A 288,358-nucleotide genomic window follows, 5' to 3' on the forward strand; every position below is an offset into this window, starting at 1 on the left:
ATACTCGAGTATAAGCCGCCCCGAGTATAAGCCGACCCCCTAATTTTGCCACAAAAAACTGGGAAAACTTATTGACTCGAGTATAAGCCTAGGGTGGAAATGCAGCATTTACCGGTGAATTTCAAAAATAAAAATAGATCATTATTTCCAAAAAGAAGGAAACACACAAGCGCTAATATCAAACCCCAAGGTCCCTAGCAGCTGGAGTCAGGGCAGGTAAGTGCCAATCCTGCTATAGAAATATGCACAATGAAAGTTACAACTGAACCGCGCATAAAGGGACCAAAACCACATAAAAAATGAACAAAGCAAATAAGCAAACACTAGTACAGCCACTAAAACTAATATCCAGAGGGCTACTAGGGGCTGGACAGAACCACCCAAGGTGCGGATAGGGCCGCAAAAATGGAACCAGGACAGCTGTGCAGGAATGACTAAATACCTACACTGATAGTACAGTCGGCCCCTTACCAGATATAAAGTATAGGATGGTAAATGTAAAAATATCAGATCATTATTTCCCCATAGCTGTGCCATATAGTGCTCTGCACCGTTCATTATTTCCCCATAGCTCTGCCATGTAGTGCTCTGCACCGTTCATTATTTCCCCATAGCTCTGCCATATAGTGCTCTGCACCGTTCATTATTTCCCCATAGCTCTGCCATATAGTGCTCTGCACCGTTCATTATTTCCCCATATCTGTGCCATATAGTGCTCTGCACCGTTCATATTGCCCCATATCTGTGCCATATAGTGCTCTGCACCGTTCATATTGCCCCATATCTGTGCCCCATATATGCTCTGCACCGTTCATATTGCCCCATATCTGTGCCATATAGCGCTCTGCACCATTCATATTGCCCCATATCTGTGCCACATAGCGCTCTGCAACGTTCATATTGCCCCATATAGTGCCCTGCACCGTTCATAGTGCCCCGAATCTGTGCCATATAGCGCTCTGCACCGTTCATATTGCCCTATAGCAGTGAAGCACTAGAGGGATGTCCGTGTTGCAAAAAGCTACAAGAGCGGGATGAAAGGACTGTATTAAAGTCAACCAGTACTATACAATAGTATCTTATAAAGATACTTTTTGCAACACGGACATCCCTCTAGTGCTTCACTGCTACGATAGCGTCTAATGACAGCCCTGATGTCTCGCACCATCATATCTATTTAGTTTCTTGTTAGGTCTTGCAAATCTGTCGTTTTGTCAACTATTATGGCAACAAAGTACGAATTTCGAATATATAGGGACTGTTATATTTGTAAATATTTCTGTAATATATTATGTGTTCATGTTTTGTGATACCTTGTACTTTTATGTTTTTGTAAGGTTTGAGAAAGACCCTGTGGGTCGAAACGTTACCTTGAAACACTGCGGTGATTCCTTTACTCATGTGGTTTTTAGTAATGTAACTAATGTATAGTATTGTAAGCAACTGATGCTGCTGTGGAAATACTGTAAAGGTAATGCCTATTGTGAATAACATGCACATGCACAATAAAAAGCGTGTTTTACTGTGTGACAGCAGCCAAACCCAATATAAAAAAAAATAAAAACACACCGACCAGAAGAATAAAGTCGCCTAATCATTTATGATGATGATGTTCGTCCTTCGTTTTCGAAGATGACCATGACTTCAGGGTTAGAAGAGAATTAATAGTTATGGGTCCGGAGGTGGCTGATGAGTCCAATCCGGGCCCTGAAGGTTCGCCCACATACTTGACATACGAAAGCAGATGTGGTCAGTACACCAGATTCTACTTGTGCATTGCGTACAGCACGCTTTCTTTTTGCGTCACAGATTTTCCTATCTTCAGCTGCACGTGCTCCTGAGGTGATCCTGCCCCGCCAACCTGGACGATCCAGGGCAAGCTCTTCCCATTCATTGGTGTTGACTTCCAGGTTTTTGAGAGACACCTTAAGGCAGTCTTTATAGCGCTTCTTCTGCCCCCCAACTGCTCGCTTTCCTTGGCACAGTTCTCCGTACAGCAGTTGTTTCGGTAGTCGGCTGTCCGGCATTCGGACCACGTGTCCAGCCCACCTGGCTTGGACTTTCAGCAGGAGAGTGTAAATGTTGCAGAGCCCAGTTTGTTCCAGAATTGCTGTGTCCGGGACATTGTCTTGCCACCTGATGTGGAGGAGTCTGCGGAGGCAACTCATGTGGAAATGATTAAGCTGTTTAGCATGCCGGCTGTACACTGTCCAGGTCTCGGTAGCATAGAGAAGTGTGGTGAGTACCACCGCGCAGTAGACCTTCAGCTTGGTGGTAAGGCTGAGTCCCCTTCGTTCCCAGACGTTCTTACGCAGTCTCCCGAAGGCGGCACTGGCTTTGGCGATTCTGTTGTTAACCTCAGCGTCTATGGTTACTTCACGGGAAAGTGTACTGCCTAAATAGGTGAAGTTATTGACTGCTTTGAGGTTTTGCTCCTTCACCGTGATACGTGGCTCCTTGTACAGTTTTCCTGGAGCCGGTTGATACATAACTTCGGTTTTTCTAATGTTGATCTCGAGACCAAAACTGTCGCAGGCTTGCGAAAAACAGTCCATTTCATGCTGCATCTGCTGTTCCGTGCTAGCGTTAAGTGCACAGTCATCAGCAAATAGTAATTCACGGATAACAGTCTCATGCACTTTCGTAACCGCCTTCAGGCGTTTTGGGTTGAATAGCTTGCCATTGGGCAGCACGGTGGCGCAGTGGTTAGCACAGCAGCCTTGCAGCGCTGGGGTCCTGGGTTCTAATCCCACTCAGGACAACATCTGCAAAGAGTTTGTATGTTCTCTCCGTGTTTGCGTGGGTTTCCTCCGGGCACTCCGGTTTCCTCCCACATTCCAAAGACATACTGATAGGGAATCTAGATTGTGAGCCCCATCTGGGACAGTGATGATAATGTGTGCAAAATGTAAAGCGCTGCGGAATATGTTAGCGCTATATAAAAATAAAGATTATTATTATTATCAGTCCTGTACCTAACCTGGATTCCATCTTCACAGTTGTTAAAGGCATCACTTAACATTGCAGAGAACAACATACTGAACAGGGTTGGAGCCAGCACACAGCCTTGTTTTACGCCATTTGTTACTGGCAAAGCCTCAGATACATCTCCATCGTTCAGAACCTTCACCATCATGCCATCATGGAACTGCCGGATGACTGAGATGAACTTGCTCGGGCAGCCAAATTTTGCCATGATCTTCCACAGGCTGTCTCCACTGACTGTGTCAAAAGCCTTGGTCAAATCAACAAAAGTTACATAAAGGTCACGGTGTTGCTCCTGGCACTTTTCCTGAAGTTGACGTGCTGAAAAGACCATATCTACTGTTCCATGTTTAGCACGGAAACCACACTGGCTTTCGGGTAATAGTCCTTGCTCAAGGTGATGTAGAAGGCGGTTGAGCAAGACACGAGCCAATATCTTGCCTGCAGTGGACAGAAGAGAGATGCCTCGATGGTTGTCACAAGATTGGCGATTACCTTTCCTCTTGTATATGTGGATTATGCTGGCATCTTTCATCTGTTGTGGAACCTGTTCCTTTGTCCACATATATTGGAATAGTTTGGTCACCGTTTGCATCAGAACAGGGCCGCCAGATTTATATACCTCAGCAGGTATAGCATCATTTCCGGGTGCTTTTCCACAAGAAAGTTGTTTTACTGCTTTCCTGACTTCATCTCCACTTGGAAGAACATCAAGCTCCTTGTTGATTTCTACCTGGGGCAGGCGAGCAATAGCCTCATCTGTTATGAAGGCAATCCAGTAACACAGTGTGCCAGTAATCAGAGCACATACAGTGATCTGACAATAACCCCAAAACAATAGAACGAGCTCTGAGACGTGGAATCTCTGTAGACCGCAATACCTGAACCTATCCTAAGCACAACTAAAGGTAGCTGTGGATTGCACCTGACACTACCTATGCAACTCGGCACAGCCTGAGGAACTGACTAGCCTGAAGATAGAAAAACAAGCCTGACTTGCCTCAGAGAAATACCCCAAAGGAAAAGGCAGCCCCCCACATATAATGACTGTTAGCAAGATGAAAAGACAAACGTAGGGATGAAATAGATTCAGCAAAGTGAGGCCCGATATTCTAGATAGAGCGAGGATAGCAAAGAGAACTTTGCAGTCTACAAAAAACCCTAAAGCAAAAAACCACGCAAAGGGGGCAAAAAGACCCACCGTGCCGAACTAACGGCACGGCGGTACACCCTTTGCGTCTCAGAGCTTCCAGCAAAACGAATAGACAAGTTGGACAGAAAAAGTAGCAACAAAAGCAAAGAAGCACTTATCTAAGCAGAGCAGCAGGCCACAGGAAAGATCCAGAAGCTCAGATCCAACACTGGAACATTGACAAGGAGCAAGGAAGACAGAATCAGGCGGAGTTAAATAACAAAGCAGCCAACGAGCTCACCAGAACACCTGAGGGAGGAAGCTCAGAAGCTGCAGTACCACTTGTGACCACAGGAGTGAATTCAGCCACAGAATTCACAACACTCATCATTGATATTGGCAGGGCGATTAAGAATATTATTAAAGTGCTCAGCCCACCGTTCCAGAATTTGTTTCCTTTCTGTCAGCAGCTTAGTTCCATCTGCGTTAAGCAGAGATGAAGAGCTTGATGACTGGGGTCCATATACAGCTTTGAGCGCATCGTAGAAGCGTTTCTGGTCATGGGTATCTGCATAGCCCTGAATTTCGTCGGCCTTCTTGCTAAACCAGATATCCTGCATCTCGCGTAGCTTGATTTGTACCTTTCTTTTTATGTTGGTAAAGGCACCTTTCTTAGCTAACGATGTGGGGTCATTTTGGTACACCTTATACCGCTGATGTTTCTCTTCTAGGAGTGTCTTTATTTCCTCGTCGTTTTCATCGAACCAGTCTTGATTATTTCTGGTTGCTGATCCAAGATGCTCCAGAGCAGTATTATAAACAGCATCTCTCAGAATTGTCCACTGTTCCTCAATGCCAATCTCCTCTGCCTGTAGTATATTTAACAGTTTGCCATCAAGGTCATTGGCAAATTCCCTTGCAATTCTTTTATTTTGCAGCTTATAGATATTCAGCCTCTTTGTCGTTTTCTGCCCTTGGGGTCTCCTCGCAGGCAGGATGCGGAGCCTGCACTTAGATACAATGAGGCGATGGTCAGTCCAGCAGTCTGCACCACACAAGGCCTTCGTCACTCTAAAGTCCATCTCATCCCTTTTCCTGGCAATGATGTAATCAATGAGATGCCAATGCCTCGAGCGTGGGTGCATCCATGATGTCTTCTTGCGGGTGGGTAAGCGGAATAAAGTGTTGGTGATGACAAGGTCATGTGTGGCACACATCTTCAGGAGCATCAGGCCATTACTGTTACACTTGCCAGTGCCGTGTCTCCCAATGACCCCTTCCCAGTTTTGATAGTCTGTTCCCACTCTGGCATTAAAGTCTCCAAGTATAATGAGCTTGTCTGCCTGTGGGATTGCTGAAATAAGTGTGTCAAGTTCATCATAGAACTTATCTTTAATGTCATCCGGATTAGTCATCGTGGGAGCATAGGCACTGATCAGAGTCGCGCGTTTCTTGTTTGTAAGTGGGAGCTGAAATGTCATCAGACGGTCGTTGATGCCCTCAGGAAGCCAGGTAAGTTTACGAGCAAGATGAGTTTTGATAGCAAATCCCACGCCTGCTTCTCGTTTTTCAGTGCTGCCTCGACCACTCCAGAAGAATGTATATCCACCATTATGCTCTGTCAATTGACCCTTGTCTGCCAGGCGTGTTTCGCTGAGAGCTGCTATATCAACCTTGTAACGAGCTAGCTCCCAAGCAACCAATGCCGTTCTTCTCTCTGGTCTGTCTGCCTTGGTATTATCCAGCAGAGTTCTCACATTCCATGTGCCAAGGTTAAGTACCATCATTTTCTTTTTCTTTATTGTGTGTCGACCGCTGTATGGGAAACCCGCCAGCTGCGGTAGGCTGGCCAGGTGAAATGAAGCAGACTATGTTTGAGGCACCTTTTCTAGCCCCTTCCTCGATTGAGGTGAGCAGAGTGATCCTGAACAGGACTGCTCAGACACCCAGGAGGCTGCCGAACTCCACTGCTGCTTCGGTCCAGTAGAGAGCGACCATATGGCCTGGGCCGCCTGTGTGCAGGTTCGTGACTACAGCTTCCAGTGACTCCACACCTGCTGCTTTGCCACTCTCCCATCGCCACAGGACTTTTTGATACGCAGTGGTTGAAGTCATGACTTGTGCTTGACTTGGATTAAAGTGAGGAGGAGTTGCGCAGTAGTCAACCTCACTCTCTCGCCCGTACCTATCGAGCCCCAGTGGCAAGAGCTAAGCGAGACAACTGGAGATAGGTCAGGGTGCAGTGGATGGCCAGCAGTGTCCTACATGTGCCTAGCTGCACCCTCACAGCACTCCACAACACTGTGCTGGAAATCGCTTGTCTGTCCGTTGAACCTTGGTTTCTTCCGCACAGTCCGCCATATCCAGTCTTCACATGCAAGGGTAGGCAAACCCTTGAAAATCACTGTAGGTCTCAAAGAACCCAACAGCTACACTCACCTGGTTTGGCCCGCCTGCCGAGGCGGTGTTCCGGGGTGTACCCGCTGCCGCATGCTAGCAGCTACTTGGAGGTACAGGTGAGAGTTGAGCATCAGATGAGGACCAAAGATGGAAGAGCTGTCCAAAGAGGACACGGCAAGCACTCCACCAGAGGTGCTACCTCTATCTAGATACCCCATATACCCCTAATAATAATAATCATTTATACCGCATGAGGAATGGTGTAAAAAATAAATAAAACCAATTCTTCACATGCTGTTGATTTTTTCATTCTGCCTCCCAAAGGCTCGGCGCACATTTATTCTGCGCTCTACGCTGAGCACTTACATCGGGGTTTTCATGTTAATCTTTGAAATACGTGATTTAAACGGAACCTCTGGTGGAACATTCCCTATAATGAGGCAGATGGAGGCACTGTGGACGCCATGGGATCTGTGATCCGGCGGTGTCCGTCTTTTTAGGATTACACAAAAGTGCTGTAAGCCACAGTTTTGTGCTCCTCTGAACAGAAGGATACCGTTGAACAGAGGACAGATGGAGTCCAGAGTAACTCTACTGCCTCATTATAGTAAATGGATCCATCGGGGGTTTCATCTGTCACGTCACTTGGAGATTTAGATGGAAACCCCAATGTAAGCGCTCAGCTTAGAGCGTCAGAGAAATGTGATCGTAAATGTTATGTAAAATGTTACCAATAAGAGCTTCAACTCAATCCACAAAAAAGCAAGTCTCCACTCAGGCCCATCATATTCTTGCGAAAATTATAGGGGGCTTCCACGTTACTCATAGCACAAAGGCTCTGAGAAAGCTAAATGGCGCCTCACCCCCCAAAACAAATTCAGCAAATTCTCTGCTCCCAAATCCACATGCCCACCTTCCTTTTTAGCCCCAGTGTGCCTAAGCCACATTTAGCGCCCAGTGATGAGAGCCTCCTAACTTATGGGTGCATGTCTCTAGAAATATGAGCATAATGTACTGGTCACTACAACGGCAGTTTGCAATTTTTCACTCCGCAACACCCACTGCTGTTTGTTTTTGGAAAACACCCATGGAGTCAAAATCGTCACTACATCGGTAGATAAATTCCCAAATCGCTTTAATTTCCAAAATGGGGTCACTTGAGGGGAGATTCTGCTTTTCTATCACTTAGGGGCTCTTTATATGGAATCCGCAATCTATTCTAGGAAAATCTGTGCTCCAGGAGGCAAATAGTGTGCCGTCCCTCCTGAGTCCCTCCGTATGGCTAAGCAGTACTGTACAGCCACATATGGGATATTGCCACGTTCAGTAGAAATTATGGGACAAACTTTGGTGCCATTTTTACCCATTTCCCAGTATGAAAATGTAAAACTTGGGGCTAATGCCGGCAGGGCAGAGGGGTACTCAGTACCGGGTCTGGTCTTAAAGGGGATGTCACGGTGGCTGCGACCCGGTCCATGGCCCTGGGCGTCCAATTAAAGGGATTTGTAATGTCTATTGTTCGTGACGCCACCTGTGGTATTTGGTTAGTAGGGACCAACGCTGCTTAAAGGGGTCATCTGGGGTGATGTTGTTGCAGCAAGATGGTAACGCTTCCCACAAGTGAAGCGGGGTCCCCAGGGCTTTCCAAATGTACGACAAGATGGTGTAAGCAGACGAATAAGTGGAGGACACAGAGTTTGCAGTCTTTTACCTGGTTTACTGATGGTATTAGTCCTCAGTCTAGGGTACCAGGTGTAGGGTAGCTGTAGTCCGGCCGACTTGGAGGCAGTAGGAGATCCCTCTCCCAGGTGAGGTTCGTAAGCCTTTCCTACTTGCGCCAGATGGTAAGGTCCCTGCGGCTTAAAGCTAGCTGACAGGGTCCCCTCTCTCCTGTCCTAAGACAGATGTCTGTACGATAGGCAGTTTGAGCCTGTTTATAGGATCTCTTAGATGACCCGGGCTCCTAGGGTTACTGCTTCACCTCAGACTTGTTACAGGCAATTGACATATAGTCCTATGCCCTCTGGTTCTGTCATGCGTCCTGGAGAAAAACACGACATTGGGCTCCCGGTACCCGGCTTTAGCGCTCTGGCTCTGAGGGTGTCCTTCTGCTGTTCCCCTCCTGAGCCCTTTTCTCCACTGTGCTTCTTCCCTCTCAGCTCCTTCACAATTCAACTCTCCTTCTGATTCTCACTCTTTCCAGGGGTAGCAGCTCGCTCGTGGCTGCTCGGCCCCTACGTCTGCTCCAGATGTCCTTGCCTCCAAGAGTGACATCACCCTCCCCGAATGGAAGGCAACATCACTGCAGCAACCGGTTACATGGAGTGCTGCACTAACACACAATCTTGGTGGTAAAAATGTAAATTATTTCATCTTCACTGCCCAATGGTATAAATGTCTGTGACACACCTGTGGTGTCAACATAATCACTGATGAATTCATTGAGAGGTTTAGTTTGTAAAATAGGGTCACTTATGGGGGTGTAGGTTCTGCTGTGTTGGCACCTCAGGCCTCTGCCAATGTAACATGGCACCCTCAAACAAGTGGAGCAAAATCTGCACTATAATATGGCGTTTCCTCCCTTCTGAGCTTTACACTGTGCCTCAAAAGTAGTTTTCGACGACATATGGGGTATCGGTAAACTCAGGAGAAGTTGCACAACAAATTTTGGGGTCCATTTTTTCCTGTTACCTTTGTGAAAATGCAAAATTTGGAGCTAAAAAGGATATATCTGGGAAAAATGTGATTTTTTTTTTAATCTTCCCAGCTCTACGTTATAAACTTCTGTGAAGCACCTGTGGGTGCAAGGTGCTCAATACACATCTATATAGGTTCCCTAAGGGGGTCTAGTTTCCAAAATGGTGTCACTTGTTGGGGGTTTCCACTATTTAGGCACATCAGGGGCTCTCTAAATGTGACATGGCATCTGCTAAAGACTAAAGATTCCAGCAAAGTCAAATGGCGCTCCTTCCGTTCCAAGCCCTGCCGTGCACTTAAGCAGTAGATTTCCCCCACATATGGGGTATTGGCATGCTCAGGAGAAATTGCACAACAAATTGTATGGTTCATTTTCTCCTTTTACTGTTGTGAAAGTAAAAAAAAAAATAGGTATAAAGGAACATTTTTGTGAAAGAAAAGTAAATGTTTATTTTTTTCCTTACACATTCCAAAAATTCGTGTGAAGCACCTGAAGGGTTACTAAACTTCTTGCATGTGGTTTTGAGCACTTTGAGAGCTGCAGTTTTTTATAATGGTGTCATTTTTGGGTATTTTCTGTCATATATACCCATCAAAGTCACTTCAAATGTGAGGTGGTCCCTAAAAAAAATGGTTTTGAGTGTGGGCTAACATCATTTTGAATTATTGTGCAGGCTTCCCCATAATGCACTGTAGCTATGACATCTAGCAGATTATTATACCTTGTACAGTAGTGGTCAATACCTGAGCCATTACAGACCAGCAGTTACCAGTGGATTACAGGCTATACGGCAGAGACATTTTACATCTTCAGAGTCACTGGGTAAATCTCTCTCTTCTGTAGAGTGTAAGCTCTATGGTCAGAGACGTCCTCTCTCTCTTTCTCCTATAGAATGCAAGCTATTATGGTCTGGTCAGTGTAGTTCTTACTCTCTTTCGCTCACCTATAGAGTGTAACCACTGATGTTCAGCGGGGCCTTCTTTCTCTTTCTCCTATAATGTCTAAAGTGCTTATGGTTAGTTGCATTTGTCTCTCTCACTCCTATAGAGTGTAAGCTCTTATAGTCAGCACAGTTCTCTCTCTCCCTTTCACCTGTAGAATAAAAGCTCCTATGGTCAACATGGTCTTCTCTTTCCCTCTTCTGTAGAGTGTAATCTCTTATGATCAGCATGGTCCTCTCTCTCCCTCTTTTGTAGAGTGTAAGCTCTTATGTTAAGCAGGGTCCTCTATTTCTCTTGTAAAGTGTAAGCTCTTATGTTCAGAAGGGTTCTCAGATAATATGTAATATATTACATTATTGTCACGACTCTGTTGTCGGGTGTCCCGGGACCAGGGGCTCCTTCCCTGTCCCTAATGCTAGGGGCGACCTAGCTCACCCTGTTTACTTCTGATGGTAAATACACTGGGTCCACGTACCTTGCATTAGCTCCTGAATCCACCCTCAATCTGTACCCTTCCTCCACCCGGGGAAGAGAGGAGTAGTAGATTACCATAATACACCAACCAGACTAACAAGGTAATACAAACAGGGATAACAAAAAATACCAATCATACAAATATACTCACACAAACAAAAGAGAAATGCACCGGGGAGTAGAGGATGGGGTTAATCCAAAATAGGAGAAGGGGAAGTATCACACACCCAAAACCTTGCAATAGATCATGTGACAGGGGTCAGCAATGCACTCATTTGGCCGGAAGCGGTAGTTAAATGCTGCTGTCAGCGTTAGACAGCGGCATTTAACTAGTTAATAGCAGCGGGTGACCCGCGATATGTCCCGGCTTTGACGCAGGCTCACCGCCGGAGCCCGCATCAAAGCAGGGGATCTGACCTCAGACGTACTATCCTGTTCGAGGTCAAAAAAGGATTAAAGACTGTTTCCCTTAACATGAGCACCCAGGGCCATGGACCGGGTCACCGCCGCTGTGACACATCCCTTTAAATACCGGACCTGGCATTAACATTATTAGTTGTTTATTATTTTTGTTTTTGTGTTTTATATATAGCATGATGGCATAATGAAACAACAAAGATAATAATTTTAAGGGTTAGAAATTCTGGTGCAAAAATTCGGTGAAGTTGGCAAATTCGAATTTCAAATGATCTGCTCATCTCTAGTGATAGCTATTGTAAAGAACCACCACAGCTCAAATTCTATATTTATATGTGACAGGGCAAGATTAGGAAGTAGCAAACTGGTCAATTGCCAGGTCTCCATTTCTTAGGCCCCTCCTTCCCTAACCCTCCCCTCCACACATGTCTTCTCTTCTCTTCTTCTTCTCTTGGTCTTCCACTCCCCCTTCCCCCGCTAGTAGCAATCAGAATTACCCATTCCTTGCCTTTGACCTCATTTGTAGCTTTTCTGCCACCCACCTGCAGGGTATGTACAATTAACCCTTTAACAACAGGCTTCACACAAGCTGGTCACCACAGATAACATCATTAGATGACATGACAGATGCCACCATCCTCCTTGTATGTCTGCAACTCCATATTCCTCTTTGTGACCTCCTTTGGAAATGTCTGTAGCAGTGAGAAACAACAAGGTAATATGCAAGCCATACGCTTGGAGTTTTTATTTACTCTATATTCTGGATTTTTCAGAATGATTTCATACATTCCCTTTCTGCAGAGCATAATGTGTTATAATCTGCTTTTATTATTTGATTCAGAAATATAATATGACATGGGAAGTCCAACAATTTATAGCAACTCTGTTCCCAGTATGTAATAAAACTTCCAGCAATGTAATTTCCTTAATTACTGCATGAATAATGATATGGATCGCTGAGGACGAACATGGAAAATCAATTAGCTTACCTTAGCAATCGGCATGTTTACCTGATAACACGTTTAACCACATTCCTGGAGGAAAATGCCCAAACTTTTACTAAACTGTTGGTACATGCCGAATATTGATCTGTTCAAATCACATTTTTCCATTTCCATCACAGCTCCAATAGTTTTAAGAGGAGCAAACAATCTTGTTACACTAATCTTTGCATCCAAAATACTAAAACTCTGTTGGAAACAAGAACTACCTTCATCGTTCCTAAATCCCTCAAGATCTCTTAGATTCTTTTAGAAAATGGATCATAGTTGTTAGAGCTCCATTATAAATGCTTGCCAATGACCAATAAAACATCTCACAAAAAAACCTAATAGATTTATAAAACATATTCCAGGACAGCACATACAATATGGATATTTTATAGAGTGTAAGCCAGCAACCTTCACAAAAAGGACCTATAGCTTGTCCATCTATTAAAAGAGTATATTTAAAGTAAACTTGTCACTAAATTCATGTTGCTCAAACCATGGACAGCATGTATCAAAGCCTGGCTATGCAATTGCAGCCAGGTATATTTCATGCATGAAAGGCACGTTGTTTCAGAGAAAACAGTTTAAAGAACCGCCATAGGACTACAGAGAGAGACATGACTGGTCTGATGTGACCTCCATTCTAACCGCCTTGCTCCAGTTGATTAACAGGTCTCTACCTATATACACACACATGGGATAGAACTGTCAACCAACTGGATTAACAACTGGCTCAGTTATAGGAAACAAAGAGTGGTTATTAATGGAACACACTTGGATTGGATCACAGTTATCAGTGGGATTCCCCAGGGGTCAGAATTGGGCCCTCATCTTCTTTATATTTAATAATGACCTTGTAGGGGCATACAAACTAGAAATCCAATATTTGCAGATGATAATAAACTATGCAGGGTAATCAACACAAAGGAGGATAATTTAATATTACAGAACAATTTATGGAAGCTGGAGGCTTGGGCTGAGAAATGGCAATTGATATTTCATGTAGCTAAATTAAATGTTATGCACTTGGACAGAGGAAATAAAATGTATACCGTAATTATGTATTACATTGTGAGACACTGGGTAAAACGGTTACTGAAAAGACTTGAGTGTGTAAGGAAGTGGACAAGAGAGAAGAATACAGTTGAAGTTGATGCCTAGCTAAGTAGTTGCAAACGAACACTGCTTCTACTGGTCAAAAGCAAAAGTGAAAGTAAAGAAAGAATTATAGAAGTAGGAACCTATTAGTGGGAACCTAATTTTCCAGAGGAGGAGATTAAAGACGACACCATGTCAGTTGACACCTGTGTCGCAGTTACTAATTATTAAAGGCCTGGCCAGACCGAGAAGAGTCAGTTGGCGCCAGAATCTGTACCAGGTCAGGTCGTGTGGCTGTTAAGTGGGTTTACAGCGACCATCACTACAGAAGTGTCCGAGAGCAGTGAGATGCTGGAAAAGTCTTGAGTTTTGAGGAAGATCTGTGACCAGCACCAGTAGAAGTCTGTGACCAGTTCCAGTAGAAGTTCGTAAGCAGCACCAGTAGAAATCTGTAAGCAGTGCCAGTAGAAGATCCGCAAGCAGCGCCAGTAGAAGATCGTGACCAGATCCGAACCAGGCTCGGGAGATGACCTGGCTGTAGCAGAGGACCATTCCTGTGAGCCGTTACTTCCAGTGTAGATGTACGGTACAGAGTGTGGGCTAGGGTTGTGCTTCAGAGAATGGAGACTGCCAGTATGACAAGCACACTGTATACCAAGTGATTTGCATATCTAGGATTTGAAGCCTAGTTGTAAATACCGGTGACCCCCACTAGGGCCATTGTAATGATCAGAAATGTTTATAGAGAGGCTACGATGGAGACCGACCTAGTACTGAGAGTGATGCCCATTAAGTTGAGACATAAAGGCTTTAAAGAGTCATTTAACTGCTAGATAACAAGAACAGTGCATGTATTAGCATGTTGCATAGATACCGGTATTATATTTAGTCGTATTGCTGTGTCATAATATACTGTATTAACCATGTTTCTGTTACCGGCAATATAGTGACGTGTGTACGTGTGTGTGTGTATATATATATATATATATATATATATATATACATATATATATATATATATATATTTCAAAAAACCTGATCTGCACATCCAAACATAGACACAGTGTAAACAGGTGCTGAACCCAGAGTCGCCAACTCGTATATAGCCACATTTGAGTCCAAGGAGAGGTTTCACATGTACCCATTCAGATGGAGACGTTTATTCTCAGAGAGGTAGGTTTAGAGTAGGACCTCGTATAAGAGAGATGCCGTAACGTGGCTACGAGGTACACATAAAATTGGCCATTTTTATGCGCTAAAAGCTCTCATTTTTCATATTTCTAGTGCAGTAATGCAGTTTAAAAAAATTTCGTGTTTTCAAGTTTACATGTTTTGGCGCTGGAGTGTGCTGCCCTATTTGTTTGATTATATACGAGTTGGCGACTCTGGGTTCAGCACCTGTTCACACTGTGTCTATGTTTGGATGTGCAGATCAGGTTTTTTGAAATGTATTCTCTAGCCTTCTGATCGTGCACTCCCTGCCTCCTAGCTTCAGGTGTTTTAATTATAGTAGGTCCAATACCCCTCCACAGTGAGAGAGAATTTGAGTCCAAGGAGAGGTTTCACATGTACCCATTCAGATGGAGACGTTTATTCTCAGAGAGGTAGGTTTAGAGTAGGACCTCGTATAAGAGAGATGCTGTAACGTGGCTACGAGGTACACATAAAATTGGCCATTTTTATGCGCTAAAAGCTCTCATTTTTCATATTTCTAGTGCAGTAATGCAGTTTAAAAAAATTTCGTGTTTTCAAGTTTACATGTTTTGGCGCTGCAGTGTGCTGCCCTATTTGTTTGATTATATACGAGTTGGCGACTCTGGGTTCAGCACCTGTTCACACTGTGTCTATGTTTGGATGTGCAGATCAGGTTTTTTGAAATGTATTCTCTAGCCTTCTGATCGTGCACTCCCTGCCTCCTAGCTTCAGGTGTTTTAATTATAGTAGGTCCAATACCCCTCCACAGTGAGAGAGAATTTGAGTCCAAGGAGAGGTTTCACATGTACCCATTCAGATGGAGACGTTTATTCTCAGAGAGGTAGGTTTAGAGTAGGACCTCGTATAAGAGAGATGCCGTAACGTGGCTACGAGGTACACATAAAATTGGCCATTTTTATGCGCTAAAAGCTCTCATTTTTCATATTTCTAGTGCAGTAATGCAGTTTAAAAAAATTTCGTGTTTTCAAGTTTACATGTTTTGGCGCTGCAGTGTGCTGCCCTATTTGTTTGATTATATACGAGTTGGCGACTCTGGGTTCAGCACCTGTTCACACTGTGTCTATGTTTGGATGTGCAGATCAGGTTTTTTGAAATGTATTCTCTAGCCTTCTGATCGTGCACTCCCTGCCTCCTAGCTTCAGGTGTTTTAATTATAGTAGGTCCAATACCCCTCCAGAGTGAGAGAGAATTTGAGTCCAAGGAGAGGTTTCACATGTACCCATTCAGATGGAGACGTTTATTCTCAGAGAGGTAGGTTTAGAGTAGGACCTCGTATAAGAGAGATGCCGTAACGTGGCTACGAGGTACACATAAAATTGGCCATTTTTATGCGCTAAAAGCTCTCATTTTTCATATTTCTAGTGCAGTAATGCAGTTTAAAAAAATTTCGTGTTTTCAAGTTTACATGTTTTGGCGCTGCAGTGTGCTGCCCTATTTGTTTGATTATATACGAGTTGGCGACTCTGGGTTCAGCACCTGTTCACACTGTGTCTATGTTTGGATGTGCAGATCAGGTTTTTTGAAATGTATTCTCTAGCCTTCTGATCGTGCACTCCCTGCCTCCTAGCTTCAGGTGTTTTAATTATAGTAGGTCCAATACCCCTCCACAGTGAGAGAGAATTTGAGTCCAAGGAGAGGTTTCACATGTACCCATTCAGATGGAGACGTTTATTCTCAGAGAGGTAGGTTTAGAGTAGGACCTCGTATAAGAGAGATGCCGTAACGTGGCTACGAGGTACACATAAAATTGGCCATTTTTATGCGCTAAAAGCTCTCATTTTTCATATTTCTAGTGCAGTAATGCAGTTTAAAAAAATTTCGTGTTTTCAAGTTTACATGTTTTGGCGCTGCAGTGTGCTGCCCTATTTGTTTGATTATATACGAGTTGGCGACTCTGGGTTCAGCACCTGTTCACACTGTGTCTATGTTTGGATGTGCAGATCAGGTTTTTTGGAATGTATTCTCTAGCCTTCTGATCGTGCACTCCCTGCCTCCTAGCTTCAGGTGTTTTAATTATAGTAGGTCCAATACCCCTCCACAGTGAGAGAGAATTTGAGTCCAAGGAGAGGTTTCACATGTACCCATTCAGATGGAGACGTTTATTCTCAGAGAGGTAGGTTTAGAGTAGGACCTCGTATAAGAGAGATGCCGTAACGTGGCTACGAGGTACACATAAAATTGGCCATTTTTATGCGCTAAAAGCTCTCATTTTTCATATTTCTAGTGCAGTAATGCAGTTTAAAAAAATTTCGTGTTTTCAAGTTTACATGTTTTGGCGCTGCAGTGTGCTGCCCTATTTGTTTGATTATATACGAGTTGGCGACTCTGGGTTCAGCACCTGTTCACACTGTGTCTATGTTTGGATGTGCAGATCAGGTTTTTTGAAATGTATTCTCTAGCCTTCTGATCGTGCACTCCCTGCCTCCTAGCTTCAGGTGTTTTAATTATAGTAGGTCCAATACCCCTCCACAGTGAGAGAGAATTTGAGTCCAAGGAGAGGTTTCACATGTACCCATTCAGATGGAGACGTTTATTCTCAGAGAGGTAGGTTTAGAGTAGGACCTCGTATAAGAGAGATGCCGTAACGTGGCTACGAGGTACACATAAAATTGGCCATTTTTATGCGCTAAAAGCTCTCATTTTTCATATTTCTAGTGCAGTAATGCAGTTTAAAAAAATTTCGTGTTTTCAAGTTTACATGTTTTGGCGCTGCAGTGTGCTGCCCTATTTGTTTGATTATATACGAGTTAGCGACTCTGGGTTCAGCACCTGTTCACACTGTGTCTATGTTTGGATGTGCAGATCAGGTTTTTTGGAATGTATTCTCTAGCCTTCTGATCGTGCACTCCCTGCCTCCTAGCTTCAGGTGTTTTAATTATAGTAGGTCCAATACCCCTCCACAGTGAGAGAGAATTTGAGTCCAAGGAGAGGTTTCACATGTACCCATTCAGATGGAGACGTTTATTGTCAGAGAGGTAGGTTTAGAGTAGGACCTCGTATAAGAGAGATGCCGTAACGTGGCTACGAGGTACACATAAAATTGGCCATTTTTATGCGCTAAAAGCTCTCATTTTTCATATTTCTAGTGCAGTAATGCAGTTTAAAAAAATTTCGTGTTTTCAAGTTTACATGTTTTGGCGCTGCAGTGTGCTGCCCTATTTGTTTGATTATATACGAGTTGGCGACTCTGGGTTCAGCACCTGTTCACACTGTGTCTATGTTTGGATGTGCAGATCAGGTTTTTTGAAATGTATTCTCTAGCCTTCTGATCGTGCACTCCCTGCCTCCTAGCTTCAGGTGTTTTAATTATAGTAGGTCCAATACCCCCTCCACAGTGAGAGAGAATTTGAGTCCAAGGAGAGGTTTCACATGTACCCATTCAGATGGAGACGTTTATTCTCAGAGAGGTAGGTTTAGAGTAGGACCTCGTATAAGAGAGATGCCGTAACGTGGCTACGAGGTACACATAAAATTGGCCATTTTTATGCGCTAAAAGCTCTCATTTTTCATATTTCTAGTGCAGTAATGCAGTTTAAAAAAATTTCGTGTTTTCAAGTTTACATGTTTTGGCGCTGCAGTGTGCTGCCCTATTTGTTTGATTATATATATATATATATATATATATATATATATATATGTGACGCCCAGGAGACCGGGATACCCAGCACCGGACCAATGGAGTCTGTCTCTTGAGGGGGATGTCACGGGTGGCTTGACCCGGTGCTGTGGCCTCAGGCAATGCACAGTGTAAGGGGTATCATGAGGGGACAGGCACTTACTTGATCAGCAGCAGGTTCTCCCAGCGGTGATGATCTCGATCCTGGATAGATGGCTATTGTCCAAATGAAAGACTGAGGCACTGAAACGTTTAACCAGTTTACTTTAACATAAAAGGATTTACAACCAGTCCTGTCACCGGAGTCTGTATGGGAACTCTGAGTTACTTTGACCCTGCCGGGGTCTTCGCCTCTTATTGTGCGCAATTTCTGTGTGGCCCTGCTGCTGTATGTGAACTGGCTGCCGGCCCAATCTGTCCCCTCCGGGTCCTGGTTCGACGGGCAACCCGAGTCCTTTTATCGGTTTACCCCCTCTGGGAGTACCGCTGAACTCTGTGTCTGTTGCTGCGTCCGGCCCTAGTGAAGCTGATATCACCTCACGTTTTTCCGGTTGCTGTATTATATATAATGAATACAGCCACGGATCCGGTATCCGTCTTTGCGCCTGTTCTGGGTAGTGATTAATGCTACCCGGTTCTCACAATGTCCTTTTTCTCTATCCCTCTTCTCCTCAGGCCGGTGATTTAGGCCTGGTAACAGTCACAGGGCTGTTAGAGATTCAACTGTATGACCTCTCACTATCAGCTCCTTGGCCCAACTGCCATTTCTTCTCTCAGACCAGAATGGATCAAGGGGAGTCTCTGGAGCTCCCCCTTCTGGCCGGAGGTGGTAGTGCAGTCTTGCTATTTTAGTATTTGTACTTACTGTCAGTAACTATTTTTGTGGCAAATACCCCTAGGGGTGCCACATATATATACACACACACACACACACACACACAGTACAGACCAAAAGTTTTATAAAAAGACTCCTGTCCACAGAATCCTCAATTAATCAGTCAGACTCCATAGTCTATTTTAAGGGTAGGTTAATTTTAACATTCAGAGATAGAATATCAAAAATAAAATCCAGAAAATCACATTGTATAAAATTATTTGTATTTTGCAGTGAGAAATAAGTATTTGATCCCCTACCAACCATTAAAAGTTCTGTCTCCTACAGACCAGTTAGATGCTCCTAATCAACTTGTTACCTGCATTAAAGACAGCTGTCTTACATAGTCACCTTTATAAAAGACTTCTGTCCACAGACTCAATTGATCAGTCAGACTCTAAACTCTACAACATGGGCAAGGCCAAAGAGCTTTATAAGGATGTCAGGGACAATATCATAGACCTGCACAAAGCTGGAATGGGCTACAAAACCATAAGTAAGATGCTGGGTGAGAAGGAAACAACTGTTGGTGCAACAGTAAGAAAATGGAAGAAATACAAAATGACTGGCAATTGACATTGATCTGGGGCACCATGCAAAATCTCACCTCGTGGGGTATCCTTGCTCATGAGGAAGGTGAGAGATCAGCCTACAACTACACGGGGGAACTTATTAATGTTCTCAAGGCAGCTGGAACCACAGTCACCAAGAAAACCATTGGTAACACATTACACCATAAAGATTTTAAATCCTGCAGTGCCTGCATGGTCCCCCTGTTCAAGAAGGCACATGTGCAGGCCCGTCTGAAGTTTGCCAGTGAACATCTGGATGATTCTCTGAGTGATTGGGAGAAGATACTGTGGTCAGAGGAGACAAAAATTGATCTCTTTGGCATTAACAATTCGCCATGTTTGGAGGAAGAGAAATGCTGCCTATGACCCAAAGAACACCGCCCCCACTGTCAAGCATGGAGGTGGAAACATTATGTTTTGGGGATGTTTCTCTGCTAAGGGAACAGGACTACTTCACCACATCAGTGGGAGAATCGATGGAGTCATGTACAGTAAAATCCTGAGTGACTACCTCCTTCCCTCCTCCAGGACATTAAAAAGGAGTCATGGCTGGGTCATCCAGCAAGACAATGACCCAAAACATACAGCCAAGGCAACAAAGGAGTGACTCAAAAAGGAGCACATTAACCCCTTTCTGACCTCGGATGGGATATTACGTCCGAGGTCAGATCCCCTGCTCACCGCCGGAGCCCACATCAAAGTCGGGACATGTCAGCTGTTTTGAACAGCTGACATGTGCCCGCAATAGCGGCAGTGAGAATCGCAATTCACCCGCCGCTATTAGCTAGTTAAATGCCGCTGTCAAACGCTGACAGCGGCATTTAACTACCGCTTCCGGCCATCGGGCCGGAAAGGAGCGCATCGCTGACACCCGTCACATGATCGGGGGTCAGTGATGCCTCGGAAAAGCAACCAAAGGTCTCCTTGGGACCTCTATGGTTGTTGATGCCCGATTGCTATGAGCGCCACCCTGTGGTTGGCGCTCATAGAAATGCAGGAATTCAGCTACATAGGAGCGATCTGAGCTTCGCTCCTATGTAGCTGAGCCGATCGAATTGTGCCAGCTTCTAGCCTCCCATGGAGGCTATTGAAGCATGGCAAAAGTAATAAAAAGTTTTAAAAAATATGAAAAAAAAGAAAAAAAATATAAAAGTTTAAATCACCCCCTTTTGCCCCATTCAAATTAAAACATTAAAAATAAAATCAAATATACACATATTTGGTATCACCACATTTAGAATCGCCCGATCTATAAAAAAAAGGATCTATAAAAAAAAGGATTAACCTGATCGCTAAACGTTGTAGCGAGAAAAAAAAATTTGAAACACCAGAATTACTTTTTTTAGGTCGCTGCAACATTGCATTAAAATGCAATAACGGGTGAGCAAAAGAACGTATCTGCACCAAAATGGTATCATTAAAAATGTCAGCTCGGTGCGCAAAAAATAAGCCCTCAAACGACCCAAGATCACGAAAAATGGAGATGCTACGGGTATCGGAAAATGGCACAATTTTTTTTTCTTAGCAAAGTTTGGAATTTTTTTTTCACCAAGACCTAGTTTGGTGTCTATAAACACGTAATGACCTGGAGAATCATAATCGCAGGTCAGTTTTAGCATTTAGTGTAGCAAAGAAGCCAAACAAAAAATAAGTGTGGGATTGCACTTTTTTGCAATTTCACCGCACTTGGAATTTTGTTCCCGTTTTCTAGTACCTGACATGCTAAAACCAGTGATGTTGTTCAAAAGTACAGCTCGTCCCACAAAAAATAAGCCCTCACATGGCCATATTAATGGAAAAATAAAAAAAGTTATGGCTCTGGGATGGAGGGGAGCGAAAAACGAAAACGAAAAAATGAAAATACCCTGGGTTATGAAGGGGCTAAGGTCATGGAGTGCTCTAGACAGTCTCCAGACCTAAGTCACATTGAAAACTTATGGAGGGAGATGAAGCTCTAAGTTGCCAAGCGACAGCCTCAAAATCTTAGTGATTTAGAGATGATCTGCAAAGAGGAGTGGACAAAAATTCCTCCTGACATGTGCGCAAACCTCATCATCAACTACAAAAAAACATCTGACTGCTGTGCTTGCCAACAATGGTTTTGCCACCAAGTATTAAATCTTAATAAATAAAATGTTTGTTCTAATTGGAATAAGTAATGACCTAATTGGGCAATATTGCAGCATTCAAATGCACATATAAACTGAGAAAAAAGAAAAAAATGGTTACCGGGAAATAGCAAGTGGTCGTATGTTGGTCCGGATTCCCCCACTTTTTGTCCGGTAATGGAGAAAAACTTGTGCTTTCTTAAGGTAGGTATGTGAGGAGAGGGAGTAAAAAAGCCTGTCCCGGCCGGTGACAGACCCCGCTACCTCACACACGTGATTACCTGGTCTTCAGCGCTACACGGCGCCTCCACACGCTGATAGCCGGCGAGGTGCAGGAAGTTTGCAAGACCTTGCGTGACGTCACATCCATGTGATAATTCACGTGGACGGCTACGGAATACACACTGTGCCAAAAAGATACTTGTCCTGTCCAACGCATTTCGGAGTCTGCGGACTCCTTCTTCAGGGATGGATCAGTGCGTATCATTAGTCCTATATATATTGCATTGCGGGTGGGAGTATTGAATTTAATTGGTTGAAGACCATAAGTGCAACTGCTGTAGATTGGTTATACAAAAAGTGAAAGCACTACGTTCTAAGTATTGAAAGCAAAGAGTTCTATCTCGCTGTTGAGTCCATTTGGAATTAATGTGTTTAATTCAAAAATCCACTTACTTTCCTCCCGTGACATCTGGTGGATGAAATTGCCTCGCCGCCAGTTCTTCTTCACAATTTTAATTCCAGTGACTGTGATGTCTTTTGTAGAGCCCCCGTGATATTCTTCAAAATGTTTTGATAGCGGATGTCCTGCAAATTTATTATTAATATTGCGCAGATGTTCCGCTATACGTATATTCATGGGACGGATGGTACGCCCTATATACAATTTTTCACACGGGCATTTGATGCCATAGATAACTCCTCTGGTGGAGCAAGTTATAAAATCCTTAATGTCTACCACATTATCTTTATAGGTAATGCTCAGTTGTTTTTCAATGTTCAATTTTCTGCATGGAAGACACTTTTTACAAGGGAAAAAGCCGGACAAGGTCTGTAAAGTGGACGATGGTTTAGGAAATATCGGTTTACGAACAGGCGGAGCTAATATATTACCCAAATTACTAGCCCTCCTGTAAATAAATCTTGGGCGTTCAGTTAGTTTGTTACCGATTACTCTATCCTCCTTTAATAAATTCCAGTGTTTGCTGACAATTTTTCTTAAAAGGTCCTCTGTTTAGAGCCCATAGAAACTGCTCTAAAACAGAGGACTATAAAAAGGAGACCAATACTCTGATTGATAGGTTTTGTCAGAAAGGATATGACAAGGAAATTTTAATACGGGTCAAGGAACAAGTAGGAAAAAAGCCAAGACAAAAATTACTTGAACAAAAAGAGAACAAAAATAAGATCATAGGAAATGAGGTGATACCAATAATAACGGCATATACCGTAATTCCAACAGCCACCTTTTAAGAAAAATTGTCAGCAAACACTGGAATTTATTAAAGGAGGATAGAGTAATCGGTAACAAACTAACTGAACGCCCAAGATTTATTTACAGGAGGGCTAGTAATTTGGGTAATATATTAGCTCCGCCTGTTCGTAAACCGATATTTCCTAAACCATCGTCCACTTTACAGACCTTGTCCGGCTTTTTCCCTTGTAAAAAGTGTCTTCCATGCAGAAAATTGAACATTGAAAAACAACTGAGCATTACCTATAAAGATAATGTGGTAGACATTAAGGATTTTATAACTTGCTCCACCAGAGGAGTTATCTATGGCATCAAATGCCCGTGTGAAAAATTGTATATAGGGCGTACCATCCGTCCCATGAATATACGTATAGCGGAACATCTGCGCAATATTAATAATAAATTTGCAGGACATCCGCTATCAAAACATTTTGAAGAATATCACGGGGGCTCTACATAAGACATCACAGTCACTGGAATTAAAATTGTGAAGAAGAACTGGCGGCGAGGCAATTTCATCCACCAGATGTCACGGGAGGAAAGTAAGTGGATTTTTGAATTAAACACATTAATTCCAAATGGACTCAACAGCGAGATAGAACTCTTTGCTTTCAATACTTAGAACGTAGTGCTTTCACTTTTTGTATAACCAATCTACAGCAGTTGCACTTATGGTCTTCAACCAATTAAATTCAATACTCCCACCCGCAATGCAATATATATATAGGACTAATGATACGCACTGATCCATCCCTGAAGAAGGAGTCCGCAGACTCCGAAACGCGTTGGACAGGACAAGTACCTTTTTGGCACAGTGTGTATTCCGTAGCCGTCCACGTGAATTATCACGTGGATGTGACGTCACAAGAGGTCTTGCAAACTTCCTGCACCTCGCCGGCTATCAGCGTGTGGAGGCGCCATGTAGCGCTGAAGACCAGGTAATCACGTGTGTGAGGTAGCGGGGTCTGTCACCGGCCGGGACAGGCTTTTTTACTCCCTCTCCTCACATACCTACCTTAACCCCTTTACCCCCAAGGGTGGTTTGCACGTCAATGACCAGGCCAATTTTTACAATTCTGACCACTGTCCCTTTATGAGGTTATAACTCCGAAACGCTTCAACGGATCCTGGTGATTCTGACATTGTTTTCTCGTGACATATTGTACTTCATGATAGTGGTAAAATTTCTTTGATAGTACCTGCGTTTATTTGTGAAAAAAACGGAAATTTGGCGAAAATTTTGAAAATTTCGCAATTTTCAAACTTTGAATTTTTATGCAATTAAATCACAGAGATATGTCACACAAAATACTTAATAAGTAACATTTCCCATATGTCTCCTTTACATCAGCATAATTTTGGAACCAATTTTTTTTTTGTTAGGGAGTTATAAGGGTTAAAAGTTGACCAGCAATTTCTCATTTTTACAACACCATTTTTTTTTAGGGACCACGTCTCATTTGAAGTCATTTTGAGGGGTCTATATGATAGAAAATGCCCAAGTGTGACACCATTCTAAAAACTGCACCCCTCAAGGTGCTCAAAACCACATTCAAGAAGTTTATTAACCCTTCAGGTGTTTAATAGGAATTTTTGGAATGTTTAAATAAAAATGAACATTTAACTTTTTTACACAAAAAATTTACTTCAGCTCCAATTTGTTTTATTTTACCAAGGGTAACAGGAGAAATTGGACCCAGAAAGTTGTTGTCCAATTTGTCCTGAGTACGCTGATACCCCATATGTGGCAGTAAACCACTGTTTGGGCGCATGGGAGAGCTCGGAAGGGAAGGAGCGCTATTTGACTTTTCAATGCAAAATTGACAGGAATTGAGATGGGACGCCATGTTGCGTTTGGAGAGCTACTGATGTGCCTAAACATTGAAACCCCCCACAAGTGACACCATTTTGGAAAGTAGACCCCCTAAGGAACTTATCTGGATGTGTGGTGAGCACTTTGACCCACCAAGTGCTTCACAGAAGTTTATAATGCAGAACCGTAAAAATAAAAAATCATATTTTTTCACAAAAATTATATTTTTGCCCCCAATTTTTTATTTTTCCAAGGGTAAGAGAAGAAATTGGACCTCAAAAGTTGTTGTCCAATTTGTCCTGAGTACGCTGATACCCCACATGTGGCAGTAAACCACTGTTTGGGCGCATGGGAGAGCTCGGAAGGGAAGGAGCGCAGTTTGACTTTTCAATGCAAAATTGACAGAAATTGAGATGGGACGCCATGTTGCGTTTGGAGAGCCACTGATGTGCCTAAACATTGAAACCCCCCACAAGTGACACCATTTTGGAAAGTAGACCCCCTAAGGAACTTATCTAGAGGTGTGGTGAGCACTTTGACCCACCAAGTGCTTCACAGAAGTTTATAATGCAGAACCGTAACAATAAAAAATCATATTTTTTCACAAAAATTATATTTTTGCCCCCAATTTTTTATTTTTCCAAGGGTAAGAGAAGAAATTGGACCTCAAAAGTTGTTGTACAATTTGTCCTGAGTACGCTGATACCCCATATGTGGCAGTAAACCACTGTTTGGGCGCATGGGAGAGCTCGGAAGGGAAGGAGCGCAGTTTGACTTTTCAATGCAAAATTGACAGGAATTGAGATGGGACGCCATGTTGCGTTTGGAGAGCCACTGATGTGCCTAAACATTGAAACCCCCCACAAGTGACACCATTTTGGAAAGTAGACCCCCTAAGGAACTTATCTGGATGTGTGGTGAGCACTTTGACCCACCAAGGGCTTCACAGAAGTTTATAATGCAGAGCCATAAAAATAAAACAAAATTTTTATTCCACAAAAATTATATTTTAGCCCCCAGTTTTGTATTTTTCCAAGGTTAGCAGGAGAAATTGGACCCTAAATGTTGTTGTCCAATTTGTCCTGAGTACGCTGATACCCGATATGTGGGGGGGAACCACCGTTTGGGCGCATGGGAGGGCTCGGAAGGGAAGGAGCATCATTTGGAATGCAGACTTAGATGGATTGGTCTGCAGGCGTCACATTGCGTTTGCAGAGCCCCTAATGTACCTAAACAGTAGAAACCCCCCACAAGTGACCCCATATTGGAAACTAGACCCCTCAATGAACTTATCTAGATGTGTTGTGAGAACTTTGAACCCCCAAGTGTTTCACTACAGTTTATAACGCAGAGCCGTGAAAATAAAAAATCTTCTTGTTTTCCCACAAAAATTATTTTTTAGCCCCCAGTTTTGTATTTTCCCAAGGGTAACAGGAGAAATTGGTCCACAAAAGTTGTTGTCCAATTTGTCCTGAGTACGCTGATACCCCATATGTTGGGGTAAACTCCTGTTTGGGCACACAGGAGAGCTCGGAAGGGAAGGAGCACTGTTTTACTTTTTCAACGCAGAATTGGCTGGAATTGAGATCGGACGCCATGTCGTGTTTGGAGAGCCCCTGATGTGCCGAAACAGTGGAAACCCCCCAATTATAACTGAAACCCTAATCTAAACACACCCCTAACCCTAATTCCAACGGTAACCCTAACCACACCTCTAACCCTGACACACCCCTAACCCTAATCCCAACCCTATTCCCAACTGTAAATGTAATCTAAACCCTAACCCTAACTTTAGCCCCAACCCTAACTGTAGCCCCAACCCTAACCCTAGCCCTAACCCTAGCCCTAACCCTAACCCTAACCCTAGCCCTAGCCCTAACCCTAGCCCTAACCCTAACCCTAACCCTAGCCCTAGCCCTAACCCTAGCCCTAACCCTAGCCCTAACCCTAGCCCTAGCCCTAACCCTAACCCTAGCCCTAATGGGAAAATGGAAATAAATACTTTTTTTTTATTATTTTTCCCTAACTAAGGGGGTGATGAAGGGGGGTTTGATTTACTTTTATAGCGAGTTTTTTAGCGGATTTTTATGATTGGCAGCCGTCACACACTGAAAGACCCTTTTTATTGCAAAAAATATTTTTTGCAATACCACATTTTGAGAGCTATAATTTTTCCATATTTTGGTCCACAGAGTCATGTGAGGTCTTGTTTTTTGCGGGACGAGTTGACGTTTTTATTGAAAACATTTTTGGGCACGTGACATTTTTTGATCGCTTTTTATTCCGATTTTTGTGAGGAAGAATGACCAAAAGCCAGCTATTCATGAATTTCTATTGGGGGAGGCGTTTATACCGTTCCGCGTTTGGTAAAATTGATAAATCAGTTTTATTCTTCGGGTCAGTGCGATTACAGCGATACCTCATTTATATCATTTTTTTATGGTTTGGCGCTTTTATACGATAAAAACTATTTTACAGAAAAAATAATTATTTTTGCATCGCTTTATTCTCAGGACTATAACTTTTTTATTTTTTTGCTGATGATGCTGTATGGCGGCTCTTTTTTTGCGGGACAATATGACGCTTTCAGCGGTACCATGGGTATTTATATCTGTCTTTTTGATCGCGTGTTATTCCACTTTTTGTTCGGCGGTATGATAATAAAGCGTTGTTTTTTGCCTCGTTTTTTTTTTTTTTTTTCTTACGGTGTTTACTGAAGGGGTTAACTAGTGGGACAGTTTTATAGGTCGGGTCGTTACGGACGCGGCAATACTAAATATGTGTACTTTTATTGTTTTTTTTTATTATTTAGATGAAGAAATGTATTTATGGGAATAATATTTTTTTTTTTTTTCATTATTTTGGAATATTTTTTTTTATTTTTTTTACACATTTGGAAAATTTTTTTTTTACTTTTTTACTTTGTCCCAGGGGGGGACATCACAGATCAGTGATCTGACAGTTTGCACAGCACTCTGTCAGATCACTGCTCTGACATGCAGCGCTGCAGGCTTCACAGTGCCTGCTCTGAGCAGGCTCTGTGAAGCCACCTCCCTCCCTGCAGGACCCGGATCCGCGGCCATCTTGGATCCGGGGCTGGAGGGAGCAGGGAGGGAGGTGAGACCCTCGCAGCAACGCGATCACATCGCGTTGCTCCGGGGGTCTCAGGGAAGCCCGCAGGGAGCCCCCTCCCTGCGCGGTGCTTCCCTGCACCGCCGGCACATCGCGATCATCTTTGATCGCGGTGTGCCAGGGGTTAATGTGCCGGGGGCGGTCCGTGACCGCTCCTGGCACATAGTGCCGGATGTCAGCTGCGATAAGCAGCTGACACCCGGCCGCGATCGGCCGCGCTCCCCCCGTGAGCGCGGCCGATCGGCTATGACGTACTATCCCGTCCAGGGTCAGATAAGCCCAGGGCACCTCGACGGGATAGTACGTCTAAGGTCACAGAGGGGTTAAGAAAGCACAAGTTTTTCTCCATTACCGGACAAAAAGTGGGGGAATCCGGACCAACATACGACCACTTGCTATTTCCCGGTAACCATTTTTTTCTTTTTTCTCAGTTTATATGTGCATTTGAATGCTGCAATATTGCCCAATTAGGTCATTACTTATTCCAATTAGAACAAACATTTTATTTATTAAGTTCTTTCACGTTTAGGCTTGCGCATTATGGTATCTCCAGCGCGGATATAGATATATGTATAAGATTTATTTGTGTTTTTTTTGCAAAATTGGACATTTTAGGTAGTGGTGTCCATATATTCGCAGCAGGAGTACCATTATCATTTATACACATTATATGCAGCGCCCCTAGCCGCTTTTGCATAAGTATTAAATCTTGTTTGCCAGAGGAATCAAATACTTATTTCTCACTAAAACATGCAAATACATTTATAACATTTATACAATGTGATTTTCTGGATTTTCTTTTTGGTATTCTGTCTCTCAATGTTAAAATTATCCTTCCCTTAAAATTATAGACTGTTCATGTCTTTGTCAGTGGGCAAACTTACAAAATCAGCAAGGGATCAAATACTTCTCTCCCCCACTGTATATATATACATATATAATATACAGACACACACACAAGTAATCACCATATTGCCGGTATAGTGTGTATATATATATATATATATATATATATATATATATATATATATATATACACACAGTAAATAGATTTTCCTTTCTGTGTCAAATAAATTGTGTCGTTAAGAACTATTGTCTCCTCATTGTCTGCGCTGTTGCATCCAAACCACTTGCCTACAGTTGGACGTCAAATTCCACTTTATTGTTCAGTGTCAAGCAGCTGCTTGACAAGGCAAGTGAAATAATGGGATGCATTACAAAAGGCATGATAAGATAAGATGATAAGAACATCATTTTGCCTCTATGCCAGTCACTAGCGCGTCCGCCCTTAAAATGCTTTGTACAATTTTGGTCTCCAGTATATAAGAAGCATACAGCTGAACTAGAGCAAGTGCAGAGGAGAGCCATCAAGGAAATTAACACCTTTCCAACATCGGGCATAATAGTACTAATTAGGACTCCCTCCCTTTGATGTGGGCTTCGGCGGTGAGCCCACATCTTTCCCGGTACATGTCAGCTCTTTTTGAAGAGCGGACATGTGCCCGGAAAAGCTGCGGGTGGAATCGCCGCTAAATGCCACTGTTAAATGCTGAGTGGGAAGAGTCGGGCAAAGCGCCAGAATTGGCGCATCTAATAGATGTGAATTTTCTGGGCAGTTGTGGGCTGCTATTTTTAGGCTAGGGGGTCAATATCCATCCATGGCCCTTTACCAGCCTGAGAATACCAGCCCCCAGCTGTCTGCTTTAGCAAGGCTAGTTGTCAAAAATGGCGGGAACCCCACGTTTTTTTTAAAATTATTTATTTAAAGAATTAAAAAAAAAAAAAAAACAGCGTGGGGACCCTTCTATTCTTGATAACCAGCCTTGCTGAGGGTTGCAGCCCCCGCTGTGAGTTTTGCCTGGCTGGTCATAGAAAATGCAGGAAAACCCGCGTCATTTTTTTTTTCCATTTTTTTATTTATAGCGCAGGTGGCGTTTGATGAATATCCCCATCAGCCGCTCCTGCTGTCACTGTTATTAGCAGCAGCAGGGGTAGACTGATGGGAGTAATGGTCCCATCAGCCGTCGCCTGCCGTCTCTTTTATCACTTAAATGTAACTCATGATTCTCCCCTGCTCGCACCGATCGCCGGCAGAGCAGGGAAGAATGATGAGAGCCATGTTCAGCACCCGGTGACAGGGAACAGCGCTTACTATAACGCTTCATCCCTAGCACTGATACATGTCACACAGATGACATCCATGTGTGTCATGCGTATGCATGTGTGCGGGACATTTTGTGGCAGGGGCTGACATTAAAAAACAGACATGTCAGCGTGTTTTGCCCATGGACACACGGCCCGTGGAAACACAATGAGGTGTACACAGACCCATTCACTTGAATAGGCAAATAGCGCTCCATCTCTCCGTATTGCTAAGCAGTGCTGTACAGCCACATATGGGGTATTGCCACGTTCATTAGAAATTGTGGGACAAATTTTGGTGCCATTTTTACCCACTTTTTGTGTGAAAATGTAAAATCTTTGGCTAAAACAACATTTTGGTGGTAAAAATGTAATTATTTTGTCTTTACTTCCCAATGGTATAAAATTTTGTGACACACCCATGGCATCAATATGAACACTACACCCCTAGATGAATTCATTGAGAGGTGTAGCTTGTAAAATTGGTTCACTTATGGGGGGGTTCTCCTACCTAATGGGCTCTCCCAGTGGGTTGTGGCACCTGTAAACCATAAAAGTAAAATATGGTGCTCCTTGCCTTCTGAGCTTTGCACTGTGCCTTAAAAAAATTTCCCGATTACATGTAGGGTATTGGTAAACTCAGGAAAAAAAATGGATCTCAGTTTGTTGTAAAAAAAAAAATGTTCTATTAGCCCTTAGAAAAATTAAAAACTTGGGGCTAAAACATTTTAGTGGCATAAATGTAATTTTATTCTTTCTTCACCTCTCAGTGATATAAAATTCTGTGAAGTGCATGTGGTGTTAATATGATCATTGCACCCCTAGATGAATTCATTGGGGAGTGTAGTTTGTAAAATGGGGTCACGTATAGGGGGTTTCTGTTGTTCTGGCACCTCAGTGGCTCTGCCAATGTGACATGGCATCCTCAAACCATTCCAGCAAAAGCTGAACTCCAATATGGCGCCTCTTCCCTTCTGAGCTTTGCACTGTGCCTCAAAACTAGTATTCCCCCACATATGGGGTATCGGTGTACTCAAGATAAATTGTACAACAACTTTTGGGGTCCAATTTATCCTGCTATCCTTGGGAAAAGATCATTTTGTGGAAAAAATATGATTTTTTTTTTCAGCTCTACGTTGTAATCTTTTGTGAAGCATGTGGGGGTTCAAAGTGTTCACCACACATGTAGATAAGTTCTTTGGGGGGGGGGGTCTAGTTTCTAAAATGGTGTCACTTGTGGGGGGTTTCCACTGTTTAGGCACATCAGGGGCTCTCCAAACGCGACATGGCATCCGATCTCAATTCCAGCCAATTTTGCGTTGATAAAGTAAAATTGTGCTCCTTCCCTTCTGAGCTCTGCCATGTGCCCAAAACAGTGGTTTACCCCCACATATGGGGTATCAGCGTACTCAGGACAAATTGCACAACAACTTTAGATGTCCTTTTTCTCCTGTTACCCTTGGGAAAATAAAAAATTGGGGGACGAAAAGATTATTTTTGTGAAAAAAAATATGATTTTTTTATTTTCACAGCTCTACGTTATAAACTTCTGTGAAGCAATTGGGGGTTCAACATGCTCACCATATATCTAGATAAGTTCCTTTGGGTCTAGTTTCCAAAATGGTGTCACTTGTGGGGGTTTCCACTGTTTAGGCACATCAGGGGCTCTCCGATCTCGTTTCCAGTCAATTTTTCATTGAAAAGTCAAATGGCGCTCCTTCCCTTCCGAGCTCTGCCATGTGCGCAAACAGTAGTTTACCTGCACATATGAGGTATTAGTGCACTCAGGACAAATTGCGCAACAACTTTCGGAGTCCCATTTCTCCTGTTACATTTGGTAAAATAAAAAAAAAATTGGATCTGAAGTATTTTTTTTGTGAAAAAAAGTTGAATGTTCATTTTTTTTTTTTTAAAAATATTTAGAATTAAAAGTCCTCAGTGGTTGATACCTTTTAATGGCAAACTGAAAAGATGGTAACAAATTGCAAGCATTCGAGACTACACAGGTCTCTTCATCAGGCAAAGGCAAAGGTATCAACCACTGAGGACTCTCAATTCTAAATATTTTTCTATCTACTGGCTAACACGGTACCAAGATATATATCTTTCCTGTATCATTTTTTTTTTTTAATTCCAGAAATTTCTGTGAAGAACCTGAAAGGTTAATAAACATCTTGAATGTGGTTTTGAGCACCTTGAGGGGTGCAGTTTTTAGAATGGTGTCACTTTTAGGTATTTTCTGTCACATAGACCCCTCAAAGTGACTTCAAATGTGTGGTGGTCCCTAAAAAAATGGTTTTGTAAATTTTGTTGTAAAAATGAGAAATCGCTGGTCAACTTTTAACCATCATAACTTCCTAACAAAAAAAAAATTGTTTCCAAAATTGTGTAAAGTATACATGTGGGAAATGTTATTTATTAACTATTTTGTGTGTCATATTTCTCTGTTTTGAGGGCATAAAAATTCAAAGTCTGAAAATCGCAAAATATTCCAAATTTTTGCACATTTCCATTTTTTACACAAATAAACACAAGTTTTATCGAAGAAATTTTACCACTAGCGTGAAGTACAATATGTCATGAAAAAAAACAGTCTCAGAATCGCCATGATCCGTTGAAGCGTTACAGATTTAGTACCTCATAAAGGAAAAGTGGTCAGAATTGTAAAAATTGGCCCGGTCATTAATGTGCAAACCACCTCGGGGGTTAAGGGGTTAAATTGACAAAGTGTTCCTCAGGCATAAGTTTCTAGCCCTTATTTTTCAAAGACTACTTCTTATAGTGCTTCCTCATCCATGCAAATTTGACTAGGATGTCCAGAAAATGCCTGGAAAAAAGGCTGACCCTTTAGATGAACTGTGAGATTTTCTTGGAACCACACCATGACTGAATACTCGACATCCCTGCAGTACTCGTCTCTCTGTAGTGCTGCTGGACACAATGTTCTTTTGAGGTCTGTATTAGTTAGGGGTCTTTCCTGGGGTCTGTATTTATATAGAGTGTCTGGTCTATGGTCCAAAAGCCCAATTCTCTGGATCTCGTAGCCACAATTGAGTTAAACAAAGATTCACACTTGGTATCTAGCTAAAGTCTAAGACCCTTTTATAAGATTATTTTAGCTTATTTCCGCATTATTGCACCCGACAAAGCTTAATTTTCAATGATCAAAAGTATTTTTAAGTCTGTATTTTATACTAAATTTCTTAGGATTTTCTAGGGTTATTTAAGTCTATCACTTCTAAGATGCAAATAATTTTTAGTTAAAACTAGATAAAATCCATTTATTAATGAATTAAAGTTATATTTCCTTTTTTGTTCTATTTCACTGAGGCGTTTGATGTTTTATTTTTTTAACCAACATTAAGTTGGGAATCTACAGAAGAGGTGGACAAAGTTTTGTCCCTCCATTGACTAACAAGATGAAACTAAACACAATTTAGAGGGACACAATATAGATGGAAGGAATTTTTCTATGTTGTGAAATCCAATAACAAAAAGTGTCCCCAGCCGATAAGTGAATGATTCAGCCACCTCTTCTTTCTGTGTGTTTAAATGGTAGGCAGACTGTTACCAAAGTCTTGATGCATAAGCAATGGGCCTGCCCCAGAACTCAGGTACATACAAAAGGGGATGCCCCTATCCAAGGTCTGAGTCAGACCAGCTGCTATATATGCAGAAACCAAGGCTCAGTATTTAGAAGTGGTGCTGTCTACAGTATACATCCAGAACTTGTGCTGATCAGACCAGCGATGCCTTCCAGAAGCTTGCTGCTTTTACTGGTCATTTTCATGGCCCAACACCAGGACATGGGAGTCTCAAGTCCAATACATGGCACCCACTCTAGAAAGTGTCATTGGAACGAATTCAAGAATCTGACACAAGAGCTCTACCACCAGGCACTGAAGATTTATACCACCACGGTGAGAAACTCCGCTCTATGCTGAAATAATAATATACATTTTTATTAATAATAGTAATCTTTATTTATATAGCACCGACATATTTCAAAATGTTTTACAATTCACAAAGGGTACATGCAATGATGAACGTAGAATGATTAAAGCTGTGCAGTTTCCGTGTCTACTTCATTACTGTTTTTTTTTAATGATTTTCACCAACATTTTATATTGCATATGTTTATTAAATATTATTTTAGATTGTTAGCTTTTATTATTAATTAATTAATAATAATAATGATAATAATAATCACCATAATGTTATCTTGCATGTTTATTAAATATTTTATATTGTTCGCATTTATTATTATTAATAATAATACTTTTCACCATAATATTATCTTGCATATATTTATTAAATATTATATTAGATTATTAGCATATAATGCAGTAATTAGTAGTAGTGGTTGTAGTACTCTTTAAAAGAGATATACAATATTTTTTCTTTTTTTCTTCTCTTTTCTTGCCTTTTTACTTGTGTTATGGATGGATTTTATTCAAGTCATCATAAAATATATTTCAAATTTAGTGTTTAATGTGAATTTGTTCAGTTAACGGCATACACATTACAATTTGTATGAATGAATAATGAAATGAATACCTTGATAACACATTGCAATATGCCATATACCCTGACAACATCCTAATTGATCCCTGAGATTAATATACACAAAGTGGGACATTTTACATTTATCTCAGAACTGTGAAAATTGTAACAAGATATTAAACATTCCTAGCTCGGTATCCCATTAAAGTCATCTATTCACAAGTCAATTTCTGGGATATTGTTTATATTACATTTAGAATGTAGAAAACAAATATTTTTTATTTTACCCGTGTCTTGTCTCTTTTAGAATTCTACAGATGATAATATAATTCGAGATTCAATTCCCAGAATTCAGTGTCATCATGACTGCGTACCTGAGCATCTTATATTAAATCCAGGGGTAAGTCTAGAAGAATGACCTTACTTTTCTGGGTGTCCCTTTGAATGTGCTCCTCAGTCACAGCTCTTCTTCAGGATGGAATTATTAATAATAAGATTGCAGACTCTGCATACCCAGAAATCCTGTGACATCATTTGTGACGTGTTAGTTTAAGGGGAGTGCTCATCACAGATTATATCATTGTTTTCTGGCTAGAATTTCCCACAGGTAACACAACCAGGTCCAGGAAACACAAGACTTGTAGTTAAATCATCCAGTAGCAATTAGCCCCGGGTGATAGTAAGGTGCGAATCACTTTCTGCCGGTGCCAAATATCTCAGAAACATTCCTATCATAGATAAACCAGGAACTAGGAACCTGGCATCCAACACAAACATTCCACGAAAGTCACCTGCCAGAGATACAGGGCAAATGTAAACCGGGAAGAGCCATGGAATATCCACTAGTTTATCTCATGATCACTGTGTGAACTCCGGGACCTTCCTCCTCCTCCATTTCAGAGACGTTACACATTCATTCTCTAGGTCAGATTTCCCCAAGTTCGGTCCTCAAGAGCCACGGGTCATGTTTTCAGGATTTCCTTAGAAATGCCCAGGTGAGAACTCCATAATCTAGATAGGCAACAATTCCATCACCTAAGGAAATCCTGAAAACACGACCTGTTGGTGGCTCTTGAGGATTGGAGTTGGGGAACACTGCTCTAGGTATATAAATTTGGAGACAATTTAGAGAAAATTTTCAGGATCTGAGAATTTGAGGACAACTTAGAGAAAATAAAGAATGTAATGAAGATTTGTGTGTCCAAAATAAAACTGGCTATAAATTCTCCTAACAATCATGACAAATTTCCAAAATGACAATTACTAATCTGCCTAAAAATATCAAACTACTTTATTTAGTAACTTTTAGTGGTGAAGCAAGATGTATAACTATGTAGTACAGCTGAATTTGTCACTAAATTGTTCCTTACGGGTTCCTCACTGGGTCAAAATAATGACTACGTTTTCCTGAAGTTTAATGGAGAACTACAGGAAACACACTTGTTAAAGGGAACATGTCATGTAAAAGAACTCTACTAACCTGCAGATATGGGGTTAATCTGACACTGTAGGGAAGAAATTAAGTTTATTCCCCCCTCAGCATTTGGCTTCCAGTCATGGAGGCGGGGCCGGCATGATTTCAGTCACCACTCAGTATATAGCTGAGCTGTAACCGCTCCCCCAGGACAGACTGACAGCCGGCCTTAATGATGATCCTGCTGTCAGTCACTGTCTGTGCGGTTTTGATTAGGATGGAGAAACTGAGGTAAATCGTAAAAAGATCAATGGATAGATAATTTGAATTAATGACATTAGCTTGTTATGACAGCAAAATTATGCAAACTAGTTAATTATTTATTTAATTTCTGTATCTAATTGTCTGTCGTTTTTTTCCACACAGAAGTGTCTGAAGCGGATCTTCCAAATATTATCGTATTATAAAAGTGTTCTACAACCTTTAACCAATGATGAAGAGTTTCGAAAGGTGGTAAACACTATATCGGATATTCTGAGCCAACTACAGGTAAACAGAAATATTACATTATTGGAAGATAATTGCATTACAATAATGCACCACATTTGTGTTCAGAGCCCTGGGTGCAATTTCTTGTGTTCTGTTCCCACAAATGATTTGTCGTAATTTTAAAGATAAACAAAATAAGTAGCAATCCTGCCGGGGGCGATGTGTGCCGTGGGGGTAGGGCCAGAACAAATTCTCCTAATATCAGGCTTCCCCTATTTATTTCCTAAGTAAAACGTGACCTCTAGTGGTCACACTCAGTCTTACAAGAAAACTGGAAAAAGTTCCTCTTAAAGAGAACACGACATCACGATTAACCCTAGAATCACCATTTACACCTATAATTAAGAGCGCTCTATCAGCCTTCTAATACCATCTTTACTAATCCTCGTTTTATGCCTAAGTACTACATGTACGTGTTTAAAAATGATGTTTAAACATCCCTGTTCTCCCTATGTGTCATCAGCGGACTTGTCTAGGACGCTGTTAATCATTGTGCACTGGTAGGAAGCCCACTGCACTGTGTCTGACAGTCCAGCAGGTGCAAGAAGAGAAGGGAGGAGACAAAGTCTAGTGTGCAGTAGCATTGACAGCATAGCCCGCTGACCACACCCAGGGGCGTTTAAATATGCTACAACTATAGATACTAGGTGAGCAGTGATGATCACATTTACACCCTTTCAGTGGGGAAGAAATCAGGCCTACAGAGTCGTTCAGCTACTGAGTCATGTAGCCACCATCATGGCTGGTGACCCAGTAATTCCACAACTATCACCTAGGAGACTTTGCATTTATTTACCTATTAAAGTGTTTGTGCTGCATATCTAGGTAATTAGGATGGATGTTGGGATTATCCGATTATCATTGTTGCATTGCACCATATACCCTCTAGTGGTCTGCAAGGCAGATAAAGAAAAGTAGCGATGAATATCTAGTCAGAGATCAAGTCCTGATCATGTTCATATCACATTCGACCCCCACGTCCAAGACTCTGTCAGAGGTTTCCACCTAAAGCCTCGAAAACCAGGATCTGGACACAATCCTTGAATGAGTCATTCACTATAATGAAGCAGATGGAGTCACATAGTTCTGGTGGCGTCCGTCTACGACACTTGAAAAAGACAGACAGAATGATGGTAAGATGGAATTCAAAGTCTCTCCTTCTGCCTCATAGTGAATGACTCCGTTTAGGGTTCTGTCTAAACCCATTTTTCGGGGCTCCAGACGGAAAGACGGAGTCTTGAACATGGAGTCACACATGATGTGAACATTTTAATTTTAGAAGAAATGTCATGGTGTAGATAGGTAAGAAATTGCCCCGTTGGGAAATACCCTTTAAATTCATGATAAAGATTTGTAATCCCTATAATGATCACTGTTGTACTTACATAATCATAAAAGACATTTTCATAGAGGATGGACTGGTCTTTATCTTGCTATTTTTCTGACCGTCTTTGTTCAGTACTGAACTGACAAGTTTTCTTTATTCCTAATAGGCCTGTGACTACACAGCCCACAATCTGATCCAACCCACAAATTCGCCGGAATTCTTTGTGAAAGGGAAAATTGGCTCTCCACTTCTATCTGCCAGCATATACGTAGCCCGAATCTTTTCACCTGGAAACCCAGCAAATCACATTATACATCCAGGACATTAATGCTATTTTCAATGACAGTAAATATTATATATTTATTGATTTATGCCTCCAATGCAGGCGGATAAGTATCTATATATTATAATTATTTTAAGAAGTTTAATTTATATTGATAAAAATCACAATAATGAAGACTGAGGCGAGGAATGCCACTGTTTTTTTGCCAACCTTCCTCCCTTCTTGGAAACCAGCATGGTCAGTTTCTTTTAAGGCTGACTGGTCGCTAGAAACACCCTGCCTAACAAGTATAGTCTTTTACATTATTTTTTCAGTTACCATTTTCCTAGCAATCAGTATCAGATTAATTAGGTCAAAATCTTAGGTCTAAAGTGGCCCCAAACTGAGGGGAAAGAAGTGGCAAAGAGGTTTGTCAGTGGCCGAACCAAAGAGTTCTCACACTGCTTTGTTAATCTGATTTTTGCAGAAGTATAAAACATTTTGAGTTGTCCTAAAATATCTGTAGAATTTATAAAAATTGTAACAGGCACCTAAATTATATATTTATTTATATTTATTTTTTAAAGACACTATATCATTTAATATAAGACTATTTATTTATTTTGTACTGAAAATGTATTTATTGTAAGCTCTTAAATATTGTATTTTTGTCTTTATATTATTAAACGAAAAAAAAGCATATCCTTGTGTGAAATGGATGATGACTTTTGTATTGTTCAAAATTAATAAACGATCATTGGTGCCAACATAACTGAGGACTTGTGTGCATGGACTCTGTGCGCCACTCGTATCTTTGGTAGACTTGCAAAGATGCATCTTTTTTAAATATAATTCTTTATTTAACCCCTTCACCCCCGAGCCTGTTTTCACCTTCATAACCAGGCCAAATTTTACAATTTTAACCACTTTATGAGGTTATAACTCTGGAACGCTTCAACGGATTCCACTGACTCTGAGATTGGTTTTTCATGACATATTGCACTTCATGATAGTGGCCAAATGTGTTCGATATGACTTCTGTTTATTTGTGTCAAAATTCAGAAATTTGGCAAAAATTTAGAAAATTTAGCAATTTTCAAACTTAATTTTTGCGCCCATAAACCAGAGTTATATCACAAAAAAATAGTTAATAAATAATATTTACCACATGTCTACTTTACATCAGCACAATTTCTGAAACCTAACTTTTTTGTTACGAAGTTAGAAGGGTTAAATGTTGACCAGCGATTTCTCATTTTTCCAATAAAATTTACAAAACCACCTTTTAAACGACCACATCACATTTGAAGTAACTTTGAGGGGTCTATATGACAGAAAATATCCCAAAGTGACACCATTCTAAAAACTGCACCCCTCAAGGTGTTCAAAACTAGAGATGAACAAATTTGATCCGGGCAGGGCTTTTTCGGCAAGCTATAGCGCATACCGAATAAGCTGCAAAGGGAACCCGGCTTCCTGGATCACTCCGGCTGATCAACAGTTCTGCTCCGCAGCTGCATGTGTTGCAGCTGTGTGACAGTCACAACCCATGCACGGAGAGCCCAACAGCTCAACTGTCACATAGCCGCGACACATGCAGCTGCGGAGCCAAACAGCTGATAAGGCGGCACGATCCAGGAAACCGAGTTCCCTCTGCAGCTTATTTAGTAAGCGTTATAGCTTGCCGAATAAGTCATCACCTTATCAAATTCACTCATCTCTATTCAAAACCACACTTAAGAAGTTTATTAACCCTTCAGGTAATTCATGAACTAAAGCAGTGTGGAAGAAAAAAATTAGCATATAGCTTTTTCACCAAAATTTTACTTTAGACCCAAATATTATTTATTTCACAAGAGTATCAGGAGAAAATGGACCCAAAAATTTGTTGAGCAATTTCTTCTGAGCACGTCGATATCCCATATAGGGGGGTAGTTTATTGTTTGGGCTCAGAAAGGAATTAGAACTTTTTTGACTTTTTGAACAAAAAATTGGCTGAAATCCATAGCGGATGCCATGTCGCGTTTGGAGACAGTGGAAACGCCCCACAAGTGATCCTATTTTGGAAAGTAGAGCTCCTCAAGGAATTTATCAATATGTGTGATGAGCAACTTGAAGAGCCCCAGGTGCTTCACAGAAATTTATAATGTTGAGCTGTGAAAAAAAAAATCACATTTTTCCCCACAAAAATGTTCTTATAGGCCCCATTTTTTTTTATTTTCACAAGGGTAACATGAGAAAATCGGCCCATACTTCCTATTTGTGGGAGAAAACTACTGTTTGGGCGCACGGCAGCACTCAGAAGAGAAGGAGTGACATTTTGGAATGCAAACTTTGATGGAATGGTCTGCTGGTGCCGTGTTGCATTTGGAGAGCATCTGATGTGCCAAAACAATGGAAACCCTCCACAAGCAACCCCATATTGGAATTGATCTAGTGTTTCCTAGTATGTGCACACTGTAATAGCACGTAAGAGTTGTACATTGCCATCTGTACAATGTGCATGACCAGCTTCCACCAAATCCCACACAATTTTCCCACTCATTCCAAGGACAGGGGGACATTCAGGGGGTTCGATCCAGATGTCCTTCCCTTCATAAACTCTAAATCTGTGGGTGTACCTAGAGATACTCTCACACATTTTGCACAGCTTAATTACGTACTTGTCCTTCTTACTGGGCAGGTATTGCCGGAATTTGATTATCCACACAGATGTCCCTTTGGTGAACGTACACCTCAGCAAACTTGTTGCTGAAGTGATAATAATAATAATAATCTTTATTTATATAGCGCCAACATATTCCGCAGCGCTTAATAGTTTCAAACACAACGGTCATAAGTAACAACGTTAACAATACAATAATTAAAGCGAAATAAGACGACCCTGCTCGTGAGCGCTTACAATCTACAATGAGGTGGTGGAGATACAAAGCACAGGTGTGTATTTACAATGATGTAATTACAATGATGGTCCAGCCATCTTCAGGGGGTGGGGGATAGATGGAGATCAATGATCAGTGATCAATGTGATCAAAATGATCAATGACCTGTCGAACTTTGAAAAATCTGTCAAAGTTAGGGTCATATTGGGGAGGACATTGTGCATCATCACTGTAATGCAAAAATTTGTGGATTGCCTCAAATTGTTTACGGGTCATAGCCATGCAGAACAGTGGAGTATTATATAAAACGTCAACACTCCAATATTGATAAAGTTCTGGCTTCTTCACTAAACCCATGTGTAGGACAATTTCTCAAAACATGATTTCTTCTGCATCTACAGGGGTCCAGTTTGAAAATGAAGCAGGGCGGTTTTGTGACTATAATTGCTGGGTGTACAAATTTGTCTGGGCCACCATGAAGTTAACAAAATCCTCAAGAGAAAAACAGTTTGAAAAAGTCTATTTCTGTGAGACCAGTGATGTAAAATTTGATTCCTGATCGCGCCACAAAATCAGGATTCAGTGGCTCCTAATCTTCAAGTGGTGAGATCCTTATGGGGTCAGTAACAGTGGGCGCCGGTTCATTTTCTGTACAGGGGCATCTACGTGGTGGTTCAGTATCACTTGAGGATGAAAAATAAAAGAAGGTGGCATTCTCTCTCAATATCAGTGTCAGTGGCAAGGAAAGCGTATGTCTTCTCTGCTGAATACTGTGATTGGGACGAGCAGGACATTTTTTCACGTATGCAGTGTTTATGAGTGTGTACTAAATTTTATTCAAGTGTGTGTGAATGATTGGTGTAAACTTTTTTTATTTAGAAGAGAAAAAAAGAAAATAATCTAGAAAGAAAAAAGTAAAATAAAACGAATATAAAAATTTGATATAATAAAAAACGAAGTTATTAAATGGATGTCAGTAAATAAATAAATAAATAGAGCCTGCAACTCTCTGTGGGGCTCCAGGGGGGAGAGCAGCAGCCCCATTGATTTACATGCAAGCTACAGGGTTGTGCCTGGTTGTGTTATCCTCTCATCATTGGTGGTCTTGGTTGATATGCACATGGTGCGCTTTCTCTTTTATATGACGACGCCCAGGGGCTGCCATATTGGCTGTGTGTAAGTATTGTGCCTTAATGGATTGCACACCAGCAAATAAATATAGAAACCCCCAGCAGCAAAGTAAAAAAATAGTTAAATATATAAAAACATTTTCTATTTTAGTGTAAAACAAAATCACATAGTCAAGAATCATTATATATATATATATATATATATATATATACATACATACACACACACATACATCTTTTTAAAGTGCTTTGCCATTGTTGACAATCCACACTTTTTAGAACAGTCCACTAACAATCTTATTACCAAGGTTTAGGGATCTCCTAACAGGGCCAGCTCCAGGTTTTCGTGGTCCCTGGCGGAGAGACTCTCAGTGGGCCCCTTTAACATATTCCACAATTAATGACGCACAGTTACGGCAGAGAAATATAGGTATAGTACAATGCCAAAAAATTCACTTACTTCATACATTACATGAGTGGTATCTATTGTACATTCTGCAATAGCTCAGAAACCGGACAGTATAGTCCTCCATACAGTATTATGGGCATCACATAGTGCTCCATACATAATAATGAGTTCCATATATTGCTCCATACAGTATTGTGAGCACCACAGTGCCCCATACAGAATAATGAGCCCCATATATTGCTCCATATATAATGGGCCCCAAATAATGTTCCATACAGTATATGATGCTCAATACAGAAGGGGCCCCATATGTTGCTCCATTTATAATGGGCCCATATAATGCTCCATGCAGTATATGATACGCCCCATATATTGCTCCATACAGAATGGGCCCCATATAGTGCTCCATACAGAATAGGCCCCATATAATGGTCCATATATAATGGGCCCTATAAGATTCTCCATATTTAATGTTCCCCATATGATGCTCCAATATATGATGGGCCCCACATCTCATGCTCCAGTGAAACGTGACAGTCAGAAGACGTGGAAGATGCCGCAGAGGGGGAACATGTAGAGGTAAGTACTGCAAGTATCGGGGGCCTAAGCAAGCAGGGAGACCCCCCGCCTGCTCAGCACCCCGGCACTTGCCCTTGTGCATCGGGTGCTGACGCCAGCCCTGCCTCCTAAGTATAAAGTATTTTCAGTGGGTAAACTGGACAGTAATTGTTCATTTACAGTAATTGGAATGGCACCATTTAGTAAACCATGCATTACACAAAGGAATGGATTGTCTGTGTCTATGTTTGCTGGTTTGTTTTTTGTAACTTCTCCCCAACTATTCCAGAACATGTAGATCTTGATCAGGGAATCCCCTTCGATTAACTCAAGAGTTTAATCATGAAATGTACTGACAGGGGTTGTCCCATCTGAACCTTGTGTCATTAATGATGTTGCATTGCAATTCTCAAAATCCGACCACAGCCTCAGCCCGCAATACCACTAATTACATGGCAGTTTAGCAGCTGGATGTGTGGGATTTATCTGATCAGTTCTGCAGTTTCATTTTGTAAGAACTGGGTAACCCCTTTGTGGGGTTGTGGAGAACCCCTCATATACAGGCAAATTGTGTAAGGATCAGACACAGCAATAAAACAACTGACAGGTAAAGAAAATAAAATTCATTATTATTTTACAATAACGCACATCTAAAGGATGGCATGTATTAGGCGGCTTGTGTACATTCAGCTCTTGAAGACTGTGTGTTGGAAGGAGGAATAATGGTCAAACAAGGACTAAATAATTGGATATGAGCAAAAATATCAAGACTTATGCTGCTTTTACACTTGCCGTGTTGTTCCTGGATGTTTTTGCACCCCTATAGATTTCTATGGGGCCGCAAAATCGGCCAGAAAAAATTCCACAGTGCGCTGTGTGCCAAATGGCCGTAAGGGCCGTATTTGTGGCCGTGAAAAAGGATCGAGCCTGCTCGATCTTTTTCACGTCGTACGGACACAAACCCCATTGAAAAATCAATGGGTGCCGCAAAAACAACGGAAGTTGTTTTTGCGGTGCACCATCACTTCGGGTTTTGCAGAACGCAGTTTTTTTTCGCAATACTTCTTGCATAGTATTGGAAAACTGAAAAACGGTGATACGCAAGATTTTTGCAGTCTGTTATTGCGGCAGACCGCCTTTTTTTGCAGCGATACGGCCTGCAAAAAAGGCCTGCAAAAAAAACGGCAAGTGTATAAGTAGCCTTATGTGATTTTTCCAGTTTCTAGTACGGAGAACCTACCAAAAGTGGTTCAAGGAGGGACAGCCAGTGAGCTGATTATCGTGTATAATGTGTATCACAAGCCGTATGGTAGTGACAAACAGAGGAGCTGCTATAGCACAAATAGATAGCTAAAAGAGTATTCTCAAGTTTGGAAGTTATCCCCTATTCATTCTCAATCCCTGAGACCCTATAATTCCATGAACTGGGGCTCTTCAATGCAGAAGTGGTTGACCATGCACACTACCTCTCCTATCACGCTTAGGCCACGTTCATATGTTCAGTATTTGGTCAGTATTTTACCTCAGTATATGTAAGTCAAAATCAGGAGTGGAACAATCAGAGGAAAAGTATTAGGCTATGTGCACACGTTGCGGATTTTGATTTGGATCCGCAGTGTTTTTGGACGGGCGGAATTGCATCAAATCCGCAGTGTAGTGCACAAGCAATGTTAGTCAATGGGGAATTGAGAATTGTGCACATGCTGCGGAAAAAGAACGCGCAGATTTGCAGCATTTTATTTTCCGGAGCATGTCAATTCTTTTTGCGGATCTGCAGCGTTTCTGCACCCATTGACTTCCATTGTGCAGGCCAATCTGCAGCAAAACCACAGGTTTAAAAAAAGATCTGAGGATTTGCAGCAGATGTGCCTGCGAGAAGCGCTGCAGATTGTGAGGGAGAAAAGTGTGGGCGGAGACTGTGTGTGTGCGGACAAGATGTGCGTGTCTGTGTGCGGGTGTTTATGCGTATCTGTGTGTGCGGGGCTGTGTGTGTCTGTGTGTAGGCAGGCATCGTCCGATGGGACTACTAGTTCCTTCCGGCTATGCCTGCCACAGTGACAGCTAGCCGGATGATGGGACAGTAGTAGTCCCATCATCCGGCTACTGTGTTCAAGTGTAAAGAAAACACACACATATAGACATACAGTACATACAACATACAGTACATACACACAAATTACCTAGTCCCCGAAGCCCTCGATCACCTGTAAAAAAATAAAATAATAAAAACAACAGTATACTCCCTGATCAGATGTAATCCATTTAATAATGAGCATCCCACGACGATCTCCTGTGGAGAGCTGTCACATTGGCTGATGCAGTGATACAGTGACAGGAGGGAATCTTAAGCACTGTATCCCTCCGCCGCTGTGAGTGCAGAGTTCATACTGTCACTTGCGGCACCGCTGCGTGGGAAAATTCTTACGCAGCAGTGTCGTAAAGTGAGACGCCATTGAACCCTCAGTGATATCACTGCAGCAGCCATTGTCTGTCAGTGTGTCACTGGAGGCCTACAGAGCAGTCACATCTCCTGATGTGACAGATCTATAGAGGAGATCATCGTGGGACACTCGTTATTAAATGGACTGCATTGGACCAGGGAGCATGTGTGCTGGTGAATTATTTTTTCTTTTTTTGCAAGAGATCGAGGGCGTCATATGGATTGGCAGAACAATAAAGATGTAAAACTGTGTTGTGTTTTATTTCATTAAAATACTTTATTCTGGCTGTATGTTTATTTAACCCTTTCACAACTATAGAAAAATCGATGAATCCAGCAGGAATGTAGTAAAATCACAAAATTTATTTCTTCATTTTTTTTTTTAAAAAAAGGGAAGGGTTGAATGATTAAGACGTTAGTCGAAACGCGTCGGAAGAACGCTGCCATGTGTGCATAATGCTGTAAGAAATTATAACTTATTTACAAGTGGTGTACCATAGGATACAACCCTTTCCTTTTTTTAAAAAAAAATGAAGAAATAAATTTTGTGATTTTACTACAGTCATGGCCAAAAGTTTTGAGAATGACACCAAAATTATATTTTCACATGATCTGCTGGCCTCTGGTTTTTATTAGTGTTTGTCTGATGTTTATATCACATACAGAAATATAATTGCAATAATATTATCAGTACCAATAGGTTATATTGACAGTTAGAATGAGTTAATGCAGCAAGTCAATATTTGCAGTGTTGACCCTTCTACTTCAAGACCTCTGCAATTCTCCCTGGCATGCTCTCAATCAACTTCTGGACCAAATCCTGACTGATAGCAGTCCATTCTTGCATAATCAATGCTTGCATTTTGCCAGAATTTGTTGGTTTTTGTTTGTCCACCCATCTCTTGATGATTGACCACAAGTTCTCAATGGGATTAAGATCTGGGGAGTTTCCAGGCCATGGACCCAAAATCTCTATGTTTTGTTCCATGAGCCATTTAGTTATCACCTTTGCTTTATGGCAAGGTGCTCCATCATGCTGGAAAAGGCATTGTTGGGCACCAAACTGCTCTTGGACGGTTGGGAGAAGTTGCTCTTGGAGGACATTCTGGTACCATTTTTTATTCATGGCTGTGTTTTTAGGCAATACTGTGAGTGAGCCGATTCCCTTGGCTGAGAAGCAACCCCACACATGAATGGTTTCAGGATGCTTTACAGTTGGCATGAGACAAGACTGGTGGTATCGCTCACCTCTTCTCCGAATAAGCTGTTTTCCAGATGTCCCAAACAATCGAAAAGGGGATTCGTCAGAGAAAATGACTTTGCCTCAGTCCTCATCAGTCCACTCCCTGTACCTTTTGCAGAATATCAGTCAGTCACTGATGTTTTTTCTGGAGAGAAGTGGCTTCTTTGCTGCCCTCCTTGAAACCAGGCCTTGCTCAAAGAGTCTCTGCCTCACAGTGCGTGCAGAAGCACTCACACCAGCCTGCTGCCATTCCTGAGCAAGCTCGGCACTGCTGGTAGTCCGATCCCGCAGCTGAAACAGTTTTAAGATACGGTCCTGGCGCTTGCTGGTCTTTCTTAGGCACCCTGGAGCCTTTTTGACAACAATGGAAGCTCTCTCCTTGAAGTTCTTGATCATGCGATAGATTGTTGACTGAGGTGCAATCTTTGTAGCTGCGATACTCTTCCGTGTTAGGCCATTTTTGTGCAGTGCAATGATGGCTGCACGTGTTTCTTTAGAGATAACCATGGTTAACTGGAGAAAAAATGATACGAAGCACCAGCCTCCTTTTAAAGTGTCCAGTGATGTCATTCTTACTTAATCATGACTGATTGATCGCCAGCCCTGTCCTCATCAACACCCACACCTGTGTTAATGGATCAATCACTAAAACGATGTTAGCTGCTCCTTTTAAGGCAGGACTGCAATGATGTTGAAATGTGTTTTGGGGGTTAAAGTTCATTTTCTGGGCAAATATTGACTTTGCAAGTACAGTAATTGCTGTTAGGCTGATCACTCTGACATTCAGGAGTATATGCAAATTGCCATTAGAAAAAATGAAGCAGTAGACTTTGGAAAAATTAATATTTGTCTCATTCTCAAAACTTTTGGCCATGACTGTACATTCCTGCTGGATTCATCGATTTTTCTGTGGACTGAGTGCTCAACTTTTCCGTGCAGGAACTGGTGTGGAATAGCCGATATTCAGGTGAGCTGACTATCTTTTGGCTTTCACAACTATAGGATTAAATGGATAGGTGTCTTATTGATGCCTCTCCATTACTAAGCCGGCTTGATGTCACCTTACAATTCAAAGGTGGCATCAACCCCCAACTATTACCCCATATGCCACCGCTACAGATCTAATCATCAGGAACCCAATTCCTGATCGCCCCTAGCTATGGGCCCAGGATAGGGAGTGTACGAGGTGTGGACTAGTCAGCCCCCACTACAACTAAAGGCAAAGCAGGAAGACAAATGAGGGAATACACTTAGCTTGAGAACACCAGAGAGCTCAAAAAAGCAATTCTCCAAGAGGCTCCAAGAAGAAACTAGTCAACTGCTAGCACTTTCAACAGACAGAAATAGAGCTATCACCGGCGCCTTGCTGAAGAGACTAAAGATATTTAAACATCCAGCAAGGGTGTGTTAATCAGCAGCAGACCGTGGAGATCACCGCTAGTTCCTAGAGGGAGAAGGATATCACTCCACAGCAGAGATGCAAGGTCCAGAATGTGCCCGCAGAGCCAAGTGCAATGACCTTCTACAGCTGGATCCAGAATGACTGTCACACATGACACACCCATGACATTTTATTCTGAAATTTCAAACAGCTGCAGGGCTATAGCCCCTTTCTTCTCCCTTCCCATCCTACATAGGATTTACCTCTGTCTGGCTCATACAAAGACAGCAAGGGCAGCTTCCAACCTTTTCTCACAACCAATGCAGAATCCTATGGGGTGTGAAACCTTCAGCTATTCTTTTACATATTCAACAGACCAACCACGAAACCAAAATATGCTAGTGCAATAAAAAACTACACAGACTCCTGAGAGAACAACGTCCTTTGCTCACACATCAAATCTCTTTTTATACAGGATAACTGACCGGATTTCGTATACAACTCACCCAGTCATAGAAAGCATCACTAGGAAGGAACAGATTAATTATTAGAAAAAGTTTCTCACCTTGTTGTTTGTAAGTGGCCGCATTATCTGTCCATTCCGAGACATCAATTAAAGTAGTCCGGATGGGAGTAGTTGTTGTCCAGTCCCTTTCGGGTGCAACAGGCCCACCAAAGTTGATGTGCAAGGCTAGATTAGAGCTGTTGTGATGTAGAATCAGTACACAGCACACACGTAGCGTCCAGAAAGAGATTCCACTTTAATGAACTACGGGCAGGGATTATATACACCCCTGACAGAAAGGGCTTAATGTCGAAAAGCAAGCAACGGTTTTATGGGATTTAGAGATAATGTGTCTAGGATTCTGGTTTGATTCAGTTTCTCAGGCACTTGGAATGTGTAGGGAAGATTTCTGTGTGTTTTGATTTAGAGAATTAAAATGGGGACCGAAGACAAAATGGATCCTGATTTCCCACAGATATAATGTGTACGTAGGCCATCATACTGTGTTTGGAGGGTTTAAGGGGTACTACTGTCACATATCTTTTCAGTATGAGCTGTCACATGTGTGTACATGAGGAATGACACTATATTTGGCTACTATATGACTTATATTCTGCATTTTTACCAGTTTTCCTCTCTGCAGTACTTATATCTTAAGTTGCATTTGACTCCGAGCTGTTGAGAGAAGACTAGCTGCTATAATGTCTCTCATACACAGTGATACTTTCACACAGAGAATCAGCATCAACATGGTTGACACTGCTGTATACAAATGCACTGATTAGTTTAGATGTGAACCAAGCTCTGGGGTGAGGTAAAATACGTGATAGAAAGCTCAGCCCCTTCTTTCCGTGTCTCCATATGCGTGTTTTCTCACTCTGCTCCTTATTTTTACTCCCCACTTCCACCTATAGAGAATATCATAGGAGATGTAACCCGACTCCTCACTGTGCTCACTCATCCTGACAAGGTATAGTTGAGCTGTTTTTTTTACCCCAGAGTGAATGATAAGTCATTGGGAAAGTGAACAAATGGATCATATGTAGAAAAACAAGGAACATTCTCTGATAAAATACACTGCTCAAAAAAATAAAAGGAACACTAAAATACCACATCCTAGATATCACTGAATGAAGTTGCAAATCTTTATTCATTACATAGTTGAATGTGTTGCGAACAATAAAACATAAAAATGATCAATGTAAATCAAAATATCCCATAGAGGTCTGGATTTGGAATGATACTCAAAATCAAAGTGGAAAAATCAAATTACAGGCTGGTCCAACTTCAGTGGAAATGCCTCAAGACAAGGAAATGATGCTCAGTAGTGTGTGTGACCTCCACATGCCTGTATGACCTTCCTACAACACCTGGGCATGCTCCTGATGAAGCGGTGGATGGTCTCCTGAGGGATCTGCTCCCAGACCTGGACTAAAGCATCCACCAACTCCTGGACAGTCTGTGGTGCAACGTGACGTTGGTGGATGGTGCAAGACATGATGTCCCAGATGTGTTCAATCAGATTCAAGTCTGGGGAATGGGCGGGCCAGTCCATAGCCTTCATCGTGCAGGAACTGATTACACACTCCAGCCACATGAGGTCTGGCACTGTCCTGCATTAGGAGGAACCTATGGCCAACCGCACCAGCATATGGTCTCACAAGGGGTCTGAGGATCTTATCTCGGTACCTTATGGAAGTCAGGCTACTTCTGGCGAGCACATAGAGGGCTTTGCAGCCCTCCAAAGTAATGCCACCCCACACCATTACTGACCTACTGCCAAACCGGTCATGTTGAAGGATGTGGCAGGCAGATCGTTCTCCACGACGTCTCCAGACTCTGTCACGTCTGTCACATGTGCTCAGTGTGAACCTGCTTTCATCTGTGTAGAGCACAGGGCACCTGTGGTGAATTTGCCAATCCTTGTGTTCTGTGGCAAATGCCAAGCGTCCTGCATCGTGTTGGGCTGTGAGCACAACCCCGATTTGTGGACATCAGGCACTCAGACCATCCTCATGGAGTCGGTTTCTAGGCTAAGGAAGCGGTCCTGCTGCTGGGTTGTTGCCCTCCAACGGCCCCCTCCACATCTCCTGGTCTGCTGACTTGTCTCCTGGTAGTGCCTCCAACCTCTGGACACTACGCTGACAGACACAGCAAACCTTCTTGCCACAGCTCGCATTGATGTGCCATCCTGGATGAGCTGCACTACCTGAGAAACTTGTGTGGGTTGTAGAGTCCGTCTTACGCTACCACGAGTGTGAAAGCACAACCAACATTCAAAAGTGACCAAAACATCAGCCAGAAAGCATTGGTACTGAGATGTGGTCTGCGGTCCCCACCTGCAGAACCACTCCTTTATTGAGTGTGTCTTGATAATTGCCAATAATTTCCATCTGTTGTCTATTCCATTTGCACAACAGCATGTGAAATTGATTGTCAAACAGTGTTGCTTCCTAAGTGGACAGTTTGATTTTGCAGAAGTTTGATTTACTTGGAGTTATATTTGTTGTTTAAGTGTTCCCTTTATTTTTTTGAGCAGTGTATAATACAGCTTTTTTATATTTGCCTGCACAATGTATGCAAAGTACAGTTCCCAATTAAAGCAACATTATTTGGGATTTGTAAACCCATTGTATAGGGAGAAAATTCTCTGCATACAACCTGGGGATGTTGTACATTATACTTTGTGGTTGACCATCTTTGTAGAATCTTAATCATTCTTATTCCCCGTGTTATCATATAAATCAGTAACCTTTTTGGTATTTTCCCTGTACATCATTACCATTTCATTATATTGAGGAAATGAATATAGGAGAGAAAAATTGTGGTAAACTCCCTTTTTCTTGAGTACCTACAGTATCTCAGGAATGGTGAAGCATTGGACAGAAAGGAAGTCCTCCCTGTATAATATACAGGTGTAAGTACTGTTTACATTCTCTGATAAAATACACTGCTCAATCATGGCTGAGGGTGGCTGATGAAATTCAATCCAACGGTTAACTTGTTGATTTAGTAACTAAGCCTAGATTCACACATCCATGTTTTCTAATCTGAGTATAAGCTTCAATGCTAGGACCTGCCATAAATCTTCTCATCGAGTATAATCTGAAAGCAGCATGATGTAGAGACAAGAGACCCCGATTCCAATGATGTATGACTTACTGGGCTGTTTGCTGTAGTTGTAATAAAATAACTGTTTAATCAGCAAGAGATTATCATTAGAGGAGTAGTAAACCTGTTCTCAAGTAGTCCTCCTTAATCACATGCTGGCTCTCTGACTTTGATGCAGACTCAGTTCCTGAGCCTGCATCCTTTCCTGTAGAATATGGCTGTAATTATTCAGCCATCATTTGCTGTTAACCTATTAATTGGTGCTGTCAATATGTTACAACAGTATTTGCAGCATGTGTCCCAGGGGTGTGCTGTTCTTGCCACCCATCGCGGGGTACTAATGTATTATCAAGACAGCTCGGGGCCTGAAGACCCCCTTTGCCTGTCATCGCCAGCCTGTGGCTAGTGTTAATAGGAGACTGATTTTTCCTATATACGGCAATACTGCAGTATTTCTGTATATAGTACAAGCGATCAGATGATCACAAATTCCAGATCATAAAAAGACTAACAAAACAAAAAAAAGTCTGAAAAAAATAATGATATGACATTTTTTTTTTTTAAATAAATCCACTTCTTCCCCATTAAAAAAAAATAAAATTTTGAACATTCACATATTTGGTATCGCTACTTTCATTAAAGTCTAATCTATAAAAAAAAAAAATGAATTAACCTAATTGGTAAATGGCATAAGAAAAAAAAATCAAAACTCCAGAACTGCATTTTTTCAACCACTGCAAGGGTCTCTGCATATGTTGCCATTTGACACCTTTTTTCTGCTCAGATTTGTCACAAAACCTGAAGGGTCTCCTAGACCCAGCAATGTGAATAAGGTGCACAAGTTGCATAGCAATTCTTTCTGCATTTTTGCTGCAGAGTTCACTCATAACCATATTCATGGGAATACCCCTTTGATAATGCATGGAAAAACCACGTAAAAAATGCATGTATTTTATGCTACTAACATTTTCCTACTAACACATCATCAGTATTTGCAGCAGATTTGCAGCAAATTTTCTGCTAGAAATACTGTGTACATACCACAACGGCGCAAAATGATGCAATAAGGAGCAATTATAACATAACAAGCCACATATATACCATATTCTCAAACTAAAAATTTGCCGCCACTTCTAAAGCAGGACTTTCTAACATACCTCTTCTATAATCTCAATACATCCCCTAATACCCTTTTATCCTACCTTCCCTTTTTACCCCCTATTAAATTTTGAGATTAATATTTTCATAATTAGCATTACCTTATTGTCTTTTATAAGTCAATGGTAACATGTATATATAACATTTTTCACACTGCAGTTGACTTCAGTTATTATATATTCCAGTTACAATGATTTTTGTTCCCCCGTGAGATCTGATATCTCATCTAGCATGAGGGTTTTCTTTGTAGTTTCTCCTGGATCCTCACACACTAAGGCTGGAGTCACACTAGCGAGTTTTACGGACGTATGAGTGCAGAAAATACGTCCGTAAAACTCGCCTAACAAACGTCCCAATCATTCTCTATGCCCCTGCTCCTATCTGCCGTATTTTACTGATCAGTATTATACGGCTTTCTACGGCCATAGAAAATCGCAGCATGCTGCGTTTGTCACCGTATTGCGCAAAAAAAAAAACGCCAATGAAAGTCTATGGAAGCCAGAAAAATACGGATCACACACGGACCAGCAGTGTTACTTGCGAGAAATATGCAGCGCTGTTAAGAGAGAAAAGCCGGTAATTCAGTGCGGTGTACAGTAAAATCACACTGACAGCTTACAGTAGAATAGGTAGAATAAATGTGTACACATAGAATAGGTATATATATATATATATATATATATGTCAGTGAGACACATATATGTATATATATTATTACTTCATACAGCGCTAGATAGCTTTAAAGCCGGTAATTCAATTACCGGCTTTTGCTATCTCCTTCCTAAACCCGACATGATATGAGACATGGGTTACATACATTAAACCATCTCATATCACCTTTTTTTTTGCATATTCCACACTACTAATGTTAGTAGTGTGTATGTGCAAAATTTGGCCGTTCTAGCTATTAAAGGGTAGTAAAGCCAGTGACTTTTTTTTTGTTACAGATCGAGGGTCTTCAGTGAGTGGATTGAGCGTAGAATAAAATATTACAACAACCTTTGTGATTTTTTCATTAAAATACTTTTTAAAAATGTGTTTGTGTATTTTTTAACCCTTTAGTACTATTGGATTAATAATGGATAGGTGTCATAATTGACGCCTCTCCATTATTAATTTGGCTTAATGTCACCTTACAATAGCAAGGTGGCATTAACCCTTCATTACCCCATATCCCACCGCTACATGGGAATGGGAAGAGAGTGGCCAAGTACCAGAATAGGCGCATCTTCCAGATGTGCCTTTTCTGGGGTGGCTGGGGGCAGATGTTTTTAGCCGGGGGGGGCAATAACCATGGACCCTCTCCAGGCTATTAATATCTGCCCTCAGTCACTGGCTTTACTACTCTGGCGGAGAAAATTGCGCGGGAGCCCACGCCAATTATTTCCGCCATTTAACCCTTTAATTTAATAGCTAGAACGGCCAAATTTTGCATTTACACACTACTAACATTAGTAGTGTGGAATATGCAAAAAAAAGGTGATATGAGATGGTTTACTGTATGTAAACCAGGTCTCATATCATGTCGGGTTTTAGGAAGGAGATAGCAAAAGCCGGCAATTGAATTACCGGCTTTAAAGCTATCTAGCGCTGTATGAAGTAATATATATATTATTATATATATATATATATATATATATATATATATATATATATATATATATATATATATATATATATATATATATATATATATATATATATATATATATAATATTATATATATATATATTTATTATATATATATATATATATATATATTATATATACACATATATATATACACACACATATATATATATATATATATATACACACACATATACATACGTATATATGTATATATATATATATATATATATATATATATATATATATATATATATATATATATATACACACACACACACAGTACATATGTTTTTTTTTTTTTTTTTTACACATGGATCCCTTGTATAGCCGTATGTTGGTTTTGCAAGCCTGCGAGAAAAACACGCAGTACGGATGCCATACAGATTACATACGGAGGATGCCATGCGCAAAAAACGCTGACACACCCTGCCTACGGAGGAGCTACGGACCACTATTTTGGGGACTTTTCAGCTTATTACGGCCGTAATATACGGACCGTATTGTCTTACGCTGAGTGTGACTCCAGCCTAAGGCTATGTGCACACGTAGATGAGATGTCTGCGGATTTTTCCGCACCTGTTTTGAGAAATCCGCAAGTAAAATGCACTGCGTTTTACCTGCGGATTTTATGCGGTTTTTGTGCGGATTCCTATTATGGAGCAGGTGTAAACCGCTGCAGAATCCGCACAAGGAATGAACATGCTGCGGAATAAACAATGCAGCATTTCCGCACGTTTTTTCCGCAGCATGCGCACTGCTGATTTTGTTTTCCATAGGTTTACATGGTACTGAAAAATCATGGAAAACAGCTGTGAATCCGCAGCAAAATCCGCAACGTGTGCACATAGCCTTACTCTTGGTCAGTAGATCAGCAGTTGTTAAATGTGATCCCGCTTCACAGCGTCCCATGCAAATCAGGAAAGTTGGGCAAAATTGGAGAAAACATGGCAGCTGAACACCATTATTTTTATTAGTCACACAACTATTGACGGGGTATTCCTTTTTTTATTTTTTTATGCTCCTGCAATCAGAATAAACTCCATAATAACGTTATTTATGCAGCACTACAGCACAACACATGCTGCAAAAACATCCAAAACTAGTGACGAATGTGCAGTTGTTCCCTCCAAATAATAAAAACGGGGAACATTCTGCGGTAGCATACTGTAACACAGAGTAAAGTGCATCACTGTGGATAAGAAAGCAATAGCTACATTGGGTAAGAATGCAAAAAAAGTGCAATGTGATTTTATGATCATTACAGACTAAGTAGCAATGCTTTATTAATGTCAGAGGTTTTTCAGTAGCAGGACTGAGCAGTCAGTGATGAGACCCGACTGTGGTTTCTTGGAATGTCCCAAAAAAACAAAAAGCACTTCTTCCACATTTCTGTACATTCTAAAAACTAGCAAATAGTTCTGTTGTGTTCTTGTAGTCAATAAAAGTTTAAAGAATCCAGGGACAGCTCATTAGAAATTGTAGGCAGATCTTGGAGCATTGGATCTCTGTCCGGATTTATGAAGAAATTATCCATTCTCATCTCTGAAAAATAAAAGTAACATTCCATGTTCAGCATCTTACCAAGCGCAATGTCACTATATAAGATTTTCATAGGTAATAAAACACAACAATGACAATCTACAGGTTTATGGAAAAGTCACAAAATGTTAACAAAAATGTTTGAAAATATCAAATTAAAAAAACATGAATTTCAAGCATTTTCTTTTTTTAAACAAGCCAAAATCCCCCAACCCCCCAAAAAAAATATGTGTCAGGAAAACCTCAAGCAAAACAGTTCTTGAAAATAACACTTACGATTCATGTCATCGGTCAGAACTGCTACGTTTTGGGGATATTCAGTTTGGTTAAGCAGAAACATATCGTGGTCACTCTGAGAAGTGTCTGAAAAATATTGGGGTGTTCCAGAAGCAATGCTGCTTAGCGAGTCCTCCACATTCCTAGAATAAAAAATGTACATAAAGTAACTGAGCAGCTCAAAGCAAAAAGCACAATACACAACTGTTTAACCAATTACAAAGTCACAAGGCGCAGCTAGCTAAGAGGCTGCTACAGAGGAAATAATGGACACAAGGTTTTTTCCCAAACTAGTATTAAGGAACAAAGCAATTACCGTATATACTCGAGTATAAGCCGAGATTTTCAGCCCAAATTTTTGAGTCAAGGTGGGTGGCAGGGTCGGCGGGTGAGGGGGTGAGGGCGCTGAGGTATACTTACCTAGTCCCAGCGATCCTCGCGCTGTCCCTGCCGTCCCACGGGCTTCTGTGCTGCAGTGTCTTCCCCTCTTCAGCAGTCACGTGGGACCGCTCATTAAAAAAATGAATAGGCGGCTCCACCTCCCATAGGGGCGGAGCCGCTTATTCATTCCTCTAATCAGCGGTGCCGGTGACCGCTGATAGAGAAAGAAGCTGCGGCACCGAAGACCAGGCAGAGGGACAGCGCGAGGATCGCCAGGACTAGGTAAGTATAGCATATTCACCTGTCCGCGTTCCAGCCGCCGGGCGTCGCTCCATCTTCCCGGCGTCTGCGCTCTGACTGTTCAGGTCAGAGGGCGCGATGACGCATATAGTGTGCGCGGCGCCCTCTGCCTGATCAGTCAGAGCAGAGACGCCGGGAAGATGGACGCGCCGGAACGAGACGCTGGGAGCTGCAATCAAGGGAGGTGAGTATGTGTTTTTTTTTTTATTGCAGCAGCAGCAGCGGCGGCAGAGATTTATGTGGAGCATCTATGGGGCACAATGAACGGTGCAGAGCAGAGCACAGTATATGGGCACAGCTCTGGGGCACAATGAACGGTGCAGAGCACTGTATATGGGGCACATCTATGGGGCACAATGAACGGTGCAGAGCACCGTATATGGGCACAGCTCTGGGGCACAATGAACGGTGCAGAGCACTGTATATGGGGCACAATGAACGGTGCAGAGCACTATATGGCACAGCTATGGGACAAAATGAACGGTGCAGAGCACAGTATGGGGCACAGATATGGGGAAAAATGAACGGTGCAGAGCACTATATGGCACAGCTATGGGGAAATAATGATCTATTTTTATTTTTGAAATTCACCGGTAAATGCTGCATTTCCACCCTAGGCTTATACTCGAGTCAATAAGTTTTCCCAGTTTTTTGTGGCAAAATTAGGGGGGTCGGCTTATACTCGAGTATATACGGTAAGTAACTAATCAATACATTTAAAACATAAATGTTTTACCACGTTGCGATTTTTACCGCGGAACCGCAGCGATTTTGATGCTGCGGGTCCGCAGCAGTTTCCATTGCGTTTACAGTTAACATGTAAACCAATGGGAAACCGCAAACCGCTCTACACATGCTGCGGGAAAACCGCGCAGAAACGCAGCGGTTTACAACCCGCAGCATGTCACTTCTTTGTGCAGAATCGCAGCGATTCTGCACACATAGAAATGCATTGATCCGCTTACTTCCCGCATGGGGCTGTGCCCACCATGCGGGAAGTAAGCGGATAATGTGCGGGTGGTACCCGGGGTGGAGGAGAGGAGACTCTCCTCCAGGCCCCGGGAACCATATTTGTGGTAAAAAAAAAAAAGAATTAAAATAAAAAATAATGATATACTCACCTCTCAGCGCTGCACGCGGCCGTCCGGTCTCAGGTTTGCTATGCGACCAGGACCTGCGGTGACGTCGCGGTCACATGACCGTGACGTCACAAAGGTCCTTCTCGCACAGCATCTTTGGAACCGGACCGCCGCCTGCAGCACCGAGGAGATCGGGACGTCAGAGGGTGAGTATAACCTTTTTTTTTTTATTTTTAACATTAATATTGATGCTGCATATGCAGCATCAATAGTAAAACCCGCAGCGGAAACCGCAAGACAAAACGTGATAAATCTGCAGGGATAACCGCAGCGGTTTTGCCCTGCAGATTTATCAAATACGCTGCGGGAGAACCCGCAGGGACCCGACGCTACGTGTGCACATAGCCTTAATGTCTGTATTGTATTGTGTCTGTATTGTGGCATCCTCACGGTTAGGGGATCTTTGTCCATGTCACAAGTGTTTTCATTCATTTGTTGGATTAGCTGCAGTGATCTCTGGTGTTTTATGCACAAGCACTTTAGAATCATGATCTGGTAGTGTCATCTAGTGACCAGCTAACATACCAGCATGCCTTTATTTTTGGATTATTAAATCAAATTACTTCTAATTATTTGTGAATTTCTAAATTAATTTATTTAAAATAATGTATTCATAATATTATTGATTGGCATCTGCACTTTAAGTATAGATTTATATGCATTAGCACCTTCAGGGGTTATGTGCCTTAAATTAATTTAAAGATATAGGGAAGGCTATATTGCACACCTTGCTGCTATATATTTATATTTTGGACTTTAACTATGCCTATGTATTCCAGTATCCATTCCTGAAATTGTTAAATGTAACTATTTATAAGCTAATAAACGCTAGGTTTTAAATTTATTGATTAGTTACTTCAATTGTTTTGTTCCTTAACCCGCGAGGGTGGTTTGCATGTTAATGACAGGGCCAATTTTTACAATTCTGACCACTAGGGTTGAGCGAAACGGGTCGAAAATATTCAAAAGTCGCCGACTTTTGGCAAGGTCGGGTTTCATGAAACCCGACCCGACCCCAGTGTGGCCATGAAGTCGGCGATCTTTTGAATCTAGAATTGGAATTCCGATACCGATTCCCGATATGTTTAAGATATCGGGAATTGGTATCGGAATTCAGATTTAAGTGTAAAATAAAGAATTAAAATAAAAAATATCGCAATACTTACCCTCTGACGCGCCCTGGTACTAACCGGGAACCTTCCTTCCTTAGAATCAGCCTTCCAGGACCTTGCGGTGACGTAGCGGCTTGTGATTGGCCGCGCGGCCGCCCATGTGACCGCTCGCGCGACCAATCACAAGCCGCGACGTCACCGAAGGTCCTGGAAGGGCTGATTCTTAGGAAGGAAGGCTGCCGGAAAGAAGCAGGGCGCGTCCGAGGGTGAGTATATACCGAATAGGAATATACTCACCCTCGGACGCGCCCTGCTTCTTTCCGGCAGCCTTCCTTCCTAAGAATCAGCCCTTCCAGGACCTTCGGTGACGTCGCGGTGACGTCGCGGCTTGTGATTGGTCGCGCGAGCGGTCACAAGCCGCGACGTCACCGCAAGGTCCTGGAAGGCCGATTCTAAGGAAGGAAGGTTCCCGGTTAGTACCAGGGCGCGTCAGAGGGTAAGTATTGCAATATTTTTTATTTTAATTCTTTATTTTACACTAAAATATGGATCGCAGGGCCTGAAGGAGAGTTTCCGCTCCTTCAGACCCTGGGAACCATGGAAACCCAATGCACTGCATTGGGTTTCGAGTTTCGGCCGACCCCGACTTTTTTATAGGATCGGCCGATTTCACTCGACCCGACTTTTGAAAAAGTCGGGTTTCGTGAAACCCGACCCGATCCTATAAAAGTAAAGGTCGCTCAACCCTACTGACCACTGTCCCTTTATGAGGTAATAACTCTGGAACGCTTCAATGGATCCCGGTGATTCTGACAATATTTTCTTGTGACATATTGTACTTCATGATAGTGGTAAAAATGTATTTGATATGACTTGCGTTTATTTGTGAAAAAAAGGGAAATTTGGCAAAAAATTAGCAATTTTCCTAAAATTTGAATTTTCATGCCCTTAAATCACAGAGATATGTCACACAAAATACTTAATAAGTAACATTTCCCACATGTGTACTTTACATCAGCACAATTTTGGAAAGTTTTTTTTGTTAGGAAGTTATACGGGTTAAAAGTTAAACAGCGATTTCTCATTTTCACAACACCATTATTTTTTTTTAGGGACCACATCACATTTGAAGTCACTTTGAAGGGTCTATATGATGGAAAATACCCAAAAGTGACACCATTCTAAAAACTGCACCCTTAAGGTGCTCAAAACCACACTTAAAACGTATATAAAACCCTTCAGGTGCTTCACAGGAATTTTTGGAATGTTTATAAAAAAAAATGAACATTTAACTTTTTTTCACAAAAATTTTTTTACTCCAGATGTAATTTTTTTTTATTTTACCAAGGGTAACAGGACAAATTGGACACCAAAACTTATTGTGCAATTTGTCCTGAGCACGCCGATACCCCATATGTGGGGGTAAACCACTGATTGGGCGCATGGCAGAGCTTGGAAGGGAAGGAGCGTCGTTTGACTTTTAAATGCAGAATTGGCTGGAATTGAGATCGGATGCCATGTCGCGTTGGGAGAGCCCCTGATGAGCCTAAACAGTGGAAACCCCCCACAAGTGACATGGTTTTGGAAACTAGACCCCCAAGGAACTTATCTAGCTGTGTGGTGAGCACTTTGAATCCTCAAGTGCTTCACAAAAGTTTATAACGTAAAGCCGTAAAAATAAAAAAATCATTTTTTCCCACAAAAATGATCTTTATGCCCCATTTTTTTTATTTGATCAAGGGTAACAGGAGAAATTGGACCCCAAAAGTTGTTGTGCTATTTTTCTTGAGTACGCCGATACCCCATATGTAGGGGAATACTAGTTTTGAGGCACAGTGCAAAGCTCAGAAACTCCCTAGATGTGAACTCATTTTACAAACTACACTCCCCAGTGAATTCATCTAGGGGTGCAGTGATCATATTAACACCACATGTGCCTCACAGAATTTTATACCACTGAGCGGTGAAGAAAGAATAAATTACATTTATACCACTAAAATAGGGATTTTTGTGTACTCACCGTAAAATCCTTTTCTCCGAGCCTTTCATTGGGGGACACAGACTGTGAGACTAGCTGCTTTCACACCTCTCGGATGCGGCAGAGTTCTACTCCTGGGATGTGTAGTGCCGAGATCACCTGAATGATAGATCTCGGCCCATCAGAGAATGTGAGGTACCTTGACCATGACGCCTGACCGTGGGTACGTGCTAGATGATTGACGTATGGCACAGCAGTGGCATTATCCAATTGAATTCGGATGGGGTGACCCGACAGAAGGCAGTGCTGTAGAATTAGCCATACCGTTCGGATCCCCAGAACAATGATCAGGAGAAGAGGATTGGCATCAGTAGTCACTAATAACCGTTGAACCGGGAGACAGGATCTCCCTACAATGAGGAAGGAGCTCAGAGACTACCCTCTGAAAGCCTGTTGGACCGTCCTGGTCAACTCATCCACTGCTGGTTGGGTCTATAGGAAACATGCAATTCTTTGTTCCTGCGTGGGGAACGCTCCCGACTTCTCACTGAATAACCGATCACCCTGGTAAGGGAGTGAGGTCAAAGGCTTTTTGAACGCAGAGTACGCTTCCATTCTCTGAGCTATAAAGTCCTTCTGAGTGTAATGGTATTTGCTGCTGACAGCGCTGCCCATGTAGCCACATTCGAGAGGCGTGAAAGCATCTAGTCTCAGGGTCTGTGTCCCCCAATGAGGCAAAGGAGAAATATTGTTTTAGCCCCAATTTTTTAATTTTTCTAAGGGCTAATAGGAATTTTTTTTTTACAACAAACTGAGGTCCAATTTTTCCTGAGTGTTCCAATACCCTACATGTAATTGGGAAATATTTTTTAGGCACAGTGCAAAGCTCAGAAGGCAAGGAGCGCCAGATTTTACTGTTATGGTTTGCAGGTGACATAATCAACTGGGAGAGCCCATGAGGTGCCAGAACAGCTAAACACCCCATAAATGACCCCATTTTACAAACTACTCCTCTCAATGAATTCATCTAGCGGTGCAGTGATCATATTGACATCATGGGTGTGTCACAGAATTTTATACCATTGGGCAGTGAAGACAAAGTAACTACATTTTTACCACCAAAATTTTGTTTTTACCCAAAGATTTTACATTTTCACACAAAAGGTGGGTAAAAATGGCACAAGAATTTGTCCCACACACGTGCATACGCATAACACACATGGATGTCATCTGTGTGACATGCATCGACGCTGGGGAAGAAGTGTTACAGTAAGCGCTGTTCCCCTTCGCAGGGTGCTGAACATGGCTTTCATCATTCTCACCTGCTCTGCCGGCGATCGTTGCGAGCAGCGGAGACTGATGAGTTACATTTAAGTGATAAAAGAGACAGCAGGCCTACACTATAAATAAATGAAACAAAAAACATGTGGGTTCCCCTGTATTTTTTATAACCAGCCAGGCAAAACTCACAGCTGGGGGCTGCAACCCTCAGTTGTCAGCTTCAGCAAGGCTTGTTATCAATAGAGGGGTCCCACAGTGTTTTTTTTTTTTTTTTAAATTATTTAAATAAATAATCTGCTGGGGGAATGCAGCATCAGTGACCGGGAATGACGTCAGAGTTTACCTCCGGTCACTAAGCTCCGTTCCCAGTCAGCTGAGCTTCCTCACTCTAGTGACCCGGACTACACTGGGTCACCATGGCAAAAATCGGGACCCCGCGTCACACCGTGGGGTCTCGATCCAAAGGCAGAGGGGCTGTCGGCACTGTGCCGGCTTCCGGAATGCTGCAGTGCTTGATCGCAGCATTTCGGGGGTTAAAGTGGTGAAAGCAGTCTGTGACCGCACCTGGCACCTAGTGCTGGGTGTCAGCTGTCAGAATCAGATGACACCCGGTGGCGATCGCCTGCACACCCCCCGTGTGCGTGGCCGATCACTCAGATGTAATATTCCGTACATATGTATATATATATGGACAATTTGTAATATAAATAAGACTATGGATATATGCCCTGCCTCTAGGAAGCTAACACTTGATGGGAACAATTGTTGTCTCTTCCTGGGCTATGCAGTGTCCTTGACTGATGTCCAAAAGCAACATAAAATGACAGGGTTGGATCATAGTCCTCTAAAAAGGTTATTCTCACAATAAATTTTAAAAATTGAACAGTGCTTGTAAAAAAAATGGCAAGCACAGATAGAGACCGCGCGTAAGGGATAGAGTTAAAATTGACTAAATAACAGCTATGAAGGCATATGGTGGAAAAACATAAACCCTCGGAAGCCGTGGATACCTAAAATCAATGAATACCCATGACAATGAAATCGCGACACAAAATCAAAATGGAACAGGACAGCTGGTATATGCTGATATAGGAGCAGTGCTATTAAAATGGTCCCATCAGGATGGGTAATAGACGTACCTGTGGTCCGTGTTTGTGTGTATGGGAGGCTGCGGGTATACCACGTGGATATGAAGGTATGCAGCCGGGGTCCGGACACTGCGGTGCCAGATGCGAAGTTGAATGTAGAGCTGTCAGATGGAGTGTCCAGCGTCGGGTGAGTAGAAGAAGCGGTGGGTCAGCAAGCGTGGAGGCACACCGCGCAGGGTGCAGCAGAAGGCTACGCAGAGCCAGGGAAAGCCCCGGCCGGTGGCGTCCCTGGATACGAGCGCAAAGAAAGATGGCCGACAGAGAACTGAGTGTGTGACGTCACAGCTGGGAAACTACGGAGCGGCACTGGGACAAGGTTGTACCAACGCGTTTCGAAGGAGCAGCGTCCTTCTTCGTCAGGGTTACCCGCCCCATTAACTCCGAAGATTATAAACTAGTCCTCTGTCAATCACCACAAGGGGACCCCGCCCATCTACTCAGTAAAATGGGAAAACTAATACACCCTCACAATGGTAACCCTTAGTATGACTGGAAAGTGAGGCAGTGGTTGCTGGAAGTGTACTACGTGTAACAGAGCAGAAATTAACAGCAAATATCCTAAAAAAAAGGGGGGTAATTGCCAAATAACAAATGGCAGATGTGGAGAATAATGGAACTATATCTAGAAAGTACATATAAGAGGAGTATGCAAATATAAGGGAAAAATATATGTACATGTAGAGAAAAGACACCGACTGTGTCGAAATTACAACACATGTCTGGTAAATAGGTGCAAATACTAATGTAACTATATAAATACTAAAAACAATATTTAATGATTAAATGGTTAAAAACAATTTAGTTTTTTGGACAAGTAAAAATGGTAAAATAGTAAAAAATGACACTAATAAAGGAGCATAAAAATGAATAAAAGGTACCCATATGTGTCCGTGTGCCTAATTAAAGGCATATAGTTCTAACCCATTATTGAGGCCCTTTGGTGCAAGGGAGTCCAAGGTGAAAATCCATTTGGATTCAATCCTGGACATGACCTGTATTAGATTGCCCCCTCTCACGTTTTGTTGAATTTTTTGAATACCTTTGATTCAGGTCTGACGTCCACCTGTCTTTGATTCCAGCAGCTAAGGGTATTGTTCTTGTGATTTAGCGCTGGTGTGTTTATTATACAGCTTGTAAAAAAAAGCAACATTGCAATTTACTTGTTATAAAAAAAATTATCTACATTATCAAGTATGGAGAAATTTATAATTATATAGCTTACTGCTCATTGGCTAGATTACAGGCCACTACTGCAGTCTATCAGAGGTGGCCTAGGCAAATAACGCAGTGCTTACAAATTCTTTTCTAGGTAGGACTGAGGATGTTTCTAACTGAAACGCATAAGCACTATGGCTTTTTTCATATGTACACATTCAAATTTTTTATCCTATATAATTAAAGGCTAAATTTTAACTACCTACTTTAGTGCTGGAGAACATCGCCCTTTGCACCATTTAATTACGCTTTTGTTATTATCCCGCCTTAGGGTACAAGTCTGCAGTCACTCTATGCACACACACACAGTTTGTCTGAAGGCGGAGACAGTGACGCCAGCGCTGATTGGGCGCCGGACATCGTGTCATTCCACCCGGGACCGTGAGCGCTGACTCACTGGAACAGAACCGGTTTGGGAGGGGAGTATAAAACTTTATTATTTTTCCAGGGCCGAACATTTAGTTTAAGAAGGGGTTGTCCTAGTAGTGGACATCTCCTTTAGAGTACATATCGGTTAACAGGTTTTCTGGTTTACATTCTGCTTTGAAAATGTCATAATCCTAAAATAAAAATTGAATTTTAAAAACCCCAAAAATAATGGCTATGACAAGCGGGCAAGTCTTTCGCGATAATCTGTATAGCAGTCATCAGACCAAAAGGGAGAGTCACAAATTGATAGCAGTTGGGCATGACAACAAGCGAAAAGTAAAAAGCATGAGAGTCTGATATATTCCCATTTGGAGATATTCAACCTTATGGTTATGAATGACAAACTACCCCTGTTCTGGAGATGCAATGACTGTCCTGAGGGGCTTCATCCAAATATGCTGAAACTTCACATAGTGATTGAGCTTTTTGGGTCCCGGACAAGATGCATCGAGCCATTCTTTTGGGGGCAACAAAAAGATTTTTAGCAGAAACCAATCTGACAGATTACGCAAAAATAGGCATCTGCTTGTAATGGAATGTACGGAGGGGAAGTGCAGAAAAAACAGTTTAGGGGCATATAAGTGAATTCTACAGCTAATTGTTACAGCTATGTTACAGCTACAAAGAATCAGGGCACAAGGTGTACTTGAACCAGGGCCGGCTCCAGGTTTTCGTGGGCCCTGGGCGAAAGAATCCTGGTGGGCCCCTTTAACACATACCACAATTCATAATGTACGGATACGGCAGAGAAATATAGGTATAGTACAGTGCCAAAGATTTCACTTACTTCTTACATTACATGAGTGATATCTATTGTGCATTCTACATTAGCTCAGAAACTGGACAGTATAGTCCTCTATACAGAATAATGAGCCCCATATATTGCTCCAAACAGAATAATGAGCCCCATATATTGCCCCATACAGTATAATGGCACCATATAGTGCTCCATACAGTATAATTGGCACCACATAGTCCTCTATACAGAATGAGCCCCATATATTGCTCCAAACAGAATAATGAGCCCAATATTATGCTCCATACAGAATAATGAGCCTCATATAATGCTCTATACAGTATAATGGGCACCACAGAGTACTCCATACAGAATGAGCTGCATATATTGCTCCATACGGAATTGACCCCATATAATGCTCCATACAGTATAGTGAGCCACATATAATTCTCCATACAGTATATGATGGACCCCATCTATTGCTCCATATATAATCGGCCTCATATAATGCTCCATACAGTATATGATTGGCCCCATACAGTATACTGAGTCCCATATATTGCTCCATACAGAATGGGCCCCATATAATGCTCCAAAAATAATTGGCCCCAGAAGATGCTCCATGTATAATGGGCCCCATATAATGCTCCATATGTAATTGGCCATATACAGTTATATGAAAAAGTTTGGGCACCCCTATTAATCTTAAGCTTAATGTTTTATAAAAATTGTTTTTCTTGCAACAGCTATTTCAGTTTCATATATCTAATAACTGTTGGACACAGTAATGTTTCTGCCTTGAAATGAGGTTTATTGTACTGACAGAAAATGTGCAATCTGCATTCAAACAAAATTTGACAGGTGCATAAGTATGGGCACCCCACCAGAAAAGTGACATTAATATTTAGTAGATCCTCCTTTTGCAAAAATGACAGCCTCTAGTCGCTTCCTGTAGCTTTTAATGAGTTCCTGGATCCTGGATGAAGGTATTTTTGACCATTCCTCTTTACAAAACAATTCCAGTTCAGTTAAGTTTGATGGTCGTCGGGCATGGACAGCCCTCTTCAAATGATCCCACAGATGTTCAATGATATTCAGGTCTGGGGACTGGGATGGCCATTCCAGAACAGTATAATTGTTCCTCTGCATGAATGCCTGAGTAGATTTGGAGCGGTGTTTTGGATCATTGTCTTGCTGAAAGATCCATCCCCTGTGTAACTTCAACTTTGTCACTGATTCATGAACATTATTGTCAAGAATCAGCTGATAATGAGAGGAATACATGCGTCCCTCAACTTTAACAAGATTCCCGATGCCGGCATTGGCCACACAGCCCCAAAGCATGATAGAACTTCCACCAAATTTTACTGTGGGTAGCAAGTGTTTTTCTTGGAATGCTGTGTTTTTTGGCCACCATGTATAACGCCTTTTTGTATGACCAAACAACTCAATCTTGATTTCATCAGTCCACAGGACCTTCTTCCAAAAAGAAATTGGCTTCTCCAAATGTGCTTTTGCATACCTCAGCCGACTGTTTGTGGCGTGCTTGCAGAAATGGCTTCTTTCCCATCATTCTCCCATACAGCTTCTCCTTGTGCAAAGTGCGTTGTATAGTTGACTGATGCACAGTGACACCATCTGCAGCAAGTTGATGCTGCAGCTCTCTGGAGGTGGTCTGAGGATTGTCCTTGACTGATCTCACCATTCTTCTTCTCTGCCTTTCTGATGTTTTTCTTGGCCTGCCACTTTCTGGCCTTAACAAGAACTGTACCTGTGTTCTTCCATTTCCTTACTATGTTCCTCACAGTGGAAATTGACAGGTTAAATCTCTGAGACAGCTTTTTGTATCCTTCCCCTAAACAACTATGTTGAATAATCTTTGTTTTCAGATCATTAGACAGTTGTTTTGAGGAGCCCATGATGCCACTCTTCAGAGGAGATTCAAACAGGAGAACAACTTGCAAGTGGCCACTTTAAGTAGCTTTTCTCATGATTGCATACACCTGGCTATGAAGTTCAAAGCTCAATGAGGTTAGAAAACAAAAAAAAGTGCTTTAGTAAGTCAGTAAAAAGTAGGTAGGAGTATTTAAAACAAGAAAATGATAAGGATGCCCATACTTATGCACCTGTCAAATTTTGTTTGAATGCAGATTGCACATTTTCTGTTAGTACAATAAACCTCATTTCAAGGCAGAAACATTACTGTGTCCAACAGTTATTATATATTTGAAACTGAAATAGCTGATGCAAAAAAAACAATTTTTATAAAACATTAAACTTAAGATTAATAGGGGTGCCCAAACTTTTTCATATAACTGTAAAATGCTCCATATATAATTAGTCCCATAAGATGCTTCATATATTATTGGCCCCATATACTGCTCCATATTGAATTGGCCCCATATAATGCTCCCTATAGAATTGGCTTCATAAGATGCTCCTTATATTATTGGCTCCATAAGATACTCCATATAGAATTAGCCCCATATAATGCTCCATATATGGGCCCCTTCTGATGGTCTCCATATATTGCTCCGAATATTTAAAAAAAAAAAAAAAAAATGAAATACTCACCTCTCGTTGCTTGACGCTGCTCTGCTCTGGACTCCTCACCGTCAGCGTCTTCCTGCTCTCTGTGCTACGACTGCTCAGACAGAGGGCGCGCACTGGTGAAGTCATCGCGCCCTCAGACCTGAACGTCACAGTCAGAGGATGGAAGACGCTGCAGCACTGGAACCGAGTGCCAGGGCCCAGAGCAGGCAGGGGGTCCACTCGCGGGGGCCGGCACTATAGCTCGTCAATGTCCCCGACGGCGAATGGGCCCCCTGCCTGCTCAGGGCCCCGGCACTTGCCCGGGTGCTGACGCCGGCCCTGACTTGAACAATATTAGAAATGTATATAATTTCTTATTTAATAGTCATATGTTATTTTTGACTGGATTACCCCTTTAAAGTAAAAAAAATGGTCTATTTATACGAATATCCAAACAGAATGCAAATAGAGTACTTTATCTATCAATGAGAAATGAAAGATTTACTGGTAATTATTCTCATTTCTCACCTTTCTGAAACCACAATCAATTTGCGCTTCAAGTACTTTTGGTATTCCATGTTTACTGTAAAAAAAAAAAAAAAAAAATACACAAATACAAGTAAAGATTATTAAAGATAATTGTCAAACCATACATAACGAAGATCTAGTTACTCCGGTGTCCATTTCATGGACATGTGTCTACTCTCCAACAACACAACAACAGATGAGTAATGGCTCCAAGTTTTTTTGAATTTGCAAAAATGGGTTGGGAAAATTAATTTGCCAATTTTCAAACTCATCGTCTGTGGATATTAGCGAACAACAACTGGATAAATTGACTCTCCATTGTATGGACGAGTGAAACTGCCAATCAACCTATATAAAAATTAGACTAAAGTTGTACAAACCCGCCGAAATATCATCAGGATTGGCCGTCAGTCTAATGTTTATGAGAGCTTAGCGACTTTCTGCAAGCACATGATGTCGAAGGAGAAAAAGGATCCCATCTGCTGGATTTCAGCGTCTGATACCGTGGTATACCCTGGAAATAAACCCTTACCAAAGGAGTCTGACAGCGGCTCTCAAACACAGGAGCCCACAGCCACTTGTTAGTGTATAGGTGACTCAAGAGAGATCGTATTCAGCCGAACAATCATTTGGCGGTCAGCTATCGAATGTGTATGGGGGCTTAAGATGGTCGAGCAGTAGATCTTAGCTATTATATAAGTTTTCATACAGTTCTAGTTAATCCTGTAACAGCCTAGCTTCACTACTATCATAGCTATAAAATGGTGCAATCATTATCTCAGCATTAGATTTTCAGTCACACTTCCTCTTCCTGTTAAAAAAAAGAAACAGTTTAATACAGATGACTGCCCACGTTCCGAGCACTCCATTCACCTTCACTGTTCTGCTCGTAATACTTTCCAAAAGCCTCATCCTTAGGGATAGCGGGATACAGGTATTTCAGTGGGTTCTCTGGGATGTTTTCCTCTGCTAAAAGTTGGTAGTTCCGGATGATCTCTGTAAGGGGGATGTGATTTAATTCTTTTTTTCTGTAAGGCTCCACTGATCGGATAGTGTAGGTTCCTGTGAGAAGACATTTTATTCATTTTTTGGCCCAATTTTTCTTCATATTCGATTGCAACATTTTTTTCCCCTAGACATTAAATATAAATGTATGTCTAACAATGTTCACAAACCCTTGCTTACACTAGGATTTCTGTATATTAGTACAGCATACCATCAGGCTGATGATCCACCCAGGAACATGTAATTCCTCCATCGCGTTCACTTTCGCTAAAGCGGAGAAGAAAAGTACCCTGCTGCATGGTCCTCAGAAGAGCATCCTCTGTGCTCCGACTCACAAATCCCATCACATAGCTGTCGCAACGAGAGAAAAGCAAAACTGAGCAAAGAACCATGGTGTCATCTGAGGTCACCAAGTGGGTAAGATGCACCAATCAGCCATAAGATTAAAAACGGCTGCCATGCCATGTGGGTACAGACACCTCCTATAACAACCAGCTTGAACTTCACGCCAGTGGTTTATGCCTTTTGCCAGTATGAGATCCAGGGTCAACAATGCCAACAATGTAACCGAGAATCTACTTATGATGAACAAGTATATTGTCTATATTAAATATCCTATTAAATAGGCAATGCAATATATATAAAAAAAACATACCAAAGAAGAAAACTCTGCTAAAGGCCAAATAAATACCAATAGCTTTATTAAATAATCAATTAAAAACCATAATGTAAATACACATTTCAGATAGAACAAAACCACAGATGACGCAATTGGTGAGTATACGTGGACATAGAAGTATATTACCAGTAAATACAAAAACACCATGTACATGATATCAGCAGTAATTTCCTATAAAATTAGGAGGAAAAGGAGCAAAACATAGTCAAATACAATATATATCACTTGTGTCTATTGCAAATGTGTACCCACATAGGGAAAAAACAGTCTATAAACAATATAAAAAAAAGGATATATACATATCTCAGACTGTGTCGTATGTATCATCATCATGCATAAATAAATCACATGGGTTGGCGAGGCAAGAAAAAATAAAAATATATTTTGAGGGAAAATAATGAAATCTCTTGAATTAAAGTAAGTGAGCTGTCAGGCACAAGTAAAGGTACCTTCACACTAAACGACGCTGCAGCGATCCAGACAACGATCAGGATCGCTGCAGCGTCGCTGTTTGGTCGCTGGAGAGCTGTCACACAGACAGCTCTCCAGCGACCAACGATGCCGGTAACCAGGGTAAACATCGGGTTACTAAGCGCAGGGCCGCGCTTAGTAACCCGATGTTTACCCTGGTTACCATCCTGAAAGTAAAAAAAACAAACGCTTCATACTTACCTTCCGCTGTCTGTCCTCGGCGCTCTGCTTCTCTGTACTGGCTGTGAGCACAGCGGCCGGAAAGCAGAGCGGTGACGTCACTGCTCTGCTTTCCGGCCGCTGTGCTCACAGTGAGTGCAGGAAAGCACAGCGCCGGGGACAGACAGCGGAAGGTAAGTATGAAGCGTTTGTTTTTTTTTACTTTTAGGATGGCAACCAGGGTAAACATCGGGTTACTAAGCGTGGCCCTGCGCTTAGTAACCCGATGTTTACCCTGGTTACCAGCGAAGACATCGCTGAATCGGTGTCACACACGCCGATTCAGCGATGTCAGCGGGAGAGCCAGCGACCAAATAAAGTTCTGGCCTTCTAGCCCCGACCAACGACATCACAGCAGGATTCTGATCGCTGCTGCGTGTCAAACTGAACGATATCGCTAGCGAGGACGCTGCAACGTCACGGATCGCTAGCGATATCGTTTAGTGTGAAGGTACCTTAAGCCACTCGTATAGATGTCTAAGGTAGGCTATTCGTGGGGAGCGAAAGTACTCGGGTAACATGTTATCCGGGGATGCTCGGGTGTTATCCGTGCATCTTGGACGTGCTCGATTAATATGTTCGATTCCCTGCAGCTGCATGATTCGAGGCTGTTAGATAGCCACAACACATGTGGGGAACCAAGATACTTGGATACCACATTATCCAAGCCATGTTCACTCATCACTATAGGCTAAACGTTAAGAGAAAACATTGCTGCTTCACCATACCATAGCCACATATATATCCAATACAACAAGTAAAGCCGATGTACATGAGATAATTACCTCATAGAGTATCATGTCCAGGGACCCACCACATCCGACGCGCGTTTCGCATTCAAATGCTTCATCCAGGACATATATATGTCTAGGATATATGTGGATATGGTATGGTGAAATAACAATGTTTTCGCTTAATGTATAGCCTACCTAAGTCATCTATGCAAGTGGCTTACTTGTGCCAGACAGCTCACTTACTTTAATTCAAGATAATTTTTTTTCCTCAATATATATATTCTTTATTTTATTTTTTCTTGCCTTATCAACCCATGTGATTTATTTATACATGATGATACTGTATGACACAGTCTGTAAATATTATATACATATCTCAGACTGTTTTATCCCATTGTGGGTACACATTTGCATAACAGACACAACAATTTTGCTCTTTTTCCCCATGATTTTATTGGAAATTACTGTTGATATCATGTGCATGGTGTTTTTGTATTGTATATTTACATTATGGTTTTAGTTGATTAATTAAGATTTTGGCATTTATTTGATCTTTTCAGTAGAATTCTCTTTCACATTTATATAATATTGTTTTAAAGGGGCTCACCAGGAATGTGATAAAAATGACAGGTGTACATATTTCAAGCTGCAACTTGTTCTAGTCATGTGTCAGGATGAGATGCCAATTGAAGAAGCACTGCTCAAGAAGTGTGACCACTGTCCAAGGAGCAGCATCGTGATCTACTCACTCGGCTAAGAACAACTCCTGATCCACAGCTTAGGCAGCAGTGTAGATGGGTGAAGTCTGTTCCTGTTCGGGTTCAGCACCTCGAACACCGCTGCCCTGCGAGATTTTGAACAAAAAGGAAAAAGGCCGATGCATATAATTTGTGCACAGTTGAGATGCAAAATACAAAAAGTCTACTTTTTATTGTCAAAGCACAACTATGCATAAAAACATTTAGGCTAAGTGCACACGTTGCAGAATTGCCGCGGAAATTTCTGCGCCTCCTGCCGTGGGTATATCTCATGCGGAAATGGCATGCATATTCCCGCAGAAAACTAGCGTTTTGCAAGCATAATTAGCTTGCAGAATGCTAGCGTTTTCCAAGCGATCTGTAGCATCGCTTGGAAAACTGATTGACAGGTTGGTCACACTTGTCAAATAGTGTTTGACAGGTGTGACCAACTTTTTACTATTGATGCTGCCTATGCCGCATCAATAGTAAAAGATAGAATGTTAAAAATAATAAAAAAAATAAAAAATGGTTATACTCACCTACCGCAAACAGCCGATCTCCTCAGCGGCTTCCGTTCCTATAGATGGTGTGTGTGCAGGACCTTCGATGACGTCGCGGTCACGTGACGTCATCGCGGTCATGTGACCACGACGTCACCACGACGTCATCGCGGTCATGTGACCGCGACGTCATCGCGGTCATGTGACCGCGACGTCATCGCAGGTCCTTCACACACCATCTACAGGAACGGAAGCGGCCGCGTGCAGCGCTGAGGGGCAGGAAGACTCCGGGGGCCATCAGAAGGTGAGTATATCACGATTTTTTATTTTAATTCTTTTTTTTTAACAATTATATGGTGCCCAGTCCGTCGAGGAGAGTCTCCTCTCCACCACTCGGGGTACCAACCGCACATGATCTTCTTACTTCCCGCATGGTGGGCATAGCCCCATGCGGGAAGTAAGCAGATCAATGCATTTCTAGGTGTGCGGAATCCCCGCGATTCCGCAAATTTAATGAACATGCTGCGTTTTTTTCTGGAATGCGAATCCGCTCAGGAAAAAAATGCAGCATGTGCACAAAAAATGCGGATTGCATTCTATTAAATAGGATGCTTAATGTGAGCGGTTTTTTTTCACGGTTTTATAGCGTTTTTATAACGAAAAACCGCGAAAAAAAACACGAAAAATCTGCTATGTGTGCACACAGCCTTAAAATACAACAACACCCCCATCTCTGAACGAGCTGATATCTGTGTAAACATACAAGATGCTACAGTATAAAGTACCCAACGTGTAGAGTGTAATATATAAGTATACAAAACAGCCAGCAGGAAAAGACAAACAACAATACAGAAAAATAAGGATACGGAAATAAATACACATAACCGATATTATCTTACTGGTCAGTATAAAGGCAAACTATACGAGGTGTATAGGACTAGCCAGGCAAAGAAATATTAGACCGTAAATGGGCGTCCCCACAAATGAATGACCACCTGGCAAACATCCTATAAGATAGCCAAGGGCTACAAAAGCAAGGCCACCCATATCGTTATTTTTCTGTATTGTTATTTGTCTTTTCCTGCTGGCTGTTTTGTATGCATATATGGCAGTCTACACGTTGGGTACTTTATACTGTAGCATCTTGTTGTATTGTTACACAGATATCAGCTCGTTCAGAGATGGGGCAGTTGTTGTTATATTTTAAATGTTTTTAACAATGTTTGTGCTTTGGTGACAACAGTCTTTTGTATTTTGCATCACAGGTGTGCACAAATTATATGCATCGGCCTATTTCCTTTTTGTTCATAGCCTCCTTTTTCCATGCGTCCTGCAGCACCCTGACATTTATGGTGTCCAATATTCAATGATATTTTGTGGTGCACCCTGTTCCTTATTGTTTCTTGCACCGTGAGATTTTCTTACTGCGCTAGCGGTGATCTCACGGTGGTCACCACAGTTCAGGGACCCAGCTGGGAACACAGCCTCAGTGACCCACGGTAACCTTGATGTGACCACCGGCAGCAGCTCATTCCTCAGTGGTTCTCAGCCTGGATGGTCGCATCTTGGCACTGTAGAGGTTGAAAGCCATTTTATCTGGATTAAGGTGTTGGATATAACGTCGAACAGCTGAGGGATTTGGTTGTTTTTTATTTTACAGGAGACGATGGCTTCAATGGAATGGGGGTTACGTGAGTATAACTTTTTTTTTTTTTTAAAGTAAAAGTGTGTTTTTTAAAAATTTAAAATAAAAGACTTTTTTCTGGCTGTGTGTTTATTTACAATACAACTATATGATTAGTAATGGAGAAGAGTGGGAAGAGCCGGACAAAGCACCAGAATTGGTGCATCTAATAGATGTGCCTTTTCTGAATGGCTGCGGGCTGCTATTTTTAGGCTGAGGAGGGCCAATATCCAAGGCCCCTTACCAACCTGAGAATACAAGCCCCCAGCAGCTGCTTGCTTTACCTTGACTGGTTGTAAAACAGCGTGGGGTCCCCTTCCTATTTTTGACAATTAATTTAAATATTTAAAAACAAAAACAGCGTGGGGAGCCTTCTATTCTTGATAACCAATCCTTGCTCAAGTTCACAGTGGATGGTTGTAACTCACAGCTGTCAGTTTTGCCTGGCTGGTTATCAAAAATACAGGGGAACCGATGAAATTTACTTTATTTTTTAATTATTGTATACTTCCATCAGCCGCATCTGCTCTCGCTGTTATTAGCGGCAGCAGGCTTAGGCTGATGGGAGTAATCATCCCATCAGCAGTCGCCAGTGGAAATCTCGGCTCTCTGACCAGCGGTAATGATTTTACAGCCGATCAGAGGCAGTGTTTGCCACGTGGCAAACACTGGATGTTCGCCCCCCCTGTACCCTCCACCCCCCCCCCCCCCCATTCAAGTGAATGGGGTCTGAGTTCAGGTACTGTTCTTGTACCCAAACCAAACTTTTTTTTTTTTTTTTTTTAACTGTTCGGCTGAACCCACTGGACCCGCCCATCTCTAGTGAGCAGATCAGATGACAATGCTGCTCCTCTGACAGTCAAAACACACGTCTCTAGCTGTGGCTCTTCAGGTGGCAACACATCCTGACACGTGAAGAGAGCGGGATGCAGCTTGAAAAATGTGCAGTGGCCATTTATATCACATTATCAGAGAACCCCTTTAAATAACCGGTTACTCTAATCATTCTAATAGGTCTGTACTAAATTATGTGATCTCGGAACCCTGTTATAAACATAGTTTAGAATGCCTCAAAATAACCTTTACAGTTAAAAAAATATTCCTGTTGCATGGTTCCACCACCAGAAGGAGTATCTGAACTAACTGTATGCTACCAACAATTTCTCGATCATTGCATTTCCCCCATGTAACATAATAACAGCCTATATGCACCGCTAGTGTGGATAATGTTCTAGCGATATCGGCGCCTGGTCACCGGGACTCGCATGACATTATTATGTTGCGCGAATCCTACAGCCGCTGCACTATCACTTCCTATAAATAAAACTGACATCCGGAGGAAGTCAGAGAAGCAACTCTCACTTCTTCCAGATTACAGTTTTGTCCAAGGAAGTGAGAGTGAAGCAGCTGCTGACTGGCTGCAGGGCTCATGTGACATCATAACGTCAAGCAAACCCTGGCATGGAATGGCACTGGAGGAGATTATAGGCTGTTATTATTTTACATGGAGGAAATCGTGATTGAGAAGGGGTTGTCAGGGTAGTTAACAACCCCTTTAAGTTTAATGTAAAATCTGTATGCGGTAAGCTCTCTCTAGTGGTGACAGCAGGTAATCAGAATGGCATTTTCATCTACTTAGCGTGGTAAGAACCATGACAGTCCTAAAACCTCGATTTTCCCAATACAGTAAGACTATGTTCACACATGGTGTTTTTATAGCGCTTTTCTTCTGCAGCAAAAACCTTCCGTCATCAACAGTAAAAACGCTGTGTATAAAAAGCAGCTAATGGTGCATCATATTCCTCATCAACCATTACACCGATGCCTCTACCTTGTGCCAGTCATTGCACTGGTTACCCATCCACTCGAGAATTCAATATCAATATATCACTCTCACCCATAAAGTGCTCCAAGGTTCAGCACCACCATACAACTCCTCCCTGGTCTCAGTCTACCACCCTCCCCGTGCCCTCCGTTCTGCTAATGACATGAGTTTAACATCCTCACTAATCAGAACCTCCCACTCCTATCTTCAAGAATTCTCACATGCTGCGCCTATTCTTTGGAATGCACTACCCAGGATAATTCGATTAATCCCCAATACTCACAGTTTAAGCGTGCCCTAAAAAAGCATTTCTTCAGACTGACCTATCTCCTCAACACATTTAACTATCCCGCTGTTGCCCATTCAAAATTTTCACCATAACCAGCATCCTTGTATCATGTTCTCACACGCTTTATGTATTTAATAGCCTTCTGTGTCTGTACTGTTACATACAAAGGCTGATAACCGGTTCAAGCAGCATTAGGCTTCTTTCACACTTCCGTCGTTACGGGTCGGTCGGCGCGACCTACCGAAAAAGGCAGTGGATGCAGTTTTTCAACGCATCTGCTGCCCATTGTAAAGTCCTGGGGAGGAGGGGGCAGCGTTCCGGCCGTGCATGAACAGTAGGAAATGGTGGACCCGACGTACGAAAAAACGTTCCCTTGAACGTTTTTTCGTGATGACGGGCCGCTAAAACACGACACATCCAGTGCCCGACGGACGCGACGTATGGCCATACGTCGCACTCCGTCGGCAATGCAAGTCTATGGGAAAAAAACTCGTCCTGTGGGCACATTTGCAGGATGCGGTTTTTCCCAAAATGACGCATTGTGACGGACGCCACACGTCGCAAGTGTGAAAGTAGCCTTACATGAACACCCGATAACATTACATTATGGCTGGTCCGAACAAGGAAAGTAATTGTTACCATCCACCTTTTATGTCTCCCCTATTTCCTTATAGACTAAGTTTGCGCCCTCACTCCTCTTGGTATCTGTTGTTTATGTGATTATTGCTATTCTGTAATGTCTTTTATTGTCTTTTCAAGTCTCCTCTAAAATGTAAAGTGCTGCAGAATATGTTGGCTCTATAGAAATAAAAATTATTATTATTAAATTATTATTTTTATTGGGGGGTGGGGTGGATTACATGTGTCATTTGTCCACACCAAATGTTTTATAAAGTTAAGTTTTATTCACCAAAATGCAGCAGAGAAATGGGCAAAAAAGCAGCAAAACCTGGTTGTTGCATTTTTGTTGGAAGTGTTTTTGTACTTTCTCATTGCTTTCTAGGGTTGAAAAATGCTGTACAGTTTCTAAAAAAAAACTGACAAGCTGTAGATTTAAAAAACGCTGCAGTGCTCAAATTCAGTCTGGAGAATATAAAAACAGTGTGCGCATGAGATTTCGGAAATCCCAAAGCTTTTGATGGTACTGTAAAATGCAACTTCTTTTCTTCCAAAAAAAATGCAGTAATAAAAAAAACCAAAACAACAAAAATAAAAAAAAACATGCCACATGCGAACAAACCAGGACTTAGGCCAGACGATAGAAGAAAACAATGGTTCACATCTCTGTATATGCCAATCATTACCTGATTTTGGGCGAAGAAGACAAATAATTGAAACTTGAACAATTATTTTACAATTACTACTGATTGTCAGCAACGAAAAGAAGGATTAGATCTTCTCACAATACTTACCCATCATTCCAGATGTTTTCCAGGTGTAATTTCACAAGAGCCAAAATTGCATCAAACCATTCCCAAAATGTGAAGGAAACTTTGGGCATAGGATCCTGCAAAGTGAGAAGTAAATCGAGAAGATTTGTAAACTCCTATGGACCCACTACACGTTGTGTATGGCAGGGGCGCCCATACTGACATGCGACAGCTCTTTCAGGACGGCAGCATGTCTATTTCTCATGTGGAAATGCTAGTATCCGCAACAGAAATGTCAGCAGTACAATGTATGGAATGCGGCAAATCCACATGATTCAGGGAACACATGCAGATTTACCCGTGTTCAACAGAATATAGCGAAAATACGCTGCATCCAAAACGCTGCTAGTTCTGGATCGTGGACATATAGCCTAAGCATATTTTAGCAAAAACATTAAGTTTTTAATTATGAAGGGTTCACAAGACTAAACTATTCCCAGAACTCTCCTCCTAATACACTTGTCATGTGCCATCCCGCTGCATCCCATGCACACAGCAGCCATCATTTACTACCCTTCACAGACTCCTTTCCTGGCACTGATGCAGCATCAGCCATTCTTGTAGCCATCTGTAATGCCAACATGGGGCATCAATGCCAGATGACTACCATCCAGTTGCAGCTAATAATAATAATCTTTATTTTTATATAGCGCTAACATATTCCGCAGCGCTTTACAGTTTTGCACACATTATCATCACTGTCCCCAATGGGGCTCACAATCTAGATTCCCTATCAGTATGTCTTTGGAATGTGGGAGGAAACCGGAGTACCCGGAGGAAACCCACGCAAACACGGAGAGAACATAAAAACTCCTTGCAGATGTTGTCCAAGGTGGGATTAGAACCCAGGACCCCATCGCTGCAAGGCTGCAGTACTAACCACTGAGCCACCGTGCTGCCCTATACTTTCCGAGATAAATGCATTTTTAAACTACATGTACCATCATTTACCAAGAGTACAAGAAAGTGTCACCATAATATTTGTAGATTGTGAGCCCTCGCGGGCAGAGTCCTCTCTCCTCCTGTACCAGTTATGACTTGCATTGTTTAAGATTATTGTACTTGTTTTATTATGTACACCCCTCCTTACATGTAAAGCGCCATGGAATAAATGGCGCTATAATAATAAATAATAATAAATACATGCAGTAATTCAGACATTATTGGTGATCACATGCTAGTCTTAACCCCCTAACAACCACCATATAATACTTTTACATCACCCGTTGAGGGAATCACTTTGCTTTTATGGGAGGCGGGCACTTTTAGGCTGTGGGTACTTCCAGAGCCATCATAGCCATGCCAAGTGTTGGCATGGCTGTGGTTGACATGGCTCGTAGGGTGGGTTAAGCCCCCGTCACACAAAGCGAGATCGCTAGCGAGATCGCTGCTGAGTCACAAGTTTTGTGACGCAACAGCGACCTCAGTAGCGATCTCGCTATGTGTGACACGTAGCAGCGACCAGGCCCCTGCTGTGAGATCCCTGGTCGTGTCGGAATGGGCTGGACCTTTTTTTGGTCGTTGAGGTCCCGCTGGGTAGCACACATCGCTGTGTTTGACACCTTACCAACGACCTCATGACAGGATGTCCCTCATTGAGGTCTGTTAATCGTCATGAAATAGCTGCCATGTGATATCGTTGTACAGGTCGCTACAGGTCGCCGCATCGCTGCTGCGTCGTTGGGGAGATCTCACAGTTTGACATCTCACCAGCGACCACATAGCGACGCAGCAACGATCCCTGACAGGTCGTATCGTTGTCGGGATCACTGTAGCGTCGCTATGTGTGACGGGGCCTTTACTGTATGAGCAGCAGCTAGGCACACATCTGTCTAGCCAGGGTATAGTTTTGAAGGAGGAAGATGAGAAGGAAGAACAACAGTGTTCACAGCAGGGTAGCACTCAAAGCAGCTCATGGGAAATCACTGGAGCGTGTATGGGGGGCTTACAGAGGACCCAGAACAATTAGACCTCTCACCGAGAACAGCTTGTCATGTCAACGGGAGGGGGGTGTGATCACAGACAGGAGCATTCGCCAGTCCACAACCAATGTGGGGAAGCTAACATTCATTAAAATGACCCAAACATGGATCTCACAGGACTTGTCAGTTCCTTTGGCTCTCAACTATACCAGCCGCACCCAGCCAGTATTCAATTCTATTTGCCATTTGTTTAATTTGAGTGCCTCCTCAAAAAAACCTCCCCTTCAACCTCCTCCTCCACTTGTACCAAGATTATTATTTGTTATTCTATGATATTTTATGTCATTTCCTTATCCATGTTTGTTTGCAGGGAAATTGTCCTGCTCTTACCCCATTTACGGTAGCTTCCTTTTGCAACAATTAGCCATTAGTATGACCATTTTAAAGCACCGAAGTTCAGGTCCCCATTCTATTGGGTTCAGGGTCAAGATCAGGGTTAAAGATGGGACATCGAACCAAACTTTGAACCAGAGGTCGGCCGAACCAGAACATCCTTGAGTTCAATCATACCAATCTGTGGTGGCCAGACTTCTAGGTGAGGAGCTCAGCTTTTACAAGCTATTTGCTATACAGCTTTTAAGCGCTGCTCTGAGGTAGGACAACCGCTGGATGTAGCCAGATACAGTGTTCCTGCACTCCTCCAATACTGGCACTGCAGATGGAAATCTGCTATTGCTTGCAGAATGGCAAAGTGTACAGTTTAGACAATGCTGCTGGTCCAAATTGTCAGAAGTTCACCACCCCAAGGAAGGCAGGGGAGCGGTTTACTGCTGAAGACAACATGAGAACACATATAAGTAGAACTCCTGCACACTAAAGTTGCTTAAATAATGGATATTGTTTTATTTCAGGAAAAATACGATGGTGGGATTCCACTCAAAAGGATTCTGCAAATTTTATGATAGACATTGTAATATTTCCCCAACGTTTCAACGTATTTAGCCATTTTCAAGGGACATCTGTCTTTTTGTAAATACGATGAGCAGAAGGTGGGGGTCCCACTTTAGTACGAGTCACAGGTGTATACCGCACATGTGTCCGGTGGAAAGCTCCGAGTGAGGACGCGTGACCACTGAAAGAAGAGCTCAGCCTGCGTCTCAGGGTCCGTTACTCAATGACGGCACATGGCTAGCGTGATATGTCCGACATTGCTTTCAATGGCGGCGTTAACGGACTACGTTACACCACGTTATGCTGCGTAGTCCGTTTAAGGGAGGCGCAGAACGCAATATGAACCCAGCCTTAGACCCTCATGCAGAATCGGATTGTATGGTAGACTGGCCGGGGAAGGACCCTCACCTCTTGTGAGAGGGTCAGGACCTTGTCCCGGGGTAGGATTGTCAGCCCTTGTGATGTGTTGAAGATCATCCCTAGAAAAGAGATTTTTCAAGATGGTACAAGGGACGATTTCTTTAGATTCACCAGCCACCCTAAGCGAGAAAGAGTACCCAGAGTAATGCTGACATTTTCCTCGCAGGCTCGAAAAGACGGCCCCTTGATAAGGAAGTCGTCTAGATATGGCAAGATGGGTATGCCCCGGGAATGCAGGATGGGCACCACTGCTGCCATGACCTTTGTAAATACCCTGGGTGCGGTGGCCAGCCCGAAAGGTAAGGCTGTGAACTGAAAATGTAGGCTGCCTACGGCAAAACGTAGAAATTTTTGATGCGAAGGGAATATGAAGATAAGCATCTTGAATATCTATTGAAGCTAAGAATTCTCCCTTTTCTATTGCCGCAATGACCGACCGGAGAGATTCCATTCGAAAGTGACGAATGTTGAAAAACCGGTTTAAACTTTTCAGGTCCAGAATGGGCCTTATAGATCCGTCTTTTTTGGGAACTGTAAACAGGTTGGAATAAAACCCCTGAAATCTCTCTTCCCTAGGGACTGGCGTGATGACCCTGTGGAGCTGAAGGGATTCTATAGTTCAGAACAGGACTTGTACCTGGGATTCGGAACTGGGAAGACGGGAGGGAAAGAACCGGAATGGGGGTAAACTGAGAAACTCTATTTTCTACCCTGAGGACACTAGTTGTCTTACCCACCTGTCGTGAACCACCGTGAGCCAGGACTGATGAAACAAGAGTAGACGGCCACCCACTCTGTCGGTGACGATCGCAGACCGCCTCCAGTCATTTGGCCGAAAACCTATGGTATCTTGGTCCCCTTGACCTTGGAAGCTGGAACCGCATTCTTCCCAACGGTCTGGCTCTGTCGGAGATCTGATGATCTCTGTCCTGATTAGATCGACCTGGGCCAGCGGGGTTTGACGCTGGGGTCCACCTGGGTTACGAAAGGATTTGAAACGAGCCTGAAACAGGCGACGAAAGGGTTGTTTAATCTTTTGCTGTGGGAGAAAATTGCTTTTTCCCCCCTGTGGTATCAGAAATGAGCTGATCCAGTTTTTCCCCAAATAATCGACCACCTTGATATGGGAGAGTTGTAAGGGATTTTTTCAAGGTAGAATCCGCCCGCCATGTTCTCATCCAAAGAGCCCGTCTAATGGCAATTGCATTCGCGGCAGCTAATGCCGCACCATTCGCTGCATCCAAAGATGCATTGATCAGGTAGCTCCCAGCTAGAGCTATCTGATTTGACATCTCCGTCAATTCCGTTTGGAAGGTCCCTCTCCTGTAGAGCCTTAGTTAAAGATTCTGACCAAGATATCATGGCCTTGGCTACCCAAGTCGCCGCAAAAGAGGGCAGAACCTGATGCCTCGAAGACTGAACGGGCCAAACTTTCTATGAGCCGATCAGTTAGATCCCTAATAGAGGAACCGTTGGGAAGGGATAATAGCGTGTTAGAAGCCAACCGAGAAACCAGTGGATCTACTGACGGGGATTCTGCCCACTTCTTATGCAGCTCAGGGGCGAAAGGGTATCTTGTATTTAGAGCCTTTTGTCCCGAGAAACGCCTGTTCGGACGCTCTCTGTGACATTGGACTAAGTCCTTAAACTCAGGGTGAGTGGAAAACACCCTATGAGGCAACTTCATCTTTTTGAACGATACCTTATGACCCGAAGCCAAGGTAGATTCGTCCTCTATACCCAGGGTTTGGTTGACGGCCTCAATGAGCCGAAAAGTTGCCACGCCACAGGGCATTAATAAAGTCCTCTTTTTCACATCTTTTTGTGCGGTTTCCCTTTTTGTTTACCGTCTGAAAGGCCATTGGAATGCTGGTCATGGAAGCTTGCACGCTTTAAGGTATTTTTTCTGGTGCTATCCCTCTTTTTCTACATACACACACATATATATATATATATATATATATATATATATATATATATATATATATATACACACACACACACTACTTTTTTTTTTAGTTCAGCCCATTTGTTTTTTTCTTTACCTTTGAGAAGTTACTCCACGGCACTGTACTGTCCTTATTTGGTACTGACCCTTGCAAAAATAAAATACAATATCTGTTAAAGATCTGTTTAACTGACCTGTGAGAGAAGTAACTTAAACAAGACCAAAAAAGTAGAACAATCTTGTCACCTCAAATATTTCATATAAATACAGTAGTATAATTAAATATGCAAAATAAAACCACAATCCATCATACAAAATTTGATCTTTTATCATGTACCCTTTGTTAGAAGACAACAGATGTGGTACCTGGTAGTTTGGGTGTCTAGCCTGCATAATTAACCCCTTCACGCCACAACCCTTTTTTGTGCTTCCGTTTTTCGCTCCCCTTGTTCCCAGAGCCGCAACTTCTTCATTTTTCAGTCAATATGAGGGCTTGTTTTTTGCGGGAAAAGCTGTGCTTTTGAACGACACCATTGGTTTTACCATATCTTGTACTCGAAAACAGGAGAAAAAAATTCCAAGAGCGGCGAAATTGAAAAAAAAAAAAAGTGCAATTCCACAACTGTTTTGATTTTTTTTTACCATGTTCACCAAATGCTAAAACTGACCTGCCACTATGATTCTCCAGGTGCTTACGAGTTTGTAGATTCAAAACATATATAGATTGGATTTTTTTTCACCATTGAAATGAAAAAAACAAAACAAAAACAAAGTTTAACCCCTTCATGACCCAGCCTATTTTGACCTTAACCCCTTCATGACCGGGGGATTTTTCGTTTTTCAGTGTTCGCTTTTCGCTCCCCTCCTTCCCAGAGCCATAACTTTTTTATTTTTCCGTCAATTTGGCCATGTGAGGGCTTATTTTTTGCGGGACGAGATGTACTTTTGAACGACATCATTGGTTTTAGCATGTCGTGTACTAAAAAACGGGAAAAAAATTCCAAGTGCGGTGAAATTGCAAAAAAAGTGCAATCCCACACTGGTTTTTTGTTTGGCTTTTTTGCTAGGTTCACTAAATACTAAAAATGACCTGCCATTATGATTCTCCAGGTCAGTACGAGTTCATAGACACCTAACATGACTAGGTTATTTTTTATCTAAGTGGTGAAAAAAAATTCCAAACTTTGCTAAAAAAAGAAAAAAAAAAAAAAAGGTGCGCCATTTTCCAATACCCGTAGCGTCTCCATTTTTCATGATCTGGGGTCGGTTGAGGGCTTATTTTTAGCGTGCCGAGATGACGTTTTTAATGATAGCATTTCGGTGCAGATACGTTCTTTTGATCGCCCGTTATTGCATTTTAATGCAATGTCGCGGCGACCAAAAAAAACGTAATTCTGGCGTTTCGAATTTTTTTCCCGCTACGCTGTTTAGCGATCAGGTTAATACTTTTTTTTAATTGATAGATCGGGCGATTCGGAGCGCGGCGATACCAAATATGCGTAGATTTGATATTTTTTTTATTGATTTATTTTGGATTGGGGCGAAAAGGGGGGTGATTTAAACTTATGTTTTTTTTATTTTTTTCACATTTTTTTAAACTTTTTTTTTTTACTTTTGCCATGCTTCAATAGCCTCCATGGGAGGCTAGAAGCAGGCACAACACGATCGGCTCTGCTACATAGCAGCGATCTGCTGATCGCTGCTATGTAGCAGAAATGGAGGTGTGCTGTGAGCGCCGTCCACAGGGTGGCGCTCACAGCCACCGGCGAGCAGTAACCATAGAGGTCTCTAGGACCTCTATGGTTACAATATACAAGCATCGCCGACCCCCGATCATGTGACGGGGGTCGGCGATGACGTCATTTCCGGCCGCCCGGCCGGAAGCGGTAGTTAAATGCCGCTGTCTGCGATTGACAGCGGCATTTAACTAGTTAATAGGTGCGGGCAGATCGCGATTCTGCCCGCGCCTATTACGGGCACATGTCAGCTGTTCAAAACAGCTGACATGTCCCGGCTTTGGTGCGGGCTCACCGCGGAGCCCTGCATCAAAGCAGGGGAGCCGGCATCGGACGGTATAGTACGTCCGATGCCGGTAAAGGGTTAAAGACCTTGCCGTTTTTTGCAATTCTGACCAGTGTCCCTTTATGAGGTAATAACTCAGGAACGCTTCAACGGATCCTAGCGGTTCTGAGATTATTTTTTCATGACATATTGGGCTTCATGTTAGTGGTAAATTTAGGTCAATAAATTCTGTGTTTATTTGTGATAAAAACGGAAATTTGGCGAAAATTTTGAAAATTTCGCAATTTTCACATTTTGAATTTTTATTCTGTTAAACCTGAGAGTTATGTGACACAAAATAGTTAATAAATAACATTTCCCACACGTCTACTTTACATCAGCACAATTTTGGAAACAAAATTTTTTTTTGCTAGGAAGTTATAAGGGTTAAAATTTGACCAGCGATTTCTCATTTTTACAACGAAATTTACAAAACCATTTTTTTTAGGGACCACCTCACATTTGAAGTCAGTTTGAGGGGTCTATATGGCTGAAAATACCCAAAAGTGACACCATTCTAAAAACTGCACCCCTCAAGGTACTCAAAACCACATTCAAGAAGTTTATTAACCCTTCAGGTGCTTCACAGCAGCAGAAGCAACATGGAAGGAAAAAATGAACATTTAACTTTTTAGTCACAAAAATGATCTTTTAGCAACAATTTTTTTATTTTCCCAATGGTAAAAGGAGAAACTGAACCACGAAAGTTGTTGTCCAATTTGTCCTGAGTACGCTGATACCTCATATGTGGGGGTAAACCACTGTTTGGGCGCACGGCAGGGCTTGGAAGGGAAGGAGCGCCATTTGACTTTTTGAATGAAAAATTGGCTGCACTCTTTAGCGGACACCATGTCACATTTGGAGAGCCCCCGTGTGCCTAAAAATTGGAGCTCCCCCACAAGTGACCCCATTTTGGAAACTAGACGCCCCAAGGAACTTATCTAGATGCATAGTGAGCCCTTTAAACCCCCAGGTGCTTCACAAATTGATCCGTAAAAATGAAAAAGTACTTTTTTTTTCACAAAAAAATTCTTTTAGCCTCAATTTTTTCATTTTCACATGGGCAACAGGATAAAATGGATCCTAAAATTTGTTGGGCAATTTCTCCTGAGTACATCGATACCACACATGTGGGGGTAAACCACTGTTTGGGCACATGGTAAGGCTCGGAAGGGAAGGAGCGCCATTTGACTTTTAGAATGAAAAATTATCTCCATCGTTAGCGGACACCATGTCCCGTTTGGAGAGACCCTGTGTGCCTATACATTGGAGCTCCCCCACAAATGACCCCATTTTGGAAACTGGACCCCCCAAGGAACTTATCTAGATGCCTAGTGAGCACTTTAAACCCTCAGGTGCTTCACAAATTGATCCGTAAAAATGAAAAAGTACCTTTTTTCACAAAAAATTTCTTTTCGCCTCATGGGCAATAGGATAAAATGGATCCTAAAATTTGTTGGGCAATTTCTCCCGAGTACGCCGATACCTCATATGTGGGGGTAAACCATTGTTTGGGCACACGGCAGGGCTCGGAAGGGAAGGCGCGCCTTTTGACTTTTTGAATGGAAAATTAGCTCCAATTGTTAGCGGACACCATGTCGCGTTTGGAGAGCCCCTGTGTGCCTATACATTGGAGCTCCCCCACAAGTGACCCCATTTTGGAAACTAGACCCCCCAAGGAACTTATCTAGATGCATACTGAGCACTTTAAACCCCCAGGTGCTTCACAGAAGTTTATAACGCAGAGCCATGAAAATAAAAAATAATTTTTCTTTCCTCAAAAATGATTTTTCAGCCTGGAATTTCCTATTTTGCCAATGGTAATAGGAGAAATTGGACCACAAATGTTGTTGTCCAGTTTGTCCTGAGTACGCAGATACCCCATATGTGGGGGTAAACCACTGTGCGCACGGCAGGGCTCAGAAGGGAAGGCACGCCATCCCCCACAAATGACCCCATTTTGGAAACTAGACCCCCAAAGGAACTAATCTAGATGTGTGGTGAGCACTTTGAACCCCCAAGTGCTTCACAGAAGTTTATAACGCAGAGCCATGAAAATAAAAAAAAAAAATTTCTTTTCTCAAAAATGATTTTTTAGCCCGCAATTTTTTATTTTCCCAAGGGTAACAGGAGAAATTTGACCCCAAAAGTTGTTGTCCAGTTTCTCCTGAGTACGCTGATACCCCATATGTGGGGGTAAACCACTGTTTGGGCACATGCTGGGGCTCGGAAGTGAAGTAGTGACGTTTTGAAATTCAGACTTTGATGGAATGCTCTGCGGGCGTCACGTTGCGTTTGCAGAGCCCCTGATGTGGCTAAACAGTAGAAACCCCCCCACAAGTGACCCCATTTTGGAAACTAGACCCCGAAAGGAACTTATCTAGATGTGAGGTGAGCACTTTGAACCCCCAAGTGCTTCACAGAAGTTTATAACACAGAGCAGTGAAAATAATAAATACGTTTTCTTTCCTCAAAAATAATTATTTAGCCCAGAATTTTTTATTTTCCCAAGGGTTACCGGAGAAATTTGACCCCAATATTTGTTGTCCAGTTTCTCCTGAGTACGGTGATACCCCATATGTGGGGGTAAACTACTGTTTGGGCACACGTCGGGGCTCAGAAGGGAAGTAGTGACTTTTGAAATGCAGACTTTGATGGAATGGTCTGCGTGTGTCACGTTGCGTTTGCAGAGCCCCTGGTGTGCCTAAACAGTAGAAACCCCCCACAAGTGACCCCATTTTGTAAACTAGACCCCCCAAGGAACTTATCTAGATATGTGGTGAGCACTTTGAACCCCCAAGTGCTTCACAGACGTTTACAATGCAGAGCCGTGAAAATAAAAAATCATTTTTCTTTCCTCAAAAATGATGTTTTAGCAAGCAATTTTTTATTTTCTCAAGGGTAACAGGAGAAATTGGACCCCAGTAATTGTTGCACAGTTTGTCCTGAGTATGCTGGTACCCCATATGTGGGGGTAAACCACTGTTTGGGCACACATCGGGGCTCGGAAGTGAGGGAGCACCATTTGACTTTTTGAATACAAGATTGGCTGGAATAAATGGTGGCGCCATGTTGCGTTTGGAGACCCCCTGATGTGCCTAAACAGTGGAAACCCCTCAATTCTACCTCCAACACTAACCCCCCCACACCCCTAACCCTAATCCCAACTGTAGCCATAACCCTAATCACAACCCTAACCGCAACACACCCCTAACCACAACCCTAACCCCAACACACCCCTAAACACACCCCTAACCCTAACCACAACCCTAATTCCAACCCAACCCTAACCCTAAGGCTATGTGCCAACGTTGCGGATTCGTATGAGATTTTTCAGCACCATTTTTGAAAAATCCGCGGGTAAAAGGCACTGCGTTTTACCTGCGGATTTACCACGGATTGCCAGTGTTTTTTGTGCGGATTTCACCTGTGGATTCCTATTGAGGAACAGGTGTAAAACGCTGCGGAATCCGCACAAAGAATTGACATGCTGCGGAAAATACAACGCAGCGTTTCCGCGTGTTTTTTTCCGCACCATGGGCACAGCGGATTTGGTTTTCCATATGTTTACATGGTACTGTAAACCTGATGGAACACTGCTGCGGATCCGCAGCCAAATCCGCACCGTGTGCACATAGCCTAATTCTAAAGGTATGTGCACACGCTGCGGAAAACGCTGCGGATCCGCAGCAGTTTCCCATGAGTTTACAGTTCAATGTAAACCTATGGGAAACAAAAATCGCTGTACACATGCTGCGGAAAAACTGCACGGAAACGCAGCGGTTTACATTCCGCAGCATGTCACTTCTTTCTGCGGATTCCGCAGCGGTTTTACAACTGCTCCAATAGAAAATCGCAGTTGTAAAACCGCAGTGAAATGCGCAGAAAAACCGCGGTAAATCCACGATAAATCCACAGCGGTTTAGCACTGCGGATTTATCAAATCCGCTGCGGAAAAATCCGCAGAGGACCAGAATACGTGTGAACATACCCTAACCCTAGTTCTTACCCCAACCTTAGTGGAAAAAAAAAAAAAAATATTTATTTTATTATTGTCCCTACCTATGGGGGTGACAAAGGGGGGGGGGGTCATTTACTGTTTTTTTTTTATTTTGATCACTGTGAGGTTTTATCACAGTGATCAAAATTCACTTTGGAACGAATCTGCCTGCCGGCAGATTCGGCGGGCGCATTGCGCCCGCCATTTTGGAAGATGGCGGCGCCCAGGGAAGAAGACGGACGGACCCCGGGAGGCTAGGTAAGTATAAGGGGGGGGAGATCAGGGCACGGGGGGGGGGGCGTCGGAGCACGGGGGGTGGATCGGAGCATGGGGGGGTGGATCGGAACACGGGGGGGTGGATTGGAGCACGGGGTGGAGGATCGCTGTGCGGGGGGTGGATCGGAGCACGGGGGGGGGGGGGAAAATCGCTGTGCGGGGGGGGGGATCGGAGTGCGGGGGGGTTGGATTGGAGCACGGGGGGAGCGGACAGGAGGACGGGGGAACGGAGCACAGGACGGAGGGGAGCGGACCACAGATCGGAGGGCTGGGGGGGCGATCGGTGGGGTGGGGGCACATAAGTGTTTCCAGCCATGGCCGATGATATTGCAGCATCGGCCATGGCTGGATTGTAATATTTCACCAGTTTTTTAGGTGAAATATTACAAATCGCTCTGATTGGCTGTTGAAAGTGAAACTGCCAATCAGAGCGATCGTAGCCACGGGGGGGGGTGAAGCCACCCCCCCTGGGCTAAACTACCACTCCCCTTGTCCCTGCAGATCGGGTGACATAGGAGTTAACCCTTTCACCCGATCTGCAGGGACGCGATCTTTCTGTGACACAGCATATGCGTCACAGGTCGGATTGGCACCGACTTTCATGACGCATACGCTGTGTCACAGGTCGGGAAGGGGTTAAAAAAAAAAAAGCAGCGTAATTTTCCGAGACCTGTAGCGTCTCCATTTTTCATGATCTGGGGCTGGGTGAGGTCCTATTTTTTTTTGTGTGCCGAGCTGACGTTTTTAATTATACCATTTTGGTGTGGATACAATCTTTTTCTCGACCGTTATTGCATTTTAACGCAATGTTGCGGTGACAAAAAACGTAATTCTATATTGACTTTTTTCGCTACGCCATTTACCGATCGGATGAATTCTTTTTATAACTTGATAGATCGGGTGTTTCTGAACTCGGCAATACCAAATATGTGTATTATTATTAATGTTTTTTTAAATTGTTTTATTTTGAATGGGGCGAATGGGAGGTTATTTGAACTTTTTTATTTTTATTTAGATCTTTAAAAACATTTTTTTTTTACTTTTGCATCCTTCAATAGTCTCCATGGGAGGCTAGAAGCTGCAGTTGTCTGATCGCCTCTGCTGCACAGGTGATTATCAGATCGCCTGTGTGTAACAGAAATGCTCACTTGCTGTGAGTGAAGACCAATGGGCGGCACTCATAGCTATCTGGTAATGATAACCACAGGGGTCTCCTGCAGAACCTGGGTTGTCATGCCAACCCATTGGCGACCCAAGTCATGTGACACGGTCGTCGATAAGCGGGCTTAGGGACGCACTTCTGGCGTGATCACATTAAATGCCACTTTCAGAGATTGACAGCGGCATTTAATCGGTTAACAGCCACGGGTGGATCGCACTTCTTTGATTATGGGAAAACCAAAAGGTTCTTTTTCCTTCATTCTGTTGGTTTCTGTAGTTCTCAAATGCTTCTGACAAGATGGCTCACCTGGTGTGATGCACAGTGTAGACAGAGACGATCAGATAACGCTTACGATGTCATTTCAGTGAAAATCTTAGTGGAAATCTGCAGCCGCACCCCCCACCTCCCTAGCTTCACTGTATTCTAGACGGATCACTTGGTGACTGAAATGGACAAGACAAAAGTTTCTTCTACACAACCTAATTTGCACAAAGCTTTCGATGCGTATTTCACATTTAAACCCCAATAACACCCCCATTTCATTGTGAGCGCCCCGCAAAGCACCTCACGTGGTCGGAATGGTCTCTGAGGTTTATATGGAGCAGATTTTCACTGCGGAGTTGAAAAAAAAAGTGTCTGTAATGACAGATTATTAGGGCATATGGATGTCGGAAAGAGTCTTCCTAGTCTACAAAACTGTGACTTTCACTCTGAAGGTCCTGACATGGCTATGTGTTATAGGCCGCCATTAGACAATCTGCATTACTCCTCTACTGCAATTATTGTAAGTAAATGAACGTGAGCGTACGTGTACTAAAAACATCATGTTCATTTCTTGAAAGTTTTGATTAGCAGCAATAGATCATTGTAATGAAATGGATGTACCAACAAGGTCTTAAAGCACCACTTCCTAATTTATTTTACTACTGGAGTGAAGCAACTAAACTAAGTTCCCTGCCCCTAGTATTGTACTTACCAGCCACCAACTTCATCTGTTATCCGCGCCGTTCCAGTTAGCCTCATGCAGACTGTGACCTGTCCATCCAGATTGCTGGACGATTTTGAAGTCGCAACTCAATGTAAGTCTATGAGAGCCAGAATGAGACCAGAACAGGGCTCTAATAGATTTATACTGAGAGTCAGTCAGAAGTTGTGTATAAATATGAAGAAGTCTCGCACTCAACTTAAGCATCAATTTGTAGATTTATTAGTAGCACTAGAAACGTTTCAGTCCGTAAGGACTTTCATCAGTCACTGTAAAGGAAAAGTCTCAGATATTGGGATCAACTTGGCCGATCTGCCTGCTGCTAATGGACGCATCAGTGCGGCGGCGGGCTGCCGGTGTCTCTGTACTAGCGTAGCGTGTCAGTCAGGAGTTGTGGTCACATGATGGAAGATCGAAAGTGGAGCCGCGCCAGGAAAAGCAGAAGATGGCGGCTTGTAAGTATAGTACTAGAATCAAAGAACGTACATTAGTGGCATCACTCCAGCGCTGAAATAAAAATAAATGCTGAAGTGGTGCTTTAATTTCTATGATTAGAAGTTCTACAAAAATGATGCGCCTACATTTTCCAACAGTTGGAACATGGAAAACAGCTGTCACAGGAGTTGCCACAAACAAGAAGGCTCTGTAAGGGGTTGTAAAGTCCATCATCTCTCGCTAACCCCTTAAGGTATGTCCCGGATGTATTTATTGCTGCTGTATGTATATACATTGTATATTCATGTAATATATATGTGTAATGTCATTAGGGTGAGTAGTACCCAAAGTTAGCCACAAGATGGGGTACATTATAGGTGTAGTTGTAGTGTTGTAAATATTTAAAACAGGAGGTGCGCAGTGGATAAGGCAGGAATTTATAGAACGTATAGAACCAGTTGGGGCCAGGGCGCCCGTGCAGCTCACTTGGGCTAACTAGCCCCGGGCGACACCTTGTCACGCAAAGTTGAAGTATAAGGCCCATCCATATAGTATCCCCGGCCAGGACCTCATCAGTAGGAGTAACAGCAACAGTGCTAGCAGTGCAGTAGTACTAGTGGGACTGCAGTTGCTAGAAAAGGCTAAGCAGTACGGGCAGGTTGCTCATCATGTGACAGCTCATTGCGTGGGTAGATGCCCTCAGAACCGGTGCGAAACGGCTGAGGGAGGGAGTCTCCAAATGGACTAGGGCTGAACAGAGAAGACGCTGAGGGATTGAAAGGTACGGTCCCCATCCCGGAAGTGAGCTTAGTAACAGAGAGAAGGACAGGGACAGAAGAGGAGTTGCACGTTGTGAAACCTGATGTTGATGCTGGAAAGAATGTGGATATGATATGTACAGAACCAGGTAAAGCTGTTGTTGTTAAAGTTGAGCTGGACTGTGTCTCACTTTGTGCGGTACCGTCTACAAAGAGCCTCCGGTAGCCCGGGGTGGACCCTGACAGCACGGTGACCCAGAACACCGGTATACAGAATGGTAGACATTATTGTATTGTGAGGGGAGGCCAGGATGTGATACAGGGTTTGCTCTCAGCTATGACTACCGCCTTGGCCCACCCTTGCAGCTCTAATAGTCGGATATCCCCCTTTAATTATACTGACTTGTCTCCACTCCAAAGAAAAGAGGGAGCAACTCTAATAGTCGCATATGTATGAAAATAGACGGCACACTGTATTCCCAAATGGTCTGGACAGGTCTGAAAATTAGGGCTGTGGAGTCGGAGTTCATTTTGGTGGAGTAGGTGTCATGAAAATTGAAGACTCGGAGGTTTGGCTTACCGACTCCATAGTCCTGCTGATAAACCCAAGAAGAAATACTTCATAGGTGAAGTAACCAACAACAATAATAAAGAGTAAGCCAGCATGAGTAAAATAAAAGCCATACCACAGAGCTTCTTCCCCAGCATTTGCAGCTGGTCGGTGTTCAGACCACGATTTGTACAGCAGGAGAACTGCCAACTTAGAGCATCTGCTATCAGAAACCAAGGAGCGTCAGGAGGATTGAAGAAAAAACTCACATCCTAAAAAAACAAAACAAACAAAAAACCCCCCACACAAAATCAATAGAGCCCATTATTTCGCATTGTGATTTAAAAGTGGCTAATACAGTAGAACTAAAGGGGTAATCTCAAGTTTATCCTTCTTCTTTGCAATATGAGATGGACCCCCAACAATCCTGAAGTTGACTACTGAAATCTCCACCAAACCACAGAACAGGGGCTCTGTTAAAGGGAATCTGTCATCTACTTTTTCGTATATAACCTGCGGCCACCGCCTTTAGAGGCTTACAGTATTTACAGCATTCTGTAATGCTGTAGATAAGCCCCCGATGTAACCTGAAAGATAAGAAAAACAAATTAAATGATACTCATCTGGGGGAAGTCCGGTACAGTCCGATGGCCATCGGGGTCCGGCGCCTCCCATCTTCATGCAATGACATCCTCTTCCTTGCTTCCGGTCGCGGCTCCTGCGCAGCCGTACTTTATCTGACCTGTTGAGGGCAGTGCAAAGTACTGCAGTGCGCAGGCGCTGGGCTTCTCGGACCCTTTCTGGCGCCAGCGCACTGCAGTACTTTACACTGCCATCAACAGGGCAGATAAAGTACACCTGTGCAGTTGCCGCGACAGGAAGAAAGGAATAGGACGTCATTGCATGAAGATGGGAGGTGCCGGACCCAGACCGCAACGCCCATCGGACAGGACAGCACCGGACCGCCCCCCCCCCCAGGTGAGTATAATATAACTTGTTTTTCTTATCTTTCAGGTTACATCGGGGGCTTATCTACAGCATTACAGAATGCTCTAGATAAGCCCCTAATGGCGATGGACGAAGCTTATATACAAAAAAGTAGGTGACAGATTCCCTCTAATTAAAAATTATGGGAGTGCCAAACACCAGCCCAAAGCAGCATTCGGATATCACCAGGGGCCTCATTAAGAATTTAGAAAGCGACAATTTGCATGATCGACCAACACACCATTCAGACAAACTTTTTCAGAGCCCCTATTGTCTGGATCTGTGGGGTCCCAGAGGTTGTAACATCAGAAATTAGGAAAGTATCCTCTATTTAGTGGATGACTTGCAAACTTGAGAATACCCCTTTAATATATGTGCAACTACAGGGTTAAAATAACAAGGTAATCAAACCGTTCAATTGTATTTTTTTGTTTTTTTTAAAGCATAAAACACATTTCCCTAGTTTTAGGGGTTGCCCATTTTGAATAATCATGTTAGTGTGTCCCACCTAAAGGAGATGATAATGTGCATTGCTGTTTGTAGGGGGATCAGGCATCAATGTTTCTGTATCACCCACAAAGGGGAAGGCGAATAAGGACACATACTCATTTGCGAGAAAAACGGACGAATGCAATCCGAGAAAAAAAAAAAAAAAATGGGATTGCACTCTGACCAATGTTATTCAATGCGATACATCTCATCTGCGATTTTTTTCTCAGCTGAAATCGAACTGACAAAAAAAAAATAAAAAATTGCAGCATGCAAGCCCACGTAGTATATTGCACAGCCCACGTAGTATATTGCACAGCCCACGTAGTATATAGCAATGTGGGCATCATATCCCTGTTAAAAAAAGAATTAAAAAAAAAAAAAAAGTTATATACTCACCTTCCGTTGGCCCCCGCTTCGCACCGATGCTCCTCGTGCGCTTCGGTCTCAAGAGTGCATTGCGGTCTCGCGAGACCGATACGTCATCATCTCGCGAGATCGCAATACATGGAACGGTTACCGTCCCAGGGTTGGTATGAGCGCAGGACCTATGATGACGTCGCGGTCACATGACCGTGACGTCATGGCAGGTCCTTCTCGCATAGCATCCTTGGCACCGGAACCTGCCGCTTGCACTGCCGAGGAGAGCGGGCGACGTCGGAAGGTGAGAATAACTTTTTTATTTTATTTTTTTTATTATTATTTGTAACATTAAATCTTTTTACTATTGATGCTGCATACGCAGCAGTAAAAAGTTGGTCACACAGGGTTAATAGCTGCGTTACCGGAGTGCGTTACCCCGCGCTCCGGTAACGCTGGCATTAACCCTGTGTGAGGGCTGACTGGAGGGGAGTAAGGAGCGGGCACTGACTGCGTGGCAATGGTCGTGGGCGTTTTGCCACGACCAATCAGCGACTTGGATTTCCATGACAGACAGAGGCTGCGACCAATGAATATCCGTGACAGAAAGACAGACAGAAATACAGACAGAAAGACGGAAGTGACCCCTAGACAATTATATAGTAGATTATATATATATATATATATATATATATACACATACATAATATATATATATATATATATATATATATATATATATATATATATATATACATACATAATATATATATATATATATATATATATATATATATATATATATATATACACACACACACACACACACATTTCAAAAACCTGACCTGCACATCCCAACATAGACTAAGTGTGAACAGGTGCTGAACCCAGAGTCGCCAACCCGTATATAGTTAAGTAAATAGGGCAGCACACTGCAGCGCCAAAACATGCAAACTTGAAAACACGAAATTTGAACTGCATTACTGCACTAGAAATATGAAAAATGAGAGCTTTTAGCGCATAAAAATGGCCAATTTTATGTGTACCTCGTAGCCACATTACGGCATCTGTGTGTGTGTGTGTGTGTACGTATACATATATATGTATATATATGTATATGTGTGCATATATATATATACAGTGGGGCAAAAAAGTATTTAGTCAGTCAGCAATAGTGCAAGTTCCACCACTTAAAAAGATGAGAGGCGTCTGTAATTTACATCATAGGTAGACCTCAACTATGGGAGACAAACTGAGAAAAAAAAATCCAGAAAATCACATTGTCTGTTTTTTTAACATTTTATTTGCATATTATGGTGGAAAATAAGTATTTGGTCAGAAACAAACAATCAAGATTTCTGGCTCTCACAGACCTGTAACTTCTTCTTTAAGCGTCTCCTCTTTCCTCCACTCATTACCTGTAGTAATGGCACCTGTTTAAACTTGTTATCAGTATAAAAAGACACCTGTGCACACCCTCAAACAGTCTGACTCCAAACTCCACTATGGTGAAGACCAAAGAGCTGTCAAAGGACACCAGAAACAAAATTGTAGCCCTGCACCAGGCTGGGAAGACTGAATCTGCAATAGCCAACCAGCTTGGAGTGAAGAAATCAACAGTGGGAGCAATAATTAGAAAATGGAAGACATACAAGACCACTGATAATCTCCCTCGATCTGGGGCTCCACGCAAAATCCCACCCCGTGGGGTCAGAATGATCACAAGAACGGTGAGCAAAAATCCCAGAACCATGCGGGGGGACCTAGTGAATGAACTGCAGAGAGCTGGGACCAATGTAACAAGGCCTACCATAAGTAACACACTACGCCACCATGGACTCAGATCCTGCAGTGCCAGACGTGTCCCACTGCTTAAGCCAGTACATGTCCGGGCCCGTCTGAAGTTTGCTAGAGAGCATTTGGATGATCCAGAGGAGTTTTGGGAGAATGTCCTATGGTCTGATGAAACCAAACTGGAACTGTTTGGTAGAAACACAACTTGTCGTGTTTGGAGGAAAAAGAATACTGAGTTGCATCCATCAAACACCATACCTACTGTAAAGCATGGTGGTGGAAACATCATGCTTTGGGGCTATTTCTCTGCAAAGGGGCCAGGACGACTGATCCGGGTACATGAAAGAATGAATGGGGCCATGTATCGTGAGATTTTGAGTGCAAACCTCCTTCCATCAGCAAGGGCATTGAAGATGAAACGTGGCTGGGTCTTTCAACATGACAATGATCCAAAGCACACCGCCAGGGCAACGAAGGAGTGGCTTTGTAAGAAGCATTTCAAGGTCCTGGAGTGGCCTAGCCAGTCTCCAGATCTCAACCCTATAGAAAACCTTTGGAGGGAGTTGAAAGTCCGTGTTGCCAAGCGAAAAGCCAAAAACATCACTGCTCTAGAGGAGATCTGCATGGAGGAATGGGCCAACATAACAACAACAGTGTGTGGCAACCTTGTGAAGACTTACAGAAAACGTTTGACCTCTGTCATTGCCAACAAAGGATATATTACAAAGTATTGAGATGAAATTTTGTTTCTGACCAAATACTTATTTTCCACCATAATATGCAAATAAAATGTTAAAAAAACAGACAATGTGATTTTCTGGATTTTTTTTTCTCAGTTTGTCTCCCATAGTTGAGGTCTACCTATGATGTAAATTACAGACGCCTCTCATCTTTTTAAGTGGTGGAACTTGCACTATTGCTGACTGACTAAATACTTTTTTGCCCCACTGTATATATGTGTGTGTATATATATGTATATGTGTGCCTATATATATATATATATATGTGTGTGTATATATATATATATATATATATATATATATATATATATATATATATATATATATATATATATATATATATATATATATATATATATATATATATATATACACACACACATATACATATACACACACACGTGTGTGTTTGTGTGTGTGTATATACAGTACATATACATATACATACATACATGCATACATATACATACATACACACTGTATATATATTTATGTTGCACACAAAAATAGAGGAAAAGCCGATAATTCATCTGCCGGCTTCTGTAAAATCGCTGCAGGAGCCAACAGGATAGAAGAGATGGATTACATACATTAAATACATGTAGAATAGGTAGATATATAGATGTCAGTGACAAATACAATTAGTACAGTGTGTGTGCAAGTTACTGGACATGTATTTAATAAAAGATTATTTTACGCAAAAAAAGGGCGTGGGCTGCCGCACAATTTTCGCAACCAGCAGAGGGACAGCCAAAGTCTGGTTCTGAAAATTGTGCTGGCGCCCACACCATTTTTCCCCATAAAAAAACCCTTTCATTAAATTAAATACATGTACTATAATTGTATTTGTCACAGACATCTATATATCTACCTATTCTATATGTATATACTGTATGTAATCCATCTCTTCTATCCTGTCCATCCTGCACCCCCATGCTGTCATGTACTGCTCCCATCCTGCGCCCCCATCCGGTCGTGCTGCTCCCATCCTGCGCCCCGATCCTGTTATGTACTGCTCCCATCCTGCGCCCCCATTTTGTCATGTGCTGCTCCCATGCTGTGCGCCCATCCTTCCATGTGCTGCTCCCATCCTGCGCCCCATCTGGTCGTGCTGCTCCCATCCTGCGTCCCCATCATGTTATGTGCTGCTCCCCCATTTTGTCATGTGGTGCTCCCATCCTGCGCCCCATCTTGTAATGTGCTAACCCATCCTGCGCCCCCATCCTGTCTTGTGGTGCTCCCATCCTGTGCCCCTATTCTGTAGTGTGCTGCACCCATCCTGCGCCCCCATTCTGTAATGTGCTGCTCCCATCTTGCGCCCCCATTCTTTAATTTGCTGCTCCCTCATCCTGTCATCTGCTGCTCCCTCATCCTGTCATGTGCTGCTTCCCCCATCCGGTCATGTGCTGCTCCCATCCATATGCCCCGTACGCTGCTCCATAAAGGCTGATGGCCCCCATAAGATGCTCCATAGTATAGTAATATGCCCTGTATGCTGCTGCGATAAAAAAAAAAAAAAAGACATACTCACCTATCATCGCTGGGCACCGAGTGCCGGGGGTCTGAGCAGGCAGGGACACCGGAGCACTATGGGGGTCAGGTGCCGGAGTCGCCGCTGGGTCAGGCCACCGGCACTTGCTACATTCACCTGTCCCCGTTCCACCGCTGTGCACCACTCCGTCTTCCGGGTCCTCTGGCTGTAACTGTTCAGTCAGAGGGCGCGCACTAACACGTCATCACGCCCTCTGACCTGAACGTCACAGGCAGAGGACGCGGAAGACAGAGCGGCACGCAGTGGTGGAACGTGGACAGGTGAATATAGCATACTCACCCTCCTGGTACGTCCCTGCTTCTCGGTCGGAGATCGGGGTATGCATTCACTGCTTACGCATACTGCGATCTCCTGGGCTGCGTCACTCTTTGGGGTCCAGACTGCGCAGGCGTTTGCGCGTGCGCAGTCTATAAAGGGAATGGACATAGTGACGCTCCCAGCGCTATATTATAGATGTGTTTTTACAAATATTTCCTTTGAAAACAATGTGTAAATGACAGAGAATTGCTCTATGCAAAAGCTCATGTTAAAATCGAATTATAATCGGATAGCAATCGCAATGCACTTGGATGTAAATCGGATGCTAGGTGTGAAAATCGTACTCGCATGTCACTCGTCTGTTTTTTCGGTCCAGATTACGGACCGTTTTTTTTTTTTTAAATATGAGTATGAGCCCTAATGCTTAGTGTTCACCCAAATCAAAGGGAAATGCACATACAATGCAGGAGCTCCCCACTGTGATTGGCAGATGAGGGGAAAATATTCCTTTCTTAGGTTAAGTTCACACTAGACATTTTTGCAACTTCTCTTAATTTGTTTTTTTTTTATGCAAAAATTGCATTTTACAGTACCAGCAAAGTCAATGAGATTTCAGAAATCTCATGCGCACCCTGTTTTTTTCCCTCATCAGTATTTTGTACTTTGCATGTTTTTTTGCACAATGGACCATGTCACTTCTTTCAGTGTTTTTTAGCCATTGAAATGATTGGGTGGTGAAAAAAATGCACCAAAAATGCAGGTATCAGGTTTTGCTGCATTTTTATGTGCAAAAACCTAATTCTATAGAATAGGACTTTTTTTTTTTTTTTTTAAACCACTCAGCTTTATCAGCATGCACAAGAGACAAATCTAGCATGCCAAAACCACAGCAAAAAATGCACAAAAACCAAAGGAAAACATTTTTTGCATACATGCAATCACATGCCCACTGGACGTATGCAACTTGGAAACATCTAGGTGAAATGTGGAAGAAGTATACAAATCGCATACTAATGATCACATGACCACCTGCTCCCGGCACCGGAGAATCCTGAGATCCAAGCCTGGTCAACCCCTTCAATGAAGAGAGGAGGATCTATACGTCATCCATACACACCATTATAATGCATAAAGATAGGGCTGCGATGGGTCAGATAACCCCTGTAAGTTAATGTCCTCCTAATAAAAAGTCCACATGTACTTTGCATGCTGCAGGAATTCTCCATTATGGAACACAATGTTTAAGTGCTGGAGAACAATTTAGTTGGTGGTGTACAAACACTTACCTCAGGGTTAGGGCTGAGTAAGTTGAACCACAACACCGATGCCCATGCTCGCACAAACTGAGTGAGGTTGGAGATCACAACAAAGGGCAAAGTGGTCACCTATGAGAGACATGCCAGAGACATGAATATTGAAATTTGTGTGAAAAAGGGGAGAAACATCCTGAAGTAAGACTTCTAAGTATGGCATGAATAAGACGACTGAAGATCACTGTGTTCTGATGATTACTCTACAGATCTGCTGCACAGCGCAACCTCACCGCTACATAAACTGCTAAGGACCAAATTGCAATAAAACAAGGCTACATTCACATTTAACAAACTAATCAGAACACATTTCGATACTGGTAGAGATGGACATTGTGTCATTTTCTCGCTCACCTTTTCCTCAAATTGATTTAGTTAATTCTTAATTGAGTTAGCAGATTGGCCCATAACTTACCTCAATAGTCAAACTCTCTCCATCGTGGTTGAATTGAGTCTTTAAGGTAATGACATGAAGCTCCTCAATAACACTCAGCAAGCCCTAAAGGAAACAAAAAAAAAAGAAGGAAAAGGGCTCATGAAAACATCCGCTTTTTTGTGGTCATCAAAAATAGAACCTATACCTATATAGTCTATTGGGCTGTTCACATTTCCGCATAGTTTTGCTGACCGAGTGTTTTGCTCCAAAACAGAGAGACATATCCAATTTCGCATCAAATTTGCCAATGCAAGCATGAGTTTGTAAAAAAAAAAAAAAATAAATCAAAACAATGATGCCAACCATGTGCTGTATGTTTTACATTGATCGGAGAAGCTTGAGAAATCTGCATCAGTTTTGCAGTTTCTTTGCATACAAGGAAAACTGATGAAATTCTAATGATAAAGACTGACAACAAATAAACCCTGATGGATTCAGACAGTGATTTTTCTTGTACGTGAAAAAAGTTGACATCTAAATGAGTCCTAACTAGAAATGGGCGGAAAACTGGATGTCCAGGTCTGGCCAAAGAGTTACAAAAAGTTTGGATTCGGGTACCTGGACCCCATTCTTTTGAATGGGGGGTCCGAACATCTAGTGTTTGCCACACTGTGATGTGCATTACAGCTTGGCAAACACCGCTTCTGATCGGCGGTAAAATCATCACCGCCAGTCAGACAGCCGCGCTGTGATCGGAGATATAAAAAGTTTACCTCCGGTCACTGGCGTCAGCTGAGGAGACCACTGCTCCCATCAGTCAACGCCTGTAACAGCGAGAGCAGGAGCAGCTAATGGGAGTATTAAATCAGCCGGCATCTGCACTGTAAATAAATAAGTTTAAAAAAAACAAGCATGGGTTCACCTGTATTTTTGATAACCAGCCAGACAAAACTGACAGCTGGGGCTGCAACCTTCCGCTGTCAGCAAGGTTGGTTATCTAGAGTGGTCCCCACACCATATTTTTTAATCATTTAAATAATTTTAAAAAACAATGTGGGGTCCACCCATTTTTGACAACCAGCCTTGCTAAAGCAGACAGCTGGTGGCTAGTATGCTCAGGCTAGTAAGGGTCCATGGATATTGCCCCCACCCCGACCTTAAAAATAGCAGCACGCAGCTTCCCAGAAAAAGGCGCATCTGTTAGCTGCGCCAATCCTGGCACTTTGCCAGGCTCTTCCCACTTGGCCTGTAGTGTTGGCAAGTGGGGTTGATATTGTCAGGTGACATCAAGCCCATGGATTAGTAATGGAGAGGCTTCTATTACACAACTATCCATTACTTATCCAATAGTTATATGGTAAAAGAAGACACAGACAACATAAAGTCTTTTATTTGAAATAAAACAAAAGACAGTTTTACTTTTTTATTTAAGAACAACAAAACAGAGTTATCCTCACCTAATGCCCATTCCACAGAAGCCCTCAACTTCTGTAATACAGAAAAAATAGAACAACAATATCCCTCACCTGCCCGTCGTTCTGTCCCACACCGTAATCCATGTCTGGGGGATAAACAGTTTTCAACCTGGACGGTGCCAAGATGCGATCGTCTAGGCTGAGAATCACTGGTGACTGAACTTATGCGAGTGCAGCATCATTGACTAGCAGTGACGTCATCGAGGTTACTGCCGGTCACTGAGGCTGCGTTACCAGCCGGGCTGAACTGTGGTGACCTTGGTGATATCCCCGCTAGCACCATGAGAAAGTCTCATGGTGCAGAGGAGAGTTCACCGCAGTTCAAATTCACCGTAATGAAATTTTCCCGGTGAACTCTCCTCTGCACTGTGACACTCACGAGGATCTCACGAGGTCACTGCAGTTCAGTCCGGCTGGGAACGCAGCTTCAGTGACTGGCAGTAACCTCGATGATGTCATCGCTAGTCACTGATGCTGCGCTCGCAGAAGTTCAGTCACCATGGTTCTAAGCCAGATAGGTGAGGGATATTGTTGTTTTTTATTTTATTAAAAGAGACGAGGGATTCAGTGAAACAGGCATTAGATGAGTATAACTGTGTTTGTTATTTTTATATAAAAAGTAAAAAAGTGTTTTATTTTATTTCAAAGAAAAGACTTTATTCTGGCTGTCTTTATTTACCATATAATTATAGGATTACTAATGGATAGGTGTCACCTGACATCAACCTCACAAATATGAACCCCACTTGCCACCACTACCGGGCAAGTGGGAAGAGCCAGGTAAAGCATCAGAACTGGCGCATCTAATAGAGGAGTGTCACGGCCACTCCTTCTGCAGCCGTGCCTGCTGCCGGGACCACCGCCGCTCCCCCAGCTCATGCTTACCCGCTGCGGTGTGCTCCTCCTGCAGGCGCATGTCCTCTCCTTCATTCTTCTCCGCTCCCTGGTGCTTGTCGGGTGTGCGAGCGCACCGCCCACTCCAGCACTTCCTCTTTCTGATTTACAGGTGCTCTGTATCTCCTCTCTGTGATCATGGAGGACCGTGACCCGGAAGTCCTTCAGCACTCCATATATTTAAGGCGATTCCTTCCTCTGTTCCTTGCCTGTCTGTCATTTGTGCTTCTGTGACGCAGGTCCACCTATGTCTTTGCACTGCCTGTTCTGAGTCTCCGCTCTGTCCGGCCAGTTCAGCTTCTCAGCCTTTCCCAGGCTTCCTTGTCTCCTCGTCCAGTCCAGCTTTCCCAGTGTCTGCTCTGTACTCTGTTATTCTGGTGTCTCTCTCCTGTCCTGCTTCCTTTGTATTACCCTTCCCAGTGCTCCTTTGGTCTCTCCTGTACTCAGCTCTTAACAAACTGTACTTCATCATACCCCGCTCTGTCCGTCCTATGCCCAGCTTCTCTATTTTGTACCTCCTACTACCTCTCTCTGGGTTCCAGCTTCTGCAGCAATAGTCTCCCTTGGGTCTGCCCCTAACGCTCCTTGTATAGGGGGTGGTCTACCTGGTCAGTTCACCCTCGGGAGGTTTGTTGTCGTGGATCTGTGGGTCCACGCCAGGTGTTCCAAAAGATCTCTCAATGAGCCTTTTCTGTGCGGCTGTGGGCTGCTTTTTTTTAAGCTGGCGGGGGTATATATCCATGGCTCCTTAGCAGCCTGAGAATACCAGTCCCCAGCTGTCTGCTTTAGCTTGGCTGGTTGTCAAAAATGGGGGGACCCCACAATATTATTTTAAATTATTTATTTAAAAAAATAAAAAATATGGCGAAGGGACCTCTCTATTCTTGATAACCAGCCTTCCTGAAGCTTACAGCTGAGTGATGCAACCCCCAACTGTGAGTTTTGCCTGGCTGGTAATCAAAAATACAGGCGAACCCACATTTTTTTTATAATTATTTATTTACAGCGCAGGTGCCGGCTGATGAATACTCCCATCAGCCGCTCCTGCTCTCACTGTTATTAGTGGCAGCAGGCGTCGGATGATGGGAGCAGTAGTCCCATCAGCCAACACCAGTGACCGGAGGTAAACTTTATACCTCCGATCACAGCTGCACGCTCAGGCTATCACTTGACACTGTCTGACCAGCGATAATGATTTTTCCGCCGATCAGAAATGATGTTTGCTGCGCTGTCATGCACATGACAGAGTAACAAACACCCAGTGTTCGGGAGGTCAAACCCGAACAGTAAGGCCAGGATCACACATGCGAGAAATACGGCCGAGTCTCGCATGTTAATACTCGGTATTGCCGCTGTCACTCAGGAGTGGAGCGTGCGGCTGCATGTATTACTATGCGGCCGCACGCTCCGCTCCTGAGTGACGGTGGCATTGCCGGGTATTAACATTCGAGACCGAATTTCTCGCATGTGTGATCCCGGCCTAACATGGACTTCCTGGTGAAGTCTGTGTTCCATGTCCTTGCCCGAGCAGTAGGTGTTCAGTATCGATGCCGAACTTTACTGTTTGGGTTCACCAATTTCTAGTCCTAACAAAGAAAAAGTCAGTAAGGCTACTTTTACACTTACCGGGTTTTTTGCGGCCCCTTATTGTGAGCCTTTTTTGCGGACCGTATTGCTGCAATTTTCATGGTCTGCTGCAATAACGGACAGCAAAAAAACTTGCAGATCGCGGTTTTTCGGGTTCCCAGTACTATAGCAAAAGTATTGGGAAAAAAGAAACCGGTGGTTCGCAAAACCGAAAGTCACTGTTGTTTTTGTGGCACCATTGATTTTCATGGCCGTAAATACGGCCCTGAAGGCCATACGGCGCACCGTGGAATTATTGAGGCCTGTTTTTACGGCCCCATAGAAATCTATTGGGGCCGCAAAATCACGGCAAGTGTAAAATAAGCCTAAAAGGCAGAAATATTTGTAGCCAATACCATAGTAAAGATTTAATACTCACATCATTATGTACACCTTTACTTCCTTTTCCTCCTCCTGCTCGTTGTTCTTTCAGTGTCTAAAGAAAAAATCTGTTAAACTGCTGCCTATTTACTGTTCTCATGTATCTGTAGGGCCCTTATACACTGCACAGGCCAAAAAAAGTTACTTATTGACCATTTATTAGGCCTGTGTGTGCTATGCTTTTTTTTTTTTTTTTTTTTACTGTATAGCAAAGTGTAGTTTGACTCTGTATAGGAATCATAGTAAACAGTAAAAAAGAATTTATGTTTAAAACGGCATTATACGGGCGATGTATAACACCATATGCCTAAACAATGAAATTCATTGTATGTACACACACGTGTATATGTTTATGTATATCTGTTTATATATGTGTCTGTGTGTGTATGTACTCATTTATACATACACGCAAACATTTAATATATATTTTTTATCATAATAAAAAAAACATTGCGTACACCAACAAAATCTGTTGCAGCCTTGTAATTTAGCAATACTACATATAATCAAAATAATAAAGAAGGCAGTGTTTTCAAATATTTTATATTAGTGTACATAAGCAAAATTAAAAAGAATAAAAAAAATGTAAAATGAAAACAAAAAACTTTTGCAAATCAATTCCAAAAATTCTGGTTGTCAAGGGGTTAAAATAAACGTTACATAGCCAAATTTTGTATAAACGTATTATCCCATTATCAGGACAGGTAGTATAGTACAATTAGGGCTTATTCACACATCAGTATTTGGTCAGTACTTGAATGCCAAAACCAGGAGTTTACCTTATAGAGAAAAACTGTAATTGAAAGATTGACACTCGCTCTGTGTTTTGAAGACACTTCTGCTTTGGGCATAGAAATACTGATCAAAAATACTGGAGTGTGAATAAAGCCTTAGAAAGCGCCATGTAGGGACGGATCCGAGTCAAGATGCAGGTAAAGGATGAATGCCAGCATAATAGACAGAACGTACCAAATGCTTATACTCTACTGCCAGCCCGTCTCCCTGCGTATATTCCAAGGTTTTGTCTTGTGAACCGAGCAGATTAAACCTGCGATATCTATAGAAATTAAAAAGCAGAATAGAACTGGTCACTGATGTCGGACTATAGAGCTCAGCTTATTAATGAGAAAGTGTATTGATATCCTTCGGTGTTACAACACTGACGGTATGGGTGGTCTTACCCTGTCATGGCTGGCGGATTCCTGTTAAAATAATAAAAAAAAAAAAAAAAGATAAAAAACCCAGGAAACAAATACGCAGATAAGTGATAGGCACAGTGACAAGCTACTGAACATTAATTTTAACCCTGCTGTTCTGTTCGGTCTGGGGAGACCTATTTTGAACTTTGGTATTTTTTGGGGTGTTCAAGATGCGGTTCTGAAACTTGTGGTTGATTGACTTAAATGAGGATGGGTCGGTCGGCCACGGGTTTCAGAGCCGCATCTTGAATATTTTAAAGAATATTGAAGTTCAAAGTCGGTCATTTTTGACCAACAGAACAGCAGGGTTAAAGGGAACCTGTTAGCCCATTGTTACCTATGGCCGTAGTGGCTGTACAGTCACATATCTCCAATGATAATGATACACTTTTTTGTAGAGATCCGATGTGTCAAGCGAGAAATTTAGCACAGAATTCATATGTCAATCAGGCTGTAAGAGCATTAGGGGTGTGTCAGTGCACCTAGAAGAAGCAGTCCAAGTGAACTAACCCGCCCCTAGTGCACTTCCATCCTGATTTGCATATAATTCTCATATTAGATTTCTAAAGACTGGCTCAGTGAGCAACTACAAAAAAAGGTAGCATTTTTACTGGGAAACAAACACCTCTACAGCTCTGCCACAGCCCCCTCAAGTAAAACCCTGACAGGTTTCCTTTAACTTTTATAAGATGATGGGGAAGATACATTTTTGCTGTGTTACATTTTACAATAGTTGAGCAAAATTATTCACAGTGGCTCATACTACAGGATAAATTGGCGCATCTTTATCCATCTCTGCCTGACTTTATACAAACTACATGTAATTTTTATTGACATTTTTCAAATTTTACAGGAAGAGAATAATTAGGCATTTTAGACTTTTCACTGCTTTCAAACAAGCTACACTTGACTTGAAATCAGCCCTCACCTCTGCTAAACAGACCTATTTCACCAACCTTGTATCTTCACTATCCTACAACCCAAAACAACTGTTCAGCACATTCAACTCTCTCCTCCGCCCACCACTGCCACCTCCAACTCCCTTCATCTCTTCTGAGGACTTTGCCACCTACTTCAAAAACAAGATCGACCAAACAAGGCAAACCTTTACTTGTCCACCACCTCTACCACTCCATATACCAGACCTCTGCCCTTCCCTAATAACCTCCCTCTCCAACATCACTGAAGGAGAGCTTACTCGCCTCTTTTCAAATCACACCTCACCACCTGTGCACTTGACCCCATCCCTTCCCACCTGCTCCCCAGCCTCACTAACACGCTCATTCCCGTTCTAACCCATCTCTTCAATCTATCGCTCTCTTCCGGTACCTTCCCCTCTGCTTTCAAACATGCCACCATCACACCCATCCTCAAAAAAACTAACCTTGACCCAACTGCTATGCCCAGCTATCGCCCCGTATCATTGCTTCAAAACTCCTTGAGCAGCATGTCCATGCTCAACTTTCCTCCCACTTCTCATCTAACTCTCTTCTTGGCAACCTCCAATCTGGCTTCCGCCCCCAACACTCCACCGAAACTGCCCTGACAAAAATTACTAATGACTTAGTCACAGCCAAAGCTAACAGACAGTTCTCCATCCTCCTCCTTCTTGACCTGTCCACTGCTTTCGACAAAGTCGATAACTGCCTACTGCTACAGATTCTCTCTTCCCTTGGCATCAAAGACCTTGCCCTATCCTAGATTGCCTCATACTTATCCAACCGCACATTTAGCGTTTCCCACTCCAACACTACCTCCTCATCCCGCCCTCTCTCTGTTGGAGTCCCTCAAGGCTCTGTCCTAGGGCCCCTACTTTTTTCCATCTATACCCTTGGCCTAGGACAACTCAAGTCCCATGGATTCCAGTACCACCTGTATGCAGACGACACTCAGATCTACCTCTCTGGCCCAGATGTCACTTCCCTGCTGTCCAGAATCCCGAAGTGTCTGTCAGCCATATCCTCCTTCTTCACCTCTTGCTTCCTTAAACTCAATGTAGACAAAACCGAATTCACCATCTTTCCCCCACCTCACGTATACCCCCTACCTGATCTATCTATTATGGTAAATGGCATCACGCTCTCTCCTGCACCTGAAATCCGCTGCCTCGGGGTAACTCTCGACTCTTCCCTGTCCTTCAAACCTCACGTCCAAGCTCTTGCCACCTCCTGTCGCCTCCAACTCAAAAATATTGCCAGAATCCGTCCCTTCCTCAGCCCGCAATCTACTAAAACTCTTGTGCATGCCCTAATCATCTCCCGCCTCGACTACTGCAACACCCTCCTCTGTGGCCTCCCAGCTAACTCTCTTGCACCACTCCAGTCTGTCCTCAACTCTGCTGCCCGGCTAATCCACCTCTCTCCTCGCTACTCCCCTGCTTCTCCCCTCTGCAAATCCCTCCACTGCCTCCCAATTCCCCAACGAATCCAGTTCAAACTACTAACACGGATCTACAAAGCCATTCACAACCTGTCCCCTCCCTATATCTCTCAACTAATCTCCCAATATCTTCCCTCACGTAATCTTCGATCGTCCCAAGACCTCCTACTCTCCTCCACACTTATTCGTTCCTCACACAACCACCTCCAAGATTTCTCCCGAATATCCCCCATCCTCTGGAATGCCATGCCTCAACATATCCACCACCCTCGGATCCTTCAGACGGAACCTGAAAACCCATCTCTTCAGGAAAGCCTACAATAACCAAGCCACCGCTGCCAGAGCCGCCGCCAAAGTCGCCGCCTCAGCCTCACCGCCGCCTCACCCCTACCTTCTGGCTCTTCCCCACTATCCCATAGAATGTAAGTCCGCAAGGACAGGGTCATCTCCCCTCTGTACCAGTCTGTCACTGTAAACCTGTTTACTGTAAACGATATCTATAACCCTGTATGTAACCCCTTTCTCATGTACAGCACCATGGAATTAATGGTGCTATATAAATAAATAATAATAATTTAAAGGTTAACAACCAATCTTATACTATAGTAATAGTTAAACATTTTAAGTAGATAAAGAGTAAAATTTTACAAACACACACACAGACTCCGACAAAAGGAAAGGGGGGGGGGGGGGGGGGGGAAATGATGTGGTCTGATATGACCTAGTTATATCCATCCCATAGAGGAATCCCAAGGAGACCAAACAAGGTTAAATCTCTCTACAGTACTGTCATGAACGGCTGCCCGGTACTCAAAGTTCCCTGATGTGAGAATATAGATCTAGATGGGAAGGTGGAGAGGTTTTCTTCCAGTGGTAGGCAATCAGACAGCGTGCTGCTGTAAACATATATAAAAGCAATTTAATGGATCTCTTGGAAATGGATTCAGGGAAAATATTTAATAGAAAGAGCTGAGGACTTAATGGGAGATCCACTCCAAAAACTTGCTTAATGAGGGGTTGAATATCACCCAGAAGGGTTTAATCAGTGGACAGTCCCAAAAAATGTGAAATATAGAACCTCCAGACAGGACGCAACGCCAGCAAAGGAAGGAATAGATTGATACCATACGCCTGAATTTTTACATAAAATGGACCCAAGATGAAGGATTTTGTACTGATTTTCTTTGTATAAAATACAAGATGCAGTCTTTGGAGCTCTAGGCCAAATATTTCTCCATTCTACCATAGTCCGTGTTTTACCCAGATATTCCTCCCATTTGAGCATATAAGAGTGACTAGTTAGGGAATCTGTGTCTGGAGCCTGTAGAATATTGTAAATACGAGATATTAAACCTCTTGTTGTTGAACTATCCTTGCACAGTCTCTCGAAGGAGGTAGGAATCGAGGTCTGTAGACAGTGGAATAATGATGAGGCAAAGTTTGGCACATCTTAAAGGAGCTTTCCATACTTTGTCTTAAAAAGTGACTGCTGTCAAGATTCTCCGGTGCTGGGAGCGGATGTTTGTTCTACTGTAAGTATGCGATTTGCATCTTCTGACCACATTCCGACTAGATGTGTCCAGTCTTACTCAATACACTTGATTTGCTTCCAGCACCGGCGAATCCTAACAGTGCGCATCATGCGTGCTGTGAGGATTCACAAGCCTGCAATCACATAGCGTGGACAACCCCTTTAAGCCACGACCCTTTTCCATTAACTTACTATCCACTGCGAATCACCATATAAAACTCTAAAGCAATTAATTTGGCTCACAGTGGCGTAGCATGGAGGTGCCACATGGGTGCCAAAGTCTAGGGATCGTGAAAAAGTGTCCTTCACTGAATCCACCGTCAACTCAAATGTTTAGTGTGTGCAAGTGTGGTTTCATTGTGGCTTAATGCCCGGCCTGGTGCCTCCTATGTCAATCAGAGAAGGCCAGATGAACTTGCCATCGGCTGCTGTTCTCTACATAGGCAGCGATGGAAATTACAGAAGTTCAGCACAATAAATTGAACTTTGTTGTATTGAGATGGCTTCATTCAATTACATTGCAATGAAAACCATTGGTGGACGCGCTGAATCTGCTTGTTGGGTTAACCTTAGCCGAGAGCTTGTGACTATTACCTATGACTTCTCATCACTCAGAAGTTGTGGTCATAAGATGGCGGACTGGAACCAGAGAGGCACTAGGAAGAGCAGAAGAGGGCAGCTGGTATATATAATATTAGGGTTATGGAAAGCCTTTATCGTGCCTTCTCTGAATTATGCGGGTTATTGCTTCTGCCCCTGCCTTAGGCATCCCGGACTATACTCGACCATTCCATTTGTATGTGTCTGAGACTGAAGGACACACAGCAGGGGTACTCACACAGTCGCATAGCAATAGACAACGACCAGTGGGCTATTATTCGGCCCGCCTCGACCCCGTGGCCCGAGTGTCACCAAGCTGCATGAGGGCAGTTCATGCCACTCACTCGTTGCTTGACAAGACTGCAGACATAATTCTTGGACATGGGACGCACATTTTTCCCCTGCATGATATTGCGGCAATACTGACACTCCAACAGCCAAGACATTTGACTGTGCAGTGTTCACTCCTTTTGCCTGACAACGTCAAGTTGCATTGCTGTACTACAATCAACCCCGCTACTTTGCTGCCAGTCCCCAAGAAGGATGGCAGTGATGAGGATTACCTCCAACATGACTGTTCCCAACCCCTGACTGTTTCCAACTCAAATGTCAGCGAAAATCCACTTCCAAATCCTGATCTGGTGTTATACACGGATGGTTCAAGATATGCTGATGAGTTTGGCAGATTCCACACCGGATACGCTGTTACTACAGAAGACACTGTAGTGCACGCAGCTGCGCTCCCACCCTCACAGTCAGCACAAGAAGCAGAACTTCAGGCTCGGTCTACTGCATGTGTTCTGGCCAAAGACAGGCGGGCTCAAATATGTACACGGACTCACAGTATGCATTTGGTATTGCTCATGATTTCGGAGCCCTATGGGCCAATCGAGGGTTTATTACTACCGCCGGGACTCCAGTAAAGAATGCTGAAGCTGTTAAAACCGTCATGGACTCAATCAAATTACCTACCCAGGAGGCCATTATAAAGGTTAAGGCGCACGGTCCTAGGAACAGTCCACAGACTGTTGGTAACGCCTTTGCGGATATGCAAGCAAAAGCTGCTGCTTTCCTTCCCGTTGAATCGACCATACCAGCTATTGTGACCACACGCTCTCAGCATAAACAGTTACAAGAAACACTGACTCTACAGGAACCTGATGATCTACAGACTGAGGTAATCTGTCGGACTCCGCAAAACCGCTTAATGACGATGCAGAGAATGTCCCCAAAGGAAGAAGTGAAGCAGTGGAAGGCTGATTGAGCACGTATGGACAATGGTCTCTGGAAAAAGGACCAACTTGTGTGTCTCCCTAAGCGGATGTACCCTGCTATTGCCATGTGGGCACATGGGCCCACACATCGAGGAAAAAATCAGGCCCTTGCCCTGGTACCAAAAGTCTACTGGGCTCCATGTATTTCTACAGTCCTGACAGCACTCAACCGTGCATGTAATATCTGTCAGACCTGCAATCCCGGTCAACTTCAACGTGTACCCCCGAAGCACCTTGCTAAGCCTGACTAACCTTTCCAAAGGCTCCAGGTGCACCACATCAAGTTGCCTAAGTCTGGAAGGTATGACTATTGTCTGGTGGTTGTCGACATGTTCTCCAGTTGGCCGGAAGCATTCCCCGTTACCAACATGACTTCAAAAACTACAGCAAAGAAACTGGTGATGGAAGTCATATGCAGATATGGCGTTCCAGAAGTTGATGAAAGTGACCAAGGCCCAGCCTTTTCTTCTCATGTGTATCAGGAGGTTCTGACAATGCTTGGATCCACTGTAGCCCTCCATACTCCGTACCATCCACAATCCAGTGGGAAAGTTGAGAGGCTGAACGGCACACTGAGGGGACAATTGACCAAAATGATGCAGGAGACTACGGCTCCATGGCCAGAGCTCCTACCCATTGTACTCTACCACATTCGTACTAGCCCTATTGCAAAACATGGCCTGTCCCCATACGAGATATTGTTTGGTACCAGGCCCCCAGTTGCAAATTTCCAGCCTCAGCAGTTATCAGAAGAGACTGACCGTGCTGTTCAATATGTTATTCAGCTTAGTAAAAATCTTGCTAACAGCCATGCTCTAGTTTCTTCTTCCCTTCCAGATTCAGCAGAAACCGACACTTGTCACAACTTGAAGTCTGGTGATTTTGTGATCGTGAAAAGGCATGTCAGAAAACACAGACTAGAACCCTTGTATGACGGTCCCTATCAAGTCCTCCTTGTCACTCCTACGTCAGTAAAGCTGGAAGGAAGACCGACGTGGATCCACAGACCGCACTGTAAGCTGGTTAAACAGACTGGTGGCAGATAAAGGGGCATAATGTTTAATACTACTGTTGCTGTCCAAAACCAACTCATCATAGTCACTATTCAACATACTGTAGTACTGCATGACTTAACAGGAGCACAGGGTGGTATGTGTCAGGTTATTGGACTCGCTTGCTGTGATTATATAGATTCCAATAGCTCTATGAAGTTAAAGTTAGAAGACATTCAAAGACTTGGAGATCAATATGATAAAGACAATGATCGTAATAAGGATAGTTGGTGGGCAGACACCTTCTCCTTTCTCAATAAAGACAATTGGTTTAAGGGACTTGGAGGCTGGATAGCTGGAATTTTGCAAAGTTTGTTACACATCGCTGCCTTTATCCTTGTCATGTATGTAATACTAAAACTTGTTCTTTGGTGTATTTCTGTATGTATTAGGAAATTCTGCACTAGGACAACTAATGATGATACCAAAAGCGTTGCCCCCCCTGCTCTTCTCTACACTGATTTCACAAAGTTACCTGATGGAGATGTTGAAGCCAAGCGCATGGCTACCTTCAAAAGACCTCCTCCACTGTCATCAAAAATTGTTATCCGTAAATTGTAGCATACAGGGGGGACGGGTGCGCAGTAACAGCCATGGCTGGCTGACGTACAGGCTGTTCCTGCATTCTTATAGGTTAAGAACTGTGAGCGTGTTCTTATGTTGATTGGTTGAAGTGTAACTTGCTAAGATTATGAAAAGTGCGACACAATAAATGGGGCTTAGAGATCTGCTTGATCCCCCCTAACAGAGACACACGTATCCGTCTGGTCATTTTCAGTTGCCGGCAACGCTCTGTGGATCAATTCGAAAATCACTGAGTTAACCATGAAGGGTCACTCCAGATCCTCCCTCAACAATGACACATACTGACCCATCAGTCCACCCTTCCTGAGCTGTTTTTTCAGAGCGAACGACATGTATAAAAGGAGGGGGAGAAGTGTCTGATAAGTGGAAAAAAGACGATTTCTCTAGTAAGACATATTACAAGATTCTTAAACTCACCTGAACTATTGATTTACTCAAAGTTTGTTATATATATATATATATATATATATATATATATATATATATATATATATATATATATATATATATATATATATATATATATATATATATATATATACACACATACATATATATATATATATATATACACATATATATATATATATATATATACACACACACATACATACATACATATATATATGTGTATATGTATGTGTGTGTGTGTGTATATATATATATACATACATACATACATACATACATACACACACGCATACATACAGGGCATTTTACAAACTTTGAGGCTATGTGCACATGTTGCAGATTATTTGCGGTTTAAAATCGCAAATAATCTGCATACATTAAACATCATATCATTTTTAATGAAATCCGCAATTTCTGTGCACATGATGTGCGTTTTTCCGCATGAAAAACGCATTGCGGAAAAATAATGAACCTGCTCATTATTTTTGCGTTTTTTTCGCGGTTTTCCCACTGTCTAATGCATTGGGAAGTGTCTGGGAAAAACCGCGCAAAAACCGCGTTAAAACCGCGCAAAAAACCGCATGCGGATTTCATGCGGAAATCTGGCAGAAATGTCCGGATTTCCACAGGAATTTTCTGCATGAATTCCTGAACGTGTGCACATAGCCTTAATGAAATCTGCAATTTCTGTGCACATGATATGCGTTTTTCCGTATGAAAAACGCATTGCGGAAAAATAATGAACCTGCTCATTAATTTTGCGTTTTTTTCGCGGTTTTCCCACTGTCTAATGCATTGGGAAATGTCCGGAAAAAACTGCGCAAAAACCGCGTCAAAACCACGCAAAAAACGCATGCGGATTTCATGCGGAAATCTCCCAGAAATGTCCGGATTTTCACAGGAATTTTCTGCATGAATTCCTGAACGTGTGCACATAGCCTTAAGCTCTAACCACTTTTGTAACTTACTTTATTTGAAAATTCCTTAGCATTCTCCCTCTACAGCTAATCCCTATATTTGCTTTTTGTCACTTAGTTTTGTGATTCTTTCAGGGATTTCTCAAAATTGGTGTCATCAGGATGGCCCTGCTGTCACTTTCCAGCAGCATCTACCACATCTATCACTGCAGCCCTCTGCTGATGTCCAGAATCAATATGAAGTGATAGAAGCAGAGAAGTGACCAAAGCATTGAACCCCAGCTTCATTTCTAAAACGGGACGTCTTCAGGGGCTGGTGATAGAAGCAGGGTGAGTTTCATGGTGGTGATTCTGGATATCAGCAGAGGGCGGCAGTGACAGAAGATGTAACCGCAGTGCCACCGCTGATGACGTCCAGTTCCATGGGGGGTTATAAAAGCTGCAGAGATGGGACTGTAGGGTCGTCCTTCTGTGATGCCCGTTTGAGGGTCTATTCAACAAATCATCATAGAAAGTAAAAAACAAACAAAAAAAACCCTCACACATAGGGATTATCTGTATATTAAGAACAGTAAGGGACATTCATAAAAAGCAAATTCTAAAAGTGGTTAGGGCTTAAAAACAGATATTTATGAGGGCATTTTTTTGTATCAGACAACCACTTAACTGATCACAGAGTCCTGTAATCAAATGAGACCTGAAACGTATTCTAATCTCGAAGTTTCCTAAAACCAACAAAAGGTAATAGACGTAATGTCCCTATTAGGGATGGCTCCTGTGTTTTCCAAACTTCTAGATAGAAGTATCTACATGGTATGCAGCAGTACTTCGCTTGCCCCTTTACCACTGTATCTGTCATTCAGGAGGCAATTTCCTGTTGGCAACTTTGATAAACACAAAGGGCTCGACTCATCAATACCAGCATTGTTCTCGGCGTGCTAGAGTCAGACGCTCCAGATTCATCAAGTGTTTAACTCTTCTTTATGTATCTGGACATCTGACGAGTGGCGTGCGCCTCCGTGTGCAATGCCATAAATCTTACTCCAGTTCCTGACTGGAGTAAGATTACTGGCACAGAAAACCACAGCTTGCCATGAATTAGACGCATGGTGGAGTTCAGCCTCATCGCCCATCTTGTTAAAGCTGTGAAAAACTGTTGAAAGTTACATAAATCAATTGCAAAACAGAGTTGCGCTTAAATATTGCAACTTTTCTGGAGTGAAAGCTTTGATGATTCGCGCCCATATTAAAAAAAGTAATAATTATAAAGTTTGTAAATGGGTGGTTATTTGTACCAGTAATTTATCATTCTACATAAAAATGCATTTTAATGGGGAAGTATAATACAAATTAGAGTAAGCCTTTTATTAATACATGTAGGGGAACAAATAGCAGTAAAATAAAGAGGTCTGTGGTTTTGAAAGTTACATACTCATCTATTTTATACAAGACCTTCATGTTGTTTCTGAGTTCTGGTAAATTCACAAGGAACCTAACAACAAAAGCAAGGAAAAATTCATATGTAACTGAGCAGAAAAAACATTACTTTTTCTTATAGCGTGCACAGTTCCAGCTGCAGGCTTCCAGCACACATTCTACTTGCCATCCCTGCGCGCCCTCGCTGCATCTCGTTCCGGTGCCTGCAGCTCTTCCGGCCCCCGCTCATTAAGGTAATGAATATTCACCTCTCTCCACTCTCATAGGCGTGGAGTGAATATTCATTACCTTAATGAGCGGTGACATGTGATCACTCGGCCGGAAGAGCTGCTGATACGGAACGAGGTGCAGAGAGGGTGCACAGGGAAGGTAAGTAGGATGTGTTTTCTTTTGTTTTTTTTTTAATAGGAATCATGCATACAAGGACAGGGATGGGGAGCCATGCATACAAGGATATGGGGATAAGGAGCCATGCATACAGGGACGGGGAGCCGTGCATACAAGGACAGGGATGGGGAGTCATGCATACCAGGAAAGGGATGAGGTTACAATGTATGCCCGGGTTATAATCAACCACAAAGAACAAAAAGACAGTGCCACAATGGATGGTGAAAAAATAAGAGCTTACATTTATTCTGCCTCCTGTAGCGACGTTTCGGTCAACAGACCTTTATCAAGCGTGCTTGAAACGTCGCTACAGGAGGCAGAATAAATGTAAGCTCTTATTTTTTCACCATCCATTGTGGCGTTGTCTTCTTGTTCTTTGTGGTCCTAATACTGTCCAGGATGGGCTCCCTGGTTTTGGACGTGCGCCCTTGTGTCCACTGAGACCGTCAATCTATAAAGAAAAGGGTGCAGGTTTTGACTTTCTTTTGTTTTGACTCTGATGGCTTATACTCGAGTCAATAAGTTTTCTCAGTTTTTCGTGGCAAAATTAGATGCCTTGGCTTATACTCAGGTCAGCTTATACATGAGTATATATGGTAATCTAGTAGTGATACCTTTTAAAAGGTATCATAACTACAAGATTATCTTGTTTTTCACACAGAGTTATTATAAATGATGTGATGCTCGACAAGTTGGACCCTCGTGGCTCCAGCACCTGTTCTCAGAGTAGTTAGTCTTTACTCACCTGGCCCCCACACAGAATTGTGTGCTGGTTTTTATTACCAAGGGTCTTCTGCACGGACACGTCATGATTGGTTGCTTACATACAACGAATGATCTGATTTATATATATATATAAAAAAAAAAAAAAAAGTAAATAGTTTAAATAAAGTTACCCACAAGTCTACTGCTATAATCAAAGAGAAAGCGCAAAAGGGAAAATTGTGCAAAAGGAACATTTTCAGTTCAGAATTACTCCATCCAGTGAGGAAAAGATTTGCTGTAAATCAACAAAAAAATTGATTAATAAATGTGCTTTTTATTAGCCAAGAACCTCCTAATAGGTTTTGAAAAATACTTCTCTAAAGTTACATTGACAGCGCACGATTATCGAGAATGAGAATCCCCAGAAAGCAAAACAAGGCTGCCGATCACCAGACCAACAAGCAAAATGCTCGCTCGTTGGGTGAAATGATGCTGTTGACATGTTTGTTCTTTACTTTTATGTATATCGAGCAGCAGCTTCCAAATGAAGCCGCCCTAAGAATGAACGTGTAACCACTTTTAACCGTTTCAAGGATTTTGAAATGGTAAAAAGAAGTCACATAAGACTGAACAAGGGGCAGCATTTTTGTGCAGATATCATGTGCACATATCCGGAAACCTGAATTCCCACAATGAGTACTTGGCGAGTTTTTGATGATGCGGATATACAGTTACAGCAAAGTGAGTGTGATTTATAGAAATCTCTGGCCCACTTTTTTATTCCCCTATTCAGCATAAAATGACTTGCGATGCGTTTCTGAAATCCGCAATACATCAAATTCTCTTGCTGATGTTGTTTTATTTTCAGATTTTCCCAATAGGCTTGATTGTTTGAATAAGATTAAGAAAATCCACAAGTAAAAACAGCATATGCGTTTTCCTTTGAAAAAACAAAACAAGTAATTGGTGCAGAAAATCTGCAACATCAAAAAGTGCACCAAATATTCATTGTGTGAACTTAGCCTAACCCTCGTCTATTAAAATTTCTTTTAAGTCGATCTCTGATAACTTTATAGGACATGGTGTATTTCACAATACACGGCAATAATAAAATTAAAAATATAGACCTGATCATCTAGCAGTGTTCACATGATGCATTGGCCAGCTCTGGGTTGACTGAGGCTCCGCACAGAAGGCTCGAACTAGAGACATCATGGAACTTGCTGTGCAGGGTCTTAAGACGCCCAGGCTGAATGGTGGAGAAGGAAACCAACAGTTTCTTCCTCCATCATTGTATTGACAGGTATCTGCATCCCGAGGATGAAGCCAGACGCAGGGCTGCACTTTGGTGTTCTCATCTTCTAAGGAAGACCTAAGCAATCTACTAGAGAGTCAGGCAATAGAAAACAGCAAATGGGTTTAAACTTGCATAAAACAAGATGAAAAATAGTTTTCCAGGAATGGCAGCTAAGATTTACCTCTTTAGAAGACACAGCAACATTTCACGCAGTCTTTCCTCTAGTCTTGGAGGGTCAATTTTCAGGGGGTCTCCTTGATAAGATACTTGAGCTGAAAGCTCCTTTAGAGTACGCAGAATACGCTTCAAGTGGAAAAACACCGTCACTGTCCTTGTCACCCTGAATTATGAAAGTGTGAAGAGTGGTTAAGTTATTAAAACGGAATTCACAAAACGATTAAATAGACCTGATGAGGCTGGAGTAGTTACATTGAAGAAGAAAAACCACGTCAGAATGGCTGTATAATCCTGCTCTTAAGAAGAGCTTTTGAAGTATCGAGTTCTAACCTTAAAGGGCATCTATCGTTGGGATGAAACCCCCTTAAGCCATCTATATGGGCATACAGGTCATAGAGCGTTGAATTTAATAATATCGGGATATCTGTGATGCGATATATTAAGCTGTTAAGATGTATGGGGCGGACACTGATCTGCATCAGAGTCTGCCTCCAGAGATTAGTTTTACTAAAAGTGGGCGTTACTAGGGAGACATGTCGTGACTGACACTTCGCTGTCCTAATCACACACAGCTCTGCAGGGAGATTGGAGCCAACACAGTCCAGCAAAAGTGAGTTTTCTATAATTACAAACACATTTGCATCCACGGGTTAATAGATTTAGGAAGGTGCACGGTTGCTGTACTGAAAGTGGGGTACCTGAAAAAAAAAAAATTTACTTTATTATTCCTGGTAGCCGCTGGCTTTCAGTCACACAAGCGTATTGGAGCGGCAGCTTTAAAGGGCCACTGTCACCCACTCCAGCCGTTATAAACTAAAAGAGCCACCTTGTGCTGCAGTAATGCTGCATTCTAACAAGGTGGCTCTTTTAGTTTTTGGTGCATTTATTCCCAAAATAAAGCGTTTTAAAACTTCTCCAAAATACCTGTCTTTATCCATGGAGGCAGGTCCTCACCCCCTGCTTGAAACGCCACACTGCCGTCACGCAAATCTTCAGGGGCCTGCGCTGTGTTGTACTGTCTGGCGGCCACCAACCTTGGGAATCCCAGCCCCGCAGTGTGTTATGCATTATGCACAGTGCGGGGCTGGGATTCATAGGCAGGGCGGCCGCACAGAACTGGTTGGAATTGAGATCAGACGCCATGTCGCGTTTGGAGAGCCCCTGATGTGCCTAAACAGTGGAAACCCCCAATTCTAACTGAAACCCTAACGCTAGCCCCAACCCTAACCCTAGCCCCAACCCTAGCCCTAATCCTAACCCTAACGGGAAAATGGAAATAAATACATTTTTTTTTATTTTATTTTTTTTCCCTAACTAAGGGGTTGATGAATGGGGTTTTATTTACTTTTATAGCATTTATTTAGCAGATTTTTATGATTGGCAGCCTTCACAGACTAAAAGACGCTTTTTATTGCAAAAAATAGATTTGCTTCTCCACATTTTGAGAGCTATAATTTTTCCACAGTTTGGTCCACAGAGTCATGTGAGGTCTTGTTTTTGGCGAGACGAGTTGACGTTTTTATTGGAACTATTTTCGGGCACGTGACATTTTTTGATCGCTTTTTATTCCAATTTTTGTGAGGCAGAATGACCAAAAACCAGCTATGAACCATGAATTTCTTTTTGGGGGGGCGTTTATACCATTCCACGTTTGGTAAAATTGATAAAGCAGTTTTATTCTTCGGGTCAGTACGATTACAGCGTTACATCAGTTATATCATTTTTTTATGTTTTGGCGCTTTTATACGATAAAAACTACTTTATAGAAAAAATAATTATTATTTTTGCCCGCACGTCAATAGTTAAAAACAGCCGCCAGCCAATTGGAGGCTGGCAGCTGAAGTCGGCCGCAGCGCACACGTCGCCGGCATCTGACGTCATTGTCAGTCGCCAGCGAGTGTGCGGTGCTGGAGGGAGCTTGCCGCTGGAGCGTCGGTCAGGTGAGGAGACTGTTTTTTTTTTTATTTTGTTTTGTTTTTTGATCGGTTAACGGTGGGCACGGTGGGGGGGGATTTGCAATGCTGGAGGACACACTGGGGCAATGCTGGAGACACTGGGGCAGATTGCTGGAGACACTGGGGCAGATTGCTGGAGGACACACTGGGGCAATGCTGGAGGACACACTGGGGCAGATTGCTGGAGACACTGGGGCAATGCTGGAGGACACACTGGGGCAGATTGCTGGAGACATTGGGGCAATGCTGGACACTGTGGGCAATGCTGGAGGACACACTGGGGCAATGCTGGAGGACACACTGGGGCAATGCTGGAGGACACACTGGGGCAATGCTGGAGGACACACTGGGGCAATGCTGGAGGACACACTGGGGCAATGCTGGACACTCTGTGGGCAATGCTGGACAATTGGACATACTGGGGCAGATTGCTGGACACACTGGTGGTAATATGCTGGACACACTGCAGCAGATTGCTGGACACACTGTCTGGGGGCAATGCTGGACACACTGGGGCAATATGCTGGACACACTGGGGCAGATTGCTGGACACTGGGGGTACTATGCTGGACACACTGGGGCAGATTGCTGGACACACTGGGGCAGATTGCTGGACACACTGGGGCAGATTGCTGGACACACTGGGGCAGATTGCTGGACACACTGGGGCAGATTGCTGGACACACTGGGGCAGATTGCTGGACACACTGGGGCAGATTGCTGGACACACTGGGGCAGATTGCTGGACACACTGGGGCAGATTGCTGGACACACTGTCTGGGGGCAATGCTGGACACACTGGGGGCAATATGCTGGAGTCAGACACTGGGGCAGATTGCTGGACACACTGGGGGTAATATGCTGGACACACTGGGGGTAATATGCTGGACACACTGGGGCAGATTGCTGGACACACTGGGGGTAATATGCTGGACACACTGGGGGTAATATGCTGGACACACTGGGGCAGATTGCTGGACACACTGGGGAAGATTGCTGGACACACTGGGGCAGATTGCTGGACACACTGGGGCAGATTGCTGGACACACTGGGGCAGATTGCTGGACACACTGGGGGCAGGACGGGAGGCATGGGCAGAATGTAGACAGGGGGCAGGATTGGATCATGGGGCAGGATGGAGACAGATGGGGCAGGATGGGGAGATCATATGGTGTAGAATGGATACTCATGAGTGCAGGATGGGAGAACATATGGCTGGAGCCAGGAATGAGACACACGGGGCCAGGGTGGGGAATATTATTACCATAAGGGCTAATTAAGGGATATTATTACTGCAGTGATGTATTTATTTTATTTTTTGAGTATACTGTTTTAAATGGGGGGGCGGTCCTGTTACTGTGCAGAGTGACACTATATCGCCTTTTTTTCTTCATGTGGTGTAATGTAGAAGTTGTGCAAAATTAAGTAATGTGTTCTACAAGCGGAGCTCGAGATAACTGTGTTATTTCCTGCAGAAACTAGTCCTGGATGAAAGATGAAGGACTTCACCTAGAGACGTCACTGGTGAGTCAGTGTTACCTATACACTGACACTATACACTGTATACTATATACAGAGGTCCTGTGTACAATGTCACCAGTGATCACTGTATTACCTATACATTATATACAGAGCTCCTGTGTATAATACCACCAGTGATCTCTGTATTACCTCTACACAGACACTGCATACTAAGTACAGATCTCCTGTGAATACTGGCACGTATGGTGATAGTATTGTGTTTTTTTTTTTATATTACTGATCAGTATTGTAGTATTCAGTCACTATGTGGTGGTAATATGTGGTCTGGAAATGGTGTTGTGGTATTTGTCCCTTGTATGTGCTATTTGGTCACCAATTGGTGGTAATATGTGGTCTTGACATGGTGCGGTGGTATTTGTTCCTTGTATGTGATATTATTCGATCACTGTGGTTGTAATTTGTGGTCTGGTCATGGTGCGGTGGTATTTGTTCCTTGTATGTGATATTATTCGATCACTGTGGTTGTAATTTGTGGTCTGGTCATGGTGCGGTGGTATTTGTTCCTTGTATGTGATAGTATTGGTCAAAATATACCTAAATTTTATTGCAGATTTTAACAAATATTTAATAGGTTACAGTAGAGTAGGGCCCGGCCATTTTTCTGGAATAATCTGGTTCAGGTATATCATGACCCCCGTCACATGACCCCCGTCACATGACTGGGGGGGCCCACAGTGTCTGAACAGCCCGGGGCCCTGGCTACCCTTAATTCACCCCTGCCTAGGGCGCCTTGTTGGGGGTCCTTCCTCACCAGATGAGGAGGATGAGGAGAAGGAGGAGGAGGAATAGAGGAATGTGGGATCTTCCTCACTGGCTGAATCCATGTCGGACGCAAGGATGGCGTAAGCCTCCTCTGGTGAATAGCACCTTGTTGACGAATGGGCCATTTTTATTTTTTTTCCCAAACCCCAGGCATGTGTATGTAAGTGGTGCTTTTACACGTGTAATGTGTGGGGCTTGTGTATAGGGTACTCTTTATTATAACAAAACAGAGAGAAAAAAAGAAGTAGAGAAGTAAAATGTAGAAGAAAAAATGGAAAGAAAAATCAGATTTAAAGAAAAAAGTTTGTATAAAAAAAAAAAATAGACGTTCACTACACTAATGCCCTCCCTATAAATTTATCCGATGCAAATTCTTTTTTATAAAAGAAAAACGGACATCACCAATAATAACGTACACTCCCCTAATGCACTTTTTAAGCAAGAAAAAAAAAAGCTACCTCCCTACCTATAAAACTACTCTGTACTTTTTTTTTTTTCTAAAACAAGATCGGTCGTCACTAACGCTGTGACGCCGGCTGTACTAACACGCTACCACTAAAACTACGCTGTACAATTTTTTTTTCTCTAAAAGAAGATCGGTCGTCACTAACGATGTGACGCCGGCTATGCTACCTTGCTATGTCTAAAACTATGCTGTACTAACTACTATTATTTTTTTCTAAAAAAAAAAAAACTTGGACGTCGCTTAGACTGCGAAGTCCGCTACACTAACTAGCTAAAAAAGAAAAATTCCCGTGGCGCAGTCTCTGATCAGCAGCGATACTGATCAAAGAGCTGCAGACACAGGAAGAGCACGAATGCTCTGCGAGGGACGACGCGCACAGGAAAAAAAAAACGCAAAAAAGTGCGCAAAAAAAACAATTGGAGGGAGGATAGGGAAGGGGGTACAGGAACAGGGAGGGGGGATGGGAAAGGGGACGTCAAACACCGCTGGCTACGGTACTTTGCTGAGTCTGGAACTACACTTTACTAACTACGATTATTATTTATTTTTTCTAAAATAAATAAATAAATCGGATTTCGCTTAGACTGCAAAGTCCGCTACGCTAACTAGCTAAAAAAAGTCCTGTGGCGCAGTTTCTGATCAGCAGCGATACTGATCAAAGCGCTGTGGACACAGGAAGAGCACGAATGCTCTGCACGGGATGCCGCGCACAGGAAAAAAAGAGCAAAAAAGTGTGCAAAAAAATCAATTGGAGGAGGGGGGGGGGGGTACTGGAATGGGGATGGGGGATGGGAAAGGGGTGGGAGAGGTGCTGCTGCTGTTGTTGTGATCACAGGAGTCACACAGCAGGCAGATGGCAGCACAGCACAGATCGCAGGAGATCAGCACAGGAGGCAGGAGATCGCAGGGACGATCACACTGGCCACCAATGGAATCCTTCACTCAGGTGACAGAGAGGGGCTTAAACCACCGCTCTGCACGCCAAATCTGAGGTAAAGATGGCGTGCAGGGCGGTGATCGCTATTTTAAATTAACCCCTTTGGCGCTGATTGGCTGAACAATAGCTTCTAGCCAATCAGCGCCATAGGGGTTAATCAGGTGAGGTGATGTGGTGATCACCTCACCAACTGTGACAGCTGTGATTGGTGCTACGTTACACAGCACCAATCACAGCCTGTCACATGCTTTTTTTTTTTCTGCAACTTTGTCAGCTTTGCTGTGATTGGCTGGTGAGCGTTCACCAGCTAATCATAGCGATCGCTGACGCCGGGGGGCGGATTAGCCCCACGTGGTGACGTGCCAGGATGGTCTGCTGTCAGAAACAGCAGACATCCTCACCCGGTCACTGCACGATGCAGCGCCGTGACCAGAAATAGTAGCGCTGTACTAGTACTGCGGTTTGCGGGAACGCAGTTCCCGAAAAGCAGTACTAGTACGGCGCATATCAGGAAGGGGTTAATATGGACAAGTTTAAAATATTATTCACAGTAAGTAAGCACAGCAAGTATTTTGATGTACTACCCGCCAGCTCAATTTTCACCCTCCCAAACCCTTACACTACCCTGTTCCCAGCCATTTATTGCTGCAGATCAAATAGATGGAAAGCAGTAATTAACTGACAGTGAGCAGAGATACAGCTACAGAATCATTGCTTTAGTTATAGGGGTTGTCCGCTACTTGGACAGCCTCTTCTTAAATACTAAATTCCTCAGAATAAAATGAAAATAGATACTCATCCTCCTCTACTGTCGCAGTATCTCCCGAGCTTGTGCGACACAGCTATGCCATGAAAGCGCTGCACCAAATCATTAGCAACTAATGGGCTACTTTGCTCACACTTGCACGAACCTCAGACAACCAAAGGAAGTGGGAGAATTGCAGGTAATTAGCAGCTGCTGATGTAAAAGGCGGCTGAGCAAGAGACGAGCCAATATCTTGCCTGCAGTGGACAGAAGGGAGATGCCTCGATGGTTTCACAAGATTGGCGATTACCTTTCCTCTTGTATATGTGAATTATGCTGGCATCTTTCACCTGTTGTGGAACCTGTTCCTTTGTCCACATATATTGGAATAGTTTGGTCACTGTTTGCATCAGAACAGGGCCACCAGCTTTATATACCTCAGCAGGTATAGCTTCATTTCCGTGTGCTTTTCCACAAGAAAGTTGTTTTACTGCTTTCTTGACTTCATCTCCACTTGGAAGAACATCATGCTCCTTGTTGATTTCTACCTGGGGCAGGCGAGCAATAGCCTCATCATTGATATTGGCAGGGCGATTAAGAATATTATTAAAGTGCTCAGCCTACCGTTTCAGAATTTATTTATTTTCTGTCAGCAGCTTAGTTCCACCTGCGTTAAGCAGAGATGAAGAGCTTGATGACTGGGGTCCATATACAGCTTTGAGCGCATCGTAGAAGCGTTTCTGGTCATGGGTATCTGCATAGCCCTGAATTTCGTCGGCTTTCTTGCTAAACCAGATATCCTGCATCTCGCGGACTATTACCCGAAAGCCAGTGTGGTTTCCGTGCTAAACGTGGAACAGTAGATATGGTCTTTTCAGCACGTCAACTTCAGAAAAAGTGTCAGGAGCAACACCGTGACCTTTATGTAACTTTTGTTGATTTGACCAAGGCTTTCGACACCGTCAGTAGAGACAGCCTGTGGAAGATCATGGCAAAATTCGACTGCCCGAGCAAGTTCATCTCAGTCATCCGGCAGTTCCATGATGGCATGATGGTGAAGGTTCTGAACGATGGAGACGTATCTGAGGCTTTCCCAGTAACAAACGGCGTAAAACAAGGCTGTGTGCTTGCTCCAACCCTGTTCAGTATGCTGTTCTCTGCAATGTTAAGTGATGCCATTAACAACTGTGAAGATGGAATCCAGGTTAAATACAGGACTGATGGCAAGCTATTCAACCCAAAATGCCTGAAGGCGGTTACGAAAGTGCATGAGACTGTTATCCGTGAATTATTATTTGCTGATGAAATGGACTGCTTTTCGCAAGCTTGCGACAGCTTTGGTCTCGAGATCAACATTAGAAAAACCGAAGTCATGTATCAACCGGTTCCAGGAAAACTGTACAAGGAGCCACGTATCACGGTGAAGGAGCAAAACCTCAAAGCAGTCGATAAATTCACCTACTTAGCCAGCACACTTTCCCGTGAAGTAACCATAGACGATGAGGTTAATAACAGTCGTCAAAGCCAGTGCCGCCTTCGGGAGACTGCGTAAGAACGTCTGGGAACGAAGGGGACTCAGCCTTACCACCAAGCTGAAGGTCTACTGTGCGGTGGTCCTCACCACACTTCTCTATGTTAGCGAGACCTGGACAGTGTACAGCCGGCATGTAAACAGCTTAATCATTTCCACATGAGTTGCCTCCGCAGACTCCTCCACATCAGGTGGCAAGACAATGTCCCGGACACGGCAATTCTGGAACAAACTGGGCTCTGCAGCCTTTACACTTTCCTGCTGAAAGTCCAAGCCAGGTGGGCTGGACATGTGGTCAGAATGCCTGACAGCCGACTACCGAAACAACTGCTGTACGGAGAACTGTGCCAAGGAAAGCGAGCAGTTGGGGGGCAGAAGAAGCGCTATAAAGACTGCCTTAAGGTGTCTCTCAAAAACCTGGAAGTCAACACCAATGAATGGGAAGAGCATGCCCTGTATCGTCCAGGTTGGCGGGGCAGGATCACCTCAGGAGCACGTGCAGCTGAAGATAGGAAAATCTTTGACGCAAAAAGAAAGCGCGCTGTACTCAAGGCACAAATAGAATCTGGTGTACTGACCACATCTGCTTCCTTATGTCAGGTATGTGGGCGAACCTTCAGTGCCCGGATTGGACTCATCAGCCACCTCCGGACCCATAACTACTAATTCTCTTCTAACCCTGAAGTCATGGTCATTTTCGAAAACGAAGGACAAACATCAGCAGCAGCTGCTGATTGTTAGGCCACATGAGCATTCGGTGTGCGGGGTTGAGTATCTGATATTTTTATTTTACACTGGGGAATATAGTATTTAAGAAGGGGCTGTTGAATAGTTAGCAACCCCTCTTAGTTATTAAGTGGTTCATTCACATTACTGTATTTTTTCGGATTATAAGATGCATTTTTTAACAATAAAAACTCTTGTTAATAAGTGTGTGTCTTGTAGTCCAGAAGCAGCTTAGTGTGCTGGAGGAAAACAGCGACACCGCATCCTTCCCAATCAGAGAGGGAGCTCCCTCTCTCCTCCTGCCTGACACTGATCCATGTGATCGGTCCAGGGCAGGAGAGGAAGCTGAGGGAGATGAGAAGCTGCAGAACCTTCAGCACCAGTAATTCCAGGACCTTTCAGGTCATGTGATTAATCACATTACTTAAGAGGTGCTTGCTTGAGTTAATCAAGTGGCAGGCCCTGCAAATGTTGAGATTGTGCAGCCTCCATACAGGTACTGATCAGGATCTGCATGATGTGGTAATGTACAGTGTGTGTATATATACAGTACAGACCAAAAGTTTGGACACACCTTCTCATTTAAAGTAATGATAGCCACTCGTTTATCTTTACTTAGAATTTGTATTATGGCAAGAAAAAAGCAGCTAACAGTCTATTCAGTAGGACTATCAGCTGTGTATCCACCAGACTTCTGCTCAACACAACTGATGGTCCCAACCCCATTTATAAGGCAAGAAATCACACTTACTAAACCTGACAGGGCACACCTGTGAAGTGAAAACCATTTCCGGTGACTACCTCTTGAAGCTCATCAAGAGAATGCCAAGAGTGCAAAGCAGTCATCAAAGCAAAAGGTGGCTACTTTGAAGAACCTGGAATTTAAGACATAATTTCAGTTCTTTCACACTTTTTTGTTAAGTATATAATTCCACGTGTTAATTCCTAGTTTTTATGCCTTCAATGTGAATGTACAATTTTCATAGTCATGAAAATACAGAAAAATCTTTAAATGAGAAGGTGTGTCCAAACTTTTGGTCTGTACTGTATGTCTATATGTGCATGCAGCAGAGCTCTGTATTAAGTCTATTGTGCATGTCTATATGTGCATACAGCAGAACTGTGTGTGTATGTATATGTGCATATGTAGAAGAGATATGTGTCTATAAGGGTGAGTATAAGAGCTGTGTGTGTGTCTATACGGGTAAGTAGCAGAGCTGTGTGTGTCTATACGGGTATGTGGCAGAGCTGTGTGTGTCTATACGGGTAAGTAGCAGAGCTGTGTGTGTCTATACGGGTAAGTAGCAGAGCTGTGTGTGTCTATACGGGTATGTGGCAGAGCTGTGTGTGTCTATACGGGTAAGTAGCAGAGCTGTGTGTGTCTATACGTGTAAGTAGCAGAGCTGTGTGTGTCTATACGGGTAAGTAGCAGAGCTGTGTGTGTCTATACGGGTAAGTAGCAGAGCTGTGTGTGTCTATACGGGTATGTGGCAGAGCTGTGTGTGTCTATACGGGTAAGTAGCAGAGCCGTGTGTGTGTCTATATGGGTAAGTAGCAGAGCGGTGTGCGTGTCTATACCGGTATGTAGCAGAGCTGTGTGTGTCTATACAGGTAAGTAGCAGAGCCGTGTGTGTGTCTATATGGGTAAGTAGCAGAGCCGTGTGCGTGTCTATACGGGTATGTAGCAGAGCTGTGTGTGTATACGGGTAAGTAGCAGAGCTGTGTGTTTATACGGGTAAGTAGCAGAGCGGTGTGTTTATACGGGTAAGTAGCAGAGCGGTGTGTTTATACGGGTAAGTAGCAGAGCGGTGTGTTTATACGGGTAAGTAGCAGAGCGGTGTGTTTATACGGGTAAGTAGGAGAGCTGTGTGTTTATACGGGTAAGTAGCAGAGCTGTGTGTCTATACGGGTAAGTAGCATAGCTGTGTGTGTCTATATGGGTATGTAACAGAGCTGTGTGTGTATGTATGTGTGTATAACACTGTAGAGAAACACTAACTAATATATTTATTTCCTCCGTATTTTACCCTACTACAATAAAATTAGAGATAATGACCCCTCACTTTACACGGTCAGGGTAGTATTAATAGGAAAGAAGTGTTTTTCCTATTTTCTGCTGTCTAAACCTGGGGTGTGTCTTATGGTAAGGAGTGTCTTATTGTCTGAAAAATAATCAATTTTATGATAAACCATAAAGATTGATCTTCAAAAATGAAGATATTCATTAAAAAAAACAAAACAAAAACAGTAAGATACCTAGTGCTGAACTCAAGCTAATACAATAAGGCACAGAAGTATATATTTTTACTTGCCAGGTCTCGAGTTGGTTGAGACAAATGCTTGTGCTGGCTCCAATACAAGATAATCTTTGCTTTTGAAGCCAATCTGACAATTCTTGCTGCAAAAAACCAAGAAGGGTCTCACAAAGCCCCAGGAGTTGTTTTACCTGGTCAAGTACCTCCTTTAAAAAAAATAAATAAAAACAATAGTAAAGTTTTAAACGTAGCAACAACTATGCATTCAAAACTAATCAAAGGGCTTTGTTTAGGGCTCTTTTAGACGTTGGTCATCATCTGTCCGATCTTGGATCACAATGCACGGACTGGCAGTGAGCCTCCCAACCATGACAGGTTCATACAAATATATGAGGCTGTCATTTTCGGGGTCGGAAGACTCATGGCCAGGCTGTGAATTGCGATCCAAGTTTGGACAGATGATCACCCACGTCTTATAGAGCCATTATCTGGGAAATCTATGGCATATCGATAAGATATGCTGTTCAAGTCTAACTGCTGCGTGTCAGGCACTGGTTGGACCACAAATGTCTTAGATGGGACAACCCATTATAATTACCAATTACTTTATTAAACCTTTTTTTAAACAACCAGCTTAAATAAACTACAGAAAAGCCATCCACTTTTTTCCTCTGCATCTCAAAAACATTTCTAGAATTCGCCCTTTTCTTACTTTCGACTCTGCAAAAACTCTTACTGTTTCACTTATTCGTTCTCGTCTGGACTATTGTAACTCTCTACTAATTGGCCTCCCTCTTACAAAACTCTCCCCGCTCCAATCTGTTCTGAATGCTGCAGCCAGGATCATATTCCTCACCAACCGTTACACCGATGCCTCTACCTTGTGCCTGTCATTACACTGGTTACCCATCCACTCAAGAATCCAGTACAAAACTACTACCCTCATCCACAAAGCTCTCCATGGCTCAGCACCACCCTACATCTCCTCTCTGGTCTCAGTCTACCACCCTACCTGTGCCCTCCGCTCCGCTAATGACCTCAGGTTAGCATCCTCAATAATCAGAACCTCCCATTCCCGTCTCCAAGACTTTACACGTGCCGCGCCGATTCTTTGGAATGCACTACCTAGGTTAATACGATTAATCCCCAATCCCCACAGTTTTAAGCGTGCCCTAAAAACTCATTTGTTCAGATTGGCCTACCACATCAACGCATTAACCTAACTATTCCTGTGTGGCCCATTCAAAAAAAAACAAAACAATCAGGTTCCTCGCAACATGTTCTCATACACTTTATGCAGTTAATAGCCCTCTGTGTCTGTAGAAGTTAACTGGTTCATGCAGCTTTACATGAACACCCGAGCCTTACACTATGGCAGGTCCGAATAACTAAAGCAATTGTTACCATCCACCTCTCGTGTCTCCCCTTTTCCTCATAGTTTGTAAGCTTGCGAGCAGGGCCCTCATTCCTCTTGGTATCTATTTTGAACTGTATTTCTGTTATGCTGTAATGTCTATTGTCTGTACAAGTCCCCTCTATAATTTGTAAAGCGCTGCGGAATATGTTGGCGCTATATAAATAAAATTATTATTATTATTCCTCACCCTGCGTTTTCGGTCCAGGTCATTCAGATGGACCTGAATCTCCGCACTCCTCCTCTGGAGGTCTGAATCAGTAGGACGTGAAGCTACTGTAAGCGATAATGCAGAAATGTTAATACAGCAGTCACTTACATTTATGATGCAAAACACAAAAAAAGTTAAAGGATGTGACCAGGATAACAATTAGTTTCAAATGGCGTCTCTTTGGCAGTGTAAATTAGGACTAATGCAGATCACCGCAAAAGGACCACTTACAGTAAGTACCATAGCTGAAAATCACAGCTTATCAGCAAGTCTAATGACTAGGAGGATGTAGGGTCAAAGCTGTAAAACCCCTCCAGAATGGGCTGGAAATTGCATCCATAATACAGACAGTAAAACGCAGTCACATTGTGGTCGCCTGAAATAGGCCGATCCATCATTAAAAAGTGAAATTCTTATTCTTACCTTATACACAAAATTTAGAATTTTTTTTTTTTTTTTTTTTTTTTACAGAAAAGTGTTACTTATGGATTATATAATTGTGGTCATCTAGATGTGGACTCTGATTGTACCTCCATACAGACATGGTCCATGGTCATACCCTGCTCCTCACCGTCACATTACCAAATAACAGCACAATTAAAGACTCGCACAATATTGCTAGAATTCTGTTGTGCACGTCCCAAGAAAATATGTGTGTGCCGCCGCCACATCCACCTTGGCAATTAGGAAGCGTTCATAGAGAAGTAAGGGACTCAGGGTAATCGAAAAATGAGCAGAGAACCTTGTGCACAGGTACATGAGAGGCTCATGGCAGCTGCTACATGGGCACTTAGACACTGGGGTGGAGGCCTTCCCTCATGTAAAGCCCCCATTGATATACAGAATGGGCATATTTTCCTAGAGGGTCACTTTATTGCAATCTTTTGTCCTTCCCTGCCAGTTTCCCACCACATGGTAAGGGAAAGCGGTTACACAGCTGTCAGTAACCAGAGAAAAGGGCTCATTTATTTTATCCAAAAACTGTTGCATTAGATTAGACTTTTTGCGTAAAAAGGGCAGAGGAGAGCAGCAAGTGTTCAGACAAATTTGAGCTGCGTATTTTAACCCTTTTTCAACATGTAACATAATAGTACGTCACACGTCGGGTGTTGGTGTACGGAGAGAGCTCAAACTGGCATCTTATCTGGGGGATACACAGATGGAATTGTCTTGTAACAGCAGGGACTGGAGCTTGCTCCGATCGCTGCTGTCTATCTACCGTAATTTAAAATGCTGCTTACAATCGCTGACAGAAGAATTTAACTAGCTTGACTGCTCCCATTAGCCCCCTTCATAGGAGCACGTCATATTAGTTATATACAGTTAGATTGCAGTGTATAGAAGTGATGAAACGGATGGAGTAAAGAAAAGAAGGTTTCAAATATATTTATAGATCAATCAAAATTTCAATCATCCCCCTTTTTCATGTTCAACATTAGAAAAGAAAAGCTAAATTAGGTTTGATACTGCCACATAAAAGTCTGATTTATCAAAATATCAGCTTAATTAACCCATATTAGCCAATTTTAATACAAAAAAACCCTACTACATTCAACATTGTAATTACAACACAAAGCAGGAAAAGTTATGGCATTATGCAAATCTCAGGATCAAAAAAGATTTTTCTATTTTTTTTTTTCATAATTTGCATATCATTAACAACATTTAAAAAAAAAAAATCTCAAGTTATTTTGCATGGAGTAAGAGCACCATGTGTAGAAATATATGCATTTACACACCTTGGTGTGCTATCAATCAGTTCATTTAAAGAGTAACCGCTGCTTTAATTTTTATTTCATAAATCAATAGTACAGAAAATAAGCAACTTTAAAATATATCTTATATAAATTTGCTTCACTCTCTCCCAAAATTGGTCATTATCAAAATTCTCAATTCTAAGGTAAAATCTGTATTCAAGGACAGACTTTTCCATTAAAGGGAACCTGTCACCCCGGTTTTTCAGTACGAGATAAAAATACTGTTAAATAGGGCCTGAGCTGTGCGTTACTATAGTGTATTTTGTGTACCCTGATTCCCCACCGATGCTGCCGAAATAACTTACCAAAGTCGCCGTTTTCGCCTGTCAATCAGGCTGGTCAGGTCAGATGGGCGTGTCAACATCGCTGTATCTTCCCCCAGATCTTTCATATATTTCCGTTGGTGGCGTAGTGGTTTGTGCATGCCCATCTTCTCAATCCACTGGGCAGGAGAAGAAAAAACGCGCGATCGGCGCTATTTCCCTGGTGATCTGTGGGGGCGGCCATCTTCCTGAGGCCGCGCGTGCGCATATGGACTCCTCTGCTGCCCGGGGCTTCAGGAAAATAGCCGCGGTATGCCGCGCGTGCGCAGATGTAGATTGTGGCGGCCATTTTCCTGAAGCCGAGTTCGCATTTCAACTTCAGGAAAATGGCCGCCGCGATCTCCATCTGCGCACGCGCGGCATCCTGCGGCCATTTTCCTGAAGCCCCGGGCAGCAGAGGAGTCCATATGCGCATGGAATAAGCAATGAAATAGGGCGCACTACCAACATATAAACCTAATATAAAAAAATATATCCATAAATACGGGGTGCAAGCGAGTGACAAAACGACCAAATATAACCAGCAGAAAGAAAAGTATCACTCCAGTTATGCACACCACGTATAAAAAATGAAAACATAATGTAGGAAAAAACACAAGATTTTATTGACACACAACATAATAAAACATACTTAAAAACAGAAAGGCAAGGCCCTGTCCATAACACTCAGTAAATACAGAGTACAATAATATATATAACCCATAATAAGCATACTGATAACCAATGCTATAAGCCTGCCTGTACCCTAGGACTAGATGCAGACCATACATGGCCAGCTCACAGGACAAACTAACCAACCCAGGCGGATGTATACAAAATCCTAAGTGGCCAGTAAACACCCAAATAGTGCATTTAGCCCGAACGGCTCATGGGACAAAAATATCCTTGTCTCTAATAGGGGGGGCCCACTCAAGCCATCCCTGTTACGCCGTGAATCCCGTTGGATTTTCAATCTGTCTTCTGTTACCCCAACGGGTCTCAATGAAGAACTCCTTTTTACGGGCTTCCTGGGATGAGATCTGTCTGGTTGGTTATCTCATAGTTTGGTGCCTCTTTGGACTGGATGGGTCTGGATTCCTCTTCCTTCTCTAGAGTCGTCCCGGATGGACCTCGTGTATACTCCGCCTATTGGGAATCACTTTTTCCTCCAATCTAAAGTGGACTCTCTACGTTCTAATTGGACTTTTTTGAGGATTCATCTATATTACGATCGGCGCCTTACTGTGTCTGCGGTTGGATTTGTATAGCAACATGATGGCCTTTATTTATTTGCACTGCACTTTACATCTGCTGATGGAGTGGGCTACTCTAGTGGTAGTTCATTGGGTTTTTATTTACACCCTTCGGTGTTCTTATTAAAATATATGTACTAGATGGTATCAGGATAGGGTTTAGCCTCCATTTGCTGCACTACATACTGTGTACAGGTATCTTTGGCTCATGGGGCATCAGGACATGATGCATGTTTGACACATTATATAGGGATTCCTCTGGCTCATGGGACATCCAGGTAGTTCACTTATGCTGTCTTTCATCTTGTTAGCCGGTTTGGGCATATGGTTGGGGCTGATCAGCTTCTTTTGGCTGTTCTTTTCTCTTCCCTAGCCTATTGGGCATAGTTCCTGCCCCTACTCTCTTTTGGGGTTGTCCTTTATGCATAAGATAGATTTCGGTGTATTCTACCGGTACATTTGATTCCTCTATTCTGGCATGGCTGTTATTATCTTTTCAGTCGTCCTTACGTTTCCTTCCCATACTAGTCTGTGTGTAGTATATACATGTATTTTGCTGTATATTTATTCAATAAAGATGGTGCTTATAATGACATTATTTATGCTGCACATGTGTTTACAATACAATTGTATGGGTTGGATTTGGTTGGTGGCTGTTTCTTGGCGTGTTTGTTTATTAAAATTGCATGCCTGTGAGGTTGTCCCCCGGGGGTTGATTGCTGTGTGTGCATGTTTCTTGTCCATTTTGGGCATTCGGTACGCCTTTCTATTTTTCAGTTTCTTGATTATTTTTTATTTTATTTTATTTTTTTTTATTTATTTCTTTATTTTTATATTTATTTTTTATAGTTTGTTATTTATTTTTATTATTATTTATTTTTTCTTAGGTTAGCGTTCCGCTGTTTACATCTATAACTAGGGCCTCTGGTGCATAATTGCACCTCCATCTAGCTCCTTCTTCTGTATGTATATGTATGTGTATGCATTTGTATGCATATTTATACATGCATATATGGATATTTTGCCTTGGGACTGATCACCCCTTGGCTGGGCACACTTTTGTAGGCTCCCCGGTTCCTGTTTAGGATCTCTACCATCCTTATTATAACATATATTTTCTTAATACCTCTATCCGGTGTCTGTGCATATACATATATTTTTATAACTATGGGCTTTCCTGTTGCCAGGATTCTTTGTTCCAGCTGTTGCTTCACAGCTGGGCTTTTCGTGCTTTTGCGCCTGTGTTTTTGGCTCTCCTTCCGCTTGCTGTGTGGGTGTGGCTTTCATCGCTCACTCTGACAGCGGCCGCCTTCTCTTCCCCGCCCGGCTGGACGTGGGACTGGCTCCTTATCTCAGCTAGCTCCGGCTGCATTTTGGCTGGCACTTTCATTTCAGGACTTTCTGCACATTTGCAGCTTCTTTGCTCAGTCACAGGTGGGCCGTTTGTTCTAATTTATTGGGATTGTATTTATACAGGGTTTGGGACACATGTTGGTACTTCCCCTGACGAAGCCCTCTCTTGAAGGGTGATACGCGTGGGGCTGCTCTGGTCCCTGTCCTGCTTGCTTGCCTGGCTGCCCACGGACTCCGCTCTGGTCACCACTTGGGTAACCCCTTCTTCTAGTGCTCTGAGGTTTTTCCTGGCGGGTTCCAGTGCTTTTTTTTCTTTTCTCCCACTGTTATTTTGGGATCCTGTTGCCTTACTGGCTTAGGGTAGATATTTTTGTCCCATGAGCCGTTCGGGCTAAATGCACTATTTGGGTGTTTACTGGCCACTTAGGATTTTGTATACATCCGCCTGGGTTGGTTAGTTTGTCCTGTGAGCTGGCCATGTATGGTCTGCATCTAGTCCTAGGGTACAGGCAGGCTTATAGCATTGGTTATCAGTATGCTTATTATGGGTTATATATATTATTGTACTCTGTATTTACTGAGTGTTATGGACAGGGCCTTGCCTTTCTGTTTTTAAGTATGTTTTATTATGTTGTGTGTCAATAAAATCTTGTGTTTTTTCCTACATTATGTTTTCATTTTTTATACGTGGTGTGCATAACTGGAGTGATACTTTTCTTTCTGCTGGTTATATTGAGTCCATATGCGCACGCGCGGCCTCAGGAAGATGGCCGCCCCCACAGATCACCAGGGAAATAGCGCCGATCGCGCGTTTTTTCTTCTCCTGCCCAGTGGATTCAGAAGATGGGCATGCGCAAACCACTACGCCACCAACGGAAATATATGCAAGATCTGGGGGAAGATACAGCGATGTCGCCACGCCCATCTGACCTGACCAGCCTGATTGACAGGCGTAAACGGCGACTATGGTAAGTTATTTCGGCAGCATAGGTGGGGAATCAGGGTACACAAAATACACTATAGTAACGCACAGCTCAGGCCCTATTTAACAGTATTTTTATCTCGTACTGAAAAACCGGGGTGACAGGTTCCCTTTAAGGAGATGGCAGCTTCTACTGATACAATTCTAAGTAGACAGTAGGATGGAGGAGCTAGAAACGTTCACCTTCCACCCTTCTCCTCCCCCTTCTATCTACATAAGTCCTTATCAGTAAGGAATTCTCAATTTTGAGGTAAAATCTGGAATGACATTCATTGTGGCAGAGTAAGAAGCAAATTTCTCTGATAATATATATTACTAAGTTGATTATTTTCACATGTACTATTAATTTATGAAATAAAGATTAAAATCGATGGTAACACTTTAAGCGAATTGTGTCAGTAGAATTGTCCCTCCTAAGCCATCTATATGGCCCTGTGGGTCATGGAAAGCTGAAGAAAATGACACCTCGATATCTGCGATGTGATGTCTTATTTTAGAGATATCTACATTTTTCTTATATGTAAATGAGCTGTTTCAGGCTATGGGCCGGACATAGATCTACATGAGATTCTGCCTCCAGAGATTATTTTAAACAGAAGGTGAGTTACCAGTGTGATGTGTAATGGCCGCTCTCTGCACTCTGATCTCACTGCAGAGCTGTGTGTGATAATACCTGACACATCTGCAGGGTCCTCTCAGCTTTAGCTTTCATCTTACAGGCAGACAGGGTTGTAAAACAGCAAAGCTGTGAGAGCTGCAGCTACTAATGTGCTTGCTAGGAGACAAAGTTCAGTTCTCCTGTTTGTGTGTTAGTTACATGTCTCACACTGCTAACTCCCCTGTCCTTTACAATAATCTCGAGTCAGATTCTCATGCTGATCTGTGTCTGGCCCTTAGTCTTGAACAGCTCATTTACATATAAGAAAAACATAGATATCTTTTAAATATAACATCGGATCACATATATTAAGGTATCATTTTATTCAGCTTCCTATAACCTACATGCCCACATGGAAGGCTTAGGAGGGCTAACCCTACAGACAGATGCCCATCAATGGTTGTCTGAGAAATGTTCTGCCACACTGAATGCACTTGGGCAGCAAATTATCAAGATCTGACAGCTCTCTTTGCAATTGCCAACCAATGACTTCCGAGATGTGTTTGATGGGGGACAACTTCAGAGATGCAGCAAGCCATAGTGACACAATTAGGCCACGCAAGCTGCTCATTGTAGCACAAGCAGCGTGGAGTGTCAGGTTGTTGTGTTTGAAAAATAGGGATTTTTGTGTACTCACCGTAAAATACTTTTCTCCGAGCCATCCTTTGGGGGATACAGACCGTGGGTGTATGCTCCTCCCCTGCAGTATACACCCTCCTGCTGGCTCTCAGCTAACCAGTTTGGTGCAAAAGCAGTAGGAGATCAATAACATATGAGCATATAGCATGTCATATTATATATGAGAGTATAGTTAGACCGCACATGGAGTACTGTGTCCAGTTTTGGTCACCGGTGCTCAGGAAGGATATAATGGAACTAGAGAGAGTACAAAGGAGGGCAACAAAATTAATAAAGGGGATGGGAGAACTACAATACCCAGATAGATTAGCGAAATTAGGATTATTTAGTCTAGAAAAAAGACGACTGAGGGGCGATCTAATAACCATGTATAAGTATATAAGGGGACAATACAAATATCTCGCTGAGGATCTGTTTATACCAAGGAAGGTGACGGGCACAAGGGGGCATTCTTTGCGTCTGGAGGAGAGAAGGTTTTTCCACCAACATAGAAGAGGATTCTTTACTGTTAGGGCAGTGAGAATCTGGAATTGCTTGCCTGAGGAGGTGGTGATGGCGAACTCAGTCGAGGGGTTCAAGAGAGGCCTGGATGTCTTCCTGGAGCAGAATAATATTGTATCATACAATTAGGTTCTGTGGAAGGACGTAGATCTGGGGATTTGTTATGATGGAATATAGGCTGAACTGGATGGACAAATGTCTTTTTTCGGCCTTACTAACTATGTTACTATGTTACTATGTTAAATTGTAAAACAAACACAGGGTGGGAGCTGTGTACCCCAATGAAAGGCTCGGAGAAAAGGATTTTATGGTGAGTACACAAAAATCCCTATTTCTCCTTCGCCTCATTGGGGACACAGACCATGGGACGTCCCAACGCAGTCCCTGGGTGGGAACAACATCAGATCAGGCCCTGTGTAATCGCTATTTACAAGTGCACCACCGCGGCCTGCAGAGTCCGCCTGCCCAGACTCACATCTGTGGAAGTGTGGGAATTATAGTGCTTCAAGAATGCATGCGGACTGGACGAATCCACAAGCTTGCAGCTTTGCCGACGCCTGGTACCTAGACCCTCGATAGACAGGGAGACATCTAATAGGCTGACATCTAACACGGAAGGCTCCTGGATGGTGAAACGAATCCACCAGGCTAACATGGCCGATGAAACGGCTAAACCCTTCCTGTAACCATCAGGAAGCCTTCTTATCGTCAGGAAGCCCAAATAAAGTGTCCGACCTTCGGAAGGACGCCGTCCTCAATACGTACCTGCTCAGAGCACTTACTTTGTTGAGATTATGGGGAACCCATTCCGTTTTGTAGACTGGAGCCGAAAGAGATGAGGGAAGAACGATGCCCTCATAACAGTGGGAATACAATACCACCTTGGTAAGAAGGGACGGGGATGGCCTGAGGACCTTGCCTTGATGGTAATAAGAAAAAAAGTCTGAAAGAACAGAGCATCAAGCTCTGAAAACTCATCAGGATGACAAGATCGCAAAGGCGACCTTCCCTGATAGAAAAGTCTGTCCGAATCAAAAGGAGTCTACTGTAAGACTCCCAGGACCATTAAGGTCCCAAAGATCTAACGGTATGTGATAGGAAAGAACTACATGTGAAAACTCCCTGTTGCAAGAAGACGGAAAGATACTAGCTCCGCAAACAAAAAACTGACATGGTCAGTGCGGATTCCCGAGGATCACTGGGGCCCTTTCTGCTGCCCAAAAGGCTTTCGGAAGTAGTGGAAGAGGAGTTAGGGAAACTGGTACCACGGAAGAACCAGAGCATGCACTGTGATGGCTCTTGGATCCCGAGGCCGAACCATGAGTACATTGGCGTTCAGTCTGGACGCCATCCGATCTACAACTGGAGAGCTCTAGTGAAGGCAAATCTGATGGAAGACTTCCGGGTGAAGTTCCCACTCAATTGAGGGGAACCCTGATGGCTGAATGTCTGTCGCCCAGAGTTCTACTCCTGGGATAAGTACTGTCGAGATCACTGAATGATAGATCTCGGCCCATCAGAGAATGTGAGGAACCTCGGCCATGGCGCCTGACCATGGGTACCTGCTAGATGATTGACATGGCACAGCCGTGGCATTATCCAATTGAATTTGGATGGGGTGACCCGCCAGAAGGCAGTGGAGCTGCTGTAGGACTAGCCGTACCGTTCGGATCCCCAGAGCAATGATCGGGAGAAGACTGGCATTGGTAGTCAGCAATAACCATTGAACCGGGAGAAAGACCCTGGATGAGGAAGGAGCTCAGAGACTACCCTCTGAAAGCCTGTTTGACTTGCTGAAAACGAGTGGAGCGAAGGAAGCTGCTTCTATTGTTGTCACCATTTTTCCTCAGAACCCTCCTAGCAAATCGACTTAAATGAGGGGATGAGTGATCAAGTCCGCAAGCTCCCTGTTGAAAGGCCATGACCTTGTCTCGAGGGAGAATTACCATCCTTCTGGAAGTGTGCAGGATCATCCTCAAAAAGGATCTACTGGGCTGGAAATGAGGAAAACTTGTCTAAGTTTAGCTGCCAGCCCAGGTGAGATGGTATCGCAAGTGATATAGATGACTCAGCGTAGTCCTGGAAGAGCGGCTAGAAAGTCGATCAAATAGGGCAGGACGACCACACCTCTAGGGTGCAAGAGGAACATGACAGCCGCCATGACCCTTGCTAACACTCTGGGTGCGGTAGCAAGGCCGAAGGGCAAGGTCGTGACTTGAAAATGCTGTTCGCGAATGGAAAAGCGAAGGAACTTTTGAAGAGGGGATAAATAGGAACTTGAGGGTAAGCATCCCGAATGTCGATGGATGTCAGAAACTCCACATTTTTCTATTGAAGTAATGGCTGAGCGGAGGAACTCCATCCGAAAAAGGAGGACCTTGTCAAAGCTTGTTAGAAGTTTGAGGTCCAGGATCGGTCTTACTTTTCGTTCCCCTTTTTGGAACCAAGATCCCTTAGATCTAGACTGTCCTGGACAACCCTTTCACTGCTGGTTGGGTCTGTAGGAAACATACGATCCTTTGTTAGACTCCCGCTCAGAAGACTTGATTCGTTAGCTGTACTGTCTTCGGAAAAAGGTTACTGGTGTGAATCAAAGTAGTTAAGGTCTCTGACCAGGAGACCATTGCTTTAGCAACCCATGTGGCGGCTAAGGAAGGGTAGAGCGCTGAACCCGAAGCCGCAAGGCGAAATGAACCAGATTTGCCATCTGACAGTCCGTGGTATTTTTAATTGATGATACATCGGGAGGGATACTGGTAGGTATACCACAGGAGATTCTACCCGGTTAGTTTGCCAAGTGGCAGAATGCGCGGCTGCATCCAGCAGTTCGGGAAAAAGCCATCTCTTGCCATCGCCGCTCTCTTTTGACAGTGCAGAGTTAAAAATTAGGAACCCTCAGTCCACCATCCTCTTAACAGGGAAGTGGAGAGGGATCGTCCGCCTTCTTGCATCATCTGTTAGAAAGTGGTGATGCAGGGGGGGTGTTCGGACACCAAAAAGGGTGCCTCTGTACATCCACAGAGTTCAGGTCCCCGGGTGGACAGGGTAGGTTGTCTGGCGTTAGGCTTGGATGCAGACACTCCATGTGCTCGTCTGTTGATGGTGTGGGGAGATCGGTGCCCTTTAAAAGGACCCGTCGCCCTTAAAAATCAGACCAGGCATGGCATCCCACGTAGAGGCTTCTGTCCAGTGAATCGCTTATCTGGACTGAATGGCAAATGCTTTACGAGGGAGCTTAGTCTCCTTATGAGGGACACTGCATAGTGTAGAGCAGAACCGGAGTCCTCGTCAATGTACAGAGATTGGTTGATAAATAGGTGAATCTATCCTTTTTTGAAGCTCTGGCAAGTCCAGATCCAAGGCAATATCCGATCCATATTCAGAGCCTTGTTCTCAGCAAATCATTGGGGAGAGAGAGATCAGGAAATGAAAACTTCCGTTTTCTAGATGCCTGTACGTTTCTAGAATACTTGCGGTCCCTGCTAGCAGATGGATCTCATGTAGGAGAGGGGCCATGTATATCGGTCGTGCGAGCACTCCGAGCCACAGAGGGTTCACGGAGGGATTCAATCTCTTGGTCAGAGAAACCATGGATTGCGGTCAGTGACGAAGACCACTGAGGGGAACTAGGTACTCTGGGATAAACTGGGATCTGCGGCGGAGGGCTCCTGTGCTCATTTAGGGTGACGAGCTTCGGATTGATCATGTGCCTTTAAGACTAGGGCATACTGGTCATGTGCCTTTTAAACCAGGGCATACTGGTCATGTGCCTTTAAGACCAGGGCATACTGGTCATGTGCCTTTAACCTCTTTCTGACCTCGGACGGGATAGTACGTCCGAGGTCAGATACCGTGCTTTGATGCAGGGCACTGGCGGTGAGCCTGCATCACAGCCGGGACATGTCAGCTATTTTGAACAGCTGACATGTGCCCGCAATAGCGGCGGGTGAAATTGCGATTCACCCGCCGCTATTAACTAGTTAAATGCCGCTGTCAAATGCTGACAGCGGCAATTAACCGTCGCTTCCGGCCGGAAATGAGCGCATCGCCCACCCCCGTCACATGATCGGGGGTCAGCGATGTGTCAGAATAGTAACCATAGAGGTCCTTGAGACCCACTATGGTCGGCGCTCATAGCACACCTGCATTTCTGCTGCATAGCTGCGATCTGATGATCGCTGCTATGTAGCAGAGCCGATCGAGTGGTGAAGCATGGCAAAAGTTTAAAAAAAAAGTAAAAAAAAAAATGTGAAAAAAAAAAAAAAAAAAAATATAAGTTTAAATCACCCCCCTTTCGCCCCATTCAAAACAAATCAATAAAAAAAATAAAAAAATAAAAATCAAACCTACACATATTTGGTATCGCCGCGTTCAGAATTGCCCGATCTATCAATAAGAAAAAAGGATTAACCTGATCGCTAAACGGCGTAGCGAGAAAAAAATTCAAAACACCAGAATTACTTTTTTTTGGTCGCTGTGACATTGCATTAAAATGCAATAACGGGCAATCAAAAGAACGTATCTGTACCAAAATGCTATTATTAAAAACGCCAGCTCAGCACGCAAAAAATAAGCCCTCACCCGACCCCAGATCATGAAAAATGGAAACACTGCGGGTATCGGAAAAGGCGTAATTTTTTTTTCTTTTTTTTAGCAAAGTTTGGAATTTTTTTTTCACCACTTAGATAAAAGAGAGCCTAGACATGTTTGGTGTCTATGAACTCGTAATGACCTGGAGAATCATAATGGCTGGTCAGTTTTAGCATTTAGTGAACCTAGTAAAAAAGCCAATAAAAAAAAAAGTGTGGGATTGCACTTTTTTTTTGCAATTTCACCGCACTTTTTTTCCCCCCCATTTTCTAGTACACGACATGCTAAAACCAATGATGTCGTTCAAAAGTACAACTTGTTTCGCAAAAAATAAGCTCTCACATGGCCATATTGACGGAAAAATAAAAAAGTTATGGCTCTGGGAAGAAGGGGAGCAAAAAACGAACACGGAAAAACGGAAAATCCCAAGGTCATGAAGGGGTTAAGACCAGGGCATACTGGTCATGTGCCTTTTAGACCAGGGCATACTGGTCATGTGCCTTTTAGACCAGGGCATACTGGTCATGTGCCTTTTAGACCAGGGCATACTGGTCATTTGCCTTTTAGACCAGGGCATACTGGTCATGTGCCTTTAAGACCAGGGAATACTGGTTAGGTACTTCTTTTCCCGGGTACTGATGTTGCAGCTTCATAGTGCCCTTTTAATGCAAAAACCGTCGCCCCTGTGTGAGCCTGCAAGGTGGACCAAGATGGCCATCAGGAGTTGCAGAGGTGATAAAATCTCGCAGAGAGTGAGAGGCGCCAATTCGGGGGGAGGAGCCAAAGGCACGATGTGGGCACAGCCTCGAGACTTCCATGAATAGGCCCAAGCCGGGGTCTAAATTTCTGCAGGCGGCGGGAGCGATACCAGCGGTAGAAGTGAATGGCGTTGTAGTGGCTGAGAAACACCAAGGTTACTTACTGGTAGCCGGTTTTTCCGGAGCCCATGACAGCACACCTGAGAGAGAGGGATCCGCCCAGTCGGGACAGGAAACCTACTGAAATAAAAGGGCGGTACCTCTCCCTCGCTTCAGTTGGTTTTCAGAGCATGAGAGGCCCCCTTGGTTAGTACACATGGCAATCTACCACCACATCATAATAATAACAAAAAACACCCAGCTAAAAAGTGCGCACCAAAGGGTGAAAAAGAAGGGAGGGAATATACAGGTGATGTCATGGGCTCCGGAAAAACCGGCTACCAGTAAGTAACCTTGGTGTTTTCCCGTCTCCCATGACAGCACACCTGAGAGATTTTTGGAGAAAGAAACACCTTAGGGAGGGACCACCGCTTGTAGCACCCTTCTACCAAAGGTAAGGTCAGTTGAGGAGGATAGATCTAGTCGGTAGTGTCTAAAGAAGGTAGACGGTGAGGACCAGGTAGCAGCCTTATAAATTTGATCAATCGATACCTCTGCTTTTTCTGCCCAGGAAGTAGCCACAGCTCTGGTGGAGTGAGCTTTGATGCCTTCAGGGATCGGGGCACCACGAGAAGCATAGGATAAGGACATGGCCTCCCTAATCCACCTAGCAATAGAACCCTTGGATACCCCATATCCCTTCCTGCTACCCTGGAAAGCTACAAATAGGGACTGATCCTTCTTCCACTGACTAGTCAAAGATATGTACTGCAAAATAGCTCTTCTTACATCCAGTGTATGAAATTTCTCTTCCCCTGGCTTCTTGGGATTATCACAAAAAGAGGGTAACACAATTTCTTGACTTCTATGGAACTTAAGTACTACTTTCGGCAGATATGCCGGATATGGTCTAAGTACTACTCTGTCATCAAATATTTGCGTGTAAGGAGGAGAGATAGACAGGGCTTGCAAGTCACTCACCCTACGGGCTGATGTCAACGCTACCAGAAGCACTGTTTTAAGAGTGAGTATTTTTACCGATGATTCCTGCAAAGGTTCAAATGGACCTCTAGTTAGAGCCTCTAACACCAGATACAAATCCCACGGAGGAACCCTCTGAATTACAACTGGTCTAGACCTACTACAACATTTTATAAAACGGGACACCCACCTATCGGAGGCCAGATTACAATTATACAAGGCTCCTAATGCCGACACTTGTACTTTGAGCGTATTAGTTGCCAACCCTAGTTGTAAACCCGCTTGTAAAAAACTCTAAAATAGTACCTACAGGGGCCTTGTCCCCCAAAGGTTGCCCCGAAAAATCCAGAAACTTTTTCCATGTTCTACCATATATTCTCGATGTGACTGGTTTTCTACTTTTCAACAAGGTGGAGACTAGCCCTGGTGAAAATCCCTGCATACTCAGTAATGCCCTCTCAAATTCCAGGCTGCCAGATGGAAGCCCTTCACCTGAGAGTGGCATATTAGACCCTGGGTAAGCAGGTCCGGAATTTCAGGCAGAATCCATGGATCGGTTATTGACATCTGTCTTAGGAGGGAAAACCAAGGTCTTTTTGGCCAAAATGGAGCAATCAAAATTACTCTCACCTGCTCCATTCTGATCTTTCTTACCACTGCCGGAATCATCGCTATCGGTGGAAACTCATAAGCAAGACTGAATTTCCATTGAATTTGAAGAGCATCCATCGCGAAAGGTTTCTCTCTCGGGTCTAACGAACAGAAACTCTCTACTTTCCTGTTGTTTAGAGTGGCAAATAAATCTATTACAGGTAAGCCCCAAGCCTGCACTATCTGTTGAAACACCCAGGGATTCAATGACCACTCTCCCTGTCTCAGTGTCTTTATGTGGAGAGCAGAGAGGGATAGCAGGTGGCGCTCTGCTAGTTGTAGGAGGATAGACGCTGACTTCATCAGGGAAGGGGATCTCGTTCCCCCTTGGTGGTTGATATACGCAACCACTGCGTGATTGTCTGACATGACTCTGGTATGGTGACCATGAAGGATAGGAAGGAAATGTTCTATAGCTCTTTCTACAGCCCATAACTCTCTTAAATTTGACGCCTGCTGTGATTCCAGTCAAGACCAAGATCTCTGAACCGAGAGAGTTCCTAAATGAGCCCCCCATCCTGTACCGCTTGCGTCTGTGGTGATGATCTGCTCTATCGGAGTTACCCACTGGACCCCCGACGCCAAATGTTCTCTTACTGCCCACCATTTTAGGGAATCTGTTACATACAATGAAAGGCGTAGCTTCCCCTCTAAATGCCCTTTTAACCACTTTTGTGCTGACAGGACCTCCCACTGTAACTGTCTTAGATGAAACTGCGCCCATCTTACTGCGGGTATACAGGACGTCAGAGAACCCAACAGGGACATTGCCTTTCTCAATGTCATGTCATTACGGGGTGTTGAATCGCTGACTCCACAAGATTTTGAATTTTGACCAGCTTGTTTTCTGGTAAGAGACAAAGCTGACGCCTGGAGTCCAGAACTAAGCCCAGAAAGGACTGAACTAGCTCCGGCGTCAACCTTGATTTGGTGAGATTTATTTTCCACCCCAACACTTCTAGCGTTGCCGTGACTTCTTTTATTTGTGCCAGGCAGTGTGCTGCTGAGTTCCCTATTATAAGGAAGTCGTCTAGATACGGAACTATAACCACGTTCCGAGAGCGGAGGAAGGACATAACCTCTGACATTAGCTTGGTAAATATTCTTGGTGCTATCGACAGGCTGAATGGAAGGGCAGTGTATTGATAGTGCCTGAGACTTCCTTGGACATAAACTGCTACTCTTAGAAATTTCTGGTAGTCCCGATGGATTGGGACATGGTAGTAGGCGTCCTTTAAGTCTATAGCTGCCATGAAGCAATTTGGGAACAAGAGTTTTATCGCTGTATTCACAGACTCCATTTTGAAGGAGCAGTTTACTACCAACTGATTGAGATTTTTTAAATTGACAATGGTTCGTAGTGACCCGTCCGGTTTTCGTATAAAAAAAAAAAAAAAAAAAAAAAAAAAAGGAGGGGAATAAAAACCTTTTCCCTCCTCTTCCCCCGGGACTTCTACCAGAACTCGTTTTGAAACCAGCTCCAATACCTCTGTTTCCAAGGCTAGCTGCTCTTCCGGGGTTTTTCTTTGGGGTGTTAAAACAAAAGTCTGTCGCGGTGGATAAATAAAATCTATTTTTTAGGCCGTCCTTGACAACCTTCAGAGTCCAATGACTGGGGGAGATGTTTACCCAGGCTGGGAAAAAAAGATGAAAGCCTTCCCCCCCACCTCTGGCCTGGCGTCATTGGGAGGGCTTTTTTGCTGATGTCGAGGGACCTTTAAACATATATCCAGAACCTTTTCTGTCTCTGGAGTCCCAATTCCTCCTATCTCCCGGGGGGCGGCCCCTACTAAATTTGCCCCTCCGAAAATAAGGTCTTCTAAAGTCCATTGGAAAGCGAGGAAAACCCTTTTTCCTATCCCCTGCTTTCTCCAAAATGTCTTCTAGTTTTTGACCAAAGAGGAAATGGCCATCACACGGTATAGAACAAAGTCTATTCTTTGAAGGTAAGTCGCCCGGGCACCCCTTCAACCAGAGAGCATGTCTAGCCGCATTGGATAAACTTGCTGCTCTAGCCGCCAGCCTTACGGAGTCTGCCGACGAATCTGCTATAAAGGCTGCTGCTCCTTTAGCCATAGTTACATTGGTTAAAATCTCTTCCCTTGGAGCTCTAGATTTCAATTGCTCCTCTATCTGCTGTAGCCAGACAATAAGGAAGCGCACGACAAGTCCCCGCAATTGCTGGTTTTAAACCCCCTGCGGTCGCTTCCCAGGTGTGTCTTAGGAACCCATCCGCTTTTTGTCTAAGGGATCCCTTAACACGCCAGAGTCTTCTAAGGGAAGGGATAACTTTTTAGATGATCTAGCTACCGCACCATCAATTTTTGGAACCTTATCCCATGTCTCCGAATCTTTCTCCTCAAAGGGGTAACGTCTTTTAGAAGCCGAGGGTAGATTACCCGATTTCTCCGGTTTCCTCCATTCCTTCTCTATAAGGGCTTTTACTTTGGAGTTAACTGGAAAAGTACGCTTTCTTTCTCCTTTCCTCTAAACCCCCCAAACATAATGTCCTCCAGGGATTTGGCCGCTTTTTCATCTTTTAGGCCCATTGAAGCTCTGACGGCTTTTACTAGCTTATCCGTGTTCTCCATTAGAAAGCACGGACGGCCCCCAACATTGCTTTCTGAAGAGGAGCCAGAGGACCCAGAAGAGGAGGAGCAGGGAGGTAATGGTTCCTCCTGACATTCTTCATTGGACTGAGAAAACTCGGAAACAGAAACCGGTTCTGGGTTTTTACTACCCTTTTTCTTAAGGGCTGCTTTTACAGAGCCTTCTACTTCTGCTCTGATTATTGCCCTAAGACTAGAGGCAAAGTCAGGGGTCTCCTCCTGGATAGTCTTTTGGATGCAATCTACACAAAGACTCTTCTGCCACTGGACTGCCAACGGAACTCTACAGAGGGCACATTCCTTATGCTTTGACTTGGAGCTAGCCTTCCTCGGCGCCTGCCAAGTAAACAGTGTGCCTTGCGCGCAACGCCAGCCACGCACCCGGAAGTCACCCAGCAGAGGGGGAGAGAGCGGCGTGGCAGACACAGAATGGCCCCAAGAGTCCGGACTGTGCTGGACCGACGCCCACACGTGCGCAAGAGCCCGCAGGATCTGCGAACGGCGCCACCATCACCTGACAGCCGACATACAGACGCCCTGCCTGCGCTTCCAGTGCCGGGACAGGAGTGGGTAAGTGGAATCTTCAATCAAAATACCGCCGTGATTTCAGCACAAGGGTTCCCATCAGGACAGGAAACCCAACTGAAGCGAGGGAGAGGTACCGCCCTTTTATTTCAGTAGGTTTCCTGTCCCGATTGGGAGGATCCCTCTCTCTCAGGTGTGCGGTCAGGGGAGACGGGAAAAATTGTGCGCTCCCGTGCCAGGCGAGAAGCGCCAGAAAAGGTGGGCGGAGCCACCTTGGCACGTCATAGTGCGGGCGCGACTTCCGGGATGCGGTCTACACATCGGCCAAAGCCGGGGGCTAAATTTTTGCAGCTGGCCGGAGCGTTGCCTCAGGGAGGTGGGCCACAGGGAAGCTGATGCTTACTGTCAGCATGTGAATATCCCACTGCAGAGGCCCATCGCTGATCCACTCACCATCGGTGCGCGTCCCGGCATGGAGACGCCGCGGACGACTGGGTTTCAACACTGAGGAAAGCACTCTACTGCTCTGCTGCAGGTCAGGTATTGCAGCGTGGATGGTGCAGGGATAGAGGGGTAAACCTCAATCCATCATCCCTTTGTTAGGGAGGTGGAGAGGAACCGTCCGCCTCCTTGTGCCATTCGCTTTAACAGTGGTGGGACAATGGGGGCTGCTCGGATGCCACAGAGAGGGGCCTCTGTACATCCACAAATTTTAAGACCCCGGGTGGACAGGGCCAGCTTTCCGGCATTAGGCCTGGCTGCAGAAGAGGGTACGTGGAGGCGACACTCCATGTGCTCGTCCATTGAAGGTGTGGGGAGATCGGTGCCCTTGAAGGGGCCCGTCGCCCCTAAGACTCAGCTCAGGCATGGCACATTGCAGGAGAGGATATGGAGAGTTGACAATCTCCGTGCTCGCCTGTTGATGGTTCGGGGAGATCGGAACCTTGAAAGGATCAGTTGCCCCATTTGTCCATGGAAAAAAATAAAAATAAAATCAAAAATGTAAAAAGGGAAAAATAAAATAAAGAGTTTTGGGTCTGAATAGCAGACCCGTCCGTGTGCCTCCTACGGACACTAAGCAAGAACTGGCTAGCTGAGAGCCAGCAGGAGGGTGTATACTGCAGGGGAGATGCTAACTTTCTTTGTATCACTTAGTGTCCTCCTAGTGGCAGCAGCATACACCCACGGTCTGTGTCCCCCAATGAGGCGAAGGTGAAATAGCCACTTTGGAGAAATGGCAGCACCACTGGTTCCATGACCATCTCAATGTAACGCTGAGCTGTTAGTGTACCTGCAATCAAGCCTAAAGGGATTGGTCTACCACAAATTGGGATACCCCACACAATTTTGTGAGTAGAACTGTTGTGTGACATTCTCTTATGAAAGACTCTTCACACAAACCATCATAAGACATTTGCATTACAATAGGTTATGAGTTAGACATCTAGCTACAGTTGTTCTATTGATCTCTCACTACCTCTCAAAGGCTGTCCTGGTGCAGGGCAAGATGGAGATCCATCCTCCTCAGCAACAAGTCTTTGACATAATGATATCCAGAGATTAGTCTGGAGATGATGTGGGCAACACCATGAAAAGGACTTAAGGACTTAATGATGGAACGTAAAGGTGTACCAGCAGCAATTATTTTCAACATGTCAGGCCACATGTTGCTTGTGCTAAAGCGAGCAGCCTGCGTGTCCCAAATATGAGTCTCCGGACTGCTCTCCCACCATCAACCTCATCTGATTCGTCATTGGTCAACAATTACAAAAGGAGCTCCCAGTAGGTAAATTTTTTTTTTTTTTTTTAGGTTTTATTTTCCATTTTAACACAATAACCTTGCCAGCAGAGGATCTTGATGATTTCCATGTCAAGTGCTTTGAGTCTTGCAAGAGATTCTTCAGACAACCATTAATCACCTCAATGATAGCATCATGCCAAGTGTATAAATGTGTTTTTAGTTTCCATGTTTTCATAATTTGCAAATTATTAACTTGAATATCAATCCTATGATTTCCATAACTTCACAACTTTTCCTTCTTGGGGTAGCAATTTCAGTGTTGAAAAGCATATATAGTATATATTTTTGGTATTGCTTTAGTCGGACTGCCCTGGGAAAAAACATTTTATCAAGCTATTTGTACCACACAAAGAGCACCATAAAAACAAAACCCCAAAACACAATAGCAGAATCATGTTTTGTTATTTTTTGGCCACTTCCTTGCACTTGCCACTATTTTTCTGTTTTCCAGCACATTATAGGGTGCACAAGCACAGATATGTCACAGAAAAATAGTCGTTACAAAGTTGTACAATACAGAAAAGAAAATATTGATGCACCTTTGCTTATCACATAACCTGGCTCTGATATAAAATATTTATCTACATCATAAAAATTTCAGAACATTACTTACATTGCATTCTGTACGTTTTATATCTGAAGTCAAATATTTCCTGTTGCTCCTCCAAAAATTTTACTTCTTGATCTAGAGACTGAAAATAAAGAGGAAAGCTGTCAAAAGGCATTGCCACCATAAAATATATATTACAGAAAATCGAGGAGGAGCAAAACTATTTCTTTTTTTCTCCATAATTTTTATTTATTTTTTTTTTTTTACACATGCAGCTGTGACCCCCCTACATACAATTGTCATATTTTCAAATTACTTAAATTCTAGTTACAGATTCTAGATTCTCACTTTACACATTTCTAGGACAGGCATCTTCTTCACTTATACTATATTTGACTAAAGTGTAAAAAAAATAAAAAAAGTAAAAAAAAAGTTATATATATACGCTGGTCAGAAACGTGCAGCTCCATTTCAGTTGCTTCTCATGTGGTCATTACCTCTTCCTATAAAACTGGTCAGACCTTGCCCCTGCTGGTGAAAGATTTGTCTTCCTGTGCTGTGTGCTAAGGCTAAGTGGTTGGAGTAGAGTTGTTGTAGTAGTGTTCTGTGGTTTGCTGTAGTACGTGTTTATCTCCAAGTCCCTGTTCCCATTTAGTATATTCCTCCCTGTCCCTATCCTCCTCCCTATTGTTGGTTAGTGCTTTTGTATGATAGAGATTTTGTTATTCCTTATGTCTGATTCTTGTTTACCTTACATTTCTGTCCCATGCCTCATGGGGCCAGGGAGGGGACAGATGAGGTTTAACAGGAGCATCGTAAGGTCAGAGACTTAGGCCTCTCTAGCTTAAAGAGTACCCCTGGGACAGGGATAGTTAAGGTTCCAGGGACAGTTTGAGGTCCTCCTTCCTTACTGAAAACCGCCATAGCGTGACACTACCATCATGATATTGATGTGAACTGTAGGCCATCCTCTTACCATAACCTTTTCTTTTGCTTCATTCGAGCGCTGCTCGATTTTACTTTGCTGCACTGTCTCCATTGGTAACTGAACTTGCAGTCCACTCTGCGATTATAGAGAGATGAAGATAAATAAGATGTAGCTCCTCACATCCTTCATCATTATTGTTCACTTCCTACACTTACATCAATATTATACACAGGAAACCAGAAGTGGAAAATGTTGGTAGGTTTTACATTTATTTTATACGGTCCAAAACAGATATCCAAAATTATTTTATTTCTTAAAAGCTTATAAAACCTAACACTGTTAGGTGCAGAAGTGTTTGGGCATTTTAGCCATTCACCAAAACCTATTCAAGATACAGTTATATAGTCAATGTTAGGTTAAAGTGCAAACTCTCAACTTTAAAGGCAACCTGTATCGTGAAAAAAAAATATTGTTTACCTGCAAATATGGGGTTAATCTGCGGGTTAATAGTCTTCTAAGCCTTCCCGGAGCAGGCACTTAGACCCCCACTTCCGGAAGGAAATGAATGGCAGCATTCCAGTTATGGAGGTGGGGTGGTGCTGGTTCCGCCACCGCTCTGTGTGCTGAGTGTCGGCAATAACTGCGACCACAGCATTGAATGACAGCCGGCCCTGAAGTCAGTCATGGATCGTGGCATATCCCTAATAAGTGACACTACTAAGTCAGATATGTCAATTTCATCGCTCGGCCTCCGTGTCCCAAGCCAGTTCCAACCACCACGCTCACACCATGCGACAGAAACCTTTATCGAACTTGTTGATCGGGAGATAAAAATGCTCTCACATGAGCACAAATTAGGTTTTTATCCTACCCATTCCAATCTTTCACAAAGCGAGAAGGTAGCTCTGAGGTCCCTGCGTGATAACAAACGCATCATAATTAAACCAGCCGACAAGGGTGGTGCGATTGTGGTGATGGATCGTGTATCATATTCCCAAGAAATCCATCGCCAACTGTCCGACAGTGATACCTATAAGGTTATCCAAAAAGATCCTACTACAGAGATTAGATCTAAAATCAAGGAGGTAACTACACACTACTTAGACAAAGGGGTCATAGACAAAAAAAACTGCTACATTTCTCTCCAACCTTCACCCCATAACACCGGTGTTCTATATATTACCCAAAATACATAAGTCACTTATAGATCCCCCGGGTAGACCGATTGTAGCATCTACAGATTCGATTCTATCGCCACTTTCCATCTTTCTTGAGAAAGTAATGACACCACTAATTAAGACAACTAGGTCCTTCCTTTTGGATACAGGACACTTCATATGGATTATTAAAGAATTGGGGGCAATACCCCCAGAGAGTTGGCTAGTCACACTAGATGTGAACAGCCTCTACACGTCGATTGCACATATTAGGGGTATGGAGGCCACTAGATCCCTTCTTTCTACATCAGACCTCTCAGATGGATCCATCCATCTCTGTATGGACTTACTCAAAATTGTCCTATATGAAAACTTTTTCCTATACGAGGACATCTTCTATGTCCAGAAACGTGGGACCGCTATGGGGTCCCACGTAGCGCCTGCATACGCTAATGCATTTATGGACAAATTTGAGACAGAACACGTTTTTGGGAATGCTCTCTTTATACAACATGCTGTGATATATCGCCGGTATATCGATGATATATTTTTGATCTGGACGGGGACCCTTGACTTACTAAAAGAGTTTCACGAGGTTCTCAACTCTACTATCCCGGAATTAAAATTCACTATCCAATACAATACGAGGGAGATACCTTTTCTTGACACTCTAGTGCTTAAGGACACCACGGGACTACTTACACTCGACCTCTACAATAAGCCGACTGACTGCAACAATTTGTTGCACTATTCCAGCTGTCACCCTAGAGCCACAAGAGACAGTCTGCCACGATCTCAATTCACTAGAATTTCACGTATAGTTACGGACCCTGATACTAGAAACACCAGGCTGGACGGGATGGTGAACAAATTCAGGGAGAGACAGTATCCTGCCGGGCTATTAGAAAAAGAGAGAAGACGAGCAATAACCCCACCATCCCCTGCTCCAGTTTCCTGCCAGACTCAGAGAATTCCGTTCGTACATACGTATCATCCTTGCATGCCAAAGGTATACTCCATTATTAAAAAACATTGGTCACTCCTCTCAAAATCATATCCCAGCATTGAATCATTCAGTGTACCAGCACTAATCTGCACTCGGAGACCCACCAATATCAGGGACTCGGTAGTTCGGGCTGACGTGGGAAGCGCACGTACGGAAACCGCACAGAGATTCTTCGGCAACAGACGTATCGGCACTTTTCCATGTTTGAGTTGTGCCGCCTGCTCTAATGTCACCAAGGCAGAAAACATAACTCATCCCAGGACAGGCAAGAGTTACCCCATTAGGGGTTATTTCACATGTAACTCAAATTTCGTAATTTATGTGATTAAGTGCCTGTGTGGTCTTCTATATGTTGGGGAGACCACTCAACATGTTCGGGATCGAATAGCGAGCCACAAGTCCACAATCCGTTGTGGTAAGAACTGGCTCCCACTGCCCGACCACTTCTCAATTCAAGCATTCAGTGGCACAGTTACGCTTCCAGGTTGTGGAACAGGTAGCACGTCCCAGGAGAGGGGGGGGACCATATTAAGCTTTTAAAGCAAAGAGAAACATATTGGATATACACGCTGGATACCCTGGAACCCAGAGGTCTTAATAGAGAAATAGATTGGCATGTGTGAATTAGATTGTCTTATGGGTCACTAACTGTTTCTTCTTTTTAATTTCCAGACACACTGACTTTGATCCTCCAATGGTGAGTCCGTGTTCCGTAAAATCAGGACTTTCAACCACTTTTTCATTTTTTTATATTTTCTTTCAATTTTTTCGTTTTTATTTACTTTATTTTTAATTTTCCTTTTTTTATATTTTTATGAATTTTTTTATTATTTTCCTGGTTTGCGTCTATTTCTTTATTTAATTTTTTCCTTTTACCTTTGTATTTCATTTTTTACTTTTATATTTTATTTCTATCCCCTAGTTATCTTTATTTCCGAATTTTTTTATTTATTTTTTTACAATTTTTTTCTTCATTTTTTTTATTTTTTCATTATTATTTTTTATTTTTTTATTTTTCATTCAATTGTTTTTCTCATTTGCATTCATCTACCTTGTAGTTTATTATTATTTTCTACCTTTTGATCTATTTATTCTTATTTTATTATTTTTTTTACTTTTATTTTTTTACTTTTTGGTTCCGCTATTTATAAGACACTATGTTCATATATAATGAGTGCCAGACTAGGATCTCCTTTTAGCACTATACTTTTTCCTAGATAATATTAATCAATTGATATTCACCAGTACAATTTCACAGACCCACATTAGTCAGATCTGGGATACACCGACTAGGCTATTTCATGATTTTTGTACATTTGTATTCATGGAGACAGGGGGGTCACAGTGGTACCTGTATACATATGCACATTGGCAGACAGGTAGGCTCCAACAGGGCACCTCCATAGCGGTTAGGACACTGACAGCTCTTGTGTTTCTCCCGATCAGCAATATGCGACAGGGCATCCCAGGGCACAGGCCCCACATCTACACTAGATGTCTCTGCGTTCTCTATATAGCGACCGGGACATAAGCTCTTTACGCACGCGCCGCCTCTTCTTACTGGCGTCCCTTACAACCAGGGCACAAGCGGCCATGACACAAGTGCTTTCTGCACATGCGCCGCCTCCCCCTATCAGCGGCACGAGATACTAGCGTTCCTAACTACCTAGGCATAAGCAGCCAGCGCTTTCCACGCATGCGCTGCTTCCCCCTATCAGCGGTACAGAGTACTGGCGTCCCTAACAACCAGGGCGCCAGTACACCACGCACCTCTGACGGACCTTCGTCACTTCCGGTAGGAGGAACCTTCCTGCCCATAGCATCCACATGGAGGTATAAACGCCTCCATTACCGGCAAAGGCACACACAGCATAAGCAGGGCAAGGGAGCGCAGCTTTCCTCTGACGGACATTTAAGGTAATACTTGCACCTATATGGGCCCATAACTCGGGGACTATTACCGGTCTCGGACATACCACATATCGCTTTTTAATAACTTTACAGGTTCAACCTTATGGGACATATTCCCCATACAAATACAGTGTACCGCGTTTCTAGGTAACGGATTATTATTTTACTCCTCCCTCCTGACCATTGCAAATAGCTTTTTCTAATCGCCACACTATTCCCCACAGGAAACGAACTGAATACATTTATTCCTTCCTCTTGAGTGTGCTCATTTACCACTCATCACTTTATGAAAGGTAACCTCGTATTGCTCTCTCCTCACTCATGTATGGTTTTTGGTGATTTATACATACACAGCTTGGAACTGGTGTTATTTCCCTACCTTTTGAATTTGGACTTCGGGGCTATTATTATTTTTTGGTTTATTTACTTGTTGTGTACCTGTTATTATGAGCCTGTTGTTATTCTTTGTAAATTTCATATTTGTATATAGATGGTATGTTTTTCTTTCTTTTTTCCACAGCGATATATGATTAAGGACTCGGAGGGTCCGAAATGTCATTTGTTTGCATCGCTTTATAATTTGTATTTGTACAGTGATGACATGTTATTTATGTACACAATAAATTGTTCATACTTTGCATGATATTCCACTTGTGGGTGCGGTATATTTCTAAGCTACTAGTATTTGGGACTCTCGTCCACTATACCAGCACCACCAATTTATCTCAAAAGTGTGCAGACCAATTATCTATATCCTCCACAGTAGTGACACAGAGAGCCCGCATTAGCGGTATATTGACCTTCAAAGCTTCCCCACAGAAATAACACCTTACCCCATTGGGTATTCTCCCATCAAGCACTCCCACCACACTATCATGTCCATCTCAATCACTATCTCTATCTGACAGTATCATCCCATCTCCAATAGCACTTAAGGTACCTTCACACATAACGATATTGTTAACGATATCGTTGCTATTTGTGACGTAGCAACGATATCGTTAATGAAATCGTTATGCGTGACAGCGACCAACGATCAGGCCCCTGCTGGAAGATCGTTGGTCGCTGAATAAAGTCCAGAACTTTATTTCGTCGCTGGACTCCTGCTGACATCGCTGGATCGGCGTGTGTGACACCGATCCAGCGATGTCTTCACTGGTAACCAGGGTAAACATCGGGTAACTAAGCGCAGGGCCGCGCTTAGTAACCTGATGTTTACCCTGGATACCATGCTAAAAGTAAAAAAAAACAAACACTAGATACTTACCTACAGCCGTCTGTCCCCGGCGCTGTGCTCTGCACTCCTCCTGTACTGGCTGTGAGCCGGAAAGCAGAGCGGTGACGTCACCGCTCTGCTTTCCGGCTCACAGCCAGTACAGGAGGAGAGCAGAGAAGCAGAGCGCAGCGCCGGGGACAGACAGCGGTAGGTAAGTATCTAGTGTTTGTTTTTTTTTTACTTTTAGCATGGTATCCAGGGTAAACATCGGGTTACTAAGCTCGGCCCTGTGCTTAGTTACCCGATGTTTACCCTGGTTACCGGGGACCTCGGGATCGTTGGTCGCTGGAGAGCTGTCTGTGTGACAGCTCTCCAGCGACCAAACAGCGACGCTGCAGCGATCCGGATCGTTGTCGGTATCGCTGCAGCGTCGCTTAATGTGAAGGGGCCTTTACTTAATTTATCCCACCAATCCCAAGCCTGGTACATGCGCACCCAGATCTAATCCTCTGTGAGTTTAACTCCCAAACGTCACCATCTGTAGACCTGCTCTTCATGGTTGTTTGATAGGCCTAGTGCTAATGCTCCAGAGCTACTAGTTGGGGATCCCTGAAGTAGACTAGGAAGATTTTGGAAATTCAGTTAATTTTTTATTTTGAAATTTCCACAAATGAAGTAAACCATGCCTTTGTATCCTGGGATTCTGAAAGAATCTGCTTCTCCTTTTGTAGAAGTGCAAGGATCAATTCTGCTAGATGCTGTGGGTTTTCCTGGTACTCACTCTGCAACAACAGCAACAAAAAAAAACAAAAAACGCCAAGTTAGTAAATATAAATTTATATTCTTGGGCTCAATGAAAAAAAGAAAATGAGTATGAGGATGTTAGCCACGGCATATTCACACGGCAGTATTCTTCTTCTTCGCATTATGCATCTGTAGATAGAAGGTAAAACCAAGAGAGATTCCAAAAGAGAGAAGAGGTGAGGAATAGAGATGAATGAACGTAAACAGAAAAATTTGGGGCCCCACCGGTTTTTGACAACCAGCCAAGCTAAAGTAAACAGCTGGGGGCTAGTATTCTTAGACTGGTAAGGCCCACCGCGGCCTAAAAATAGCAGCCCTACAATAGACGCATTAATGATGTGGTGGCTAGTGGGGTAATGGTTATGGGGTTGATGTCAGCTGTTTTATAGCTCAGAGGTTAATAATGGAGAGGCGTCTATAAGACGTTCTCATTACTAATCCCGTAGTTTGATTGTAAAGAAGACACAGCCAGAATAAAATCCTTTTAATTGAAATAATGTCACAAACTCCTTTATTTGAAGTACAAATGCAGTTATACTCCCCTTTACACCTATTCAACTGAACCCCGGAAAAGAAAAATAATAAACAACCATATCCCTCACCTGTCCGATGTGAAGATAATCCATACTGTCCCAGGACAATCTGGATGATTTGGACAGCAGTCACATCAGTGACCGCTCTCCCCGCCAGCCGGCTCACACTGACAGGAGCATAACCGCTATTGCAGTGTCTAGCTCTGAGCTGCTGTAAGAAAGTTCACCAGAGTTTAAAGTTCAAAATCATCCATATTGTCATGGGACACTGTGGATTATCTTCACATTATTTCATTATCTGTCTTTTATCAGCGACAGCAGGAATAGGCTGATGAGAGTAGTACTCTCTCATCAGCTGACACCTGTGCTCAAGCAGCCATCTGTCACCGTCGTAACCACAGCTCTGACTGGCGGTAATGAACTTACCATTGACCAGAGCCCATGTTTGCTGCACTGTCATGCAGATGACAGAGTGGGAAACAACAGATGTTCAGGTCCGTAGTCATTTGACTGGGATTCGGGTACCGTTCTGGTACCTAAACTGAACTTTTTTTTTTTTTAAAGATGATCGGCTGAACCCGCCAAACTTGAACATCCATGGGTTAACTCATCACTAGTGAGCATCTTTCCATTATACATTTACTCTCTGCTTTCCCTCCTGATTTTGACAGACATATAATACTGATTTCACAATGTACTGCTGAGTGCACATGGCCGAAGGATCAATTTACACACAGCAGTCATGTTGCAATACTTTCTGGCACTGTCCTATTCATGAGCATTGGGGTTTGCAGAAATCCAAACACAAAACAACCGCATTCAGATTAATGGATTTTCAGTAGTATAAATTGCCTGCAGTAAATCTTCTGTGTGTGAACGTGTCCTAACAAGCCAATAATGTATGTGGTCATCTGGAAAAAAAAAATTTCTGTCCAATGGTGGCAAACATTCAATATTTCTATTGGATAATTGCCAGCGGGGGTCTTGAAAATGTTTTGAAAGTATACACCTTTTCATCATACAATGAATAAACTTTATTTAATTAAACCAGCACATCCTTTTAAGAACATTTTTTTTAGAAACTGACAATTGTTTTAAGGAAACCCTTCACTTAATTTTCATAAATGATCCACCACCATAACATTATGAATCTTTGGAAAGGCTTTCAACATCTCCCCATATAAATTGTGTATCATCTGGGCGGTGCCACCCAGGTAGAGGCATGCAGTGCAATGCCCCCTCAAGCTTGACCGAGGTGCCGAAAGCAGGATATCTCATTCCAAGTCAGTTTTGGTACCTGCACAGATGAATTTGAGGCCATTACACTCCCTTTTCACTGCAAATGAGCCTGATGCCACCAGAACTGGCTTGGAATAAACTATCCTAGCTTGTTGGACTTCAATCAATCAAGGACAACATGCATGACACTTCACCCAAACACCATCAACCGGGTGACTCTTGAAGTGTTAATAGCAAATCAGTTTCACTTTGTCTTTTCCACTTTTTTTGCAGCAACGAAAATGACATACACAAAAAAAAAAAAAAATTAGAGTTCATAACCTAGTCATATCTACAGTTATATGAAAAAGTTTGGGCACCCCTATTAATCTTAAGCTTAATGTTTTATAAAAATTGTTTTTTTGCAACAGCTATTTCAGTTTCATATATCTAATAACTGTTGGACACAGTAATGTTTCTGCCTTGAAATGAGGTTTATTGTACTAACAGAAAATGTGCAATCTGCATTCAAACAAAATTTGACAGGTGCATAAGTATGGGCACCCTTATCATTTTCTTGTTTTAAATACTCCTACCTACTTTTTACTGACTTACTAAAGCACTTTTTTTGGTTTTCTAACCTCACTGAGCTTTGAACTTCATAGCCAGGTGTATGCAATCATGAGAAAAGCTACTTAAAGTGGCCACTTGCAAGTTGTTCTCCTGTTTGAATCTCCTCTGAAGAGTGGCATCATGGGCTCCTCAAAACAACTGTCTAATGATCTGAAAACAAAGATTATTCAACATAGTTGTTCAGGGGAAGGATACAAAAAGCTGTCTCAGAGATTTAACCTGTCAATTTCCACTGTGAGGAACATAGTAAGGAAATGGAAGAACACAGGTACAGTTCTTGTTAAGGCCAGAAGTGGCAGGCCAAGAAAAACATCAGAAAGGCAGAGAAGAATGGTGAGATCAGTCAAGGACAATCCTCAGACCACCTCCAGAGAGCTGCAGCATCAACTTGCTGCAGATGGTGTCACTGTGCATCGGTCAACTATACAACGCACTTTGCACAAGGAGAAGCTGTATGGGAGAGTGATGCGAAAGAAGCCGTTTCTGCAAGCACGCCACAAACAGTCGGCTGAGGTATGCAAAAGCACATTTGGAGAAGCCAATTTCTTTTTGGAAGAAGGTCCTGTGGACTGATGAAACCAAGATTGAGTTGTTTGGTCATGTAAAAAGGTGTTATGCATGGCGGTAAAAAAAAAAACAGCATTCCAAGAAAAACACTTGCTACTCACAGTAAAATTTGGTGGAGGTTCCATCATGCTTTGGGGCTGTGTGGCGAATGCCGGCACCGGGAATCTTGTTAAAGTTGAGGGACGCATGGATTCCTCTCAGTATCAGCAGATTCTTGACAATAATGTTCATGAATCAGTGACAAAGTTGAAGTTACGCAGGGGATGGATCTTTCAGCAAGACAATGATCCAAAACACCGCTCCAAATCTACTCAGGCATTCATGCAGAGGAACAATTACACTGTTCTGGAATGGCCATCCCAGTCCCCAGACCTGAATATCATTGAACATCTGTGGGATCATTTGAAGAGGGCTGTCCATGCCCGGCGACCATCAAACTTAACTGAACTGGAATTGTTTTGTAAAGAGGAATGGTCAAAAATACCTTCATCCAGGAACTCCTTAAAAGCTACAGGAAGCGACTAGAGGCTGTTATTTTTGCAAAAGGAGGATCTACTAAATATTAATGTCACTTTTCTGGTGGGGTGTCCATACTTATGCACCTGTCAAATTTGGTTTGAATGCAGATTGCACATATTCTGTTCGTACAATAAACCTCATTTCAAGGCAGAAACATTACTGTGTCCAACAGTTATTAGATATATGCAACTGAAATAGCTGTTGCAAAAAAAACAATTTTTATAAAACATTAAGCTTAAGATTAATAGGGGTGCCAAAACTTTTTCATATAACTGTATTATGCAAGATCATCTTGCTGTTTATATCATGTTATATTAAGGCTTTTACTTCTCTTAAACTATGCAGGCTTCATATGACGCCAAGTATTTAAAGGGAACCCATCAAAACAATTTTGAGGCTATGTGCACACATGCATCTACTCCCCCTCCAACTGGCTGTCATTTACCGCCCCCCAGGGCCAGCCACCACCTTCTTTGACCACTTCACCACCTTGCTACTTCATTTCCTTTCTGCGGACATCCCCACTATCATCATGGGCAACTTCAACATCCCCATTGACACTTCTCTCTCAGCCGCCACTAAACTTCTATCTCTCACTCAATGGTCTTCTGCAGCCACTCACAAAGATTGTCACACACTAGGCCTCATCTTCACCCACCTCTGCTCCCTATCTAACCTCTCTAACACACCTCTTCCTGACCACAATCTACTCACATTCTCTTCCCTCTCCTTGTCTACAATCTTCACCCCACAAACTTGTACACCCTCGCAAAAATCTTAAAACACCTTGATCTACACTCACTCTCTGAATCCCTCCTCCCTCGCACAGACATACAGTCATGGCCAAAAGTATTGACACCCCTGCAATTCTGTCAGATAATACTCATTTTCTTCCTGAAAATGATTGCAAACACAAATTGTTTGGTATTATCTTCATTTAATTTGTCTTAAATAAAAAAACACAAAAAGAATTGTTCTAAAGCCAAATTGGATATAATTCCACACCAAACATAAAAAAGGGGGTGGACAAAAGTATTGGCACTGTTCGAAAAATCATGTGATGCTTCTCTAATTTGGCAATAACTAAATCACACTTGCAGCCAGTTGACATGGATTAAAGTTGACTCAACCTCTGTCCTGTGTCCTTGTGTGTACCACATTGAGCATGGAGTAAAGAAAGAAGACCAAAGAACTGTCTGAGGACTTGAGAAACCAAATTGTGAGGAAGCATGAGCAATCTCAAGGCTACAAGTCCATCTCCAAAGACTTGAATGTTCCTGTGTCTACCATGCGCAGTGTCATCAAGAAGTTTAAATCCCATGGCACTGTGGCTAACCTCCCTAGATGTGGACGGAAAAGAAAAATTGACAAGAGATTGCAACGCAAGATTGTGCGGATGTTGGATAAAGAACCTCGACTAACATCTAAACAAGTTCAAGCTGCCCTGCAGTCCAAGGGTACACCAGTGTCAACCCGTACTATCCGTCGACGTCTGAATGAAAAGGGACTGTATGGTAGGAGACCCAGGAAGACCCCACTTCTTACCCCGAGACATAAAAAAGCCAGGCTGGCTAGAGTTTGCCAAAACTTACCTGAAAAAGCCTAAAACGTTTTGAAAGAATGTTCTCTGGTCAGATGAGACAAAAGTAGAGCTTTTTGGGCAAAGGCATCAACATAGGGTTTACAGGAGAAAAAAAGAGGCATTCAAAGAAAAGAACACGGTCCCTACAGTCAAACATGGTGGAGGTTCCCTGATATTTTGGGGTTGATTTGCTGCCTCTGGCACTGGACTGATTGACCGTGTGCATGGCATTATGAAGTCTGAAGACTACCAACAAATTTTGCAGCATAATGTAGGGCCCAGTATGAGAAAGCTGGGTCTCCCTCAGAGGTCACGGGTATTCCAGCAGGACAATGACCCAAAACACACTTCAAAAAGCACTAGAAAATGGTTTGAGAGAAAGCACTGGAGACTTCTAAGGTGGCCAGCAATGAGTCCAGACCTGAATCCCATAGAACACCTGTGGAGAGATCTAAAAATGGCAGTTTGGAAAAGGCACCCTTCAAATATCAGGGACCTGGAGCAGTTTGTCAAAGAAGAATGGTCTAAAATTCCAGCAGAGCATTGTAAGAAACTCATTGATGGTTACCGGAAGCGGTTGGTCGCAGTTATTTTGGCTTAAGGTTGTGCAACCAAGAATTAGGCTGAGGGTGTCAATACTTTTGTCTGGCCCACTTTTGGAGTTTTGTGTGAAATTATCAATGTTTTGCTTTTTGCTTCATTCTCTTTTGTGTTTTTTCATTTAAGACAAATTAAATGAAGATCATAATACCAAAGAATTTGTGTTTGCTATCATTTTCAGGAAGAAACTGAGTATTATCTGACAGAATTGCAGGGGTGTCAATACTTTTAGCCATGACTGTAAGTTCCCTACACAATGCGGATGACGCTGCAGCTCTATATAACACCACAATAGCTGCAGCTTTGGAATCTCTTGCCCCTCTCACACATACCAAAGCTTGCAAAATCAACAGACAGCCCTGGCACACCAGCCTGACCAAAGAACTGAGGCGAGCTTCCAGGGCTGCTGAGCGGAGATGGAAAAGATCCCACTCTAATGAGCACTTCATCGCATTCAAACAGTCCCTCACTACTTTCAAGACCACACTCGCCACAGCAAAACAAACCTACTTCTCATCTCTCATATCCTCCCTGTCTCACAACCCTAAACAGTTATTCAACACCTTCAACTCTCTCCTCCGTCCCCCAGTACCTCATCCCTCCCCACCCATCTCAGCTGAAGACTTTGCCTCATTTTTCAAGCAGAAGATTGAGAACATCAGAGACAGTTTTAGTCGACAACCCCCAGAGCCCTTCCTCCCAACTACCCAGCCCTCCACCTCCAAAACCAACTTCTCCACCATTACAGAAGATCAACTCTCCACTCTACTCTCAAGATCGCATCTCACCACCTGTGCACTTGACCCGATCCCTTCCCACTTCATCCCAAACCTCGCCACAGTCTTGATCCCAACTCTAACGCATCTCTTCAACCTATCACTAACAACTGGTGTTTTCCCCTCAAGCTTTAAACATCAATCACAATCACACCTATCCTCAAAAAGCCCTCTCTTGACCCATCCTCTGTATCTAGCTATTGCCCTATATCACTTCTCCCCTATGCCTCAAAACTGCTGGAACAACACGTCCATCTTGTACTGTCTTCCTGCTCCCTCTTTGACCGCTTACAATCAGGCTTCCGGTCACACCACTCCACTGAAACTGCCCTAACTAAGGTCACCAATGACCTATTAACCGCCAAGAGCAAGCGACACTACTCTATCCTCCTCCTGGACTTGTCCTCTGCCTTTGACACAGTGGACCATTCCCTATTATTACAGACCCTCTGATCCCTTGGCATCACAGACTTGGCCCTATCCTGGATCTCGTCATACCTAACTGACCGAACATTCGGCGTCTCCCATTCACACACCACCTCCTCACCTCGCCCCCTATCTGTTGGAGTCCCGCAAGGTTCAGTTCTAGGGCCCCTGCTCCTCTCCATTAACACTTTTGGCCTGGGACAGCTCATAGAATCTCACGGTTTTCAGTATCATCTCTATGCTGATGACACACAGATCTACATCTCTGGACCAGACATCACCACCCTACTAACCAGAATCCCTCAATGTCTATCCGCTATTTCATCCTTCTTCTCCGCTAGATTTCTAAAACTTAACATGGACAAAACAGAATTTATTGTCTTTCCCCCATCTCATGCGACCCCCCCAACGAACCTATCCATTACAGTAAACGGCTGCCCACTCTCCCCAGTCCCACAAGCTCGCTGCCTCGGGGTAATCCTTGACACTGATCTCTCCATCAAACCGCATATCCAAGCCCTTTCCATTTCCTGCCGCCTTCAACTCAAAAATATTTCATGGATCCGCACATTCCTAAACCAAGAATCTGCAAAAACCCTAGTCCATGCCCTCATCATCTCCCGCCTCGACTACTGTAACCTCCTGCTCTGTGGCCTCCCCTCTAACACTCGCACCCCTCCATTCTATTCTAAACTCTGCTGCTCGACTAATCCACCTGTCCCCCCGCTATTCCCCGGCCTCTCCCCTCTGTCAATTCCTTCACTGGCTCCCCATTACCCAGAGACTCCAGTACAAAAGCCTAACCATGACATACAAGGCCATCCACAACCTGTCTCCTCCATACATCTGTGACCTCGTCTCCCGGTATTTTCCTGCACGCAACCTCCGATCCTCACAAGACCTCCTTCTCTACTCCCCTCTTATCTCCTCTTCCCACAATCGCATACAAGATTTCTCTCGCGCATCACCCCTACTCTGGAACTCTCTACCACAACATATCAGACTTTCACCTACCATCGAAACCTTCAAAAAGAACCTGAAGACCTACCTCTTTCGGCAAGCCTACAACCTGCAGTAACCACTGATCGACCAAACCGCGGCATGACCAGCTCTATCCTCACCTAGTGTGTCCTCACCCATCCCTTGTAGATTGTGAGCCCTCGCGGGCAGGGTCCGCTCTCCTCCTGTACCAGTTGTGACTTGTATTGTTCAAGATTATTGTACTTGTTTTTATTATGTATACCCCTCCTCACATGTAAAGCGCCATGGAATAAATGGCGCTATAATAATAATAATGCAAAAATTTCTGCACCATTTGTGTATCTCTTGGCATGAAAAACACAGCTGCAAAAAACACAAGTTTTTTCCCTGCATTTTTGAATGAAGTCAAATGGTGAAAAGCGCAGGGCAAAAACGCACAGAGAACTGACATGCTGATTATTTTCTGTACGAATCGGCAAGCCAAAACTACTCAATGTGTGCATGACACTTCATGTTTCTCATTCAATTTGCTGGTGTCAGGATTGCTTCAGGTTTTGCTAGCAAATCTGCAAGAAAAATACGCACCAAATCTGCAACGTGTGCACACAGCTTTAGGCTACGTTCCCACGATGAGCTTTTGATGTTGCAGATTTTCTGCACCTATTAAGTAGATTAGGTTAGATGCGATCAGTTTTTTTTGTCGCTCGTTGGTATATCATGTTTTAACCCCTTCATGACCCAGCCTATTTTGACCTTAAAGACCTTGCCATTTTTTGCAATTCTGACCAGTGTCCCTTTATGAGGTAATAACTCGGGAACGCTTCAACGGATCCTAGCGATTCTGAGATTGTTTTCTCGTGACATATTGGGCTTCATGTTAGTGGTAAATTTAGGTCAATAAATTCTGTGTTTATTTGTGATAAAAACGGAAATTTGGCGAAAATTTTGAAAATTTTGCAATTTTCACATTTTTAATTTTTATTCTGTTAAACCAGAGAGTTATGTGACACAAAATAGTTAATAAATAACATTTCCCACACGTCTACTTTACATCAGCACAATTTTGGAAACAAAATTTTTTTTTGCTAGGAAGTTATAAGGGTTAAAATTTGACCAGCGATTTCTCATTTTTACAACGAAATTTACAAAACCATTTTTTTTAGGGACCACCTCACATTTGAAGTCAGTTTGAGGGGTCTATATGGCTGAAAATACCCAAAAGTGACACCATTCTAAAAACTGCACCCCTCAAGGTGCACAAAACCACATTCCAGAAGTTTATTAACCCTTCAGGTGCTTCACAGCAGCAGAAGCAACATGGAAGGAAAAAATGAACATTTAACTTTTTAGTCACAAAAATGATCTTTCAGCAACAATTTTTTTATTTTCCCAATGGTAAAAAGGAGAAACTGAACCACGAAAGTTGTTGTCCAATTTGTCCTGAGTACGCTGATACCTCATATGTGGGGGTAAACCACTGTTTGGGCGCACGGCAGGGCTTGGAAGGGAAGGAGCGCCATTTGACTTTTTGAATGAAAAATTGGCTGCACTCTTTAGCGGACACCATGTCACATTTGGAGAGCCCCCGTGTGCCTAAAAATTGGAGCTCCCCCACAAGTGACCCCATTTTGGAAACTAGACGCCCCAAGGAACTTATCTAGATGCATAGTGAGCACTTTAAACCCCCAGGTGCTTCACAAACTGATCCGTAAAAATGAAAAAGTACTTTTTTTTCACAAAAAAATTCTTTTAGCCTCAATTTTTTCATTTTCACATGGGCAACAGGATAAAATGGATCCTAAAATTTGTTGGGCAATTTCTCCTGAGTACACCAATACCACACATGTGGGGGTAAACCACTGTTTGGGCACATGGTAAGGCTCGGGAGGGAAGGAGCGCCATTTGACTTTTTGAATGAAAAATTATCTCCATCGTTAGCGGACACCATGTCGCGTTTGGAGAGCCCCTGTGTGCCTAAACATAGGAGCTCCCCCACAAGTGACCCAATTTTGGAAACTAGACCCCCCAAGGAACTTATCTAGATGCATACTGAGCACTTTAAACCCCCAGGAGCTTCACAGAAGTTTATAACGCAGAGCCATGAAAATAAAAAATAATTTTTCTTTCCTCAAAAATGATTTTTTAGCCTGGAATTTCCTATTTTGCCAACGGCAATAGGAGAAATTGGACCCCAAATGTTGTTGTCCAGTTTGTCCTGAGTACGCAGATACCCCATATGTGGGGGTAAACCACTGTTTGGGCGCACGGCAAGGCTCAGAAGGGAAGGCACGCCATTTGGCTTTTTAAATGGAAAATTAGTTCCAATCATTAGCGGACACCATGTCGCGTTTGGAGAGCCCCTGTGTGCCTAAACATTGGAGATCCCCCACAAATGACCCCATTTTGGAAACTAGACCCCCAAAGGAACTAATCTAGATGGGTGGTGAGCACTTTGAACCCTCAAGTGCTTCACAAAAGTTTATAACGCAGAGCCATGAAAATAAAAAAAATTTCTTTTCTCAAAAATGATTTTTTAGCCCGCAATTTTTTATTTTTCCAAGGGTAACAGGAGAAATTTGACCCCAAAAGTTGGTGTCCAGTTTCCCCTAAGTACGCTGATACCCCATATATGGGGGTAAACCACTGTTTGGGCACATGCTGGGGCTCGGAAGTGAAGTAGTGACGTTTTGAAATGCAGACTTTGATGGAATGCTCTGCGGGAGTCACGTTGCGTTTGCAGAGCCCCTGGTGTGCCTAAACAGTAGAAACCCCCCACAAGTGACCCCATTTTGTAAAATAGACCCCCCAATGAACTTATCTAGATATGTGGTGAGCACTTTGAACCCCAAAGTGCTTCACAGACGTTTACAACGCAGAGCCGTGAAAATAAAAAATCATTTTTCTTTCCTCAAAAATGATGTTTTAGCAAGCAATTTTTTATTTTCTCAAGGGTAACAGGAGAAATTGGACCCCAGTAATTGTTGCGCAGTTTATCCTGAGTATGCTGGTACCCCATATGTGGGGGTAAACCACTGTTTGGGCACACGTCGGGGCTCGGAAGTGAGGGAGCACCATTTGACTTTTTGAATACAAGATTGGCTGGAATCAATGGTGGCGCCATGTTGCGTTTGGAGACCCCCTGATGTGCCTAAACAGTGGAAACCCCTCAATTCTAACTCCAACACACCCCTAACCACAACCCTAACCCCAACACACCCCTAACCCTAACCACAACCCTAATTCCAACCCAACCCTAACCCTAAGGCTATGTGCCCACGTTGCGGATTCGTGTGAGATTCTTCAGCACCATTTTTGAAAAATCCGCGGGTAAAAGGCACTGCGTTTTACCTGCGGATTTACCGCAGATTGCCAGTGTTTTTTGTGCGGATTTCACCTGCGGATTCCTATTGAGGAACAGGTGTAAAACGCTGCGGAATCCGCACAAAAAATTGACATGCTGCGGAAAATACAACGCTGCGTTTCCGCGTGGTATTTTCCGCACCATGGGCACAGCGGATTTGGTTTTCCATATGTTTACATGGTACTGTAAACCTGATGGAACACTGCTGCGGATCCGCAGCCAAATCCGCACCGTGTGCACATAGCCTAATTCTAAAGGTATGTGCACACGCTGCGGAAAACGCTGCGGATCCGCAGCAGTTTCCCATGAGTTTACAGTTCAATGTAAACCTATGGGAAACAAAAATCGCTGTGCACATGCTGCAGAAAAACTGCACGGAAACGCAGGGGTTTACATTCCGCAGCATGTCACTTCTTTCTGCGGATTCCGCAGCGGTTTTACAACTGCTCCAATAGAAAACTGCAGTTGTAAAACCGCAGTGAAATGCGCAGAAAAACCGCGGTAAATCCGCGATAAATCCACAGCGGTTTAGCACTGCGGATTTATGAAATCCGCTGCGGAAAAATCCGCAGAGGACCAGAATAACATAGTAACATAGTTAGTAAGGCCGAAAAAAGACATCTGTCCATCCAGTTCAGCCTATATTCCATCATAATAAATCCCCAGATCTACGTCCTTCTACAGAACCTAATTGTATGATACAATATTGTTCTGCTCCAGGAAGACATCCAGGCCTCTCTTGAACCCCTCGACTGAGTTCGCCATCACCACCTCCTCAGGCAAGCAATTCCAGATTCTCACTGCCCTAACAGTAAAGAATCCTCTTCTATGTTGGTGGAAAAACCTTCTCTCCTCCAGACGCAAAGAATGCCCCCTTGTGCCCGTCACCTTCATTGGTATAAACAGATCCTCGGAGAGATATTTGTATTGTCCCCTTATATACTTATACATGGTTATTAGATCGCCCCTCAGTCGTCTTTTTTCTAGATTAAACAATCCTAATTTCGCTAATCTATCTGGGTATTGTAGTTCTCCCATCCCCTTTATTAATTTTGTTGCCCTCCTTTGTACTCTCTCTAGTTCCATTATATCCTTCCTGAGCACCGGTGCCCAAAACTGGACACAGTACTCCATGTGCGGTCTAACTAGGGATTTGTACAGAGGCAGTATAATGCTCTCATCATGTGTATCCAGACCTCTTTTAATGCACCCCATGATCCTGTTTGCCTTGGCAGCTGCTGCCTGGCACTGGCTGCTCCAGGTAAGTTTATCATTAACTAGGATCCCCAAGTCCTTCTCCCTGTCAGATTTACCCAGTGGTTTCCCATTCAGTGTGTAATGGTGATATTGATTCCTTCTTCCCATGTGTATAACCTTACATTTATCATTGTTAAACCTCATCTGCCACCTTTCAGCCCAAGTTTCCAACTTATCCAGATCCATCTGTAGCAGAATACTATCTTCTCTTGTATTAACTGCTTTACATAGTTTTGTATCATCTGCAAATATCGATATTTTACTGTGTAAACCTTCTACCAGATCATTAATGAATATGTTGAAGAGAACAGGTCCCAATACCGACCCCTGCGGTACCCCACTGGTCACAGCGACCCAGTTAGAGACTATACCATTTATAACCACCCTCTGCTTTCTATCACTAAGCCAGTTACTAACCCATTTACACACATTTTCCCCCAGACCAAGCATTCTCATTTTGTGTACCAACCTCTTGTGCGGCACGCTATCAAACGCTTTGGAAAAAATCGAGATGCACATACGTGTGCACATTCCTAACCCTAGTTCTAACTCCAACCTTAGTGGGTAAAAAAAAATAAAATTATTTATTTTATTATTGTCCCTACCTATGGGGGTGACAAGGGGGGGGGGGGTCATTTACTGTTTTTTTTTATTTTGATCATTGTGAGGTTTTATCACAGTGATCAAAATTCACTCTGGAACGAATCTGCCGACCGGCAGATTCGGCGGGCGCACTGCGCATGCGCCCGCCATTTTGGAAGATGGCGGCGCCCAGGAAAGAAGACGGACGGACCCCGGGAGGCTAGGTAAGTATAAGGGGGGGGGGGGGGGAGATCAGGGCACGGGAGGGGGGGGGGCGTCGGAGCACGGGGGGGGGGGGGGTGGATCGGAGCATGGGAGGGGGGATCGGAGTGCAGGGGGGTGGGATTGGAGCACGGGGGGTGGGATTGGAGCACGGGGGGGTGGGATTGGAGCACGGGGGGGTGGGATTGGAGCACGGGGGAGCGGAGCACAGGACGGAGGGGAGCGGACCACAGATCGGAGGGCTGGGGGGGGGGGGCGATCGGTGGGGTGGGGGCACATTAGTGTTTCCAGCCATGGCCGATGATCTTGCAGCATCGGCCATGGCTGGATTGTAATATTTCACCAGTTTTTTAGGTGAAATATTACAAATCGCTCTGATTGGCAGTTTCACTTTCAACAGCCAATCAGAGCGATCGTAGCCACGGGATAAAGTACAACTCCTCCTGTCCCTGCACGCCGGGTGAAATTGGAGTTAACCCTTTCACCCGGCCTGCAGGAACGCGATTCCGCCATTACGCATACGCTGCGTCATGGGTCGGAATGGCACCGACTTTCATGACGCAGCGTATGCGTCAAAGGTCGGGAAGGGGTTAAGTAAAGATTTTGATTCTTCCTGGTATTTGGCTTTGACAACTTTATTGATGAAGTCATGTGCGTTTCTGCCGCGGAAAAAAAAAAAAGTGTGATTTTTTTTTTAACCTGTGAATTTTTCGCATTTAAAACAGGAAAGATATATATCTTGGTACCGTGTTAGCCAGTAGATAGAAAAATATTTAGAATTGAGAGTCCTTAGTGGTTGATACCTTTTAATGGCTAACTGAAAAGATGGTAAATTGCAAGCTTTCGAAGCTACACAGGTCTCTAAATCAGGCATAGACTAAAAGAAATTCTGGAGAATCACATTTATGCACAACACATCACAGAAAAAAACAAAACAAAACAAAAAAAAAAACCATGGATAAGACAGGCGACATGAAGCAGAATTACCATGAGCGATAAACAGTTATGTCCATAAATATTGGACCAGTTCTTAGATAAGGAATGTTATATTGTCTTCTGATTGGGGTCTGATTCTGTTGTGATGACCTCACATGGTACGAGAGGCAAATTCCTTAGTTCCTTAGTTGATGTAAAAAGACATAAATCCTTGGGACACATTCATTCCTGCACTAAGACTGTCAAAGGTCATCATCAGTTTATATTCCCATAGTCTTCTGTCTCTGAGATATGAAGTTACCTTGTTTGCCCTCTCCAACAGCTGCAGGTACCTGTCCTTGCAATCAGAAAAAATTTAAAACCTGTCCATTTATAATGACCACGGACAAGATAAAGATTCCCTATTCACATCAGGACTACAAGATACCAGGTACTTTCAGCTGTGTCACTTCTAATGTGGTGTACCTAGTTATTTGTACTAAATGTCCAACTGGGGTCTGTATGTGGGGGAGACAGGACAAAAGCTTAAAACAAGAATGAATTCTCACCGCCACACAATAAGAGAAAAAATAGAATTAGACTTACCGGTAATTCGGTTTCTAGGAACCTTCTATGACGGCATATGGAGGTTGCCTCTTTGCCCTAATGGGGAACAGGAAATATGGAGAGGTTAAAAGACCCTCCCACCTCCCACTCACCAGTGACTTATAACTGAAAATCATAGCACCGGTTTACCTTGAATCGCAGAGTATATAGGGTGAGAATTAGCGCCGTCGTGGAAGGTTCCTAGAAACCGAATTACCGGTAAGTCTAATTCTATTTTCTCTAGTCTCCTTCCACGATGGCATACGGAGTAATACCAACTAATTTGGTGCTAGGGAGGGACACCGGCCTGGAGAACTTTCCGGCCGAAGACCAATCCTTTATTGGGCATTAAGTCCAAACTATAATGTTTGGAGAAGGTATGTAGCGAGGACCACGTTGCTGCCCTGCAGATCTGTTCTGCCAATGCACCTGCTCTTTCTGCCCAAGAGACTGACGTAGACCTAGTCAAGTGGGCCTTAATCCCCACTGGTGGTGTCTTGTTTTGAGCAAGATATGCTTCCGCTATAGCTTTCTTAATCCAGTTAGCAATAGTACTCTTTGCTACTTTTTCCCTTTATTTTGTCCGGAGGGATGGACAAATAGATTCTGATCAATTCTATAAGCGCTAGTTTGCTCTAAATAGAATAGTACAACAAGTCTAACGTCAAGAGTATGAAAACTTTCTTCTTTTGGATTTGCTGGATTTTGGCAAAAAGAAGGTAGAACAATTTCCTGGGAGCGGTGGAATTCTGAAACAACTTTTGGAAGGAAGGGTTGAGACGTAGCACTATGGAGTCATCTGTAATGGACAAGTAGGGCTCTCTTATTGAGAGGGCCTGTAGTTCTCCTACCCTTCTTGCTGAGGTTATAGCTACCAGGAAAATAGTTTTGTAAATAAGAATTTTAGGAGAACAGGAGGAGAACGGTTCAAAGGGTCGACCTGTAAGCCCCTGTAATACTACATTAAGGTCCCATAGGGGCACCATCGTTTGTGTTTTAGGATTCATCCCAGAGGATGATGTCATGAACCTCTTAATCCAGCGATGATTTGCTAGATCCTGGTCAAAAATAGAACTGAGTGCGGAGCATTGGACTTTCAAGGTGCTAGGTCTGAGGCCTATTTCTAAGCCTTTTTGTAGGAAATCTAGAATTTGAGACAAATTCGGATTGAAGGGATCTGGTAGTTCAGGAAGACAGAAAGATGAAAATTTCTTCCAGATTTTATTGTAAATGGCATTGGTTACCAGTTTCCTTGATTTCTGAAGTGTAGAAACTACTGAGTCTGATAGACCTTTAGCTCTCAGCACCTGGGCTTCAATAACCATGCCGCCAGCTTCCATTTGTAAGAATCTAGGAGATGAATTGGTCCCTGCGAGAGAAGATCGTCTTCTACTGGAAACTGGACCGGGCCGTCTACCTGCAGGTCCACAATCAGGTTGTACCAGCTCCTTTTTGGCCACAACGGGGCTACCAAAATAGTTGGAGTCTGTTCTTCCTGGATTTTTCGCAAGACTTTTGCCAAAATCGGAATCGGTGGAAACGCATAAGCAAGGTGAAAGTTCCACCTCTGGACTAAAGCATCCACCCCTCTGGAGACATCCCTGGGGTTTAGGGAGAAGAAGGCTTCGACTTTCGTGTTTTGGCGGGATGCGAAGAGGTCGATTTCTGGAAGACCCCACCTGATTACAAGCATGTTGAAGTTTCAGTTGCTCAAGCTCCATTCCCCCGGCTGTATGTCCTGGTGACTCAGATAGTCTGCCTGGGTGTTGGAAGAGCCTTTCAGGTGAACTGCCGTCAGAGATAGAAGGTGCCTTTCTGCCGAGGAGCATATTCGGGTAGATATGTTCCCTTAAGTTTTTGTTCTTTGAACTGCCCTGGTGTCTGATGTGAGCCACCGCAGTCATATTGTCCGAATATATACGAACATGATGTCCCCTGATAAGCTGACTCCCGATTAGAAGGGCTTCCTCTACAGCTTTTAGTTCTCTGTAGTTGGATGACTTTCTGCTTGTTGCCCGGTTCCAGAGCCCTTGGAAGGGGGTATTGTTTATCATGGCCCCAAACCTCTCTTGCTGGCATGTGTTGTAATTGTAGTCAATGGGACTTGAGTCCAATTGACACCTTTTTGTAGATTTTTCAGGTTTACCCACCAAGCCAGGGAGGCTTTGACATGACCCGGCGTGTATAGCCTTTTGTTCAATGAACTGGGGTGACCGTTCCAATTCTGTAGAATATGTGCCTGAAGAATTCTGGAGTGGGCCTGGGCCCAGGGTAACGATTGAATGCAGGCTGTCATGGATCATAGGAGTGACATGCCTTCCCTGATCGTAGGAGATCTCATGTCTCTGAAAGTCTTGACCATTGTTGTCAATGTTAGACGATGGTCCTCTGGAAGAAAGGACATTTGCTTTGCCGAGTTTAGGAGGACACCCAGGAACTTCCTGGATTTGGAGGGCCGTAGGTGTGATTTTTTCAGATTCGGCACCCATCCAAGAGACGTCAGAATATTGAGAGTTTTCGAGACATGACATTCCAGGATCACTTTGGTGGAAGCTACCATTAATAGGTCGTCCAGATAGGGTACTATACAGACGCCTTGCTTCCGGATAAAGGAGACTACTTCCGCCATTATCTTGGAAAATACTCTTGGTGCAGAGGAGATTCCAAATGGAAGTACGTTGAACTGAAAATGCTCTATTAGATGTTCTCTTTGTACCGCAAATTTGAGATATTTCTGATGTTTTGGATGAATCGGAATATGGAAGTATGCATCCTTCAGATCGATAGTCGCCATGAAAGAGTGAGGTCTTATCAAAGGGATGGCAGTTTTTACAGATTCCATGTTGAATCTTAGATATTTTACATGCTGGTTGAGACCTTTCAGATTTATGATAATACGGGACGCGCCCGAAGGTTTGCGTACCAGAAATAGACGGGAGTAATGTCCCAAATCTCTCTCCGATTCAGAAATTTGAGATATGACATTTGATTTTTTTAGATCTCTGAGGCCCGCTTTTAATATTGTCTGGTCTTTTAGAGGGGAGGGGAGGTGATCTTTAGACCCTGTGGAGGGGAGGAGATGAACTATTAGAAGGCCCTCTTTGATGACATTGAGGACCCAGGGGCAATTGGTGATATTTTGCCATTAAAGGAAAAAATTTGAGAGTCTCCCCCCCTACCGGATCGGAGTCACCGCTTCTCCTGCTGGGACTGCTGCTGTTGTTGTTGAGGGATAAGGATATTTTTCCCCCATCCCTTCGGATAGCTCCATGTATATACATAATTGTCTAAGGGGTACTTCCATCTGTCTGTCCTTCTGTCACGGATATTCATTGGTCGTGGCCTCTGTCTATCATGGAAATCCAAGTCGCTGATTGGTCGCCGCAAAACAGCCACGACCAATCAGCGACGGGCACAGTCCGGAAGAAAATGGCCGCTCCGCTCCCCGCAGTCAGTGTCCCCGGCGCTCCGCTCCCCGCAGTCAGTGTCCCCGGCGATCTGCTCCCCGCAGTCAGTGTCCCCGGCGCTCCGCTGCTTACTCCCCGCAGTCAGTGTCCCCGGCGCTCCGCTGCTTACTCCCCGCAGTCAGTGTCCCTGGCGCCCGCTCCATACTCCCCTCCGGTCACCGCTAACACAGGGTTAATGCCGGCGGTAACGCATTCCGTTACCGCCGCTATTAACCCTGTGTGTCCCCAAACTTTTACTATTGATGCTGCCTATGCGGCATCAATAGTAAAAGAAAGTAATGTTAAAAATAGTACAAAAACAAAAAACCTGCTATACTCACCCTCCGTTGTCCGCTGTACCGCTCGCGCCTGCCGCTATCTTCCTTTACCAGCGATGCTTTGCGAAATTAACCATAAGACCTAGCGGTCTTGCGAGACCGCTAAGTCATATGGGTAATTTCGCAAAGCATCCTGGGAACGCAAGATGGCGCCAGCCGCGCGCCCATCTGCACAGCGCCGTTGGATCCCAGGAAGCGGAGAGACGGGACGCTGAGGAGCAGCGACCAGAATGGTGAGTATGTTCAACTACAAAGGGCCCTCGAATCGTTAGGTGAGTATGTTTATTTTTTATTTTTTTAACCTGTGACATACGTGGCTCGGTAATATAGTACGTCACTGGGCAATATCCTACGTGGCTCTGTGCTGTATACTACAAGGCTGGGCAATATACTACGTCGCTGTGCAATATACTACGTGGCTCTGTGCTGTATACTACGTGGCTGGACAATATACTACGTGGCTCTGTGCTGTATACTACGTGGCTGTGCAATATACTACGTGACTGGGCAATATACTACGTGGCTCTGTGCTGTATAGTACGTGACTGGGCAATATACTACGTGCCTCTGTGCTGTATACTACGTGGCTGGGCAATATACTACGTGGCTGGCCAATATACTACGTGGCTCTGTGCTGTATACTACGTGGCTGTGCAATATACTACGTGGCTCTGTGCTGTATAGTACGTGGCTGGGCAATATACTACGTCGCTGTGCAATATACTACGTGGCTCTGTTCTGTATACTACGTGGCTGGACAATATACTACGTGGCTGGACAATATACTACGTGGCTGGGCAATATACTACGTGGCTGGGCAATATACTACGTGGCTGGGCAATATACTACGTGGCTCTGTGCTGTATACTACGTGGCTGTGCAATATACTACGTTGCTGTGCAATATACTACGTGGCTGTGCAATATACTACGTGGCTCTGTGCTGTATACTACGTGGCTGGGCAATATACTACGTGGCTGGGCAATATACTACGTCGCTGGGCAATATACTACGTCGATGGGCAATATACTACGTGGACATGCATATTCTAGAATACCCGATGCGTTAGAATCGGGCCACCATCTAGTCTTCCAGATTTGCCTTTTCCTCTTTGAGAGGTTTGGGGCTGAAAGGGGAGAAAAAAAAACTTTTTCTTAGGAGTTTTTTGCTCTGGAAGAGCTTTCTTTTTATCGGTTGCCTTTTCCAAGATGTCATCTAGGGAAGGCCTGAAAACATGGTCACCTTTAAATGGTATGGCGCATAATTTGGCTTTGGAGGTGATATCACCAGACCACATCTTGAGCCAAAGAGCTCTCCTAGCTGAATTAGTTTGCACTAATGATCTAGCGGCAACTGTGACGGTCTCCATAGAGGCATCCGCCAGGAATCTAGTAGCTCTAAGAAGACTGGGTAGAGAATCCAGCAATTCGCCCCTAGAAGTACCCTGTGATATATGGGATTCTAGTTCCCCTAACCAGCGGAAAAGGGCTCTTGCTACACAAGTTGAAGCAATATTGGCTTTAAGGGCTACCGTAGAAGTCTCCCAAGATTTCTTCAATAGGCTTTCAATTTTTCTGTCCATCGGGTTCTTTTAGCCACTCTTGCCATTTGTGAGTTGACCTTGGGGACATCCCATTTGGCCGAATCACCTTCTAAGGGGAATCTGTGCTTCATTTCCGAGGGAATACGGAGGCGTTCTTCTGGCATTTCCCACTCTTGATTAACCCCTTTCTGCCATTAGACGTACTATTGCGTCCATGTGGGGTGGGCTTTACTTCCCAAGGACGCAATAGTACGTCATATGCGATCGGCAGCGCTCACGGGGGGAGCGCCGCCGATCGCGGCCGGGTGTCAGCTGTTTATCGCAGCTGACATCCGGCACTATGTGCCAGGAGCGGTCACGGACCGCCCCCGGCACATTAACCCCCGGCACACCGCGATCAAAGATGATCGCGATGTGCCGGCGGTACAGGGAAGCACCGCGCAGGGAGGGGGCTCCCTGCGGGCTTCCCTGAGCCCCCCGCAGCAACGCGATGTGATCGCGTTGCTGCGAGGGTCTCACCTCCCTCCCTGCTCCCTCCAGCCCCGGATCCAAGATGGCCGCGGATCCGGGTCCTGCAGGGAGGGAGGTGGCTTCACAGAGCCTGCTCAGAGCAGGCACTGTGAAGCAGCCTGCACTCCTATCAGATCAGTGATCTGACAGAGTGCTGTGCAAACTGTCAGATCACTGATCTGTGATGTCCCCCCCTGGGACAAAGTAAAAAAGTAAAAAAAAAAATTTCAAATGTGTAAAAAAAAATAAAAAAAAATATTCCAAAATAATGAAAAAAAAAATAAAAATATTATTCCCATAAATACATTTCTTTATCTAAATAAAAAAAACAAAACAATAAAAGTACACATATTTAGTATCGCCGCATCCGTAACGGCCCGACCTATAAAACTGGCCCACTAGTTAACCCCTTCAGTAAACACCGTAAGAAAAACAAAAAAAAAACGAGGCAAAAAACGCTTGATAATCATACCGCCGAACAAAAAGTGGAATAACACGCGATCAAAAAGACAGATATAACTAACCATGGTACCGCTGAAAACGTCATCTTGTCCCGCAAAAAACGAGCCGCCATACAGCATCATCAGCAAAAAAATAAAAAAGTTATAGTCCTGAGAATAAAGCGATGCAAAAATAATTATTTTTTCTATAAAATAGTTTTTATCGTATAAAAGCGCCAAAACATAAAAAAATGATATAAATGAGGTGTCGCTGTAATCGTACTGACCCGAAGAATAAAACTGCTTCATCAATTTTACCAAACGCGGAACGGTATAAACGCCTCCCCCAAAAGAAATTCATGAATAGCTGGTTTTTGGTCATTCTGCCTCACAAAAATCGGAATAAAAAGCGATCAAAAAATGTGACGTGCCCGAAAATGTTACCAATAAAAACATCAACTCGTCCCGCAAAAACCAAGACCTCACATGACTCTGTGGACCAGAATATAGAAAAATTATAGCTCTCAAAATGTGGTAACGCAAAAAATATTTCTTGCAATAAAAAGCGTCTTTCAGTGTGTGACGGCTGCCAATCATAAAAATCCGCTAAAAAACCCGCTATAAAAGTAAATCAAACCCCCCTTCATCACCCCCTTAGGGAAAAATTAAAAAAATGTATTTATTTCCATTTTCCCATTAGGGCTAGGGTTAGAGTTAGGGCTAGGGTTAGGGCTAGGGTTAGGGCTAGGGTTAGGGCTAGGGTTAGGGCTAGGGCTAGGGTTAGGGCTAGGGTTAGGGCTAGGGTTAGGGCTAGGGTTAGGGTTAGGGCTAGGGTTAGGGCTAAGGTTAGGGCTAGGGTTAGGGCTAGGGTTAGGGCTAGGGTTAGGGCTAGGGTTAGGGCTAGGGTTAGGGCTAGGGCTAGGGTTAGGGTTAGGGCTAGGGTTAGGGCTAGGGTTAGGGCTAGGGCTACAGTTTGGGTTGGGGCTAAAGTTACAGTTAGGGTTTAGATTACATTTACGGTTGGGAATAGGGTTGGGATTAGGGTTAGGGGTGTGTCAGGGTTAGAGGTGTGGTTAGGGTTACTGTTGGGATTAGGGTTAGGGATGTGTTTGGATTAGGGTTTCAGTTATAATTGGGGGGTTTCCACTGTTTAGGCACATCAGGGGCTCTCCAAACGCGACATGGCGTCCGATCTCAATTCCAGCCAATTCTGCGTTGAAAAAGTAAAACAGTGCTTCTTCCCTTCCGAGCTCTCCCGTGTGCCCAAGCAGGGGTTTACCCCAACATATGGGGTATCAGCGTACTCAGGACAAATAGGATAACAACTTTTGGGGTCCAATTTCTCCTGCTACCCTTGGGAAAATACAAAACTCGGGGCTAAAACATATTTTTTGTGGGAAAAAAAAAGATTTTTTATTTTCACGGCTCTGCGTTATAAACTGTAGTGAAACACTTGGGGGTTCAAAGTTCTCACAACACATCTAGATTAGTTCCCTGGGGGGTCTAGTTTCCAATATGGGGTCACTTGTGGGGGGTTTCTACTGTTTAGGTACATTAGGGGTTCTGCAAACGCAATGTGACGTCTGCAGACCATTCCATCTAAGTCTGCATTCCAAATGGCGCTCCTTCCCTTCCGAGCTCTGCCATGCGCTCAAACGTTGGTTTCCCCCAACATACGGGGTATCAGCGTACTCAGGACAAATTGGACAACAACTTTTGGGGTCGAATTTCTCCTCTTACCCTCGGGAAAATACAAAACTGGGGGCTAAAAAATAATTTTGGGGGGAAAGATTTTTTTTTTTAATTTTCACGGCTCTGCGTTACAAACTGTAGTGAAACACTTGGGGGTTCAAAGCTATCACAACACATCTAGATGAGTTCCTTAGGGGGTCTAGTTTCCAAAATGGTGTCACTTGTGGGGGGTTTCTACTGTTTAGGTACATTAGGGGCTCTGCAAATGCAATGTGACACCTGCAGACCATTCCATCTAAGTCCTCATTCCAAATGGAGCTCCTTCCCTTCCGAGCCCTCCCATGCGCCCAAACAGTGGTTCCCCCCCACATATGGGGTATCAGCGCACTCAGGACAAATTGGACAACAAATTGTGGGGTCGAATTTCTCCTTTTACCCTCGGAAAAATACAAAACTGGGGGCTAAAAAATAATTTTTGTGGGAAAAAATTTTTGTTTTATTTTTACGGCTCTCCATTATAAACTTCTGTGAAGCCCTTGGTGGGTCAAAGCGCTCAGCACACATCTAGATAAGTTCCTAAGGGGGTCTACTTTCCAAAATGGTGTCACTTGTGGGGGGTTTCTACTGTTTAGGTACATTAGGGGCTCTGCAAACGCAATGTGACACCTGCAGACCATTCCATCTAAGTCTGCATTCAAATGGCACTCCTTCCCTTCTGAGCCCTCCCATGTGCCCAAACAGTGGTTCCCCCCACATATGGTGTATCATCGCACTCAGGACAAATTGGGCAACAAATTTTGGGGTCCAATTTCTCCTGTTACCCTCAGGAAAATACAAAACTGGGGGCTAAAAAAAATAATTTTTGTGGGAAAAAAAATTTTGTTTTATTTTTACGGCTCTGCATTATAAACTTCTGTGAAGCACTTGGTGGGTCAAAGTGCTCACCACACCTCTAGATAAGTTCCTTAGGGGGTCTACTTTCCAAAATGGTGTCATTTGTGGGGGGTTTCAATGTTTAGGCACATCAGTGGCTCTTCAAACGCAACATGGCGTCCCATCTCAATTCCTGTCAATTTTGCTTTGAAAAGTCAAACGGCGCTCCTTCCCTTCCGAGCTCTCCCATCCACCCAAACAGTGGTTTACCCCCACATATGGGGTATCCGCGTACTCAGGACAAATTGTACAACAACTTTTGGGGTCCAATTTCTTCTCTTACCCTTGGGAAAATAAAAAATTGGGGGCAAAAAGATAATTTTTGTGAAAAAATATGATTTTTTATTTTTACGGTTCTACATTATAAACTTCTGTGAAGCACTTGGTGGGTCAAAGTGCTCACCACACCTCTAGATAAGTTCCTTAGGGGGTCTACTTTCCAAAATGGTGTCACTTGTGGGGGGTTTCAATGTTTAGGCACATCAGTGGCTCTTCAAACGCAACATGACGTCCCATCTCAATTCCTGTCAATTTTGCATTGAAAAGTCAAACGGCGCTCCTTCCCTTCCGAGCTCTCCCATCCGCCCAAACAGTGGTTTACCCCCACATATGGGCTATCAGCGTACTCAGGACAAATTGTACAACAACTTTTGGGGTCCAATTTCTTCTCTTACCCTTGGGAAAATAAAAAATTGGGGGCGAAAAGATAATTTTTGTGAAAAAATATGTTTTTTTATTTTTACGGTTCTACATTATAAACTTCTGTGAAGCACTTGTTGGGTCAAAGTGCTCACCACACCTCTAGATAAGTTCCTTAGGGGGTCTACTTTCCAAAATGGTGTCACTTGTGGGGGGTTTCAATGTTTAGCCACATCAGGGGCTCTCCAAACGAAACATGGCGTCCCATCTCAATTCCAGTCAATTTTGCATTGAAAAGTCAAATGGCACTCCTTCGCTTCCGAGCTCTGCCATGCGCCCAAACAGTGGTTTACCCCCACATGTGGGGTATTGGCATACTCAGGACAAATTGTACAACAATGTTTGGGGTCCATTTTCTCCTGTTACCCTTGGTAAAATAAAACAAATTGGAGCTGAACTACATTTTTTGTGAAAAAAAGTTAAATGTTCATTTTTATTTAAACATTCAAAAAATTCCTGTGAAGCACCAGAAGGGTTAATAAACTTCTTGAATATGGTTTTGAGCACCTTGAGGGGTGTAGTTTTTAGAATGGTGTCACACTTGGGTATTTTCTATCATATAGACCCCTCAAAATGACTTCAAATGAGATGTGGTCCCTAAAATAAAATGGTGTTGTAGAAATGAGAAATTGCTGGTCAACTTTTAACCCTTATAACTCCCTAACAAAAAAAAATTTTGGTTCCAAAATTGTGCTGATGTAAAGTAGACATGTGGGAAATGTTACTTATTAAGTATTTTGTGTGACATATCTCTGTGATTTAATTGCATAAAAATTCAAAGTTGGAAAATTGCGAAATTTTCATAATTTTCGCCAAATTTCCGTTTTTTTCACAAATAAACGCAGGTACTATCAAATAATTTTTACCATTGTCATGAAGTACAATATGTCACGAGAAAACAATGTCAGAATCACCAGGATCCATTGAAGCGTTCCAGAGTTATAACCTCATAAAGGGACAGTGGTCAGAATTGTAAAAATTGGCCCGGTCATTAACGTGCAAACCACCCTTGGGGGTAAAGGGGTTAATCATATCAGTTATTAGAGTCTACTGGAAATCCTACACATTTCCACTTAGTTAATCCACCAAACATCTGGTCCTGTATGGACTGTGGTTCTGACTTCTCCTCCAGCCCCATAGTACTGCGTACCGCAGATACTAAATTCTCAATCCAATCTGACGAAAACAAATCTTTTCTGGTTTCAGAGGTCATAGGGGACAGATTCCTCCCGTCTACCTGAGGATGAGGCATAGGAGAGGTCTGATTCAGACTCAGAATCCTCGTCCTGAATTTTCCTTTTCTTTGCTGGAGAAAGTGGTGGTGGGGGTCAGGGAGTCAAGGCCGCTAGGGAAGATTGCACCTCTTGCTTGACTAGCGAGCGGATTTCTTCCAATAGGGAAGGTTGCTCTGCTCTGACAATTTTGTCAGTACATGATCTGCAGAGCTTTTTCTCCCATAATGGGGGAAATTTAATATTGCAGATGGCACATTTCTTTTTAATAGAAGTTTTAGGGGTAGACTTGTCTCCCTGCAATGAGAGGGGGAGAGAGTGTCAGAAATAATAAAGATCCCCCTATGTAATCTATCTAAGGAACCCCGTCCCTGCAACATTTACTGTGGCAGGCGCAGTGCTGGGCTTTGCAGGCGCAGGGCAGGTATTGCCTTCCATGTTAGGATAGTCTTACCTGCGACGTTTTCTGGCAGGACACCGCAGAGCGGCGCGACGGGAGCAGCACAAGAGGGGAGGCGAGACACAACCCGAGCTGCCCGGCTATAGTTAGGGAAAACCCAAACAGGTCCTGTAGTCGCCAGCCACCACAGCACACGGAACCTGTCTCTGTCCCATGGGGAACAGGAAGACACTGGTGAGTGGGAGGTGGGAGGGCCTTTTAACCTCTCCATATTTCCTGTTCCCCATTAGGGCAAAGAGGCAACCTCCGTATGCCGTCGTGGAAGGTGACTAGAGAAAAGAATGAAAAGAATGGATCTACCTGTGGCAATACATTTTTGTCTCCTCAATCATAACATTATGGATATGAAATTACTTGTTTTAAAAGGTAACTTCAAATCTCAAAGAGACAGAAGAATATGGGAATATAAACTGATGATGACCTTTGACAGTCTTAGTCCAGGAATGAATGTGTCACATTGATTTATGTCTTTTTACATCAACTAAGGAACTAAGGAATTTGCCCCTCAGACCATGTGAGGTCATGACAACAGAACCAGACCCCAATCAGAGGACAATAAAACATTCCTTATCTAAGCACTGGTCCAATATATATGGACATAACCAGTTTATCACTCATGGTAATTCTGCTTCATGTCACCTGTCTTATCCATGGTTTGCTTTTTTTCTGTGCTGTGTTGTGCATAAATATGTGATTCTCCAGAATTTCTTTTAGTCTATGCCTGATGAAGAGACCTGAGTAGTCTCGAAAGCTTGCAATTTGTTACCATCTTTTCAGTTAGCCATTAAAAGGTATCAACCACTGAGGACTCTCAATTCTAAATATTATTCTCGCATTTAATACAAATCTATGAGAAAAGAAAATCTGCACATAATTTCTCTTGCAGGTATGCTGAGTTTAACATGTTGCACATTTCATTCATGCACCGCAGGTCAGTTTAGATGCAGTAAAAAAAAAAAAAAAGAGATTTTTTAAAATCCCATCCACTTTGTGGGAACTGTAAGACGCTGCGTTTTTGACATAGCAAAACCTCATCAAAAACTCATCACGGACACAGCCCAAAGATCCAGCAGGGGATCATACCGGATGGGAAGATTGCAGGACTAGTCTGGTCTCCAGCGATGGTTCACGTGGAGCCCTTCAGAGAAAGCTACCTGGTGGCAATAATGCTACTACATGATTCAATCTGCCCGTGGATAAGGCACCATGCATCGAATAACAGGTTCCCTTTAAAAGTAGAATTTCAACTGCTGGAGAAGACTGCATTGAAAATTAGCAGCAACTTGCAGGGACACCAGCTGCTTGACAGGGATCTCGTGAGCCTCACCCACAATGACCAGACTGTCGCTGCGGCTCTCAGATGACCCCATTAACATCGCAGTGAACGCAGACTGTCACGCTGCGGCATCCACATATGTAGTTCAATATGAAAATATAAAGAGAACATGAATCTGATGCAGACTTGCATGCAGGTTTGCAGTAATATTAATTTCCAGATGGCGTTGCAAAAACACAATCAAAATGGGGGAAGAAATATACTACCTGTAATTTCAGCTTGAAATTGCGTATTCCATTAGCTTGCACCACTTCATGAGTTTCTGTAAATCGGCTGAACTGTATATCTAGGTTTTCAAGAAGATTCTGGAACAGGACAGTGGCTAATGACAGATCCCTTGCTGCCAGCTTCCTGTAACATGCAATGAAAAGAATTGCACAATAAGTCCCCACGGCCAGAAATACCATGGACACTCCTATGTAAGCAGGCAAAACTAGCAGAATAGTTATGTGACAGAGAACACCAGGGGAGACATTGTGTGACAGAACAACATGGGAGACATTGTGTGACAGAGAACACCAGGGGAGACATTTTGTGACAGAACAACATGGGAGACATTGTGTGACACAGAACACCAGGGGAGACATGGTGTGACAGAACAACATGGGAGACATTGTGTGACAGAACAACATGGGAGACATTGTGTGACAGAGAACACCAGGGGAGACATGGTGTGACAGAACAACATGGGAGACATTGTGTGACAGAACAACATGGGAGACATTGTGTGACAGAACAACATGGGAGACATTGTGTGACAGAACAACATGGGAGACATTGTGTGACAGAACAACATGGGAGACATTGTGTGACAGAACAACATGGGAGACATTGTGTGACAGAACAACATGGGAGACATTGTGTGACAGAACAACATGGGAGACATTGTGTGACAGAACAACATGGGAGACATTGTGTGACACAGAACACCAGGGGAGACATGGTGTGACAGAACAACATGGGAGACATTGTGTGACAGAGAACACCAGGGGAGACATTGTGTGACATAGAACACAAGGGGAGACATTGTGTGACACAGAACCACAGGGGAGACATGGTGTGACAGAACAACATGGGAGACATTGTGTGACAGAGAACACCAGGGGAGACATTGTGTGACAGAACAACATGGGAGACATTGTGTGACACAGAACACCAGGGGAGACATGGTGTGACAGAACAACATGGGAGACATTGTGTGACAGAACAACATGGGAGACATTGTGTGACAGAACAACATGGGAGACATTGTGTGACAGAACAACATGGGAGACATTGTGTGACAGAACAACATGGGAGACATTGTGTGACAGAACAACATGGGAGACATTGTGTGACAGAACAACATGGGAGACATTGTGTGACAGAACAACATGGGAGACATTGTGTGACAGAACAACATGGGAGACATTGTGTGACAGAACAACATGGGAGACATTGTGTGACAGAACAACATGGGAGACATTGTGTGACAGAACAACATGGGAGACATTGTGTGACAGAACAACATGGGAGACATTGTGTGACAGAACAACATGGGAGACATTGTGTGACAGAACAACATGGGAGACATTGTGTGACAGAACAACATGGGAGACATTGTGTGACACAGAACACCAGGGGAGACATGGTGTAACAGAACAACATGGGAGACATTGTGTGACAGAACAACATGGGAGACATTGTGTGACAGAGAACACCAGGGGAGACATTGTGTGACAGAACAACATGGGAGACATTGTGTGACACAGAACACCAGGGGAGACATGGTGTGACAGAACAACATGGGAGACATTGTGTGACAGAACAACATGGGAGACATTGTGTGACAGAACAACATGGGAGACATTGTGTGACAGAACAACATGGGAGACATTGTGTGACAGAACAACATGGGAGACATTGTGTGACAGAACAACATGGGAGACATTGTGTGACAGAACAACATGGGAGACATTGTGTGACAGAACAACATGGGAGACATTGTGTGACAGAACAACATGGGAGACATTGTGTGACAGAACAACATGGGAGACATTGTGTGACAGAACAACATGGGAGACATTGTGTGACAGAACAACATGGGAGACATTGTGTGACAGAACAACATGGGAGACATTGTGTGACAGAACAACATGGGAGACATTGTGTGACAGAACAACATGGGAGACATTGTGTGACACAGAACACCAGGGGAGACATGGTGTAACAGAACAACATGGGAGACATTGTGTGACACAGAACACCAGGGGAGACATGGTGTGACAGAACAACATGGGAGACATTGTGTGACACAGAACACCAGGGGAGACATGGTGTGACAGAACAACATGGGAGACATTGTGTGACAGAGAACACCAGGGGAGACATGGTGTGACAGAGAACAACATGGGAGACATTGTGTGACAGAACAACATGGGAGACACGGGAGTAACGGTGCTCGTGTACCCCTTTACATAGGTGGTCAAGCAGCCCTCTCTGCCAGTTTCCTCATACACCCTTGTTTTGGCTGAGCATGCGTGCGCTAGTAACATCTGGAGGAGAGGGCTGCTGCCTGGCACCTTTGGTGGTGGGCTAGGGTGAATTTACCCTGGACTGGATCAGTCATTCCTGAGAAGGCTCAGTTTCTAATTGGTCAGTCTAAACAGGCTGCCCACCGCCCAACGAATGCTCATGTGTCTGGTGAAAAGATTTCTAAGCTTCCTTATAAATCATAGTTCTTGGCAGCACATTGTCTTCTGTAAGCAGGACATGTGCTGCCGAGAAAAACGATACTCTATTCACACACAGCAGCATTTTTGGCCGGTCTAAACAAACTAATAAAGGACCGCTGATCTGCTTCAGAGTAGCCTATCGGCGGTTGTTTAATGGTCGCTGGTTTTGGTTTACAAATACGGATTTAAAATACTGACCAAATACTGGAGGTGTGAACGTTGTCTAAACAAAAGGTTGTCACCTCCATCTATCTGGCTACTTCCTTACTCTGGGAAAGCTCCATACACATTAGATGGTCATCCAGTGCTACAGAGATCAACAGTTTCAGTCGACATTACTTATAATATATACGGGGCCTTCAAAGCCAAATCTTGCTAAATACAATGATATGGATAAAAACAACACGGTTATTAAAAAGGGTTCAAAAGCTGGAAACTTATTAAAGAAGTTTCGGTCTCGTTTTTGATACCATACTTCCTCTGCTCGCACGTGATCAGAAGGAAAGTTCCAGTTCTTCAAAAGTGACACCAACCACACAGGTCTGGGTCTCCTGCTTTTTTACCTCTGTGGTTTTAATTCCACAAGAAAAGGCATTATTTCTTCGTATTAAAGGAACAAAAGCGTGTAAAAAATAAATAAATAAATAAATAAAAAAAATCACAGCAAGTCCTCATCACCATCAAAACTATTAGAAATGTACACAGAAGGGAGGAGTGGAGCAGCTGGGTCAGGAGATGAAGAGGGGAATAGCCATGATCAATTAGGTACCATAATGAGCAAACAAACAAAACTTGACAAAAAACAGGCACACAGGAAATGATGAATCGGGGCCTAAATGTCTACAGCAAGAGGTTCTTACCAGTCTTGTGATTCAATCCATATAGCCAGGTACTGCCGCACCGACACCGGAAGAATTTCTACATTGTAGACATCTAAGACTTTCTCTAGGAATACCTTACTCAGCTTCAAGATCGCTTCCCATTGGCTCATGTTGTGACCAGAAGACTGTACTCGTAGGCAGCACTAAGATATGGAAAACGTAAGCCATGTAAATAAAAGTGACTTTTCCCCCCTAATTAATAAGTAAATATATTAACTTATAATAAAAACAAATTGTTTTTTGCTACTCCATCTGGGAACAGCATGATGTATGGGCAGAGACCCAGATTCCAGCGATGTGTCACTGGGCTGTTTGCTGTAGATCTAGCAGCTCTCTAAATGCTGAGCTCTGTATATCTCTGCCCACACCACTGATTAGCAGCTTTCTGCCTACGCACAGTGTACACAGAGAGCTGCCAGTCAGTGGTGAGGCTGAGGTTATACAGAGCTGATGAATATGGTGGACTGCCTGAAGGTTTACTAGTCCTCTAGTGATAATCTCCAGATAAAAGGCACTTTATAAAAACTACTAAAAAAAGTCGTCCAGTAAGTTACACATCGCTCGAATGAGGGTCTCTGTCTCTACGTAATATTGTTCTCAGATTAAGTGGCAAAAACCTGGTGATGGATGGTCTTTAAAGTGTGAAAAACTAGTAGGGAAAGGACAAGAGTAGACTCAATACTCAACGAAATGCTCTTTCTCTGGTGTGTTTTGGTCGTTTCCAGAGTGCTTTTTCAACAGTCGACAGGTTTTTTTTTTGTTTGTTTTTTTAAGGTTTTAGGAGTGCCTTCTTTACAGGTATTTCCTGCACTTTTTTTTTTTTTTAAAGCATCTGAACAATGAAGAAAGTGGTAGTGATTTTTCAAGAAAAACAGCTGAGAAACCGCTTAACCCCTTTACCCCCAAGGGTGGCTTGCACGTTAATGACCGAGCCAATTTTTACAATTCTGACCACTGTCCCTTTATGAGGTTATAACTCTGAAACGCTTCAACGGATCCCAGTGATTCTGACACTGTTTTCTCGTGACATATTGTACTTCATGTTAGTGGTAAAATTTCTTTGATATTACCTGCGTTTATTTGTGAAAAAAACGGAAATTTGACGAAAATTTTGAAAATTTCGCAATTTTCAAACTTTGAATTTTTATGCCCTTAAATCACAGAATTATGTCACACAAAATATTTAATAAGTAACATTTCCCACATGTCTACTTTACATCAGAACAATTTGGGAACCAACATTTTCTTTTGTTAAGGAGTTATAAGGGTTAAAAGTTGACCAGCAATTTCTCATTTTTACACCATTTTTTTTTTTTTTAGGGACATCATATTTGAAGTCACTTTGATAGAAAATACCCAAGTGTGACACCATTCTAAAAACTGCACCCCTCAAGGTGCTCAAAACCACATTCAAGAAGATTAATAACCCTTCAGGTATTTCACAGGAATTTTTGGAATGCTTAAAAAAAAAAATAAAAAAAATAGAACATTTTACTTTTTTTCCACAAAAAAATTACTTTAGCGCCAATTTGATTTATTTTACCAAGGGTAACAGGAGAAATTGGACCCAAAAAGTTGTTGTACAATTTGTTCTGAGTATGCTGATACCCCATATGTGGGGGTAAACCACTGTTTGGGCGCATGGCAGAGCTCAGAAGGAAAGGAGCACCATTTGACTGGAAAGTTGACTGGAATTGAGATTGGACGCCATGTCTCGTTTGGAGAGCCCCTGATGTGCCTAAACATTGAACCCCCCCCCCCCCTTCCCCAAGTGACACCCATTTGGAAAGTAGACACCCTAAGGAACTTATCTAGATGTGTGGTGAGCACTTTGACCCACCAAGTGCTTCACAGAATTTTATAATGTAGAGCTGTAAAAATAAAAAATCATATTTTTTCACAAAAATGATCTTTTTGCCCCCAATTTTTTATTTTCCCAAGGGTAAGAGAAGAAATTGGACCCCAAAAGTTGTTGTACAATTTGTCCTGAGTACGCTAATACCCCATATGTGGGGGTATACCACTGTTTGGGCGCATGGCAGAGCTCGGAAGGAAAGGAGCACCATTTGACTTTTCAATGGAAAATTGACTGGAATTGAGGTGGGACGCCATGTCGCGTTTGCAGAGCCCCTGATGTGCCTAAACAGTAGAAACTCCCAACAAGTGACCCCATATTGGAAACTAGACCCCCAAGGAACTTATCTAGATGTATTGTGAGAACTTTGAACCCCCAAGTGTTTCACTACAGTTTATAACGCAGAGCCGTGAAAATAAAAAATAATTTTTCCCCCACAAAAATGATTTTTTAGCCCCCCAAATTTTTATGTTCCCAAGGGTAACCAGAAAAATTGGACCCCAAAAGTTGTTGTCCAATTTGTCCTAAGTACGCTGATACCCCATATGTTGGGGTAAACCCGTTTTGGCGCACGGGAGAGCTCGGAAGGGAAGGAGCACTGTTTTACTTTTTCAACCCACCCCTGGGATGATTTCAGGGTAAGAGGGGGCACATTTATAAGCGTTTATTTCAGCGTGTGCAGGGAGCATAACTAAAAGAGCCACTTTGTCAGAATGCAGCATTAGTGCTGCACAAGGTGACTTTTAGTTACAAACGTCTGAGGGGGTGACAGGTTCCCTTTAATGGATCGGGCTCATATCTAACTAGGAACTGGTGACAGTATACCGTTTTGGTGTTGTTGGGGAATCCTGGCAGTGACATGCACATGTGTGCATAGTATATACACTAGCTGAAGAGCCCGGGCATAGTAACTAACTGTGGTTAATTATAGCACCTCACTTCTCTCATTTTATTATTATTATTATTATTATTTATTGTTATAGCGCCATTTATTCCATGGCGCTTTACATGTGACCCATCACGCCTCTCATTTTCCCCCTAACACCTGTCATTTTAACCTCACACCTGTCATTTTCTGATCACTCCACTATTTTCCCCTCAGTATATACCTGTGTCATTTCCCCTGTATATAGTATATACCTGTCATCTCCTCCTGTATATAGTATATACCTGTATACCTCTCCGTCGACTACTCATCCTAGGTGCAGTTCTCTGACTGACCTGAAGGTAAGGGGGCGCACGAGAGCTGTGATTGTGTAAGCTCAGTCACAGATTGGTGACGGTGGGGGGGGGGGATATCCGTATCCCCTGGCTCTCTTCGTGCCTGTTTTCCTTACAGGAAGTGTCACGGTTCCACTCTTCAGTGTGTCTAGGATGCAGTTACAGACAGCTCAGCCGTCCAATCTGGTACAGGGGCGTGCTGAGCTCAGTGTGTTGATTGACAGCTCGGCCGTCCAATCTGAGACTGGGAGGCGCTGGCTATCTCCAGGTGGTCATTACAAGCACTAGGCCATGAGTGGCTACTGTATACGCCATCAGCTGGTCCCTGTCACACACCGGCAGGTACATCTACAGACCCTCCCACCATATCTGCTAATACTACACCACAGATGTGCGTACTGTCAGAAACTTTACAGATATTAGCCTTTTTATTTATCGTGGTTTTTTCCTTCAGAATTGACAACAGGAAGTGCAGATGGCACAAGCTGCAGAGTTTAGTGATTGGCTGCAGCACTGTTGACGTGACATCAGCGCTGCAGACAATAACATACGCTGGGAGCAGCGGCGGACAGTCAGCGCAGGAGCCGAGCAGGGTGAGGAAGGGACAGGGTTTTTTTTTTTTTTTAAATGAAATGTACCTGGGGACACAACTTTCCTACTAATGGAAACCCCCTTTAAGTCCTGGCACCTTCAATACAGTTGCAGAACAAATATAAAACATGAATGCAGAGCACAGACCGGCCTCAGGTGTGAACCTGCAGACCCCGGGGCACAGGCAGACCAAGGGGTATGGGCAGACCCAGGGGCACAATGCAGGCACAAGCAGACCCAGCGATACAGGTAGATCCCGGGACACAGGCAAACCCAGGGATATGGGCAGACCCAGGGGGACAAGCAGACCCCGGAACATGGGCAGACCCAGGGTACAGTAAGATACGGGCACAAGCAGACCCCTGGACACAGGCACATGCAGACCCCGGGGCACGGGCAGACGCAGGGGCACAATGCAGACACGGGCAGACCCCGGGGCACAGGCAGACCCAGCGATACAGGTAGATCCCGGGACACAGGCAGACCCCAGGGGTACAGGCAGACCCCAGGGGTACATGCAGACCCCACGGCACAGGCAGACCCCAGGACACAGACGGGCACAGGAAGACCCAGGGGTACAGGCAGACACGGGCACAGGCAGACCCCAGGGCACAGGCAGACCCCAGGGGTACAGGTAGACACGGGCAGACCCCGGGGTACAGGTAGACACGGGCAGACCCCGGGGTACAGGTAGACACGGGCAGACCCCGGGGTACAGGTAGACACGGGCAGACCCCAGGGGTACAGGCAGACCCCAGGGGTACAGGCAGACCCCAGGGTACAGGCAGACCCCAGGGTACAGGTAGACACGGGCAGACCCCGGGGTACAGGTAGATACGGGCAGACCCCAGGGGTACAGGCAGACCCCAGGGGTACAGGCAGACCCGAGTACAGGCAGACAGGGGCACAGGCAGACCCCAGGGTACAGGCAGACACGGGCACAGGCAGACCCCAGGGTACAGGCAGACACGGGCATACCCCGGGGTACGGGCAACTGCTCCTGTAGTTTGATTGGACTCTTTGGGGAAGGGAACAAGATGTCGCATACCAGCAAGTGGCGCTGCCAGAGAACAGTGTGCAGTCAGCTGAGCTGTAACCGAGACCTGGTAGTTGCACTACATGTGAAGCGGACGGCTCCCTCCTCAGATGCTCCGGGCACTTACGCCCCATCACAGCTCGTCCAAGCAGAGTACTTACACACAGAGCCGGGTCGCTCTCTCATTCACAGGCTGCTATGGGGGAACAGAACAACAGAGACCGTGCGACCAGACGCTTCAGCGATCGTCCTGTACTTTCTCCGGATTAGGCCATTACCAGTATTCTGAATCAGCCACAAGCTGCCATTGGTAACTCCGGACGTCAATCGGGGAACAAGAGCCAATCAGATAACTACAATAGGAATAAGGGGCTGGAAATATTAAAGCGACATCCCCTTTTAGCTGACAGATTGCTAGTGATTGGATGACTGAGAAAAGGCGGGCTCAAAATCATTTTCAGGGCGGGGCGTAAACTGCGTTTTAGCCCATTTCCTTGGTATTACGTCAAGAGTGGGGTGTGGTTAGTGTTCTGGGCGGGCGCGGGTTGACGCACGAAAGAGAAATCACAGAACCCGGAAATGCGTTCACACTTGGTAGCTAGTCTGCAAGCGTCACAGTATGAGCTCCTGCTATGTCCTCCCCACAGGCCACACCGTGCGGGCAGGACAATACCGAGAATATGGGGTGTGTGAGCTCCTACTATGTCCTCCCCACAGGCCACACAGTGCGGGCAGGACAGTACCGAGAATATGGGGTGTGTGAGCTCCTGCTATGTCCTCCTCACAGGCCACACAGTGCGGGCAGGACAATACCGAGAATATGGGGTGTGTGAGCTCCTACTATGTCCTCCCCACAGTCCACACAGTGCGGGCAGGACAGTACTGAAAATATGGGGTGTGTGAGCTCCTACTATGTCCTCCCCACAGGCCACACAGTGCGGGCAGGACAGTACTGAAAATATGGGGTGTGTGAGCTCCTACTATGTCCTCCCCACAGGCAACACAGTGCGGGCAGGACAATACCGAGAATATGGGGTGTGTGAGCTCCTGCTATGTCCTCCTCACAGGCCACACAGTGCGGGCAGGACAATACCGAGAATATGGGGTGTGTGAGCTCCTACTATGTCCTCCCCACAGGCCACACAGTGCGGGCAGGACAATACCGAGAATATGGGGTGTGTGAGCTCCTACTATGTCCTCCCCACAGGCCACACAGTGCGGGCAGGACAATACCGAGAATATGGGGTGTGTGAGCTCCTACTATGTCCTCCCCACAGGCCACACAGTGCGGGCAGGACAATACCGAGAATATGGGGTGTGTGAGCTCCTACTATGTCCTCCCCACAGGCCACACAGTGCGGGCAGGACAATACCGAGAATATGGGGTGTGTGAGCTCCTACTATGTCCTCCCCACAGGCCACACAGTGTGGGCAGGACAGTACTGAGAATATGGGGTGTGTGAGCTCCTACTATGTCCTCCCCACAGGCAACACAGTGCGGGCAGGACAATACCGAGAATATGGGGTGTGTGAGCTCCTGCTATGTCCTCCTCACAGGCCACACAGTGCGGGCAGGACAGTACTGAGAATATGGGGTGTGTGAGCTCCTACTATGTCCTCCCCACAGGCCACACAGTGCGGGCAGGACAGTACTGAGAATATGGGGTGTGTGAGCTCCTACTATGTCCTCCCCACAGGCAACACAGTGCGGGCAGGACAATACCGAGAATATGGGGTGTGTGAGCTCCTACTATGTCCTCCTCACAGGCCACACAGTGCGGGCAGGACAATACCGAGAATATGGGGTGTGTGAGCTCCTACTATGTCCTCCCCACAGGCCACACAGTGCGGGCAGGACAATACCGAGAATATGGGGTGTGTGAGCTCCTACTATGTCCTCCTCACAGGCCACACAGTGCGGGCAGGACAATACCGAGAATATGGGGTGTGTGAGCTCCTACTATGTCCTCACAGGCCACACGGTGCGGGCAGGACAATACCGTGAATATGGGGTGTATGAGCTCCTGCTATGTCTTCCTCACAGGCCACACAGTGCGGGCAGGACAGTATTGAGAATATGGGGTGTGTGAGCTCCTCCTATGTCCTCCCCACAGGCAACACAGTGCGGGCAGGACAATACCGAGAATATGGGGTGTGTGAGCTCCTGCTATGTCCTCCTCGCAGGCCACACAGTGCGGGCAGGACAATACCGAGAATATGGGGTGTGTGAGCTCCTGCTATGTCCTCCTCATAGGCCACACAGTGTGGGCAGGACAATACCGAGAATATGGGGTGTGTGAGCTCCTACTATGTCCTATCCACAGGCCACACAGTGCGGGCAGGACAGTACTGAGAATATGGGGTGTATGAGCTCCTGCTATGTCCTCACAGGCCACACAGTGCGGGCAGGACAATACTGAGAATATGGGGTGTGTGAGCTCCTACTATGTCCTCACAGGCCACACAGTGCGGGCAGGACAATACCGAGAATATGGGGTGTGTGAGCTCCTACTATGTCCCCACAGGCCACACAGTGCGGGCAGGACAATACCGAGAATATGGGGTGTGTGAGCTCCTACTATGTCCTCCCCACAGGCCACACAGTGCGGGCAGGACAATACCGAGAATATGGGGTGTGTGAGCTCCTACTATGTCCCCACAGGCCACACAGTGCGGGCAGGACAATACCGAGAATATGGGGTGTGTGAGCTCCTACTATGTCCTCCCCACAGGCCACACAGTGCGGGCAGGGCAATACTGAGAATATGGGGTGTGTGAGCTCCTGCTATGTCCTCACACGCCACACAGTGCGGGCAGGACAATACTGAGAATATGGGGTATGTGAGCTCCTACTATGTGCTCACAGGCCACACAGTGCGGGCAGGACAATACCGAGAATATGGGGTGTGTGAGCTCCTGCTATGTCCTCCTCGCAGGCCACACAGTGCGGGCAGGACAATACCGAGAATAGGGTGTGTGAGCTCCTACTATGTCCTCACAGGCCACACAGTGCGGGCAGGACAATACTGAGAATATGGGGTGTGTGAGCTCCTGCTATGTCCTCACAGGCCACACAGTGCGGGCAGGACAATACTGAGAATATGGGGTATGTGAGCTCCTACTATGTGCTCACAGGCCACACAGTGCGGGCAGGACAATACTGAGAATATGGGGTGTGTGAGCTCCTGCTATGTCCTCACAGGCCACACGGTGCGGACAGGACAATACTGAGAATATGGAGTGTGTGAGCTCCTACTATGTCCTCACAGGCCACACGGTGCGGACAGGACAATACCGAGAATATGGGGTGTGTGCGCTCCTACTATGTCTTCCTCACAGGCCACACAGTGCGGGCAGGACAATACCGAGAATATGGGGTGTGTGCGCTCCTACTATGTCTTCCTCACAGGCCACACAGTGCGGGCAGGACAATACCGAGTATATGGGGTGTATGAGCTCCTACTGGGTCCTCCCCACAGGCCAGACAGTGCGGGCAGAACAGTACCGAGAATATGGGGTGTGTGAGCTCCTGCTATGTCCTCCCTACAGGCCACACAGTGCGGGCAGGACAGTACTGAGAATATGGGGTGTATGAGCTCCTGCTATGTCCTTCCCACAGGCCACACAGTGCGGGCAGGACAATACTGAGAATATGGGGTGTGTGAGCTACTATGTCGTCCCCACAGGCCACACAGTGCGGGCAGGACAATACTGAGAATATGGGGTGTGTGAGCTCCTACTATGTCGTCCCCACAGGCCACACAGTGCGGGCAGGACAATACCGAGAATATGGGGTGGTTGAGCTCCTACTATGTTTTCCCCACAGGCCACACAGTGCGGGCAGGACAGTACTGAGAATATGGGGTGTGTGAGCTCCTACTATGTCCTCCCCACAGGCCACACAGTGCGGGCAGGACAATACCGAGAATATGGGGTGTGTGAGCTCCTGCTATGTCCTCCTCACAGGCCACACAGTGCGGGCAGGACAATACAGAGAATATTGGGTGTGTGAGCTTCTACTATGTCCTCACAGGCCACACAGTGTGGGCAGGACAATACCGAGAATATGGGGTGTGTGAGCTCCTACTATGTCCTCACAGGCCACACAGTGCGGGCAGGACAATACCGAGAATATGGGGTGGTTGAGCTCCTACTATGTTTTCCCCACAGGCCACACAGTGCGGGCAGGACAGTACTGAGAATATGGGGTGTGTGAGCTCCTACTATGTCCTCCCCACAGGCAACACAGTGCGGGCAGGACAATACCGAGAATATGGGGTGTGTGAGCTCCTGCTATGTCCTCCTCGCAGACCACACAGTGCGGGCAGGATAATACCGAGAATATGGGGTGTGTGAGCTTCTGCTATGTCCTCCTCACAGGCCACACAGTGTGGGCAGGACAATACCGAGAATATGGGGTGTGTGAGCTCCTACTATGTCCTATCCACAGGCCACACAGTGCGGGCAGGACAGTACTGAGAATATGGGGTGTATGAGCTCCTGCTATGTCCTCACAGGCCACACAGTGCGGGCAGGACAATACTGAGAATATGGGGTGTGTGAGCTCCTACTATGTCCTCACAGGCCACACAGTGCGGGCAGGACAATACCGAGAATATGGGGTGTGTGAGCTCCTACTATGTTCTCACAGGCCACACAGTGCGGGCAGGACAATACCGAGAATATGGGGTGTGTGAGCTCCTACTATGTCCCCACAGGCCACACAGTGCGGGCAGGACAATAACGAGAATATGGGGTGTGTGAGCTCCTACTATGTCCTCCCCACAGGCCACACAGTGCGGGCAGGACAGTATTGAGAATATGGGGTGTGTGAGCTCCTGCTATGTCCTCCTCACAGGCCACACAGTGCGGGCAGGACAATACCGAGAATAGGGTGTGTGAGCTCCTACTATGTCCTCACAGGCCACACAGTGCGGGCAGGACAATACTGAGACTATGGGGTGTGTGAGCTCCTGCTATGTCCTCACAGGCCACACAGTGCGGGCAGGACAATACTGAGAATATGGGGTGTGTGAGCTCCTGCTATGTCCTCACAGGCCACACGGTGCGGACAGGACAATACTGAGAATATGGAGTGTGTGAGCTCCTACTATGTCCTCACAGGCCACACGGTGCGGACAGGACAATACTGAGAATATGGGGTGTGTGAGCTCCTACTATGTCTTCCTCACAGGCCACACAGTGCGGGCAGGACAATACCGAGAATATGGGGTGTGTGAGCTCCTACTATGTCCTCACAGGCCACACAGTGCGGGCAGGACAATACCGTGAATATGGGGTGTATGAGCTCCTGCTATGTCTTCCTCACAGGCCACACAGTGCGGGCAGGACAGTATTGAGAATATGGGGTGTGTGAGCTCCTACTATGTCCTCCCCACAGGCAACACAGTGCGGGCAGGACAATACCGAGAATATGGGGTGTGTGAGCTCCTGCTATGTCCTCCTCGCAGGCCACACAGTGCGGGCAGGACAATGCCGAGAATATGGGGTGTGTGAGCTCCTGCTATGTCCTCCTCACAGGCCACACAGTGTGGGCAGGACAATACCGAGAATATGGGGTGTGTGAGCTCCTACTATGTCCTATCCACAGGCCACACAGTGCGGGCAGGACAGTACTGAGAATATGGGGTGTATGAGCTCCTGCTATGTCCTCACAGGCCACACAGTGCGGGCAGGACAATACTGAGGATATGGGGTGTGTGAGCTCCTACTATGTCCTCACAGGCCACACAGTGCGGGCAGGACAATACCGAGAATATGGGGTGTGTGAGCTCCTACTATGTCCTCACAGGCCACACAGTGCGGGCAGGACAATACCGAGAATATGGGGTGTGTGAGCTCCTACTATGTCCCCACAGGCCACACAGTGCGGGCAGGACAATACCGAGAATATGGGGTGTGTGAGCTCCTACTATGTCCTCCCCACAGGCCACACAGTGCGGGCAGGACAGTATTGAGAATATGGGGTGTGTGAGCTCCTGCTATGTCCTCCTCACAGGCCACACAGTGCGGGCAGGACAATACTGAGAATATGGGGTGTGTGAGCTCCTGCTATGTCCTCACAGGCCACACAGTGCGGGCAGGACAATACTGAGAATATGGGGTATGTGAGCTCCTACTATGTGCTCACAGGCCTGTTATGTTTGCTAATGACAGGTGTAATGAAGGCAATCCAGAGACACAGTGTGCTTAGCGATCAGAGCGCACACAGTGATCTGACAAATACCCAAAAATACAAGAACGAGCTCTGAGACGTGGAAACTCTGTAGACTGCACACCTGATCCTATCCTAAACACAACTAAAAGCGGCTGTGGATTGCGCCTAACAACTACCTAGGCAACTCGGCACAGCCTAAGAAACTAGCTAGCCTGAAGATAGAAAAATAGGCCTGACTTGCCCCAGAGAAATTCCCCAAAGGAAAAGGCAGCCCCCCACATATAATGACTGTGAGTAAGATGAAAAGACAAAACGTAGGGATGAAATAGATTCAGCAAAGTGGGGCCCGATATTCTAGGACAGAGCGAGGACAGTAAAGCGAACTTTGCAGTCTACAAAAAACCCTAAAGCAAAACCACGCAAAGGGGGCAAAAAAAACCCACCGTGCCGAACTAACGGCACGGCGGTACACCCTTTGCGTCTCAGAGCTTCCAGCAAAACAAAAGACAAGCTGGACAGAAAAAAAGCAACAAAAAAAAAGCACTTAGCTATACAGAGCAGCAGGTCACAGGAACAATCAGGAGAAGCTCAGATCCAACACTGAAACATTGACAAGGAGCAAGGATAGCAGCATCAGGCGGAGTTAAGTAATGAAGCAGTTAACGAGCTCACCAGAACACCTGAGGGAGGAAGCTCAGAAGCTGCAGTACCACTTGTGACCACAGGAGTGAATTCAGCCACAGAATTCACAACAGTACCCCCCCCTTGAGGAGGGGTCACCGAACCCTCACCAGAGCCCCCAGGCCGACCAGGATGAGCCGCATGAAAGGCACGAACAAGATCGGAAGCATGAACATCAGAGGCAAAAACCCAGGAATTATCTTCCTGAGCATAACCCTTCCATTTAACCAGATACTGGAGTTTCCGTCTAGAAACACGAGAATCCAAAATCTTCTCCACAATATACTCCAATTCCCCCTCCACCAAAACCGGGGCAGGAGGCTCAACAGATGGAACCATAGGTGCCACGTATCTCCGCAACAACGACCTATGGAATACATTATGTATGGAAAAGGAGTCTGGGAGGGTCAAACGAAAAGACACAGGATTGAGAACCTCAGAAATCCTATACGGACCAATGAAACGAGGTTTAAATTTAGGAGAGGAAACCTTCATAGGAATATGACGAGAAGATAACCAAACCAGATCCCCAACACGAAGTCGGGGACCCACACGGCGTCTGCGATTAGCGAAAAGTTGAGCTTTCTCCTGGGACAAGATCAAATTGTCCACTACCTGAGTCCAGATCTGCTGCAACCTATCCACCACAGAATCCACACCAGGACAGTCCGAAGACTCAACCTGTCCTGAAGAGAAACGAGGATGGAACCCAGAATTGCAAAAAAATGGAGAAACCAAGGTAGCCGAGCTGGCCCGATTATTAAGGGCGAACTCAGCCAACGGCAAAAAGGACACCCAATCATCCTGGTCTGCAGAAACAAAACATCTCAGATATGTTTCCAAGGTCTGATTGGTTCGTTCGGTCTGGCCATTAGTCTGAGGATGGAAAGCCGAGGAAAAGGATAGGTCAATGCCCATCCTACCACAAAAGGCTCGCCAAAACCTTGAAACAAACTGGGAACCTCTGTCAGAAACAATATTCTCAGGAATGCTATGCAACCGAACCACATGCTGAAAGAACAAAGGTACCAAATTAGAGGAGGAAGGCAATTTAGCCAAGGGCACCAGATGGACCATTTTAGAAAAGCGATCACAGACCACCCAAATGACTGACATCTTTTGAGAAACGGGAAGGTCAGAAATGAAATCCATCGAAATATGTGTCCAAGGCCTCTTTGGGACCGGCAAGGGCAAAAGCAACCCACTGGCACGAGAACAGCAGGGCTTAGCCCTAGCACAAATCCCACAGGACTGCACAAAAGTACGTACATCCCGTGACAGAGATGGCCACCAGAAGGATCTAGCCACTAACTCTCTGGTACCAAAGATTCCAGGATGACCAGCCAACACCGAACAATGAAGTTCAGAGATAAGTTTATTAGTCCACCTATCAGGGACGAACAGTTTCTCTGCTGGACAACGATCAGGTTTATTCGCCTGAAATTTTTGCAGCACCCGCCGCAAATCAGGGGAGATGGCAGACACAATGACTCCTTCCTTGAGGATACCCGCTGGCTCAGATAAACCCGGAGAGTCGGGCACAAAACTCCTAGACAGAGCATCCGCCTTCACATTTTTAGAGCCCGGAAGGTACGAAATCACAAAGTCGAAGCGGGCAAAAAATAACGACCAACGGGCCTGTCTAGGATTCAAGCGCTTGGCAGACTCGAGATAAGTCAAGTTCTTATGATCAGTCAATACCACCACGCGATGCTTAGCTCCTTCAAGCCAATGACGCCACTCCTCGAATGCCCACTTCATGGCCAGCAACTCTCGATTGCCCACATCATAATTACGCTCAGCGGGCGAAAACTTCCTGGAAAAGAAAGCACATGGTTTCATCACTGAGCAATCAGAACCTCTCTGTGACAAAACCGCCCCTGCTCCAATCTCAGAAGCATCAACCTCGACCTGGAACGAAAGAGAAACATCTGGCTGACACAACACAGGGGCAGAACAAAAACGACGCTTCAACTCCTGAAAAGCTTCCACAGCAGCAGAAGACCAATTAACCAAATCAGCACCCTTCTTGGTCAAATCGGTCAATGGTTTGGCAATGCTAGAAAAATTACAGATGAAGCGACGATAAAAATTAGCAAAGCCCAGGAACTTTTGCAGACTTTTCAGAGATGTCGGCTGAATCCAATCCTGGATGGCTTGGACCTTAACTGGATCCATCTCGATAGTAGAAGGGGTAAAGATGAACCCCAAAAATGAAACTTTCTGCACACCGAAGAGACACTTTGATCCCTTCACAAACAAAGAGTTAGCACGCAGGACCTGAAAAACCATTCTGACCTGCTTCACATGAGACTCCCAATCATCTGAGAAGATCAAAATGTCATCCAAGTAAACAATCAGGAATTTATCCAGATACTCACGGAAGATGTCATGCATTAAAGACTGAAACACAGATGGAGCATTGGCAAGTCCGAACGGCATCACTAGATACTCAAAATGACCCTCGGGCGTATTGAATGCAGTTTTCCATTCATCTCCTTGCCTGATTCTCACCAGATTATACGCACCACGAAGATCTATCTTAGTGAACCAACTAGCCTCCTTAATCCGAGCAAACAAGTCAGATAACAATGGCAAGGGATACTGAAATTTAACAGTGATCTTATTAAGAAGGCGGTAATCAATACACGGTCTCAGCGAACCATCCTTCTTGGCTACAAAGAAGAACCCTGCTCCCAGTGGTGATGACGATGGGCGAATATGTCCCTTCTCCAGGGATTCCTTCACATAACTGCGCATAGCGGCGTGTTCGGGCACGGATAAATTAAATAATCGACCTTTAGGGAATTTACTACCAGGAATCAAATTGATAGCACAATCACAATCCCTATGCGGAGGTAGAGCATCGGACTTGGGCTCTTCAAATACATCCTGATAATCAGACAAGAACTCTGGGACCTCAGAAGGGGTGGATGACGAAATCGACAAAAATGGAACATCACCATGTACCCCCTGACAATCCCAGCTGGATACCGACATGGAATTCCAATCCAATACTGGATTATGGGTTTGTAGCCATGGCAACCCCAACACGACCACATCATGCAGATTATGCAACACCAGAAAGCGAATAACTTCCTGATGTGCAGGAGCCATGCACATGGTCAGCTGGGCCCAGTATTGAGGTTTATTCTTGGCCAAAGGTGTAGCATCAATTCCTCTCAATGGAATAGGACACCGCAAAGGCTCCAAGAAAAACCCACAACGTTTAGCATAATCCAAATCCATCAGATTCAGGGCAGCGCCCGAATCCACAAACGCCATGACAGAAAACGACGACAAGAGCATATCAAGGTAATGGACAGAAGGAATTTGGACTGTCAGTACCAATGACGGCAGACCTAGCGGACCGCTTAGTGCGCTTAGGACAATCAGAAATAGCATGAGTGGAATCACCACAGTAGAAACACAGACCATTCAGACGTCTGTATTCCTGCCGTTCAACTCTGGTCATAGTCCTATCGCACTGCATAGGCTCAGGTTTAACCTCAAGCAGTACCGCCAAATGGTGCACAGATTTACGCTCGCGCAAGCGTCGACCGATCTGAATGGCCAAAGACAAAGACTCATTCAAACCAGCAGGCATAGGAAATCCCACCATGACATCCTTAAGAGCCTCAGAGAGACCCTTTCTGAACAAAGCTGCCAGCGCAGATTCATTCCACTGAGTGAGTACTGACCATTTCCTAAATTTCTGACAATATACTTCTATATCATCCTGACCCTGGCACAAAGCCAGCAAATTTTTCTCAGCCTGATCCACTGAATTAGGCTCATCGTACAGCAATCCGAGCGCCAGGAAAAACGCATCGACACTACTCAATGCAGGGTCTCCTGGCGCAAGAGAAAATGCCCAGTCTTGAGGGTCGCCGCGCAAAAAAGAAATAATAATCAAAACCTGTTGAATAGGATTACCAGAAGAATGAGGTTTCAAGGCCAGAAATAGCTTACAATTATTTTTGAAACTTAGAAACTTAGTTCTATCTCCAAAAAACAAATCAGGAATAGGAATTCTTGGTTCTAACATAGATTTCTGATCAATAGTATCTTGAATTTTTTGTACATTTATAACGAGATTATCCATTGAAGAGCACAGACCCTGAATATCCATGTCCACACCTGTGTCCAGAATCACCCAAATGTCTAGGGGAAAAAAAAAAAAGTGAACACAGAGCAGAAAAAAAAAAAAAAAAATGATGTCAGAACTTTTTCTTTCCCTCTATTGAGAATCATTAGTTTGGCTCCTTGTACTGTTATGTTTGCTAATGACAGGTGTAATGAAGGCAATCCAGAGACACAGTGTGCTTAGCGATCAGAGCGCACACAGTGATCTGACAAATACCCAAAAATACAAGAACGAGCTCTGAGACGTGGAAACTCTGTAGACTGCACACCTGATCCTATCCTAAACACAACTAAAAGCGGCTGTGGATTGCGCCTAACAACTACCTAGGCAACTCGGCACAGCCTAAGAAACTAGCTAGCCTGAAGATAGAAAAATTGGCCTGACTTGCCCCAGAGAAATTCCCCAAAGGAAAAGGCAGCCCCCCACATATAATGACTGTGAGTAAGATGAAAAGACAAAACGTAGGGATGAAATAGATTCAGCAAAGTGGGGCCCGATATTCTAGGACAGAGCGAGGACAGTAAAGCGAACTTTGCAGTCTACAAAAAACCCTAAAGCAAAACCACGCAAAGGGGGCAAAAAAAACCCACCGTGCCGAACTAACGGCACGGCGGTACACCCTTTGCGTCTCAGAGCTTCCAGCAAAACAAAAGACAAGCTGGACAGAAAAAAAGCAACAAAAAAAAGCACTTAGCTATACAGAGCAGCAGGTCACAGGAACAATCAGGAGAAGCTCAGATCCAACACTGAAACATTGACAAGGAGCAAGGATAGCAGCATCAGGCGGAGTTAAGTAATGAAGCAGTTAACGAGCTCACCAGAACACCTGAGGGAGGAAGCTCAGAAGCTGCAGTACCACTTGTGACCACAGGAGTGAATTCAGCCACAGAATTCACAACAGTACCCCCCCCTTGAGGAGGGGTCACCGAACCCTCACCAGAGCCCCCAGGCCGACCAGGATGAGCCGCATGAAAGGCACGAACAAGATCGGAAGCATGAACATCAGAGGCAAAAACCCAGGAATTATCTTCCTGAGCATAACCCTTCCATTTAACCAGATACTGGAGTTTCCGTCTAGAAACACGAGAATCCAAAATCTTCTCCACAATATACTCCAATTCCCCCTCCACCAAAACCGGGGCAGGAGGCTCAACAGATGGAACCATAGGTGCCACGTATCTCCGCAACAACGACCTATGGAATACATTATGTATGGAAAAGGAGTCTGGGAGGGTCAAACGAAAAGACACAGGATTGAGAACCTCAGAAATCCTATACGGACCAATGAAACGAGGTTTAAATTTAGGAGAGGAAACCTTCATAGGAATATGACGAGAAGATAACCAAACCAGATCCCCAACACGAAGTCGGGGACCCACACGGCGTCTGCGATTAGCGAAAAGTTGAGCTTTCTCCTGGGACAAGATCAAATTGTCCACTACCTGAGTCCAGATCTGCTGCAACCTATCCACCACAGAATCCACACCAGGACAGTCCGAAGACTCAACCTGTCCTGAAGAGAAACGAGGATGGAACCCAGAATTGCAAAAAAATGGAGAAACCAAGGTAGCCGAGCTGGCCCGATTATTAAGGGCGAACTCAGCCAACGGCAAAAAGGACACCCAATCATCCTGGTCTGCAGAAACAAAACATCTCAGATATGTTTCCAAGGTCTGATTGGTTCGTTCGGTCTGGCCATTAGTCTGAGGATGGAAAGCCGAGGAAAAGGATAGGTCAATGCCCATCCTACCACAAAAGGCTCGCCAAAACCTTGAAACAAACTGGGAACCTCTGTCAGAAACAATATTCTCAGGAATGCTATGCAACCGAACCACATGCTGAAAGAACAAAGGTACCAAATCAGAGGAGGAAGGCAATTTAGCCAAGGGCACCAGATGGACCATTTTAGAAAAGCGATCACAGACCACCCAAATGACTGACATCTTTTGAGAAACGGGAAGGTCAGAAATGAAATCCATCGAAATATGTGTCCAAGGCCTCTTTGGGACCGGCAAGGGCAAAAGCAACCCACTGGCACGAGAACAGCAGGGCTTAGCCCTAGCACAAATCCCACAGGACTGCACAAAAGTACGTACATCCCGTGACAGAGATGGCCACCAGAAGGATCTAGCCACTAACTCTCTGGTACCAAAGATTCCAGGATGACCAGCCAACACCGAACAATGAAGTTCAGAGATAAGTTTATTAGTCCACCTATCAGGGACGAACAGTTTCTCTGCTGGACAACGATCAGGTTTATTCGCCTGAAATTTTTGCAGCACCCGCCGCAAATCAGGGGAGATGGCAGACACAATGACTCCTTCCTTGAGGATACCCGCTGGCTCAGATAAACCCGGAGAGTCGGGCACAAAACTCCTAGACAGAGCATCCGCCTTCACATTTTTAGAGCCCGGAAGGTACGAAATCACAAAGTCGAAGCGGGCAAAAAATAACGACCAACGGGTCTGTCTAGGATTCAAGCGCTTGGCAGACTCGAGATAAGTCAAGTTCTTATGATCAGTCAATACCACCACGCGATGCTTAGCTCCTTCAAGCCAATGACGCCACTCCTCGAATGCCCACTTCATGGCCAGCAACTCTCGATTGCCCACATCATAATTACGCTCAGCGGGCGAAAACTTCCTGGAAAAGAAAGCACATGGTTTCATCACTGAGCAATCAGAACCTCTCTGTGACAAAACCGCCCCTGCTCCAATCTCAGAAGCATCAACCTCGACCTGGAACGAAAGAGAAACATCTGGCTGACACAACACAGGGGCAGAACAAAAACGACGCTTCAACTCCTGAAAAGCTTCCACAGCAGCAGAAGACCAATTAACCAAATCAGCACCCTTCTTGGTCAAATCGGTCAATGGTTTGGCAATGCTAGAAAAATTACAGATGAAGCGACGATAAAAATTAGCAAAGCCCAGGAACTTTTGCAGACTTTTCAGAGATGTCGGCTGAATCCAATCCTGGATGGCTTGGACCTTAACTGGATCCATCTCGATAGTAGAAGGGGTAAAGATGAACCCCAAAAATGAAACTTTCTGCACACCGAAGAGACACTTTGATCCCTTCACAAACAAAGAGTTAGCACGCAGGACCTGAAAAACCATTCTGACCTGCTTCACATGAGACTCCCAATCATCTGAGAAGATCAAAATGTCATCCAAGTAAACAATCAGGAATTTATCCAGATACTCACGGAAGATGTCATGCATTAAAGACTGAAACACAGATGGAGCATTGGCAAGTCCGAACGGCATCACTAGATACTCAAAATGACCCTCGGGCGTATTGAATGCAGTTTTCCATTCATCTCCTTGCCTGATTCTCACCAGATTATACGCACCACGAAGATCTATCTTAGTGAACCAACTAGCCTCCTTAATCCGAGCAAACAAGTCAGATAACAATGGCAAGGGATACTGAAATTTAACAGTGATCTTATTAAGAAGGCGGTAATCAATACACGGTCTCAGCGAACCATCCTTCTTGGCTACAAAGAAGAACCCTGCTCCCAGTGGTGATGACGATGGGCGAATATGTCCCTTCTCCAGGGATTCCTTCACATAACTGCGCATAGCGGCGTGTTCGGGCACGGATAAATTAAATAATCGACCTTTAGGGAATTTACTACCAGGAATCAAATTGATAGCACAATCACAATCCCTATGCGGAGGTAGAGCATCGGACTTGGGCTCTTCAAATACATCCTGATAATCAGACAAGAACTCTGGGACCTCAGAAGGGGTGGATGACGAAATCGACAAAAATGGAACATCACCATGTACCCCCTGACAATCCCAGCTGGATACCGACATGGAATTCCAATCCAATACTGGATTATGGGTTTGTAGCCATGGCAACCCCAACACGACCACATCATGCAGATTATGCAACACCAGAAAGCGAATAACTTCCTGATGTGCAGGAGCCATGCACATGGTCAGCTGGGCCCAGTATTGAGGTTTATTCTTGGCCAAAGGTGTAGCATCAATTCCTCTCAATGGAATAGGACACCGCAAAGGCTCCAAGAAAAACCCACAACGTTTAGCATAATCCAAATCCATCAGATTCAGGGCAGCGCCCGAATCCACAAACGCCATGACAGAAAACGACGACAAGAGCATATCAAGGTAATGGACAGAAGGAATTTGGACTGTCAGTACCAATGACGGCAGACCTAGCGGACCGCTTAGTGCGCTTAGGACAATCAGAAATAGCATGAGTGGAATCACCACAGTAGAAACACAGACCATTCAGACGTCTGTATTCCTGCCGTTCAACTCTGGTCATAGTCCTATCGCACTGCATAGGCTCAGGTTTAACCTCAAGCAGTACCGCCAAATGGTGCACAGATTTACGCTCGCGCAAGCGTCGACCGATCTGAATGGCCAAAGACAAAGACTCATTCAAACCAGCAGGCATAGGAAATCCCACCATGACATCCTTAAGAGCCTCAGAGAGACCCTTTCTGAACAAAGCTGCCAGCGCAGATTCATTCCACTGAGTGAGTACTGACCATTTCCTAAATTTCTGACAATATACTTCTATATCATCCTGACCCTGGCACAAAGCCAGCAAATTTTTCTCAGCCTGATCCACTGAATTAGGCTCATCGTACAGCAATCCGAGCGCCAGGAAAAACGCATCGACACTACTCAATGCAGGGTCTCCTGGCGCAAGAGAAAATGCCCAGTCTTGAGGGTCGCCGCGCAAAAAAGAAATAATAATCAAAACCTGTTGAATAGGATTACCAGAAGAATGAGGTTTCAAGGCCAGAAATAGCTTACAATTATTTTTGAAACTTAGAAACTTAGTTCTATCTCCAAAAAACAAATCAGGAATAGGAATTCTTGGTTCTAACATAGATTTCTGATCAATAGTATCTTGAATTTTTTGTACATTTATAACGAGATTATCCATTGAAGAGCACAGACCCTGAATATCCATGTCCACACCTGTGTCCAGAATCACCCAAATGTCTAGGGGAAAAAAAAAAAAGTGAACACAGAGCAGAAAAAAAAAAAAAAAAATGATGTCAGAACTTTTTCTTTCCCTCTATTGAGAATCATTAGTTTGGCTCCTTGTACTGTTATGTTTGCTAATGACAGGTGTAATGAAGGCAATCCAGAGACACAGTGTGCTTAGCGATCAGAGCGCACACAGTGATCTGACAAATACCCAAAAATACAAGAACGAGCTCTGAGACGTGGAAACTCTGTAGACTGCACACCTGATCCTATCCTAAACACAACTAAAAGCGGCTGTGGATTGCGCCTAACAACTACCTAGGCAACTCGGCACAGCCTAAGAAACTAGCTAGCCTGAAGATAGAAAAATTGGCCTGACTTGCCCCAGAGAAATTCCCCAAAGGAAAAGGCAGCCCCCCACATATAATGACTGTGAGTAAGATGAAAAGACAAAACGTAGGGATGAAATAGATTCAGCAAAGTGGGGCCCGATATTCTAGGACAGAGCGAGGACAGTAAAGCGAACTTTGCAGTCTACAAAAAACCCTAAAGCAAAACCACGCAAAGGGGGCAAAAAAAACCCACCGTGCCGAACTAACGGCACGGCGGTACACCCTTTGCGTCTCAGAGCTTCCAGCAAAACAAAAGACAAGCTGGACAGAAAAAAAGCAACAAAAAAAAGCACTTAGCTATACAGAGCAGCAGGTCACAGGAACAATCAGGAGAAGCTCAGATCCAACACTGAAACATTGACAAGGAGCAAGGATAGCAGCATCAGGCGGAGTTAAGTAATGAAGCAGTTAACGAGCTCACCAGAACACCTGAGGGAGGAAGCTCAGAAGCTGCAGTACCACTTGTGACCACAGGAGTGAATTCAGCCACAGAATTCACAACAGTACCCCCCCCTTGAGGAGGGGTCACCGAACCCTCACCAGAGCCCCCAGGCCGACCAGGATGAGCCGCATGAAAGGCACGAACAAGATCGGAAGCATGAACATCAGAGGCAAAAACCCAGGAATTATCTTCCTGAGCATAACCCTTCCATTTAACCAGATACTGGAGTTTCCGTCTAGAAACACGAGAATCCAAAATCTTCTCCACAATATACTCCAATTCCCCCTCCACCAAAACCGGGGCAGGAGGCTCAACAGATGGAACCATAGGTGCCACGTATCTCCGCAACAACGACCTATGGAATACATTATGTATGGAAAAGGAGTCTGGGAGGGTCAAACGAAAAGACACAGGATTGAGAACCTCAGAAATCCTATACGGACCAATGAAACGAGGTTTAAATTTAGGAGAGGAAACCTTCATAGGAATATGACGAGAAGATAACCAAACCAGATCCCCAACACGAAGTCGGGGACCCACACGGCGTCTGCGATTAGCGAAAAGTTGAGCTTTCTCCTGGGACAAGATCAAATTGTCCACTACCTGAGTCCAGATCTGCTGCAACCTATCCACCACAGAATCCACACCAGGACAGTCCGAAGACTCAACCTGTCCTGAAGAGAAACGAGGATGGAACCCAGAATTGCAAAAAAATGGAGAAACCAAGGTAGCCGAGCTGGCCCGATTATTAAGGGCGAACTCAGCCAACGGCAAAAAGGACACCCAATCATCCTGGTCTGCAGAAACAAAACATCTCAGATATGTTTCCAAGGTCTGATTGGTTCGTTCGGTCTGGCCATTAGTCTGAGGATGGAAAGCCGAGGAAAAGGATAGGTCAATGCCCATCCTACCACAAAAGGCTCGCCAAAACCTTGAAACAAACTGGGAACCTCTGTCAGAAACAATATTCTCAGGAATGCTATGCAACCGAACCACATGCTGAAAGAACAAAGGTACCAAATCAGAGGAGGAAGGCAATTTAGCCAAGGGCACCAGATGGACCATTTTAGAAAAGCGATCACAGACCACCCAAATGACTGACATCTTTTGAGAAACGGGAAGGTCAGAAATGAAATCCATCGAAATATGTGTCCAAGGCCTCTTTGGGACCGGCAAGGGCAAAAGCAACCCACTGGCACGAGAACAGCAGGGCTTAGCCCTAGCACAAATCCCACAGGACTGCACAAAAGTACGTACATCCCGTGACAGAGATGGCCACCAGAAGGATCTAGCCACTAACTCTCTGGTACCAAAGATTCCAGGATGACCAGCCAACACCGAACAATGAAGTTCAGAGATAAGTTTATTAGTCCACCTATCAGGGACGAACAGTTTCTCTGCTGGACAACGATCAGGTTTATTCGCCTGAAATTTTTGCAGCACCCGCCGCAAATCAGGGGAGATGGCAGACACAATGACTCCTTCCTTGAGGATACCCGCTGGCTCAGATAAACCCGGAGAGTCGGGCACAAAACTCCTAGACAGAGCATCCGCCTTCACATTTTTAGAGCCCGGAAGGTACGAAATCACAAAGTCGAAGCGGGCAAAAAATAACGACCAACGGGTCTGTCTAGGATTCAAGCGCTTGGCAGACTCGAGATAAGTCAAGTTCTTATGATCAGTCAATACCACCACGCGATGCTTAGCTCCTTCAAGCCAATGACGCCACTCCTCGAATGCCCACTTCATGGCCAGCAACTCTCGATTGCCCACATCATAATTACGCTCAGCGGGCGAAAACTTCCTGGAAAAGAAAGCACATGGTTTCATCACTGAGCAATCAGAACCTCTCTGTGACAAAACCGCCCCTGCTCCAATCTCAGAAGCATCAACCTCGACCTGGAACGAAAGAGAAACATCTGGCTGACACAACACAGGGGCAGAACAAAAACGACGCTTCAACTCCTGAAAAGCTTCCACAGCAGCAGAAGACCAATTAACCAAATCAGCACCCTTCTTGGTCAAATCGGTCAATGGTTTGGCAATGCTAGAAAAATTACAGATGAAGCGACGATAAAAATTAGCAAAGCCCAGGAACTTTTGCAGACTTTTCAGAGATGTCGGCTGAATCCAATCCTGGATGGCTTGGACCTTAACTGGATCCATCTCGATAGTAGAAGGGGTAAAGATGAACCCCAAAAATGAAACTTTCTGCACACCGAAGAGACACTTTGATCCCTTCACAAACAAAGAGTTAGCACGCAGGACCTGAAAAACCATTCTGACCTGCTTCACATGAGACTCCCAATCATCTGAGAAGATCAAAATGTCATCCAAGTAAACAATCAGGAATTTATCCAGATACTCACGGAAGATGTCATGCATTAAAGACTGAAACACAGATGGAGCATTGGCAAGTCCGAACGGCATCACTAGATACTCAAAATGACCCTCGGGCGTATTGAATGCAGTTTTCCATTCATCTCCTTGCCTGATTCTCACCAGATTATACGCACCACGAAGATCTATCTTAGTGAACCAACTAGCCTCCTTAATCCGAGCAAACAAGTCAGATAACAATGGCAAGGGATACTGAAATTTAACAGTGATCTTATTAAGAAGGCGGTAATCAATACACGGTCTCAGCGAACCATCCTTCTTGGCTACAAAGAAGAACCCTGCTCCCAGTGGTGATGACGATGGGCGAATATGTCCCTTCTCCAGGGATTCCTTCACATAACTGCGCATAGCGGCGTGTTCGGGCACGGATAAATTAAATAATCGACCTTTAGGGAATTTACTACCAGGAATCAAATTGATAGCACAATCACAATCCCTATGCGGAGGTAGAGCATCGGACTTGGGCTCTTCAAATACATCCTGATAATCAGACAAGAACTCTGGGACCTCAGAAGGGGTGGATGACGAAATCGACAAAAATGGAACATCACCATGTACCCCCTGACAATCCCAGCTGGATACCGACATGGAATTCCAATCCAATACTGGATTATGGGTTTGTAGCCATGGCAACCCCAACACGACCACATCATGCAGATTATGCAACACCAGAAAGCGAATAACTTCCTGATGTGCAGGAGCCATGCACATGGTCAGCTGGGCCCAGTATTGAGGTTTATTCTTGGCCAAAGGTGTAGCATCAATTCCTCTCAATGGAATAGGACACCGCAAAGGCTCCAAGAAAAACCCACAACGTTTAGCATAATCCAAATCCATCAGATTCAGGGCAGCGCCCGAATCCACAAACGCCATGACAGAAAACGACGACAAGAGCATATCAAGGTAATGGACAGAAGGAATTTGGACTGTACAGTACCAATGACGGCAGACCTAGCGGACCGCTTAGTGCGCTTAGGACAATCAGAAATAGCATGAGTGGAATCACCACAGTAGAAACACAGACCATTCAGACGTCTGTATTCCTGCCGTTCAACTCTGGTCATAGTCCTATCGCACTGCATAGGCTCAGGTTTAACCTCAAGCAGTACCGCCAAATGGTGCACAGATTTACGCTCGCGCAAGCGTCGACCGATCTGAATGGCCAAAGACAAAGACTCATTCAAACCAGCAGGCATAGGAAATCCCACCATGACATCCTTAAGAGCCTCAGAGAGACCCTTTCTGAACAAAGCTGCCAGCGCAGATTCATTCCACTGAGTGAGTACTGACCATTTCCTAAATTTCTGACAATATACTTCTATATCATCCTGACCCTGGCACAAAGCCAGCAAATTTTTCTCAGCCTGATCCACTGAATTAGGCTCATCGTACAGCAATCCGAGCGCCAGGAAAAACGCATCGACACTACTCAATGCAGGGTCTCCTGGCGCAAGAGAAAATGCCCAGTCTTGAGGGTCGCCGCGCAAAAAAGAAATAATAATCAAAACCTGTTGAATAGGATTACCAGAAGAATGAGGTTTCAAGGCCAGAAATAGCTTACAATTATTTTTGAAACTTAGAAACTTAGTTCTATCTCCAAAAAACAAATCAGGAATAGGAATTCTTGGTTCTAACATAGATTTCTGATCAATAGTATCTTGAATTTTTTGTACATTTATAACGAGATTATCCATTGAAGAGCACAGACCCTGAATATCCATGTCCACACCTGTGTCCAGAATCACCCAAATGTCTAGGGGAAAAAAAAAAAAAGTGAACACAGAGCAGAAAAAAAAAAAAAAAAATGATGTCAGAACTTTTTCTTTCCCTCTATTGAGAATCATTAGTTTGGCTCCTTGTACTGTTATGTTTGCTAATGACAGGTGTAATGAAGGCAATCCAGAGACACAGTGTGCTTAGCGATCAGAGCGCACACAGTGATCTGACAAATACCCAAAAATACAAGAACGAGCTCTGAGACGTGGAAACTCTGTAGACTGCACACCTGATCCTATCCTAAACACAACTAAAAGCGGCTGTGGATTGCGCCTAACAACTACCTAGGCAACTCGGCACAGCCTAAGAAACTAGCTAGCCTGAAGATAGAAAAATAGGCCTGACTTGCCCCAGAGAAATTCCCCAAAGGAAAAGGCAGCCCCCCACATATAATGACTGTGAGTAAGATGAAAAGACAAAACGTAGGGATGAAATAGATTCAGCAAAGTGGGGCCCGATATTCTAGGACAGAGCGAGGACAGTAAAGCGAACTTTGCAGTCTACAAAAAACCCTAAAGCAAAACCACGCAAAGGGGGCAAAAAAAACCCCACCGTGCCGAACTAACGGCACGGCGGTACACCCTTTGCGTCTCAGAGCTTCCAGCAAAACAAAAGACAAGCTGGACAGAAAAAAAGCAACAAAAAAAAGCAAAAAGCACTTAGCTATACAGAGCAGCAGGTCACAGGAACAATCAGGAGAAGCTCAGATCCAACACTGAAACATTGACAAGGAGCAAGGATAGCAGCATCAGGCGGAGTTAAGTAATGAAGCAGTTAACGAGCTCACCAGAACACCTGAGGGAGGAAGCTCAGAAGCTGCAGTACCACTTGTGACCACAGGAGTGAATTCAGCCACAGAATTCACAACACAGGCCACACAGTGCGGGCAGGACAATACCGAGAATATGGGGTGTGTGAGCTCCTGCTATGTCCTCCTCGCAGGCCACACAGTGCGGGCAGGACAATACCGAGAATATGGGGTGTGTGAGCTCCTGCTATGTCCTCCTCGCAGGCCACACAGTGCGGGCAGGACAATACCGAGAATATGGGGTGTGTGAGCTCCTGCTATGTCCTCCTCACAGGCCACACAGTGTGGGCAGGACAATACCGAGAATATGGGGTGTGTGAGCTCCTACTATGTCCTATCCACAGGCCACACAGTGCGGGCAGGACAGTACTGAGAATATGGGGTGTATGAGCTCCTGCTATGTCCTCACAGGCCACACAGTGCGGGCAGGACAATACTGAGAATATGGGGTGTGTGAGCTCCTACTATGTCCTCACAGGCCACACAGTGTGGGCAGGACAATACCGAGAATATGGGGTGTGTGAGCTCCTACTATGTCCCCACAGGCCACACAGTGCGGGCAGGACAATACCGAGAATATGGGGTGTGTGAGCTCCTACTATGTCCTCCCCACAGGCCACACAGTGCGGGCAGGACAGTATTGAGAATATGGGGTGTGTGAGCTCCTGCTATGTCCTCCTCACAGGCCACACAGTGCGGGCAGGACAATACCGAGAATAGGGTGTGTGAGCTCCTACTATGTCCTCACAGGCCACACAGTGCGGGCAGGACAATACTGAGAATATGGGGTGTGTGAGCTCCTGCTATGTCCTCACAGGCCACACAGTGCGGGCAGGACAATACTGAGAATATGGGGTATGTGAGCTCCTACTATGTGCTCACAGGCCACACAGTGCGGGCAGGACAATACTGAGAATATGGGGTGTGTGAGCTCCTGCTATGTCCTCACAGGCCACACGGTGCGGACAGGACAATACTGAGAATATGGAGTGTGTGAGCTCCTACTATGTCCTCACAGGCCACACGGTGCGGACAGGACAATACCGAGAATATGGGGTGTGTGAGCTCCTACTATGTCTTCCTCACAGGCCACACAGTGCGGGCAGGACAATACCGAGTATATGGGGTGTATGAGCTCCTACTGGGTCCTCCCCACAGGCCAGACAGTGCGGGCAGAACAGTACCGAGAATATGGGGTGTGTGAGCTCCTGCTATGTCCTCCCTACAGGCCACACAGTGCGGGCAGGACAGTACTGAGAATATGGGGTGTATGAGCTCCTGCTATGTCCTTCCCACAGGCCACACAGTGCGGGCAGGACTATACTGAGAATATGGGGTGTGTGAGCTCCTACTATGTCGTCCCCACAGGCCACACAGTGCGGGCAGGACAATACCGAGAATATGGGGTGGTTGAGCTCCTACTATGTTTTCCCCACAGGCCACACAGTGCGGGCAGGACAGTACTGAGAATATGGGGTGTGTGAGCTCCTACTATGTCCTCCCCACAGGCCACACAGTGCGGGCAGGACAATACCGAGAATATGGGGTGTGTGAGCTCCTGCTATGTCCTCCTCACAGGCCACACAGTGCGGGCAGGACAATACCGAGAATATGGGGTGTGTGAGCTCCTACTGTGTCCTCACAGGCCACACAGTGCGGGCAGGACAATACCGAGAATATGGGGTGTGTGAGCTCCTACTATGTCCTCACAGGCCACACAGTGCGGGCAGGACAAGACCGAGAATATGGGGTGGTTGAGCTCCTACTATGTTTTCCCCACAGGCCACACAGTGCGGGCAGGACAGTACTGAGAATATGGGGTGTGTGAGCTCCTACTATGTCCTCCCCACAGGCAACACAGTGCGGGCAGGACAATACCGAGAATATGGGGTGTGTGAGCTCCTGCTATGTCCTCCTCGCAGGCCACACAGTGCGGGCAGGATAATACCGAGAATATGGGGTGTGTGAGCTTCTGCTATGTCCTCCTCACAGGCCACACAGTGTGGGCAGGACAATACCGAGAATATGGGGTGTATGAGCTCCTGCTATGTCCTCACAGGCCACACAGTGCGGGCAGGACAATACTGAGGATATGGGGTGTGTGAGCTCCTACTATGTCCTCACAGGCCACACAGTGCGGGCAGGACAATACCGAGAATATGGGGTGTGTGAGCTCCTACTATGTCCTCACAGGCCACACAGTGCGGGCAGGACAATACCGAGAATATGGGGTGTGTGAGCTCCTACTATGTCCCCACAGGCCACACAGTGCGGGCAGGACAATACCGAGAATATGGGGTGTGTGAGCTCCTACTATGTCCTCCCCACAGGCCACACAGTGCGGGCAGGACAGTATTGAGAATATGGGGTGTGTGAGCTCCTGCTATGTCCTCCTCACAGGCCACACAGTGCGGGCAGGACAATACTGAGAATATGGGGTGTGTGAGCTCCTGCTATGTCCTCACAGGCCACACAGTGCGGGCAGGACAATACTGAGAATATGGGGTATGTGAGCTCCTACTATGTGCTCACAGGCCTGTTATGTTTGCTAATGACAGGTGTAATGAAGGCAATCCAGAGACACAGTGTGCTTAGCGATCAGAGCGCACACAGTGATCTGACAAATACCCAAAAATACAAGAACGAGCTCTGAGACGTGGAAACTCTGTAGACTGCACACCTGATCCTATCCTAAACACAACTAAAAGCGGCTGTGGATTGCGCCTAACAACTACCTAGGCAACTCGGCACAGCCTAAGAAACTAGCTAGCCTGAAGATAGAAAAATAGGCCTGACTTGCCCCAGAGAAATTCCCCAAAGGAAAAGGCAGCCCCCCACATATAATGACTGTGAGTAAGATGAAAAGACAAAACGTAGGGATGAAATAGATTCAGCAAAGTGGGGCCCGATATTCTAGGACAGAGCGAGGACAGTAAAGCGAACTTTGCAGTCTACAAAAAACCCTAAAGCAAAACCACGCAAAGGGGGCAAAAAAAACCCACCGTGCCGAACTAACGGCACGGCGGTACACCCTTTGCGTCTCAGAGCTTCCAGCAAAACAAAAGACAAGCTGGACAGAAAAAAAGCAACAAAAAAAAGCACTTAGCTATACAGAGCAGCAGGTCACAGGAACAATCAGGAGAAGCTCAGATTCAACACTGAAACATTGACAAGGAGCAAGGATAGCAGCATCAGGCGGAGTTAAGTAATGAAGCAGTTAACGAGCTCACCAGAACACCTGAGGGAGGAAGCTCAGAAGCTGCAGTACCACTTGTGACCACAGGAGTGAATTCAGCCACAGAATTCACAACAGTACCCCCCCCTTGAGGAGGGGTCACCGAACCCTCACCAGAGCCCCCAGGCCGACCAGGATGAGCCGCATGAAAGGCACGAACAAGATCGGAAGCATGAACATCAGAGGCAAAAACCCAGGAATTATCTTCCTGAGCATAACCCTTCCATTTAACCAGATACTGGAGTTTCCGTCTAGAAACACGAGAATCCAAAATCTTCTCCACAATATACTCCAATTCCCCCTCCACCAAAACCGGGGCAGGAGGCTCAACAGATGGAACCATAGGTGCCAAGTATCTCCGCAACAACGACCTATGGAATACATTATGTATGGAAAAGGAGTCTGGGAGGGTCAAACGAAAAGACACAGGATTGAGAACCTCAGAAATCCTATACGGACCAATGAAACGAGGTTTAAATTTAGGAGAGGAAACCTTCATAGGAATATGACGAGAAGATAACCAAACCAGATCCCCAACACGAAGTCGGGGACCCACACGGCGTCTGCGATTAGCGAAAAGTTGAGCTTTCTCCTGGGACAAGATCAAATTGTCCACTACCTGAGTCCAGATCTGCTGCAACCTATCCACCACAGAATCCACACCAGGACAGTCCGAAGACTCAACCTGTCCTGAAGAGAAACGAGGATGGAACCCAGAATTGCAAAAAAATGGAGAAACCAAGGTAGCCGAGCTGGCCCGATTATTAAGGGCGAACTCAGCCAACGGCAAAAAGGACACCCAATCATCCTGGTCTGCAGAAACAAAACATCTCAGATATGTTTCCAAGGTCTGATTGGTTCGTTCGGTCTGGCCATTAGTCTGAGGATGGAAAGCCGAGGAAAAGGATAGGTCAATGCCCATCCTACCACAAAAGGCTCGCCAAAACCTTGAAACAAACTGGGAACCTCTGTCAGAAACAATATTCTCAGGAATGCTATGCAACCGAACCACATGCTGAAAGAACAAAGGTACCAAATTAGAGGAGGAAGGCAATTTAGCCAAGGGCACCAGATGGACCATTTTAGAAAAGCGATCACAGACCACCCAAATGACTGACATCTTTTGAGAAACGGGAAGGTCAGAAATGAAATCCATCGAAATATGTGTCCAAGGCCTCTTTGGGACCGGCAAGGGCAAAAGCAACCCACTGGCACGAGAACAGCAGGGCTTAGCCCTAGCACAAATCCCACAGGACTGCACAAAAGTACGTACATCCCGTGACAGAGATGGCCACCAGAAGGATCTAGCCACTAACTCTCTGGTACCAAAGATTCCAGGATGACCAGCCAACACCGAACAATGAAGTTCAGAGATAAGTTTATTAGTCCACCTATCAGGGACGAACAGTTTCTCTGCTGGACAACGATCAGGTTTATTCGCCTGAAATTTTTGCAGCACCCGCCGCAAATCAGGGGAGATGGCAGACACAATGACTCCTTCCTTGAGGATACCCGCTGGCTCAGATAAACCCGGAGAGTCGGGCACAAAACTCCTAGACAGAGCATCCGCCTTCACATTTTTAGAGCCCGGAAGGTACGAAATCACAAAGTCGAAGCGGGCAAAAAATAACGACCAACGGGCCTGTCTAGGATTCAAGCGCTTGGCAGACTCGAGATAAGTCAAGTTCTTATGATCAGTCAATACCACCACGCGATGCTTAGCTCCTTCAAGCCAATGACGCCACTCCTCGAATGCCCACTTCATGGCCAGCAACTCTCGATTGCCCACATCATAATTACGCTCAGCGGGCGAAAACTTCCTGGAAAAGAAAGCACATGGTTTCATCACTGAGCAATCAGAACCTCTCTGTGACAAAACCGCCCCTGCTCCAATCTCAGAAGCATCAACCTCGACCTGGAACGAAAGAGAAACATCTGGCTGACACAACACAGGGGCAGAACAAAAACGACGCTTCAACTCCTGAAAAGCTTCCACAGCAGCAGAAGACCAATTAACCAAATCAGCACCCTTCTTGGTCAAATCGGTCAATGGTTTGGCAATGCTAGAAAAATTACAGATGAAGCGACGATAAAAATTAGCAAAGCCCAGGAACTTTTGCAGACTTTTCAGAGATGTCGGCTGAATCCAATCCTGGATGGCTTGGACCTTAACTGGATCCATCTCGATAGTAGAAGGGGTAAAGATGAACCCCAAAAATGAAACTTTCTGCACACCGAAGAGACACTTTGATCCCTTCACAAACAAAGAGTTAGCACGCAGGACCTGAAAAACCATTCTGACCTGCTTCACATGAGACTCCCAATCATCTGAGAAGATCAAAATGTCATCCAAGTAAACAATCAGGAATTTATCCAGATACTCACGGAAGATGTCATGCATTAAAGACTGAAACACAGATGGAGCATTGGCAAGTCCGAACGGCATCACTAGATACTCAAAATGACCCTCGGGCGTATTGAATGCAGTTTTCCATTCATCTCCTTGCCTGATTCTCACCAGATTATACGCACCACGAAGATCTATCTTAGTGAACCAACTAGCCTCCTTAATCCGAGCAAACAAGTCAGATAACAATGGCAAGGGATACTGAAATTTAACAGTGATCTTATTAAGAAGGCGGTAATCAATACACGGTCTCAGCGAACCATCCTTCTTGGCTACAAAGAAGAACCCTGCTCCCAGTGGTGATGACGATGGGCGAATATGTCCCTTCTCCAGGGATTCCTTCACATAACTGCGCATAGCGGCGTGTTCGGGCACGGATAAATTAAATAATCGACCTTTAGGGAATTTACTACCAGGAATCAAATTGATAGCACAATCACAATCCCTATGCGGAGGTAGAGCATCGGACTTGGGCTCTTCAAATACATCCTGATAATCAGACAAGAACTCTGGGACCTCAGAAGGGGTGGATGACGAAATCGACAAAAATGGAACATCACCATGTACCCCCTGACAATCCCAGCTGGATACCGACATGGAATTCCAATCCAATACTGGATTATGGGTTTGTAGCCATGGCAACCCCAACACGACCACATCATGCAGATTATGCAACACCAGAAAGCGAATAACTTCCTGATGTGCAGGAGCCATGCACATGGTCAGCTGGGCCCAGTATTGAGGTTTATTCTTGGCCAAAGGTGTAGCATCAATTCCTCTCAATGGAATAGGACACCGCAAAGGCTCCAAGAAAAACCCACAACGTTTAGCATAATCCAAATCCATCAGATTCAGGGCAGCGCCCGAATCCACAAACGCCATGACAGAAAACGACGACAAGAGCATATCAAGGTAATGGACAGAAGGAATTTGGACTGTACAGTACCAATGACGGCAGACCTAGCGGACCGCTTAGTGCGCTTAGGACAATCAGAAATAGCATGAGTGGAATCACCACAGTAGAAACACAGACCATTCAGACGTCTGTATTCCTGCCGTTCAACTCTGGTCATAGTCCTATCGCACTGCATAGGCTCAGGTTTAACCTCAAGCAGTACCGCCAAATGGTGCACAGATTTACGCTCGCGCAAGCGTCGACCGATCTGAATGGCCAAAGACAAAGACTCATTCAAACCAGCAGGCATAGGAAATCCCACCATGACATCCTTAAGAGCCTCAGAGAGACCCTTTCTGAACAAAGCTGCCAGCGCAGATTCATTCCACTGAGTGAGTACTGACCATTTCCTAAATTTCTGACAATATACTTCTATATCATCCTGACCCTGGCACAAAGCCAGCAAATTTTTCTCAGCCTGATCCACTGAATTAGGCTCATCGTACAGCAATCCGAGCGCCAGGAAAAACGCATCGACACTACTCAATGCAGGGTCTCCTGGCGCAAGAGAAAATGCCCAGTCTTGAGGGTCGCCGCGCAAAAAAGAAATAATAATCAAAACCTGTTGAATAGGATTACCAGAAGAATGAGGTTTCAAGGCCAGAAATAGCTTACAATTATTTTTGAAACTTAGAAACTTAGTTCTATCTCCAAAAAACAAATCAGGAATAGGAATTCTTGGTTCTAACATAGATTTCTGATCAATAGTATCTTGAATTTTTTGTACATTTATAACGAGATTATCCATTGAAGAGCACAGACCCTGAATATCCATGTCCACACCTGTGTCCAGAATCACCCAAATGTCTAGGGGAAAAAAAAAAAAAGTGAACACAGAGCAGAAAAAAAAAAAAAAAAATGATGTCAGAACTTTTTCTTTCCCTCTATTGAGAATCATTAGTTTGGCTCCTTGTACTGTTATGTTTGCTAATGACAGGTGTAATGAAGGCAATCCAGAGACACAGTGTGCTTAGCGATCAGAGCGCACACAGTGATCTGACAAATACCCAAAAATACAAGAACGAGCTCTGAGACGTGGAAACTCTGTAGACTGCACACCTGATCCTATCCTAAACACAACTAAAAGCGGCTGTGGATTGCGCCTAACAACTACCTAGGCAACTCGGCACAGCCTAAGAAACTAGCTAGCCTGAAGATAGAAAAATAGGCCTGACTTGCCCCAGAGAAATTCCCCAAAGGAAAAGGCAGCCCCCCACATATAATGACTGTGAGTAAGATGAAAAGACAAAACGTAGGGATGAAATAGATTCAGCAAAGTGGGGCCCGATATTCTAGGACAGATCGAGGACAGTAAAGCGAACTTTGCAGTCTACAAAAAACCCTAAAGCAAAACCACGCAAAGGGGGCAAAAAAAACCCACCGTGCCGAACTAACGGCACGGCGGTACACCCTTTGCGTCTCAGAGCTTCCAGCAAAACAAAAGACAAGCTGGACAGAAAAAAAGCAACAAAAAAAAGCAAAAAGCACTTAGCTATACAGAGCAGCAGGTCACAGGAACAATCAGGAGAAGCTCAGATCCAACACTGAAACATTGACAAGGAGCAAGGATAGCAGCATCAGGCGGAGTTAAGTAATGAAGCAGTTAACGAGCTCACCAGAACACCTGAGGGAGGAAGCTCAGAAGCTGCAGTACCACTTGTGACCACAGGAGTGAATTCAGCCACAGAATTCACAACACAGGCCACACAGTGCGGGCAGGACAATACCGAGAATATGGGGTGTGTGAGCTCCTGCTATGTCCTCCTCGCAGGCCACACAGTGCGGGCAGGACAATACCGAGAATATGGGGTGTGTGAGCTCCTGCTATGTCCTCCTCACAGGCCACACAGTGTGGGCAGGACAATACCGAGAATATGGGGTGTGTGAGCTCCTACTATGTCCTATCCACAGGCCACACAGTGCGGGCAGGACAGTACTGAGAATATGGGGTGTATGAGCTCCTGCTATGTCCTCACAGGCCACACAGTGCGGGCAGGACAATACTGAGAATATGGGGTGTGTGAGCTCCTACTATGTCCTCACAGGCCACACAGTGCGGGCAGGACAATACCGAGAATATGGGGTGTGTGAGCTCCTACTATGTCCTCACAGGCCACACAGTGCGGGCAGGACAATACCGAGAATATGGGGTGTGTGAGCTCCTACTATGTCCCCACAGGCCACACAGTGCGGGCAGGACAATACCGAGAATATGGGGTGTGTGAGCTCCTACTATGTCCTCCCCACAGGCCACACAGTGCGGGCAGGACAGTATTGAGAATATGGGGTGTGTGAGCTCCTGCTATGTCCTCCTCACAGGCCACACAGTGCGGGCAGGACAATACCGAGAATAGGGTGTGTGAGCTCCTACTATGTCCTCACAGGCCACACAGTGCGGGCAGGACAATACTGAGAATATGGGGTGTGTGAGCTCCTGCTATGTCCTCACAGGCCACACAGTGCGGGCAGGACAATACTGAGAATATGGGGTATGTGAGCTCCTACTATGTGCTCACAGGCCACACAGTGCGGGCAGGACAATACTGAGAATATGGGGTGTGTGAGCTCCTGCTATGTCCTCACAGGCCACACGGTGCGGACAGGACAATACTGAGAATATGGAGTGTGTGAGCTCCTACTATGTCCTCACAGGCCACACGGTGCGGACAGGACAATACCGAGAATATGGGGTGTGTGAGCTCCTACTATGTCTTCCTCACAGGCCACACAGTGCGGGCAGGACAATACCGAGTATATGGGGTGTATGAGCTCCTACTGGGTCCTCCCCACAGGCCAGACAGTGCGGGCAGAACAGTACCGAGAATATGGGGTGTGTGAGCTCCTGCTATGTCCTCCCTACAGGCCACACAGTGCGGGCAGGACAGTACTGAGAATATGGGGTGTATGAGCTCCTGCTATGTCCTTCCCACAGGCCACACAGTGCGGGCAGGACTATACTGAGAATATGGGGTGTGTGAGCTCCTACTATGTCGTCCCCACAGGCCACACAGTGCGGGCAGGACAATACCGAGAATATGGGGTGGTTGAGCTCCTACTATGTTTTCCCCACAGGCCACACAGTGCGGGCAGGACAGTACTGAGAATATGGGGTGTGTGAGCTCCTACTATGTCCTCCCCACAGGCCACACAGTGCGGGCAGGACAATACCGAGAATATGGGGTGTGTGAGCTCCTGCTATGTCCTCCTCACAGGCCACACAGTGCGGGCAGGACAATACCGAGAATATGGGGTGTGTGAGCTCCTACTGTGTCCTCACAGGCCACACAGTGCGGGCAGGACAATACCGAGAATATGGGGTGTGTGAGCTCCTACTATGTCCTCACAGGCCACACAGTGCGGGCAGGACAATACCGAGAATATGGGGTGGTTGAGCTCCTACTATGTTTTCCCCACAGGCCACACAGTGCGGGCAGGACAGTACTGAGAATATGGGGTGTGTGAGCTCCTACTATGTCCTCCCCACAGGCAACACAGTGCGGGCAGGACAATACCGAGAATATGGGGTGTGTGAGCTCCTGCTATGTCCTCCTCGCAGGCCACACAGTGCGGGCAGGATAATACCGAGAATATGGGGTGTGTGAGCTTCTGCTATGTCCTCCTCACAGGCCACACAGTGTGGGCAGGACAATACCGAGAATATGGGGTGTGTGAGCTCCTACTATGTCCTATCCACAGGCCACACAGTGCGGGCAGGACAGTACTGAGAATATGGGGTGTATGAGCTCCTGCTATGTCCTCACAGGCCACACAGTGCGGGCAGGACAATACTGAGAATATGGGGTGTGTGAGCTCCTACTATGTCCTCACAGGCCACACAGTGCGGGCAGGACAATACCGAGAATATGGGGTGTGTGAGCTCCTACTATGTCCTCACAGGCCACACAGTGCGGGCAGGACAATACCGAGAATATGGGGTGTGTGAGCTCCTACTATGTCCTCCCCACAGGCCACACAGTGCGGGCAGGACAGTATTGAGAATATGGGGTGTGTGAGCTCCTGCTATGTCCTCCTCACAGGCCACACAGTGCGGGCAGGACAATACTGAGAATAGGGTGTGTGAGCTCCTACTATGTCCTCACAGGCCACACAGTGCGGGCAGGACAATACTGAGAATATGGGGTGTGTGAGCTCCTGCTATGTCCTCACAGGCCACACAGTGCGGCCAGGACAATACTGAGAATATGGGGTATGTGAGCTCCTACTATGTGCTCACAGGCCACACAGTGCGGGCAGGACAATACTGAGAATATGGGGTGTGTGAGCTCCTGCTATGTCCTCACAGGCCACACGGTGCGGACAGGACAATACTGAGAATATGGAGTGTGTGAGCTCCTACTATGTCCTCACAGGCCACACGGTGCGGACAGGACAATACCGAGAATATGGGGTGTGTGAGCTCCTACTATGTCTTCCTCACAGGCCACACAGTGCGGGCAGGACAATACCGAGAATATGGGGTGTGTGAGCTCCTACTATGTCTTCCTCACAGGCCACACAGTGCAGGCAGGACAATACCGAGTGTATGGGGTGTATGAGCTCCTACTGGGTCCTCCCCACAGGCCAGACAGTGCGGGCAGAACAGTACCGAGAATATGGGGTGTGTGAGCTCCTGCTATGTCCTCCCTACAGGCCACACAGTGCGGGCAGGACAGTACTGAGAATATGGGGTGTATGAGCTCCTGCTATGTCCTTCCCACAGGCCACACAGTGCGGGCAGGACTATACTGAGAATATGGGGTGTGTGAGCTCCTACTATGTCGTCCCCACAGGCCACACAGTGCGGGCAGGACAATACCGAGAATATGGGGTGGTTGAGCTCCTACTATGTTTTCCCCACAGGCCACACAGTGCGGGCAGGACAGTACTGAGAATATGGGGTGTGTGAGCTCCTACTATGTCCTCCCCACAGGCCACACAGTGCGGGCAGGACAATACCGAGAATATGGGGTGTGTGAGCTCCTGCTATGTCCTCCTCACAGGCCACACAGTGCGGGCAGGACAATACCGAGAATATGGGGTGTGTGAGCTCCTACTGTGTCCTCACAGGCCACACAGTGCGGGCAGGACAATACCGAGAATATGGGGTGTGTGAGCTCCTACTATGTCCTCACAGGCCACACAGTGCGGGCAGGACAATACCGAGAATATGGGGTGGTTGAGCTCCTACTATGTTTTCCCCACAGGCCACACAGTGCGGGCAGGACAGTACTGAGAATATGGGGTGTGTGAGCTCCTACTATGTCCTCCCCACAGGCAACACAGTGCGGGCAGGACAATACCGAGAATATGGGGTGTGTGAGCTCCTGCTATGTCCTCCTCGCAGGCCACACAGTGCGGGCAGGATAATACCGAGAATATGGGGTGTGTGAGCTTCTGCTATGTCCTCCTCACAGGCCACACAGTGTGGGCAGGACAATACCGAGAATATGGGGTGTGTGAGCTCCTACTATGTCCTATCCACAGGCCACACAGTGCGGGCAGGACAGTACTGAGAATATGGGGTGTATGAGCTCCTGCTATGTCCTCACAGGCCACACAGTGCGGGCAGGACAATACTGAGAATATGGGGTGTGTGAGCTCCTACTATGTCCTCACAGGCCACACAGTGCGGGCAGGACAATACCGAGAATATGGGGTGTGTGAGCTCCTACTATGTCCTCACAGGCCACACAGTGCGGGCAGGACAATACCGAGAATATGGGGTGTGTGAGCTCCTACTATGTCCTCCCCACAGGCCACACAGTGCGGGCAGGACAGTATTGAGAATATGGGGTGTGTGAGCTCCTGCTATGTCCTCCTCACAGGCCACACAGTGCGGGCAGGACAATACTGAGAATAGGGTGTGTGAGCTCCTACTATGTCCTCACAGGCCACACAGTGCGGGCAGGACAATACTGAGAATATGGGGTGTGTGAGCTCCTGCTATGTCCTCACAGGCCACACAGTGCGGGCAGGACAATACTGAGAATATGGGGTATGTGAGCTCCTACTATGTGCTCACAGGCCACACAGTGCGGGCAGGACAATACTGAGAATATGGGGTGTGTGAGCTCCTGCTATGTCCTCACAGGCCACACGGTGCGGACAGGACAATACTGAGAATATGGAGTGTGTGAGCTCCTACTATGTCCTCACAGGCCACACGGTGCGGACAGGACAATACCGAGAATATGGGGTGTGTGAGCTCCTACTATGTCTTCCTCACAGGCCACACAGTGCGGGCAGGACAATACCGAGAATATGGGGTGTGTGAGCTCCTACTATGTCTTCCTCACAGGCCACACAGTGCAGGCAGGACAATACCGAGTGTATGGGGTGTATGAGCTCCTACTGGGTCCTCCCCACAGGCCAGACAGTGCGGGCAGAACAGTACCGAGAATATGGGGTGTGTGAGCTCCTGCTATGTCCTCCCTACAGGCCACACAGTGCGGGCAGGACAGTACTGAGAATATGGGGTGTATGAGCTCCTGCTATGTCCTTCCCACAGGCCACACAGTGCGGGCAGGACAATACTGAGAATATGGGGTGTGTGAGCTCCTACTATGTCGTCCCCACAGGCCACACAGTGCGGGCAGGACAATACTGAGAATATGGGGTGTGTGAGCTCCTACTATGTCCTCCCCACAGGCCACACAGTGCGGGCAGGACAGTACTGAGAATATGGGGTGTGTGAGCTCCTACTATGTCCTCCCCACAAGCAACACAGTGCGGGCAGGACAATACCGAGAATATGGGGTGTGTGAGCTCCTGCTATGTCCTCCTCACAGGCCACACAGTGCGGGCAGGACAATACCGAGAATATGGGGTGTGTGAGCTCCTACTATGTCCTCCCCACAGGCCACACAGTGCGGGCAGGACAGTATTGAGAATATGGGGTGTGTGAGCTCCTGCTATGTCCTCCTCACAGGCCACACAGTGCGGGCAGGACAATACTGAGAATAGGGTGTGTGAGCTCCTACTATGTCCTCACAGGCCACACAGTGCGGGCAGGACAATACTGAGAATATGGGGTGTGTGAGCTCCTGCTATGTCCTCACAGGCCACACAGTGCGGCCAGGACAATACTGAGAATATGGGGTATGTGAGCTCCTACTATGTGCTCACAGGCCACACAGTGCGGGCAGGACAATACTGAGAATATGGGGTGTGTGAGCTCCTGCTATGTCCTCACAGGCCACACGGTGCGGACAGGACAATACTGAGAATATGGAGTGTGTGAGCTCCTACTATGTCCTCACAGGCCACACGGTGCGGACAGGACAATACCGAGAATATGGGGTGTGTGAGCTCCTACTATGTCTTCCTCACAGGCCACACAGTGCGGGCAGGACAATACCGAGAATATGGGGTGTGTGAGCTCCTACTATGTCTTCCTCACAGGCCACACAGTGCAGGCAGGACAATACCGAGTGTATGGGGTGTATGAGCTCCTACTGGGTCCTCCCCACAGGCCAGACAGTGCGGGCAGAACAGTACCGAGAATATGGGGTGTGTGAGCTCCTGCTATGTCCTCCCTACAGGCCACACAGTGCGGGCAGGACAGTACTGAGAATATGGGGTGTATGAGCTCCTGCTATGTCCTTCCCACAGGCCACACAGTGCGGGCAGGACAATACTGAGAATATGGGGTGTGTGAGCTCCTACTATGTCGTCCCCACAGGCCACACAGTGCGGCCAGGACAATACTGAGAATATGGGGTGTGTGAGCTCCTACTATGTCGTCCCCACAGGCCACACAGTGCGGGCAGGACAATACTGATAATATGGGGTGTGTGAGCTCCTACTATGTCTTCCTCACAGGCCACACAGTGCGGGCAGGACAATACTGAGAATATGGGGTGTGTGAGCTCCTACTATGTCCTCACAGGCCACACGGTGCGGGCAGGACAATACTGAGAATATGGCGTGTGTGAGCTCCTACTATGTCCTCACAGGCCACACGGTGCGGACAGGACAATACTTAGAATATGGGATGTGTGAGCTCCTACTATGTCCTCACAGGCCACACGGTGCGGACAGGACAATACTGAGAATATGGGGTGTGTGAGCTCCTACTATGTCCTCACAGGCTACACAGTGCGGGCAGGACAATACTGAGAATATGGGGTGTGTGAGCTCCTACTATGTCTTCCTCACAGGCTACACAGTGCAGCCAGGACAATACCGAGAATATGGGGTGTGTGAGCTCCTGCTATGTCTTCCTCACAGGCCACACAGTGCGGGCAGGACAGTACCGAGAATATGGGGTGTGTGAGCTCCTGCTATGTCCTCCCCACAGGCCACACGGTGCGGGCAGGACAGTACTGAGACTATGGGGTGTGTGAGCTCCTGCTATGTCCTCCCCACAGGCCACACAGTGCGGGCAGGACAATACTAAGAATATGGGGTGTGTGAGCTCATACTATGTCGTCCCCACAGGCCACACAGTGCGGGCAGGACAATACTGAGAATATGGGGTGTGTGAGCTCCTACTATGTCTTCCTCACAGGCCACACAGTGCGGGCAGGACACTACTGAAAATATGGGGTGTGTGAGCTCCTATTATGTCTTCCTCACAGGCCACACAGTGCGGGCAGGACACTACTGAGAATATGAGGTGTGTGAGCTCCTGCTATGTCCTCACAGGCCACACAGTGCGGGCAGGACAATACTGAGAATATGGGGTATGTGAGCTCCTACTATGTGCTCACAGGCCACACAGTGCGGGCAGGACAATACTGAGAATATGGGGTGTGTGAGCTCCTGCTATGTCCTCACAGGCCACACGGTGCGGACAGGACAATACTGAGAATATGGAGTGTGTGAGCTCCTACTATGTCCTCACAGGCCACACGGTGCGGACAGGACAATACCGAGAATATGGGGTGTGTGAGCTCCTACTATGTCTTCCTCACAGGCCACACGGTGCGGACAGGACAATACTGAGAATATGGAGTGTGTGAGCTCCTACTATGTCCTCACAGGCCACACGGTGCGGACAGGACAATACCGAGAATATGGGGTGTGTGAGCTCCTACTATGTCTTCCTCACAGGCCACACAGTGCGGGCAGGACAATACCGAGAATATGGGGTGTGTGAGCTCCTACTATGTCTTCCTCACAGGCCACACAGTGCAGCCAGTACAATACCGAGTGTATGGGGTGTATGAGCTCCTACTGGGTCCTCCCCACAGGCCAGACAGTGCGGGCAGAACAGTACCGAGAATATGGGGTGTGTGAGCTCCTGCTATGTCCTCCCTACAGGCCACACAGTGCGGGCAGGACAGTACTGAGAATATGGGGTGTATGAGCTCCTGCTATGTCCTTCCCACAGGCCACACAGTGCGGGCAGGACAATACTGAGAATATGGGGTGTGTGAGCTCCTACTATGTCGTCCCCACAGGCCACACAGTGCGGGCAGGACAATACTGAGAATATGGGGTGTGTGAGCTCCTACTATGTCCTCCCCACAGGCCACACAGTGCGGGCAGGACAGTACTGAGAATATGGGGTGTGTGAGCTCCTACTATGTCCTCCCCACAAGCAACACAGTGCGGGCAGGACAATACCGAGAATATGGGGTGTGTGAGCTCCTGCTATGTCCTCCTCACAGGCCACACAGTGCGGGCAGGACAATACCGAGAATATGGGGTGTGTGAGCTCCTACTATGTCCTCCCCACAGGCCACACAGTGCGGGCAGGACAGTATTGAGAATATGGGGTGTGTGAGCTCCTGCTATGTCCTCCTCACAGGCCACACAGTGCGGGCAGGACAATACTGAGAATAGGGTGTGTGAGCTCCTACTATGTCCTCACAGGCCACACAGTGCGGGCAGGACAATACTGAGAATATGGGGTGTGTGAGCTCCTGCTATGTCCTCACAGGCCACACAGTGCGGCCAGGACAATACTGAGAATATGGGGTATGTGAGCTCCTACTATGTGCTCACAGGCCACACAGTGCGGGCAGGACAATACTGAGAATATGGGGTGTGTGAGCTCCTGCTATGTCCTCACAGGCCACACGGTGCGGACAGGACAATACTGAGAATATGGAGTGTGTGAGCTCCTACTATGTCCTCACAGGCCACACGGTGCGGACAGGACAATACCGAGAATATGGGGTGTGTGAGCTCCTACTATGTCTTCCTCACAGGCCACACAGTGCGGGCAGGACAATACCGAGAATATGGGGTGTGTGAGCTCCTACTATGTCTTCCTCACAGGCCACACAGTGCAGGCAGGACAATACCGAGTGTATGGGGTGTATGAGCTCCTACTGGGTCCTCCCCACAGGCCAGACAGTGCGGGCAGAACAGTACCGAGAATATGGGGTGTGTGAGCTCCTGCTATGTCCTCCCTACAGGCCACACAGTGCGGGCAGGACAGTACTGAGAATATGGGGTGTATGAGCTCCTGCTATGTCCTTCCCACAGGCCACACAGTGCGGGCAGGACAATACTGAGAATATGGGGTGTGTGAGCTCCTACTATGTCGTCCCCACAGGCCACACAGTGCGGGCAGGACAATACTGAGAATATGGGGTGTGTGAGCTCCTACTATGTCGTCCCCACAGGCCACACAGTGCGGGCAGGACAATACTGATAATATGGGGTGTGTGAGCTCCTACTATGTCTTCCTCACAGGCCACACAGTGCGGGCAGGACAATACTGAGAATATGGGGTGTGTGAGCTCCTACTATGTCCTCACAGGCCACACGGTGCGGGCAGGACAATACTGAGAATATGGCGTGTGTGAGCTCCTACTATGTCCTCACAGGCCACACGGTGCGGACAGGACAATACTTAGAATATGGGATGTGTGAGCTCCTACTATGTCCTCACAGGCCACACGGTGCGGACAGGACAATACTGAGAATATGGGGTGTGTGAGCTCCTACTATGTCCTCACAGGCTACACAGTGCGGGCAGGACAATACTGAGAATATGGGGTGTGTGAGCTCCTACTATGTCTTCCTCACAGGCTACACAGTGCAGGCAGGACAATACCGAGAATATGGGGTGTGTGAGCTCCTGCTATGTCTTCCTCACAGGCCACACAGTGCGGGCAGGACAGTACCGAGAATATGGGGTGTGTGAGCTCCTGCTATGTCCTCCCCACAGGCCACACGGTGCGGGCAGGACAGTACTGAGACTATGGGGTGTGTGAGCTCCTGCTATGTCCTCCCCACAGGCCACACAGTGCGGGCAGGACAATACTAAGAATATGGGGTGTGTGAGCTCATACTATGTCGTCCCCACAGGCCACACAGTGCGGGCAGGACAATACTGAGAATATGGGGTGTGTGAGCTCCTACTATGTCTTCCTCACAGGCCACACAGTGCGGGCAGGACACTACTGAAAATATGGGGTGTGTGAGCTCCTATTATGTCTTCCTCACAGGCCACACAGTGCGGGCAGGACACTACTGAGAATATGAGGTGTGTGAGCTCCTGCTATGTCCTCACAGGCCACACAGTGCGGGCAGGACAATACTGAGAATATGGGGTATGTGAGCTCCTACTATGTGCTCACAGGCCACACAGTGCGGGCAGGACAATACTGAGAATATGGGGTGTGTGAGCTCCTGCTATGTCCTCACAGGCCACACGGTGCGGACAGGACAATACTGAGAATATGGAGTGTGTGAGCTCCTACTATGTCCTCACAGGCCACACGGTGCGGACAGGACAATACCGAGAATATGGGGTGTGTGAGCTCCTACTATGTCTTCCTCACAGGCCACACAGTGCGGGCAGGACAATACTGAGAATATGGGGTGTGTGAGCTCCTGCTATGTCCTCACAGGCCACACAGTGCGGGCAGGACAATACTGAGAATATGGGGTATGTGAGCTCCTACTATGTGCTCACAGGCCACACAGTGCGGGCAGGACAATACTGAGAATATGGGGTGTGTGAGCTCCTGCTATGTCCTCACAGGCCACACGGTGCGGACAGGACAATACTGAGAATATGGAGTGTGTGAGCTCCTACTATGTCCTCACAGGCCACACGGTGCGGACAGGACAATACCGAGAATATGGGGTGTGTGAGCTCCTACTATGTCTTCCTCACAGGCCACACAGTGCGGGCAGGACAATACCGAGAATATGGGGTGTGTGAGCTCCTACTATGTCTTCCTCACAGGCCACACAGTGCAGGCAGGACAATACCGAGTGTATGGGGTGTATGAGCTCCTACTGGGTCCTCCCCACAGGCCAGACAGTGCGGGCAGAACAGTACCGAGAATATGGGGTGTGTGAGCTCCTGCTATGTCCTCCCTACAGGCCACACAGTGCGGGCAGGACAGTACTGAGAATATGGGGTGTATGAGCTCCTGCTATGTCCTTCCCACAGGCCACACAGTGCGGGCAGGACAATACTGAGAATATGGGGTGTGTGAGCTCCTACTATGTCGTCCCCACAGGCCACACAGTGCGGGCAGGACAATACTGAGAATATGGGGTGTGTGAGCTCCTACTATGTCCTCCCCACAGGCCACACAGTGCGGGCAGGACAGTACTGAGAATATGGGGTGTGTGAGCTCCTACTATGTCCTCCCCACAAGCAACACAGTGCGGGCAGGACAATACCGAGAATATGGGGTGTGTGAGCTCCTGCTATGTCCTCCTCACAGGCCACACAGTGCGGGCAGGACAATACCGAGAATATGGGGTGTGTGAGCTCCTACTATGTCCTCCCCACAGGCCACACAATGCGGGCAGGACAGTATTGAGAATATGGGGTGTGTGAGCTCCTGCTATGTCCTCCTCACAGGCCACACAGTGCGGGCAGGACAATACTGAGAATAGGGTGTGTGAGCTCCTACTATGTCCTCACAGGCCACACAGTGCGGGCAGGACAATACTGAGAATATGGGGTGTGTGAGCTCCTGCTATGTCCTCACAGGCCACACAGTGCGGCCAGGACAATACTGAGAATATGGGGTATGTGAGCTCCTACTATGTGCTCACAGGCCACACAGTGCGGGCAGGACAATACTGAGAATATGGGGTGTGTGAGCTCCTGCTATGTCCTCACAGGCCACACGGTGCGGACAGGACAATACTGAGAATATGGAGTGTGTGAGCTCCTACTATGTCCTCACAGGCCACACGGTGCGGACAGGACAATACCGAGAATATGGGGTGTGTGAGCTCCTACTATGTCTTCCTCACAGGCCACACAGTGCGGGCAGGACAATACCGAGAATATGGGGTGTGTGAGCTCCTACTATGTCTTCCTCACAGGCCACACAGTGCAGGCAGGACAATACCGAGTGTATGGGGTGTATGAGCTCCTACTGGGTCCTCCCCACAGGCCAGACAGTGCGGGCAGAACAGTACCGAGAATATGGGGTGTGTGAGCTCCTGCTATGTCCTCCCTACAGGCCACACAGTGCGGGCAGGACAGTACTGAGAATATGGGGTGTATGAGCTCCTGCTATGTCCTTCCCACAGGCCACACAGTGCGGGCAGGACAATACTGAGAATATGGGGTGTGTGAGCTCCTACTATGTCGTCCCCACAGGCCACACAGTGCGGGCAGGACAATACTGAGAATATGGGGTGTGTGAGCTCCTACTATGTCGTCCCCACAGGCCACACAGTGCGGGCAGGACAATACTGATAATATGGGGTGTGTGAGCTCCTACTATGTCTTCCTCACAGGCCACACAGTGCGGGCAGGACAATACTGAGAATATGGGGTGTGTGAGCTCCTACTATGTCCTCACAGGCCACACGGTGCGGGCAGGACAATACTGAGAATATGGCGTGTGTGAGCTCCTACTATGTCCTCACAGGCCACACGGTGCGGACAGGACAATACTTAGAATATGGGATGTGTGAGCTCCTACTATGTCCTCACAGGCCACACGGTGCGGACAGGACAATACTGAGAATATGGGGTGTGTGAGCTCCTACTATGTCCTCACAGGCTACACAGTGCGGGCAGGACAATACTGAGAATATGGGGTGTGTGAGCTCCTACTATGTCTTCCTCACAGGCTACACAGTGCAGGCAGGACAATACCGAGAATATGGGGTGTGTGAGCTCCTGCTATGTCTTCCTCACAGGCCACACAGTGCGGGCAGGACAGTACCGAGAATATGGGGTGTGTGAGCTCCTGCTATGTCCTCCCCACAGGCCACACGGTGCGGGCAGGACAGTACTGAGACTATGGGGTGTGTGAGCTCCTGCTATGTCCTCCCCACAGGCCACACAGTGCGGGCAGGACAATACTAAGAATATGGGGTGTGTGAGCTCATACTATGTCGTCCCCACAGGCCACACAGTGCGGGCAGGACAATACTGAGAATATGGGGTGTGTGAGCTCCTACTATGTCTTCCTCACAGGCCACACAGTGCGGGCAGGACACTACTGAAAATATGGGGTGTGTGAGCTCCTATTATGTCTTCCTCACAGGCCACACAGTGCGGGCAGGACACTACTGAGAATATGAGGTGTGTGAGCTCCTACTATGTCGTCCCCACAGGCCACACAGTGCGGGCAGGACAATACCGAGAATATGGGGTGGTTGAGCTCCTACTATGTTTTCCCCACAGGCCACACAGTGCGGGCAGGACAGTACTGAGAATATAGGGTGTGTGAGCTCCTACTATGTCCTCCCCACAGGCCACACAGTGCGGGCAGGACAATACCGAGAATATGGGGTGTGTGAGCTCCTGCTATGTCCTCCTCACAGGCCACACAGTGCGGACAGGACAATACTGAGAATATGGGGTGTGTGAGCTCCTACTAGGTCTTCCTCACAGGCTACACAGTGCGGGCAGGACAATACCGAGAATATGGGGTGTGTGAGCTCCTGCTATGTCTTCCTCACAAGCCACACAGTGCGGGCAGGACAGTACCAAGAATATGGGTGTGTGAGCTCCTGCTATGTCCTCCCCACAGGCCACAGAGTGCGGGCAGGACAATACTGAGAATATGGGGTGTGTGAGCTCCTACTATGTCTTCCTCACAGGCCACACAGTGCGGGCAGGACAATACCGAGAATATGGGGTGTGTGAGCTCCCACTATGTCCTCACAGGCCACACGGTGCGGACAGGACAATACTGAGAATATGGGGTGTGTGAGCTACTATGTCCTCACAGGCCACACGGTGCGGACAGGACAATACTGAGACTATGGGGTGTGTGAGCTCCTACTATATCTTCCTCACAGGCTACACAGTGCGGGCAGGACAATACCGAAAATATGGGGTGTGTGAGCTCCTGCTATGTCTTCCTCACAGGCCACACAGTGCGGGCAGGACAGTACCGAGAATATGGGGTGTGTGAGCTCCTGCTATGTCCTCCCCACAGGCCACACAGTGCGGGCAGGACAATACTGAGAATATGGGGTGTATGAGCTCCTACTATGTCCTCCCCACAGGACGCACAGTGCGGGCAGTATAGTACCGAGTATATGTGGGTGTATGAACTCCTACTATGTCCTCCATACAGGCCATACAGTGCGGGCAGGACAATGCCAAGTGTATGAGCTGGAGATATATACATATAATTTTTTTTAGAGCAAAAAAAGAAAACTAGATTCCTCATGCAAAATTGTTTATTGAAAGCACTTGTGGCTGTGTTATAAGAAGGCACAACACTATAGAGCATTTTATAGATTTGCACTTCCCGACGAATTTAAACAATTCTGGGAATCGATTTGTGTGGCTTTCTAAAATAAATGCATGCCATTATTTTACATATTGACAAAGATTGCATCAGCCAAACAGCGGGCTCATGTGTCAGTCAAGGCCACACTGGCTTCCCCATACTGCCTAGCAGCTGTTACATTGCATGATTTAGTGCAGCCAATCAATGGGGACTATCGCAGCCACTGTAACAGATGAGGGCCGCCAAGCAGCGCCATTTTACTGTTCTATAGCCTAAAAATAGGAGGTTTCAGCACAGTTCATTGCACATAGGCTTGCATCAGAGTGTGTTGTACTACTGGAGCACTGAATGAGGTAGAAAATGGGAATGGTAGTCTCAATCTGTGAATTATCCAAATATTCAAGTGGTAGGGAGATGCAGGACCTGTAGAGTCAGTGTGAATTATTTCTTTTCTATTTCTTGTAAAGATGTTTTTTTATTAGTTTCTTACAGAAGAAAGTGTTTTCAAAAATCTTTTTTATTTCTTATTTTTACTAGAGATGAGCGGTGTTCGAGTCGAACTGTTCGCCAATTTCAAATTCGAGCTGTTTTGGGCGGTGTTCGAGTCGTTCGTCGAACTCGAACAATTTGCTTAAATTTGCTTTATCATTGTTAATAGACTACTAAATAGCTCACATAAATATACCTCGTTATAAAACTGTCTTTTGTTCTCCTTGGTCTAGGACTGGACCTGAGAATTTGCATATAATTAACCCTATTAATTATATTGCATATCTAAGTTTATAACCTGCCTTACCCATTAGCCCATATGGATGTTTGGTTTATGAGCTGGCATGTTCTCATACAGCTGGTCTTTTTCTTCCAAGACCACGTGACTGGCAGAAGCTGCACCAAGGAGCATATTCACTTAGTTCCCTTAAGTAGCCACCTATAACCATTATGTCCGAACAAAATGTACACTTCAGAGGGTAGCTGGTTTTGTATCTCATTAATTATCATGTCGACCAGATTCATAAGACGAGTAGAACTGCTAAAGAAACACTAATGATCATTAGCTATGAGACCATAGTATGTGATTTTCTTCCACATCCGCCATCTATTCACATTGTGCTCCATATGAGCGACACATTGATGCCCTTGTCCATGAGTCATTATAAACATCTCATTGTGCTTGATTCATGATCATATTACCTGTTTTTCTTCTTTTTCTTTCCTTGGGCAAAGAAACTCGCTTAAGTGTACTTATTGAGTATTTACCCTATATCAATAAGCTTTATAGGTATTTTTGTCTGATTTCCTTCTTTCATTCTCTAGGGCAGCACGGCAGCTGTTGCATTAAAGAGCTGGGGTCCTGGGTTCAAATCCCACCAAGGGCAGCATCTTAAATTAATTTGTATGTGATCCCATTGTTAGCATGGGTTTCCTCCAGGATCTCCGATTTTCTTCCAAACTCCAAAGATATACTGATAAAGAATCTAGATTGTGAGCCCCAATGTAGACAGCAGTAATATTGTATGTAAAGCGCTGTGGAATATAATAGCACAATATAATAAATAAATCTGCTGAAATCAATTCCACATTTTTCTTTTGAGATTAACTTGCCAGCAGAGAGTCTTGACCCACCCCACTACTGTAAGTGCTACTACCGGGTCTCTAAAACTACTCAATAAATGCAATGCTTTCATGTTCCAACAATTAGGTAAACCCAACTCCTAACTAAATGGGGCATTTGGCTGATACAGGAGAATGAAAACAAAACCAGTAGTCTGTAATATTTGTCAGCCCAACTTTGGCCTGGTATCTTATGAATTTATTACCCACTCATTCGGGAAATAATTAAAAAAATACACATCTTTTTAGTTAAGCCTAGAATGGAAATGCACTGAAATAGAATATCTAATATATAAAGCTGAATGTGTGTGTGTATGTGTGTGTGTATGTCCGGGATTGGCATCTGCCCCGTCGCAGCTACAGCCACAAAATTTTGCACAGTCACACGTCTGGATCCCGAGAGCGTCATAGGCTATGTTGTGAGGCAAAACTTTAACCCCGCGCGTTCCAATTCACCAAACAATTTTGCCCCTATCTACATAATGGGGAAAAAGTGAAAGGAAAAGTGTTGGAGTCAAATTGACAGCTGCCAGATGTGAACAAGGGGCACTTAAAGAGTGAGAGCGATGGCGCCAAAAGAGTATATACTGTACAGTTGCTAAGGTGGGGCCCCGACATGGGATACTCATCACACACGGGGATATGAACACACACACAAAATGCGCCACACACTACCACGTGCTTGAACACATATCACCCTCAGCACACATTTCACCACACATTCACCAACCTCGCCACATAAAAGTCGAAACACAAAAGTCGCCGCTCAAAACTCGCCACGCGCAAAATTCGCTACCACGCGCCACATGTGCAAAACTCACCTCATGGAAAACTCGCCGCACGCAAAACTTGCACACGCGGAAACATTGCCACTTGCACAAAAGTTGCAACACATGCAAAAGTTGCCTCACACAAAACTTGCACATACTCAAAACGCACCACACATAAAACTCGCCACGCGCAAAACTCGCCATGCGCAAAACTTGCTGCACACAACTTGCTACACTAACCTGTCACATGCAACCTGACACACAAAAAATTGCTACATGCATGTCACCACACAAAACTCCTCTCACAAAAGTCGCTACATGTATGTCGCCACACGCAACGCAACACACAACTTGACACATGAAACTCGCCCTAAAACACACAAGTCTGGTTATTATCCTTCAAAAATAAAAATTGATTAATAAGCAGACAAACTACAAGAGCAACAACTGTACCATATAGGAAATATGGCAGCTGTCAGTCACATGACCTGTCTATTATGTGTATGTGTGAGCTAATATATACTGTCAGGGGAAGGGCTTCCTGTTTATCAGGCTGCCAATTTAGCTTACAAATACTGAGGTAAAAATACTGAGCAAATAACGTGTGAACGAGGTCTAATACAGGAGGAGATGACACACAGATATATACTATATACAGGAGATGACACACAGGTATATACTATATACAGGGGAGATGACACACATATATACTATATACAGGGGAGATGACTTACAGGTATATACTATATACAGGAGGAGATGACATACAGGTATATACTATATACAGGAGGAGATGACACACACATATACTATATACAGGGGAGATGACACAGGTATATACTATATACAGGAGGATATGACATACAGGTACATACTACAGTATATACAGGGGAGATGACACACAGATATATACTATATACAGGAGGAGATGACACAGATATATACTATATACAGGAGCAGATGACACACAGGTATATGCTATATACAGGAGGAGAAGACACAGGTATATACTATAAACGGGAGATGACACACGTATATACTATATACAGGAGGAGATGACACACAAATATATACTATATACTGGAGCAGATGACACACAGGTATATACTATATACAGGAGGAGATGACGCACAGGTATATACTATATACAGGAGGAGATGACTTACAGGTATAGACTATATACAGGAGGAGATGACACACGTATATACTATATACAAGAGGAGATGACATACAGGTATATACTATATAAAAGAGATGACACATAGGTATATAGAGGAGGAGATGACATACAGCAGATATATACTATATACAGGGGAGATGACATACAGGTATATGTTATATATAGGAGAAGATGACACAGGTATATAGTATATACAGAAGAGATGACATACAGGTATATACTATATACAGGAGATGACACACAGGTATATACAATATACAGGAGGAGATGACATACAGCAGGTAGATACTATTTACAGGGGAGATGACATACAGGTGTATACTATATATAAGGGAGATGACAAACATGTATATACTGAGGGGAAAATGAGAGGTGTGAGGTTAAAATGAGGGGTGTGAGGTGAAAATGAAAAGGTGTGAGTGTAAAATGAGAGGAGTGAGAGAAAACAGTGGAGTGATCGGAAAATGACGGATGTGAGTTCGAAATGACAAGTGTTAGGGGGGAATGAGAGGAGTGAGGGGGGAATGAGGAGTGAGGGGGAAAATAAGAGGAATGAGGGGAAAATGAGAGGTGTAAGGGAGAAAATGAGAGATGTGAGGGGAAAATTAGAGGCGTGATGGGAAAATAAGAGAAGTGAGGTTCTATAACTAACCACAGATATTTACTATGCCCAGGCAACGCCGGGCTCTTCAGCTAGTATATTATATTATAGGAGAGTTATTAAGTCCATAGCTCTAAGATTAACAACAAAAAAAGCTGTTTCTCCAAGAATGAAAATTAGTATAGCTTCTAGATTTCATCAAAAGAAGGCAAATAATTACAACTGCTTTACATCATATATTTGATATATTGTCGAATAAAAACAATGAATAGATGCACTACAATAAGTACATAGTAATAAAAGAAAACATAAGGTACTTACTTGACATTCTTCAAAAAAGCATAACAGCTATCCCACCATGCCTAGGTGTACCCAATTAGGATGGACCCGAACGCTAGTATCTCACCATACCTAGGTGTACCCAATTAGGATGGACCCGAACTCTAGTATATCTCCTTGTTACGTGCCAGTAGGCCCCAGAATAGACCGGGGCAGAGAATGACCTGGGCCTAACTGTTTTACACCTACCCTGCGGAAAGCCGAAGAGATAACGTGCAAAAAGGGGACACAACATCATACAGAGGGCACAGAACTAAAACAAAACTGAAAATATGAGCCAGCATACCTGTTGGTGTAATTGTTTTGTGTACATGTACTTTCCCACTGTGGTGATTAACAGACAAATATATCCTAGAATAAAAATAATGAATAGACACACTTCATTAAGTAATAACTAGTAGTAATACATGTAAAAAATAATCATAAGGTACTTAATTGACAATTTTTTTGTCTAGCAATCATGACTTTTTAAAGAGGCTGAACACCTCCTACCCAACGTTCGTGTGTAAGTTTTCTTAGCTATGATTAGTGGTATACACGTGGAGCCTTATAAGCAAATGAACTTACAAAACGTTCAGTTTCGCTAATGTCCAGCTTAAATCTTATAACAGATACCACAAGGTCTGAGCAAATGGTTGGTTAATAAACGGCATTTCACTTTATGACCTATATTTACAAATAAAAGAGCGCCATTTGTTTTAATAAATTATCATCAGATGGCTAGACTCTTCCCTGGAGCATCGTAAAAAAAGCGTCCTGGCTTGATTGTGCCTGTGCACCATTAGAGGTTATACTTATGATTTCCTCTCGCGATACTGAATACATTTCAGTGAGTGCATTTGCATCGTCACCCGACAAGCACTTGCGCTTTAGTGGCGGTTGTGACATGGCCTCATCCACTTCCCTGTCTGACAAGGCAGACATGGATTCTTTTGATGATTTATATTCCTTAAATGAGGTATCTTTCGCTTTCTGTAGTTTGCAACTTTACACAGATTTAGAAACCTTCCCGGTGCAAGGTCTTCGTATCCTTGAAGCTTTAAGGCCTTAAGAAAAGGGAACCGTGCTTCACCATGCATCTCCAGAAGACGCCTCTCAGCTTGCTTGAAGGCTCTCATCTCTGTGGCTACCCAGGGCAACAAAGCTCCTTGTGACAAGCCTTCATCAAGAAATGATATAGTGAGTTAAGGCGTCATTTCTGCATAAGCGGGAATTAATCTTACTTGGCTTATAAACGCTTTTCCTGTTGGTCCTGTAGAGTCTCTGTCTCCCAATTTCTAGAAGCGCTCGAAGGATCAAATCATCAAGGCCTATAGACGCAAGCCAAGCGGCGCCAGCACAGTGATCAACTGCTATGTCAAGGTCAACTGCAATGTCAAGGTCAACGACAGGAAGGTCGTGGCCGGGTCTAACAGTTATATAGAGTGCATTGAATCTTTTAGTCACGTGGTTAGTTGGGTTCAGTTGTGGCTTCAAACATGTACACGAGCATTAAGGCATGCTTAAAGATTTTGTTGGTTATCTCTGGAACCTGCTTTTGCCCCTCTGGCCGCCATGGGATTTTTTGGTTGTCTGGACCCTTGCCTCTATGGTCTTTAACAAATTCGTGTATTTTTCCTATGTCATAAAGGTCAGAAAAGCATGCCAGTAACGATGTGACTGAGATGGATATACTTCCTCCAATAGTACGCGGCGCTACATGGCTTGGGTCCTGCAGCCCAACAGTGGATGTTCTGTATACGGAAGGTGGTGGTGGCAAGGCCACGACTTGGTCCGCTTCCGATTGAATCGCAAGGGTTGACCCATTGTGTCCAAAGAGCTCCATTTTTAACCCCTTTATGTCGTTGCCAATTTCCGTTTTTTCATCTTCATTTTTTCATCTTCGTTTTTTCCTCCCCTTTCTGCAAAAGCCATAACTTTTTATTTTTCCATCAATATAGCTGTTTGAGGGATTGTTTTGTGTGGGATGACTTGTTCTTTTGAATCACACCATCCATTTTATCATGTGATGCACTGGAAGGCGGGAAAAAAATTTCAAGGTTGTTGAGATTGCAAAGAAAAAAATGCAATTTCACAATCGTTTTGGGGTTTTTATTTACCATGTTCACTATACGGTATTATTCTCCAGGTCACTACAATTCGACAGATACCAAAGGTATAGTTTTTTGGATATGCTGCTTTGAGGGTTTACTTTTTGCACCCTGAGCTGACGCATTTACTGATATAATTTTGAGGTAGATATGATGTCTAAAGAAACATAATTCTGGCACTTCGATTTTATCTCATTGCGCTGTTTACTGATCGGATTCATAGTTTATTTTATATTTTGATAGATAGGGCCTTTATGAATGCAGCGATTCTAAATATGTGTTTTTAATTTTCTTTAAATTATTTTATTTTTAACCGGGCAAAAGGGGGTGATTTGAACTTTTGTGGGTTTTTTTTCACATTTTTAAAAACTTGTTTTTACTGCAATTAATACTTGAAACAGCGATTGACTGATTACTTGTGCTATACATAGCAGGACATAAACACTGCTATTTATTGTGAAAATCACAATCTCCTATCAACACCAGCTGCAGGCTAGCTTTCACAGGAGGATCATAATGACAGGCACTGGGGTCTTTAGCGGACTGTCGGCAGGCATGGCAACCCATCGCCATGCAGTGATCACGTAACGGCATTCCAGAGATTGACAGTGGTATTTAACAGTTTAACATCTGTGGGCGTAGAGTAGCTCCACACTCGGCTGTTAATGATGGCTGATTAAATCAGCTATCATCTGTCAGGAAAGATACGGGCTCGGCGTGTGAGCCCGCATCAAAGACAGACACAGAAAATGATGTAAAAGAATGTATTGCATTTCGTATCATTTTCAAATGTGTTTCCCTCCATTTTTCATCTATTAAGTTTCCTAAAGGTCAATATGTCCTATCTGATTAATGAGTACAGGTCTTCTCTCCCTAGAATTTTTTCGACAGAGTGGAAGAGAAGGAACTCCTCTGTCGATGTGATGTCACAAGAGGTAGGAAAATTGCCATCAGAGAGATCGTCGCTGGGAAGAACTGGCAGGAAGTTAGCATCTACCCGACAGTGAGTGCTTAGCCCCTTAGCAAAAAAAAAAAACAATCCCTGAAAACAACTTTAATTAAATAGGTATAAATATGATTCTGGCCATTGGGTGTTTTTGACTGGTTTTGGCAGTAATTTGATGTAGGAAGTATTGCATCTGTCATGGGTCTCATTGCCTCGAAGAGCTTAATTAAACAATTTAAAAGGCACAGATGACACTGGCTCATATAATGCTCTGTAGAATTTCCTTGTACATCAGTCCAGGGATGTATCCATTTAATAGCTCTCCTAAGCTCGTCCTCTGATTCATTGTAATTAGCACTTCTAGTTGCTCCAAAGTTATCTAGAGGGGTATCTTTAGCAAAAAATGTATTAGGGTCTTAATGAATTTTCACATAAAATTATGAATTTCAGTTGTTTCTGTTGCTATAGCCTCCTGAGAATTCCTTAGTTTTGAGCAGCTTGATATCCATTTTCTATGATTGCTAATAGTATGCTGGATTACTTACCAAATATACAGAAGAGACCACTGCAAATGTTCAATTTGTCCGATTTTTCTCTCTGTGTATATTTTTGAGTACAATATAAATTGTTCTTTTATTCTATAAATGGCTGACAACATGTCTCCAAACTTTCAAGCAATAAATTTTGTATTTTCTTTCTGACAAAAAAATGGTCAAAATTAACCCCCCCCAGTGCTTTGAGATCTCAAATAATGCAAAGAAAACAAGATCATAATCATTTAGAAACAACAATACTAATGTTTTAACCCCTTAGTGACCGAGCCAAATTTTTGAAATCTGACCAGTGTCACTTTATGTGGTAATAACTCTGCAACCCTTCAACAAATCCCAGTGATTTTGAGATTGTTTTTTCGTGACACATTATACTTTATGATAATGGTAAATTTAGTTCAACATTTTTTGTGTTTATTTATAAAAAATATAAAAAATTTGAGAAAAATGTTAAAAAATTAGCAATTTTCTAAATTTGAATGATTATCCCTTTAATCCAGATAGTCATACAACAGCAAACCATTAATAAATAACATTTCCCACATGTCGGCTTTACATCAGCACCATTTGTAAAATGTTATTTTATTTTGTTAGCATTTTAGGAGGTTTAAAAATGTAGCAGCAATTTTTCATTTTTTCAAAGAAATTTACCACATTTATTTTTTTAGGGACTTATCCATGTTTGAAGTGACTTTAGGGGTCCCATATATTGGGAAACCCCCAAACGTGATACCATTTTAAAAACAGCACCCCCTGACATATTGAAAACTGCTGTCAGGTAGTTTATTAACCCTTCAGGTGCTTTACAGGAATTAATGCAAAGTGACATGACAGAAATGAAAATGTGTATTTTTACCACCTAAATGTTGCTAACTTCTAAACAGATTACTACAGCCGTCAGACTGTAAGGCCGCTATTTGGTCATGAATTGCCATCGCAAACATCAGGACAACAAAATCATGATCTGAGGGCACCAATTGGGATAAAGAAGAACCCCCACACTCTGTTAACCATTTATAATGATGTAGTCACTATTGACAGCAGCATCTAAGGGGTTAAACAGATTTGGACGGTGCAAACACTGATCATGGCTGATACAGCAAGTTGTCAGCTATAATGTACAACCAACAGATGCTGGATTGTCATCTGTATGGGGAGGCCATTCTCTTATATGTCAGGTCAGTTAAAAGGCGTATTGGCGGTCATTAAGGGGTTAACTCAGGAAGAGTTCAGAAATCAATATTTTGTGGAATAACACAGCTTTCATGTGTCTTGGCATGCTTTCCACCAGTCTTTCACGCTGCTTCGAGTGCAAAAATTTAAGCAGTTCTTCTTTGTTTGATGGCTTGTGACTATTCATCATCCTCTTGATTACATTCCAGAGGTTTTCAATGGGGTTCAGGTCTGGAGATTGGGCTGCCCATGACAGGGTTTTTATGTTTTCCAGAGCTGTATGCATAGAAAGTTTTTTTATTTTTTTGCGTCTAAAAAATCACATCTTGCCCTAGCCCAAGCTTGTTTGTTATCGTTTGAGGCTGTGAGTAATTAGTGTATGCAAACTGAACTTTGGCACTTGTTTTGTTGTTTCCCAGAAAATCATCAGAGAATTGGGATGTTCTTCATTATCTGTGTCACCAATACCTTAACTACTTAAGAAACTTCCATAAATATTCTGCCCCCTTGGCATAAGTCTCTCTGACCTTGATCCCTACTGGGTCATGATCAGATTTAAGAAAATTCTATATGCTAACATAAAGTAGTTTTGCTTGTTATAAAGCATCTATTAAAATATAATCTATTCATGACCACGATAATTGGGCGTTTGAAAAAAATGTAGTTTCTGTCTTCAGGATTCCATCCTTTTTAACGTGTTTTTATTGAAAAAATTTTAATAAGGGGAAGGGAGGATGGGGGAGGGGGGAGGAAAGGGCGGGATATGGAACAAGGAAAAGTATTTAAAATTTAGAGAACTCAGTGCACAATTCACATTTCAAAAATTGTCTGTGACAGTATTAAAATAATATTAATTATTTCGAACCCTGAAACACGGGAAAACTCAGAGAAAAACAAAAATTTTGCTGAAAGAGACAAATATGGCCCTATTGAATCGTAGAACCAGCCCTGACAACCAGCAAGTCAAGCACTGCAGAATCTGTCGCTCCAAACTTTCCATTTCCTGAAGTACTTGGAAACGTTGTTATTTAGAGCAAATCTCCATTCTAGGGTGCGATGCAAGTGTACCTGATCGATAATATCGTTCAACGTGGGAGGATAGGTTTTTTTCCAGTGGAATGCTATTGCATTCTTAACCATTAAGAAAATGTGAATGATAACTAATCTCACCGAGACATCAAATTTATCTAATTCAGGGGATAATAACGCGCTCTGTGGAGTAATAGTATAATTATCAACAAATAAAGCTATATGTTCCGCTACTTGTAGCCATAGTTTCTTAATTTTTGGACAAACCCAAAATAAATGATATATACTACCCGGGAGCCCACATCCTCTCCAGCAAAGAGAGGAATGATCATGGTTCATGTGAGACAATCTTACAGGTGTCAGGTATCATCTCGTCATGACTTTAAAGAAGGACTCCTGTAAGGCCATGGAGATATTAGACCTGTATGTGTTGGCTATAGCGCTGTCCCACTGTTCAGCCGAGAATTCTTTATTGATATCAGCATCTTATCTATTCATGTAAACATTTTTAGCTTCTATCGAGGCTATTTAGACTCCACAAATTTTTGTTGTTAGGGCTGCACAGTAGTGAAACAAGAATCTCCTGATCCATAGTTTTAACTAGCATAATTTTTTGAATGGCCTCTTTCAACATGAAATAGACCAATAGTTCGGATGAGGGAAGGTTATATTTTATTTTGATTTCACTAAAAGTGAGAAAACTGTTACCATCAAAAATGTTTCCAATTCTCTTTATTCTTGATTCATGCCAGATCTTGGATAGGGGAATTTTTATAGATATAAGTTAGTATATGAAGGGGAAGTTTAGTAATTTGTTCGATTTTGTCCATGGTTTTGTTTGGTTTGAGAAGGATTTTCCAGGCAGAAAATATTGCGTTAAAAATGGAATGAAAAGGTTCCTTTGCCACCTTGAAAAACAGGTAGTCCAAAAGCGCCTCCAGCATCGAGTCTGATGGACAAATATCTTTTTCCAGACAGGACCATGTGGGTTGTGTTTGCAGCTACTAATCCAGTACCAACTATGTTTTACCAGTGAGGCCTGGTAATATGCCTGTATATTAGGCAGACCTGCTCCGCCGTTGCGTTTACTTTTATGTAGTGTCTCTTAGGAAATTCTTGCCCTTTTACTGTTCCAGACAAAAGAATGCAGTAATTTTTGCATCTTGTGTAAAACTTTGAGGGGAAGAGCCACAGGGAGGGTTCTAAAAACATAAAATTTTGGGTAGTATGAAGGATTTGATGGTCATAATCCTTCCAAATATGGAGAGGTCAGATTGTTTGTAGTTTGTTATGTCAGCGGATACCGTCTTAAGGATATTATCTGCATTAATTTTGGCAATGGTGTGGATAGAATTTGTTACCACTTCCCAAGTAGGTCAATCCTTCACTTTCCCAAGTAAATTAAACATGCTTCCCCATCTCCTCAATTCCCCCCCCCCCCCGCTCATGTTTATTGTGATGAATTTAGATTTGTTGGGATTAATTTTAAAGTAAGAAGTTTTGGAAAATGATTCTAGTTCTACCAAAAGAGCTTTGATGGAAGTAATGGGATCCTGAAGGGTAAGAAAGATGTCATTTGCGAACAGTCCCAACTTGAAGTTACGGGAGGGCATTTTAAACCCCTTTATCTCTTTGTTTATCCTAATCTTCTCAGCCAGGGGTTCTATTGCTAGGGCAAATAACAGTGGGGACAAGGGGCAACCTTGCCTGGTACCATTGGAGATATCAAATGGGTCTGACAAGAAATTATTCGCAGAGATCCTAGCACTTGGGACTGAGTAGAGTGCCAAGACCGAAGAGATAAACTTATCATCAAAACCGAAGTTGTTGAGCGTTGCTTTCAGAAAGGCCCAGTTCAATCTGTCAAAGGCTTTCTTTGCATCAAGTGCCAAAAAGGCCGCCTTCAGGTTAGAGGATTTAGCCAAATTGATCAGGTTTAACACTCTCCTCGTCCCATCGGATGCCTGCCTTCCCTTGGTGAAGCCAATCTGGTCGTCCGACAATAAATTGGGAAGAACATTAGCCAAGCGATCAGCTAGGATTTTTGAGTACAATTTAACATCGTTGTTAATTAACTAAATGGGTCTATAATTCTGTATTTTTTCCGAAGTCCCCCCCCCCCTTTGGAATCATGATAATTGTTTCTTCCTGCGACTAAAAACAGGACAGGTGCTAGACTAAAAACAGGACAGGGAGATGCTAGACTAAAAACAGGACAGGTGTGGCGCTAGTTGTTTTGAAAAACATTTAACCCTCCATCAGGAACAATGGATCTGACAGGCACAGCTCTTCTACTTTCATTTCTCCCTCCTCCCTCTAGATAGTCTCCTGGCTCTAGCTGCTGTGTGAAACCTGATACCACAGTTGGTCTGCAGAGCTTCAGGAAGGAAGATATAGCTGTGCTGGCTTCTCAGGCTCATTGGTCCCGAACACATCACACTTTATAAGGTTGGTATGTAATGCTTTTAGTCATTACTATTGGTTATTTAGCTTTTTTTATGAATGGATAGAGAAAGGTTTGTGGATATTTAATATAAATAAGGCAGCTTTTCTTACAAATGAAAGTGTGCTTCTCAGGCACATTGTTCCCTAATGCATAATCTCTCTTTTGTTTCAGATTATCTTCTGAAATGGAAAAGAAAATGTATGATCTTTCAAAACCCCATCATGTTGAGGAAGTGAGAAACATGCTGTTAGATGATGATGATGCAGACCCCACAATGAATGAGGATTTTGAAGAAAGTGAGATTGATTCTCATGATGAGGTGGAAGTCTGTGAACTAAATTCTGAAACAGAGCAAGATGGTGACAGTGATGAGGAAAAAGAAGATATAGAATCTTATTACATGGGAAAAGATAAAAAAACCAAATGGAACAAGAATCCACCCGTAAAAAAACGTTTGGAATTTCATAACATTATCACTCACCTTCCTGCAGTTATGGGAACAGCACATAATGCAAAAACTGCAGCTGAATGCTGGAATACTTTTTTCACAGATGACATTCTGGACTCTATTGTCATATACACTAATCAATATATAGACAATATAAAGCACAAGTTCATCTGTGACAGAATCCTGAAGCCCACGGATGAAATCAAACTGCATGCATTTTTTTGATTATTATACCTTGCAGAAGCTTATAGGGCAAATCGGTAAAGTTTGGAGGAACTTTGGGGTATAGAAAGTAATGGAATTGAAAAATTTAGCCTTGTTATGTCTCTAAAAAGATTCAAGATTCTAATTCGTTGCCTTCGGTTTGATGACAGAACTACCCGAACCGAACGTAAAACATATGACCGGCTTGCTCCAATTCGCGATGTATTCCAAAAGTTTGTGGGAAACTGTAAGATAAACTATCGCCCTGGGGCAAATGTCACAATTGACGAAATGCTCCCTGGTTTTCGTGGCAGATGCGCATTTCGTCAATACATACCATCAAAACCTAGCAAATACGGAATAAAAATGTGTGCCCTTGTTGATGCCAGTAAGACCTACACATACAACATTGAAATTTATGCTGGAAAACAGCCAGATGGTCCTTACTGTGTCAGCAACAAACCCACTGATGTTGTGAAAAGAATGTCTCAGCCCTTATTTGGATCAGGTCGCAATATAACTGCTGATAATTGGTTTTCAAATTGTGATCTTATTGATTATCTAAAAACGCAGAAGCTTGCATATGTCGGAACTGTAAGAAAAAATAAAAAAGAATTGCCGCCACAGCTTGTTACTGTGACAGGGAGAAAACAGTACAGCAGTATGTTTGCATTCCATGATGGAAAGGTTTTGGTTTCCTATGCACCACGTGAAAAAAAAATGTACTTCTTCTCTCAACACTTCATAATGATGATGCCATCGATCCTAAATCTGAAGCACAATAAAGACCAGAGATTATTACATTTTATAATGAAACCAAAGGGGGTGTTGATACAGCTGATCAGATGTGCTCAACTTTCAGCGTCAGCAGAAACACCAAGCGCTGGCCAGTGGCCAATGGTCATATTTTTTGCTATGCTAAATTTGGGTGGTATAAATTCACAAATCATTTACCTTGAAAACCAGCTTGAACAACTCCGTAGACGATTGTACCTGAAAAAATTGGCCCATGAACTAATGCTTGGAGAGCTATGCAGGAGAAGTATGAAAACCATCGGTATCCCCTCTGGCCTTCAAGTTAGGCTCAAAAGATTCCGCCCAGATATTGATACTGAAAATCCAACACCTGTACCACCTGCCAAAAGAAGGAGATGCACCACCTGCACCATGGAAAGCGGGAACAGATGGCTTTCTAATTATGAATGTCTCAAATGTCATTATGCAATCTGCCTGACACATGCAAAAATGTATTGCAATTCTTGCTCTTTGCTTTGCAAATGTGTTTTTTCTGGGTAACCTTCAGGATCTAATTCAGATTAATTCTGTGTGTAATATTATTCTAGGTGCCTAGAAAATGTTTTTGTGCCAAAATTTTCTCTTTTTAATAACCGTTACTTGATATCATTGGGTGCTATTTGGTGGGAGTTTTGAAATTTGTGTATATCAAAGTTATTACTTTTATGTTGAGTAAATGGGTTTGTTTTGCACCTGATAATGTGTAGTCTCTTTTATTACATCCCTATGAAGGTCTATGATCACTTTTAGATCACTGAAATTGAGAAAATTAGATATTTTAGGCATTTTTCTAGCCTGCGCTTGACAGGCACATTGTTCCATTACGAGTTAGTGCGAATATTGTTCCTGACGGAGGGTTAAAGTATTTGTTAGAGAACCCATCTGATCCCGGTGCTTTTTGTCCTTTCAACTTATTAATGGTGTCAACAATCTCCTTCTCGGAAAAGGGGTTGTTTAAGTACTCTAGATCTTCTCTGTCGATCAATGGAAGATCAATGTTGGCCAGATATTCATTAATTGAATCTAACTGAACGGGGGGGGGGGGGGGGGGACGTGTTGAGGGATCATTTTTTAAGTTGTAGAGATTACTGAAAAACTCCCTAAAGGAATTCACAATGTCCTCTGGGTGATGTTTTTCCTGTCCGGAAAGTGGCAAGATTTTATCTATTCTGTAATTAACTCGTTCTCTTTTTAGTTTTGTCATCATGTATTTCGTTGGTTTGTTGATTGATGAGTAGGTTTTAAATTTTGAGTTGTTAAAGTATTTTTCGTATTCCTGAGTTATTTCAAATTGTAAATCTCTTCTAAGTTTCATTAATTCTGCCTGGACTGACAATGAAGGGGTCTTTAGGTTATGTTGATTTTTTTCTTGTTTGGAGATCTGGTCTTGCAGAGCAACAATCCTCTCCGTTTTTTTCCTGTGCCTAGATAAAAGTTGGATGAGACTTCCTCTAACAACCGCCTTATGTGCGTTCCACACAGTAAAGGCGTCAATTTCTGTTGAAATCTTTTCATTAAAATGTTAATGATTTTCTCTATCTCTAGTTTGTATTCTGGAATTTGATACAGGATAGTGTTATTTTTCCATGGGCGATTGTGTGCAGAGGAAGGGCCAATGGCAATCTCTGCTAATACCGGATTGTGGTCGGAGACTGTTTTTTTTTTAAATTAAATTTTTTTGTGTTTAACAATGGTAAATACATTTGTGAGGATTAGATCTATCCTGGAAGACGATTTATGGACATCCGAATAATGAGAATACTCATGAGATGAACCGCTTAGACATCGAAAGACATCAAACAATTCATTTTGTATTAACCAATTTTTTAGCATTGATTCCTTACTGCGAGCAGCTGAAGAGGAATCTATTGCGCTATCCGGAACCATGTTGAAATCTCCCAACATAATTAGATTTCCAGATATTACTTGATTAATTTTCCTTTGCAATTTATTTAGAAATGGTATGTGTTTGGAATTTGGAATGTACAGTCATGGCCAAAAGTATTGACACCCCTGCAATTCTGTCAGATAATACTCATTTTCTTCCTGAAAATGATTGCAAACACAAATTATTTGGTATTATTATCTTCATTTAATCTGTCTTAAATGAAAAAAACACAAAAATAATTGTCCTAAAGCTAAATTGGATATAATTCCACACCAAATATAAAAAGGGGGTGGACAAAAGTATTGGCACTGTTCGAAAAATCATGTGATGCTTCTCTAATTTGTGTAATTAACAGCACCTGTAACTTACCTGTGGCACCTAACAGGTGTTGGCAATAACTAAATCCCACTTGCAGCCAGTTGACATGGATTAAAGTTGACATGGATTAAAGTTGACTCAACCTCTGTCCTATGTCCTTGTGTGTACCACTTTGAGCATGGAGAAAAGAAAGAAGACCAAAGAACTGTCTGAGGACTTGAGAAACCAAAGTGTGAGGAAGCATGAGCAATCTCAAGGCTACAAGTCCATCTCCCAAGACCTGAATGTTCCTGTGTCTACCGTGCGCAGTGTCATCAAGAAGTTTAAAGCCCATGGCACTGTGTCTAACCTCCCTAGATGTGGACGGAAAAGAAAAATTGACAAGAGATTTCAACGCAAGATTGTGCGGATGTTGGATAAAGAACCTCGACTAACATCCAAACAAGTTCAAGCTGCCCTGCAGTCCGAGGGTACAACAGTGTCAACCCGTACTCTCCGTCGGCGTCTGAATGAAAAGGGACTGTATGGTAGGAGACCCAGAAAGACCCCACTTCTTACCCCGAGACATAAAAAAAGCCTGGCTGGAGTTTGCCAATACTTACCTGAAAAAGCCTAAAATGTTTTGGAAGAATGTTCTCTGGTCAGATGAGACAAAAGTAGAGCTTTTTGGACAAAGGCATCAACATAGAGTTTACAGGAGAAAAAAAAGACGCATTCAAAGAAAAGAACACGGTCCCTACAGCCAAACATGGCGGAGGTTCCCTGATGTTTTGGGGTTGCTTTGCTGCCTCTGGCTCTGGACTGCTTGACCGTGTGCATGGCATTATGAAGTCTGAAGACTACCAACAAATTTTGCAGCATAATGTAGGGCCCAGTGTGAGAAAGCTGGGTCTCCCTCAGAGGTCATGGGTTTTCCAGCAGGACAATGACCCAAAACACACTTCAAAAAGCACTAGAAAATGGTTTGAGAGAAAGCACTGGAGACTTCTAAGGTGGCCAGCAATGAGTCCAGACCTGAATCCCATAGAAGACCTGTGGAGAGATCTAAAAATGGCAGTTTGGAGAAGGCACCCTTCAAATATCGGGGACCTGGAGCAGTTTGCCAAAGAAGAATGGTCTAAAATTCCAGCAGAGCATTGTGCGAAACTCATTGATGGTTACCGGAAGTGGTTGGTCGCAGTTATTTTGGCTAAAGGTTGTGCAACCAAGTATTAGGCTGAGGGTGCCAATACTTTTGTCTGGCCCATTTGTGGAGTTTTGTGTGAAATGATCAATGTTTTGCTTTTTGCTTCATTCTCTTTGGTGTTTTTTCATTTAAGACAAATTAAATGAAGATAATAATACCAAATAATTTGTGTTTGAAATCATTTTCAGGAAGTAAATGAGTATTATCTGACAGAATTGCAGGAGTGTCAATACTTTTGGCCATGACTGTACACGTTCACCACCGTGCAGACCGTGTTGTCTATAGAGCATACCAGTATGTGAAACCTTCCCATGGGGTCTGATATTTCTCTAATCAGCTGAAATGAAACAGCGCTACTCACCATCGTCATTACTCCGGCCTTCTTTGTGGAGCACAGCGATTTGAACATGTGCCGATTATTTTTATGCTGGAATCTGGGCTGGTTCTCAAGTGCCAACTTTACCTCCTGTAAACAAACAATGTCTGCATGAGTACGGATCAGAGGCGTAGCTAGGGTTTCAACTTAGGGGGGGGAGAAACATCTGAGTGGGCCCCATCCAGTTAACCCTGATTACAGTTACGGTTGTGCACTCTAATTATGACTATAGTGGAACCTCAGAATATGACCGCACTGTCATTGAAAATAAATCTATATACAAGAAAACGAACATCGATTTTACCGCCATATTGTGACCATATGCAACTTTGATGGTCACAATACTCTGAGTGTCCCTATAACAATGATGCTTAAGTGCCCACTTAACATTTAATAATGTCCCCTAAGTTCCCCCATGTACTTCTCCATTATACACAGTATCGTGAGCTCAAAGCTTCCATATACAGTCTAAGGCCCCCACAGCTCCCCTATACCCAGTATGATTCTATAACTCCCTGATACACCATATGATGTTCCCACTGCTCCCCTATAGATAGTATGAGCCCAATGCTCCCCTATGCACAGTATAATGCTGACAGAACTCCACTATAGAAAGTATAATGTCCCCCAGAGCTCCCCTATATACAGTGTAATGGGCCAACAGCTCCCATATGCACAATATGCCTTCACAGTTCCCTATACACAGTATGATGGGCCTGCATCTCCTGTTAAACAGTATGATGTCCCCCACAGTTCCCTATACACAGTATGATGGGCCCACAGCTTCCATATACACACTATGATGGGCCTGCAGCTCCTGTCAAACAGTATGATGTCCCCCACAGTTCCCTATACACAGTATGATGGGCCCGCAGCTCCCATATACACAGTATGATGGGCCCGCAGCTCCCATATACACAGTATGATGGGCCCACAGCTTCCTTATACACAGTATAATGGGCCCACAGCTTCCTTATACACAGTATAATGGATTCACATCTCCCTTATACACAGTATGATGAGCCCGCAGCTCCCTTATACACAGTATGATGTGTGCACAGCTCCCTTATACACAGTATGATGGACTCACAGCTCCCTTATACACAGTATGATGTACTCAGAGCTCCCATATATAAAAGTATGATGTACTCACAGCTCCCTTATACACAGTATGATGTGTGCACAGCTCCCTTATACACAGTATGATGTGTGCACAGCTCCCTTATACACAGTATGATGTGTGCACAGCTCCCTTATACACAGTATGATGGGCCTACAGCTCCCTTTTACACAGTGTGATGGACCCGCAGCTTCCTTATACACAGTATGATGGGTCCGCAGCTCCCTTATACACAGTATGATGGGCCTGCAGCTCCCTTATACACAGTATGATGGGCCCACAGCTCCCTTATACACAGTATAATGGACTCACAGCTCCCTTATACACAGTATGATGGGCCCACAGCTCCCTTATACACAGTATGATGGACCTGCAGCTCCCTTATACACAGTATGATGGGTCCGCAGCTCCCTTATACACAGTATGATGGGTCCGCAGCTCCCTTATACACAGTATGATGGGCCTGCAGCTCCCTTATACACAGTATGATGGGCCTGCAGCTCCCTTATACACAGTATGATGGGCCTGCAGCTCCCTTATACACAGTATGATGGGCCTGCAGCTCCCTTATACACAGTATGATGGGCCCACAGCTCCTTTATACACAGTATAATGGACTCACAGCTCCCTTATACACAGTATGATGGGCCCACAGCTCCCTTATACACAGTTTGATGGATTCACAGCTCCCTGTCATGATTTGGATGTCCCGGTCATTTACTCATCCTCCGGCGTGTTCACTATTTTGTGGCACTGCTACAGTGCCGCTGCTCAAACTTATGAGCGCAGCTTCTGACAGGTCAGAAGTTAGAAGTTGTGTCACAAGCGCTCAATGTAAGACTATGAGGCTATGTGCACTTGTTGCGGATTCGTGTGCGGAATTACCGTGGATTTCCTGTGTTTTTTGTGCAGATTTCACATGCATTTTTACACCTGCGGATTCCTATACAGGAGCAGGTGTAAAACGCTGGAGAATCCGCAAAAAGAATTGAAATGCTGCGGAAAATACAGTGTTTTCTGCACCATGGGCACTGCGGATTTGGTTTTCCATAGGTTTACATGGTACTGTAAACCTGATGGAAAACTGCTGTGAATCCGCAGTGGCTAATCTGCAACGTGTGCACATAGCCTGAGAGTAATAAAGAGGCCAGAACGAGGCTCCCATAGACTCATATTGATTAGTGACCTCTGCGTGGCTCCATGAAACACTGGAACAGCGGACAGGTCACTAACTGCAGGCGACGGAGCCGAGCAGAGACAAAAACAGATGAAAACGCCAGAAGGTGAGTATCAGACTGGGGGCAGGGGACTTGGATTTTCAGCACCGCTCCAGCAACGAAATAAAAAATAATGCTGGAGAGAGTGGTGCTGTAAATGTGATGCAGGTCTTGGTTACTGTATGCGGGCTCCTTATACTAATACTCTTAAAAGACCCAGGTGGTACGTATCAAAAGCCGCCTACCCCCCATCTCCAGCCTCCCCAGACAGCAAATATTATATGTGATGGAGCACATATAATATCATAACATTATAATATTCAGCCCCCAGTGACCTGTCCCCCCTCCCCCACTTCAGCCCCAATACCCCCATCATCTCACATCCACCCCTCAAAGCCCTGTCCCACCTCACCCACCTTCTGCACTTACAACACCCCCATGGTCTCACATTCACCCCCCCCAGTGCCCTGTCTCCCCTCCCCCACAATACCCCCATGGTCTCACATTCACCTCCCATTGCCCTGTCTCCCCTCCCCCACAATACCCCCATGGTCTCACATTCACCCCCCAGTACCCTGTCCCCCCTCACTCACTTTCAGCCCCCACAATACCCCAACGGTCTCACAGTGACATACCTGAATTTAATAAACCTAATAAGTTCCATCCCCACTTACTGATAAAGTTTGCACTGCAGGCAGGACCAGGAAGTAAGTGAAATGCAGGGGGGCACTAGGACCCAGCGTGCCTGAGCCAATCCTAGGTGCACAGAGTGGAGAAAAACTGAAGCCAGGAAAAGCTTCAGGATCAGTCAGACGGGCGAAACCATTCACTGCAGGAGGGAGACTGCAGCCGCCACTGTGCTAGCAGCGTGCAGGCATCAGACGGGAGCAGACATTATACTGCTCTGCTCCTACGCGGTGTTCTGCCTTGTCACAAAAGTGGCCCTGCCCTAGCTCCCATTGGGCCCCTTCATGTGACAGGGCCCGGGGCAATGGCCCCCTCTGCCCCCCCAGTAGCTACGCTACTGGTACGGATTATCTCTTTCCAAATAAAAAACCTTTTGTTTGGGCTATTCAAGCCCCTAACATTATATGACAAAACCTTCATAGCAACCTAAACAGGAGCTGGGAAAAAAGAAACTAATAAATGACAAGTAAGGCTACGTTCACATTTGCGTTGTGCGGTGCTGCGTCGGCGACGCAACGCACAACGCAAACAAAAACGCATGCAAAACGCATTGTTTTGTGACGCATGCAAAACGCATTGTTTTGTGACGCATGCGTCCTTTTTTGGCATTATTTTGGACGCAAAAAAATGCAACTTGCTGCGTCCTCTGCGCCCTGACGCTTGCGCCAAAAATGACGCATGCGTCACAAAACGCAAGACAACGCATGTCCATGCGCCCCCATGTTAAATATAGGGGTGCATGACGCATGCGTCGCTATGCGTCGCCGAACCTGCCCCCGACGCAACGCAAATGTGAACGTAGCCTAACAAATGTCAGGAGATCTCCTGGAGGACTCCGAGGTATTCGGAGTCTCACCTGTTTGTGGGGGAAAAAAAAGTTATGACTGAGATCCCACCAAGACAATATTAGTCAAAGACCGAGATCAAAACAATGTAAATATGATCTGTCATTCTTTAAACTTTGGATCCTCCATCAGGAAATTGATGAACCTAGAACCTTCTTGGGGAGAAAAAATTGAGTAATGTTTATTATTATGCCATATTAGTAGCTTTGTCGGAAAGCCCCATCTGTATGGTATTTTTAATTCTCTCAATTTGGCAGTTATCTCTTTGAAGGATCTACGAGTGTCCATAGTAGCTTTTGAGAAGTCCGAGAAGACCTTGATGTCCTTAAATGGCTCTGGAAGGGATCCCTTCTCTCTGATGGTTCTTAATACTCTCTCCTTTGTCTCAAAGAAGTGGACCCTCAGAATGGTATCTCTCGGTTTATCCTGCGGAATCCCACGTGGCCGAAGGAGACGATGGATCCGATCGATTTTCATTTCTAGTTCCGTTAGAACTGGAATGATTTTCTTCAAGAAATTTTTTGTATATCCTGAGAGGTCGTCCTGGGGGACCGTTTCTGGTATTCCCCTTATTTTTAGATTATTTCATCTATTACGATCCTCCATATCTGTGAATTTGTTCTTAAGGAGCAGAACCTCCTCCTTGAGATTGGCATTTTGTTTGGAGAGATAAACTGTGTCTTTTTCCAGTATGTTGATTTTCTTTTCCACTTTTTCAAATTTTTGATTAAAGCCGCTGCACGCATCCTGGAGCGCTTTAGTTTGTAGTTCAAATCCCAATCATAGAGAGTCGTTAAAGGACTTAAAAAGTCCCGCCAGAAAGCCCTGTGTAACCTGTTTATTTGAATTCATGTATTCATCCAAATTAATTGGTAGAAATGCCACTGTTTCAGGAGACGTGTGAACCTTCTTTGCCCTTTGTTTTTCGGGGCTAGTGTTGGGTGTATAATCCTCAGAACACGAGTCGGAGTCCACTGAAGTTTGATTGTCATTTTCCTTATGGGTCGCCATCATTTTCCTCTTATTTGATTTACTTGAGTCCATTTCCTCTGTTGGTGGTATGTCAGGAGGAGCTGTTTTAGTATTCTTTATCTGTTCGTTTTTTGTTTGAGGCATGGTACTGGATGGTTTTGAAAGATTTAGGTCCCCCTCCAGCCTTCAAGGTTTTATTACTTGATAGTTTTTGGTCGTCTTTTTTGGGTGACGGCCTAATCTTGATGGGACTAATGAGGTTAAGTCTTCATAAGATTTTGAGAAAGCCCCCAGGGAAGTGCTTCTGGGGTTGTGGGATTTGCCTTGAAATCTCTCGCTTCTGTTGAACATGTTGTTTTGAAGATAGAGAGGTTTGTAAAGTGGTTTAGAGGGCTAGGTTCCTGTCATGATAAGGTAATTCAGTACCAAAATGGACATTGAGGTCAGAGCACATACAGTGACCTGACAATAACCCAAAAACATAGAACGAGCTCTGAGACGTGGAAACTCTGCTGACCGCAATCCCTAATCCTCTCCAACACACTAAAGGCAGCCGTGGATTGCGCCCAACGCTCCCAATGCAACTCGGCACAGCCTGAGAAACTAGCTAGCCTGAAGATAGAAAATAAGCCTACCTTGCCTCAGAGAAATACCCCAAAGGAAAAGGCAGCCCCCACATATAATGACTGTGAGTAAAGATGAAAAGACAAACGTAGAGATGAAATAGATTTAGCAAAGTGAGGCCCGACTTTCTGAACAGAGCGAGGATAGGAAGGTAACTTTGCGGTCAACACAAAACCCTACAAAAACCACGCAAAGGGGGCAAAAAGACCCTCCGTACCGAACTAACGACACGGAGGTACACCCTCTGCGTCCCAGAGCTCCCAGCAAGCAGGAAAAAACAAATAGACAAGCTGGACAGAAAAAAAACAGCAATCAAAATAGCAAAGCGGAACTTAGCTATGCAGAGCAGCAGGCCACAGGAACGATCCAGGAAAAAACAGGTCCAATACTAGAACATTGACTGGAGGCCAGGATCAAAGCACAAGGTGGAGTTAAATAGAGCAGCACCTAACGACTTCACCACATCACTTGAGGAAGGAAACTCAAAAGCCGCAGCACCACTTTCCTCCACCAACAGAAGCTCACAGAGAGAATCAGCCGAAGTACCACTTGTGACCACAGGAGGGAGCTCTGCCACAGAATTCACAACAGTACCCCCCCTTGAGGAGGGGTCACCGAACCCTCACAAGAGCCCCCAGGACGACCAGGATGAGCCATATGAAAGGTACGAACAAGATCGGGAGCATGGACATCAGAGGCAAAGACCCAGGAATTATCTTCCTGAGCATAACCCTTCCACTTAACCAGATACTGGAGTTTCCGTCTTGAAACACGAGAATCCAAAATCTTCTCCACAATATACTCCAACTCCCCCTCCACCAAAACCGGGGCAGGAGGATCAACAGATGGAACCATAGGTGCCACGTATCTCCGCAACAATGACCTATGGAATACGTTATGTATGGAAAAAGAATCTGGAAGGGTCAGACGAAAAGACACAGGATTAAGAACCTCAGAAATCCTATACGGACCAATGAAACAAGGTTTAAACTTAGGAGAGGAAACCTTCATAGGAATATGACGAGAAGATAACCAAACCAAATCCCCAACACGAAGTCGGGGACCCACACAGCGTCTGCGATTAGCGAAACGTTGAGCCTTCTCCTGGGACAAGGTCAAATTGTCCACTACATGAGTCCAAATCTGCTGCAACCTGTCCACCACAGTATCCACACCAGGACAGTCCGAAGACTCAACCTGCCCTGAAGAGAAACGAGGATGGAACCCAGAGTTGCAGAAAAACGGCGAAACCAAGGTAGCCGAGCTGGCCCGATTATTAAGGGCGAACTCAGCCAAAGGCAAAAAGGACACCCAGTCATCCTGATCAGCAGAAACAAAGCATCTCAGATATGTTTCCAAGGTCTGATTGGTTCGTTCGGTCTGGCCATTAGTCTGAGGATGGAAAGCCGAGGAAAAAGACAAGTCAATGCCCATCCTACCACAAAAGGCTCGCCAAAACCTCGAAACAAACTGGGAACCTCTGTCAGAAACGATATTCTCTGGAATGCCATGTAAACGAACCACATGCTGGAAGAACAATGGCACCAAATCAGAGGAGGAAGGCAACTTAGACAAGGGTACCAAATGGACCATCTTAGAGAAGCGATCACAGACCACCCAAATGACTGACATCTTTTGAGAGACGGAAGATCTGAAATAAAATCCATAGAGATATGTGTCCAAGGCCTCTTCGGGACCGGCAAGGGCAAAAGCAACCCACTGGCACGAGAACAGCAGGGCTTAGCCCGAGCACAAATCCCACAGGACTGCACAATAGTACGCACATCCCGCGACAGAGATGGCCACCAAAAGGATCTAGCCACTAACTCTCTGGTACCAAAGATTCCAGGATGACCAGCCAACACCGAACAATGAACCTCAGAGATAACTTTATTCGTCCACCTATCAGGGACAAACAGTTTCTCTGCTGGGCAACGATCAGGTGTATTAGCCTGAAATTTTTGCAGCACCCGCCGCAAATCAGGGGAGATGGCAGACACAATTACTCCCTCTTTGAGGATACCCGCCGGCTCAGATAAACCCGGAGAGTCGGGCACAAAACTCCTAGACAGAGCATCCGCCTTCACATTTTTAGAGCCCGGAAGGTACGAAATCACAAAGTCAAAACGGGCAAAAAACAGCGACCAACGAGCCTGTCTAGGATTCAACCGCTTGGCAGACTCGAGATAAGTCAAGTTCTTATGATCAGTCAAGACCACCACGCGATGCTTAGCTCCTTCAAGCCAATGACGCCACTCCTCGAATGCCCACTTCATGCCCAGCAACTCTCGATTGCCCACATCATAATTTCACTCAGCAGGCGAAAACTTCCTGGAAAAGAAGGCGCATGGTTTCATCACCGAGCAATCAGAACTTCTCTGCGACAAAACAGCCCCTGCTCCAATCTCAGAAGCATCAACCTCGACCTGGAACGGAAGCGAAACATCTGGTTGACACAACACAGGGGCAGAAGAAAAACGACGCTTCAACTCTTGAAAAGCTTCCACAGCAGCAGAAGACCAATTGACCACATCAGCACCCTTCTTGGTCAAATCGGTCAATGGTTTAGCAATACTAGAAAAATTGCAGATGAAGCGACGATAAAAATTAGCAAAGCCCAGGAACTTTTGCAGACTTTTCAGAGATGTCGGCTGAGTCCAATCATGGATGGCTTGGACCTTAACAGGGTCCATCTCGATAGTAGAAGGGGAAAAGATGAACCCCAAAAATGAAACCTTCTGAACACCAAAGAGACACTTTGATCCCTTCACAAACAAAGAATTAGCACGTAGGACCTGAAACACCGTTCTGACCTGCTTCACATGAGACTCCCAATCATCCGAGAAGATCAAAATGTCATCCAAGTACACAATCAGGAATTTATCCAGGTACTCTCGGAAGATGTCATGTATAAAGGACTGAAACACTGATGGAGCATTGGCAAGACCGAATGGCATTACTAGATACTCAAAATGGCCCTCGGGCGTATTAAATGCAGTTTTCCATTCATCGCCTCGCTTAATACGCACAAGATTATACGCACCACGAAGATCTATCTTGGTGAACCAACTAGCCCCCTTAATCCGAGCAAACAAATCAGATAACAACGGCAAAGGGTACTGAAATTTAACCGTGATCTTATTTAGAAGGCGGTAATCTATACAAGGTCTCAGTGAACCATCCTTCTTGGCCACAAAAAAGAACCGTGCTCCTAATGGTGACGATGACGGGCGAATATGCCCCTTCTCCAAGGACTCCTTCACATAACTCCGCATAGCGGCGTGCTCAGGCACAGATAAATTAAACAGTCGACCTTTTGGGAATTTACTACCAGGAATCAAATCGATAGCACAATCACAATCCCTATGCGGAGGTAGGGTATCGGACTTGGGCTCATCAAATACATCCCGGTAATCAGACAAGAACTCTGGAACCTCAGAAGGGGTGGATGACGAAATAGTCAGAAATGGAACATCACCATGTACCCCCTGACAACCCCAGCTGGACACAGACATGGATTTCCAATCTAATACTGGATTATGGACTTGTAGCCATGGCAACCCCAACACAACCACATCATGCAGATTATGCAACACCAGAAAGCGAATAACCTCCTGATGTGCAGGAGCCATGCACATGGTCAGCTGGGTCCAGTACTGAGGCTTATTCTTGGCCAAAGGCGTAGCATCAATTCTTCTCAATGGAATAGGACACTGCAAGGGCTCCAAGAAAAACCCACAACGCCTAGCATACTCCAAGTCCATCAAATTCAGGGCAGCGCCTGAATCCACAAATGCCATGACAGAATACGATGACAAAGAGCAGATCAAGGTAACGGACAGATGAAATTTTGACTGTACCGTACCAATGGTGGCAGACCTAGCGAACCGCTTAGTGCGCTTAGGACAATCAGAGATAGCATGAGTGGAATCACCACAGTAGAAACACAGCCCATTCAGACGTCTGTGTTCTTGCCGTTCAACTCTGGTCAAAGTCCTATCGCACTGCATAGGCTCAGATTTAAGCTCAGATAATACCGCCAAATGGTGCACAGATTTACGCTCACGCAAGCGTCGACCGATCTGAATGGCCAAAGACATAGACTCATTCAGACCAGCAGGCATAGGAAATCCCAACATGACATCCTTAAGGGCTTCAGAGAGACCTTTTCTGAAAATAGCTGCGAGTGCACCTTCATTCCATTGAGTGAGTACGGACCACTTTCTAAATTTCTGACAATATACCTCTATCTCATCCTGACCCTGACACAGAGCCAGCAAATTTTTCTCTGCCTGATCCACTGAATTAGGTTCATCGTACAGCAATCCGAGCGCCAGGAAAAACGCATCGATATTACTTAATGCAGGATCTCCTGACGCAAGAGAAAATGCCCAGTCCTGAGGGTCGCCACGTAAAAAAGAAATAATGATCCTAACTTGTTGAACTGGGTCACCAGAGGAGCGAGGTTTCAAAGCCAGAAATAGTTTACAATTATTTTTGAAACTCAGAAATTTAGTTCTATCTCCAAAAAACAAATCAGGAATAGGAATTCTCGGTTCTAACATAGAATTCTGAACCACAAAGTCTTGAATATTTTGTACTCTTGCCGTGAGCTGATCCACACATGAAGACAGACCCTCAATGTCCATCGCTACACCTGTGTCCTGAAACACCCAAATGTCTAGGGGAAAAAAAAGGCAAAACACAGTGCAGAGAAAAAAAAATGGTCTCAGAACTTCTTTTTTCCCTCTATTGAGAATCATTAGTACTTTAGGCCTCCAGTACTGTCATGATAAGGTAATTCAGTACCAAAATGGACATTGAGGTCAGAGCACATACAGTGACCTGACAATAACCCAAAAACATAGAACGAGCTCTGAGACGTGGAAACTCTGCTGACCGCAATCCCTAATCCTCTCCAACACACTAAAGGCAGCCGTGGATTGCGCCTAACGCTCCCTATGCAACTTGGCACAGCCTGAGAAACTAGCTAGCCTGAAGATAGAAAATAAGCCTACCTTGCCTCAGAGAAATACCCCAAAGGAAAAAGCAGCCCCCACATATAATGACTGTGAGTAAAGATGAAAAGACAAACGTAGAGATGAAATAGATTTAGCAAAGTGAGGCCCGACTTTCTGAACAGAGCGAGGATAGGAAAGGTAACTTTGCGGTCAACACAAAACCCTACAAAAACCACGCAAAGGGGGCAAAAAGACCCTCCGTACCGAACTAACGACACGGAGGTACACCCTCTGCGTCCCAGAGCTCCCAGCAAGCAGGAAAAAACAAATAGACAAGCTGGACAGAAAAAAAACAGCAAACAAAATAGCAAAGCGGAACTTAGCTATGCAGAGCAGCAGGCCACAGGAACGATCCAGGAGGAAACAGGTCCAATACTAGAACATTGACTGGAGGCCAGGATCAAAGCACAAGGTGGAGTTAAATAGAGCAGCACCTAACGACTTCACCACATCACCTGAAGAAGGAAACTCAGAAGCCGCAGCACCACTTTCCTCCACCAACGGAAGCTCACAGAGAGAATCAGCCGAAGTACCACTTGTGACCACAGGAGGGAGCTCTGCCACAGAATTCACAACAGGTTCCTGAGCGCCTCAGTCAGAAATGATTTGGAAGTCAGCGACACGTGCGACGCAAGTGTGCGGTCGTGCAGCGCTTAATATACGCTGTGGTTTTATTTTGTTTTATGAAATTTGCAATATCTTCATGTGTTTATTCACTGTAGCTTTATTTAGTGAAATTTACGGTGTTTATATTCACTGTAGTCTTTGTTTTATGAAATTTGCAATGACCTCATGGGAAATATGGACTTCAGAGAGTTAATAACAAAGTGGCAGGTATACAGCAAATGCAGCGCTTTTATTCACTATAGCATTGTTTTATGAAATTTGCATTGCCTTCAGTAACAAATGAGTCCTTCCCACGAGTCCTGGTCAGTAGTTTGCAGAGCTGAGACTGTAGTCCTATATAATCCATATTAATCTAGGGACTCTTTTTTTCTGCCCCAGCATTGCTCAGCGTTAGCTTACAGTGCCTCTAAAGTGTGGTGGCAGTTTATTTAACTTTTCTGAAAGTCAGGGGTGTCAGGCGCTTCCTAGAAGCCGGAGGGGGAAACCCGCTATGTCCCTCTGCTCCAGCTGTTTTCTCTCACTTTCGTCGCTGCAGCAGTCTCTGCAGGAGATTCCTGTGTGCAGCGCTGCGGTGCGGCCGGGACTGTATATCCCTTCGTCCTGCACAGAGCGCCGATCACACTGGAGCTTGCGAGGCCAGGCAGGTGCCGGAACTCCTTCGCCTCCTGTGAAGCCTGTGAGACTGAGCTGCGGCCGAAGCTCCTTCGCCGCCGCTCAGCAACAACAGGCAGCGAAATATACTTCCGCCGGCTGTGCATTACTTTCTTAGCTATGTGTTAGGATTCCATCCTAACAAATTTCGATTATACAAAAAACATTCTTTTTTACTGAAATTACAGCAGTTTCTCAACGCTATTGTCATTCACTCTCATTCAAGGGAAGCTCAAATTTTTCACTACTTACCTGTACAAGCCATTTGACCAAAACTATCTCATGTTTTGCATTTATTAACGGACACTTCATGAAAAATCTACAGTACATACATTTGTGTATGTGTGACTGCAATGTCATGTTAGACATCTGATTAACAAATGCATCATAAACTTTTCCTGTCATATTCATTAAATGGAGAGCTAAAACACAATGGCCCTGATTCACCATTTGAAATCACTTTCCTTTTTTGTCTTGTGGCATTTCTTGCCAGTTTTTACTTTAAAGTCGCATCTTTCGAAAAGCAGTGTAAAAAATTAGCTTGCATCCTCCGGTCCAGATGGACTAATGTACTTCTACTATAAAACATATAGCACCATACTAATCCCGCACTTAGTCAAGTTATTTAACGAATTTTTGACAGGCTCGCCAAAATACCACCCACTATGCTTCACTCTTAAGGTACCTTCACACTAAGCGAGGTCGCTAGCGAGATCGCTGCTGAGTCACAAGTTTTGTGACGCAACAGCGACTTCAGTAGCGATCTCGCTATGTTTGACACGTAGCAGCGACCAGGCCCCTGCTGTGAGATCGCTGGTCGTGTCGGAATGGCCTGGACCTTTCTTTGATCGTTTAGGTCCCGCTGGGTAGCACACATCGCTGTGTTTGACACCTTACCAACAACCTCGTTGACGACTCAGACACCGACACGTAGGCGTGCATTTACGTTGCCTTTTCCGCACCCTTCCGCTCCGATTGGTGGTCGCTACTGCGTTCTGATTGGCGGTCATGCCTTTAACAGAAGGCGACATAGTAGCGCTTCCATCCTTTGTTCCTGACCGCGTGGTGGTTTGCAGATCGTTGTAGAGTTCTCCGGCCTGCGACTCCTCTTCGATTTATCTATTCTTCAACGGTTCTTCTGACACCTTTTGTGCACGGTAGGTATAGTTTGGGGTCTCAAATGCGTTCCCACCGAAGGGCTATTGTGTCGCCTCATAAGGCAAGGCCGCCACCAATCAGAACTCAGTAGCAACCACCAATCGGAACTGAATGGGCGTGGAAAAGGCAACGCAAATGCACGCCTTTGTGACTACAACGTCACACAGGACGTCCATCGAGGTCTGAATCGTCATAATAGCTGCCATGTGACAGAGTCACAACGACCAACGACATCGTTCTACAGGTCGCCGCATCGCTGCTGCGTCGTTGGGAAGATCTCACTGTTTGACATCTCACCAGCGACGCAGCAACAATCCCTGACAGGTCGTATCGTTGTCGGGATCGCTTTAGCGTCGCTAAGTGTGACGGGGCCTTTATATTACCCTTATCCCTAAACCAGGAAAGGACCCTTTAGATTGTGCCAACTATAGGCCTATAGCCCTACTCAATGCAGACTTAAATTTTTTTTAACCAAACTGCTGGCTCTACTGTTGTCCACTCTGCTTCCTCATTTAATTCATAAAGACCAAGTAGGTTTCGTTACATGCAAACGGGGGGGATAACACAAGAAAGGTAATTGACCTTATTGAAGTGATCAATAGAACAGAGAAGGCAGCACTTTTACTTAGCCTAGATTCTGAAAAGGCATTTGATCGCCTTGGGTGGCCAATTATGTTTCAAACACTGGCTCATTTAGGCGTTTCAGGACCTTTATTACCACCCTAAAAAGTCTGTACACATCCATCTGCGACTGTAAAATTGCCTCATGCATTGTCTCAGACCTTTCCAATCTTTAATGGGACTAGTCAAGGCTGCCCACTTTCTCTGTTACTCTTTGTTGCATGTATAGAGCCACTAGCTGCGGCCATCCGCCTTAATCCGAACATTAACCCCTTTACCCCCAAGGGTGGTTTGCACGTTAATGACCGGGCCAATTTTTACAATTCTGACCACTGTCCCTTTATGAGGTTATAACTCTGGAACGCTTCAACGGATCCCAGTGATTCTGACATTGTTTTCTCGTGACATATTCTACTTCATGATAGTGGTAAAATTTCTTTGATATTACCTGTGTTTATTTGTGAAAAAAAAACGGAAATTTGGCGAAAATTTTGAAAATTTCACAATTTTCCAACTTTGAATTTTTATGCAATTAAATGACAGAGATAAGTCACACAAAATACTTAATAAGTAACATTTCCCACATGTCTACTTTACATCAGCACAATTTTGGAACCAAAATTTTTTTTGTTAGGGAGTTATAAGGGTTAAAAGTTGACCAGCAATTTCTCATTTTTACAACACCATTTTTTTTTTAGGGACCACATCTCATTTGAAGTCATTTTAAGGGGTCTATATGATAGAAAATACCCAAGTGTGACACCATTCTAAAAACTGCACCCCTCAAGGTGCTCAAAACCACATTCAAGAAGTTTATTAACCCTTCAGGTGTTTCACAGGAATTTTTGGAATGTTTAAATAAAAATGAACATTTAACTTTTTTCACAAAAAATTTACTTCAGCTCCAATTTGTTTTATTTTACCAAAGGTGACAGGAGAAAATGGACCCCAAAAGTTGTTGTACAATTTGTCCTGAGTACACCGATACCCCATATGTGGGGGTAAACCACTGTTTAGGCGCATGACAGAGCTCGGAAGCGAAGGAGTGCCATTTGACTTTTCAATGCAAAATTGACTGGAATTGAGATGGGATGCCATTTTACGTTTGTAGAGCCACTGATGTGCCTAAACATTGAAACCCCCCACAAGTGACACCATTTTGGAAAGTAGACCCCCTAAGGAACTTATCTAGAGGTGTGGTGAGCACTTTGACCCACCAAGTGCTTCACAGAAGTTTATAATGCAGAACCGTAAAAATAAAAAATCATATTTTTTCACAAATTATCTTTTCGCCCCCAATTTTTTATTTTCCCATGGGTAAGAGAAGAAATTGGACCCCAAAAGTTGTTGTACAATTTGTCCTGAGGACGCTGATACCCCATATGTGGGGGTAAACCACTGTTCAGGCGCATGGGAGAGCTCGGAAGGGAAGGAGCGCCGTTTGACTTTTCAAGGCAAAATCGACAGGAATTGAGATGGGACGCCATGTTGCATTTGGAGAGCCACTGATGTGCCTAAACATTGAAACCCCCCACAAGTAACACCATTTTGGAAAGTAGACCCCCTAAGGAACTTATCTAGATGTGTGGTGAGCACTTTGACCCACCAAGGGCTTCACAGAAGTTTATAATGCAGAGCCGTAAAAATAAAACAAAATTTTTTTCCCACAAAAATTATATTTTAGCTCCCAGTTTTGAATTTTCCCAAGGGTAACAGAAGAAATTGGACACCAAAAGTTGTCCAATTTGTCCTGAGTACGCTGATACCCCATATGTGGGGGGGAACCGCCGTTTGGGCGCATGGGAGGGCTCGGAAGGGAAGGAGCGCCATTTGGAATGCAGACTTAGATGGAATGGTCTGCAGGCGTTACATTGCGTTTGCAGAGCCCCTAATGTATCTAAACAGTAGAAACCCCCCACAAGTGACCCCATATTGGAAACTAGACCCCCCAAGGAACTTATCTAGATGTGTTGTGAAGAACTTTGAACCCCCAAGTGTTTCACTACAGTTTATAACGCAGAGCCGTGAAAATAAATCTTTTTTTTCCCACAAAAATTATTTTTTAGCCCTCAGTTTTGTATTTTCCCAAGGGTAACAGGAGAAATTGGACCCCAAAAGTTGTTGTCCAATGTGTCCTGAGTACGCTGATACCCCATATGTTGGGGTAAACCCCTGTTTGGGCACACGGGAGAGCTCGGAAGCGAAGGAGCACTGTTTTACTTTTTCAACGCAGAATTAGCTGGAATTGAGATCGGACGCCATGTTGCGTTTGGAGAGCCCCTGATGTGCCTAAACAGTGGAAACCCCCCAATTATAACTGGAACCCTAATCCAAACATACCCCTAACCCTAATCTCAGTGGTAACCCTAAACACACCCCTAATCCTGACACACCCCAAACCCTAATCCTATTCCCAACCGTAAATGTAATCCAAACCCTAACATTAGCCCTAACTTTAGCCCCAACCCTAACCCTAACTTTAGCTCCAACTCTAACTGTAGCCTTAACCCTAGCCCCAACCCTAACCCTAGCCCTAACCCTAGCGGGAAAATGGAAATAAACACATTTTTTAAAATTTTTTAATTTTTCCCTAACTAAAGGGGTGATGAAGGGGGGTTTGATTTACTTTTATAGCGGGTTTTTTAGCGGATTTTTATGATTGGCAGCCGTCACACACTGAAAGACCCTTTTTATTGCAAAAAATATTTTTTGCATTACCACATTTTGAGAACTATAATTTTTCCATATTTTGGTCCACAGAGTCATGTGAGGTCTTGTTCTTTGCGGGACGAGTTGACGTTTTTATTGGTAACATTTTCGGGCACGTGACAATTTTTGATCGCTTTTTATTCCGATTTTTGTGAGGCAGAATGACCAAAAACCAGCTATTCATGAATTTCTTTTGGGGGAGGCGTTTATACCGTTCCGCGTTTGGTAAAATGGATAAAGCAGTTTTATTCTTCGGGTCAGTACGATTACAGCGATACCTCATTTATATCATTTTTTTATGCTTTTATACGATAAAAACTATTTTACAGAAAAACTAATTATTTTGCATCGCTTTATTCTGAGGACTATAACTTTTTAATTTTTTCGCTGATGATGCTGTACGGCGGCTCGTTTTTTGCGAGACAAGATGACGTTTTCAGCGGTACCATGGTTATTTATATCCGTCTTTTTGATCGCGTGTTATTCCACTTTTTGTTTGGCGGTATGATAATGAAGTGTTGTTTTTTGCCTTTTTTTTTTTTTACCGCGTTCACTGAAGGGGTTAACTAGCGGGACAATTTTATAGGTGGGGTCGTTACTGACGTGGCGATACTAAATATGTGTACTTTTTATTGTTTTTTTATTTAGATAAAGAAATGTATTTATAGGAACAATATTTTTTTGGGGGTGTGTGATTTTTTGGGGAATTTTTTTACATTTTTTTTACACGTGTGAAAACTGTTTTTTTTACACTATGACATTGCCCCGGGGGGGGGGGCATCATGTTATTGTGTAAGATTGCTGATCTGACACTTTGCTGTGCACTGTGTCAGATCAACGATCTGACATGCACAGCTCCAGGCTTCACAGTGCCTGCTCTGAGAAGGCGCTGTGAAGCCACCTCCCTCCCTGCAGGACCCGGATGCCCCGGCCATTTTGGATCCAGGGCCTGCAGCAAGGAAGGAGGTAAGAGACCTTCGGGGGGCTCCGGGGGTCTCAGGGAAGCACGCAGGGAGCCCCCTCCCTGTGCGATGCTTCCCTGTACCGCCGGCACACCGCGATCATGTTTGATCACGGTGTGCCGAGGGTTTATGTGACGGGAGCTGTCCGTGACCGCTCCTGGCACATAGCGCCGGATGTCAGCTGCGATAGGCAGCTGACACTCGGCCGCGCTCCCCCCGTGAGCGTGGCCGATCGCTATGACGAACTATCCCGTCGGTGGTCATACGGGCCCACCCCACCTCGACGGTATAGTACGTCAGATGTCAGAAAGGGGTTAAAGGAGTGATGGTTAGAGATAAAGAATTTAAACTGTTTTTATTTGCTGGTGATGCACTCTTAACTCTGACCCAGCCACATACTACCCTCTCCAGTCCACATTCACTTCTAAAACAGTTTGGCCAGCTCTCTGGATATAAAATTAACGAAACAAAAGCGAAGGCTCTTCCCCTTAATATTCCGGACAGGTTATTAAGCTCCTTAAAAGGTAATTATAACTACAAATGGCAGGATACCTCCCTGAAATATTTGGGAGTGCAGCTCACCTCTAGATACAACTTGTTATTCAAACACAATTACCCCCAATTGTTCTCAGAATTAAAACAACTACCTAATAAATGGAATAACTTACCACTATCCCTGTTTGGGAGAATATCAGCGGTTAAAATGACCATTCTTCCAAAGCTACTGTACTTATTTGAGACCCTCCCCATTGTGGTCCCTGTTGTGAGTTCTGTTTTTGGGCTCTCTCTGGTGGTTACTGATGGTACTGGGTGATTTGTGTTCTGCTGTCTCTGGTGTCCACCTGTTCTATTAGGATTTGGGAGTTTCCTATTTAACCGGGCTTTCTTGTCATTTCCCCGCCAGCTATCAAGGTTATCAGAGTGTTTTGTTACCTCAGCTTCTGGCTTCAGTAATCTTCAGGACAAGCTAAGTTTTTGATTTTCTTGTTCCACGTTTTGATTTATTTTTGTCTTGTCCAGCTTGCATATAATTGTTTCTTTGCTGCTGGTTGCTCTAGCGGGCTGTAATTGCTCCTCATGTTCCATGAGTTGGAACATGAGTTCAAGTAATTACAGGATGGTTTTTTGAAGGGTTTTTTGCTGACCGCGCAGTTTACTTTTGTATCCTCTGCTATCTAGTTTTAGCGGGCCTCATTTTGCTGAATCTGATTTCATACTGTGTATGTGCCTTCCTCTCATTTCACCGTCATTATATGTGGGGGGCTGCTATTTCTGTGGGGTATTTCTCTGGAGGCAAGAGAGGTCTGTGTTTCTTCTAATAGGGGAAGTTAGATCTTCGGCTGGTGCGAGACGTCTAGGATCAACGTAGGCACGTTCCCCGGCTATTGTTATTTGTGTGTTCAGGTTTAGGGTCGCGGTCAGCTCAGGTTCCATCACCCTAGAGCTCGTTGGTGCTTGTCGTTTTGTGATTCCCTGCCATTGGAATCATGACAGTATAGCCGGACAAAAATGTTTGGGCTGAAGTAGGAGGAAAAGTAGTCTGAGGAAGTTTTTTTTTTTTTTTTCTCCTCTGAGGTTGCTGCCTAGCCCTAATTGCAGCCTGGCTGATTTTTTTTTTTTTTTTTTTTCCTCCTCTTAATCCTTGAATGGCTCTGACCGTAGCTGTTTATCATGGGCGTCCAGAGTTTAGCTTCCAGCTTGAATAATCTTGCTGCTAAGGTTCAAAATATACAAGATTTTGTTGTACATGCTCCTATGTCTGAACCTAGAATTCCTATTCCAGAGTTCTTTGCTGGAGATAGATCTAGTTTTCTGAATTTTAGGAACAATTGCAAGCTGTTCCTTTCTTTGAAATCTCGCTCTTCTGGAGACCCTGCTCAGCAGGTTAAGATTATTATATCTTTCCTGCGGGGTGACCCTCAAAATTGGACATTTGCATTGGCACCAGGGGATCCTGCGTTGCTTAACGTGGATGCGTTTTTTCTGGCATTGGGTTTGCTCTATGAGGAACCTAACCAAGAGATTCAGGCTGAAAAAGCTTTATTAGCTCTCTCTCAGGGGCAAGATGAAGCAGAAATATATTGTCAAAAATTTCGGAAATGGTCAGTGCTTACTCAGTGGAATGAGTGCGCCCTGGCTGCAAAGTTCAGAGATGGCTTTCTGAGGCCATTAAAGATGTTATGGTGGGGTTCCCTGCGCCTACGGGTCTGAATGAGTCTATGACTATGGCTATTCAGATTGATCGGCGTTTACGGGAGCGCAAACCTGTGCACCATTTGGCGGTGTCTTCTGAACAGGCACTTGAGACAATGCAATGTGATAGAGTTCAGTCTAGAAGTGAACGGCAAAACTATAGGCGGAAAAATGGGTTATGCTTTTATTGTGGTGATTCAGCTCATGTTATATCAGCATGCTCTAAACGCACAAAAAAGGTTGATAAGTCTGTTGCCATTAGTACGTTACAGTCTAAGTTCATTCTGTCTGTGACTCTGATTTGCTCATTATCATCCATTTCCGTCGATGCCTATGTAGATTCAGGCGCTGCCCTGAGTCTTATGGATTGGTCATTTGCCAAGCGATGTGGGTTTAGTCTTGAGCCTCTGGAAGTCCCTATTCCTTTAGCTATGAATAAACCTCAGTACTGGACACAAGTGACCATGCGTATGACTCCCGTTCATCAGGAGGTGATTCGCTTCCTGGTGTTGTATAATTTACATGATGTTCTAGTACTTGGTCTGCCATGGTTACAAACTCATAATCCAGTCCTTGACTGGAAAACAATGTCTGTGTTAAGCTGGGGATGTCAGGGGGTTCATGATGATGCACCTCCGATTTCTATCGCTTCATCTACTCCTTCTGAGGTTCCTGTATTTTTGTCGGATTATCGGGATGTTTTTGAGGAGCCTAAGCTCAGTTCGCTTCCTCCTCACAGGGATTGCGATTGTGCTATAGATTTAATTCCTGGTAGTAAATTTCCTAAAGGTCGTTTGTTCAATATGTCAGTGCCAGAGCATACTGCTATGCGGGATTATGTTAAGGAGTCCTTGGAAAAGGGACATATCCGTCCATCTTCGTCCCCTTTGGGAGCAGGTTTTTTTTTCGTGGCCAAGAAAGATGGGTCCTTGAGACCTTGTATAGATTATCGTCTTTTGAATAAGATTACCGTAAAATATCAGTATCCTTTGCCTTTGTTGACTGATTTGTTTGCTCGCATTAAGGGGGCTAAATGGTTCACTAAGATTGATCTCCGGGGTGCGTATAATCTTATACGAATAAAGCAAGGGGATGAGTGGAAAACCGCATTTAATACGCCTGAGGGCCATTTTGAGTATTTGGTAATGCCTTTCGGACTTTCTAATGCTCCTTCAGTCTTCCAGTCCTTTATGCACGATATTTTCCGTGAATATCTGGATAAATTTATGATTGTGTATTTGGATGATAGTTTGGTTTTTTCTGATGACTGGGAGTCTCATGTTCAGCAGGTCAGGAAGGTGTTTCAGGTCCTGCGGGCTAATTCCTTGTTTGTAAAGGGCTCAAAGTGTCTCTTTGGAGTCCAGAAGATTTCTTTCTTGGGGTATATTTTTTCCCCTTCTACTATTGAGATGGATCCCGTCAAGGTTCGGGCTATTTGTGACTGGACGCAGCCTGCATCTCTTAAGAGTTTGCAGAAGTTCTTGGGCTTTGCTAATTTCTATCGTCGTTTTATAACTAATTTTTCTAGTGTTGTTAAGCCTTTGACGGATTTGACTAAGAAGGGTGCTGATGTTGCTGATTGGTCTCCTGCGGCTGTGGAGGCCTTTCAGGAACTTAAACGCCGGTTTTCTTCTGCTCCTGTGTTGCGTCAGCCTGATGTTTCGCTTCCTTTCCAAGTTGAGGTTGATGCTTCCGAGATTGGAGCGGGGGCGGTTTTGTCACAGAGAAGCTCCGATTGCTCGGTGATGAAGCCATGTGCGTTCTTTTCTAGAAAATTTTCGCCCGCTGAGCGGAATTATGATGTGGGTAATCGGGAACTTTTGGCCATGAAGTGGGCATTTGAGGAGTGGCGTCATTGGCTGGAGGGTGCTAGACATCGTGTGGTGGTCTTGACTGATCACAAAAATCTGATTTACCTTGAGTCTGCCAGGCGTCTGAATCCTAGACAGGCTTGTTGGTCACTGTTTTTCTCTCGTTTTAATTTTGTGGTTTCATACCTGCCAGGTTCAAAGAATGTGAAGGCGGATGCTCTTTCTAGGAGTTTTGTGCCTGACTCCCCTGGAAATTCTGAGCCCACTGGCATCCTTAGGGATGGGGTGATTTTGTCGGCCGTCTTCCCAGACTTGCGACGTGCTTTGCAGGAGTTTCAGGCGGGTAAACCTGATCGTTGTCCGCCTGAGAGACTGTTTGTTCCGGATAGCTGGACCAGTAGAGTCATCTCTGAGGTCCATTCTTCTGCGTTGGCAGGTCATCCTGTAATATTTGGTACTAGAGACTTGGTGGCCAGGTGTTTTTGGTGGCCTTCCTTGTCTAGGGATGTGCGTTATTTTGTGCAGTCTTGTGAGGTTTGTGCTCGGGCTAAGCCTTGCTGTTCTCGAGCCAGTGGATTGTTGTCACCTTTGCCTATCCCGAAGAGGCCTTGGACGCACATTTCCATGGACTTTATTTCGGATCTCCTTGTCTCTCAAAAAATGCCCGTCATCTGGGTTGTGTGTGACCGCTTTTCTAAAATGGTTCATCTTGTACTCTTGCCTAAGTTGCCTTCCTCCTCTGAGTTGGTCCCTCTGTTTTTCCAGAACGTGGTTCGTTTGCATGGGATTCCGGAGAACATCGTTTCTGACAGGGGATCCCAGTTTGTGTCTAGATTTTGGCGGACGTTCTGTGCTAAGATGGGCATTGATTTGTCCTTTTCGTCTGCATTCCACCCTCAGACGAATGGCCAGACGGAGCGAACTAATCAGACCTTGGAAACTTATTTGAGGTGTTTTGTTTCTGCTGATCAGGATGACTGGGTTACCTTTTTGCCGCTGGCCGAGTTTGCCCTTAATAATCGGCTAGTTCTGCTACCTTGGTTTCTCCTTTCTTTTGTAATTCGGGGTTTCATCCTCGTTTTTCCTCTGGTCAGGTGGAGCCTTCTGATTGTCCTGGAGTGGACATGGTGGTGGATAGGTTGCATCAGATTTGGAGTCATGTGGTGGACAATTTGAAGTTGTCCCAGGAGAAGGCTCAGCAGTTTGCTAATCGCCGTCGCCGCGTGGGTCCTCGACTTCGTGTTGGGGACTTGGTGTGGTTGTCTTCTCGTTTTGTTCCTATGAAGGTCTCTTCTCCTAAGTTCAAGCCTCGGTTCATCGGTCCTTATAGGATCTTGGAAATTCTTAACCCTGTGTCGTTTCGTTTGGATCTCCCGGCATCGTTTGCTATTCATAATGTGTTCCATCGGTCGTTGTTGCGGAGGTATGAGGTACCTGTTGTTCCTTCGCCTGAGCCTCCTGCTCCGGTGCTGGTGGAGGGAGAATTGGAGTATGTTGTGGAGAAGATCTTGGATTCTCGTGTTTCCAGACGGAAACTCCAATATTTGGTCAAGTGGAAGGGTTATGGTCAGGAGGATAATTCTTGGGTGGTTGCCTCTGATGTTCATGCTGATGATTTGGTCCGCACTTTTCATAGGGCTCATCCTGGTCGCCCTGGTGGTTCTCGTGAGGGTTCGGTGACCCCTCCTCAAGGGGGGGGTACTGTTGTGAGTTCTGTTTTTGGGCTCCCTCTGGTGGTTACTGATGGTACTGGGTGATTTGTGTTCTGCTGTCTCTGGTGTCCACCTGTTCTATTAGGATTTGGGAGTTTCCTATTTAACCGGGCTTTCTTGTCATTTCCCCGCCAGCTATCAAGGTTATCAGAGTGTTTTGTTACCTCAGCTTCTGGCTTTAGTAATCTTCAGGACAAGCTAAGTTTTTGATTTTCTTGTTCCACGTTTTGATTTATTTTTGTCTTGTCCAGCTTGCATATAATTGTTTCTTTGCTGCTGGTTGCTCTAGCGGGCTGTAATTGCTCCTCATGTTCCATGAGTTGGAACATGAGTTCAAGTAATTACAGGATGGTTTTTTGAAGGGTTTTTTGCTGACCGCGCAGTTTACTTTTGTATCCTCTGCTATCTAGTTTTAGCGGGCCTCATTTTGCTGAATCTGATTTCATACTGTGTATGTGCCTTCCTCTCATTTCACCGTCATATGTGGGGGGCTGCTATTTCTGTGGGGTATTTCTCTGGAGGCAAGAGAGGTCTGTGTTTCTTCTAATAGGGGAAGTTAGATCTTCGGCTGGTGCGAGACGTCTAGGATCAACGTAGGCACGTTCCCCGGCTATTGTTATTTGTGTGTTCAGGTTTAGGGTCGCGGTCAGCTCAGGTTCCATCACCCTAGAGCTCGTTGGTGCTTGTCCTTTTGTGATTCCCTGCCATTGGAATCATGACAGGTCCCCTATGGAGACCTGAAGGGTAGTCAGTCATCTATCATCCACTTTATCTTGGCTCATAGAAGGCACAGGATCAAAATCCAAATTATGTTAGCTAGTGGAGATAGAGGAGGTTTGGGTGTCCCAGGTATCACCAAATATTATTGGGCAACTCATTTGAGATGTATTTCAGCCTAGTCTGCACCTAGAGCATTTTCTAGGTGGATGGAGATTGAGAAATTGTGGATGGCTTCGGTCCATCGCAACTCGTATCTATGGGCAACTACCTCAAATAATCTCAACTTGCACACGTTGGGACCAATAGCTTTCACTAAGGGGATTTGGAATACCTGTATGAAAAAATTCCCACTGATGTCGAGATGCTCTACCCTAATTTCCTTTTTGTTTAATCTCAAATTACCAGATAGCTTTAGGGGGAACTTGATTAAGTTGTGGTTTGATAAGCGACTTTTTTGTTTTGCCGATATAGTTGATAATCACTCTAGGTCCTTGCTACCTTTTGATAAGATACAATCGGGCTTCGATTTACCGTCAAACCAAGGGTCTTATTTCTGATATCTATAGGATTTTATTGGACCCATATCCAGAAGAATCTCCAAGACACTCCTATATGGAAAGGTGGGAGGGTTTCTTGGGGGAATCTCTTTCTCCGGGTGTGTGTCAGGGGGTCTGCAAGAGGGAAGCTAAGACTTCCACTTGTTACACATATAAGGAAAACCAGTTTAAATTGCTTATGTTTGGGTACCACACTCCTTCCTTATTACATAAATTTAATCCTAATATATCTAACCAATTTTGGAGGTGTGGTTCTGATGATGGAGACCTAACCCATATTTTTTGGACATGTTCAATTATACAAAGGTTCTGGAGTAAGGTTAAAACTTTAATTTTCGAAGTCACGGGTCTTCACATTGCATTGGACCCTAAATGCTACTTGCTCAATATCCCCACATTCCAGATTGGAAGTAGGACTCAGCGGATCCTTTTTCATTTGACCACAGCTGTGAGATGTTTAATAGCAAGGAAATGGAGGCTGGTTTATTCTCCGTCACTCAATGAGTTATTTCCGGATACAGGACATACAAAATATGGAGCATCTAACAGCTTTAATAAATAATATGTTTGAAACTTTAGAAGCAATGTGGAATCTGTGGGTCATATACTGGGCTGAAAAGGCCTAACAATGGTATTTACCCAGGAAAATGTACTATCTTTCCAGTGACCTCATCTCCTTTCCTCCCTCATGTTTCACTGTCTTGTAAATCCTATTTGTTTCTATTATATTTGTTAACTGATTTGCATTGAATGTTTACATGTATTATATCTTGGGTGTGATTCCATTCTGTAAATCAATAAATATTCAGTTATAAAAAAAAAAATAGCTTGCATCTATAATCATTTCTAGGGGGGGACTGGAATATTTGTGCTCAAAATTTTTAGGATTTTTCAGAGTCGCAAATGATAAATTAGGTAAAAACATCTGGAAAGCCTAAACCCTTCCTATAATGGTAAAAGTAAAAAAAAAAACAACACAGATGAACACATAAAAGAGATTTTAAAAAGTCACAAATGAATAGGCAAAAAAGGTGCAAAATACAGACAAAATAAAATGACTGAGCAGCAATTATGAATCAGTTCTAATGTGAACACTACCTAAGAGCAATGTTTTACAGAACACAAATTTATGAGGAGAAAACAATTACCCACATAGATATAAAACTTTTATCATACAAAAAATTGTATAAATAACATTTTACTTTTGTAAATGTATAATATAAAAATATGAAAAACCTAGTCAAGTTATTTAAATTCTTTTGCATGCATGTTTCATATTTGAAAGGTTACATAGTAAACAGTCTATACTTATTAGAACACTAATGTTATTTCTATTTTTTTTACCTTTAAAAAAATAAAATATCACAAACCAATGCAACAATTACATTCAGGAGAGGCGCTGCAAAGTGTTAAATGGACATAAATTACACCCAGCCCACCCCAAATTATTGTATAAAAAGCAGGTCTTAATACATAATAACCCTGGGCATGAAATGGGATATCCCGCCATGTAATATGAGAATAATGGAATCTATAAGAATATAAAGCAAAATATTGGAGTAATGATCCGATGTCTTCATACTTTCGGTTATTTAGTGCATTTTAAATAAACATTGTTAGTGGTTAAATCTCAAATAGTAACTTTGATCAATGTTAAATTAAAACCAACTTGTCTGCATAGATTTTTTTTTACTTTTTCTTACAGAGTACAGTAACATTTCTTCTTTGTAGTTGTTCATTAATCTTTCTGTTGTCAAGCTGACACATGTAAAATGATACCTCCCGATTACACTTCTGAGTATTTCACCATAATTTTTCCTCTTACTCATACAGGTCGCAATATGGTAGATTATCAATGTGATCTTTTTTCAATTATCATTTCATATAACCTTTCTCCAGGCACTTAACTTTCATCCAAAGTGAAGTGTAGTAATATTTAGTTATCTTGGACAAGTCAAAACTTTCCACAACTGCTGTTGCATTGGTTATAGCAAACAATCCACAATCACGTGGCCTTTTTTGTTGGACAAGTTACAACTTTCCACAACTGCTGTTGCATTGGTTATAGCACACAAACAACAATGAAAGGTCTCATTCAGACACTTGTTGACCCCTTTAAACAGTGAATAATACATTTTTACAAGCTATTTCTTCACATTGTCGAAAAAAAACTGAGCAGCATAGAGTCATAAACAGAAACTATGTAGCCATTGGAGACTAATACCACCCAGGGAGCCCTTACATGGTTGATTTGGACTACATGGTGGATTTGGACTACATGGAGGATTTGGACTACATGGTGGATTTGGACTACATGGTGGATTTGGACTACATAGTATTATGTAATCATGATATTTTTGGTCTTGTTTTGCTAGAAGATAGCAGAAAATATAGAGAAGTGTTTGACATTGTCATCAAGCAGTTAATTGCTGACAATTTTAGCTCTATCATGATGTGATAATTTTATGCTGTGATTATTTTATGCTGTTAATTAGCAAGAATTACCTGTAGTCTCCAAGAATGAGCCCTCTGTTTCCTCCATAATAACCACTTCCCAGTCTTCTTTTTGTAAATCTCGTAGCACCGGATTTTCATTGACAGGCGCATTTTCATTGACAGGCACATTTTCTAGCCTCAAATCTTCAGCTTCTTTCTGTATAATCCCTATAGTAGTGTCCAGAAAACAAGTTAAATTGAAAATAATGGCTACTTACTATAAAACGGGCTTACATTGTGCCATTTGCAAGTTGTGTAATGGAACAGAGAGCCAATGTGTTAATATGTTGGTAAAAAAACAGTCCTCTGCATGTGCAGGAAAGGACATCAAGGCTGACACAAACCTAGGCAATATATTTTTCAGTTTTACTTAAAGAATTCCAGACAACCTATCCTTTACTTCATTGTGTTCTGTTTCTAGTGCACTATAATGCCACTGAATTAAATTACAAATAAAATCCTATGTACAACTGTACAAAATAATGTTACGCTGATATCATACTTACAATATTGGTCAAAACTGAGCAAATTTAATTTAAAAAGGATGAAAAAATAGGAAAAGCACATTACATACATCTAGTAACTTTATAGAAAACTAGCTGTACTACCCGGCTTCGCCCGGGTTAATAACTGCTGTTAGCAAAATAGAATGTGTTAACAAAAATTTATTCTGCACACAAAAACCACAAAACAAATAGATAGAAATGTAATTATTAAAAGGCAAAAAATAAGCTAATAGAAGCATTTTACAACATATATTTCAACACCAGAGATATTCCACACAGATTTAACTAAATTGGCCAAGTAATGTGAAGTAATCTTCTACTACTTCTATTCGAGAGCCTTTTGATAAGCGACATTCTTAGTTTTTCCTTCAGGTGCAAAGACAAACAGATTTTTGGCTGTTCCAACTCTTGAACAGGCCACATAAAGTTGACCATGAGAAAAGCATGGAGATTGTAAATCGATTCCAACTACTTTCAAGGACTGTCCCTGAGCCTTGTTGATGGACATAGCAAATGCCAGTCGAACAGGAAACTGGAGGCGTTTAAAATCAAAAGGCAAATCAGATGGAATGAGAAGAATTGTTGGAATGAAAACATCTTCTCCTGTGGCACATCCTGTCAAAATGGTTGCCTCAATTACATGTGGAAACAGGTTCTTAATCAAGAGTCTTGTTCCATTACACAGCTTTGGTGGATCCAAATTTCTCAATAGCAGAATAGGTGCTCCAGGTTTTAGAAAGAGGTTGTGAGGAGGAAGTCCTTGTGGCTCCAAGGAATTGAGGAACTCAGTTGGATAAAATAATGCTTGAGCAGGGTCTATTACTGTATCTACTGACTTGTAGGTTGTGCACACACCTGGAAGGAGATTTAGAATTTGAAGATTGATCTTGTTGACGCTGTCATTTTTGGGAGCTAGAATAGCCCTTTCACACAGCCAGCCAGAATTTTTGAAGTGGAGTTGAATGTTTGGAAAAACCTTTGCTTTCAACTCCTCAATGGAAGTCACAATGCAACAAAAGTTGCTTGGGAAGGTGATCTGTCCAGTGGTTGAGTTTACTGGTGCCTTGCCATCTCCAATAGTCAACAGCTGGCTCGAAAACAGTCCAGCAGAAACATCGCCTGTCATGTAGACCCTCATGTTTGTGTTCAGTGACATTTTCTCCAAAGGTATGATGCTTTGAGACAGGCATTGAGTTCGTCTGCAGGGGTTGATCTTGGAATAACAGGTAGTGTTTGGCGGAAGTCACCTGCCAAAACAACAACTACTCCTCCCATGATATATTTGTTGCTACGCAGGTCTTGCAGCAGCCTGTCCACTGCTTCCAGAGCCCTTTTGTGTGACATGGTGCATTCATCCCAAATGATGGCACTGCATTTTTGAAGCAATTTGGCCAGTCCGGATCCCTTGGCAATATTACACACGGGGCTGTCACTATGAGACAGGTTAAGTGGTAGTCTGAATGCGAATGTGCTGTCCTGCCACCGTTTAAAAGCGTAGCTGCAATTCCAGAAGATGCCACTGCAAGTGCAATCTTTTTTTATTGTCGAAATTTTGGCAGGAGCAAGTTGATTACAAATGTCTTTCCTGTTCCACCTGGAGCATCAAGGAAGACAATCCCACCTTTGTTGGTTTCACTGAAACTTAAAATATAGTTATAGGCGTCCCTTTGATCTGGTACCAATATTGGCTCGTTCTGAGACACATGCTGTCAGTTCATCAATATTGTAGTTTCTATGAAAATATCCCTACACATTTGGATGCCTCCAGGATTTCTTATTGGAGCAGGCAAACCAAGCAACTGTAAGGCTTTTCCTGACATTGCTATGCATGATCTTCAAGAAGCATTAAAGTTTCATTGAACATTTCCTCAGTGAAGTTGATGAGTTGCTGAGGATTTTCCCTTCTAATCTGCATGAGGATGTCCTCACTGATATCAGTTTTGTACTTTGTCCAAATCTCAAGAGGATTTGAAATGCTACAGGTTGTTAGAATAATAGCAAAGAGGTGTCTTAGTCGCTTTGGGGTTTGTGTGGCTGCTGCTTCACTGAGGGTCATGTGGGGGCTTGATATTGAAGGCTATCCAGGGGTGAAAGCAACTGATACGCTTGGTCGCGTCTACACTGTTCATCCGTCAAATGCAGAGTGCTTCTACCTGCACATGTTACTTCATGTTGTCAAAGGCCCTACATCATTTTCTGACTTGACCGTCGGAGGCCATGTGTGTGAAACATTCAGGGAAGCTTGCCAAAAAAAATGACTTCTGGAAAATGATGGACACTGGGACATGAGTCTCTCAAAAAAATATAGCAAAGTGGGTATCTATTTCATAGGGAATCATATGGACCCAGCAAAAAAATCTTTATTGTTTACGATTTAAAATTGCCACCAACCTGTGGCTGCACCAAGAAAAAACAAAAAAAGCAAACCAACAAAACAACACACCGTGAAAAAACTAGGGTGGGGAGACCAGACAATCCCTAGACAGTACCTGGGTCGCCCCTACCTATCAGCGGGGGTTGGCGCCCTATGGGAAACGTTATGGCGCCCCCGCTCCACGTCGGCTGACCCTAGGGTCCCTGGTACACCCTAATAATCCAAAAGGGTCCCTCTACCCACACAATGGTGAACTAAAGGTACCCCTGAACACTATACAATAGACAACTGGATCTAGGGAAGCCTAAACCCCACACCTGTGTATTAAAAACAATGTGAGAACATGTCAAGGGCTATTTGACGACCATGCTCTGCCATGGCCACGTATAATCCGTGATATTTAAGGCACAAGCATCACTCAAGCAGATGATACTGCTACTGCTCCTATCAGCACTGTGAAGGGTATGCACCTATACCTTTGTTTTGTTGGAACAAAACAAAATCCTCTAAACTGCATGCTCGCAAACGCCAGAAGCCTGACAAACAAGATGGAAGAACTAGAAGCAGAAATATCTACAGGTAACTTTGACATAGTGGGAATAACCGAGACATGGTTAGATGAAAGCTATGACTGGGCAGTTAACTTACAGGGTTACAGTCTGTTTAGAAAGGATCGTAAAAATCGTAGAGGAGGAGGGGTTTGTCTCTATGTAAAGTCTTGTCTAAAGTCCACTTTAAGGGAGGATATTAGCGAAGGAAATGAGGATGTCGAGTCCATATGGGTCGAAATTCATGGAGGGAAAAATGGTAACAAAATTCTCATTGGGGTCTGTTACAAACCCCCAAATATAACAGAAACCATGGAAAGTCTACTTCTAAAGCAGATAGATGAAGCTGCAACCCATAATGAGGTCCTGGTTATGGGGGACTTTAACTACCCGGATATTAACTGGGAAACAGAAGCCTGTGAAACCCATAAAGGCAACAGGTTTCTGCTAATAACCAAAAAAATTATCTTTCACAATTGGTGCAGAATCCAACCAGAGGAGCAGCACTTTTAGACCTAATACTATCTAATAGACCTGACAGAATAACA

The 288,358-nt window shown here is 44.2% G+C and overlaps 1 protein-coding gene across 1 annotated transcript; it reads right to left on the reverse strand.

The window, feature by feature from the left end:
• Window positions 1-55,569: 55,569 nt before the first annotated feature.
• On the reverse strand, window positions 55,570-195,994 carry STAT2 (signal transducer and activator of transcription 2). Its single transcript, XM_069758444.1, has 24 exons — window positions 195,858-195,994; window positions 190,973-191,136; window positions 187,605-187,749; window positions 159,874-159,969; window positions 153,946-154,032; window positions 153,033-153,111; window positions 132,940-133,025; window positions 131,393-131,541; window positions 120,420-120,578; window positions 118,982-119,074; window positions 117,845-117,904; window positions 107,646-107,666; window positions 107,434-107,521; window positions 106,463-106,519; window positions 102,128-102,211; window positions 101,689-101,787; window positions 94,359-94,494; window positions 84,093-84,142; window positions 78,737-78,831; window positions 70,395-70,534; window positions 70,052-70,240; window positions 69,179-69,233; window positions 56,400-56,542; window positions 55,570-56,126 (listed from the first exon to the last, which is right to left on the reverse strand). Exons 2-24 carry the CDS (start codon window positions 191,101-191,103, stop codon window positions 56,020-56,022), a joined length of 2,349 nt encoding a protein of 782 aa, XP_069614545.1. The 5' UTR covers window positions 191,104-191,136; window positions 195,858-195,994; the 3' UTR covers window positions 55,570-56,019.
• Between the last annotated feature and the right edge of the window lie 92,364 nt (window positions 195,995-288,358).

Source organism: Ranitomeya imitator, chromosome 3 (genome assembly GCF_032444005.1).
Source record: "Ranitomeya imitator isolate aRanImi1 chromosome 3, aRanImi1.pri, whole genome shotgun sequence".
In the NCBI taxonomy this organism is placed as follows: Eukaryota; Metazoa; Chordata; class Amphibia; order Anura; family Dendrobatidae; genus Ranitomeya; species Ranitomeya imitator.

Coding starts and splice junctions, on each gene's coding strand:
- STAT2 (XM_069758444.1), bottom strand. CDS start 191,103: ATGAGCCAATGGGAAGCGATCTTGAAGCTGAGTAAGGTATTCCTAGAG. Junction 101,788..102,127: donor GAGAGAGTTTGACTATTGAG/GTAAGTTATGGG, acceptor TGTCTCTCATAG/GTGACCACTTTGCCCTTTGT. Junction 70,535..78,736: donor GAAAACATCTGGAATGATGG/GTAAGTATTGTG, acceptor TCGTTGCGACAG/CTATGTGATGGGATTTGTGA.